Source organism: Pristiophorus japonicus, chromosome 14 (genome assembly GCF_044704955.1).
Source record: "Pristiophorus japonicus isolate sPriJap1 chromosome 14, sPriJap1.hap1, whole genome shotgun sequence".
Classification (NCBI taxonomy): Eukaryota; Metazoa; Chordata; class Chondrichthyes; family Pristiophoridae; genus Pristiophorus; species Pristiophorus japonicus.
The window spans coordinates 84170624-84458981 of record NC_091990.1 but is presented as its reverse complement, the minus strand read 5'-3'; the positions used below and the strand labels follow the sequence as shown (position 1 = coordinate 84458981).

General features: G+C 48.9%; 1 protein-coding gene and 1 long non-coding RNA gene across 5 annotated transcripts; one reads left to right on the top strand and one right to left on the bottom strand.

The window, feature by feature from the left end:
- The first annotated feature begins 101210 nt into the window (after positions 1-101210).
- Positions 101211-270357, top strand: LOC139279961 (tumor protein p53-inducible protein 11-like). Of its 3 annotated transcripts, XM_070899324.1 has the most exons (9): positions 105868-106002; positions 124755-125030; positions 125307-125369; positions 179807-179967; positions 254405-254463; positions 256189-256237; positions 264383-264479; positions 266371-266472; positions 269804-270357. In XM_070899324.1, the coding sequence occupies exons 4-9, from the start codon at positions 179839-179841 to the stop codon at positions 269935-269937; spliced, it is 570 nt and encodes a 189-aa protein (XP_070755425.1). In that variant the 5' UTR covers positions 105868-106002; positions 124755-125030; positions 125307-125369; positions 179807-179838; the 3' UTR covers positions 269938-270357. The 3 variants fall into 3 exon arrangements, with proteins under 3 accessions (XP_070755424.1, XP_070755425.1, XP_070755426.1); XM_070899323.1 differs by lacking the exons at positions 105868-106002; positions 124755-125030 and adding an exon at positions 101211-101379; XM_070899325.1 differs by lacking the exon at positions 124755-125030.
- Positions 127145-157173, bottom strand: LOC139279425 (uncharacterized). 2 transcript variants are annotated; one of them, XR_011596472.1, is made up of 4 exons: positions 157061-157173; positions 155496-155652; positions 154834-155210; positions 127145-127196 (listed from the first exon to the last, which is right to left on the bottom strand). It is a non-coding gene; the product is annotated as an uncharacterized lncRNA (long non-coding RNA). The 2 variants fall into 2 exon arrangements; XR_011596469.1 differs by lacking the exon at positions 127145-127196 and having other exon boundaries at positions 154464-155210.
- Positions 270358-288358: the final 18001 nt, after the last annotated feature.

The window sequence follows — 288358 nt, the reverse complement described above, 5'->3', positions numbered from 1 at the left end:
TAGAACAGGGAGAGAGTTTGTACAACAGGGAGAGAGGTTGTACAACAGGGGCAGAGATTGTACAAGAGGGGAAGAGGTTGTACAACAGGTAGAGAGGTTGTACAACAGGGGGAGAGATTGTACAACAGGGGCAGAGATTGTACAAGAGTGGGAGAGATTGTACAACAGGGGTCGAGATTGTACAACAGGGGGAGAGGTTGTAAAACAGGGGGAGAGATTGTACAACAGGGGGAGATAGTGTACAGCATGGGGAGATTTTGTACAACAGGGGGAGAGATTGTACAACAGGGGGAGAGGTTGTACAACAGGGGGAGATGTTGTAAAACATGGGGAGAGATTGTACAACGGGGGGAGGTTGTACAACAGGGGAGAGACTGTACAACAGGGGAAGAGATTGTACAACATGGTGAGAGATTATACAACAGGGGGAGAGATTGTACAACAGGGGGAGAGATTGTACAACAGGGGGAGCGACTGTTCAAGATGGCGAGCGATTGTCCAACAGGGGGAGAGATTCTACATCAGTGGGAGATGTTGTACAACAGGGGGAGAGATTGTACAACAGGGGGAGAGATTGTACAACATGGGGAGAGATTGTACAACAGGGGGAGAGGTTGTACAACAGGTGGAGAGATTGTACAACAGGGGGAGAGATTGTACAACAGCGGGAGAGGTTGTACAACAGGGGGACAAATTGTACAACAGAGGGGGAGATTGTAAAACATGGGGAGAGAGAGTACAACAGGGGGAGATTTTGTACAACAAAGGGAGAGATTGTACAACAGGGGGAGAGGTTCGACAACAGGGGGAGAGATTGTATAACGGGGAGAGATTTTACAACATAGGGAGTGATTGTACAACATGGGGAGAGGTTGTCGAACATGGGGAGAGGTTGTACAACAGGGGGAGAGTTTGTAGAACATGGGGAGAGGTTGTACAACATGGGGAGAGATTGTACAACAGGGGGAGAGATTGTCCAACAGGGGGAGATGTTATACAACAGGGGGAGAGGTTGTACAAAGTGGGGAGAGATTGTACAAAAGGGGGAGAGGTTGTACAACAGGGGGAGAGTTTGCACAACATGGGGGGAGATTGTACAACACGGGGAGAGTTTGTTCGACGTGGGGAGAGATTGTACAACAGGGATAGAGATTGTACAACAGGGGGGGGCATTGTACAACAGGGGGAGAGATTGTACAACAGGGGGAGAGATTGTTCAACATGGGGAGAGATTGCACAACAGCGGGAGATGTTGTACAATATGGGGAGTGATTGTACAAAATGGGGAGATATTGTACAACAGGGGGAGAGATTGTACAACATGGGCAGAGATTGTACAACAGGGGGAGAGATTGTACTACATGGGGAGAGATTGTACATCAGGGGGAGATGTTGTACAACATGGGAAGAGATTATACAACAGGGGGAGAGATTGTACAAAAGGGGCATGCATTGTCCAACATGGGGAGAGATTGTACAACAGGGAGAGAGATTGTACAACAATGGGAAAGGTTGTACAACATGGGGAGAGATTGTACAACATGGCTAGAGATTTTGGAACAGGAGGAGAGGTCGTAGAACAGGGAGAGAGTTTGTACAACAGGGAGAGAGGTTGTACAACAGGGGCAGAGATTGTACAAGAGGGGCAGAGGTTGTACAACAGGGGGAGAGGTTGTACAACAGGGGGAGAGATAGTACAACATGGGGAGATTTTGTACAACAGGGGGAGAGATTGTACAACGGGGGAGGGATTGTAAAACATGGGGAGAGAGAGTACAACAGGGGGAGAGTTTGTACAACAAAGGGAGAGATTGTACAACAGGGGGAGAGGTTGTACAACAGGGGGAGAGATTGTACAACGGGGGGAGAGATTGTACAACATAGAGAGTGATTGTACAACATGGCGAGAGGTTGTAGAATATGGGGAGAGGTTGTACAACAGGGGGAGAGATTGTACAACAGGGGGAGAGGTTGTACAACAGGGGGAGAGGTTGTAAAACATGGGGAGAGATTGTACAACGGTGGGGAGGTTGTACAACTGGCGAGAGACTGTACCACAGGGCGAGAGATTGTACAACATGGTGAGAGGTTATACAACATGGGGAGAGATTGTACAACAGGGGGGAGGTTGTACATCAGGGGGAGATGTTGTACAACATGGGAAGAGATTATACAACAGGGGGAAAGATTGTACAAAAGGGGCAGGCATTGTACAACATGGGGATAGATTGCACAACAGGGGGATAGATTGTACAACAGGGGAAGAGATTGTACAATAGGAAGAAGATGGTACAACATGGGGAGAGATTGTACAACAGGGGGAGAGATTATACAACATGGGGAGATATTGTACAACAGGGGGAGAAGTTGTTCAACATGGGGAGAGATTGTACAACAGGGGGAGAGATTGTACAACTTGGGGAGAGATTGTGCAACAGGGGGAGAGTTGTACAACATGGGGAGAGATTGTACAACAGGGGGAGAGGTTGTACAACAGGGGGAGAGATAGTACAACATGGGGAGATTTTGTACAACAGGGGGAGAGATTGTACAACGGGGAGAGATTGTAAAACATGGGGAGAGAGAGTACAACAGGGGGAGAGTTTGTACAACAAAGGGAGAGATTGTACAACAGGGGGAGAGGTTGTACAACAGGGGGAGAGATTGTACAATGGGGGGAGAGATTGTACAACATAGAGAGTGATTGTACAACATGGCGAGAGGTTGTAGAACATGGGGAGAGGTTGTACAACAGGGGGAGAGATTGTACAACAGTGGGAGAGATTGTACAACAGGGGGAGAGGTTGTAAAACATGGGGAGAGATTGTACAACGGGGGGGAGGTTGTACAACTGGCGAGAGACTGTACCACAGGGCGAGAGATTGTACAACATGGTGAGAGGTTATACAACAGGGGGAGAGGTTGTACAACAGGGGGAGAAGTTGTACAACAGGGGGAGATGTTGTAAAACATGGGGAGAGATTGTACAACAGGGGGGAGGTTGTACAACAGGGGAGAGGCTGTACAACATGGTGAGAGATTGTACAACATGGTGAGAGATTATACAACAGGGGGAGAGGTTGTACAAAGTGGGGAGAGATTGTACAAAAGGGGGAGAGGTTGTACAACAGGGGGAGAGTTTGTACAACATGGGGGGAGATTGTACAACACGGGGAGAGTTGTTCGACGTGGGGAGAGATTATACAACAGGGATAGAGATTGTACAACAGCGGGGGGCATTGTACAACAGGGGGAGAGATTGTACAACAGGGGGAGAGATTGTTCAACATGGGGAGAAATTGCACAACAGCGGGAGATGTTGTACAATATGGGGAGTGATTGTACAAAATGGGGAGATATTGTACAACAGGGGGAGAGATTGTACAACATAGGCAGAGATTGTACAATAGGGGGAGAGATTGTACTACATGGGGAGAGATTGTACATCAGGGGGAGATGTTGTACAACATGGGAAGAGATTATACAACAGGGGGAGAGATTGTACAAAAGGGGCATGCATTGTCCAACATGGGGAGAGATTGTACAACAGGGGGAGAGATTGTACAACAGGGGGAGAGATTGTACAACAGGGGTAGAGATTGTACAACAGGGGGAGAGATTGTAGAACAGGGGGAGAGATTGTACAACAGGGGGAGAGATTGTACAACAGGGGGAGTGATTGTAGAACATGGGGAGAGATTGTGCAACAGGGGGAGAGATTGTATAACAGGGGGAGAGATTGTACAACAGGGGGAGAGATTGTACAACAGGGGGAGAGATTGTAAAACATGAGGAGAGAGAGTACAACAGGGGGAGAGATTGTACAATGCGGGGAGAGATTGTTCAACATGTGGAGCGATTGTACAACAGGGGGTGAGGTTGTACAACAGCGGGACAGATTGTACAACAGGGGAGAAATTGTACAAAATGGGGAGAGATTGTACAACAGGGGGAGAGTTTGTACAACAGAGGGAGAGCTTACACAACAGGGGCAGAGATTGTACAACAGGGGGAGAGGTTGTACAACAGGGGGAGAGATAGTACAACATGGGGAGATGTTGTACAACAGGGGGAGAGATTGTACAACGGGGGAGAGATTGTAAAACATGGGGAGAGATAGTACAACAGGGGGAGAGGTTGTAAAACATGGGGAGAGATTGTACAACGGTGGGGAGGTTGTACACCTGGCGAGAGACTGTACCACAGGGTGAGAGATTGTACAACATGGTGAGAGGTTATACAACAGGGGGAGAGGTTGTACAACAGGGGGAGATGTTGTACAACAGGAGGAGAGGTTTTCAAACAGGGGGAGAGATTGTACAACAGGGGGCAGGTTGTACAACAGGGGAGAGACTGTACAACATGGTGAGAGATTGTACAACATGGTGAGAGATTATACAACAGGGGGAGAAGTTGTACAAAGTGGGGAGAGATTGTACAACAGGGGGAGAGGTTGTACAACAGGGGGAGAGATTGTACTACATGGGGAGAGATTGTACATCAGGGGGAGATGTTGTACAACATGGGAAGAGATTATGCAACAGGGGGAGAGATTGTACAAAAGGGGCAGGCATTGTCCAACATGGGGAGAGATTGTACAACAGGGGGAGAGATTGTACAACAATGGGAAAGGTTGTACAACATGGGGAGAGATTGTACAACATGGCTAGAGATTTTGGAACAGGAGGAGAGGTCGTAAAACAGGGAGAGAGTTTGTACAACAGGGAGAGAGGTTGTACAACAGGGGCAGAGCTTACACAACAGGGGCAGAGATTGTACAACAGGGGGAGAGATTGTAGAACAGGGGGAGAGATTGTACAACAGGGGGAGAGATTGTAGAAGAGGGGGAGAGATTGTACAACAGGGGTAGAGATTGTACAACAGGGGGAGAGATTGTAGAACAGGGGGAGAGATTGTACATCAGGGGGAGAGATTGTACAACAAGGGGAGAGATTGTAGAACATGTGGAGAGATTGTAGAAGAGGGGGAGAGATTGTACAACAGGGGTAGAGATTGTACAACAGGGGGAGAGATTGTAGAACAGGGGGAGAGATTGTACATCAGGGGGAGAGATTGTACAACAGGGGGAGAGATTGTAGAACATGGGGAGAGATTGTACAACAGGGGGAGAGATTGTACAACAGGGGGAGAGATTGTACAACAGGGGAGAGATTGTGCAACAGGGGGAGAGATTGTAAAACATGAGGAGAGAGAGTACAACAGGGGGAGAGATTGTACAACGCGGGGAGAGATTGTTCAACATGGGGAGCGATTGTACAACAGGGGGTGAGGTTGTACAACAGCGGGACAGATAGTATAACAGGGGAGAAATTGTACAAAATGGGGAGAGATTGTACAACAGGGGGAGAGATTGTACAACATGGGGAGAGGTTGTAAAACAGGGGGAGAGATTGTACAACAGGGGGAGATAGTATACAGCATGGGGAGATGTTGTAAAACATGGGGAGAGATTGTACAACGGCGGAGAGGTTGTACAACAGGGGGAGAGTTTGCACAACATGGGGGGAGATTGTACAACACGGGGAGAGTTTGTTCGACATGGGGAGAGATTGTACAACAGGGATAGAGATTGTACAACAGGGGGGGGCATTGTACAACAGGGGGAGAGATTGTACAACAGGGGGAGAGATTGTTCAACATGGGGAGAGATTGCACAACAGCGGGAGATGTTGTACAATATGGGGAGTGATTGTACAAAATGGGGAGATATTGTACAACAGGGGGAGAGATTGTACAACATGGGCAGAGATTGTACAACAGGGGGAGAGATTGTACTACATGGGGAGAGATTGTACATCAGGGGGAGATGTTGTACAACATGGGAAGAGATTATACAACAGGGGGAGAGATTGTACAAAAGGGGCATGCATTGTCCAACATGGGGAGAGATTGTACAACAGGGAGAGAGATTGTACAACAATGGGAAAGGTTGTACAACATGGGGAGAGATTGTACAACATGGCTAGAGATTTTGGAACAGGAGGAGAGGTCGTAGAACAGGGAGAGAGTTTGTACAACAGGGAGAGAGGTTGTACAACAGGGGCAGAGATTGTACAAGAGGGGCAGAGGTTGTACAACAGGGGGAGAGGTTGTACAACAGGGGGAGAGATAGTACAACATGGGGAGATTTTGTACAACAGGGGGAGAGATTGTACAACGGGGGAGGGATTGTAAAACATGGGGAGAGAGAGTACAACAGGGGGAGAGTTTGTACAACAAAGGGAGAGATTGTACAACAGGGGGAGAGGTTGTACAACAGGGGGAGAGATTGTACAACGGGGGGAGAGATTGTACAACATAGAGAGTGATTGTACAACATGGCGAGAGGTTGTAGAATATGGGGAGAGGTTGTACAACAGGGGGAGAGATTGTACAACAGGGGGAGAGGTTGTACAACAGGGGGAGAGGTTGTAAAACATGGGGAGAGATTGTACAACGGTGGGGAGGTTGTACAACTGGCGAGAGACTGTACCACAGGGCGAGAGATTGTACAACATGGTGAGAGGTTATACAACAGGGGGAGAGGTTGTACAACAGGGGGAGAAGTTGTACAACAGGGGGAGATGTTGTAAAACATGGGGAGAGATTGTACAACAGGGGGGAGGTTGTACATCAGGGGGAGATGTTGTACAACATGGGAAGAGATTATACAACAGGGGGAAAGATTGTACAAAAGGGGCAGGCATTGTACAACATGGGGATAGATTGCACAACAGGGGGATAGATTGTACAACAGGGGAAGAGATTGTACAATAGGAAGAAGATGGTACAACATGGGGAGAGATTGTACAACAGGGGGAGAGATTATACAACATGGGGAGATATTGTACAACAGGGGGAGAAGTTGTTCAACATGGGGAGAGATTGTACAACAGGGGGAGAGATTGTACAACTTGGGGAGAGATTGTGCAACAGGGGGAGAGTTGTACAACATGGGGAGAGATTGTACAACAGGGGGAGAGGTTGTACAACAGGGGGAGAGATAGTACAACATGGGGAGATTTTGTACAACAGGGGGAGAGATTGTACAACGGGGGAGAGATTGTAAAACATGGGGAGAGAGAGTACAACAGGGGGAGAGTTTGTACAACAAAGGGAGAGATTGTACAACAGGGGGAGAGGTTGTACAACAGGGGGAGAGATTGTACAATGGGGGGAGAGATTGTACAACATAGAGAGTGATTGTACAACATGGCGAGAGGTTGTAGAACATGGGGAGAGGTTGTACAACAGGGGGAGAGATTGTACAACAGTGGGAGAGATTGTACAACAGGGGGAGAGGTTGTAAAACATGGGGAGAGATTGTACAACGGGGGGGAGGTTGTACAACTGGCGAGAGACTGTACCACAGGGCGAGAGATTGTACAACATGGTGAGAGGTTATACAACAGGGGGAGAGGTTGTACAACAGGGGGAGAAGTTGTACAACAGGGGGAGATGTTGTAAAACATGGGGAGAGATTGTACAACAGGGGGGAGGTTGTACAACAGGGGAGAGGCTGTACAACATGGTGAGAGATTGTACAACATGGTGAGAGATTATACAACAGGGGGAGAGGTTGTACAAAGTGGGGAGAGATTGTACAAAAGGGGGAGAGGTTGTACAACAGGGGGAGAGTTTGTACAACATGGGGGGAGATTGTACAACACGGGGAGAGTTGTTCGACGTGGGGAGAGATTATACAACAGGGATAGAGATTGTACAACAGCGGGGGGCATTGTACAACAGGGGGAGAGATTGTACAACAGGGGGAGAGATTGTTCAACATGGGGAGAAATTGCACAACAGCGGGAGATGTTGTCCAATATGGGGAGTGATTGTACAAAATGGGGAGATATTGTACAACAGGGGGAGAGATTGTACAACATAGGCAGAGATTGTACAATAGGGGGAGAGATTGTACTACATGGGGAGAGATTGTACATCAGGGGGAGATGTTGTACAACATGGGAAGAGATTATACAACAGGGGGAGAGATTGTACAAAAGGGGCATGCATTGTCCAACATGGGGAGAGATTGTACAACAGGGGGAGAGATTGTACAACAGGGGGAGAGATTGTACAACAGGGGTAGAGATTGTACAACAGGGGGAGAGATTGTAGAACAGGGGGAGAGATTGTACAACAGGGGGAGAGATTGTACAACAGGGGGAGAGATTGTAGAACATGGGGAGAGATTGTGCAACAGGGGGAGAGATTGTATAACAGGGGGAGAGATTGTACAACAGGGGGAGAGATTGTACAACAGGGGGAGAGATTGTAAAACATGAGGAGAGAGAGTACAACAGGGGGAGAGATTGTACAATGCGGGGAGAGATTGTTCAACATGTGGAGCGATTGTACAACAGGGGGTGAGGTTGTACAACAGCGGGACAGATTGTACAACAGGGGAGAAATTGTACAAAATGGGGAGAGATTGTACAACAGGGGGAGAGATTGTGCAACATGGGGAAAGATTGTACAACAGGGGGAGAGATTGTCCAACAGGGGGAGATGTTATACAACAGGGGGAGAGGTTGTACAAAGTGGGGAGAGATTGTACAAAAGGGGGAGAGGTTGTACAACAGGGGGAGAGTTTGCACAACATGGGGGGAGATTGTACAACACGGGGAGAGTTTGTTCGACGTGGGGAGAGATTGTACAACAGGGATAGAGATTGTACAACAGGGGGGGGCATTGTACAACAGGGGGAGAGATTGTACAACAGGGGGAGAGATTGTTCAACATGGGGAGAGATTGCACAACAGCGGGAGATGTTGTACAATATGGGGAGTGATTGTACAAAATGGGGAGATATTGTACAACAGGGGGAGAGATTGTACAACATGGGCAGAGATTGTACAACAGGGGGAGAGATTGTACTACATGGGGAGAGATTGTACATCAGGGGGAGATGTTGTACAACATGGGAAGAGATTATACAACAGGGGGAGAGATTGTACAAAAGGGGCATGCATTGTCCAACATGGGGAGAGATTGTACAACAGGGAGAGAGATTGTACAACAATGGGAAAGGTTGTACAACATGGGGAGAGATTGTACAACATGGCTAGAGATTTTGGAACAGGAGGAGAGGTCGTAGAACAGGGAGAGAGTTTGTACAACAGGGAGAGAGGTTGTACAACAGGGGCAGAGATTGTACAAGAGGGGCAGAGGTTGTACAACAGGGGGAGAGGTTGTACAACAGGGGGAGAGATAGTACAACATGGGGAGATTTTGTACAACAGGGGGAGAGATTGTACAACGGGGGAGGGATTGTAAAACATGGGGAGAGAGAGTACAACAGGGGGAGAGTTTGTACAACAAAGGGAGAGATTGTACAACAGGGGGAGAGGTTGTACAACAGGGGGAGAGATTGTACAACGGGGGGAGAGATTGTACAACATAGAGAGTGATTGTACAACATGGCGAGAGGTTGTAGAATATGGGGAGAGGTTGTACAACAGGGGGAGAGATTGTACAACAGGGGGAGAGGTTGTACAACAGGGGGAGAGGTTGTAAAACATGGGGAGAGATTGTACAACGGTGGGGAGGTTGTACAACTGGCGAGAGACTGTACCACAGGGCGAGAGATTGTACAACATGGTGAGAGGTTATACAACAGGGGGAGAGGTTGTACAACAGGGGGAGAAGTTGTACAACAGGGGGAGATGTTGTAAAACATGGGGAGAGATTGTACAACAGGGGGGAGGTTGTACATCAGGGGGAGATGTTGTACAACATGGGAAGAGATTATACAACAGGGGGAAAGATTGTACAAAAGGGGCAGGCATTGTACAACATGGGGATAGATTGCACAACAGGGGGATAGATTGTACAACAGGGGAAGAGATTGTACAATAGGAAGAAGATGGTACAACATGGGGAGAGATTGTACAACAGGGGGAGAGATTATACAACATGGGGAGATATTGTACAACAGGGGGAGAAGTTGTTCAACATGGGGAGAGATTGTACAACAGGGGGAGAGATTGTACAACTTGGGGAGAGATTGTGCAACAGGGGGAGAGTTGTACAACATGGGGAGAGATTGTACAACAGGGGGAGAGGTTGTACAACAGGGGGAAGATAGTACAACATGGGGAGATTTTGTACAACAGGGGGAGAGATTGTACAACGGGGGAGAGATTGTAAAACATGGGGAGAGAGAGTACAACAGGGGGAGAGTTTGTACAACAAAGGGAGAGATTGTACAACAGGGGGAGAGGTTGTACAACAGGGGGAGAGATTGTACAATGGGGGGAGAGATTGTACAACATAGAGAGTGATTGTACAACATGGCGAGAGGTTGTAGAACATGGGGAGAGGTTGTACAACAGGGGGAGAGATTGTACAACAGTGGGAGAGATTGTACAACAGGGGGAGAGGTTGTAAAACATGGGGAGAGATTGTACAATGGGGGGGAGGTTGTACAACTGGCGAGAGACTGTACCACAGGGCGAGAGATTGTACAACATGGTGAGAGGTTATACAACAGGGGGAGAGGTTGTACAACAGGGGGAGAAGTTGTACAACAGGGGGAGATGTTGTAAAACATGGGGAGAGATTGTACAACAGGGGGGAGGTTGTACAACAGGGGAGAGGCTGTACAACATGGTGAGAGATTGTACAACATGGTGAGAGATTATACAACAGGGGGAGAGGTTGTACAAAGTGGGGAGAGATTGTACAAAAGGGGGAGAGGTTGTACAACAGGGGGAGAGTTTGTACAACATGGGGGGAGATTGTACAACACGGGGAGAGTTGTTCGACGTGGGGAGAGATTATACAACAGGGATAGAGATTGTACAACAGCGGGGGGCATTGTACAACAGGGGGAGAGATTGTACAACAGGGGGAGAGATTGTTCAACATGGGGAGAAATTGCACAACAGCGGGAGATGTTGTACAATATGGGGAGTGATTGTACAAAATGGGGAGATATTGTACAACAGGGGGAGAGATTGTACAACATAGGCAGAGATTGTACAATAGGGGGAGAGATTGTACATCAGGGGGAGATGTTGTACAACATGGGAAGAGATTATACAACAGGGGGAGAGATTGTACAAAAGGGGCATGCATTGTCCAACATGGGGAGAGATTGTACAACAGGGGGAGAGATTGTACAACAGGGGGAGAGATTGTACAACAGGGGTAGAGATTGTACAACAGGGGGAGAGATTGTAGAACAGGGGGAGAGATTGTACAACAGGGGGAGAGATTGTACAACAGGGGGAGAGATTGTAGAACATGGGGAGAGATTGTGCAACAGGGGGAGAGATTGTATAACAGGGGGAGAGATTGTACAACAGGGGGAGAGATTGTACAACAGGGGGAGAGATTGTAAAACATGAGGAGAGAGAGTACAACAGGGGGAGAGATTGTACAATGCGGGGAGAGATTGTTCAACATGTGGAGCGATTGTACAACAGGGGGTGAGGTTGTACAACAGCGGGACAGATTGTACAACAGGGGAGAAATTGTACAAAATGGGGAGAGATTGTACAACAGGGGGAGAGATTGTGCAACATGGGGAAAGATTGTACAACAGGGGGAGAGATTGTCCAACAGGGGGAGATGTTATACAACAGGGGGAGAGGTTGTACAAAGTGGGGAGAGATTGTACAAAAGGGGGAGAGGTTGTACAACAGGGGGAGAGTTTGCACAACATGGGGGGAGATTGTACAACACGGGGAGAGTTTGTTCGACGTGGGGAGAGATTGTACAACAGGGATAGAGATTGTACAACAGGGGGGGGCATTGTACAACAGGGGGAGAGATTGTACAACAGGGGGAGAGATTGTTCAACATGGGGAGAGATTGCACAACAGCGGGAGATGTTGTACAATATGGGGAGTGATTGTACAAAATGGGGAGATATTGTACAACAGGGGGAGAGATTGTACAACATGGGCAGAGATTGTACAACAGGGGGAGAGATTGTACTACATGGGGAGAGATTGTACATCAGGGGGAGATGTTGTACAACATGGGAAGAGATTATACAACAGGGGGAGAGATTGTACAAAAGGGGCATGCATTGTCCAACATGGGGAGAGATTGTACAACAGGGAGAGAGATTGTACAACAATGGGAAAGGTTGTACAACATGGGGAGAGATTGTACAACATGGCTAGAGATTTTGGAACAGGAGGAGAGGTCGTAGAACAGGGAGAGAGTTTGTACAACAGGGAGAGAGGTTGTACAACAGGGGCAGAGATTGTACAAGAGGGGCAGAGGTTGTACAACAGGGGGAGAAGTTGTACAACAGGGGGAGATGTTGTAAAACATGGGGAGAGATTGTACAACAGGGGGGAGGTTGTACATCAGGGGGAGATGTTGTACAACATGGGAAGAGATTATACAACAGGGGGAAAGATTGTACAAAAGGGGCAGGCATTGTACAACATGGGGATAGATTGCACAACAGGGGGATAGATTGTACAACAGGGGAAGAGATTGTACAATAGGAAGAAGATGGTACAACATGGGGAGAGATTGTACAACAGGGGGAGAGATTATACAACATGGGGAGATATTGTACAACAGGGGGAGAAGTTGTTCAACATGGGGAGAGATTGTACAACAGGGGGAGAGATTGTACAACTTGGGGAGAGATTGTGCAACAGGGGGAGAGTTGTACAACATGGGGAGAGATTGTACAACAGGGGGAGAGGTTGTACAACAGGGGGAGAGATAGTACAACATGGGGAGATTTTGTACAACAGGGGGAGAGATTGTACAACGGGGGAGAGATTGTAAAACATGGGGAGAGAGAGTACAACAGGGGGAGAGTTTGTACAACAAAGGGAGAGATTGTACAACAGGGGGAGAGGTTGTACAACAGGGGGAGAGATTGTACAATGGGGGGAGAGATTGTACAACATAGAGAGTGATTGTACAACATGGCGAGAGGTTGTAGAACATGGGGAGAGGTTGTACAACAGGGGGAGAGATTGTACAACAGTGGGAGAGATTGTACAACAGGGGGAGAGGTTGTAAAACATGGGGAGAGATTGTACAACGGGGGGGAGGTTGTACAACTGGCGAGAGACTGTACCACAGGGCGAGAGATTGTACAACATGGTGAGAGGTTATACAACAGGGGGAGAGGTTGTACAACAGGGGGAGAAGTTGTACAACAGGGGGAGATGTTGTAAAACATGGGGAGAGATTGTACAACAGGGGGGAGGTTGTACAACAGGGGAGAGGCTGTACAACATGGTGAGAGATTGTACAACATGGTGAGAGATTATACAACAGGGGGAGAGGTTGTACAAAGTGGGGAGAGATTGTACAAAAGGGGGAGAGGTTGTACAACAGGGGGAGAGTTTGTACAACATGGGGGGAGATTGTACAACACGGGGAGAGTTGTTCGACGTGGGGAGAGATTATACAACAGGGATAGAGATTGTACAACAGCGGGGGGCATTGTACAACAGGGGGAGAGATTGTACAACAGGGGGAGAGATTGTTCAACATGGGGAGAAATTGCACAACAGCGGGAGATGTTGTACAATATGGGGAGTGATTGTACAAAATGGGGAGATATTGTACAACAGGGGGAGAGATTGTACAACATAGGCAGAGATTGTACAATAGGGGGAGAGATTGTACTACATGGGGAGAGATTGTACATCAGGGGGAGATGTTGTACAACATGGGAAGAGATTATACAACAGGGGGAGAGATTGTACAAAAGGGGCATGCATTGTCCAACATGGGGAGAGATTGTACAACAGGGGGAGAGATTGTACAACAGGGGGAGAGATTGTACAACAGGGGTAGAGATTGTACAACAGGGGGAGAGATTGTAGAACAGGGGGAGAGATTGTACAACAGGGGGAGAGATTGTACAACAGGGGGAGAGATTGTAGAACATGGGGAGAGATTGTGCAACAGGGGGAGAGATTGTATAACAGGGGGAGAGATTGTACAACAGGGGGAGAGATTGTACAACAGGGGGAGAGATTGTAAAACATGAGGAGAGAGAGTACAACAGGGGGAGAGATTGTACAATGCGGGGAGAGATTGTTCAACATGTGGAGCGATTGTACAACAGGGGGTGAGGTTGTACAACAGCGGGACAGATTGTACAACAGGGGAGAAATTGTACAAAATGGGGAGAGATTGTACAACAGGGGGAGAGATTGTGCAACATGGGGAAAGATTGTACAACAGGGGGAGAGATTGTCCAACAGGGGGAGATGTTATACAACAGGGGGAGAGGTTGTACAAAGTGGGGAGAGATTGTACAAAAGGGGGAGAGGTTGTACAACAGGGGGAGAGTTTGCACAACATGGGGGGAGATTGTACAACACGGGGAGAGTTTGTTCGACGTGGGGAGAGATTGTACAACAGGGATAGAGATTGTACAACAGGGGGGGGCATTGTACAACAGGGGGAGAGATTGTACAACAGGGGGAGAGATTGTTCAACATGGGGAGAGATTGCACAACAGCGGGAGATGTTGTACAATATGGGGAGTGATTGTACAAAATGGGGAGATATTGTACAACAGGGGGAGAGATTGTACAACATGGGCAGAGATTGTACAACAGGGGGAGAGATTGTACTACATGGGGAGAGATTGTACATCAGGGGGAGATGTTGTACAACATGGGAAGAGATTATACAACAGGGGGAGAGATTGTACAAAAGGGGCATGCATTGTCCAACATGGGGAGAGATTGTACAACAGGGAGAGAGATTGTACAACAATGGGAAAGGTTGTACAACATGGGGAGAGATTGTACAACATGGCTAGAGATTTTGGAACAGGAGGAGAGGTCGTAGAACAGGGAGAGAGTTTGTACAACAGGGAGAGAGGTTGTACAACAGGGGCAGAGATTGTACAAGAGGGGCAGAGGTTGTACAACAGGGGGAGAGGTTGTACAACAGGGGGAGAGATAGTACAACATGGGGAGATTTTGTACAACAGGGGGAGAGATTGTACAACGGGGGAGGGATTGTAAAACATGGGGAGAGAGAGTACAACAGGGGGAGAGTTTGTACAACAAAGGGAGAGATTGTACAACAGGGGGAGAGGTTGTACAACAGGGGGAGAGATTGTACAACGGGGGGAGAGATTGTACAACATAGAGAGTGATTGTACAACATGGCGAGAGGTTGTAGAATATGGGGAGAGGTTGTACAACAGGGGGAGAGATTGTACAACAGGGGGAGAGGTTGTACAACAGGGGGAGAGGTTGTAAAACATGGGGAGAGATTGTACAACGGTGGGGAGGTTGTACAACTGGCGAGAGACTGTACCACAGGGCGAGAGATTGTACAACATGGTGAGAGGTTATACAACAGGGGGAGAGGTTGTACAACAGGGGGAGAAGTTGTACAACAGGGGGAGATGTTGTAAAACATGGGGAGAGATTGTACAACAGGGGGGAGGTTGTACATCAGGGGGAGATGTTGTACAACATGGGAAGAGATTATACAACAGGGGGAAAGATTGTACAAAAGGGGCAGGCATTGTACAACATGGGGATAGATTGCACAACAGGGGGATAGATTGTACAACAGGGGAAGAGATTGTACAATAGGAAGAAGATGGTACAACATGGGGAGAGATTGTACAACAGGGGGAGAGATTATACAACATGGGGAGATATTGTACAACAGGGGGAGAAGTTGTTCAACATGGGGAGAGATTGTACAACAGGGGGAGAGATTGTACAACTTGGGGAGAGATTGTGCAACAGGGGGAGAGTTGTACAACATGGGGAGAGATTGTACAACAGGGGGAGAGGTGTACAACAGGGGGAGAGGTTGTACAACAGGGGGAGAGATAGTACAACATGGGGAGATTTTGTACAACAGGGGGAGAGATTGTACAACGGGGGAGAGATTGTAAAACATGGGGAGAGAGAGTACAACAGGGGGAGAGTTTGTACAACAAAGGGAGAGATTGTACAACAGGGGGAGAGGTTGTACAACAGGGGGAGAGATTGTACATTGGGGGGAGAGATTGTACAACATAGAGAGTGATTGTACAACATGGCGAGAGGTTGTAGAACATGGGGAGAGGTTGTACAACAGGGGGAGAGATTGTACAACAGTGGGAGAGATTGTACAACAGGGGGAGAGGTTGTAAAACATGGGGAGAGATTGTACAACGGGGGGGAGGTTGTACAACTGGCGAGAGACTGTACCACAGGGCGAGAGATTGTACAACATGGTGAGAGGTTATACAACAGGGGGAGAGGTTGTACAACAGGGGGAGAAGTTGTACAACAGGGGGAGATGTTGTAAAACATGGGGAGAGATTGTACAACAGGGGGGAGGTTGTACAACAGGGGAGAGGCTGTACAACATGGTGAGAGATTGTACAACATGGTGAGAGATTATACAACAGGGGGAGAGGTTGTACAAAGTGGGGAGAGATTGTACAAAAGGGGGAGAGGTTGTACAACAGGGGGAGAGTTTGTACAACATGGGGGGAGATTGTACAACACGGGGAGAGTTGTTCGACGTGGGGAGAGATTATACAACAGGGATAGAGATTGTACAACAGCGGGGGGCATTGTACAACAGGGGGAGAGATTGTACAACAGGGGGAGAGATTGTTCAACATGGGGAGAAATTGCACAACAGCGGGAGATGTTGTACAATATGGGGAGTGATTGTACAAAATGGGGAGATATTGTACAACAGGGGGAGAGATTGTACAACATAGGCAGAGATTGTACAATAGGGGGAGAGATTGTACTACATGGGGAGAGATTGTACATCAGGGGGAGATGTTGTACAACATGGGAAGAGATTATACAACAGGGGGAGAGATTGTACAAAAGGGGCATGCATTGTCCAACATGGGGAGAGATTGTACAACAGGGGGAGAGATTGTACAACAGGGGGAGAGATTGTACAACAGGGGTAGAGATTGTACAACAGGGGGAGAGATTGTAGAACAGGGGGAGAGATTGTACAACAGGGGGAGAGATTGTACAACAGGGGGAGAGATTGTAGAACATGGGGAGAGATTGTGCAACAGGGGGAGAGATTGTATAACAGGGGGAGAGATTGTACAACAGGGGGAGAGATTGTACAACAGGGGGAGAGATTGTAAAACATGAGGAGAGAGAGTACAACAGGGGGAGAGATTGTACAATGCGGGGAGAGATTGTTCAACATGTGGAGCGATTGTACAACAGGGGGTGAGGTTGTACAACAGCGGGACAGATTGTACAACAGGGGAGAAATTGTACAAAATGGGGAGAGATTGTACAACAGGGGGAGAGATTGTGCAACATGGGGAAAGATTGTACAACAGGGGGAGAGATTGTCCAACAGGGGGAGATGTTATACAACAGGGGGAGAGGTTGTACAAAGTGGGGAGAGATTGTACAAAAGGGGGAGAGGTTGTACAACAGGGGGAGAGTTTGCACAACATGGGGGGAGATTGTACAACACGGGGAGAGTTTGTTCGACGTGGGGAGAGATTGTACAACAGGGATAGAGATTGTACAACAGGGGGGGGCATTGTACAACAGGGGGAGAGATTGTACAACAGGGGGAGAGATTGTTCAACATGGGGAGAGATTGCACAACAGCGGGAGATGTTGTACAATATGGGGAGTGATTGTACAAAATGGGGAGATATTGTACAACAGGGGGAGAGATTGTACAACATGGGCAGAGATTGTACAACAGGGGGAGAGATTGTACTACATGGGGAGAGATTGTACATCAGGGGGAGATGTTGTACAACATGGGAAGAGATTATACAACAGGGGGAGAGATTGTACAAAAGGGGCATGCATTGTCCAACATGGGGAGAGATTGTACAACAGGGAGAGAGATTGTACAACAATGGGAAAGGTTGTACAACATGGGGAGAGATTGTACAACATGGCTAGAGATTTTGGAACAGGAGGAGAGGTCGTAGAACAGGGAGAGAGTTTGTACAACAGGGAGAGAGGTTGTACAACAGGGGCAGAGATTGTACAAGAGGGGCAGAGGTTGTACAACAGGGGGAGAGGTTGTACAACAGGGGGAGAGATAGTACAACATGGGGAGATTTTGTACAACAGGGGGAGAGATTGTACAACGGGGGAGGGATTGTAAAACATGGGGAGAGAGAGTACAACAGGGGGAGAGTTTGTACAACAAAGGGAGAGATTGTACGACAGGGGGAGAGGTTGTACAACAGGGGGAGAGATTGTACAACGGGGGGAGAGATTGTACAACATAGAGAGTGATTGTACAACATGGCGAGAGGTTGTAGAATATGGGGAGTGGTTGTACAACAGGGGGAGAGATTGTACAACAGGGAGAGAGGTTGTACAACAGGGGGAGAGGTTGTAAAACATGGGGAGAGATTGTACAACGGTGGGGAGGTTGTACAACTGGCGAGAGACTGTACCACAGGGCGAGAGATTGTACAACATGGTGAGAGGTTATACAACAGGGGGAGAGGTTGTACAACAGGGGGAGAAGTTGTACAACAGGGGGAGATGTTGTAAAACATGGGGAGAGATTGTACAACAGGGGGGAGGTTGTACATCAGGGGGAGATGTTGTACAACATGGGAAGAGATTATACAACAGGGGGAAAGATTGTACAAAAGGGGCAGGCATTGTACAACATGGGGATAGATTGCACAACAGGGGGATAGATTGTACAACAGGGGAAGAGATTGTACAATAGGAAGAAGATGGTACAACATGGGGAGAGATTGTACAACAGGGGGAGAGATTATACAACATGGGGAGATATTGTACAACAGGGGGAGAAGTTGTTCAACATGGGGAGAGATTGTACAACAGGGGGAGAGATTGTACAACTTGGGGAGAGATTGTGCAACAGGGGGAGAGTTGTACAACATGGGGAGAGATTGTACAACAGGGGGAGAGGTTGTACAACAGGGGGAGAGATAGTACAACATGGGGAGATTTTGTACAACAGGGGGAGAGATTGTACAACGGGGGAGAGATTGTAAAACATGGGGAGAGAGAGTACAACAGGGGGAGAGTTTGTACAACAAAGGGAGAGATTGTACAACAGGGGGAGAGGTTGTACAACAGGGGGAGAGATTGTACAATGGGGGGAGAGATTGTACAACATAGAGAGTGATTGTACAACATGGCGAGAGGTTGTAGAACATGGGGAGAGGTTGTACAACAGGGGGAGAGATTGTACAACAGGGGGAGAGGTTGTACAACAGGGGGAGAGGTTGTAAAACATGGGGAGAGATTGTACAACGGTGGGGAGGTTGTACAACTGGCGAGAGACTGTACCACAGGGCGAGAGATTGTACAACATGGTGAGAGGTTATACAACAGGGGGAGAGGTTGTACAACAGGGGGAGAAGTTGTACAACAGGGGGAGATGTTGTAAAACATGGGGAGAGATTGTACAACAGGGGGGAGGTTGTACATCAGGGGGAGATGTTGTACAACATGGGAAGAGATTATACAACAGGGGGAAAGATTGTACAAAAGGGGCAGGCATTGTACAACATGGGGATAGATTGCACAACAGGGGGATAGATTGTACAACAGGGGAAGAGATTGTACAATAGGAAGAAGATGGTACAACATGGGGAGAGATTGTACAACAGGGGGAGAGATTATACAACATGGGGAGATATTGTACAACAGGGGGAGAAGTTGTTCAACATGGGGAGAGATTGTACAACAGGGGGAGAGATTGTACAACTTGGGGAGAGATTGTGCAACAGGGGGAGAGTTGTACAACATGGGGAGAGATTGTACAACAGGGGGAGAGGTTGTACAACAGGGGGAGAGATAGTACAACATGGGGAGATTTTGTACAACAGGGGGAGAGATTGTACAACGGGGGAGAGATTGTAAAACATGGGGAGAGAGAGTACAACAGGGGGAGAGTTTGTACAACAAAGGGAGAGATTGTACAACAGGGGGAGAGGTTGTACAACAGGGGGAGAGATTGTACAATGGGGGGAGAGATTGTACAACATAGAGAGTGATTGTACAACATGGCGAGAGGTTGTAGAACATGGGGAGAGGTTGTACAACAGGGGGAGAGATTGTACAACAGTGGGAGAGATTGTACAACAGGGGGAGAGGTTGTAAAACATGGGGAGAGATTGTACAACGGGGGGGAGGTTGTACAACTGGCGAGAGACTGTACCACAGGGCGAGAGATTGTACAACATGGTGAGAGGTTATACAACAGGGGGAGAGGTTGTACAACAGGGGGAGAAGTTGTACAACAGGGGGAGATGTTGTAAAACATGGGGAGAGATTGTACAACAGGGGGGAGGTTGTACAACAGGGGAGAGGCTGTACAACATGGTGAGAGATTGTACAACATGGTGAGAGATTATACAACAGGGGGAGAGGTTGTACAAAGTGGGGAGAGATTGTACAAAAGGGGGAGAGGTTGTACAACAGGGGGAGAGTTTGTACAACATGGGGGGAGATTGTACAACACGGGGAGAGTTGTTCGACGTGGGGAGAGATTATACAACAGGGATAGAGATTGTACAACAGCGGGGGGCATTGTACAACAGGGGGAGAGATTGTACAACAGGGGGAGAGATTGTTCAACATGGGGAGAAATTGCACAACAGCGGGAGATGTTGTACAATATGGGGAGTGATTGTACAAAATGGGGAGATATTGTACAACAGGGGGAGAGATTGTACAACATAGGCAGAGATTGTACAATAGGGGGAGAGATTGTACTACATGGGGAGAGATTGTACATCAGGGGGAGATGTTGTACAACATGGGAAGAGATTATACAACAGGGGGAGAGATTGTACAAAAGGGGCATGCATTGTCCAACATGGGGAGAGATTGTACAACAGGGGGAGAGATTGTACAACAGGGGGAGAGATTGTACAACAGGGGTAGAGATTGTACAACAGGGGGAGAGATTGTAGAACAGGGGGAGAGATTGTACAACAGGGGGAGAGATTGTACAACAGGGGGAGAGATTGTAGAACATGGGGAGAGATTGTGCAACAGGGGGAGAGATTGTATAACAGGGGGAGAGATTGTACAACAGGGGGAGAGATTGTACAACAGGGGGAGAGATTGTAAAACATGAGGAGAGAGAGTACAACAGGGGGAGAGATTGTACAATGCGGGGAGAGATTGTTCAACATGTGGAGCGATTGTACAACAGGGGGTGAGGTTGTACAACAGCGGGACAGATTGTACAACAGGGGAGAAATTGTACAAAATGGGGAGAGATTGTACAACAGGGGGAGAGATTGTGCAACATGGGGAAAGATTGTACAACAGGGGGAGAGATTGTCCAACAGGGGGAGATGTTATACAACAGGGGGAGAGGTTGTACAAAGTGGGGAGAGATTGTACAAAAGGGGGAGAGGTTGTACAACAGGGGGAGAGTTTGCACAACATGGGGGGAGATTGTACAACACGGGGAGAGTTTGTTCGACGTGGGGAGAGATTGTACAACAGGGATAGAGATTGTACAACAGGGGGGGGCATTGTACAACAGGGGGAGAGATTGTACAACAGGGGGAGAGATTGTTCAACATGGGGAGAGATTGCACAACAGCGGGAGATGTTGTACAATATGGGGAGTGATTGTACAAAATGGGGAGATATTGTACAACAGGGGGAGAGATTGTACAACATGGGCAGAGATTGTACAACAGGGGGAGAGATTGTACTACATGGGGAGAGATTGTACATCAGGGGGAGATGTTGTACAACATGGGAAGAGATTATACAACAGGGGGAGAGATTGTACAAAAGGGGCATGCATTGTCCAACATGGGGAGAGATTGTACAACAGGGAGAGAGATTGTACAACAATGGGAAAGGTTGTACAACATGGGGAGAGATTGTACAACATGGCTAGAGATTTTGGAACAGGAGGAGAGGTCGTAGAACAGGGAGAGAGTTTGTACAACAGGGAGAGAGGTTGTACAACAGGGGCAGAGATTGTACAAGAGGGGCAGAGGTTGTACAACAGGGGGAGAGGTTGTACAACAGGGGGAGAGATAGTACAACATGGGGAGATTTTGTACAACAGGGGGAGAGATTGTACAACGGGGGAGGGATTGTAAAACATGGGGAGAGAGAGTACAACAGGGGGAGAGTTTGTACAACAAAGGGAGAGATTGTACAACAGGGGGAGAGGTTGTACAACAGGGGGAGAGATTGTACAACGGGGGGAGAGATTGTACAACATAGAGAGTGATTGTACAACATGGCGAGAGGTTGTAGAATATGGGGAGAGGTTGTACAACAGGGGGAGAGATTGTACAACAGGGGGAGAGGTTGTACAACAGGGGGAGAGGTTGTAAAACATGGGGAGAGATTGTACAACGGTGGGGAGGTTGTACAACTGGCGAGAGACTGTACCACAGGGCGAGAGATTGTACAACATGGTGAGAGGTTATACAACAGGGGGAGAGGTTGTACAACAGGGGGAGAAGTTGTACAACAGGGGGAGATGTTGTAAAACATGGGGAGAGATTGTACAACAGGGGGGAGGTTGTACATCAGGGGGAGATGTTGTACAACATGGGAAGAGATTATACAACAGGGGGAAAGATTGTACAAAAGGGGCAGGCATTGTACAACATGGGGATAGATTGCACAACAGGGGGATAGATTGTACAACAGGGGAAGAGATTGTACAATAGGAAGAAGATGGTACAACATGGGGAGAGATTGTACAACAGGGGGAGAGATTATACAACATGGGGAGATATTGTACAACAGGGGGAGAAGTTGTTCAACATGGGGAGAGATTGTACAACAGGGGGAGAGATTGTACAACTTGGGGAGAGATTGTGCAACAGGGGGAGAGTTGTACAACATGGGGAGAGATTGTACAACAGGGGGAGAGGTGTACAACAGGGGGAGAGGTTGTACAACAGGGGGAGAGATAGTACAACATGGGGAGATTTTGTACAACAGGGGGAGAGATTGTACAACGGGGGAGAGATTGTAAAACATGGGGAGAGAGAGTACAACAGGGGGAGAGTTTGTACAACAAAGGGAGAGATTGTACAACAGGGGGAGAGGTTGTACAACAGGGGGAGAGATTGTACATTGGGGGGAGAGATTGTACAACATAGAGAGTGATTGTACAACATGGCGAGAGGTTGTAGAACATGGGGAGAGGTTGTACAACAGGGGGAGAGATTGTACAACAGTGGGAGAGATTGTACAACAGGGGGAGAGGTTGTAAAACATGGGGAGAGATTGTACAACGGGGGGGAGGTTGTACAACTGGCGAGAGACTGTACCACAGGGCGAGAGATTGTACAACATGGTGAGAGGTTATACAACAGGGGGAGAGGTTGTACAACAGGGGGAGAAGTTGTACAACAGGGGGAGATGTTGTAAAACATGGGGAGAGATTGTACAACAGGGGGGAGGTTGTACAACAGGGGAGAGGCTGTACAACATGGTGAGAGATTGTACAACATGGTGAGAGATTATACAACAGGGGGAGAGGTTGTACAAAGTGGGGAGAGATTGTACAAAAGGGGGAGAGGTTGTACAACAGGGGGAGAGTTTGTACAACATGGGGGGAGATTGTACAACACGGGGAGAGTTGTTCGACGTGGGGAGAGATTATACAACAGGGATAGAGATTGTACAACAGCGGGGGGCATTGTACAACAGGGGGAGAGATTGTACAACAGGGGGAGAGATTGTTCAACATGGGGAGAAATTGCACAACAGCGGGAGATGTTGTACAATATGGGGAGTGATTGTACAAAATGGGGAGATATTGTACAACAGGGGGAGAGATTGTACAACATAGGCAGAGATTGTACAATAGGGGGAGAGATTGTACTACATGGGGAGAGATTGTACATCAGGGGGAGATGTTGTACAACATGGGAAGAGATTATACAACAGGGGGAGAGATTGTACAAAAGGGGCATGCATTGTCCAACATGGGGAGAGATTGTACAACAGGGGGAGAGATTGTACAACAGGGGGAGAGATTGTACAACAGGGGTAGAGATTGTACAACAGGGGGAGAGATTGTAGAACAGGGGGAGAGATTGTACAACAGGGGGAGAGATTGTACAACAGGGGGAGAGATTGTAGAACATGGGGAGAGATTGTGCAACAGGGGGAGAGATTGTATAACAGGGGGAGAGATTGTACAACAGGGGGAGAGATTGTACAACAGGGGGAGAGATTGTAAAACATGAGGAGAGAGAGTACAACAGGGGGAGAGATTGTACAATGCGGGGAGAGATTGTTCAACATGTGGAGCGATTGTACAACAGGGGGTGAGGTTGTACAACAGCGGGACAGATTGTACAACAGGGGAGAAATTGTACAAAATGGGGAGAGATTGTACAACAGGGGGAGAGATTGTGCAACATGGGGAAAGATTGTACAACAGGGGGAGAGATTGTCCAACAGGGGGAGATGTTATACAACAGGGGGAGAGGTTGTACAAAGTGGGGAGAGATTGTACAAAAGGGGGAGAGGTTGTACAACAGGGGGAGAGTTTGCACAACATGGGGGGAGATTGTACAACACGGGGAGAGTTTGTTCGACGTGGGGAGAGATTGTACAACAGGGATAGAGATTGTACAACAGGGGGGGGCATTGTACAACAGGGGGAGAGATTGTACAACAGGGGGAGAGATTGTTCAACATGGGGAGAGATTGCACAACAGCGGGAGATGTTGTACAATATGGGGAGTGATTGTACAAAATGGGGAGATATTGTACAACAGGGGGAGAGATTGTACAACATGGGCAGAGATTGTACAACAGGGGGAGAGATTGTACTACATGGGGAGAGATTGTACATCAGGGGGAGATGTTGTACAACATGGGAAGAGATTATACAACAGGGGGAGAGATTGTACAAAAGGGGCATGCATTGTCCAACATGGGGAGAGATTGTACAACAGGGAGAGAGATTGTACAACAATGGGAAAGGTTGTACAACATGGGGAGAGATTGTACAACATGGCTAGAGATTTTGGAACAGGAGGAGAGGTCGTAGAACAGGGAGAGAGTTTGTACAACAGGGAGAGAGGTTGTACAACAGGGGCAGAGATTGTACAAGAGGGGCAGAGGTTGTACAACAGGGGGAGAGGTTGTACAACAGGGGGAGAGATAGTACAACATGGGGAGATTTTGTACAACAGGGGGAGAGATTGTACAACGGGGGAGGGATTGTAAAACATGGGGAGAGAGAGTACAACAGGGGGAGAGTTTGTACAACAAAGGGAGAGATTGTACAACAGGGGGAGAGGTTGTACAACAGGGGGAGAGATTGTACAACGGGGGGAGAGATTGTACAACATAGAGAGTGATTGTACAACATGGCGAGAGGTTGTAGAATATGGGGAGAGGTTGTACAACAGGGGGAGAGATTGTACAACAGGGGGAGAGGTTGTACAACAGGGGGAGAGGTTGTAAAACATGGGGAGAGATTGTACAACGGTGGGGAGGTTGTACAACTGGCGAGAGACTGTACCACAGGGCGAGAGATTGTACAACATGGTGAGAGGTTATACAACAGGGGGAGAGGTTGTACAACAGGGGGAGAAGTTGTACAACAGGGGGAGATGTTGTAAAACATGGGGAGAGATTGTACAACAGGGGGGAGGTTGTACATCAGGGGGAGATGTTGTACAACATGGGAAGAGATTATACAACAGGGGGAAAGATTGTACAAAAGGGGCAGGCATTGTACAACATGGGGATAGATTGCACAACAGGGGGATAGATTGTACAACAGGGGAAGAGATTGTACAATAGGAAGAAGATGGTACAACATGGGGAGAGATTGTACAACAGGGGGAGAGATTATACAACATGGGGAGATATTGTACAACAGGGGGAGAAGTTGTTCAACATGGGGAGAGATTGTACAACAGGGCGAGAGATTGTACAACTTGGGGAGAGATTGTGCAACAGGGGGAGAGTTGTACAACATGGGGAGAGATTGTACAACAGGGGGAGAGGTTGTACAACAGGGGGAGAGATAGTACAACATGGGGAGATTTTGTACAACAGGGGGAGAGATTGTACAACGGGGGAGAGATTGTAAAACATGGGGAGAGAGAGTACAACAGGGGGAGAGTTTGTACAACAAAGGGAGAGATTGTACAACAGGGGGAGAGGTTGTAAAACATGGGGAGAGATTGTACAACGGGGGGGAGGTTGTACAACTGGCGAGAGACTGTACCACAGGGCGAGAGATTGTACAACATGGTGAGAGGTTATACAACAGGGGGAGAGGTTGTACAACAGGGGGAGAAGTTGTACAACAGGGGGAGATGTTGTAAAACATGGGGAGAGATTGTACAACAGGGGGGAGGTTGTACAACAGGGGAGAGGCTGTACAACATGGTGAGAGATTGTACAACATGGTGAGAGATTATACAACAGGGGGAGAGGTTGTACAAAGTGGGGAGAGATTGTACAAAAGGGGGAGAGGTTGTACAACAGGGGGAGAGTTTGTACAACATGGGGGGAGATTGTACAACACGGGGAGAGTTGTTCGACGTGGGGAGAGATTATACAACAGGGATAGAGATTGTACAACAGCGGGGGGCATTGTACAACAGGGGGAGAGATTGTACAACAGGGGGAGAGATTGTTCAACATGGGGAGAAATTGCACAACAGCGGGAGATGTTGTACAATATGGGGATTGATTGTACAAAATGGGGAGATATTGTACAACAGGGGGAGAGATTGTACAACATAGGCAGAGATTGTACAATAGGGGGAGAGATTGTACTACATGGGGAGAGATTGTACATCAGGGGGAGATGTTGTACAACATGGGAAGAGATTATACAACAGGGGGAGAGATTGTACAAAAGGGGCATGCATTGTCCAACATGGGGAGAAATTGTACAACAGGGGGAGAGATTGTACAACAGGGGGAGAGATTGTACAACAGGGGTAGAGATTGTACAACAGGGGGAGAGATTGTAGAACAGGGGGAGAGATTGTACAACAGGGGGAGAGATTGTACAACAGGGGGAGAGATTGTAGAACATGGGGAGAGATTGTGCAACAGGGGGAGAGATTGTATAACAGGGGGAGAGATTGTACAACAGGGGGAGAGATTGTACAACAGGGGGAGAGATTGTAAAACATGAGGAGAGAGAGTACAACAGGGGGAGAGATTGTACAATGCGGGGAGAGATTGTTCAAAATGTGGAGCGATTGTACAACAGGGGGTGAGGTTGTACAACAGCGGGACAGATTGTACAACAGTGGAGAAATTGTACAAAATGGGGAGAGATTTTACAACAGGGGGAGAGATTGTACAACATGGGGAGAGGTTGTAAAACAGGGGAGAGATTGTACAACAGGGGGAGATAGTGTACAGCATGGGGAGATTTTGTACAACAGGGGGAGAGATTCTACAAAAGGGGGAGAGGTTGTACAACAGGGGGAGATGTTGTAAAACATGGGGAGAGATTGTACAACGGGGGGAGGTTGTACAACAGGGGAGAGACTGTACAACAGGGGAAGAGATTGTACAACATGGTGAGAGATTATACAACAGGGGGAGAGGTTGTACAACAGGGGGAGAGGTTTTAAAAGAGGGGGAGAGATTGTACAACATGGGTAGAGCTTACACAACAGGGGCAGAGATTGTCCAACAGGGGGAGAGGTTGTACAACAGGGGGAGAGGTTTTCAAAAAGCGGAGAGATTGTACAACGGGGGGCGAGATTGTACAACAGGGGGAGAGATTGTGCAAAATGGGGAGAGATTGTACAACAGGGGGAGAGTTTGTACAACAGAGGGAGAGCTTACACAACAGGGGCAGAGATTGTACAACAGGGGGAGAGGTTGTACAACAGGGGGAGAGATAGTACAACATGGGGAGATGTTGTACAACAGGGGGAGAGATTGTACAACGGGGGAGAGATTGTAAAACATGGGGAGAGATAGTACAACAGGGGGAGAGGTTGTAAAACATGGGGAGAGATTGTACAACGGTGGGGAGGTTGTACACCTGGCGAGAGACTGTACCACAGGGTGAGAGATTGTACAACATGGTGAGAGGTTATACAACAGGGGGAGAGGTTGTACAACAGGGGGAGATGTTGTACAACAGGAGGAGAGGTTTTCAAACAGGGGGAGAGATTGTACAACAGGGGGGAGGTTGTACAACAGGGGAGAGACTGTACAACATGGTGAGAGATTGTACAACATGGTGAGAGATTATACAACAGGGGGAGAAGTTGTACAAAGTGGGGAGAGATTGTACAACAGGGGGAGAGGTTGTACAACAGGGGGAGAGATTGTACTACATGGGGAGAGATTGTACATCAGGGGGAGATGTTGTACAACATGGGAAGAGATTATGCAACAGGGGGAGAGATTGTACAAAAGGGGCAGGCATTGTCCAACATGGGGAGAGATTGTACAACAGGGGGAGAGATTGTACAACAATGGGAAAGGTTGTACAACATGGGGAGAGATTGTACAACATGGCTAGAGATTTTGGAACAGGAGGAGAGGTCGTAAAACAGGGAGAGAGTTTGTACAACAGGGAGAGAGGTTGTACAACAGGGGCAGAGCTTACACAACAGGGGCAGAGATTGTACAACAGGGGGAGAGATTGTAGAACAGGGGGAGAGATTGTACAACAGGGGGAGAGATTGTAGAAGAGGGGGAGAGATTGTACAACAGGGGTAGAGATTGTACAACAGGGGGAGAGATTGTAGAACAGGGGGAGAGATTGTAGAAGAGGGGGAGAGATTGTACAACAGGGGTAGAGATTGTACAACAGGGGGAGAGATTGTAGAACAGGGGGAGAGATTGTACATCAGGAGGAGAGATTGTACAACAGGGGGAGAGATTGTAGAACATGGGGAGAGATTGTACAACAGGGGGAGAGATTGTACAACAGGGGGAGAGATTGTACAACAGGGGAGAGATTGTGCAACAGGGGGAGAGATTGTAAAACATGAGGAGAGAGAGTACAACAGGGGGAGAGATTGTACAACGCGGGGAGAGATTGTTCAACATGGGGAGCGATTGTACAACAGGGGGTGAGGTTGTACAACAGCGGGACAGATAGTATAACAGGGGAGAAATTGTACAAAATGGGGAGAGATTGTACAACAGGGGGAGAGATTGTACAACATGGGGAGAGGTTGTAAAACAGGGGGAGAGATTGTACAACAGGGGGAGATAGTATACAGCATGGGGTGATGTTGTAAAACATGGGGAGAGATTGTACAACGGGGGAGAGGTTGTACAACAGGGGGAGAGTTTGCACAACATGGGGGGAGATTGTACAACACGGGGAGAGTTTGTTCGACGTGGGGAGAGATTGTACAACAGGGATAGAGATTGTACAACAGTGGGGGGCATTGTACAACAGGGGGAGAGATTGTACAACAGGGGGAGAGATTGTTCAACATGGGGAGAGATTGCACAACAGCGGGAGATGTTGTACAATATGGGGAGTGATTGTACAAAATGGGGAGATATTGTACAACAGGGGGAGAGATTGTACAACATGGGCAGAGATTGTACAACAGGGGGAGAGATTGTACTACATGGGGAGAGATTGTACATCAGGGGGAGATGTTGTACAACATGGGAAGAGATTATACAACAGGGGGAGAGATTGTACAAAAGGGGCATGCATTGTCCAACATGGGGAGAGATTGTACAACAGGGAGAGAGATTGTACAACAATGGGAAAGGTTGTACAACATGGGGAGAGATTGTACAACATGGCTAGAGATTTTGGAACAGGAGGAGAGGTCGTAGAACAGGGAGAGAGTTTGTACAACAGGGAGAGAGGTTGTACAACAGGGGCAGAGATTGTACAAGAGGGGCAGAGGTTGTACAACAGGGGGAGAGGTTGTACAACAGGGGGAGAGATAGTACAACATGGGGAGATTTTGTACAACAGGGGGAGAGATTGTACAACGGGGGAGGGATTGTAAAACATGGGGAGAGAGAGTACAACAGGGGGAGAGTTTGTACAACAAAGGGAGAGATTGTACAACAGGGGGAGAGGTTGTACAACAGGGGGAGAGATTGTACAACGGGGGGAGAGATTGTACAACATAGAGAGTGATTGTACAACATGGCGAGAGGTTGTAGAATATGGGGAGAGGTTGTACAACAGGGGGAGAGATTGTACAACAGGGGGAGAGGTTGTACAACAGGGGGAGAGGTTGTAAAACATGGGGAGAGATTGTACAACGGTGGGGAGGTTGTACAACTGGCGAGAGACTGTACCACAGGGCGAGAGATTGTACAACATGGTGAGAGGTTATACAACAGGGGGAGAGGTTGTACAACAGGGGGAGAAGTTGTACAACAGGGGGAGATGTTGTAAAACATGGGGAGAGATTGTACAACAGGGGGGAGGTTGTACATCAGGGGGAGATGTTGTACAACATGGGAAGAGATTATACAACAGGGGGAAAGATTGTACAAAAGGGGCAGGCATTGTACAACATGGGGATAGATTGCACAACAGGGGGATAGATTGTACAACAGGGGAAGAGATTGTACAATAGGAAGAAGATGGTACAACATGGGGAGAGATTGTACAACAGGGGGAGAGATTATACAACATGGGGAGATATTGTACAACAGGGGGAGAAGTTGTTCAACATGGGGAGAGATTGTACAACAGGGGGAGAGATTGTACAACTTGGGGAGAGATTGTGCAACAGGGGGAGAGTTGTACAACATGGGGAGAGATTGTACAACAGGGGGAGAGGTTGTACAACAGGGGGAGAGATAGTACAACATGGGGAGATTTTGTACAACAGGGGGAGAGATTGTACAACGGGGGAGAGATTGTAAAACATGGGGAGAGAGAGTACAACAGGGGGAGAGTTTGTACAACAAAGGGAGAGATTGTACAACAGGGGGAGAGGTTGTACAACAGGGGGAGAGATTGTACAATGGGGGGAGAGATTGTACAACATAGAGAGTGATTGTACAACATGGCGAGAGGTTGTAGAACATGGGGAGAGGTTGTACAACAGGGGGAGAGATTGTACAACAGTGGGAGAGATTGTACAACAGGGGGAGAGGTTGTAAAACATGGGGAGAGATTGTACAACGGGGGGGAGGTTGTACAACTGGCGAGAGACTGTACCACAGGGCGAGAGATTGTACAACATGGTGAGAGGTTATACAACAGGGGGAGAGGTTGTACAACAGGGGGAGAAGTTGTACAACAGGGGGAGATGTTGTAAAACATGGGGAGAGATTGTACAACAGGGGGGAGGTTGTACAACAGGGGAGAGGCTGTACAACATGGTGAGAGATTGTACAACATGGTGAGAGATTATACAACAGGGGGAGAGGTTGTACAAAGTGGGGAGAGATTGTACAAAAGGGGGAGAGGTTGTACAACAGGGGGAGAGTTTGTACAACATGGGGGGAGATTGTACAACACGGGGAGAGTTGTTCGACGTGGGGAGAGATTATACAACAGGGATAGAGATTGTACAACAGCGGGGGGCATTGTACAACAGGGGGAGAGATTGTACAACAGGGGGAGAGATTGTTCAACATGGGGAGAAATTGCACAACAGCGGGAGATGTTGTACAATATGGGGAGTGATTGTACAAAATGGGGAGATATTGTACAACAGGGGGAGAGATTGTACAACATAGGCAGAGATTGTACAATAGGGGGAGAGATTGTACTACATGGGGAGAGATTGTACATCAGGGGGAGATGTTGTACAACATGGGAAGATATTATACAACAGGGGGAGAGATTGTACAAAAGGGGCATGCATTGTCCAACATGGGGAGAGATTGTACAACAGGGGGAGAGATTGTACAACAGGGGGAGAGATTGTAGAACAGGGGGAGAGATTGTACAACAGGGGGAGAGATTGTACAACAGGGGGAGAGATTGTAGAACATGGGGAGAGATTGTATAACAGGGGGAGAGATTGTACAACAGGGGGAGAGATTGTACAACAGGGGGAGAGATTGTAAAACATGAGGAGAGAGAGTACAACAGGGGGAGAGATTGTACAATGCGGGGAGAGATTGTTCAACATGTGGAGCGATTGTACAACAGGGGGTGAGGTTGTACAACAGCGGGACAGATTGTACAACAGGGGAGAAATTGTACAAAATGGGGAGAGATTTTACAACAGGGGGAGAGATTGTACAACATGGGGAGAGGTTGTAAAACAGGGGAGAGATTGTACAACAGGGGGAGATAGTGTACAGCATGGGGAGATTTTGTACAACAGGGGGAGAGATTGTACAAAAGGGGGAGAGGTTGTACAACAGGGGGAGATGTTGTAAAACATGGGGAGAGATTGTACAACGGGGGGAGGTTGTACAACAGGGGAGAGACTGTACAACAGGGGAAGAGATTGTACAACATGGTGAGAGATTATACAACAGGGGGAGAGGTTGTACAACAGGGGGAGAGGTTTTAAAACAGGGGGAGAGATTGTACAACATGGGTAGAGCTTACACAACAGGGGCAGAGATTGTCCAACAGGGGGAGAGGTTGTACAACAGGGGGAGAGGTTTTCAAAAAGTGGAGAGATTGTACAACGGGGGGAGAGATTGTACAACAGGGGGAGAGATTGTGCAAAATGGGGAGAGATTGTACAACAGGGGGAGAGTTTGTACAACAGAGGGAGAGCTTACACAACAGGGGCAGAGATTGTACAACAGGGGGAGAGGTTGTACAACAGGGGGAGAGATAGTACAACATGGGGAGATGTTGTACAACAGGGGGAGAGATTGTACAACGGGGGAGAGATTGTAAAACATGGGGAGAGATAGTACAACAGGGGGAGAGGTTGTAAAACATGGGGAGAGATTGTACAACGGTGGGGAGGTTGTACACCTGGCGAGAGACTGTACCACAGGGTGAGAGATTGTACAACATGGTGAGAGGTTATACAACAGGGGGAGAGGTTGTACAACAGGGGGAGATGTTGTACAACAGGAGGAGAGGTTTTCAAACAGGGGGAGAGATTGTACAACAGGGGGGAGGTTGTACAACAGGGGAGAGACTGTACAACATGGTGAGAGATTGTACAACATGGTGAGAGATTATACAACAGGGGGAGAAGTTGTACAAAGTGGGGAGAGATTGTACAACAGGGGGAGAGGTTGTACAACAGGGGGAGAGATTGTACTACATGGGGAGAGATTGTACATCAGGGGGAGATGTTGTACAACATGGGAAGAGATTATGCAACAGGGGGAGAGATTGTACAAAAGGGGCAGGCATTGTCCAACATGGGGAGAGATTGTACAACAGGGGGAGAGATTGTACAACAATGGGAAAGGTTGTACAACATGGGGAGAGATTGTACAACATGGCTAGAGATTTTGGAACAGGAGGAGAGGTCGTAAAACAGGGAGAGAGTTTGTACAACAGGGAGAGAGGTTGTACAACAGGGGCAGAGCTTACACAACAGGGGCAGAGATTGTACAACAGGGGGAGAGATTGTAGAACAGGGGGAGAGATTGTACAACAGGGGGAGAGATTGTAGAAGAGGGGGAGAGATTGTACAACAGGGGTAGAGATTGTACAACAGGGGGAGAGATTGTAGAACAGGGGGAGAGATTGTACATCAGGGGGAGAGATTGTACAACAGGGGGAGAGATTGTAGAACATGGGGAGAGATTGTAGAAGAGGGGGAGAGATTGTACAACAGGGGGAGAGATTGTACAACAGGGGGAGATAGTATACAGCATGGGGAGATGTTGTAAAACATGGGGAGAGATTGTACAACGGGGGAAGAGATTGTACAACATGGTGAGAGATTATACAACAAGGGGAGAGGTTGTACAACAGGGGGAGAGGTTTTAAAACAGGGGGAGAGATTGTACAACAGGGGGAGAGCTTACACAACAGGGGCAGAGATTGTCCAACAGGGGGAGAGGTTGTACAACAGGGGGAGAGGTTTTCAAAAAGCGGAGAGATTGTACAACGGGGGGAGAGATTGTACAACAGGGGGAGAGATTGTACAACAGGTGGAGAGATTGTACAACAGGGAGAGAGATTGTACAACAGCGGGAGAGGTTGCACTACAGTGGGAGAGATGGTACAACATGGGAAGTGGTTTTACAACAGTGGAAGAGATTGTACAACATGGGGATAGATTGCACAACAGGGGGATTGATTGTACAACAGGGGAAGAGATTGTACAATAGGAAGAGAGATGGTACAACATGGGGAGAGATTGTACAACAGGGGGAGAGATTATACAACATGGGGAGATATTGTACAACAGGGGCAGAAGTTGTACAACATGGGGAGAGATTGTACAACAGGGGGAGAGATTGTACAACTTGGGGAGAGATTGTGCAAAAGGGGGAGAGCTTGTACAACATGGGGAGAGATTATACAACAGGGGGAGGGTTGTACAACAGGGGGAGAGATAGTACAACATGGGGAGATGTTGTACAACAGGGGGAGAGATTGTACAACGGGGGAGAGATTGTAAAACATGGGGAGAGAGAGTACAACAGGGGTAGAGTTTGTACAACAAAAGGAGAGATTGTACAACAGGGGGAGAGGTTGTACAACAGGGGGAGAGATTGTACAACGAGGGGAGAGATTGTACAACATAGAGAGTGATTGTACAACATGGCGAGAGGTTGTAGAACATGGGGAGAGGTTGTACAACAGGGGGAGAGATTGTACAACAGGGGGAGAGGTTGTACAACAGGGGAAGAGGTTGTAAAACATGGGGAGAGATTGTACAACGGGGGGGAGGTTGTACAACTGGCGAGAGACTGTACCACAGGGCGAGAGATTGTACAACATGGTGAGAGGTTATACAACAGGGGGAGAGGTTGTACAACAGGGGGAGAAGTTGTACAACAGGGGGAGATGTTGTAAAACATGCGGAGAGATTGTACAACAGGGGGGAGGTTGTACTACAGGGGAGAGACTGTACAACATGGTGAGAGATTGTACAACATGGTGAGAGATTATACAACAGGGGGAGAAGTTGTACAACAGGGGGAGAGATTGTACAACAGGGGGAGAGCTTACACAACAGGGGCAGAGATTGTCCAACCGGGGGAGAGGTTGTACAACAGGGGGAGAGGTTTTAAAACAGGGGGAGAGGTTGTACAACAGGGGGAGTGCTTGTACAACGGGGGGAGAGGTTGTACAACAGGGGCAGAGCTTGGACAACAGCGGCAGAGGTAGTACAACAGGGGGAGAGATTATACAACATGGGGAGAGATTGTACAACAGGGGGAGATATTGTATAACATGGGGCAAGATTGTACAACAGGGGGAGAGATTGTACAACAGGGGGAGAGATTGTACAATAGGGGGAGCGACTGTACAAGATGGCGAGCGATTGTCCAACAGGGGGAGAGATTCAACATCAGTGGGAGATGTTGTACAACATGGGGAGAGATTGTACAACATGGAGAGAGGTTGTACAACAGCGGGTGAGACTGTACAACAGTGGGAGTGATTGTACGAAAGGGGGAGAGATTGTACAACCGGGGTAGAGATTGTACAACAGGGGGAGAGATTGTACAACATGGGGAGAGATTGTACAACAGGGGGAGAGGTTGTACAACAGGTGGAGAGATTGTACAACAGGGGGAGAGATTGTACAACAGCAGGAGAGGTTGTACAACAGGGGGACAGATTGTACAACAGAGGGGGAGATTGTAAAACATGGGGAGAGAGAGTACAACAGGGGGAAATTTTGTACAACAGGGGGAAATTTTGTACAACAAAGGGAGAGATTGTACAAAAGGGGGAGAGGTTCGACAACAGGGGGAGAGATTGTATAACGGGGAGAGATTTTACAACATAGTGAGTGATTGTACAACATGGGGAGAGGTTGTAGAACATGGGGTGAGGTTGTACAACAGGGGGAGAGGTTGAGCAATGGGGTAGAGATTATACAACAGGGGGTGGGATTGTACAACAGGGACAGAGATGGTACAACATGGGGAGAGATTGTACAACAGGCGGAGAGATTGTACAACATAGGGAGTGATTGTACAAAGTGGGGAGAGATTGTACAACAGGGGGAGAGGTTGTACAACAGGGGGAGAATTTGTACAACATGGGGGGAGATTGTACAACACGGGGAGAGTTTGTACGACGTGGGGAGAGATTGTACAACAGGGATAGAGATTCTACAGCAGGGGAGGGCATTGTACAACAGGGGGATAGATTGTACAACAGGGGAAGAGATTGTTCAACATGGGGAGAGATTGCACAACAGCGGGAGATGTTGTACAATATGGGGAGTGATTGTACAAAATGGGGAGATATTGTACAACAGGGGGAGAGATTGTACAACCTGGGCAGAGATTGTACAACAGGGGGAGAGATTGTACAACAGTGGGAAGAGATTATACAACAGGGGGAGAGATTGTACAAAAGGGGCAGACATTGTCCAACAGGGGGAGAGATTGTACAACAGTGGGAGAGGTTGTACAACATGGGGAGAGATTGTACAACATGGCTAGAGATTGTGGAACAGGAGGAGAGGTCGTAGAACAGGGAGAGAGTTTGTACAACAGGGAGAGAGGTTGTAGAACAGGGGGAGAGGTTGTACAACAGGGGCAGAGCTTACACAACAGGGGCAGAGATTGTCCAACAGGGGGAGAGGTTGTACAATAGGTAGAGAGGTTGTAAAACACGGGGAGAGGTTGTACAACAGGGGGAGAGGTTGTACAACAGGGAGAGATTGTGGAACAGGGGAGAGATTGTAGAACATGGGGAGAGATTGTACAACATGGGAAGAGACTGTACAACAGGGGGAGAGATTGTACAACAGGGGGAGAGATTGTAAAACATGAGGAGAGAGAGTACAACAGGGGGAGAGATTGTACAACAGCGTGACAGATTGTACAACAGGGGAGAGATTGTACAACAGGGGGAGATGTTGTACAACATGGGGAGAGGTTGTAGAACATGGGGAGAGGTTGTACAACATGGGGAGAGGTTGAACAATGGGGTAGAGATTATACAACAGGGGGAGGGATTGTACAACAGGGGTAGAGATGGTACAACATGGGGAGAGATTGTACAACAGGCGGAGAGATTGTACAACATAGGGAGTGATTGTACAAAGTGGGGAGAGATTGTACAACAGGGGGAGAGGTTGTACAACAGGGGGAGAGTTTGTACAACATGGGGGGAGATTGTACAACACGGGGAGAGTTTGTACGATGTGGGGAGAGATTGTACAACAGGGATAGAGATTGTACAACAGGGGAGGGCATTGTACAACAGGGGGATAGATTGTACAACAGGGGAAGAGATTGTTCAACATGGGGAGAGATTGCACAACAGCGGGAGATGTTGTACAATATGGGGAGTGATTGTACAAAATGGGGAGATATTGTACAACAGGGGGAGAGATTGTACAACCTGGGCAGAGATTGTACAACAGGGGGAGAGGTCGTAGAACAGGGGGAGATGTTGTACAACAGGGGGAGAGGTTGTACAACAGGGGCAGAGCTTACACAACAGGGGCAGAGACTGTACAACTGGGGGAGAGATTGTACAACAGGGGGAGAGATTGTAAAACATGAGGAGAGAGAGTACAACAGGGGGAGAGATTGTACAACAGCGTGACAGATTGTACAACAGGGGAGAGATTGTACAACAGGGGGAGATGTTGTACAAAATGGGGAGAGGTTGTAGAACATGGGGAGAGGTTGTACAACATGGGGAGAGGTTGAACAATGGGGTAGAGATTATACAACAGGGGGAGGGATTGTACAACAGGGGCAGAGATGGTACAACATGGGGAGAGATTGTACAACAGGCGGAGAGATTGTACAACATAGTGAGTGATTGTACAACATGGGGAGAGTTTGTAGAACATGGGGAGAGGTTGTACAACATGGGGAGAGATTGTACAACATGGGGAGAGATTGTCCAACAGGGGGAGATGTTATACAACAGGAGGAGAGGTTGTACAAAGTGGGGAGAGATTGTACAACAGGGGGAGAGATTGTACAATAGGGGGAGCGACTGTACAAGATGGCGAGCGATTGTCCAACAGGGGGAGAGATTCAACATCAGTGGGAGATGTTGTTCAACATGGGGAGAGATTGCACAACAGCGGGAGATGTTGTACAATATGGGGAGTGATTGTACAAAATGGGGAGATATTGTACAACAGGGGGAGAGATTGTACAACATAGGCAGAGATTGTACAACAGGGGGAGAGATTGTACTACATGGGGAGAGATTGTACATCAGGGGGAGATGTTGTACAGCATGGGAAGAGATTATACAACAGGGGGAGAGATTGTACAAAAGGGGCATGCATTGTCCAACATGGGGAGAGATTGTACAACAGGGGGAGAGATTGTACAACAATGGGAAAGGTTGTGCAACATGGGGAGAGATTGTACAACATGGCTAGAGATTTTGGAACAGGAGGAGAGGTCGTAGAACAGGGAGAGAGTTTGTACAACAGGGAGAGAGGTTGTACAACAGGGGCAGAGATTGTACAAGAGGGGAAGAGGTTGTACAACAGGTAGAGAGGTTGTACAACAGGGGGAGAGATTGTACAACAGGCGCAGAGATTGTACAAGAGTGGGAGAGATTGTACAACATAGGCAGAGATTGTACAACAGGTGGAGAGATTGTACTACATGGGGAGAGATTGTACATCAGGGGGAGATGTTGGACAACATGGGAAGAGATTATACAACAGCGGGAAAGATTGTACAAAAGGGGCAGGCATTGTACAACATGGGGATAGATTGCACAACAGGGGGATAGATTGTACAACAGTGGAAGAGATTGTACAATAGGAAGAAGATGGTACAACATGGGGAGAGATTGTACAACAGGGGGAGAGATTATACAACATGAGGAGAGATTGTACAACGGGGGGAGAAGTTGTTCAACATGGGGAGAGATTGTACAACAGGGGGAGAGATTGTACAACTTGGGGAGAGATTGTGCAACAGGGGGAGAGCTTGTACAACATGGGTAGAGATTGTACAACAGGGGGAGAGGTTGTACAACAGGGGGAGAGATAGTACAACATGGGGAGATTTTGTACAACAGGGGGAGAGATTGTACAACGGGGGAGAGATTGTAAAACATGGGGAGAGAGAGTACAACACGGGGAGAGTTTGTACAACAAAGGGAGAGATTGTACAACAGGGGGAGAGGTTGTACAACAGGGGGAGAGATTGTACAATGGGGGAGAGATTGTACAACGTAGAGAGTGATTGTACAACATGGCGAGAGGTTGTAGAACATGGGGAGAGGTTGTACAACAGGGGGAGAGATTGTACAACAGGGGGAGAGATTGTACAACAGGGGGAGAGGTTGTAAAACATGGGGAGAGATTGTACAACGGGGGGGAGGTTGTACAACTGGCGAGAGACTGTACCACAGGGCGAGAGATTGTACAACATGGTGAGAGGTTATACAACAGGGGGAGAGGTTGTACAACAGGGGGAGAAGTTGTACAACAGGGGGAGATGTTGTAAAACATGGGGAGAGATTGTACAACAGGGGGGAGGTTGTACAACAGGGGAGAGGCTGTACAACATGGTGAGAGATTGTACAACATGGTGAGAGATTATACAACAGGGGGAGAGGTTGTACAAAGTGGGGAGAGATTGTACAAAATGGGGAGATATTGTACAACAGGGGGAGAGATTGTACAACAGGGGGAGAGATTGTTCAACATGGGGAGAGATTGCACAACAGCGGGAGATGTTGTACAATATGGGGAGTGATTGTACAAAATGGGGAGATATTGTCCAACAGGGGGAGAGATTGTACAACATAGGCAGAGATTGTACAACAGGGGGAGAGATTGTACTACATGGGGAGAGATTGTACATCAGGGGGAGATGTTGTACAACATGGGAAGAGATTATACAACAGGGGGAGAGATTGTACAAAAGGGGCATGCATTGTCCAACATGGGGAGAGATTGTACAACAGGGGGAGAGATTGTACAACAATGGGAAAGGTTGTACAACATGGGGAGAGATTGTACAACATGGCTAGAGATTTTGGAACAGGAGGAGAGGTCGTAGAACAGGGAGAGAGTTTGTACAACAGGGAGAGAGGTTGTACAACAGGGGCAGAAATTGTACAAGAGGGGAAGAGGTTGTACAACAGGTAGAGAGGTTGTACAACAGGGGGAGAGATTGTACAACGGGGGAGAGATTGTAAAACATGGGGAGAGAGAGTACAACAGGGGGAGAGTTTGTACAACAAAGGGAGAGATTGTACAACAGGGGGAGAGGTTGTACAACAGGGGGAGAGATTGTACAATGGGGGAAGAGATTGTACAACATAGAGAGTGATTGTACAACATGGCGAGAGGTTGTAGAACATGGGGAGAGGTTGTACAACAGGGGGAGAGGTTGTACAACAGGGGGAGAGGTTGTAAAACATGGGGAGAGATTGTACAACGGTGGGGAGGTTGTACAACTGGCGAGAGACTGTACCACAGGGCGAGAGATTGTACAACATGGTGAGAGGTTATACAACAGGGGGAGAGGTTGTACAACAGGGGGAGAAGTTGTACAACAGGGGGAGATGTTGTAAAACATGGGGAGAGATTGTACAACAGGGGGGAGGTTGTACATCAGGGGGAGATGTTGTACAACATGGGAAGAGATTATACAACAGGGGGAAAGATTGTACAAAAGGGGCAGGCATTGTACAACATGGGGATAGATTGCACAACAGGGGGATAGATTGTACAACAGGGGAAGAGATTGTACAATAGGAAGAAGATGGTACAACATGGGGAGAGATTGTACAACAGGGGGAGAGATTATACAACATGGGGAGATATTGTACAACAGGGGGAGAAGTTGTTCAACATGGGGAGAGATTGTACAACAGGGGGAGAGATTGTACAACTTGGGGAGAGATTGTGCAACAGGGGGAGAGTTGTACAACATGGGGAGAGATTGTACAACAGGGGGAGAGGTTGTACAACAGGGGGAGAGATAGTACAACATGGGGAGATTTTGTACAACAGGGGGAGAGATTGTACAACGGGGGAGAGATTGTAAAACATGGGGAGAGAGAGTACAACAGGGGGAGAGTTTGTACAACAAAGGGAGAGATTGTACAACAGGGGGAGAGGTTGTACAACAGGGGGAGAGATTGTACAATGGGGGGAGAGATTGTACAACATAGAGAGTGATTGTACAACATGGCGAGAGGTTGTAGAACATGGGGAGAGGTTGTACAACAGGGGGAGAGATTGTACAACAGTGGGAGAGATTGTACAACAGGGGGAGAGGTTGTAAAACATGGGGAGAGATTGTACAACGGGGGGGAGGTTGTACAACTGGCGAGAGACTGTACCACAGGGCGAGAGATTGTACAACATGGTGAGAGGTTATACAACAGGGGGAGAGGTTGTACAACAGGGGGAGAAGTTGTACAACAGGGGGAGATGTTGTAAAACATGGGGAGAGATTGTACAACAGGGGGGAGGTTGTACAACAGGGGAGAGGCTGTACAACATGGTGAGAGATTGTACAACATGGTGAGAGATTATACAACAGGGGGAGAGGTTGTACAAAGTGGGGAGAGATTGTACAAAAGGGGGAGAGGTTGTACAACAGGGGGAGAGTTTGTACAACATGGGGGGAGATTGTACAACACGGGGAGAGTTGTTCGACGTGGGGAGAGATTATACAACAGGGATAGAGATTGTACAACAGCGGGGGGCATTGTACAACAGGGGGAGAGATTGTACAACAGGGGGAGAGATTGTTCAACATGGGGAGAAATTGCACAACAGCGGGAGATGTTGTACAATATGGGGAGTGATTGTACAAAATGGGGAGATATTGTACAACAGGGGGAGAGATTGTACAACATAGGCAGAGATTGTACAATAGGGGGAGAGATTGTACTACATGGGGAGAGATTGTACATCAGGGGGAGATGTTGTACAACATGGGAAGAGATTATACAACAGGGGGAGAGATTGTACAAAAGGGGCATGCATTGTCCAACATGGGGAGAGATTGTACAACAGGGGGAGAGATTGTACAACAGGGGGAGAGATTGTACAACAGGGGTAGAGATTGTACAACAGGGGGAGAGATTGTAGAACAGGGGGAGAGATTGTACAACAGGGGGAGAGATTGTACAACAGGGGGAGAGATTGTAGAACATGGGGAGAGATTGTGCAACAGGGGGAGAGATTGTATAACAGGGGGAGAGATTGTACAACAGGGGGAGAGATTGTACAACAGGGGGAGAGATTGTAAAACATGAGGAGAGAGAGTACAACAGGGGGAGAGATTGTACAATGCGGGGAGAGATTGTTCAACATGTGGAGCGATTGTACAACAGGGGGTGAGGTTGTACAACAGCGGGACAGATTGTACAACAGGGGAGAAATTGTACAAAATGGGGAGAGATTGTACAACAGGGGGAGAGATTGTGCAACATGGGGAAAGATTGTACAACAGGGGGAGAGATTGTCCAACAGGGGGAGATGTTATACAACAGGGGGAGAGGTTGTACAAAGTGGGGAGAGATTGTACAAAAGGGGGAGAGGTTGTACAACAGGGGGAGAGTTTGCACAACATGGGGGGAGATTGTACAACACGGGGAGAGTTTGTTCGACGTGGGGAGAGATTGTACAACAGGGATAGAGATTGTACAACAGGGGGGGGCATTGTACAACAGGGGGAGAGATTGTACAACAGGGGGAGAGATTGTTCAACATGGGGAGAGATTGCACAACAGCGGGAGATGTTGTACAATATGGGGAGTGATTGTACAAAATGGGGAGATATTGTACAACAGGGGGAGAGATTGTACAACATGGGCAGAGATTGTACAACAGGGGGAGAGATTGTACTACATGGGGAGAGATTGTACATCAGGGGGAGATGTTGTACAACATGGGAAGAGATTATACAACAGGGGGAGAGATTGTACAAAAGGGGCATGCATTGTCCAACATGGGGAGAGATTGTACAACAGGGAGAGAGATTGTACAACAATGGGAAAGGTTGTACAACATGGGGAGAGATTGTACAACATGGCTAGAGATTTTGGAACAGGAGGAGAGGTCGTAGAACAGGGAGAGAGTTTGTACAACAGGGAGAGAGGTTGTACAACAGGGGCAGAGATTGTACAAGAGGGGCAGAGGTTGTACAACAGGGGGAGAGGTTGTACAACAGGGGGAGAGATAGTACAACATGGGGAGATTTTGTACAACAGGGGGAGAGATTGTACAACGGGGGAGGGATTGTAAAACATGGGGAGAGAGAGTACAACAGGGGGAGAGTTTGTACAACAAAGGGAGAGATTGTACAACAGGGGGAGAGGTTGTACAACAGGGGGAGAGATTGTACAACGGGGGGAGAGATTGTACAACATAGAGAGTGATTGTACAACATGGCGAGAGGTTGTAGAATATGGGGAGAGGTTGTACAACAGGGGGAGAGATTGTACAACAGGGGGAGAGGTTGTACAACAGGGGGAGAGGTTGTAAAACATGGGGAGAGATTGTACAACGGTGGGGAGGTTGTACAACTGGCGAGAGACTGTACCACAGGGCGAGAGATTGTACAACATGGTGAGAGGTTATACAACAGGGGGAGAGGTTGTACAACAGGGGGAGAAGTTGTACAACAGGGGGAGATGTTGTAAAACATGGGGAGAGATTGTACAACAGGGGGGAGGTTGTACATCAGGGGGAGATGTTGTACAACATGGGAAGAGATTATACAACAGGGGGAAAGATTGTACAAAAGGGGCAGGCATTGTACAACATGGGGATAGATTGCACAACAGGGGGATAGATTGTACAACAGGGGAAGAGATTGTACAATAGGAAGAAGATGGTACAACATGGGGAGAGATTGTACAACAGGGGGAGAGATTATACAACATGGGGAGATATTGTACAACAGGGGGAGAAGTTGTTCAACATGGGGAGAGATTGTACAACAGGGGGAGAGATTGTACAACTTGGGGAGAGATTGTGCAACAGGGGGAGAGTTGTACAACATGGGGAGAGATTGTACAACAGGGGGAGAGGTTGTACAACAGGGGGAGAGATAGTACAACATGGGGAGATTTTGTACAACAGGGGGAGAGATTGTACAACGGGGGAGAGATTGTAAAACATGGGGAGAGAGAGTACAACAGGGGGAGAGTTTGTACAACAAAGGGAGAGATTGTACAACAGGGGGAGAGGTTGTACAACAGGGGGAGAGATTGTACAATGGGGGGAGAGATTGTACAACATAGAGAGTGATTGTACAACATGGCGAGAGGTTGTAGAACATGGGGAGAGGTTGTACAACAGGGGGAGAGATTGTACAACAGTGGGAGAGATTGTACAACAGGGGGAGAGGTTGTAAAACATGGGGAGAGATTGTACAACGGGGGGGAGGTTGTACAACTGGCGAGAGACTGTACCACAGGGCGAGAGATTGTACAACATGGTGAGAGATTATACAACAGGGGGAGAGGTTGTACAACAGGGGGAGAAGTTGTACAACAGGGGGAGATGTTGTAAAACATGGGGAGAGATTGTACAACAGGGGGGAGGTTGTACAACAGGGGAGAGGCTGTACAACATGGTGAGAGATTGTACAACATGGTGAGAGATTATACAACAGGGGGAGAGGTTGTACAAAGTGGGGAGAGATTGTACAAAAGGGGGAGAGGTTGTACAACAGGGGGAGAGTTTGTACAACATGGGGGGAGTTTGTACAACACGGGGAGAGTTGTTCGACGTGGGGAGAGATTATACAACAGGGATAGAGATTGTACAACAGCGGGGGGCATTGTACAACAGGGGGAGAGATTGTACAACAGGGGGAGAGATTGTTCAACATGGGGAGAAATTGCACAACAGCGGGAGATGTTGTACAATATGGGGATTGATTGTACAAAATGGGGAGATATTGTACAACAGGGGGAGAGATTGTACAACATAGGCAGAGATTGTACAATAGGGGGAGAGATTGTACTACATGGGGAGAGATTGTACATCAGGGGGAGATGTTGTACAACATGGGAAGAGATTATACAACAGGGGGAGAGATTGTACAAAAGGGGCATGCATTGTCCAACATGGGGAGAGATTGTACAACAGGGGGAGAGATTGTACAACAGGGGGAGAGATTGTACAACAGGGGTAGAGATTGTACAACAGGGGGAGAGATTGTAGAACAGGGGGAGAGATTGTACAACAGGGGGAGAGATTGTACAACAGGGGGAGAGATTGTAGAACATGGGGAGAGATTGTGCAACAGGGGGAGAGATTGTATAACAGGGGGAGAGATTGTACAACAGGGGGAGAGATTGTACAACAGGGGGAGAGATTGTAAAACATGAGGAGAGAGAGTACAACAGGGGGAGAGATTGTACAATGCGGGGAGAGATTGTTCAAAATGTGGAGCGATTGTACAACAGGGGGTGAGGTTGTACAACAGCGGGACAGATTGTACAACAGTGGAGAAATTGTACAAAATGGGGAGAGATTTTACAACAGGGGGAGAGATTGTACAACATGGGGAGAGGTTGTAAAACAGGGGAGAGATTGTACAACAGGGGGAGATAGTGTACAGCATGGGGAGATTTTGTACAACAGGGGGAGAGATTGTACAAAAGGGGGAGAGGTTGTACAACAGGGGGAGATGTTGTAAAACATGGGGAGAGATTGGACAACGGGGGGAGGTTGTACAACAGGGGAGAGACTGTACAACAGGGGAAGAGATTGTACAACATGGTGAGAGATTATACAACAGGGGGAGAGGTTGTACAACAGGGGGAGAGGTTTTAAAACAGGGGGAGAGATTGTACAACATGGGTAGAGCTTACACAACAGGGGCAGAGATTGTCCAACAGGGGGAGAGGTTGTACAACAGGGGGAGAGGTTTTCAAAAAGCGGAGAGATTGTACAACGGGGGGCGAGATTGTACAACAGGGGGAGAGATTGTGCAAAATGGGGAGAGATTGTACAACAGGGGGAGAGTTTGTACAACAGAGGGAGAGCTTACACAACAGGGGCAGAGATTGTACAACAGGGGGAGAGGTTGTACAACAGGGGGAGAGATAGTACAACATGGGGAGATGTTGTACAACAGGGGGAGAGATTGTACAACGGGGGAGAGATTGTAAAACATGGGGAGAGATAGTACAACAGGGGGAGAGGTTGTAAAACATGGGGAGAGATTGTACAACGGTGGGGAGGTTGTACACCTGGCGAGAGACTGTACCACAGGGTGAGAGATTGTACAACATGGTGAGAGGTTATACAACAGGGGGAGAGGTTGTACAACAGGGGGAGATGTTGTACAACAGGAGGAGAGGTTTTCAAACAGGGGGAGAGATTGTACAACAGGGGGGAGGTTGTACAACAGGGGAGAGACTGTACAACATGGTGAGAGATTGTACAACATGGTGAGAGATTATACAACAGGGGGAGAAGTTGTACAAAGTGGGGAGAGATTGTACAACAGGGGGAGAGGTTGTACAACAGGGGGAGAGATTGTACTACATGGGGAGAGATTGTACATCAGGGGGAGATGTTGTACAACATGGGAAGAGATTATGCAACAGGGGGAGAGATTGTACAAAAGGGGCAGGCATTGTCCAACATGGGGAGAGATTGTACAACAGGGGGAGAGATTGTACAACAATGGGAAAGGTTGTACAACATGCGGAGAGATTGTACAACATGGCTAGAGATTTTGGAACAGGAGGAGAGGTCGTAAAACAGGGAGAGAGTTTGTACAACAGGGAGAGAGGTTGTACAACAGGGGCAGAGCTTACACAACAGGGGCAGAGATTGTACAACAGGGGGAGAGATTGTAGAACAGGGGGAGAGATTGTACAACAGGGGGAGAGATTGTAGAAGAGGGGGAGAGATTGTACAACAGGGGTAGAGATTGTACAACAGGGGGAGAGATTGTAGAACAGGGGGAGAGATTGTACATCAGGGGGAGAGATTGTACAACAGGGGGAGAGATTGTAGAACATGGGGAGAGATTGTAGAAGAGGGGGAGAGATTGTACAACAGGGGTAGAGATTGTACAACAGGGGGACAGATTGTAGAACAGGGGGAGAGATTGTACATCAGGAGGAGAGATTGTACAACAGGGGGAGAGATTGTAGAACATGGGGAGAGATTGTACAACAGGGGGAGAGATTGTACAACAGGGGGAGAGATTGTACAACAGGGGAGAGATTGTGCAACAGGGGGAGAGATTGTAAAACATGAGGAGAGTGAGTACAACAGGGGGAGAGATTGTACAACGCGGGGAGAGATTGTTCAACATGGGGAGCGATTGTACAACAGGGGATGAGGTTGTACAACAGCGGGACAGATAGTATAACAGGGGAGAAATTGTACAAAATGGGGAGAGATTGTACAACAGGGGGAGAGATTGTACAACATGGGGAGAGGTTGTAAAACAGGGGGAGAGATTGTACAACAGGGGGAGATAGTATACAGCATGGGGTGATGTTGTAAAACATGGGGAGAGATTGTACAACGGGGGAGAGGTTGTACAACAGGGGGAGAGTTTGCACAACATGGGGGGAGATTGTACAACACGGGGAGAGTTTGTTCGACGTGGGGAGAGATTGTACAACAGGGATAGAGATTGTACAACAGGGGGGGGCATTGTACAACAGGGGGAGAGATTGTACAACAGGGGGAGAGATTGTTCAACATGGGGAGAGATTGCACAACAGCGGGAGATGTTGTACAATATGGGGAGTGATTGTACAAAATGGGGAGATATTGTACAACAGGGGGAGAGATTGTACAACATGGGCAGAGATTGTACAACAGGGGGAGAGATTGTACTACATGGGGAGAGATTGTACATCAGGGGGAGATGTTGTACAACATGGGAAGAGATTATACAACAGGGGGAGAGATTGTACAAAAGGGGCATGCATTGTCCAACATGGGGAGAGATTGTACAACAGGGAGAGAGATTGTACAACAATGGGAAAGGTTGTACAACATGGGGAGAGATTGTACAACATGGCTAGAGATTTTGGAACAGGAGGAGAGGTCGTAGAACAGGGAGAGAGTTTGTACAACAGGGAGAGAGGTTGTACAACAGGGGCAGAGATTGTACAAGAGGGGCAGAGGTTGTACAACAGGGGGAGAGGTTGTACAACAGGGGGAGAGATAGTACAACATGGGGAGATTTTGTACAACAGGGGGAGAGATTGTACAACGGGGGAGGGATTGTAAAACATGGGGAGAGAGAGTACAACAGGGGGAGAGTTTGTACAACAAAGGGAGAGATTGTATAACAGGGGGAGAGGTTGTACAACAGGGGGAGAGATTGTACAACGGGGGGAGAGATTGTACAACATAGAGAGTGATTGTACAACATGGCGAGAGGTTGTAGAATATGGGGAGAGGTTGTACAACAGGGGGAGAGATTGTACAACAGGGGAAGAGGTTGTACAACAGGGGGAGAGGTTGTAAAACATGGGGAGAGATTGTACAACGGTGGGGAGGTTGTACAACTGGCGAGAGACTGTACCACAGGGCGAGAGATTGTACAACATGGTGAGAGGTTATACAACAGGGGGAGAGGTTGTACAACAGGGGGAGAAGTTGTACAACAGGGGGAGATGTTGTAAAACATGGGGAGAGATTGTACAACAGGGGGGAGGTTGTACATCAGGGGGAGATGTTGTACAACATGGGAAGAGATTATACAACAGGGGGAAAGATTGTACAAAAGGGGCAGGCATTGTACAACATGGGGATAGATTGCACAACAGGGGGATAGATTGTACAACAGGGGAAGAGATTGTACAATAGGAAGAAGATGGTACAACATGGGGAGAGATTGTACAACAGGGGGAGAGATTATACAACATGGGGAGATATTGTACAACAGGGGGAGAAGTTGTTCAACATGGGGAGAGATTGTACAACAGGGGGAGAGATTGTACAACTTGGGGAGAGATTGTGCAACAGGGGGAGAGTTGTACAACATGGGGAGAGATTGTACAACAGGGGGAGAGGTTGTACAACAGGGGGAGAGATAGTACAACATGGGGAGATTTTGTACAACAGGGGGAGAGATTGTACAACGGGGGAGAGATTGTAAAACATGGGGAGAGAGAGTACAACAGGGGGAGAGTTTGTACAACAAAGGGAGAGATTGTACAACAGGGGGAGAGGTTGTACAACAGGGGGAGAGATTGTACAATGGGGGAAGAGATTGTACAACATAGAGAGTGATTGTACAACATGGCGAGAGGTTGTAGAACATGGGGAGAGGTTGTACAACAGGGGGAGAGATTGTACAACAGTGGGAGAGATTGTACAACAGGGGGAGAGGTTGTAAAACATGGGGAGAGATTGTACAACGGGGGGGAGGTTGTACAACTGGCGAGAGACTGTACCACAGGGCGAGAGATTGTACAACATGGTGAGAGGTTATACAACAGGGGGAGAGGTTGTACAACAGGGGGAGAAGTTGTACAACAGGGGGAGATGTTGTAAAACATGGGGAAAGATTGTACAACAGGGGGGAGGTTGTACAACAGGGGAGAGGCTGTACAACATGGTGAGAGATTGTACAACATGGTGAGAGATTATACAACAGGGGGAGAGGTTGTACAAAGTGGGGAGAGATTGTACAAAAGGGGGAGAGGTTGTACAACAGGGGGAGAGTTTGTACAACATGGGGGGAGATTGTACAACACGGGGAGAGTTGTTCGACGTGGGGAGAGATTATACAACAGGGATAGAGATTGTACAACAGCGGGGGGCATTGTACAACAGGGGGAGAGATTGTACAACAGGGGGAGAGATTGTTCAACATGGGGAGAAATTGCACAACAGCGGGAGATGTTGTACAATATGGGGAGTGATTGTACAAAATGGGGAGATATTGTACAACAGGGGGAGAGATTGTACAACATAGGCAGAGATTGTACAATAGGGGGAGAGATTGTACTACATGGGGAGAGATTGTACATCAGGGGGAGATGTTGTACAACATGGGAAGATATTATACAACAGGGGGAGAGATTGTACAAAAGGGGCATGCATTGTCCAACATGGGGAGAGATTGTACAACAGGGGGAGAGATTGTACAACAGGGGGAGAGATTGTACAACAGGGGGAGAGATTGTAGAACAGGGGGAGAGATTGTACAACAGGGGGAGAGATTGTACAACAGGGGGAGAGATTGTAGAACATGGGGAGAGATTGTGCAACAGGGGGAGAGATTGTATAACAGGGGGAGAGATTGTACAACAGGGGGAGAGATTGTACAACAGGGGGAGAGATTGTAAAACATGAGGAGAGAGAGTACAACAGGGGGAGAGATTGTACAATGCGGGGAGAGATTGTTCAACATGTGGAGCGATTGTACAACAGGGGGTGAGGTTGTACAACAGCGGGACAGATTGTACAACAGGGGAGAAATTGTACAAAATGGGGAGAGATTTTACAACAGGGGGAGAGATTGTACAACATGGGGAGAGGTTGTAAAACAGGGGAGAGATTGTACAACAGGGGGAGATAGTGTACAGCATGGGGAGATTTTGTACAACAGGGGGAGAGATTGTACAACAGGGGGAGAGATTGTACAAAAGGGGGAGAGGTTGTACAACAGGGGGAGATGTTGTAAAACATGGGGAGAGATTGTACAACGGGGGGAGGTTGTACAACAGGGGAGAGACTGTACAACAGGGGAAGAGATTGTACAACATGGTGAGAGATTATACAACAGGGGGAGAGGTTGTACAACAGGGGGAGAGGTTTTAAAACAGGGGGAGAGATTGTACAACATGGGTAGAGCTTACACAACAGGGGCAGAGATTGTCCAACAGGGGGAGAGGTTGTACAACAGGGGGAGAGGTTTTCAAAAAGTGGAGAGATTGTACAACGGGGGGAGAGATTGTACAACAGGGGGAGAGATTGTGCAAAATGGGGAGAGATTGTACAACAGGGGGAGAGTTTGTACAACAGAGGGAGAGCTTACACAACAGGGGCAGAGATTGTACAACAGGGGGAGAGGTTGTACAACAGGGGGAGAGATAGTACAACATGGGGAGATGTTGTACAACAGGGGGAGAGATTGTACAACGGGGGAGAGATTGTAAAACATGGGGAGAGATAGTACAACAGGGGGAGAGGTTGTAAAACATGGGGAGAGATTGTACAACGGTGGGGAGGTTGTACACCTGGCGAGAGACTGTACCACAGGGTGAGAGATTGTACAACATGGTGAGAGGTTATACAACAGGGGGAGAGGTTGTACAACAGGGGGAGATGTTGTACAACAGGAGGAGAGGTTTTCAAACAGGGGGAGAGATTGTACAACAGGGGGGAGGTTGTACAACAGGGGAGAGACTGTACAACATGGTGAGAGATTGTACAACATGGTGAGAGATTATACAACAGGGGGAGAAGTTGTACAAAGTGGGGAGAGATTGTACAACAGGGGGAGAGGTTGTACAACAGGGGGAGAGATTGTACTACATGGGGAGAGATTGTACATCAGGGGGAGATGTTGTACAACATGGGAAGAGATTATGCAACAGGGGGAGAGATTGTACAAAAGGGGCAGGCATTGTCCAACATGGGGAGAGATTGTACAACAGGGGGAGAGATTGTACAACAATGGGAAAGGTTGTACAACATGGGGAGAGATTGTACAACATGGCTAGAGATTTTGGAACAGGAGGAGAGGTCGTAAAACAGGGAGAGAGTTTGTACAACAGGGAGAGAGGTTGTACAACAGGGGCAGAGCTTACACAACAGGGGCAGAGATTGTACAACAGGGGGAGAGATTGTAGAACAGGGGGAGAGATTGTACAACAGGGGGAGAGATTGTAGAAGAGGGGGAGAGATTGTACAACAGGGGTAGAGATTGTACAACAGGGGGAGAGATTGTAGAACAGGGGGAGAGATTGTACATCAGGGGGAGAGATTGTACAACAGGGGGAGAGATTGTAGAACATGGGGAGAGATTGTAGAAGAGGGGGAGAGATTGTACAACAGGGGGAGAGATTGTACAACAGGGGGAGATAGTATACAGCATGGGGAGATGTTGTAAAACATGGGGAGAGATTGTACAACGGGGGAAGAGATTGTACAACATGGTGAGAGATTATACAACAAGGGGAGAGGTTGTACAACAGGGGGAGAGGTTTAAAACAGGGGGAGAGATTGTACAACAGGGGGAGAGCTTACACAACAGGGGCAGAGATTGTCCAACAGGGGGAGAGGTTGTACAACAGGGGGAGAGGTTTTCAAAAAGCGGAGAGATTGTACAACGGGGGGAGAGATTGTACAACAGGGGGAGAGATTGTACAACAGGTGGAGAGATTGTACAACAGGGAGAGAGATTGTACAACAGCGGGAGAGGTTGCACTACAGTGGGAGAGATGGTACAACATGGGAAGTGGTTTTACAACAGTGGAAGAGATTGTACAACATGGGGATAGATTGCACAACAGGGGGATTGATTGTACAACAGGGGAAGAGATTGTACAATAGGAAGAGAGATGGTACAACATGGGGAGAGATTGTACAACAGGGGGAGAGATTATACAACATGGGGAGATATTGTACAACAGGGGCAGAAGTTGTACAACATGGGGAGAGATTGTACAACAGGGGGAGAGATTGTACAACTTGGGGAGAGATTGTGCAAAAGGGGGAGAGCTTGTACAACATGGGGAGAGATTATACAACAGGGGGAGGGTTGTACAACAGGGGGAGAGATAGTACAACATGGGGAGATGTTGTACAACAGGGGGAGAGATTGTACAACGGGGGAGAGATTGTAAAACATGGGGAGAGAGAGTACAACAGGGGTAGAGTTTGTACAACAAAAGGAGAGATTGTACAACAGGGGGAGAGGTTGTACAACAGGGGGAGAGATTGTACAACGAGGGGAGAGATTGTACAACATAGAGAGTGATTGTACAACATGGCGAGAGGTTGTAGAACATGGGGAGAGGTTGTACAACAGGGGGAGAGATTGTACAACAGGGGGAGAGGTTGTACAACAGGGGAAGAGGTTGTAAAACATGGGGAGAGATTGTACAACGGGGGGGAGGTTGTACAACTGGCGAGAGACTGTACCACAGGGCGAGAGATTGTACAACATGGTGAGAGGTTATACAACAGGGGGAGAGGTTGTACAACAGGGGGAGAAGTTGTACAACAGGGGGAGATGTTGTAAAACATGCGGAGAGATTGTACAACAGGGGGGAGGTTGTACTACAGGGGAGAGACTGTACAACATGGTGAGAGATTGTACAACATGGTGAGAGATTATACAACAGGGGGAGAAGTTGTACAACAGGGGGAGAGATTGTACAACAGGGGGAGAGCTTACACAACAGGGGCAGAGATTGTCCAACCGGGGGAGAGGTTGTACAACAGGGGGAGAGGTTTTAAAACAGGGGGAGAGGTTGTACAACAGGGGGAGTGTTTGTACAACGGGGGGAGAGGTTGTACAACAGGGGCAGAGCTTGGACAACAGCGGCAGAGGTAGTACAACAGGGGGAGAGATTATACAACATGGGGAGAGATTGTACAACAGGGGGAGATATTGTATAACATGGGGCAAGATTGTACAACAGGGGGAGAGATTGTACAACAGGGGGAGAGATTGTACAATAGGGGGAGCGACTGTACAAGATGGCGAGCGATTGTCCAACAGGGGGAGAGATTCAACATCAGTGGGAGATGTTGTACAACATGGGGAGAGATTGTACAACATGGAGAGAGGTTGTACAACAGCGGGTGAGACTGTACAACAGTGGGAGTGATTGTACGAAAGGGGGAGAGATTGTACAACCGGGGTAGAGATTGTACAACAGGGGGAGAGATTGTACAACATGGGGAGAGATTGTACAACAGGGGGAGAGGTTGTACAACAGGTGGAGAGATTGTACAACAGGGGGAGAGATTGTACAACAGCAGGAGAGGTTGTACAACAGGGGGACAGATTGTACAACAGAGGGGGAGATTGTAAAACATGGGGAGAGAGAGTACAACAGGGGGAAATTTTGTACAACAGGGGGAAATTTTGTACAACAAAGGGAGAGATTGTACAAAAGGGGGAGAGGTTCGACAACAGGGGGAGAGATTGTATAACGGGGAGAGATTTTACAACATAGTGAGTGATTGTACAACATGGGGAGAGGTTGTAGAACATGGGGTGAGGTTGTACAACAGGGGGAGAGGTTGAGCAATGGGGTAGAGATTATACAACAGGGGGTGGGATTGTACAACAGGGACAGAGATGGTACAACATGGGGAGAGATTGTACAACAGGCGGAGAGATTGTACAACATAGGGAGTGATTGTACAAAGTGGGGAGAGATTGTACAACAGGGGGAGAGGTTGTACAACAGGGGGAGAATTTGTACAACATGGGGGGAGATTGTACAACACGGGGAGAGTTTGTACGACGTGGGGAGAGATTGTACAACAGGGATAGAGATTCTACAGCAGGGGAGGGCATTGTACAACAGGGGGATAGATTGTACAACAGGGGAAGAGATTGTTCAACATGGGGAGAGATTGCACAACAGCGGGAGATGTTGTACAATATGGGGAGTGATTGTACAAAATGGGGAGATATTGTACAACAGGGGGAGAGATTGTACAACCTGGGCAGAGATTGTACAACAGGGGGAGAGATTGTACAACAGTGGGAAGAGATTATACAACAGGGGGAGAGATTGTACAAAAGGGGCAGACATTGTCCAACAGGGGGAGAGATTGTACAACAGTGGGAGAGGTTGTACAACATGGGGAGAGATTGTACAACATGGCTAGAGATTGTGGAACAGGAGGAGAGGTCGTAGAACAGGGAGAGAGTTTGTACAACAGGGAGAGAGGTTGTAGAACAGGGGGAGAGGTTGTACAACAGGGGCAGAGCTTACACAACAGGGGCAGAGATTGTCCAACAGGGGGAGAGGTTGTACAATAGGTAGAGAGGTTGTAAAACACGGGGAGAGGTTGTACAACAGGGGGAGAGGTTGTACAACAGGGAGAGATTGTGGAACAGGGGAGAGATTGTAGAACATGAGGAGAGATTGTACAACATGGGAAGAGACTGTACAACAGGGGGAGAGATTGTACAACAGGGGGAGAGATTGTAAAACATGAGGAGAGAGAGTACAACAGGGGGAGAGATTGTACAACAGCGTGACAGATTGTACAACAGGGGAGAGATTGTACAACAGGGGGAGATGTTGTACAACATGGGGAGAGGTTGTAGAACATGGGGAGAGGTTGTACAACATGGGGAGAGGTTGAACAATGGGGTAGAGATTATACAACAGGGGGAGGGATTGTACAACAGGGGTAGAGATGGTACAACATGGGGAGAGATTGTACAACAGGCGGAGAGATTGTACAACATAGGGAGTGATTGTACAAAGTGGGGAGAGATTGTACAACAGGGGGAGAGGTTGTACAACAGGGGGAGAGTTTGTACAACATGGGGGGAGATTGTACAACACGGGGAGAGTTTGTACGATGTGGGGAGAGATTGTACAACAGGGATAGAGATTGTACAACAGGGGAGGGCATTGTACAACAGGGGGATAGATTGTACAACAGGGGAAGAGATTGTTCAACATGGGGAGAGATTGCACAACAGCGGGAGATGTTGTACAATATGGGGAGTGATTGTACAAAATGGGGAGATATTGTACAACAGGGGGAGAGATTGTACAACCTGGGCAGAGATTGTACAACAGGGGGAGAGGTCGTAGAACAGGGGGAGATGTTGTACAACAGGGGGAGAGGTTGTACAACAGGGGCAGAGCTTACACAACAGGGGCAGAGACTGTACAACTGGGGGAGAGATTGTACAACAGGGGGAGAGATTGTACAACAGCGTGACAGATTGTACAACAGGGGAGAGATTGTACAACAGGGGGAGATGTTGTACAAAATGGGGAGAGGTTGTAGAACATGGGGAGAGGTTGTACAACATGGGGAGAGGTTGAACAATGGGGTAGAGATTATACAACAGGGGGAGGGATTGTACAACAGGGGCAGAGATGGTACAACATGGGGAGAGATTGTACAACAGGCGGAGAGATTGTACAACATAGTGAGTGATTGTACAACATGGGGAGAGTTTGTAGAACATGGGGAGAGGTTGTACAACATGGGGAGAGATTGTACAACATGGGGAGAGATTGTCCAACAGGGGGAGATGTTATACAACAGGAGGAGAGGTTGTACAAAGTGGGGAGAGATTGTACAACAGGGGGAGAGATTGTACAATAGGGGGAGCGACTGTACAAGATGGCGAGCGATTGTCCAACAGGGGGAGAGATTCAACATCAGTGGGAGATGTTGTTCAACATGGGGAGAGATTGCACAACAGCGGGAGATGTTGTACAATATGGGGAGTGATTGTACAAAATGGGGAGATATTGTACAACAGGGGGAGAGATTGTACAACATAGGCAGAGATTGTACAACAGGGGGAGAGATTGTACTACATGGGGAGAGATTGTACATCAGGGGGAGATGTTGTACAGCATGGGAAGAGATTATACAACAGGGGGAGAGATTGTACAAAAGGGGCATGCATTGTCCAACATGGGGAGAGATTGTACAACAGGTGGAGAGATTGTACAACAATGGGAAAGGTTGTACAACATGGGGAGAGATTGTACAACATGGCTAGAGATTTTGGAACAGGAGGAGAGGTCGTAGAACAGGGAGAGAGTTTGTACAACAGGGAGAGAGGTTGTACAACACGGGCAGAGATTGTACAAGAGGGGAAGAGGTTGTACAACAGGTAGAGAGGTTGTACAACAGGGGGAGAGATTGTACAACAGGCGCAGAGATTGTACAAGAGTGGGAGAGATTGTACAACATAGGCAGAGATTGTACAACAGGTGGAGAGATTGTACTACATGGGGAGAGATTGTACATCAGGGGGAGATGTTGGACAACATGGGAAGAGATTATACAACAGCGGGAAAGATTGTACAAAAGGGGCAGGCATTGTACAACATGGGGATAGATTGCACAACAGGGGGATAGATTGTACAACAGTGGAAGAGATTGTACAATAGGAAGAAGATGGTACAACATGGGGAGAGATTGTACAACAGGGGGAGAGATTATACAACATGGGGAGAGATTGTACAACAGGGGGAGAAGTTGTTCAACATGGGGAGAGATTGTACAACAGGGGGAGAGATTGTACAACTTGGGGAGAGATTGTGCAACAGGGGGAGAGCTTGTACAACATGGGTAGAGATTGTACAACAGGGGGAGAGGTTGTACAACAGGGGGAGAGATAGTACAACATGGGGAGATTTTGTACAACAGGGGGAGAGATTGTACAACGGGGGAGAGATTGTAAAACATGGGGAGAGAGAGTACAACACGGGGAGAGTTTGTACAACAAAGGGAGAGATTGTACAACAGGGGGAGAGGTTGTACAACAGGGGGAGAGATTGTACAATGGGGGAGAGATTGTACAACGTAGAGAGTGATTGTACAACATGGCGAGAGGTTGTAGAACATGGGGAGAGGTTGTACAACAGGGGGAGAGATTGTACAACAGGGGGAGAGATTGTACAACAGGGGGAGAGGTTGTAAAACATGGGGAGAGATTGTACAACGGGGGGGAGGTTGTACAACTGGCGAGAGACTGTACCACAGGGCGAGAGATTGTACAACATGGTGAGAGGTTATACAACAGGGGGAGAGGTTGTACAACAGGGGGAGAAGTTGTACAACAGGGGGAGATGTTGTAAAACATGGGGAGAGATTGTACAACAGGGGGGAGGTTGTACAACAGGGGAGAGGCTGTACAACATGGTGAGAGATTGTACAACATGGTGAGAGATTATACAACAGGGGGAGAGGTTGTACAAAGTGGGGAGAGATTGTACAAAATGGGGAGATATTGTACAACAGGGGGAGAGATTGTACAACAGGGGGAGAGATTGTTCAACATGGGGAGAGATTGCACAACAGCGGGAGATGTTGTACAATATGGGGAGTGATTGTACAAAATGGGGAGATATTGTACAACAGGGGGAGAGATTGTACAACATAGGCAGAGATTGTACAACAGGGGGAGAGATTGTACTACATGGGGAGAGATTGTACATCAGGGGGAGATGTTGTACAACATGGGAAGAGATTATACAACAGGGGGAGAGATTGTACAAAAGGGGCATGCATTGTCCAACATGGGGAGAGATTGTACAACAGGGGGAGAGATTGTACAACAATGGGAAAGGTTGTACAACATGGGGAGAGATTGTACAACATGGCTAGAGATTTTGGAACAGGAGGAGAGGTCGTAGAACAGGGAGAGAGTTTGTACAACAGGGAGAGAGGTTGTACAACAGGGGCAGAGATTGTACAAGAGGGGAAGAGGTTGTACAACAGGTAGAGAGGTTGTACAACAGGGGGAGAGATTGTACAACAGGCGCAGAGATTGTACAAGAGTGGGAGAGATTGTACAACAGGGGTAGAGATTGTACAACAGGGGGAGAGATTGTAGAACAGGGGGAGAGATTGTACAACAGGGGGAGAGATTGTACAACAGGGGGAGAGATTGTAGAACATGGGGAGAGGTTGTGCAACAGGGGTAGAGATTGTATAACAGGGGGAGAGATTGTACAACAGGGGGAGAGATTGTACAACAGGGGGAGAGATTGTAAAACATGAGGAGAGAGAGTACAACAGGGGGAGAGATTGTCCAACTTGGGGAGAGATTGTTCAACATGGGGAGCGATTGTACAACAGGGGTTGAGGTTGTACAACAGCGGGACAGATTGTACAACAGGGGAGAAATTGTACAAAATGGGGAGAGATTTTACAACAGGGGGAGAGATTGTACAACATGGGGAGAGGTTGTAAAACAGGGGGAGAGGTTGTACAACAGGGGGAGATAGTGTACAGCATGGGGAGATTTTGTACAACAGGGGGAGAGATTGTACAACAGGGGGAGAGGTTGTACAACAGGGGGAGATGTTGTAAAACATGGGGAGAGATTGTACAACGGGGGGAGGTTGTACAACAGGGGAGAGACTGTACAACAGAGGAAGAGATTGTACAACATGGTGAGAGATTATACAACAGGGGGAGAGATTGTACAACAGGGGGAGAGATTGTACAACAGGGGGAGCGACTGTTCAAGATGGCGAGCGATTGTCCAACAGGGGGAGAGATTCTACATCAGTGGGAGATGTTGTACAACATGGGGAGAGATTGTACAACATGGAGAGAGGTCGTACAACAGCGGGTGAGACTGTACAACAGTGGGAGTGATTGTACGAAAGGTGGCGAGATTGTACAACAGGGGGAGAGATTGTACAACAGGGGGAGAGATTGTACAACATGGGGAGAGATTGTACAACAGGGGGAGAGGTTGTACAACAGGTGGAGAGATTGTACAACAGGGGGACAAATTGTACAACAGAGGGGGAGATTGTAAAACATGGGGAGAGAGAGTACAACAGGGGGAGATTTTGTACAACAAAGGGAGAGATTGTACAACAGGGGGAGAGGTTCGACAACAGGGGGAGAGATTGTATAACGGGGAGAGATTTTACAACATAGGGAGTGATTGTACAACATGGGGAGAGGTTGTCGAACATGGGGAGAGGTTGTACAACAGGGGGAGAGGTTGAACAATGGGGTTGAGATTGTACAACATGGGGAGGGATTGTACAACAGGGACAAAGATGGTACAACATGGGGAGAGATTGTACAACAGGCGGAGAGATTGTACAACATAGGGAGTGATTGTACAACATGAGGAGAGTTTGTAGAACATGGGGAGAGGTTGTACAACATGGGGAGAGATTGTACAACAGGGGTTGAGATTGTCCAACAGGGGGAGATGTTATACAACAGGGGGAGAGTTTGCACAACATGGGGGGAGATTGTACAACACGGGGAGAGTTTGTTCGACGTGGGGAGAGATTGTACAACAGGGATAGAGATTGTACAACAGGGGGGGGCATTGTACAACAGGGGGAGAGATTGTACAACAGGGGGAGAGATTGTTCAACATGGGGAGAGATTGCACAACAGCGGGAGATGTTGTACAATATGGGGAGTGATTGTACAAAATGGGGAGATATTGTACAACAGGGGGAGAGATTGTACAACATAGGCAGAGATTGTACAACAGGGGGAGAGATTGTACTACATGGGGAGAGATTGTACATCAGGGGGAGATGTTGTACAACATGGGAAGAGATTATACAACAGGGGGAGAGATTGTACAAAAGGGGCATGCATTGTCCAACATGGGGAGAGATTGTACAACAGGGAGAGAGATTGTACAACAATGGGAAAGATTGTACAACATGGGGAGAGTTTGTACAACATGGCTAGAGATTTTGGAACAGGAGGAGAGGTCGTAGAACAGGGAGAGAGTTTGTACAACAGGGAGAGAGGTTGTACAACAGGGGCAGAGATTGTACAAGAGGGGCAGAGGTTGTACAACAGGGGGAGAGGTTCTACAACAGGGGGAGAGATAGTACAACATGGGGAGATTTTGTACAACAGGGGGAGAGATTGTACAACGGGGGAGGGATTGTAAAACATGGGGAGAGAGAGTACAACAGGGGGAGAGTTTGTACAACAAAGGGAGAGATTGTACAACAGGGGGAGAGGTTGTACAACAGGGGGAGAGATTGTACAACGGGGGGAGAGATTGTACAACAGGGGGAGAGGTTGTACAACAGGGGGAGAGGTTGTAAAACATGGGGAGAGATTGTACAACGGTGGGGAGGTTGTACAACTGGCGAGAGACTGTACCACAGGGCGAGAGATTGTACAACATGGTGAGAGGTTATACAACAGGGGGAGAGGTTGTACAACAGGGGGAGAAGTTGTACAACAGGGGGAGATGTTGTAAAACATGGGGAGAGATTGTACAACAGGGGGGAGGTTGTACATCAGGGGGAGATGTTGTACAACATGGGAAGAGATTATACAACAGGGGGAAAGATTGTACAAAAGGGGCAGGCATTGTACAACATGGGGATAGATTGCACAACAGGGGGATAGATTGTCAAACAGGGGAAGAGATTGTACAATAGGAAGAAGATGGTACAACATGGGGAGAGATTGTACAACAGGGGGAGAGATTATACAACATGCAGAGATATTGTACAACAGGGGGAGAAGTTGTTCAACATGGGGAGAGATTGTACAACAGGGGGAGAGATTGTACAACTTGGGGAGAGATTGTGCAACAGGGGGAGAGTTGTACAACATGGGGAGAGATTGTACAACAGGGGGAGAGGTTGTACAACAGGGGGAGAGATAGTACAACATGGGGAGATTTTGTACAACAGGGGGAGAGATTGTACAACGGGGGAGAGATTGTAAAACATGGGGAGAGAGAGTACAACAGGGGGAGAGTTTGTACAACAAAGGGAGAGATTGTACAACAGGGGGAGAGGTTGTACAACAGGGGGAGAGATTGTACAATGGGGGGAGAGATTGTACAACATAGAGAGTGATTGTACAACATGGCGAGAGGTTGTAGAACATGGGGAGAGGTTGTACAACAGGGGGAGAGATTGTACAACAGTGGGAGAGATTGTACAACAGGGGGAGAGGTTGTAAAACATGGGGAGAGATTGTACAACGGGGGGGAGGTTGTACAACTGGCGAGAGACTGTACCACAGGGCGAGAGATTGTACAACATGGTGAGAGGTTATACAACAGGGGGAGAGGTTGTACAACAGGGGGAGAAGTTGTACAACACGGGGAGATGTTGTAAAACATGGGGAGAGATTGTACAACAGGGGGGAGGTTGTACAACAGGGGAGAGGCTGTACAACAGGGGGTGAGATTGTACAATGGGGGGAGAGATTGTACAACATAGAGAGTGATTGTACAACATGGCGAGAGGTTGTAGAACATGGGGAGAGGTTGTACAACAGGGGGAGAGATTGTACAACAGTGGGAGAGATTGTACAACAGGGGGAGAGGTTGTAAAACATGGGGAGAGATTGTACAACGGGGGGGAGGTTGTACAACTGGCGAGAGACTGTACCACAGGGCGAGAGATTGTACAACATGGTGAGAGGTTATACAACAGGGGGAGAGGTTGTACAACAGGGGGAGAAGTTGTACAACAGGGGGAGATGTTGTAAAACATGGGGAGAGATTGTACAACAGGGGGGAGGTTGTACAACAGGGGAGAGGCTGTACAACATGGTGAGAGATTGTACAACATGGTGAGAGATTATACAACAGGGGGAGAGGTTGTACAAAGTGGGGAGAGATTGTACAAAAGGGGGAGAGGTTGTACAACAGGGGGAGAGTTTGTACAACATGGGGGGAGATTGTACAACACGGGGAGAGTTGTTCGACGTGGGGAGAGATTATACAACAGGGATAGAGATTGTACAACAGCGGGGGGCATTGTACAACAGGGGGAGAGATTGTACAACAGGGGGAGAGATTGTTCAACATGGGGAGAAATTGCACAACAGCGGGAGATGTTGTACAATATGGGGAGTGATTGTACAAAATGGGGAGATATTGTACAACAGGGGGAGAGATTGTACAACATAGGCAGAGATTGTACAATAGGGGGAGAGATTTTACTACATGGGGAGAGAGTGTACATCAGGGGGAGATGTTGTACAACATGGGAAGAGATTATACAACAGGGGGAGAGATTGTACAAAAGGGGCATGCATTGTCCAACATGGGGAGAGATTGTACAACAGGGGGAGAGATTGTACAACAGGGGGAGAGATTGTACAACAGGGGTAGAGATTGTACAACAGGGGGAGAGATTGTAGAACAGGGGGAGAGATTGTACAACAGGGGGAGAGATTGTACAACAGCGGGAGAGATTGTAGAACATGGGGAGAGATTGTGCAACAGGGGGAGAGATTGTATAACAGGGGGAGAGATTGTACAACAGGGGGAGAGATTGTACAACAGGGGGAGAGATTGTAAAACATGAGGAGAGAGAGTACAACAGGGGGAGAGATTGTACAATGCGGGGAGAGATTGTTCAACATGTGGAGCGATTGTACAACAGGGGGTGAGGTTGTACAACAGCGGGACAGATTGTACAACAGGGGAGAAATTGTACAAAATGGGGAGAGATTTTACAACAGGGGGAGAGATTGTACAACATGGGGAGAGGTTGTAAAACAGGGGAGAGATTGTACAACAGGGGGAGATAGTGTACAGCATGGGGAGATTTTGTACAACAGGGGGAGAGATTGTACAAAAGGGGGAGAGGTTGTACAACAGGGGAGAGACTGTACAACAGGGGAAGAGATTGTACAACATGGTGAGAGATTATACAACAGGGGGAGAGGTTGTACAACAGGGGGAGAGGTTTTAAAACAGGGGGAGAGATTGTACAACAGGGGTAGAGCTTACACAACAGGGGCAGAGATTGTCCAACAGGGGGAGAGGTTGTACAACAGGGGGAGAGGTTTTCAAAAAGCGGAGAGATTGTACAACGGGGGGAGAGATTGTACAACAGGGGGAGAGATTGTGCAAAATGGGGAGAGATTGTACAACAGGGGGAGAGTTTGTACCACAGAGGGAGAGCTTACACAACAGGGGCAGAGATTGTACAACAGGGGGAGAGGTTGTACAACAGGGGGAGAGATAGTACAACATGGGGAGATGTTGTACAACAGGGGGAGAGATTGTACAACGGGGGAGAGATTGTAAAACATGGGGAGAGATAGTACAACAGGGGGAGAGGTTGTAAAACATGGGGAGAGATTGTACAACGGTGGGGAGGTTGTACACCTGGCGAGAGACTGTACCACAGGGTGAGAGATTGTACAACATGGTGAGAGGTTATACAACAGGGGGAGAGGTTGTACAACAGGGGGAGATGTTGTACAACAGGAGGAGAGGTTTTCAAACAGGGGGAGAGATTGTACAACAGGGGGGAGGTTGTACAACAGGGGAGAGACTGTACAACATGGTGAGAGATTGTACAACATGGTGAGAGATTATACAACAGGGGGAGAAGTTGTACAAAGTGGGGAGAGATTGTACAACAGGGGGAGAGGTTGTACAACAGGGGGAGAGATTGTACTACATGGGGAGAGATTGTACATCAGGGGGAGATGTTGTACAACATGGGAAGAGATTATGCAACAGGGGGAGAGATTGTACAAAAGGGGCAGGCATTGTCCAACATGGGGAGAGATTGTACAACAGGGGGAGAGATTGTACAACAATGGGAAAGGTTGTACAACATGGGGAGAGATTGTACAACATGGCTAGAGATTTTGGAACAGGAGGAGAGGTCGTAAAACAGGGAGAGAGTTTGTACAACAGGGAGAGAGGTTGTACAACAGGGGCAGAGCTTACACAACAGGGGCAGAGATTGTACAACAGGGGGAGAGATTGTAGAACAGGGGGAGAGATTGTACAACAGGGGGAGAGATTGTAGAAGAGGGGGAGAGATTGTACAACAGGGGTAGAGATTGTACAACAGGGGGAGAGATTGTAGAACAGGGGGAGAGATTGTACATCAGGGGGAGAGATTGTACAACAGGGGGAGAGATTGTAGAACATGGGGAGAGATTGTAGAAGAGGGGGAGAGATTGTACAACAGGGGTAGAGATTGTACAACAGGGGGAGAGATTGTAGAACAGGGGGAGAGATTGTACATCAGGGGGAGAGATTGTACAACAGGGGGAGAGATTGTAGAACATGGGGAGAGATTGTACAACAGGGGGAGAGATTGTACAACAGGGGGAGAGATTGTACAACAGGGGAGAGATTGTGCAACAGGGGGAGAGATTGTAAAACATGAGGAGAGAGAGTACAACAGGGGGAGAGATTGTACAACGCGGGGAGAGATTGTTCAACATGGGGAGCGATTGTACAACAGGGGGTGAGGTTGTACAACAGCGGGACAGATAGTATAACAGGGGAGAAATTGTACAAAATGGGGAGAGATTGTACAACAGGGGGAGAGATTGTACAACATGGGGAGAGGTTGTAAAACAGGGGGAGAGATTGTACAACGGGGGAAGAGATTGTACAACATGGTGAGAGATTATACAACAAGGGGAGAGGTTGTACAACAGGGGGAGAGGTTTTAAAACAGGGGGAGAGATTGTACAACAGGGGGAGAGCTTACACAACAGGGGCAGAGATTGTCCAACAGGGGGAGAGGTTGTACAACAGGGGGAGAGGTTTTCAAAAAGCGGAGAGATTGTACAACGGGGGGAGAGATTGTACAACAGGGGGAGAGATTGTACAACAGGTGGAGAGATTGTACAACAGGGAGAGAGATTGTACAACAGCGGGAGAGGTTGCACTACAGTGGGAGAGATGGTACAACATGGGAAGTGGTTTTACAACAGTGGAAGAGATTGTACAACATGGGGATAGATTGCACAACAGGGGGATTGATTGTACAACAGGGGAAGAGATTGTACAATAGGAAGAGAGATGGTACAACATGGGGAGAGATTGTACAACAGGGGGAGAGATTATACAACATGGGGAGATATTGTACAACAGGGGCAGAAGTTGTACAACATGGGGAGAGATTGTACAACAGGGGGAGAGATTGTACAACTTGGGGAGAGATTGTGCAAAAGGGGGAGAGCTTGTACAACATGGGGAGAGATTATACAACAGGGGGAGGGTTGTACAACAGGGGGAGAGATAGTACAACATGGGGAGATGTTGTACAACAGGGGGAGAGATTGTACAACGGGGGAGAGATTGTAAAACATGGGGTGAGAGAGTACAACAGGGGTAGAGTTTGTACAACAAAAGGAGAGATTGTACAACAGGGGGAGAGGTTGTACAACAGGGGGAGAGATTGTACAACGAGGGGAGAGATTGTACAACATAGAGAGTGATTGTACAACATGGCGAGAGGTTGTAGAACATGGGGAGAGGTTGTACAACAGGGGGAGAGATTGTACAACAGGGGGAGAGGTTGTACAACAGGGGAAGAGGTTGTAAAACATGGGGAGAGATTGTACAACGGCGGGGAGGTTGTACAACTGGCGAGAGACTGTACCACAGGGCGAGAGATTGTACAACATGGTGAGAGGTTATACAACAGGGGGAGAGGTTGTACAACAGGGGGAGAAGTTGTACAACAGGGGGAGATGTTGTAAAACATGGGGAGAGATTGTACAACAGGGGGGAGGTTGTACTACAGGGGAGAGACTGTACAACATGGTGAGAGATTGTACAACATGGTGAGAGATTATACAACAGGGGGAGAAGTTGTACAACAGGGGGAGAGATTGTACAACAGGGGGAGAGCTTACACAACAGGGGCAGAGATTGTCCAACCGGGGGAGAGGTTGTACAACAGGGGGAGAGGTTTTAAAACAGGGGGAGAGATTGTACAACAGGGGGAGTGCTTGTACAACGGGGGGAGAGGTTGTACAACAGGGGCAGAGCTTGGACAACAGCGGCAGAGGTAGTACAACAGGGGGAGAGATTATACAACATGGGGAGAGATTGTACAACAGGGGGAGATATTGTATAACATGGGGCAAGATTGTACAACAGGGGGAGAGATTGTACAACAGGGGGAGAGATTGTACAATAGGGGGAGCGACTGTACAAGATGGCGAGCGATTGTCCAACAGGGGAAGAGATTCAACATCAGTGGGAGATGTTGTACAACATGGGGAGAGATTGTACAACATGGAGAGAGGTTGTACAACAGCGGGTGAGACTGTACAACAGTGGGAGTGATTGTACGAAAGGGGGAGAGATTGTACAACCGGGGTAGAGATTGTACAACAGGGGGAGAGATTGTACAACATGGGGAGAGATTGTACAACAGGGGGAGAGGTTGTACAACAGGTGGAGAGATTGTACAACAGGGGGAGAGATTGTACAACAGCAGGAGAGGTTGTACAACAGGGGGACAGATTGTACAACAGTGGGGGAGATTGTAAAACATGGGGAGAGAGAGTACAACAGGGGGAAATTTTGTACAACAAAGGGAGAGATTGTACAAAAGGGGGAGAGGTTCGACAACAGGGGGAGAGATTGTATAACGGGGAGAGATTTTACAACATAGGGAGTGATTGTACAACATGGGGAGAGGTTGTAGAACATGGGGTGAGGTTGTACAACAGGGGGAGAGGTTGAACAATGGGGTAGAGATTATACAACAGGGGGTGGGATTGTACAACAGGGACAGAGATGGTACAACATGGGGAGAGATTGTACAACAGGCGGAGAGATTGTACAACATAGGGAGTGATTGTACAAAGTGGGGAGAGATTGTACAACAGGGGGAGAGGTTGTACAACAGGGGGAGAGTTTGTACAACATGGGGGGAGATTGTACAACACGGGGAGAGTTTGTACGACGTGGGGAGAGATTGTACAACAGGGATAGAGATTGTACAGCAGGGGTGGGCATTGTACAACAGGGGGATAGATTGTACAACAGGGGAAGAGATTGTTCAACATGGGGAGAGATTGCACAACAGCGGGAGATGTTGTACAATATGGGGAGTGATTGTACAAAATGGGGAGATATTGTACAACAGGGGGAGAGATTGTACAACCTGGGCAGAGATTGTACAACAGGGGGAGAGATTGTACAACAGTGGGAAGAGATTATACAACAGGGGGAGAGATTGTACAAAAGGGGCAGACATTGTCCAACAGGGGGAGAGATTGTACAACAGTGGGAGAGGTTGTACAACATGGGGAGAGATTGTACAACATGGCTAGAGATTGTGGAACAGGAGGAGAGGTCGTAGAACAGGGAGAGAGTTTGTACAACAGGGAGAGAGGTTGTAGAACAGGGGGAGAGGTTGTACAACAGGGGCAGAGCTTACACAACAGGGGCAGAGATTGTCCAACAGGGGGAGAGGTTGTACAATAGGTAGAGAGGTTGTAAAACACGGGGAGAGGTTGTACAACAGGGGGAGAGGTTGTACAACAGGGAGAGATTGTGGAACGGGGGAGAGATTGTAGAACATGGGGAGAGATTGTACAACATGGGAAGAGACTGTACAACAGGGGGAGAGATTGTACAACAGGGGGAGAGATTGTAAAACATGAGGAGAGAGAGTACAACAGGGGGAGAGATTGTACAACAGCGTGACAGATTGTACAACAGGGGAGAGATTGTACAACAGGGGGAGATGTTGTACAACATGGGGAGAGGTTGTAGAACATGGGGAGAGGTTGTACAACATGGGGAGAGGTTGAACAATGGGGTAGAGATTATACAACAGGGGGAGGGATTGTACAACAGGGGTAGAGATGGTACAACATGGGGAGAGATTGTACAACAGGCGGAGAGATTGTACAACATAGGGAGTGATTGTACAAAGTGGGGAGAGATTGTACAACAGGGGGAGAGGTTGTACAACAGGGGGAGAGTTTGTACAACATGGGGGGAGATTGTACAACACGGGGAGAGTTTGTACGATGTGGGGAGAGATTGTACAACAGGGATAGAGATTGTACAACAGGGGAGGGCATTGTACAACAGGGGGATAGATTGTACAACAGGGGAAGAGATTGTTCAACATGGGGAGAGATTGCACAACAGCGGGAGATGTTGTACAATATGGGGAGTGATTGTACAAAATGGGGAGATATTGTACAACAGGGGGAGAGATTGTACAACAGGGGGAGAGGTCGTAGAACAGGGGGAGATGTTGTACAACAGGGGGAGAGGTTGTACAACAGGGGCAGAGCTTACACAACAAGGGCAGAGACTGTACAACTGGGGGAGAGATTGTACAACAGGGGGAGAGATTGTAAAACATGAGGAGAGAGAGTACAACAGGGGGAGAGATTGTACAACAGGGGGAGAGATTGTTCAACATGGGGAGAGATTGCACAACAGCGGGAGATGTTGTATAATATGGGGAGTGATTGTACAAAATGGGGAGATATTGTACAACAGGGGGAGAGATTGTACTACATGGGGAGAGATTGTACATCAGGGGGAGATGTTGTACAACATGGGAAGAGATTATACAACAGGGGGAGAGATTGTACAAAAGGGCAGCCATTGTCCAACATGGGGAGAGATTGTACAACAGGGGGAGAGTTTGTACAACAGTGGGAGAGGTTGTACAACATGGGGAGAGATTGTACAACATGGCTAAAGATTGTGGAACAGGAGGAGAGGTCGTAGAACAGGGAGAGAGTTTGTACAACAGGGAGAGAGATTGTAGAACAGGGGGAGAGGTTGTACAACAGGGGCAGAGCTTAAACAACAGGGGCAGAGATTGTACAACAGGGGAAGAGGTTGTACAACAGGTAGAGTAGGTTGTAAAACACGGGGAGAGATTGTACTACAGGGGGAACGGTTGTACAAAAGGGAGAGATTGTGGAACGGGGGAGAGATTGTAGAACATGGGGAGAGATTGTATAACATGGGGAGAGATTGTACAACAGGGGGAGAGATTGTACAACAGGGGGAGAGATTGTAAAACATGAGGAGAGTGAGTACAACAGGGGGAGAGATTGTACAAACCGGGGAGAGATTGTTCAACATGGGGAGCGATTGTACAACAGGGGGTGAGGTTGTACAACAGCGGGACAGATTGTACAACAGGGGAGAGGTTGTAGAACAGGGGGAGACCTTGTACAACAGGGGGAGAGATTGTACAACGCGGGTAGAGATTGTTCAACATGGGGAGCGATTGTACAACAGGGGGTGAGGTTGTACAACAGCGGGACAGATTGTACAACAGGGGAGAGGTTGTAGAACAGGGGGAGAGGTTGTACAACAGGGGGAGAGATTTTACAACATGGCATGAGGTTGTACAACAGGGGGAGAGGTTGTACAACATGGGGAGAGATTGTACAACAGGGGGAGAGATTGTACAACGGTGGAGAGATTGTACAACAGCAGCAGAGGTTGTGCAACAGGTGGAGAGATTGTCCAAAATGGGGAGATTTTATACAACAGGGGGCGAGATTGTACAACAGGGTGAGAGATTGCACAACTGGGGGTGAGATTGTACCACAGCGGGAGAGATTGTACAACATGGGGAGAGGTTGTATAACAGGGGGAGATATTGTACAACATGGGGAGAGGTTTTACAACAGGGGGAGAGAGAGTACAACATGGGGAGATATTATACAATAGGGGGAGAGATTGTACAACAGGATGACAGATTGTACAACAGGGGGGAGATTGTACAACAGGGGCAGAGATTGTGCATCATGGGGAGAGATTGTACAACAGGGGGAGAGATTGTACAATATGGGGAGAGGTTGTACAACAGGGGAAGAGATTGCACAATCGGGGAGAGCTTGTACAACAGGGGGAAAGATTGTGCAACAGGGGGAGAGATTGTATAACAGCGGGAGAGATTGTAAAACAGGGGGAGAGATTGTACAACAGGGTGAGAGTTTGCACAACAGGGGGGAGATTGTACAACATGGCGAGAGTTTGTACAACATGGGGTGAGATTGTACAACAGGGGGAGAGATTATACAACAGGGGGAGAGTTTGCACAACAGAGGGAGAGATTGTACAACAGGGGAAGAGATTGCACAACAGGGGGATAGATTGTACAACAGGGAGAGAGATTGTACAAAATGGGGAGCGATTGTACAACAGGAGGAGAGATTGAACAGCGGGAGAGGTTGTACAACATGGGGTGAGATTGTACAACAGGGGGATAGATTGTACAACATGGGGAGAGATTGTACAACAGGGGATTTGATTGTACAACAGGGGGAGAGATTGTACAACACGGGGAGAGTTTGTACAACATGGGGAGAGATTGTACAACAGGGGATGAGATTGTACAACAGGGGGAGAGATTGTACAACATGGGGAGAGATTGTACAACAGGGGGAGAGATTGTACAACGGGGGAGAGATTGTACTACATGGGAAAAGATTGTACAACTGGGGGAGAGATTGTACCACATGGGAAAAGATTGTACAACTGGGGGAGAGATTGTATAACATGGGGAGAGATTGTACAACATGGGGAGTGGTTGTACAACAGGGGGAGAGATTGTACAACAGGGGGAGAGATTGTACAACAGGAGGAGAGATTTTACAACATGCGGAGAGATTGTACCATCACCCCTGTGCTTGCTGACATCCATTGGCTTCCTGTTAAGCATCGCCTCGATTTCAGAATTTTCAGCCTTAGTTTCAAATCCCTCCATGGCCTGGACCCTCCCCATCTCTGTAATCCCCTCCAGCCCTACAATACCCCCGAGATGTCTGCGCATCTCTAATTATGCCCTCTTGAGTATCGCTGATTATAATCGCTGCAGCATTGGTGGCCGTGCCTTCTGTTGTCTGGGCCCCAAGCTCTGGAACTCCCTGCCTAAACCTCTCCACCACTCTTCCTCTCCTTCCTCCTTCAGGGCGCTCCTTAAAACCTACCTGTTTGACCAAGCTTTTGGTCACCTGCGCTAATTTCTACTTATGCAGCTCGGTGTCATATTTTTAATCTCATAATTCACTTATGAAGCACCTTGGGACGTTTCACTATGTTAAAGGCGCTATATAAATGCAAGTTGTTGTTGTTGGATCCTCCCTCTCTGCTGTACATTGGACGGTACCTCGCTCTCTATTGTATATGGAGGTATCCTCCCTCTCTGTTGTATGTGGAGGTATCCTTTCTCTCTATTGTATGTGGAGGTTTCCTCTCCATCTATTGCATATGGAGGTATCCTCCCTCTCTGTTGTATTTGGAGGTTTTCTCTCTATTTATTGTATATGGTGGTATCCTCTCTCTCTATTGTATATGGAGGTATCCTCCCTCTCAGTTGTATTTGGAGGTATCCTCTCTATCTATTGTCTATGGAGGTATCCTCCCTCTCTGTTGTACATTGAATGGTTCCTCCCTGGTCATAGGTATTTATTACAATTGAATATTGGGAAGGCCGAAGCTATTGTTTTCGGTCCCAGCCACAATCTCCGTATCCAAGATACTGACTCCATCCCTCCCCCCAACTTCTGCCTGAAGCTGAACCAGACTGTTCGCAACCTTGGTGTCATATTTGACCCTGAAATGAGCTTTCGACCACATATCTGCATCATAACTAAAGACCGTTTAATTCCAACTCCGTAACATCACCCGTCTCTGCCCTTGCCTCAGCCCATCTGCTGCTGAAACCCTCATCTATGCCTTTGTTACCTCTAGACTTGACTATTCCAATGCCCTCCTGGCTGGCCTCCCACATTCTACATTATGTAAATTAGAGGTGATCCAAAACTCGGCTGCCCATGTCCTAACTTGCACCAAGTCCCGCTCACCCATCACCCCTGTGCTCACTGACATACATTGGCTCCCGGTTAAGCAAGGCCTCGATTTCAAAATTCTCATCCTTATTTTCAAATCCCTCCATGGCCTGGCCCCTCCCTATCTCTGTAATCTCCTCCAGTCCCACAACCCCTCGAGATGTCTGTCCTCCTCTAATTCTGCCCTCTTGAGCATCCGTGATTGTAATCGCTCAACCATTGGTGGCCGTGCCTTCTGTTGCCTGGACCCCAAGCTCTGGAACACCCTGCCTAAACTGTCCGTCTCTCTACCTCTCTTTCCTCCTTCAAGACGCTCCTTAAAACAAACCTCTTTGACCAAGCTTTTGGTCACCTGCCCTAATTTCTCCTTATGCAGCTCGGTGTCATATTTTTTAGTTGACAATACTCTTGTGAAGCGCCTCCTTGGGACGTTTCACTACGTTAAAGGGACCATATAAATGCAAATTGTAGTTCCTCCCTATCTGTTGTACATTAGTATTCGCCCTATCTCAATATCTAGCTAACCTTTTTCCTTCTTCTTAAAGTTAGCAGTCTCTTTAAAGAAAGATGGAAATGTTCTATGTATGAAGGAAGCACAATTTTGAACCATCAACGGTTAACATTTTATTATGGATCTAATTATGATTTCCTTCTGCGTTAAACAGTAAAATGAAAAATTAATGTCTGAGGTTATAGATTAAGGCTTTGATGTGAGATCAATTAGATGGCAGTTTCAAAGAGTCGGCATAGGCCCGAAGGACTGCATGGCCTACTTCTGTGCTGTATGATTCTATGATTATGTTAAATATAAACATGAAAAGATGGGGCTTTGCCTTGACTGGATCACACCCTTGAAATTTGGAGGAACTGTTAATTTGGGGTTTGGCAGGCGTCCATCTCTAGAATATGGCGGTACAGATCTCATATTGCTGCAATACAGCTGGAGTAAGGCAATCCATCTGCTTACAGAGTAAAGTGACTGCATAAAAACAAAATGATCACTTCAGAGTTTTGTAGGCTCAATCTGATCGAAACAATAACACTAGTCACCTTGACATTCTGGAGTCCTGGGGCGCGATATTCGGTTGGTTTTTGCATCCCGTTAGTGCCCCGGAGTGGCGGTAAAGCGTTGCTCATGGCTTAATGCCGGTCCACGGTGATTTTTGCGGCGCCCTGCAAAATTCGGTTTGCCTTTAACAGTGGTTGCCCTCTAGCGCCATCCAGATCATGACTTCATTCACGTGCAACGTCCCACTAGCGCCCCGGACGTGAAATTTGGTTTGTGCACCTCACTTACTGCCAGCCGCTGAACACGCCAGAGAAAGCAGACAGTCCCAGCTACTTCGGGCGATGCCGGGACAGTATTTACAGGGAAGAGCAACCAAGTTACTCAGAGGTCACAGTGAGTGCTATGTTTTGACATAGCGCAATGAGTGTATCTCTTGCATTGCCGCGACAGATCTTGTCTTGCAATTTACACTTACCTAGTGATTTGAAGACATGCATTTTGATGGGTGCAGTGCTAAAACGCCATCTTCGCATCTTCTAAGCTATTAGTAGGTGGTGTCTACTGAGAAGGGAGATTGGGAATGTGGAGCCGTGAATGATGAGACCCTGTAGACATCAGCACAGGAGGCCTTACCCCGCCCCCCCTCCCCCCACCCCACCCTCCCCATCTCCCCGGGTGTATCGGGACCACTTGTCATACGTGAATATGTCTGAGGAGCAGGGCTGCGGTTCCACAAGGAGGTCGTCACCGAGCTATGCCATCTCCTGCAGCCAGACCCAGAGGCTGACTTTGGGACCAGGACTGGGACAGTCAAGGTAACTGTGGCGCTCAGCTTCTATGTCTCCGGATCGTTCCAGGCTACAGCAGGGTATATCTGTTGCATTTCGCAATTTGCTGCTAATTGCTGCATTCACCAGGTCACAGACCCTCTGTACCACAGGCAAACGGACTACATAACGTTTTCCATGACGAGGGAGAAACAGGAGCAACGGTCATGTGGGTTTGGCAGGATAGTGGGTTTTCCAATGGTTCAGGGTGCCGCTGATTGCACCCACGTGGCAATGCACGCACCACACCGGAATACAGAGGTGTTTTTCAACCAAAAGGGCGACCACTCTCTCAATATACAGTTGGTGTGCGATGATGATGACTTGCAGCGCATCCTCGCTGTGACTGCCTGCTATCCTGGCAGCACGCACGATGCTTTCATCCTGCGAGAGCACTTCGTCATGACTCTTCCAGCCACCACGTGAAGGTTGCGGCTGGCTGCTCAGCGACAAAGGCTATGGTCTAGCCACCTGACTAATGCACCCCATCGCAACCCCAACACCTGTGCTGAGCACCGTTACAATGAAAACCATGCGGCCACCTGGAACATCATAGAGCAGACAATTGGGGTGCTGAAGCCATGTTTCTGATGCCTTGATTGTTCTGGAGGCAGTCTTCAGTATGCCCCCCATCGAGTGTCGCTGTTCATTGTGGTCTGCTGCATGCTGCACAACCTGGCCATAATGAGGGCCCAGGCATTGCCACTGGGGATTGCAGCTCCACCTCAGGAGGAGGAAGAGGAAGATGAGCATGACACTGCACAGCATGACGAGGCAGACCAGGCAATGGATCAGCAGCTACGGAGGAGGCACCATGGCAGCACTGCTGCTGCGAGAGCCGCACGTCAGCACCTCATCCCCCATCGATTCCGATGAATCAACAACCAGATGACGACTGGGCCTCATAATCACATGGCTATGTGCTAGGCTGATGGCGCAGCTCCGTGAAAGTCTCAATTAATACACGAACCAGCAACTGCATCACATTATGAAGGCCTTGTGTAGCTTCGGCCTATGCTATGATAGCTGCTGCCATGTCAGCCATGGCAAGCACCATCAGCTCTGGATCCCCATGGTCGCTCATTGACTCCAGCATCCATTGGTAAGTGCCAAGGATGGGCTCAATGGGCTGCTGAGAAGCACGGGCAAATCTTGAGGCGGCCTCCCCGAACTCATAGCAAGTGAGTCCATGCTGTGAGGGACCCTTGCCAATGCACCCATTAGTTTGCGGTTTTTCCCCTGAGGCTCTGTCGCCAGACCCTCAAAATCCAGGTCCACATCTGAGACACGCTCAGCAGGAGTCAGGTGGCACTCACCCTCCGGGGAGCTGACCCCCGAACTTCCCTTCGCACTGGGCCTTGCTGCAGGCCACTGGGTCCAGGAACCTCAGGCTCCTCAGAGCCCAGGAAGACCGGCTCGTCCACCGAGGTGGTATCCCCACTGTGTCTGCGGAAGCTAGATCCTGCCGGACTGGCGCAGAACTGTCGCCCCCTTCCTCCTCGTCTCCCCTGTTGTTGGCGATGGATGCCTCATGGACAGGCTGTTGTGCTTCTGCTCATTATCTGTAAGCACAAAGTGACAGAAGTGTGGTTAGCAGCAGGGGAGGGGGCAGGAAGAGAAGAAGGAGGTGACATAGCACATTTATATGTAAAGTGTGTAAGGCATGTGGCTTCAGGGCTAAATGGTCTCATAGAAGAGGGAAAGGGGATGAACATACCATCACTGTCCCCAGGGAGATCAGCGTCACCGACCACTACCGCAACCACTTGTGCACCCATGAGTGCGGACACTCGCTCTTCCACCTCCGTGGGGGTGTTGAAGTCAGGCCCCCCTCCTCCGATCCACATTTGTTGTCGCCTGTTGTGAGCGGGTTTCACCTGCAATAACAAACAGAAGAAGGTGTGAGTAAGTGTGCAGCTAATCGTCTGCCACATGTGCCTTGCAGAGTTTAATAGCTGCTACTGTATGGAAGTGTCCAGATTTCCAGTAGCTGCAGAGAGTGACTGTGTGAATGGTGGGATCTGGGGGCTACCAGCTAAGGTTAGGGATAAGGCTAAAGTTTTCCAAACACATATAAAGAATGAAACAGTAGTTAGAGGAGGGGTGGGGCTGAGTAGGGACCAAGAAAGAGAGCTAAGGAGGCCCAGGGTATAGCTGCTGAACTGAGGTGGAACCTTGCAGCTCTCCTCAGCAATGAAGACCATGGCCTGGTACACATAGTGACAGAGCAGGTACTGCACATACTGTACATTGTGTGAGACAGTGAGGTTCACATTATAGCATTGTAATGTTCATAGAAAGGGTACTCACCCTGATGATCCTGGTGAGGTCGTTGAACTTCTTGGGCCATTGTGTCGCAGTTCTGGGCACCATGTTCCTAGCCCGACACGTGCTAAGCCCCCTCCCTCCACAGATGTCTAAAATCTCTTGGCGGTGGCCTCCTGCCATGCTCAGGACATCCCATCACCTCTCCACAGCCCTGATTAAAGCCTCCAGGACCACGTTGGAAAATGGGTGGGCATGCTGCCGAGCTCCACCCTCAGCCATGTTGCCGCTCTGACCAGACTGCGAGGGTGAATCAGCGCCTGCGCACAGTCATCTTACCGCCCATTTAAGAAGTGTCTGGCGCCGGAATGTCTTACGACAATCGCCTCATCTAGATTGGCGCTGGGAAGTTAGCTCAACGATTTTTGGCTTCACTGCCCTAAGAGAATTGTGCAACGTCTGATTTACTGCTCCATTTCCCTCTTGGGGCGCTGAAACCGAATTTTGCGGTAGCCGACGCTAACTTTCACAAGGCGCTAAATTTACCGACCAGGCAGGCTTACTGCCTCAAAATGGGTGACACTGAATTTCTAGCCCCGGGTGTTTTGCAAAGACATAAAAAACATTTTGAGAAAGGAAGAAAATCATTTGCTATTTATGTTGAGAAAAGTTCAATTTCTTCATTGAAGTATGGAATGAATTATCTTGATGAAGTATCTTAGTGAGAAAGTGCCTACATTTGACTGAAGCCTCGGTGTCATCTTCATGCATTGTGCTGCTATGAAATCTGTGTTGAAATGTTGCCAGTGCATTAAGTGGGAGCTCAGGCATCACACAGCTGAGTGGTTTGAATTGTTCGGCCTTAGCGGGTGTGACAGTTTACACTTCCAGCCATAGCCAGTGATTGTAACTGCAACACTAGATGACAGAACTCAAATTCCAAACCGCCAAGTGGGCGCCTCCCAAGCAAAATATAAAAGACACCTACATAATGGAGGAGGATTTAATTTAACCTTCAAACACTCAACAAAGATCTTATTGACGAAAGCAAGCAGCAATAGTTTGGCTGATGGTTTGAATAATTCTGGTGCACAGGTCCTTATTTTACTCGTTTCTGGAATGCAGACATTGCTGACTAAGCCAGCATTTATTGCCCATCCCCAATTGCCCTTGAGAAGGTGGTGGTGAGCTGCCTTCTTGAGTCAGGGATCAGTGCTGGGACCCCAATTATTTACAATCTATATTAACGACTTGGAAGAAGGGACTGAGTATAATGCAGCCAAGTTTGCTGATGATACAAAGATCGGAGGAAAAGCAATGTGTGAGGAGGACACAAAAAATCTGCAAAAGGACATCTGCAAAGACAGCCTCATTGAGTGGGCAAAGATTTATTTGGCAGATGGAGTATAATGTTGGAAAGTGTCAGGTCATGCACTTTGGCAGAAAAAAATCAAAGAGCAAGTTATTATTTAAATGGAGAAAGATTGCAAAGTGCTGCAGTACAGCGGGACCTGGGGGTACTTGTACATGAAACACAAAAGGATAGTATGCAGGTACAGCAAGTGATCAGGAAGGCCAATGGAACCTTGGCCTTTATTGCAAAGGGGATGGAGTATAAAAGCAGAAGTCTTGCTACAGTGTATTGGTGAGGCCACATCTGGAATAATGCGTGCTGTTTTGGTTTCCATATTTACAAAAGGATATATTTGGTTGGAGGCAGTTCACTAGGTTGATTCCGGAGATGATGGGGTTGACCTATGAGGAAAGGTTGAGTAGGTTGGGCCTCTACTCATTGGAATTCAGAAGAATGAGAGGTGATCTTATTGAAATGTATAAGATTATGAGGGGGCTTGACAAGGTGGATACAGAGAAGATGTTTCCACTGATAGGGGAGACTAGAACTAGAGGGCATGATCTTAAAATAAGGGGCCGCCCATTTAAAACTGAGATGAGGAGAAATTTCTTCTCTCAGAGGGTATAAATCTGTGGAATTCGCTGCCTCAGAGAGCTGTGGAAGCTGGGACATTGAATAAATTTAAGACAGAAATAGACAGTTTCTTAAATGATAAGGGAATAAGGGGTTATGGGGAGCAGGCAGGGAAGTGGACCTGAGTCCATGATCAGATCAGCCATGATCGTATTAAATGGCGGAACAGGCTCGAGGAGCCGTATGGCCTACTCCTGCCCCTATTTCTCATATTCTTATGTTCTTATGTCCTTCTAGGTGGCGGAGGTCGCAGGTTTGGCAGGTGATGTTGAAGAAGCCTTGGCAAGTTGCTGCAGTGCATCTTGTAGATGGTACACACTGCAGCCACGGTACATCGGTGGTGGAGGGAGTGAATGTTTAAGGTGGTGGATGGGGTGCCAATCAAGCGGGCTGCTTTGTCCTGGATGGTGTCGAGCTTCTTGAGTGTTGTTGGAGCTGCACTCATCCAGGCAAGTGGAGAGTATTCCATCACACTCCTGACTTGTGCCTTGTAGATGGTGGAAAGGCTTTGGGGAGTCAGGAGGTGAGACACTCGCTGCAGAACATCCGGCCTCTGACCTGCTCTTGTTGCCATGGCATTTATGTGCCTCGTCCAGTTAAGTTTCTGATCAATGGTGACCCCCAGGATGTTGATGGTGGGGGATTCAGTGATGGTAATGCCATTGAATGTCGAGATGCGGTGGTTAGAATCTCGCTTGTTGGAGATACTCATTGCCTGGCACTTGTGTGGCGCGAATGTTACTTACAACTTATCAGCCCAAGCCTGAATGCTATCCAGGTCTTGCTGCATGTGGGCATGGACTGCTTCATTATCTGAGGAGTATCGAATGGAACTGAACACAGTGCAATCATCAGCAAACATCCCCACTTCTGACCTTATGATGGAGGGAAGGTCATTAATGAAGCAGTTGAAGATGGGTGGGCCTAGGACACTGCCCTGAGGAACTCCTGCAGCGATGTCCTGGGGCTGTGATGATTGACCTCCAACAACCACAACCATCTTCCTTTGTGCTAAGTATGACTTCAGCCAGTGGAGAGTTTTCTCCCTGATTCCCATTGACTTCAATTTTACTCGGGCTGCTTGATGCCACATTTGGGCAGTCACTCTCACCTCACCTCTGGAATTCAGCTCCTTTGACCATCCTTGGATCAAGGCTGTAATGAGGTCTGGAGGCTAGTGATCCTGACGGAACCCAAACTGGGCATCGATAAGCAGGTTATTGGTGAGTAAGTGCCGCTTGATACAAATGTCAATGACATTTTCCATCACTTTGCTGATGATTGAGAGTAGACTGATGGGAATGGTAATTGACCAGATTTGTCATGCTTTTTTGTAGACAGGACATACCTGGGCAATTTTCCACTTTGTCGGGTAGATGCCAGTGTTGTAGCTGTACTGGAACAGCTTGGCTAGAGTTGTGGCCAGTTCGGAAGCACAAGTCTTCAGCACGACAGCCGGGATGTTGTCCGGTCCCATAGGCTTTGCTGTATCCAGTGCACTCAGCCACTTCTCGATATCACATGGAATGAATCAAATTGGCTGAAGACTGGCTTCTGTGATGGTGGGGACCTCAGGAACAGGCCAATATGGATCATCCACTCGACACTGCTGGGCAAAGATGGTTGCAAACACTTCAGCCTTGTCTTTTGCACTCACATGCTGGGCTCCACCATCATTGAGGATAAGGATATTCATGGAGTCTCCTCTTCTGTTAGTTATTTATTTGCTCACCCGCATTCACAACTGGATCTGATAGGACTACAGAGCTTTGATCTGATCCGTTGGTTGTGGGATTGCTTAGCTCTGTATATAGCATACTGCTTCTGCTGTTTAGCATGCATATAGTCCTGTGTTGCAGCTTCCCCAGGTTGGCACCTCATTTTTAGGTTCACCTGGTGCTGGTCCTGGCATGCTCTTCTACACTCCTCATTGAACCAGGGTTGCTCCCTTGTCTTGATGGTAATGGTAGATTGAGGGATATGCTGGGCCATGAAATTACAGGTGGAATACAATTCTGTTGCTGCTGATGGCCCACAGTGCCTCATGGATGCCCAGTTTTGAGCTGCTAGATCTGTTCTGAATCTATCCCATTTAGCACAGTGGTAGTGCCACACAACACAATGGAGGGTGTGTTCGGTGTGAACACAGGATTTTGTCTCCACAATGACTGTGCAGTCATCACTTCTAACAATGCTGTCATGGACAGATGCATCTGCGACAGGTCGATTGGTGAGGACGAGGTCAAGTAGGTTTTTCCCTCGTGTTGGTTCTCTTACTTCCTGTCTGGCAGCTGAGTCCTTCAGGACTTGACCAGGTCGGTCAGTAGTGGTGCTACCGAGCCACTCTTGGTGATGGACATTGAAGTCCCCCACCCAGAGTACATTCTGTAGCCTTGCTACCCTCAGTGCTTCTTCCAAGTGGTGTTCAACATGGAGGAGTACTGATTCATCAGCTGAGGGAGGGCAGTAGGTGGTAATCAGCAGGAGGTGTCCTTGCCCAGGCTTGACCTGAAGCCATGAGACTTCATGGGGTCCGGAGTCAGAAGTCGGAATTTTCTGTGGTCCATGAGGGCACGATTTGAAGCACGTTTGGAGGTGGGTCGAGACAGCGATTAGAAACAGGCAGCCATCCCCCACGCGCCTTTTCCTTGTCTGCGTTTCCAGCGCATCAGCAACCAGATTGGCTAAGGTGGCCGAGGTAATTGAGATCATTATGAGGTACTTGTCAGAACCTTAAGCGTCTTTTTAACCCTACCTTTCAAATTCCCCTTGATGACCATGGGAAGCCCTCCAGTACTCGACAAGCGGGTGTCTCATTTCATGGTGGTCTGCTGCATGCTCCATAACTTGGCCATCATGAAGGCCCAGCCCTTGCCACCAGGGTTTGTGGGACCACCTCAGGAGGAGGGAGAGGAGCAGGAAGAGGAGGATGAAGACAAGGAGGAAGAGGAAGAAAGGAACATGAGGAGATGAGGAACAGAAGCGAGGGAGGAGGCAACCACTCAATCGACCTTTCAGAAGGGCGGGCGATGATCGCCTCATCAGACTGCGGTTCGAATGAATTAACCCCCATATCCCCGTTGCTCACCACATCCCCATCGTTCCATCCCTGTCACAGGTCACCTCACAGCGCAAAGCTGAAATGAGACACACCACAAAAGAATCCAAACTGAATTAATAAATTTATCAATGATTAGTGAATACATATTTACAACAAAAATGTTAACTATTCACTCTTGTGAAATCCCTTAGTGTTGGTCCTTACTGTGCGTTTGCCGACTCTAGTGCCCCTTTAAAGTGTTGGCTGTAGCAAGGCTGAGTGTCCGTGCAGGAGATTACAGATGGTCTTGCAGGATGCCCTCGACCAGCTGGAAGGCCCAGCTCTAGACTGCACCACCTCAGGCTGGGCGGCAGAAATCTGGCCGAGCTGGATAACAGGCAGCAACAAGGACAATGGCGAAGTGGTAGTGGTGGGAGCAGGAATGCTGTCATCCTGAGAGAGGACAACAGATTCCTGCTCCACTGACCCACTGCCACTCTCCCGGAGCAGCACCTCAGCATCCCTAGCAATCTGTTGGAGTTCAGATTGCTGGCCTGCTGTGACACTGTGAAAGCCCTAGTCCCAGCCATGATGGCAGCAGTCAGAGCTTGCATGGCATCAAGCTGAGACTGCAGGAGAGCATACTGAGATTGGATGCCACCAAGCATAGACTGCATTACAACACTACGACGTTACATCGCTTCCACCTGTGGTGCAATTGAAGCTGTCAGATCACCCATCACATGCGGCATCATGTCTGGGTCACCACGCTCTCTTTGGGAGTCTATCATCCTTTCCAGACTGGAAATAATTGGCTCCATGGTGTGTGCAGAACCTTGTGCAATGTTGGAGGTAGACTCCCCCATGCTCCTTATCATTGCCAAGAGGCTCTTGGGCACCCTTGCCATTGCACCTATCATCTCAGTGAGCATGCCCATCACACTTTTTCCAAACACCTCCCCATTGAGGTCCTCATCTGAGTTCTGTGCAGCAGAACTTGTGCACAAACTCGCCCTCCAGGGAGCTGGCCCCCAAGCTACCCTTTCCTCTTCTCCCACCTCGCTCTATACGGTGACTTCAGGGATAGGCTGCTCAGGTGCTTGCTCATGATCTGAAACATAAAGGCACAATAGTCAGATTAAGGAGAGGGGAGGGGGGCAGGAAGGGAGAAATGCACGCATACAGCATGATTAGCTGGAAAGTGCAAAACGCTTGTGGGATGAGGGGGGAGTGGGATGTGAGAAGGAGTAGGGATGAACATACCATTGTTGTTCCCAAGGGAATCAATGTCGCCCATGGCAGCACTCGATTCTCCAGTGTGGAATACAGAGCATTCTGAAGAGGGAAGGTGAACAGCCAGTTGTCGTGGTGCATGTAGGTACCAACAATATAGGTAAGAAACGGGAAGAGGTCCTACAAGCTGAATTTAGGAAGCTAGGGTTTAAATTAAAAAGTAGGACCTCAAAGGTAGTAATCTCTGGATTGCTACCAGTGCCATGTGATAATCAGAGCAGAGAGAGCAGGATAGTTAGAATAAATACATGGCTTGAGCAATGGTGCAAGAGGGAGGGATTCAAATTCCTGGGACATTGGAACCAGTTCTGGGGGAAGTGGGACAGTTTGCACTTGGGCAGGACTGGAACTGATGTCCAGGGGGTAACATTTGCTAATACAGTTCTGGAGTGTTTAAACTAATATGGCAGGGGGATGGGAACCTATGCAGCGAGACAGGATGAAGTAATATGGAGTCAGAAACAGATGGTAGAAAAGTAAAAAGCAATAGTGGAAGGCCGAGGAAACAAAAAGGGCCACACTACATCATAATGCTAAAAGGACAAAGGGTGTTAAAACAACAAGCCTGAAGGCTTTGTGTCTTAATGCAAGGAGTATCCGTAATAAGGTGGATGATTTAACTGTGCAAATAGATGTTAACAGATATGATGTGATTGGGATTACAGAGACGTGGCTCCAGGATGATCAGGGCTGGGAACTCAACATCCAAGGGTATTCAACATTCAGGAAGGATAAAATAAAAGGAAAAGGAGGTGGGGTAGCATTGCTGGTTAAAGCGGAGATTAATGCAATAGTTAGGAAGGACATTATCTTGGATGATGTGGAATCTATACGGGTAGAGCTGCAGAACACCAAAGGACAAAAAACGTTGGTGGGAGTTGTGTACAGACCTCCAAACAGTAGTAGTGATGTTGGGGAGGGCATCAAACAGGAAATTAGGGGTGCATGCAATAAAGGTGCAGCAATTATCATGGGTGACTTTAATATGCATATAGATTGGGCTAAGCAAACTGGAAGCAATACGGTGGAGGAGGATTTCCTAAAGTGCATAAGGGATGGTTTTCTAGACCAATATGTCGAGGAACCAACTAGGGGGGAGGCCATCTGAGACTGGGTGTTGTGTAATGAGAGAGGATTAATTAGCAGTCTCGTTGTGTAAGGCCCCTTGGGGAAGAGTGACCATAATATGGTGGAATTCTACATTAGGATGGAGAAAGAAACAATTAATTCAGAGACCATGGTCCAGAACTTAAAGAAGGATAACTTTGAAGGTATGAGGCATGAATTGGCTAGGATAGATTGGCGAATGATACTGAAGGGGTTGACAGTGGATGGGCAATGGCAGACATTTAGAGACCGCATGGATGAACTACAACAATTGTACATTCCTGTCTGTCGTAAAAATAAAAAAGGGAAGGTGGCTCAACCGTGGCTATCAAGGGAAATCAGGGATAGTATTAAAGCCAAGGAAGTGGCACACAAATTGGCCAGAAATAGCAGCGAACCCGGGGACTGGGAGAAATTTAGAAATCAGCAGAAGATGACAAAGGGTTTGATTAGGGCAGAGAAAATAGAGTCTGAGAGGAAGCTTGCAGGGAACATTAAGACGGACAGCAAAAGCTTCTATAGATATGTAAAGGGAAAAAGGTTAGTAAAGTCAAACGTAGGTCCCCTGCAGTCAGAATCAGGGGAAGCCATAACTGGGAACAAAGAAATGGCAGACCAATTGAACAAACAGTGGTTTGGTATTGACTAAGGAGGGCACAAAGAACCTTCCAGATATAAAAGGAGTCAGAGGGTCGAGTAAGAAGGAGGAACTGAGGGAAATCCTTATTAGTCAGGAAATTGTGTTGGGGAAATTGATGGGATTGAAGGCCGATAAATCCCCAGGGCCTGATGGACTGCATCCCAGAGTACTTAAGGAGGTGGCCTTGGAAATAGCGGATGCATTGACAGTCATTTTCCAACATTCCATAGACTCTGAATCAGTTCCTATGGAGTGGAGGGTAGCCAATGTAACCCCACTTTTTAAAAAAGGAGGGAGAGAGAAAACAGGAAATTATAGACCGGTTAGCCTGACATCGGTAGTGGGTAAAATAATGGAATCAATTATAGAAACATAGAAACACAGAAAATAGGTGCAGGAGCAGGCCATTCAGCCCTTCTAGCCTGCACCGCCATTCAATGAGTTCATGGCTGAACATGAAACTTCAGTACCCACTTCCTGCTTTCACGCCATACCCCTTGATTCCCCGAGTAGTAAGGACTTCATCTAACTCCCTTTTGAATATATTTAGTGAATTGGCCTCAACTACTTCCTGTGGTAGAGAATTCCACAGGTTCACCACTCTCTGGGTGAAGAAGTTTCTCCTCATCTCGGTCCTAAATGGCTTACCCCTTATCCTTAGACTGTGACCCCTGGTTCTGGACTTCCCCAACATTGGGAACATTCTTCCTGCATCCAACCTGTCCAAACTCGTCAGAATTTTAAACGTTTCTATGAGGTCCCCTCTCACTCTTCTGAACTCCAGTGAATACAAGCCCAGTTGATCCAGTCTTTCTTGATAGGTCAGTCCCACCATCCTGGGAATCAGTCTGGTGAATCTTCGCTGCACTCCCTCAATAGCAAGAATATCCTTCCTCAAGTTAGGAGACCAAAACTGTACACAATACTCCAGGTGTGGCCTCACCAAGGCCCTGTACAACTGTAGCAACACCTCCCTGCCCCTGTACTCAAATCCCCTCGCTATGAAGGCCAACATGCCATTTGCTTTCTTAACCGCCTGCTGTACCTGCATGCCAACCTTCAATGACTGATGTACCATGACACCCAGGTCTCGTTGCACCTTCCCTTTTCCTAATCTGTCACCATTCAGATAATAGTCTGTCTCTCTGTTTTTACCACCAAAGTGGATAACCTCACATTTATCCACATTATACTTCATCTGCCACGCATTTGCCCACTCACCTAACCTATCCAAGTCACTCTGTAGCCTCATAGCATCCTCCTCGCAGCTCACACTGCCACCCAACTTAGTGTCATCCGCAAATTTGGAGATACTACATTTAATCCCCTCGTCTAAATCATTAATGTACAATGTAAACAGCTGGGGCCCCAGCACAGAACCCTGCGGTACCCCACTAGTCACTGCCTGCCATTCCGAAAAGTACCCATTTACTCCTACTCTTTGCTTCCTGTCTGACAACCAGTTCTCAATCCACGTCAGCACACTACCCCCAATCCCATGTGCTTTAACTTTGCACATTAATCTCCTGTGTGGGACCTTGTCGAAAGCCTTCTGAAAGTCCAAATATACCACATCAACTGGTACTCCTTTGTCCACTTTATTGGAAACATCCTCAAAAAATTCCAGAAGATTTGTCAAGCATGATCTCCCTTTCACAAATCCATGCTGACTTGGACTATCATGTCACCATTTTCCAAATGCGCTGCTATGACATCCTTAATAATTGATTCCATCATTTTACCCACGACTGAGGTCAGGCTGACCAGTCTATAATTCCCTGCTTTCTCTCTCCCTCCTTTTTTAAAAAGTGGGGTTACATTGGCTACCCTCCACTCGATAGGAACTGATCCAGAGTCAATGGAATGTTGGAAAATGACTGTCAATGCATCCGCTATTTCCAAGGCCACCTCCTTAAGTACTCTGGGATGCAGTCCATCAGGCCCTGGGGATTTATCGGCCTTCAATCCCATCAATTTCCCCAACACAATTTCCCGACTAATAAAGATTTCCCTCAGTTCCTCCTCCTTAATAGACCCTCTGACCACTTTTATATCCGGAAGGTTGTTTGTGTCCTCCTTAGTGAATACTGAACCAAAGTACTTGTTCAATTGGTCTGCCATTTCTTTGTTCCCAGTTATGACTTCCCCTGATTCTGACTGCAGGGGACCTACGTTTGTCTTTACTAACCTTTTTCTCTTTACATACCTATAGAAACTTTTGCAATCCGCCTTAATGTTCCCTGCAAGCTTCTTCTCGTACTCCATTTTCCCTGCCCTAATCAAACCCTTTGTCCTCCTCTGCTGAGTTCTAAATTTCTCCCAGTCCCAGGTTCGCTGCTATTTCTGGCCAATTTGTATGCCATTTCCTTGGCTTTAATACTATCCCTGATTTCCCTAGATAGCCACGGTTGAGCCACCTTCCCTTTTTTATTTTTACGCCAGACAGGAAGGTACAATTGTTGTAATTCATCCATGCGGTCTCTAAATGTCTGCCATTGCCCATCCACAGTCAACCCCTTAAGTATCATTAGCCAATCTATCTTAGCCAATTCATGCCTCATACCTTCAAAGTTACCCTTCTTTAAGTTCTGGACCATGGTCTCTGAATTAACTGTTTCATTCTCCATCCTAATGCAGAATTCCACCATATTATGGTCACTCTTCCCCAAGGGGCCTCGCACAATGAGATTGCTAATTAATCCTCTCTCATTACACAACACCCAGTCTAAGATGGCCTCCCCCCTAGTTGGTTCCTCGACATATTGGTCTAGAAAACCATCCCTTATGCATTCCAGGAAATCCTCCTCCACTGTATTGCTTCCAGTTTGGCTAGCCCAATCTATGTGCATATTAAAGTCACCCATTATAACTGCTGCACCTTTATTGCATGCACTCCTAATTTCCTGTTTGATGCCCTCCCCAACATCACTACTACTGTTTGGAGGTCTGTACACAACTCCCACTAACGATTTTTGCCCTTTAGTGTTGTGCAGCTCTACCCATATAGATTCCACATCATCCAAGATAATGTCTTTCCTAACTATTGCATTAATCTCCTCTTTAACCAGCAATGCTACCCCACCTCCTTTTCCTTTTATTCTATCCTTTCTGAATGTTGAATACCCCTGGATGTTGAGTTCCCAGCCCTGATCATCCTGGAGCCACGTCTCCGTAATCCCAATCACATCATATTTGTTAACATCTATTTGCACAGTTAATTCATCCACCTTATTGCGGATACTCCTTGCATTAAGACACAAAGTCTTCAGGCTTGCTTTTTTAACACCCTTTGTCCTTCTAGAATTTTGCTGTACAGTGGCCCTTTTTGTTCTTTGCCTTGGGTTTCTCTGCCCTTCACTTTTCCTCATCTCCTTTCTGTCTTTTGCTTTTGCCTCATTTTTGTCTCCCTCTGTCTCCCTGTATAGGTTCCCATCCCCCTGCAATATTAGTTTAACTCCTCCCCAACAGCACTAACAAACACTCCCCCTAGGACATTGGTTCCGGACCTGCCCAGGTGCAGACCGTCCGGTTTGTACTGGTCCCACCTCCCCCAGAACCGGTTCCAATGCCCCAAGAATTTGAATCCCTCCCTGCTGCACCACTGCTCAAGCCATGTATTCATCTGCGCTATCCTGCGATTCCTACTCTGACTAGCACGTGGCACTGGTAGCAATCCCGAGATTACTACTTTTGAGGTCCTACTTTTTAATTTAGCTCCTAGCTCCTTAAATTCTTTTCGTAGGACCTCATCTCTTTTTTTACCTATGTCGTTGGTACCAATGTGCACCACGACAACTGGCTGTTCTCCCTCCCATTTCAGAATGTCCTGCACCCGCTCCGAGACATCCTTGACCCTTGCACCAGGGAGGCAACATACCATCCTGGAGTCTCGGTTGCGTCCGCAGAAACGCCTATCTATTCCCCTCACCATCGAATCCCCTATCACTATCGCGCTCCCACTCTTTTTCCTGCCCTCCTTTGCAGCAGAGCCACCTACGGTGCCATGAACTTGGCTGCTGCTGCCCTCCCCTGATGAGTCATCCTCCCCAACAGTACTCAAAGCAGTGTATCTGTTTTGCAGGGGGATGACCACAGGGGGCCCCTGCACTATCTTTCTTGCACTGCTCTTCCTGCTGGTCTTCCATTCCCTATCTGGCTGTGGACCCTTCTCCTGCGGTAAGACCAACTCACTACACGTGATACTCACGTCATTCTCAGCATCGTGGATGCTCCAGAGTGAATCCACCCTCAGCTCCAATTCCGCAACGCGGACCGTCAAGAGCTCGAGGCAGATACACTTCCCACACACGTAGCGCCCAGGGACACCGGAAGTGTCCCCGAGTTCCCACATGGTACAGGAGGAGCATATCACATGGCCGAGCTCTCCTGCCATGTCTTAACCTTAGATACCCTTAAATTGGTAATAACAATGTTGCAGTTCACTTACTGATATAAAAAAGAAAAGAAAAGCTACTCACCAATCACCAGCCAATCACTTATCACATTGGCTGTGACGTCACTTTTTGATTACTTTCTACTTCTATTTTGCTTTCTCTCCCGCTGTAGCTGCACCGGTCGCCTTTATAGGTCGCTCCCCTCTCACCAACTGCCGCTGGCTCTCGATCTCCCGCTGGGCTTTTGACAGGTCGCTCCCCTCTCACCAACTGCCGCTGGCTCTCGATCTCCCGCTGGGCTTTTGACAGGTCGCTCCCCTCTCACCAACTGCCGCTGGCTCTCGATCTCCTGCTGGGCTTTTGACAGGTCGCTCCCCTCTCACCAACTGCCGCTGGCTCTCGATCTCCCGCTGGGCTTTTGACAGGTCGCTCCCCTCTCACCAACTGCCACTGGCTCTCGATCTCCCGCTGGGCTTTTGACAGGTCGCTCCCCTCTCACCAACTGCCGCTGGCTCTCGATCTCCCGCTGGGCCTTTTATAGGTCGCTCCCCTCTCACCAACTGCCGCTGGCTCTCGATCTCCCGCTGGGCCTTTTATAGGTCGCTCCCCTCTCACCAACTGCCGCTGGCTCTCGATCTCCCGCTGGGCTTTTGACAGGTCGCTCCCCTCTCACCAACTGCCGCTGGCTCTCGATCTCCCGCTGGGCCTTTTATAGGTCGCTCCCCTCTCACCAACTGCCGCTGGCTCTCGATCTCCCGCTGGGCTTTTGACAGGTCACTCCCCTCTCACCAACTGCCGCTGGCTCTCGATCTCCCGCTGGGCTTTTGATAGGTCGCTCCCCTCTCACCAATTATTAAGGATGTCATTGCAGTGCATTTGGAAAGAGGTGACATGATAGGTCCAAGTCAGCATGGATTTGTGAAAGGGAAATCATGCTTGACAAATCTTCTGGAATTTTTTGAGGATGTTTCCAGTAGAGTGGACAAGGGAGAACCAGTTGATGTGGTGTATTTGGACTTTCAGAAGGCCTTCGACAAGATGCCACACAAGAGATTAACGTGCAAAGTTAAAGCACATGGGATTGGGGGTAGTGTGCTGACGTGGATTGAGAACTGGTTGGCAGACAGGAAACAAAGAGTAGGAGTAAATGGGTGCTTTTCAGAATGGCAGGCAATGACTCGTGGGGTACCACAAGGTTCTGTGCTGGGGCCCCAGCTGTTTACATTGTACATTAATGATTTAGACGAGGGGATTAAATCCAAAGTTGCGGATGACACTAAGTTGGGTGGCAGTGTGAGCTGTGAGGAGGATGCTATGAGGCTGCAGAATGAATTGGTTCGGTTAGGTGAGTGGACAAATGCATGGCAGATGAAGTATAATGTGGATAAATGTGAGGTTATCCACTTTGGTGGTAAAAACAGAGAGACAGACTATTATCTGAATGGTGACAGATTAGGAAAAGGGGAGGTGCCACGAGATGGAGTATAAAGGTAGAGAAGTCCTGCTACAACTATACAGGGTATTGGTGAGGCTACACCTAGAGTACTGCGTACAGTTTTGGTCTCCATATTTAAGGAAGGATATACTTGCATTGGAGGCTGTTCAGAGAAAGTTCACCTGGTTGATTCTGGAGATGGGGGGGTTGACTTATGAAGATAGGTTGGGCCTATACACATTGGAGTTCAGAAGAATGAGAGGTGATCTTATCGAAACATACAAGATAATGAGTAGGTGGATGCAGAGAGGATATTTCTACTCCTTAGGGAAAACTAAAACTAGGGGGCATAGTCTCAGAGTAAGGGGCCACCCATTTAAAACTGAGATGAGGAGGAATTTCTTCTGAGGGTTGTAAATCTGTGGAATTCTCTGCCCCAGAGAGCTGTGGAGGCTGAGACATTGAATATATTTAAGGCGGAGATAGACAGATTTTTGAGCAATAAGGGAATAAAGGGTTACGGGGAGCGGACAGGGAAGTGGAGCTGAGTCCATGACCAGATCAGCCATGATCTTATTAAATGGCGGAGCAGGCTCGAGGGGCCAAATGGCCTACTTCTGCTCCTATTTCTTATGTTCTTATGTTCTTATGAGACCTGGGTATCATGGTACATCAGTCATTGAAGGTTGGCATGCAGGTACAGCAGGCGGTTCAGAAAGCAAATGGCATGTTGGCCTTCATAGCGAGGGGATTTGAGTACAGGGGCAGCGAGGTGTTACTACAGTTGTACAGGGCATTGGTGAGGCCACACCTGGAGTATTGTGTACAGTTTTGGTCTCCTAACTTGAGGAAGGACATTCTTGCTATTGAGGGAGTGCAGCGAAGGTTCACCAGACTGATTCCCGGGATGGCGGGACTGACATATCAAGAAAGATTGGATCAACTGGGCTTGTATTCACTGGAGTTCAGAAGAATGAGAGGGGATCTCATAGAAACGTTTAAAATTCTGACGGGTTTAGACAGGTTAGATGCAGGAAGAATGTTCCCAATGTTGGGGAAGTCCAGAACCAGAGGTCACAGTCTAAGGATAAGGGGTAAGCCATTTAGGACCGAGATGAGGAGAAACTTCTTCACCCAGAGAGTGGTGAACCTGTGGAATTCTCTATCACAGAAAGTTGTTGAGGCCAATTCATTAATATTCAAAAAGGAGTTAGATGTAGTCCTTACTACTCGGGGGATCAAGTGGTATGGCGAGAAAGCAGGAATGGGGTACTGAAGTTGTATGTTCAGCCATGAACTCATTGAATGGCGGTGCAGGCTCAAAGGGCCGAATGGCCTACTCCTGCACCTATTTTCTATGTTTCTATGACACTGGTTGGATGTCGGCTTGTCCCCCCGCTGTGCGCTCCTGCTCCCTCTTGTTCTGAGCCACTTTGGCCCGCAAGGGAAAGGAAAATGTGTGAGTGAGTGTGGAGCAATGGGTTTGGGTGATGTGTCTGCCATAGTTGTCATTGAATAGTTGTCATTGTGTGCAAGGTGTAAGATGTGGGTGTGAGTGTTAATAGGAAGAGATTGTTGCATGCTAGGGATGTGGTGCTTTGGGCAGTGCGTCAAGATTGTGGCTCAAATGGTGAAATGTAGCATTTGTTGAAGCATTCAATCACATTGACCACCCGAGTAAGGTTGTTTCTTTCTGCATTGTGTGTGGGTCCTGGGTCTACAGCGCTGCCCGAGACGTGCTGCACTACCTCCCACCACAAGGTGCAGAAAAGGTGGCGAGGACCTCCTGCCACTTATCAGATAGAGCACCGCCCTTCCTCTCTCAACAATAAAAGTCGATGCCTTCAATGGTTCATCGAAGAATCTGTGGGCTCTCTCCCTGGGGCGTGGATCTGCCGTGAGCACACCTGGTTCAGTCCTCCAGTTCCTTCTCCTTTCCTGCTTTTGCTTACTGAGACAGCCAACAATGCCGAGAATGAGGTGCTGCAGCATCAATGAACCTCCCCTTTAAGTAGTGAAAAAAGCCTGTGTCGATCCTGATTACGATTAGACTGGACCTGATATTGGTCCACCCTTTGAGTGTAACGCCAATGAGCTTGGGCTTTAAGACTTGATTTAAAACTCCAATCATTTTTTTGAGCAGTGAGCACAAATTTTGCGTGCAGTCTAAAGCATTAGAGCCTGGCACTAATTCTCCAACTTTTCTACTGACACCGCCCATTCATTGGCTATAGAAACATAGAAATTAGTTGCAGGAGTAGGCCATTCGGCCCTTCGAGCCTGCACCGCCATTCAATGAGTTCATGGTTGAACATGCAACTTCAGTACCCCATTCCTGCTTTCTCGCCAAACCCCTTGATCCCCCTAGTAGTAAGGACTACATCTAACTCCTTTTTGAATATATTTAGTGAATTGACCTCAACAACTTTCTGTGGTAGAGAATTCCACAGGTTCACCACTCTCTGGGTGAAGAAGTTTCTCCTCATCTCGGTCCTAAATGGCTTACCCCATATCCTTCGACTGTGACCCCTGGTTCTGGACTTCCCCAACATTGGGAACATTCTTCTTGCATCTAACCTGTCTAAACCTGTCAGAATATTAAACGTTTCTCTGAGATCCCCTCTCATTCTTCTGACAGTGAATACAAGCCCAGTTGATCCAGTCTTTCTTGATATGTCAGTCCCGCCATCCCGGGAGTCAGTCTGGTGAACCTTCGCTGCACTCCCTCAATAGCAAGAATGTCCTTCCTCAAGTTAGGAGACCAAAACTGTACATAATGCTCCAGGTGTGGCCTCAGCCCAAGGCCCTGTACAACTGTAGTAACACCTCCCTGCCCCTGTACTCAAATCCCCTCGCTATGAAGGCCAACATGCCATTTGCTTTCTTAACCGCCTGCTGTACCTGCATGCCAACCTTCAATGACTGATGTACCATGACACCCAGGTCTCGTTGCACCTCCTCTTTTCCTAATCTGTCACCATTCAGATAATAGTCTGTCTCTCTGTTTTTACCACCAAAGTGGATAACCTCACATTTATCCACATTATACTTCATCTGCCATGCATTTGCCCACTCACCTAGCCTATCCAAGTCACTCTGCAGCCTCATAGCATCCTCCTCGCAGCTCACACTGCCACCCAACTTGGTATCATCCACAAATTTGGAAATACTACATTTAATCCCCTCATCTAAATCATTAATCTACAATGTAAACAGCTGGGGCCCCAGCACAGAACCTTGCGGAACCCCACTAGTCACTGCCTGCCATTCTGAAAAGTACCCATTTACTCCTACTCTTTGCTTCCTGTCTGCCAACCAGTTCTCAATCCACGTCAGCACACTACCCCCAATCCCATGTGCTTTAACTTTGCACATTAATCTCTTGTGTGGAACCTTGTCGAAAGCCTTCTGAAAGTCCAAATACACCACATCAACTGGTTCTCCCTTGTCCACTCTACTGGAAACATCCTCAAAAAATTCCAGAAGATTTGTCAAGCATGATTTCCCTTTCAATCAATCAATCTTCATATATTACCCAATCCCATTTACCTTCATATTGTTGTTTTTAAAACTATCCACCCACTTTTAAGGATTTGTGGATCTCTTTGCTTATTCACTGCATTAAGGAGGCAAGAACTTGCATTTGTAATGAATTTCTAGCTCTAGTTGCTCAGCCTTGATATTATTGAATGGTGGAGCAGGCTCAAGGGGCCAAATGGCCTCCTCCTGTTCCTATTTCTTATGTTCTTATGCTCTGGTTTCTCTTCAAAACTCATACCATCCTGGTAAATTAGCATCGGACCATCTCCATGACTATTATATACATCCTATAGTATGAAGCCCCAAACTGTAAGCAGTATTCCAGACATTGACTAATGATCATTTTGTCCAGTTATAGGGACCATTTGCTTATGTAGCCAATCAATCTTCATATATTCCCCAATCCCATTTACCTTCATATTGTTGTTTTTAAAACTGTCCACCCACTTTTAAGGATTTGTGGATCCCTTTGCTTATTCACTGCATTAAGGAGACAAGAACTTGCATTTATATAACACCACAGGACGTCCCAAAGCACCTTACAGTCGATGAAGTACTGTTGAAGTATAATCACTGTTGTAATGTAGGAATGTACTGGAGCCAATTTGTACACAATAAGGTGCCACAAACTGCAATGAGATAAATGACTGGATAATATGTTTTAGTGATGCTGGGTAAGGGATAAATGTTGTCCAGAACACCGGGCAAGATCCCCTGCTCTTCTTTGGGATCTTTTATGTCCATTTGGGATGGACTTTGGTTTAAGGTTTCACCCCAAAGATGGCTTCTCTGAAAGTACAGTGCATTTTCAGCACTGCACTTAAGTGTTAGCCAAGCTTATATGCTCAAGTGTCTGGAGTGGTGCTACCACTCAGCCACAGCTTGCACCTTTTAACCTCTAAAGTATAGTTCCTTTTTTAAATTCTTCCTTCCTCCCCATCTTTCTGCATGTTAAAGCTTCTGTCACTGATCTGCCCATTCTCTCTGCTGATGAAAATCTCCCTTTAACCAGCTGGCTTCTTGCTGTTAGTGTGTCACTCCTCCCGATGTGGTATCATCAAACGCTGACACCCATCCTTTATGCCAAAGTCCAGATGGTGTCTATGGATAACCCGCTGCTGTGACCTGCGCTGTTAAACTTACGCCGTTGCAGGTGACAGCAAGCAACAGGGAGCTTTTAGACCATGTGGCGGCAAGTCATTTCCTTAATAAGGTTTCAGTGCAAGGGGAAGTTGACAGGATTAGAGCACACTCTGCTCTCCAAACTAGGCATTAAGCTCGGGTACATAATTACAACTTCTGTCAGGCAGTGTACAAAAAGCGTCAAATCACGGAGGTGGTGGTGACAAGTCCATCACTCCAGGAAAGATTATTAAAATAAAGAGAGTGCTGAAGCCAGATCATAAAAGAAGGAATCGAGTTAACAGGCCCCAGATATAGAGGCAGGCCAGAACCAGGCACAGCTATAATGCAGAGTAACCTCAGACAGTGGTGGAAGAAGAATTCAAGGGACAGGGAGGCACATTCTGGTTAACACACACAATACGCACAAAGATCAGGACAAAGGAAAGGATAGACAGTGAGACCACTTTCCCACAAATGTCATAGCCCCCTCTCCCTTGGGGGGGTTGGCTGGGGAATGCAATGCAGAAGCCAAAGATGAATGTGACATGAGGAAAATTACAGAGCCCAGAGTCAAGTATCCATAGCAACCTCCCCCTCCCAACTGCTTAAGATAGATCTACATAGGCAAGTGAACTCTAAAATAACAATGCTTCTCTGAAGACCTCTTTTTAAAGTGGCGTTGTACCATGTTGAGTTGAGCACAATGTGTTATTTAGAGGAGACAACACCCTCAGATCTGATTTGGGGGAAAGTGACACCACATGCCTTATGATAACATCCTGGATAAATGTTCAGCTCTCTCTGCAGCAGCTAGATAACACGCTGAATCCCCAGAGGGGCAATAAACCTATTTATGCAGGAAGGTTCAAACACAGTTTTAATATTAAATGAACTAAAATTGTGATAACCAATGTCCAGTAGTTTAACCTTCAGTTTTTTATCTCCATCTGTGCCAATTATTTTTTCTTTATTGCAGTAATATACCTCTGTCTTTAATTCGTGGGTCTGACCATTTTAATAACTTTGTACAATTTATAAAATATTTGGATATTATAGCTGTATATTACATATTCTATCTGCCTTACTACTAATATATTTAAAATGCTGTATTGTATCATATGTATAAAGCACACAGTACTACATATTCTTGGTACTGAGGCTTCAAATTTCTATAAGTAGAAGGTCCTGGATGCCTTATATATAGAATCATAGAATCATAAAATCTTACAGCACAGAAGGAAGCCATTTAGCCCACCGTGTCTGTGCTGATAAGAACTATTAGTCCCACTGCAATGCACATAGAGCTTCAATGTTTTTTGTTTCAAGTATACAGCCAATTCCCTTTTGAAAGTCACTATTGAGTCGGCTTCCTCCACCCTTTCAGGCAGTGCATTCCAGATCACAATAACACGCTGCTTAAAAAAAAATTGCCCCATTTCCCCCCCCGTTCTTTTAAATATATATGATACACATCAAGTGTTGTACATATTTCAGTTAATATATACCCCTCCTCTCCTTTCCCAAATGTTTTGTCTCCTTGCTGTTGTATGGGGTTCTGCTGGCAACTGTCACCTCCCAGGACTTTGCCCAAGTGGCATTCTTCATGTGTGAGCCTTGACAGTGGGAAGGCCATTTAGTCAGCCAGGCAGTGACACCAAGCCAATGTACATAAATGAGGACTTATAGCTGGGATCACTGGCTGGGAAATAGGATCAGAAACCTTGTCTGTGGCCAAGTGAAGCCCTCCTACTGCTCCCCACCCTAACTCAGTACAGTTTGAGGACTACATTTGGGACCTTTCCTGGTCTATGTGGTTCAACTATTCACCGCAAAACTTGCTTGAGTTACCTGGGGAACTTTGTGGTGTATGAAATGATACAGTGAACTCTGTACTGTGAGCCAGTGACCAGTGATCTTTAATGGCTTCCAGAAGTGAAGCTACAAAGGTGAAGTTCAGTTTATAAGTTTATATACCGGGCTCAGCACGAGTGTACCTATGACTCTCGGCCCTCCGACGGTAGTGTCCCCTGTTGTTGGGCAGACCTTAAGTATATACATTACAAACTTCATACTTTTTATATTTAAAATCATAAGAGCATTAAATGATCCTACTTTTATAATGAAACAAATATTGTATAATTTTCAAGCCTAGACTCAATATTGCTGGATTTGTTTCCTTTGTATTAAAGAGAGTCCAATGATGAATATGAATAACAACATCAACTTGCATTTATATTGCGCCTTTAACAAAGTAAAACATCCCAAGGTGCCTCACTGCAGCATTATCAAAGAAAAATTCACACCGAGCCACATAAGGAGAAATTAGGGCAGGAAAGAGATAGGTTTTAAGAAGTGTCTTAAAGGAGGAAAGAGGTAGAGAGGCGGAGAGGTTTAGGGAGGGAATTCCAGAATTTAGTGCCTTGGTAGCTGAAGGCACGGACACTGATGGTGATGTGATTAAAATTGGGGATGCGCCAGAGGCCAGAATTGGAGGAGTGCAGAGATCTCGGAGGGTTGTGGGGCTGGAGGACATTACAGAGATAGGGAGGGGCAAGGCCATGAAGGGATTTGAAAACAAGGATGAGAATTTTGAAATTGTGGCGTTGCTTAACCGGAAGCCAATGTAGGTCAGTGAGCACAGGGGTGATGGGTGCGCAGGCAACATTAAGCTTACTTGTGGATATATGCTGACAACTCTTACCACCTACAAGCACTTACTTAGTTCAGTTACACTTCTATTCGGTGTAATATGGGGTAACTGGTTTATTCAACCTGGCCATCCCAGTCCAATTCGAAAACAAATTACTGTGCATGCTGGAAATCTGAAACAAAAACAAAAAAATCCTGGAAATACTCAGCGAGTCAGGCAGCTTCATTGAAGAGAAAGATCAACGACCTGAAACATGAACTCTGTTTCTCTCTCCATAGAGGCTGCCTGACATGCTGTGTATTTCCAGAAATATACACAGGATTACATGGGATATACAGCACAGAAACAGGCCATTTGGCCCAACCAGTCCTTGCTCCACTCAAACCTCCTCCAGTCTTTTCTCATCTAAATCTATCGACATAACCCTCTACTCCCTTCTCCCTCATATCCTTATCTAGCCTCCCCTTAAATGCATCTATAATATTTGCTTCAACCACTCCCTTTGGCAGCGAGTTCCACATTCTCCCCACTCCCTGGGTAAAGAAGTTCCTTCTGAATTCCCTATTTGATTGCTTGGTGACTATCTTATATTGATCGCCTCTAGTTATACTCTTCCCCACAAGTGGAAACATTCTCTCTGTATCTACTCTATCAAAACCTTTCATAATTTTGAAGACCTCTATTAGTTCACCCCTCAGTCTTCTCTTTTGAAAAGAAAAGAGACCCAGCCTGTTCATCCTTACCTGATATGTATACCCTCGCATTTCTTGTATCATTGTAGTAAATCTTCTCTGCACCCTCTGCAGTGACTCTATATTCTTTTTATAAGATGGTGACAAGAACTGTATGCAGTACTCTGTGTGGTCTAACCAAGGTTCGACGCAAGTTTAACATAACTTCCCTACTTTTCAATTCTATCCCTCTAGAAATAAACCCTAGCGTTTGGTTTATTTTTTTATGGCCTTGTTAACCTGTGGCGCAACTTTTAGTGATTTGTGTATTTGTGCTCCGAGATCCCTTTGTTCCTCTACTCCACCCAGACTCGCACCTTCCAAGTAATAAGTGACCTCCCTATACTTCCTATCAAAATGTACTGTCTCACATTTATCTGTGTTGAAAAACATTTGTCAATTAAATGCCCATTCTGTAAGTTTATGAATGTCCTTCTGTAATTTGTTGCAGACCTCCCCAATTTAGTGTCATCAGCAAATTTAGAAATTGTGTTTTTGTTTCTAAATCATTAATATAAATTGTGAACAACAGTGGTCCAAGCACTGATCCTTGATGAATACCAATCTCTGTTTTTATTCCATTATGTGTAATGCAGCAAGAGAATAGAAGTTAACTGAGTATATCACAACCCACAGCCCCAAACCCCATCCTTTTGTTAGTCAATTCACAGCTTATTTCATTCGGTGTAATGCGGGCCTATTAGATACATTACATACCAGCTAACTGTGCTGTTACTGACTGTAATACGGGAGTGCGGCTCCATTACATACATTAGCCCCCTGTACCCACCCCTGTTACTGACTGTAATACGGGAGTGCGGCTCTATTACACACATTACTGCCCTGTACCCACTCCTGTTACTGACTGTAATACGGGAGTGCGGCTCTATTACATACATTACCCCCCTGTACCCACTCCTGTTACTGACTGTAATACGGGAGTGCGGCTCTATTACATACATTACCCCCCTGTACCCACTCCTGTTACTGAGTATAGTGGTATTTTCAGAGCAGCGGGAAGGTCGAGGCAGATGAGCGGCGAGAGATCGTGGAGGAGGTGTGACGAGAGATCATGGTGGAGGTGTGGTGAGAAATCGTGGCAGAGGTGCGGCAAGAGATCGTGGCGGAGGTGCGGCAAGAGATCGTGGCAGAGGTGCGGTGAGAGATCGTGGCAGAGGTGCGGCGCGAGATCGTGGCGGAGGTGCGGTGAGAGATCGTGGCGGAGGTGCGGTGAGAAATCGTGGCGGAGGTGCGGTGAGAGATCGTGGTGGAGGTGCGGCGAGAGATCGTGGCGGAGGTGCGGTGAGAAATCGTGGCGGAGGTGCGGTGAGAGATCGTGGTGGAGGTGCGGCGAGAGATCGTGGCGGAGGTGCGGTGAGAAATCGTGGCGGAGGTGCGGCGAGAGATCGTGGCGGAGGTGCGGCGAGAGATCGTGGCGGAGGTGCGGTGAGAAATCGTGGCAGAGGTGCGGTGAGAGATCGTGGTGGAGGTGCGGCGAGAGATCGTGGTGGAGGTGCAGTGAGAAATCGTGGCAGAGGTGCGGCGAGAGATCGTGGCGGAGGAGTGGTGAGAGTTCGGGGCAGAGGTGCGGCGAGAGATCGTGGCAGAGGTGTGGCGAGAGATCGTGGCGGAGGTGCGGTGAGAAATCGTGGAGGAGGTGTGGTGAGAGATCATGGTGGAGGTGCGGTGAGAGATCGTGGCAGAGGTGCGGTGAGAAATCGTGGCGGAGGTGCGGTGAGAGATCGTGGTGGAGGTGCGGCGAGAGATCATGGGGGAGGTGCACTGAGAGATCGTAGCGGAGGTGCGGCGAGAGATCGTGGGGGAGGTGCAACGAATGAGGGTACGGGGCCCTGAAGAGCCGAGGGCCCAGGGGCAGCACGGGCCAGCTCACACTGCGATATGTGTGCACACGAGGTCCATGCAGCAGAGCAGGTCTCCAGTCGTCTTGGTTAAAACTTGCCACTGTAGAAAGGCCGAGCTCTGTCAAGCCCATGTGTGACTGATGTGCAACAGTCACTAGACATTAAAAAAATCCATGCATAGGCATCATCCACCCCTTCAATTGGAGTTCAGGACGAGAATATCAGGTCCTTCATTGAAACATCTGTGAACCCATGTGGAAGCAAGTCATCCTCGTTCGAGGGATTGCCTATGATGACGATGACTGAGTGTAATACAGGAGTGCAGCTCTATTACACACATTACCCCCTGTACCCAGTGCTGTGATTGGGTATAATATTGCAGTGCGGATCCATTACACACATTACCCCGTGTACCCGGTGCTGTGACAGGGTGTAATACGGGAGTGTGGCTCTATTGCACACATTACCCCCTGTACCCAGTGCTGTGACTAGGTGTAATATTGCGGCTCTATTACACACATTAACCCCTGTACCCAGTGCTGTGACTGGGTGTAATATTGTGGATCTATTACACACATTACCCCCTGTACCCAGTGCTGTGACTGGCTGTAATATTGCGGATCTATTACACACATTACCCCCTGTACCCAGTGCTGTGACTGGGTGTAATATTGCAGATCTATTACACACATTACCCCCGTACCCAGTGCTGTAACTGGGTGTAATATTGCAGTGCAGATCTATTACACACATTACCCCCTGTACCCAGTGTTGTGAATGGGTGTAATATTGCAGCTCTATTACATGCATTACCCCCTGTACCCAGTGCTGTGACTGGGTGTAATATTGCAACTCTATTACATGCATTACCCGCTGTACCCAGTGCTGTGACTGGGTTTAATATTGTGGTGCGGATCTATTACTCACATTACCCCCTGTACTCAGTGCTGTGACTGGGTTTAATATTGTGGTGCGGATCTATTACACACATTACCCCCTGTACTTGGTGCTGTGACTGGGTTTAATATTGTGGTGCGGATCTATTACACACATTACCCCCTGTACTCAGTGATGTGACTGGGTGTAATATTGTGGTGCGGATCTATTACACACATTACCCCCTGTACTTGGTGCTGTGACTGGGTTTAATATTGTGGTGCTGATCTATTACACACATTACCCTGCCCTGCCGAGCTCAGTGCGCTTCGCCCCGCGATGTGCCGGGCTCCGGGACCGCTCTGAGCAGCGGCTCAGCACGCTGACAGCAACAGGAGCAGCGAGGACCTACCGCGCCCGCTGGTGCATGTCCGAGCCCCGAGCCCCGAGGTGAGTGAGGTGCAAACTTTGGGAACTGGGGGCGTCCCGGGATCGGGGCTGGGATCCGGATCGCAACTCCTCGGGTTCATCAAACAAACTGCTAGGAACTTTCCTGGTGTGGACACAGAGTGACTGAGTCCCGGAATGAGAGTGAGACTGAGACTGACTCCCGGAGTGAGACTGAGTCCCGGAGTGAGTGAGACTGAGTCCCGGAGTGAGAGTGAGAGTGAGACTGAGTCCCGGAATGAGAGTGAGACTGAGACTGACTCCCGGAGTGAGACTGAGTCCCGGAGTGAGTGAGACTGAGTCCCGGAGTGAGAGTGAGAGTGACACTGAGTCCCGGAGTGAGACTGACTCCCGGACACAGAGTAAGACTGAGTCCCGGATTGAGACTGACTCCCGGACAGAGAGTGAGACTGAGTCCCGGAGTGAGACTGACTCCCGGAGTGAGTGAGACTGAGTCCCGGGCACAGAGTGAGACTGAGTCCCGGAGTGAGACTGACTCCCGGACACAGAGTGAGACTGAGTCCCGGACACAGAGAGACTGACTCCCGGACAGGGGGATACTGACTACCTGAGCCACGAGCAATTTGGCATTGGGTAAATAAGATTAGAGAGATGAACGCGTGGCTCAAGGATTGGTGTGGGAGAAGTGGGTTTTTATTCACGGTGCACAGGCATCAGCAGTGGGGAAAGAGGGAGCTGCTTCGTTGGGATGGGCTTTACCTGAACTTTGAGGGACTCTGGCTAATCAAATAACTTGGGCTGTAGATAGGGCCTTAAAGTAAGTAGTAGTGGCGGGGGGGGGGGGGGGGCGGTGAAGGAGGGTGGGTTCAGGTGAGGGGAAATGTATAAAATCAGTGAGAAAGGAGAAGGCAATGGAGCATGGTAGCGATGGGGATAAAGATAACCAGAGTGTGACAGGAAGGGACAGACCGTGGAGTCAGAGTCGGGAAAAGTGGCAAAAAGACAAAATTAAAATCTCTTTATCTGAATGCGCACAGCATTCGTAACAAGATAGATAAGTTGACGGCACAAATAGAAATAAACGGGTAATATTTGATAACCATTACAGAGACGTGGTTGCAAGGTGACCAAGGGTGGGAACTGAATATTCAGGGGTATTTGACATTTCAGAAGGATAGACAGAAAGGAAAAGGAGTTGGGGTGGCTTTGTTAATAAAGGATGAGATCAGTGCAGTAGTGAGAAATGATATTGGCGCAGAAGATGAAGATGTAGAATTAGTTTGGTTCGAGGTAAGAAATAATAAAGGAACCATGTCACTGGTGAGTGTAGTCTATAAGCCCCCTAACAGTAGCTACACTGTAGGACAGAATATAAATCCAGAAATAATGGAGGCTTGTAAGAAAGGTACGGCAATAATCATGGGCGATTATAATCTTCATATAGATTGGAGAAATCAAATTGGCAAAACCAGTCTTGAGGACGAGTTCATAGAGTGTACTCGGGATGGTTTCTTAGAACAATACATTGTGGAACCAACCAGGGAGCAGACTGTTTTAGATGTGGTAATGTATAATGAGATAGGATTAGTTAATGATCTCATAGTAAAGGATCCTCCAGGGAAGAGAGATCATAGCATGTTAGAATTTCAAATTCAGTTTGAGGGTGAGAAACTTGGGTCTCAAACTAGTGTCCTGAACTTAAACAAAGATATGAAGGCAGGGTTGGCTAAAGTGGACTGGAAAAATAGATTAAAGGGTAAGACAGTAGAAAAGCAGTGGCCGACTTTTAAGTAGATATTTCATAGCTCTCAGCAAAGATATATTCCAGTGAGAAAGAAAGACTCTAAGAGAAGGATGAACCATCCGTGGCTAACAAAGAAAATAAGGGATGGTATCAAATTGAAAACAAAAGCATACAATGTGGCCAAGACTAGTGAGAGGCCAGAGGATTGTGAAATTTTTAGAAACCAGCAAAGAACAACTAAAAAAATAATAAAGGGAGAGGAGACAGTTTATGAGAGTAAACTAGCAATAAATATAAACACAGGCAGAGCTTCGACAGGTAGATAAAAAGGAATAGAGTAGCTAAAGTAAATGTTGGTCCCTTAGAGGATGAGACTGCGCAATTATTAATGGGGAATAGGGAAATGGCACAGACTTTAAACTAATATTTTGTATCGGTCTTCATGGTAGAAGACACCAAAAGCATCCCAATAATAATAGATAATCAAGAGGCTATAGGGAGGTGGGGGGGGGAACTTAAAACAATCACTATCACGGCAAACTAATGGGACTAAAGGTGGACAAGTCCCCTGGACCTGATGGCCTACATCCCAGGGTCTGAAAAGAAGTGGCTGCAGAGATAGTGGATGCATTGGTTGTAATCTACCAAAAGTCCCTGGATTCTAGGGAGGTCCCAGCAGATTGGAAAACCGCAAATGCAACTCCTCTATTTAAGAAAGGAGGGAGACAGAAAGCAAGAAATTATAGACCAGTTATCCTAACATCTGTCATTGGGAAAATGCTGGAGTCCATTATTAACAAAGTAGTAGCAGGACATTTAGAAAATCATACTACAGTCAAGCAGAGTCAGCATGGTTTTATGAAAGGGAAATCATGTTTGACACATTTGCTAGAGTTCTTTGAGGATGTAACGAGCAGGGTGGATAAAGGGGGAACCAGTGGATGTGGTGCATTTGGATTTCCAGAAGGCATTCGATAAGGTGCCACATAAAAGGTTACTGTACAAAATAAGAGCTCACAAGGTTGGGAGTAATATATTAGCATGGATAGAGGATTGGCTAACTAACAGAAAACAGAGAGTCGGGATAAATGGGTCATTTTCAGGTTGGCAAACTATAAGTAGCAGGGTGCCACAGGGACCAGTGCTGCGGCCTCAACTATTTACAATCTATATTAATGACTTGGATGAAGGGACCGAGTGTAATGTAGCCACGTTTGCTGATACAAAGATAGGTGGGAAAACAAGTTGTGAAGAGAACACAAAGAATCTGCAAAGGAATATAGACAGACTAAGTGAGTGTGCAAATATTTGGCAGATGGAGTATAATGTGGGAAAATGTGAGGTTAACCACTTTGGCAGGAAGAATAAAAAAGCAAATTATTATTTAAATGGAGAGAGATTACAAAATGCTGCAGTACAGAGGGATCTGCGGGTCCTAGTACATGAAACACAAAAGGTTAGCATGCAGGTACAGCAAGTAATTAGGAAGGCAAATGGAATGTTGGTCTTTATTGTCAGGGAGATGGAGTATAAAAGTTAGAAGTCTTGCTACAACTGCACAGGGCGTTGGTGAGACCACACCTGGAGTGCTGCGTACAGTTTTGGTTTCCTTATTTAAGGAGGGATATACTTGCTTTGGAGGCAGTTCGGATGAAGGGATTGTCTTATGAAGAAAGATTGAGCAAATTGGCCCTATACGCATTTGAGTTTAGAAGAATGAGAGGTGATCTTACTGAAATGTATAAGATTCTGAGGGGGCTTGACAGGGTAGATGCAGAGAGGATGTTTCCCCTTGTGGGAGAATAAGGGATCGCCCATTTAAAACAGACATGACGAGAAATTTCTTCTCTCAGAGGGTCATGAATCTTTGGAATTCTGTACCCCAGAGAGCTGTGGAGACTGGGTCAGTGAATATATTTAAGGTGGAGATAGACATATTTTTGAACGATAGGAGAGTGAAGAGTTATGGGGAGCGGGCAGGGAAGTGGAGCTGAGCCCAAGATCAGATCAGCCATGATCTTACTGAATGGTGGAGCAGGCTCGAGGGGAAAAATGGACTACTCCTCCTCCTATTTCTTATGTTCGTATGGCACCTGGACGGGGCCAGACCAAATCCTGGACAGAGGGAGACTGACTGCGTGTGTGTCATACACACACAGACAGGGATACGTATTGATTTGTCATGCAAACTGTTGCACAGAAACAAATTGAATGTGAAGAAATCGGAGCCTATCTCCTGCAGTCTCGAGCCCCGAGCTCTGAGCCCCACCAGCCTGGCCTGGGTTGTGTGCTGTTGTAGTTTGAGAAACCTGTCTACATGCGGGCTGCATGCTGCCGAGTTCTGCAGTGCAAGAAACCGATGTTGGAACCTGTGTGTTTGGTGGATTGTGTTTCAATGATGGAAATTCTTTGGTCCAGTCAATGCTTCATGGCTTGTCGCTGTTTCCATCTGGGCTCTGGGACCCGTATCTCCCAGTGATGTGAAGCAGTGTTTCTCAAACTGGGGTCCGTACCGACCTTCCAGAGGGTCTGCGACCGGAGGTCTTTATAAAACCGACACTGTGAATTATTCTCAGCGGCTGGGTCCGCCTCTTCACAGAGGCCCACAGCTCTCACTCACTGGGCAACGACCGCTCCCTGTGGGTCGAGCCGATTCCTGTCCCTGGCACCATGACCACGTACCATCCTGTCGACACGTGATCAGGCTGCCTGCGGGGCCCTTCAAACAAGTGCCTGAGTGTGTTCACGCAAACGCATACAATCCCAGCAGCATCCCACATGTGGCCTATCGCACCTTGGCCAGCCTGCTGACGGCTTTAAAAATTGTCCAGCACCACGTGGCTAAAAGTGGCCACCTATTGCTGCGGAGAGCCCAGAATTGGTGTAAGAAGCAGCCACATACATCGCACTGATATCTGCAAGTACATACATGTTTTCTTTAAAAGCGTTATTGAAACACTGTTTACATGATCTATGTATTAGCGAGTATAATTTAGATTGCGGGGGGCGGGGCTGGGCGTCCGTGATTGCCAATCAATTTCAAAATCGGTCCTTCAAACAAAAACGTTTGAGAATCACTTGTGTGGAGGATGTTACAGTTTAAGCAGCTGCTCATTTCTGCAGCGTTGGCTTCAAAGCAACAAATGCAGATACTGGGAATCTGCACCAGGAAACGCTGGACACACTCAGCAGGTCCACGAGCGTCTGTTGTGAGGAGAACAAGAGGAATTTAGCGTTTCGAATCCGGACACTGGCTTCCCGAAACATTAACCTCCCATCTCTGTTTTTGTTATAGCTTTCAATAATAACGTGTCCGATCCCACGCAAATTGATGTAACACGTATCGAGTTAGCCAACACTTTGAGAACTCTCTCTGGCTTTTCGGTACCCGAAAACCATTAGGGCTCACATTGAGATCTTTTAAATTTATTGTTGGGAATGTGCGAGACAGCGGGTTTGAAGAAAGCAGGGGCTGTTTGCAATTGCCAGATTCACATCTGGGGTTGTCTGGCAGGGACACAGTGACGGTGCTGAGACAACAGTGTACCGTGTGCACATTAAAGGGAGGATCCTCACTGTTTTCTGCATAGGACTCAGCCCCTGGGACAGATCGATCTAGAAACCCACTTAACGTTGGCTGCAGGGGACAGTTAGTGCTGCAGTGGGCAATGTGCATTTTGTAATATTTTGCTTGCAGTCAAATTGTCATTTTAAAAGAAGGTTTAGTAAGGCACAGGGTGTCACTGTGGGATTATCCACTGCACAGCTGAGTCACACAGGACAAAAAGACCCCAGGGTTTGATCCTGTAATCGGAGTTTGCTGATTTAATCTGGGTAGCAGTTTTTTAAAATTTCAAAATATACTTTATTCATATTAAAAATTTGTACAGTACATTCAAAAGCAGTTCAGTACGTTTAGCTGCAGTCAGCAATCCCATACACTACATTTGGGTGCTGACGGCAGTTCCGTTCTAGACATTTCCTTGCTTTTCAGTTCAAGTACAATTTGGTACAATACGGGATACCTTGTAGTACATTCAACAAAAAAACATTACATGTGTCACGATACAGTACACGGAATGGGTGACGGTACATTTACATTTTTTTTTCTTTTCAACGTGCATTACGAAACAGACCTTACATTGTACATGGCACTACATAGGTGTTTACAGATCATGGTGCTCCATGTACACGAAAAAGAAGTTGCAAGTACGGCCCGAGGGGAGTTTTGTACTGATTCCTGCCCCTGGGTTTACCGTGGCAGAAGGGCTTTAAACTGTGGCCATTCCCCACCGTGCCTTTGCGGCGACTGCACCAATTTTAAGTGCGTCCCTCAGCACGTAATCCTGGATCTTGGATTGCGCCAGTCTGCAACATGCAGACGTGGACATCTCCTTGCTCTGGAAGACCAGCAAGTTTCAGCAAGACCAAAGAGCGTCTTTGACTGAGTTGATGGCCCTCCAGCAGCAGGTTATGTCTGGGGTGGCAGTTATGGGTGTCACACCTGAGTTAGAGAGGGGGAAAGCTGCCCAGGGTTCCCACTCTGATCCCTATCCTGTCACCCCGCCCCCCACTCCACCCTGATCGCGGTGGACACCGGGATCGGGCTCCGCAGTGACGCACCCTGTGGTTCAATGGCTCGGCTTGCCTCAGTTTCAAGGTGTGTACCTGGGCGACAAAGGTACCCACACAGTTCTACCCTTGGGCTCAATGATTGAGCAGCAGGGGAGAAAACTCGTGAAGGGGAGGGGAAGAAGAAAAGTTTGCATTGGAAGATATGATCAGAACAGTGACCCCACCGCACCCCCGTGACCCCGCCACAACCCCTGACATCGGCATAATCCTGCCACGCCCCCTGACATCGGAGTAGCCACGCCCCTATGACCCTGCCACACCTCCTGACATCGGCGTAACCCCGCCATGCCCCCGTGACCCTGCCACAACCCCTGACATCGGCATAATCCTGCCACACCCCCTGACATCGGCGTAACCCCGACATACCCCCGTGACCCCGCCGCAACCCCTGACATCGGCGTAGCCACGCCCCTGTGACCCCGCCATGCCCCCTGACATCGGCGTGACCATGGCGCGTTCCCGTGCCAATGGCTGTCGCTGCGCCCCCGTGATTTCACCACCAACTGTGTTGCTTTATATCATCAGATTTAAAGTCAACAAAATTATCTTCTGACATCCATTGGCATCCTGACGTTATCTCTTTATTCCTGGTAGTCCTTCATCCGATGGTCTGTAGTTTTTGAGAGCAAGGAGCCCCAGGAGATTACCAGAGAAGCATGGCCGGCACCAGCAGTCTGTGTGACAGTGGCCACAATGGGCTGGCAAAGCCTCTGCTCCTTGCACAGATATTTCTGTTCTCCCTGTAACCCCACAAACCCTGTTTCAAGCACTCTGACGTGTAACAAAGGGGAGACAGTTTGTTGTGCAGGTGAGGACCTGTCTGATCCTGGGCCAGAAAGTCCTAGAATATACAGGTTTTAGTCAGTGGGTTGAGTACACCAGCCGTGGCTCAGTGGGTAACACTCTTGCCTCTGAGTCAGAGGTTGTTGGTTCAAGTCCCACTCCAGAGACTTGAGCAAAAAATCTATGCTGACATTTCAGTGTAGAACTGAGCGATTGACAGATTGTCTGTTAATTATCACATTGTTGTCTGGGAGGTTACTGTGCACAAATTAGCTGCTGCATTTCCTTCATCATCATCATCCATCATAGGCGGTCCCTTGTATCGAGGATGACTTGCTTCCACGCTGAAAAGGGATGAGTTCACAGGTGTTTCAATGAAGGACCTAATATTCCAGGTCCTGAACTACATCCTGAAGGGTGGAAGATGCCTGTGCATGGACTTTTTTAACATGTGGTGACCGTTGCACACCAGCCACCACACGGGCTTGACAGAGCTCGGTCTTGGTCCAGTGGCAAGGATTATCCAAGACGACTGGAGACCTGCTCTGCTGCACGGACCGAGTGCGCACACATATCACAGTGTGGGCTGGTCCATGCTGCCCCTGGGCCCTCGCCTCTTCTGGCCCCGAACTCTCGCCTCTCCTGGGCCCCGCTCACATCCCTTTATGAACCCTTGCCGCTCCTTCGCCCCGATTTCACCACTCCTGCTGTATCTGCCCGCACTGCAGTCAGGTTTCTTTATTAGAACACTGCAGACAACAGGACGATATGATAAAGGTATTTAAAATGATATCAGGATGGGATTGCGTAGATAGAAGCAGACTGTTTCCATGAGTTTCCACTAGAATGGGTGCCCAATCGATACAAGATTAAATGTAAGAGAGCTGTGTGTATGTACAGAGCTGTGAGTATCTGCTCAAAGAGTGGCAATATATATAGTCCACACTGCGATATGTGTGTGCACTTGGTCCGTGCAGCAGAGCAGGTCTCCACTCGTCCTGATTAATCCTTGCCACTGGATCAAGACCTAGCTCTGTCAAGCCCGTGTGGTGGCTGGTGTGCAACGGTCACCACACGTTAAAAAAATCCATGCACAGGCATCTTCCACCCTTCAAGATGCAGTTCAGGACTGGAACATCGGGTCCTTCATCGAAACATCTGTGAGCTCCTGTGGAAGCAAGTCATCCTTGATTGAGGGACTGCCTATGATATATAGATATCTCTATATTAGCTATGTGTTTTTAGCTTGATATCCCCTAACTCCTATTTATTATTTGATTATTTATGTATACCAGATTTTTATTTAATGCAATTTGGAGTCCTTTAATGTTGGTATCCTCTACCTAGTTAATTTTAATTTCATCTCTTTAGATCTAATTAATTACCCTGATTATTTATATATTCACTGTTGCCCCTCGGATTAAAGCACCTAGCACCTCCTTCACCCTCTGCACCGACTACGCACTCTAACCAATTTCCTGCATTTCCTACATTAGAACAGTGAATACACTTCAAAAGTACTTCACTGGCTCTAAGTTGTGACTTCCTGATGTCATTAAAGGTGTTATATGAATGCCAAATTATTTCTTGTCATCGTCCCAGGAATAGGTCTGGACACTGATGTACCTTGTTACACCTTACATGTACGGGAATCAGTCAGCTAAATGGATAGATGAGCAGATTTAACCAAATAGTGACAAACAACATATTTCACTAAATTTGTATGTCTGTTGATTTGATTTGTTGTTCTGCTTTGAGCTGTTCAATCGTCTTTCCATTCTGGCTGATTTCAATGTTAGGTTAAGATGTTCCAAGTTATAGCAAACTGCATAAATACTCTAGTGTCTTCTTGTGACAGGAATCTGGTACTACACCACTGCTTTACAGTGAAAGTGTGAGAGAGATGGTTTGTGTAGATATGTGAGTTCGTGTCCTATTTATTGTCAGGCATATACTGTTGTGTGGGGTATTGTATTTTGTTCAGAATGTCTAAATGAAGATGGCTGTTGATAACTGGCCTTTAATCTCTGTTGCTGGTCACTGATTGAAAAATGTGTGATTTAAGGGGGCCCGCCATCCTGTTTCTCATGTTGGTTGGGGAAGTAGATCAGGGAAAGTGCAGGATGATCAGAGCAAGGTCTCCAGTATCTCTCTGAAACCAGGCGGACCCATGGGGACCATTCAAGAAATAAGGACTGGCAGTGAAATGTAACTGGCAGAGTGAGAGATGCTCCCCTGGCGTTGAGCAACACAGGCTGACCTGCAGAGTCAAGATCCTGTTTGTTTCACAGGTGCAGCGACTCTGGGCTTGGTCCCAGTCTCCTTGGTCGCTCCTCTCTCATTTGCTGGAAACAATGAGTTGAACCTTTTGCGGATCAGTGGTGACAAACAGCACAGAAACATCAACACCCAGCCAAAAACCAGCCGCATCACTCCAGGAGAGTCGGGAGATTGAAAGAGACCGGCCTCCTTGTCAACACACTGGTGGTTTGGGCCGGGTATCTCGCCCCTAATAACTTGGTCAGCATTGTTTCTTGGAGCAATGTGCTCTGTCATCATTGAGCAGGGAGCCCTTGTGGACTGCACAGGCAGTCCACCGCACAATTCACGGGTTAGACACACTTGAGAGCTACTGGTTTTGTTTTATAAGGCACTCGTTGTGCTGCACTGGAACCTGCTGACTGTAAAGGTCGCCCTGTAGGTCTCGAGCATTCAGTCCTTGAATCAGGATTGTTCAGACCACTGAACTAGTCCTTTTTGCTCTATAACAGACTCCCTCTGATTGAGTCCTGTACATAGGAATATATCCAGAGATAGGTTCCTTTATATTTGGAATATATCCAGTGATTGATTCCTAAACATAGGAATATATCCAGAGCTAGGTTACTTTATATTTGGAATATATCCAGTGATGGGTTCCTTTATATTTGGAATATATCCATATATTGCTGTAACCACTGACGTGAGTCTCACAAGGCATGTTGCCTCCGTTGTGCCAGGGTAAAGGACATCAATGAGTGGGTTGCACTGCCTAAACGGGTGGTGAAAGCAGATTCAATAATAACTTTCAAAAGGGAAGGGAAAACAAATGACCAGGCTTTGCGGAGGAGAGGGAGTTGCTCAGGGTAGCGGAGAAAACAAGATACGACCTCCCACACTAATACTTTATAAACTGGCTGTTACACAGTAAACATTGACGGTGGGATTAACATCTTTACAGGCTGCAATGTGGGAGGCATCCTATTTAATGCCAACAGTACAAGGTCTGACATTGAATATTTCCTCATCGAGAGCTTGGCCTGAGGAGCAGGGGATTCAGCCACACAATCCACAGGCCCGGCCTCCTTTTTATTGTTCATCTCTTCACACAACACAATTACACTTTCATCAATGTTTCCGTCAGTCTCTCTCCTGTCTTCCTGGTCGCTGTCGCCCTCTCTCTCTCTCTCTCTGCCAACCTCTCTTTCTCTTTCGCGCGCCCCCCCTCTCTCGTGCGCCCCCCCTCTCTCTCCCCCCTCTCTCTCGCCCCCCTCTCTCTCTCTCGCGCCCCCCCCCTCTTCCCCCTCTCTCTTCCCCCCCCTCTCTCTTCCCTCCTCTCTCTCTCTCTTCCCCCTCTCTCTCTCTTCCCCCCCTCTCTCTCTCTTTCCCCCCTCTCTCTCTCTTTCCACCCTCTCTCTTCCCCCCTCTCTCTTCCCCCCTCTCTCTCTCTTCCCCGCCTCTTTCTCTCTTCCCCCTCTGTCTCTCTTCCCCACTCTCTCTCTCTTCCCCCCTCTCTCTCTCTTCCCCCCTTCTCTCTCTTCCCCCCTCTCTCTCTCTTCCCCCCCTCTTTCTCTCTTCCCCCTCTCTCTCTCTACCCCTTCTCTCTTCCCCCCTCTCTCTCTCTTCCCCCTCTCTCTCTCTTCCCCCTTTCTCTTCCCCCTCTCTCTCTCTCTTCCCCCTCTCTCTCTTCCCCCCTCTCTCTCTCTTCCCCATCTCTCTCTCTTCCCCCTCTCTCTCTCTTTCCCCCTCTCTCTCTTCCCCCCTCTCTCTCTCTTCCCCACTCTCTCTCTCTTCCCCCCTCTCTCTCTCTTCCCCCTCTGTCTCTCTTCCCCACTCTCTCTCTCTTCCCCCCTCTCTCTCTCCCCCCTCTCTCTCTTCCCCCTCTCTCTCTCTTCCCCCCTCTCTCTCTCTTCCCCCCCTCTCTCTCTCTTCCCCCCTCTCTCTCTCTACCCCCTCTCTCTTCCCCCTTTCTCTCTCTTCCCCCTCTCTCTCTCTCTTCCCCCCTCTCTCTCTTTCCACTCTCTCTCTCTTCCCCCCTCTCTCTCTCTTCCCCATCTCTCTCTCTTCCCCTCTCTCTCTCTTCCCCCCTCTCTCTCTTCCCCCCTCTCTCTCTCTTCCCCACTCTCTCTCTCTTCCCCCTCTCTCTCTTCCCCCCTCTCTCTCTCTTCCTCCCTCTCTCTCTCTTCCCCCCTCTCTCTCTTTTCTCCCCACTTCTCTCTGTCTTCCCCCCCTCTCTCTCGCGCCCCCCCTCGCGTGCCCCCCCTCTCGCGCGCCCCCCTCTCTCACGCCCCCCCTCCCCGCTCTCGTGCCCCCCTCCTCTCTCTCTCTCTCACTCTATGCCCCCGCTCTCTCCCTCTCTGCACCTCGTGCTCTCTTCGCCTCTCTTGACAGACTAATGGCTTTGCGGGAATCAATTTTCCTCATGATCGATCCGAGATGTTCGGTAGGAACTGACTGTACATAACTGGAAGGATTGTTGGCCATTCCCTGATGTGATCAGTTCACATGTTGCCTCAGCAAGTGGTGCAAGTAGCATGATTTTGTTCTGACTGAATAACAAGTGTTTCAAAATCCTTTTCGTCTTTTTCAGTCAGAGTCTTTGACCATTCCCTCCAGGAATTCTGTCTTGCCTCCTCGACGTGGAAATAAACGGGTAAATCGAGTGGCTATGAAGTGAAGATGAGCTGGGGGCAGCTGTTACAAAGAATGCCTTCATCCATTTCCTCAGTCACATCCATTTAACATTTCAAAGTCAGGAAAGAATCATTTAACTTGGATTTCTCTCCGGGAGCCCGCTGGGTCTGGAATCTCTGACAGCAATGTGTCTAACTCTGGACAGTGTGTGTGTCTCTGTGTGTGTGTGTGTGTGTCTGTGTGTGTGTGTGTCTCTGTGTGTGTGTGTTTGTGTCTGTGTGTCTCTGTGTGTGTGTGTGTGTGTGTCTCTGTGTGTGTGTGTTTGTGTCTTTGTGTGTGCCTCTCTGTGTGTGTGTTTGTGTCTGTGTGTGTGTGTGTGTGTCTCTGTGTGTGTGTGTTTGTGTCTCTGTGTGTGTGTGTCTGTGTGTATGTGTTTGTGTCTCTGTGTTTGTGTCTGTGTGTGTGTGTGTCTGTCTGTCTCTGTCTGTCTATGGTGCTAACTCAGGCCTTGAGACAAAGCCAGAAGAGTTGCTTTCAGAGCTTCGATTTCAACCCGCAAAACGTGATTAGCTATAAATTCTTCATAGGTGACATAATGCGGGGATTTCATCGCCCATAGGAAGTCCGAACCCGGCTTCCATCACCCACACTGTCCTGCTGCTTGTGACTAAGGGCACAAGTTTTGATTCATAATTGACTCAGACTGCTTCTGAAAACTGTACTCTAAGCCCAAACACCAAAGCAATGGGTGCCAGGTGGGGTGATCGGGGAGTACTTGGACCCAAATGGCCATTGGAGTTGATGTTTCTTTCTGGCACAGCTGTGGCTCAGTGGGTAGCACCCTCGCTTCCGAGTCAGAAGGTCATGGGTTCAGGGAGTGAGCGCCGAATCTAGGCTGACACTCCAGAGGAGTGCTGAACTGTCGGAGGTGCCATCTTTCGGATGAGGTGTTAAACCGAGGCCCCGTCTGCTCTCAGGTGGGGGTAAAATATCCCATGATATTTGAAGAAGAGCAGGGGAGTTATGCCTGGTGTCCTGGTCAATATTTATCCCTCAACCAACACCTAAACTGATGATCTGGCCATTAACACCTTGCTGTTTGTGGGAGTTTGCTGTGCGTAATTTAGCTGCTGCGTTTCCCACATTACAACAGTGACTACACTTCAAAAGTATTTAATTGGCTGTAAAGCGCAGTGGGATGTTCTGAGATCATGAAAGGTGCGATATAAATGGACATTATTTTCTTTTTTATAAAAGACTTATTTGCTTCCTGGAGGGAAGAACCAATCCCAGCGGGCTGAAAGGTCTGTGCTCGTTGTATAAGCTGGGCCAAGGCTCACACCGCTGCAGGCAGCACTATTAGCACCTGTGGACATGGGGCACTTCCTACATGTGCTTGGTGCTTGAGGGTTTTTGCCTCAACCCATGGCTGGGTCAAATCGTACAGATACAATGGATCATAGCCTGAACCATGACTGCAAGGCCCTGTTGGTGTGCGGTTGGTATGGTAATGGCCAGTGTCATCATTGGGCAATACTTTCCAACAACTTGCGTTTATATAGTGCCTTTGTCATAGTAAAATATCCTAAGGTATTTGACAGGTGCGTAATCAGACAATCAGAAAAATTAACACTGAGCCAAAGAAGTAGACATTAGGATAGGTGACCAAACACTTCTCCTGGCCAGCCTCCTATCTTCCATAAAAGTGAGCACATCCAAAACTCGGCTGCCCGTGTCCTAACTCGCACTAAATCCCCTTTATCCATCATCCCTGTGCTCACTGACCTACACTGGCTCCCGGTCCGGCAACGCCTCAATTTCAAAATTCTCATCCTTATTTTCAAATCCCTTCATGGCCTCGCCTCTCTCTATCTGTAATTTCCTCCAGCCCCACAACCCTCCGAGATCTCTGCTGGCCTCTAGTTCTTGCCTCTTCCCACCCCCATTGTCTTTGCTCCACCGTCGGTGGCCGTACCTTCAGCTGCCGAGGCCCTAATCTCTGGAATTCACTTCCTAAAACTCGCCACCCATCTACCGCTCTCTCCTTTAAGTCACTCCTTAAAAACTAGCTCTTTGACCAAGCATTTAGTCACCTATCCAAATATCTCCTTATATGGCTCGGTGTCAAATTCGGATTGATAATGTTCCTGTGAAGCACCTTGCGATATTTTACTATGTTAAAGGCACTATATCAATGCAAGCTGTTGCTGTTGTCTTGAAGGAGAAGAGAAAGCTACCGAAGCGGAGAGGTTTATCAGCCGTTCAGTGTCCAGATGTTGAATAAGCCCACTGACGGCACTGAGACCACCACTGCAGCTGGCGAAGGGTTGGGGGTCGGAGTACAGTACAGATGTGCTGGCAGCTTTCTGGTAGTTATTCTCTGTGTCGATCAATCCCACGCACCTTTAACTGACGGGCCTGCTGTGACTATTTCAGCCATTGTCATGTCGTTTGCAAGCTTCGCTGTGTGCCGCATCTTGTGTGAGGCTCTTTTGCTTTCTCTCGGCACTCTGCGAGCTGATGGTGTCGACGGTTTGCCGATATTGAGCTAATGGTGTAGACGGTTTGCCGATATTGAGCTGATGGTGTAGACGGTTTGCCGATATTGAGCTGATGGTGTAGACGGTTTGCCGATATTGAGCTGATGGTGTAGACGGTTTGCCGATATTCAGCTGATGGTGTCGGCGGTTTGCCGATATTGAGCTGATGGTGTAGACGGTTTGCCGATATTGAGCTGATGGTGTAGACGGTTTGCCGATATTGAGCTGATGGTGTAGACGGTTTGCCGATATTGAGCTGATGGTGTAGACGGTTTGTCGATATTGAGCTGATGGTGTAGACGGTTTGCCGATATTCAGCTGATGGTGTCATGGTTTGTCGATATTAAGTATTAGAGGCTTAAAATACCAAAGGGTTCCTACTGGTTCTGCTACCTGCTCCCAATCACGGCTGTGGGCGGGTGAGCAGCTTGTCCACCACCTGGTTGAGCATGTACCTGTGGGTGACTCGTCCATCTTTCAGTTTCCTCAGAGTTTTGCACCTTAGCCACCCAATTCATACAGGAGATCTTCCTGTCAATCCCTGCTTCTGCCTTGTCCATGGGTGGGAGGGGTGACTCTAATATCTGTGGGAGGAGGTGCCGACTTTAATCTTAGACAAAAGGGATGCTGACCTGAGTTAGTCATTCGATATTCTGTTCAGAGATTGGAGTTCATTCTTATCATCCTCGGCAGTATCTCATGACTTCTCCAAATGAAACATTTTATTACCAATCCCCAGGGCACTGAATGCAGTTTTTGGCCCCTCCTTACATATTTGGTGTCTAACTGTGTCTCAGCAGCCACCCGTGGAAGGGAACCCTTCCTCGGGTAATGGTGGCTGAAGATGCACAAAGCAGTCTTGGAGTCTGGGAAGGGAATTGAAGGCAGTAACCTCACTGTTGCCTGTACTGTGTGCTGTCTTGTGCTATCGTTACTTTACATCGCTGATTTAGGTCGGAGGTTCCCATCAGGTCGAGGTCCTTGCCCACATTGAGCTGGTCCGGGAGCTGATCGATTATTTGGCCCTGAGGCTTCCATTAGATTCACGCTTAGAAAGGGGTGAAAGGAGTACCTCAAGCCTACAAATGCCGACTGTTAAACTGGGAACAAGGCCAGACCTCCTCACCGAACACCTGGATCCACATCTTGCTGGAAATGGTCCAGGTACAGAAAATAACAACCCTCTGCTTGACTTGATCTGGACCTGTCAGCAATGGAGAGCAATCCTTCATTGGGAAGCCCGGGTGTAATTAATACCAAGGGGGAGCATGGGAGAAGGAAGCGGAGCTTTGGAGAATGGGAGGGGGGGAGAATGGGGGAAGGGAGGGGAGAGGATGGGGGAGGGTGGGAGAAGGGAGAGGGAAGATGAGAGCAACCCCACTGACAAATCAGGAAATGAATGAAGGGAAATATTGTCTCCGACCACAGTGCACTGGGCAGCCCTTTCCGGCAGTGCTTGAATTGATGTAATACTGGACCATGTGTCGATGCACCTGTACACCGAGTGCTTAACTTCCCTCTCTGCAGGGTGTATTCAATTCGTAGTGAGAAACCTGACTTGAGTATTCATTTCTTTAAAAAAATTGTTTGAAAATTTGGGGAATATTTTCAGGACCAGAAACTGCACTAACACCAAGTAGTAGCAGTGCGAACATGTGAGAACATGTGAGGCAACTATCGGGAATCTTATTAACTAGGTGGGGGTAGGGGAGGGCACAGAATCCCAAATGAGTCTCATCTGAGAGTGGAACTGGGCCAATGGGCAGGTGTGAACATAGTTAGACAGAGAGACATCCAGGAGGCACATACCAGGGCTAAACAGTTACAAGAGACACACCCACAATAAGGCATGTGTATGCAGGTAGAGCCCATCTCCTGTGGCATTGCTCATGGTTGAGTAGGATATATCTCTCTGACCTGTTTGTCTTCGTATCACCTGGAGCAAGGAATACGAGTGTGTATCTCTATATGTGTGTGTGTCTATGTGTCTCTGTGTGTGTTTCCGTGTATTTGTTTGTGTCACTATCTGTGTGTGGGTTGCATAGGTCTAGACCCATGCAGCGGAGCCTGGTCTCCAGTCATCTTGGACCCCCTTGCCACTGGACCAAGACTTTGCTCTGGCAAGCTGGTGTGCAACGGCCACCCCACGTTAAAAGAATTCACGCACAGGCATCTTCCGCCTTTCAAAATGAAGTTCGGGACCTGCAACGTCAGGACCCTCATGGTCAACTCCAACAGCGACAGACCGGAACGCCGCACTGCTATCGTTACCTGGGAGCTCAGATGTTTCGACTTTGACAGCGCGGGCAGGGGAAGGCCAGCTCAAGGAACAAGGTGGTGCTTACACCTCCTTCTGGAGAGGTAAACTAGAAGAATGCTACCTCCATGGAGCAGGCATTGCCATAAAAAATGAGCTAGTTGGGCATCTCAGAGACTACTCTTGCAGGACAAACAAACACCTCATGACTCTTCGGCTCACCCTAACCCGGAACCAGTACGCTACTGTCATCAGCACATACGCCCCAACACTGGAAGCTACACACGAGACCAAAGAGGAATTCTACTCCAGCCTCGAACAATCCCGAGTACCAAAGAGCGACAAGCTGATCCTCCTGGGCGACTTTAACGCCGAGTTGGAAAGGACACAGACCTCTGAGGGGGTGTGATCGGTAGAGAGGGGTTAGGGAAAGCCAACTCCAATGGTACCCTCCTCCTGACGAAATGCTTAGAACACGACCTTGTCATAACCAACACCCTGTTCCGTCAGAAAGACAAGTATAAGGCTACATGGAACACCCTCGCTCCAAGCACTGACATCTGCTCGACTACGTCATCATCCGAGCAAGGGACCGCAAGGATGTCCGCATCACCCGCGCCATGACAGGAGCTGACGACTGCTGGGCGGAGCACTGCCCAATCCGCTCTATCACCATCAACATAGCCCCAAAACAGCGACGACGACAGAAACAATGCCGCAGGAAAATCAACGCTGGAGCACTCCACGACCCGGCTAAGAAAACTCTCTTCAGCCAGCGCCTCACTGCCAACTGGCGACTCTCAGTGACCCAGAGATGCAGAGTGTCCACAGTGCCTGGTCTGCCCTCAAGGCCTCTATAATCAGCACCTGCCTGGTCACTCGACCAGGAAACACCAAGACTGGTTCAACGAAAATGACCAAGAGATCCAGGAGCTAATAAGCCGCCAACGCAAGGCATTCTTGAACTGGAAGCAGCAACACAACTTGAGAGCCAGAAAGCAGCTCGACAGACGTCTGAAGGCCGAGGTCCAACAAAAACCTCGTGACCTAAAGAACAGATGATGGGTGAAGAAAGCGCAAGAGATCTAGCAATTAGCCGACAACCACGACGTGTATGAATTCTTCAGCGCAGTCAAGATCACCTACGGCCCAAGCACCCAAGGCCCTACCCCACTGCTGGCCAAGAACGGAGAGGTACTCATCAATGACAGAGAGGCAGTCAGTGCCTGCTGGAAAAAGCATTTTGAAGATCTCCTTAACTGAGATTCTGTCTTCGACGTGAGTGTCCTCGACTCCATCCTGCAGCATGCTACCCGCCACCACCTCAGCACAACCCCAGCCCGGCATGAGGTAGAAAAGACCATCCGACAACTGAAGAACAGCAAGCACTCGGGAGCGGATGGAATCTCCGCCGAAGCACTAAAACATAGCGGAGAAGCATGATTGGCACAAATACACAATCTCATTTCTCTTATTTGGAAGGAGGAGAACATGCCAGGGGATTTCAGAGATACGGGAATCGTGACTATTTTCAAGAAAGGTGACAAGTCCGATTGCAGTAAATACAGAGGCGTTTCCCTGCTCAGAGGGAAAGTCATTGCAAGAATCCTCCTCGATCGCCTTCTCCCTGTGGCTGAAGAGCTCCTCCCAGAGTTGCAATGCAGATTCCGCCCACTAAGTGGCACAATGGACATGATCTTCACCGCGTGGCAAATCCAAGAGAAATATAGGGAGCTGCACTATCCTCTGTACATGGCCTTCTTTGATCTCACAAAGGCCTTCGACACTGTCAATCGTGAGGGATTATGGAGCGTCCTCCTTAAATTTGGCTACCCTCAAAAGTTTGTCACAATTCTCCGCTTGCTTCACGATTTCATACAAGTCGTGATCCTGACCAACGGATCCATCACAAACCCATTTCACATTCGGACTGGGGTTAAGCAAGGCTGTGTCATAGCACCAATGCTCTTCTTGATCTTTCTTGCTGCAATGCTCCATCTCACCCTCAGTAAGCTCCCCGCTGGAGTGTAGCTAATCGACAGAACAAACGGGAAATTGTTCAACCTCCACCACCTACAGGCCAGATCCAATGTTGTCCCATCCTCTGACATCGAACTACAGTACGCAGATGATGCCTGGGTCTGCGCACATTCGGAGGCTGAACTCCAAGCCATCATCAACACCTCACCGAGGCATATGAGAGCATGGGCCTTACACTAAACATCCGTAAGACAAAGGTCCGCTACCAACCTGCCCCCGCCACGCAGCACTGCTCCCCGATCATCAAAATCCACGACGAGGCCTTGGACAACATGGATCTTTTTCCAAACCTCGGGAGCCTACTGTCAACAAGTGCAGACATCGATGACGAGGTCCAACACCGCCTTCAGTGTGCCAGTGCAGCCTTCGGTCCCCTGAGGAAGAGAGTGTTTGAAGACCAGGACCTCAAACCTGGCACCAAGCTCATGGTCCACAAAGCAGTGGTGATACCTGCCCTCCTATATATGAAGTATATAGAGACATGGACTATGTACAGCAGGCTCTCAAAGCACTGGAGAAGTACCACCAACGCTGCCTCCACAAGATCCTGCAAATCCATTGGCAGGATAGGCGCACCAACGTCAGTGTCCTCGCTCAGGCCAACATTCCCAGCATTGAAGCACTGACCATGCCCGATCAGCTCTGTTGGGTGGGCCACACCCTCCGCATGCCCAATACGAGACTCCCAAAGCAAGCGCTCTATCCGGAACTCCTACATGGCAAGTGGGCCCTAGGCGGGCAGAGGAAATGCTTCAAGGACACCCTCAAAGCCTCCTTGAAAAAGTGTAACATTCCCACCGACACCTGGGAATCCCTGGCCCAAGGCCGCCCAGAGTGGAGGAAAAGCATCCGGGAAGGCGCCGAATACCTCGAGTCCCATTGCTGAGAGCAAGCTGAAGCCAAGCATCGACAGCGGAAGGAACGCGTGACAACCCAGGCACCCCACCCACCCGTCCCTTCAACCACCATTTGCCCCACCTGTGACAGAGACTGTAGGTCCCGCATTGGACTCATCAGTCACCTGAGAACTTATTGTTAATGTGGAAGCAAGTCATCCTCGACTCCGAGAGACTGGCTAAGAGCAGAGAGATCTGTGTGAGTGTCTCTATATGCGTATATGTCTGTGTGTGTCTCTGTTTGTATATGTGTCTCTGTGTCTGTGCGTCTCTCTATATACGTATGTGTCTGTGTGTGTGTGTCTCTGTCTATATAATAAATATATTTACGTACGTGTGTGTCTCTGTGCATTTTCCCTTCTATGTCTTTTTTTTTACATTTCTCTCCCTTTTCTAGTTTTCTGTCTGTATTGTTGCACTTATTTCTCTGCCGCTTGTCTCCTCTATCTTAGCCGATGGCTCTCTCTGTCTGTATACCAGCTGGTAGTTTGGCCTCATACCCCAACTCGGGCTGCAGGTCAGTGATGAAGTCAGGTGGCGGCACAGGGAATGATCCAGCCAAGGCTGCAGACCACACCGGCTTTAGGGTCATACATGGAGCTATTCATTACTATCTCTGAATCTGTTCATTAATAGGACATCACTTAACTAATATTAACCCAGCTCTCCATCAAGGTATTGGAGCAGGGATTCTAAGAACAGAGGTGGCAGAAACCTAGAAGAATTTTTCTTTTACCTTTTACATCTGTATAAGTAATATTTATCAATTGCAGAATGTTTGAAAGGTACATGTGTTTCACTAATCAATACACAGAAAGTCTCCTGATAACGCAGGTTTAATCAGAAGTGAAGTCGTCTTCTTTGTCTGGTGGTCTCTTCCCCAACTATTTTAACCTGGTGTAAATCAGAAACCAGTAAAGATTTGGAAAAGGGATCGATTGCAGTGGATTAAGGCAAAGTGAAGTCTTTGGGTCCGTGCCCTCATGCCCTCTTTAGATGATCCTTCTTTCAGAAGGGCCGGAGCTTGGCAGCTCCCCAGTTGGATGGTTAGCTCTATTTCTGTCCCAATTCTTTATTACAAAGTACAGCCGACGTGGACAGTCTTATCTGCTCCTCCTCAGAGCAGATCTGTCGGTTCTAATTACCGTAGCTCTGACCACCGGACCCTGCTCAACTCAGACATTCACTGGAGGTCCACTCCCTCTTCCTCACAGGAGTTAATTTGTTTGTCTTTCAAGGTGGTCTCTAGAAGCTTTTGTTACTTTAGGTTTACTGGTTTCATACCTTCCTGTTACTGGAATTACCAGTTCCATGGACTCTTCTCACTGGGATTTGGTCAGGCAGAGTCAGCATGGATTTATGAAAGGGAAATCATGTTTGACAAATTTACTGGAATTCTTTGAGGATGTAACGAACAGGATGGATAAAGGGGAATCAGTGGATGTGGTGTACTTGGACTTCCAGAAGGCATTTGACAAGGTGCCACATAAAAGGTTACTGCACAAGATAAAAGTTCACGGGGTTGGGGCTAATAGATGGGAGGAAAAGCAATGTATGCAAAACGACATAGTCAGGCTAAGTGAGTGGGCAAAAATTTGGCATATGGGGTATAATGTCAGAAAGTGTGAGGTCGTGCACTTTGGCAGAAAAAATCAAAAGGCAAGTTATTATTTAAATAGAGAAAGATAGCAAAGTGTCGTAGTACAGCGGGACCTGGGGGTACTTGTGCATGAAACACAAAAGGTTAGTATGCAGGTACAGCAAGTGATCAGAAAGGCCAATGGAATCTTAGCCTTTATTGCAAAGGGGATGGAGTATAAAAGCAGGGAAGTCTTGCTACAGTTATACAGGGTATTGGTGAGGCCACACCTAGAATACTGCGTACAGTTTTGGTTTCCATATTTACGAAAGGATATACTTGCTTTGGAGGCAGTTCAGAGAAGGTTCACTAGGTTGATTCTGGGGATGAGGGGGGTTGATTTATGAGGAAAGGCTGAGTAGGTTGGGCCTCTACTCATTGGAATTCAGAAGAATGAGAGGTGATCTTATCGAAGCGTATAAGATTATGAGGGGGTTTGACAAGGTGGATGCAGAGAGGATGTTTCCACTGATAGGGGAGACTAGAACTAGAGGGCATAATCTTAGAATAAGGGGCCACCCATTTAAAACTGAGATGAGGAGGAATTTATTTTCTGAGGGTTGTAAATCTGTGGAATTCGCTGCATCAGAGAGCTGTGGATGCTGGGACATTGAATAAATTTAAGACAGAGATAGACAGTTTCTTAACCGATAAGGGAATAAGGGGTTATGGGGAGCAGGCAGGGAAGTGGACCTGAATTCTTGATCAGATCAGCCATGATCTTATTAAATGGCGGAGCAGGCTCGAGAAGTCGTATGGCCTACTCCTGCTCCTATTTCTTATGTTCTTATACCAGTTTCCAATAATGCCAACTCTTGCGATTTAATCGCGAGACAAGCGATTTTTAATGAAGACTCTCCCCAAGCTGCAATCTTGCGATTCACCTCAGACAAACTCATGATTTTTTAGAAAAGCAAAATACGGCTGATGCTGGAATCTGAAATAATAACAGAAAATGTTGGAAATCTCAGCGGGTCAGGCAGCATCTGTGCAGAGAAAAACAGTGTCGGGTCGACGACCCTTCGTCAGAACTGGAGTGTGTTCGAAAAGAACAGATTCTTAACAAGCACTGAAAGGGGGAGGGGAAAAAAGGAACAAAAGGGAAGGTCTGCGATAGGGTGGAAGGCAGGCGAGATTAGAGAGACAAAAGGGATGATGGGCCGAGTTGAAATGGTAATGACAGAAGTTAGAAAAAGGTTAGTCTAGATAGGGTGTGAATGGCGGAATAATGACCAGCTGCCATTAGAGACAAAGAGAAAAAAGCATAAGCTCGGGGATGGTGGGCAAGGGAGCCAAAGATAGGCAGAGGCTATGTTCTGAAATTGTTGAAATCGATGTTGAGTCCAGAAGGCTGTAAAGTGCCTAAACTAAAGATGAGGTGCTGTTCCTCGAGCTTGCGTTGAGCTTCAGTGGAACAGTGTAGGAGGCTGAGGACAGAGATATTGGAGTGGGAGTAGAGCGGGGAATTAAAGTGACAGGCGACTTGAAACTCGAGATTACACTTGCGGACTGAACGGAGATGTTCCACTTTTATCTCTGTATTGGCTGCTGGAGACACGCATGGTTTCTCAACCGGGGGTCTGCGAGTTGGTTTGTCCCATCCTACTGTCTCCCACAATTGCCATTGGTTTGTCTCCCCGGTGCTCCCATTGGAATAGTCCAGATACTGTACGTGCGCACTGTTGGACCCATCACCACCATTCAGCATGGTTGAGCTTCTTCTGGCATAAAGCTCTAATAAATAGTCTACTATGATGAAGTACTTTACCAACTTTCCCCCCCCACCCCTGACCCCAGACTGGATGCCATGCATTTTAAGACCATACAGAGAGAGATATCAAACCCTAGTAAAGTTGACTTGGTGCAAATTAAAGGTAGTTTTACTGCAAATTAAAATGTATTGATACATTCATTGAAATCATTACTCACGTGCACATTATTATCCACAGCTAAGTAACCAGCCTTTTTCTTTGCTTCATCCTCCATGTAGGAAGTCAACTTCCACTTCAGTATCATTAGCTGCTGCCCAGGGTTGTAGCGTTGTGGACCTGCCATAACCCAAACCCCAGCCCCCGGAGCACGAGTCCAGATAGCCTCAGCCACAGTGCCACTCCCCCGCCCCACCTTGGAGCGAGTGGGACAGCTCAGGATGGGGGCTATAGCTCCCAACCACCCTTCATCTGGGAAATGTAGTCCTCCCTGCTGGCGTGGAGAGCAACTAGGGTGAAGACGGTGACGCGGGGGTGTGAGGAGGAACGGTGACCAGGTAGGGATGGGTGGGAGTGACGCCGGGGGGTGGGGACGGTAACCCAGGCGGTGAGGGTTGGTGAGGGCAGTGACCCAGGGGGGTGACCCGGGGGGCGGACCACGACTCCCCGCTTGTATTGCCTTAATGCCAATTGGTTATCATTAAAGTTTAGTTCATTTCTCACAGTAACTGTTAGGAACTGTTACTGCTATTGCATTTACTTTGCAACTCGTTAAACCTGCTAAATTGAAAGATGTTTGACTTCTTTCCCTAACACGTATCTTTGGTTATCAGCTGCAGGGACTGCATTCCATGGTGGCTGAGAGTTGGGCACTTGGTGAAAGGTGGTGATAACAGGTAGGATTTTTAAACATATTTAAAAGCATTTTCAGATGCAGTAATATAGTTTGTGAAGAGCTGTAACCTGCTCGAGATTGAATAAAACCAATCATGAGATTTATAAACCAACTATCAATCTATATTGGTTTATGTTTGAAAAAAATAACAACTCAGGATTTCTATCCCAAATCTCAGGATTTGTAAGCATTTGTCTCCTGATTTATGAGACGGTGGGGTTGGCATTACTGAGTTCCATGGGTTCCGGTCTCTGGGATTACTGGTTCCATGGATTCCGGTGTCTGGGATTACCGGTTCCATGGATTGTGGTCACTGGGATTACCGGTTCCATGGATTCCGGTGTCTGGGATTACCGGTTCCATGGATTCCGGTCACTGGGATTACCGGTTCCATGGATTGTGGTCACTGGGATTACCGGTTCCATGAATTCCATTCTCTGGGATTACTGGTTCCATGGATTCCGGTCACAGGGATTACCGGTTCCATGGATTCCGGTCACTGGAATTACCGGTTCCATGGATTCTGGTCACTGGGATTACTGGTTCCATGGATTGTGGTCACTGGGATTACCAGTTCCATGGATTCCAGTCTCTGGGATTACCGGTTCCATGGATTCCGGTCACTGGGATTACCAGTTCCATGGATTCCAGTCACTGGGATTACCGGCTCCATGGATTGCAGTCTCTGGGATTACCGGTTCCATGGATTCCGGTCACTGGGATTACCAGTTCCATGGATTCCGGTCTCTGGGATTACTGGTTCCATGTGTTGTGGTCTCTGGGATTACCGGTTCCATGGATTCTTGTTACTTTGATTGTAGTTACACGTGAAGATTATACTCTGGAACACACTCTCCCCCTGATGTATTGCACTGTCTGAAGCTCGGACTGAGCCGAAGTTCCTTGAACAGCCAATACTTATTGCAGATGTGGTCACCATGGATCACACTGGTGTCCACAAGCTCCCACAGGATTGGTCCAATTTCTGTCATGAAAATGAACACCACTATGATAAGATTTTTCTGAATGGAAAACAGGTGAGATGCCACTGCATTCATTTAAAGGGTTAATAATGTTCAAACAAGGCTTCAAAACTTGTGGCCACCATGAGAGTTGCTGGTGTCACCGAGGCCTTGGGTTAACGAACGCTGAAAATGGACGATGCGCTACAGGAAAAGAATTTCCTCTAGGTGTTACATTTTTTAAATCCCAGCCCCCCCGATCACTTGCCTACAAACAATCAGTCTCAAACACAAGGCACAACACCAATTCGAGCCTCACCTCACCCCGTTGGAGGAGACAGTGTAGACCATTCTTGGCAGGGGCATGGCTGAGTCCTTGGCCAGCAGCAGGGCAAAAAGATGCTGGTATCTTCATATGTTATCCTTCTTCTGGCATGCACAACATGCTACCCTGCCCTCCGCTCACCACAAATTCAACCTTGTGCCTTCCTCATTTCACACACCCAGGAAATGCAGCCTGTCCAGCCAGTGGTTGGCCAAGAGGAGGAGAGTGATGAACAAGAACAATCACCATCACTTGATTTGACACGCCCAGCCTCCAGCTCCTCAAGATCGATCAGCAAGGTCATTTTCATTGTCCCCCATTGATATCAGCAGCCTTCCACCTGCCGTGCTGCAGTCACTGGGGCAGCACTCCGTGTCATCAGTAGGCTAGGCAAAGACACACACACAAGACAGTCCCTAAGAGAATGCATAAAGGTGATGAGTTGATTTCTTGATGTCATATTGGAAGGATAGATGAATAAAGTTGGATTGGAAAGTTTGCTTTGTGGTGGCTTTTATTCTGCATCGTGGCGAAGAGGATGCTGTGATGGTCAGTAACAAAGGGAACATAATAATTAAGAGGAGTAGTAGGCTGTATGGCTCTTGAAGCCTGACTGCTAATCAAGATCATGGCTGATCTTCGACCGCAAATCCACTTTCACACGCGATCCTCATGTCTCTTTACTCCCCTCGAGTCCAAAAATCTATCTATCTCAGCCTTCAATATACTCAAAGCCTTAGCATCCTCCCAAAGTTATTAACCTCACATTTCATCACATTACACTCTATCTGGCATCTTATTGCCTATTCACTTTTCCCTTTGCGTGCTCTTTTTGTTTTTTCATAGCTTACTTTCCCAAAACCGAGAATCAAAAATTAGGGGGCATTGTTGGCACATGGAGAAGGAAGAGACAGAGGTTGATGGGAAATTAAGATTAGCTTAGTATTAGCTTATGAGGCAAATAGCTTGTTTAAAGTAATATTTCCTTACCACTAGAATAGTCATTACTTTCATGGTCTCCATTAACTGTTGAACAAAAAATGCTTGTAGGACACTAAAAACAAAGATGAGTGAAGTCTCTGCCTAATTGATAGAGCTGTGTACAATACTGTACCACTATAATCATATATATGATTGTAAGCTTGTTATTAGCACAGTTAATTGAACAAAAGATATTGGGGCCGAAATTCAGTTGCACAAGAAAGCTGGCGCACCTCCTGACTTTTGGGGCCATTACCAGCAACATTTTTTCGGCGGTGATCCGATCAATTTTCACCTCAAAAAAAGGAAAAATGGGTTCCAGCACTAAGGAGCCCTTTCAAAATGAAGTTTCCAGTGGTATGGCTATGTTAATTGCAGCGTAATTCCCACATTCAACATGCCACTAATGTGTTGCAGGCTGGGGCTATTAGAAGGAGCAACGTGCGGCGGTCCGGCCCAGAAATCGGCGTGTTCCCGGCCTGCAAGACCATCAGCAGGCCGGGACCATTGGAGGGAGCAGTGTGTGGTGGCGTAACAATGCTGGGAGCAGCGCGTGTCGCTGATTGCAATGCGGCAGGCACGGCAGGAGGGGTGAAGGAAAACATAGGAACATAGAAATTTACAGCGCAGAAGGAGGCTATTTCGGCCCACGCCGGCTGACAAAGAACCGCACGGCCCTTGGTCAGCAGCCCTAAGGTTACATATAAACCTATGAACAATGGTGGAAAGGCAAAGAGCACCCAGCCCAACCAGTCACCTCACACAACTGTGGCTAGAGGTTGTAGATGGAAGTGACGGGCCCAGGAGAGGCGTGAGTTTGGGGCTCAGAAGAGGCATGGGCCCAAGGGCAGCACAGGCCAGCCCATACTCCGATATGTGTGCATGCTAGGTCCGTGCAGCAGAGCTGGTCTCCAGTCGTCTTGGGTAAACCTTGCCACTGGAGTAAGACCTAGCTCTGTCAAGCCCGTGTGGTGGCTGGTGTGCAACGGCCACCACACGTTAAAAAAATCCACGCACAGGCATCTTCCACCCTTTAATTGGAGTTCAGGATCCCACAATCCCTTGGGAGCATCTGTACTTAAGGAGGCCTCACAGGCTGGAGAGGCACTCTGGAGACCTGCAATAAAAGACTAAGGTCACACTTTACTTTGAGCTCACAGTATCTGGTCAGACTCTTTATTCATACACTACAACTATGTCAGATTATCTGATCATTATCACATTGCAGTTTGTAGTACCTTGCTGTGCTCAAATTGGCTGCCACGTTTCCTACATTAGAATAGTGACTACACTTCAAAAAGTACTTCATTGGCTGTAAAGAACTTTAGGACATCCTGAGATCAAATTAGGCGCTATATACAGGCAAGTTTTTCTTTCTATTAATGGGACTTTGAGACCCACAATAGACTGATGAACAAGGTCAGAGAATGCAGAGTCAGGGGACAAGTAGAAGAATGAATAGCTAGCTGGCTTCAAGACAGAAAGCAGAGAGTAGGGGTTAGCTAGTCACAGTGGCAGAAGGTGGGTAGTGGTGTTCCACAACAATCAGTGCTCGGACCACTGTTCACAATTTATATTAACGATTTAGACTTTGGAATAAAAAACACAATTTCTAAATTTGCGGATGATGCCAAATTGCGGGGATAGTCAATACTGAGGAAGACTGCAACAAATTACAGGAGGACATTAATAAACTCGCAGAATGGGCAAATAATTGGCAAATTAAGTTCAACACAGATAAATGTGAGGGATTACATTTTGGTAGGAAGAATAGGGAGGTCACTTATGACTTGGAGGATGCGAGTCTATGTGGGGTAGAGGAACAAAGGGATCTCGGAATACAAATATACAAATCGCTAAAAGTTGCGCCACAGATTAGCAAGGCCATAAAAAAGCAAACCAAGAACTAGGGTTTATTTCTCGTGGGATAGAATTGAAAAGTAGGGAAGTTATGCTAAACCTGTATCGAACCTTGGTTAGAACACACTATACTGCGTACAGTTCTGGTCGCCATATTATAAAAAGGATATAGAGGCACTGGAGAGGGTGCAGAGAAGATTTACAAGAATGATACCAGAAATGTGAGGGTATACCTATCAGGAATGGATGAATAGGTTGGGTCTCTTTTCTCGGCAAAAAGAAGACTGAGAGGTGACCTAATAGAAGTCTTTAAAATTATGAAAGGTTTTGATAGAGTGGATACAGAGAGAGTGTTTCCACTTGTGGGGAAGTGTATAACTAGAGGCCATCAATATAAGATAGTCACCAAGAAATCCAATAGGGAATTCAGAAGAAACTTCTTTATCCCGACAGTGGTGACAGTGTGGAACTCGCTACCACAGGGAGTGGTTGAAGCGAATAGTTTAGATGCATTTAAGAGGAGGCCAGACAATATATGAGGGAGAAGGGAATAGAGGGTTATGCTGATAGATTTAGATGAGGAAAGATAGGAGGAGGCTCGAGTGGACTGGTTGGGCCGAACGGCCTGTTTCTGTGCCGTATATCCTGTGTAATCCTATGTAATCTCTGTTTGAATGGGGCACTGTATAGATTAATGGATGAGTGTATGATATCTCTCTGCATTAAAGGTGCTGGTTAGGCCTGAGTTGGTTGAAATCATCCAACCTATCTTTCTGCAACTAGATGAACATTTGGCAGCACATAGCTAGCCTGCTGCTGACCTGTGTGTGCCTAGATTTATTTGGCCGTAGACTGTTCAGTTTGGAGAGATGAACACTGCAAACTACATAGACCTCCCCATTCCAATCTGGCAGAACCCCATTGCACTCTATTCTCCCTGGACTTCCAGGTCAGCACGCACATCTGGTACACCAGGGGTCTGCTTTCTTGCCAATAAGTGATGTTATTTTCTTGGTGTTGATAGGCCGATGGCTCGAAGGAGTGCAATCTGAAATGCTGTAAATCCGACCTTAACGTTGAGCTCACTCTGCAGTTCAGGGTGAAGCATATGAGTTAAGGATAGGAGTCTGTTTATTTCTTCATTCTTAGGATATGGGAATCCCTGGCAAAGCCTGGCATTTATTGCCCATCGCGAGTTGCCCTCGAGAAGGTAGTGGTGGTGGTGCCGCTTTGAACTTCTGCAGTGTGTGGTGAATGGGCATGCAGAGGCCAAATGGAAAGCATAGCTATCAGTACTCAGTCTGTCTCTTCACTTCGGATAACCTGTAGAGGCTCCTTTACTTCTATGAACTACACTTGTGTTAGATGGCAGACATTATTTTTTTTTTTTTATTCGTAGCCAATCTTTCCAATTCTTTGTCAAATCACAAACGCCAGAGGTCACCTTGCACACATCAAGGATCACTCTGCGCCAATGCTCTTAGCCAAAAGGCCGAGAGCCACTGCACCGTTCCTGGAAGTACTGCAATACCAGGTTCATGCCATGGAGGTGGATGGGTCAAGCCCCCCACACACCTCCGTGGAGGTGGATGGGTCAATCCACCCCACCCACCTCCTATTTCCAAAAAGCATAGGAGAACCACCTTCCTGATCCAGGGAGAACCACTTTGGGGTCATGGTTACTCCCCTGTCAGGTCAGTTACGCATGATCTTAGCCAAAAGGCCGACATTATGCTGGGACATGTTGACTGCATGTGTGTACAGGGAGCTACTGATTGAAGGACTGTTTTTCCACCTATTGCATCTTTTATGTCTACCGTGCCAACTCTTGGGTTACCATTAACAACCCCTTGTGGCGCTCGCTATAATCTCCCCTACCCCACCCTCATAAACGAAAACTAATCATAAAATGAATTAAAGAGGAGTTAGGGGAAGGTGGAATTCTCTGCCACAGTTTTTTTGTGGAAGCTGTCTCCATAATAAATTCTTTTAAAAGGGAATTGGATAATTGTTTGGAAAAGAGGAATATTGAAGGGTGCGAGGAGGGAGCAAGGGAGAGGGATTAGACTAGGTGGCTCATGTGGGGAGCAACATCAGTGCAGGCCTGATGGGCCAAATGGTGCTTTTCTGTGCTGTTACATTCTGATTCTGCGTACACATAGCTATTTGTTTACTTTATATTGACTGCTCTCCATATCCCCCCACCCCCACCCCACTATGCCCAAAGGCAGCGGCTGAGCTTGGGTGAGGATTATAAATAGGATTGCCTTTCTGCTATTTTGCTCAGCTGGTTGTTCCACCATGAGCCTGGAAAGCGAGTACCAATGGGACTGTTCCACCAGTGGATGCGGAGGGATGGGTAGCGTGCCTTCATACAGTTCCTTGTCACCCGGTGTTTGGGTATGCATACATAGCGACGTATTGCAGAGGGAGGTCCAGAGGTCCCATCCAGCTGCCTCCGTCTTTCCTGTCAGATATCCATCATTCAATAACCATGAATCCCTTAACTTCCTCCTTGGGATCCTGTGAAGTTTCCTGTTCAGCCAGCTGCACTGGCAGTTCTGTCCCATGTGTTCTTTGACTAAGGAAATGCTGCCTGAATTGCCTGTTACGTTTTCATGTCTTGAATCTATACCTCTGGTTCTAAATTTCTACCTATGTCTGAATGGCATGTTTCTTCCCAACTTAATGAACCCTGCCCCTGATCTTAACTCCTCTTTTCGAGAGCGACGTCCCAGGGTGTTGACTTCATGCTCAATCCCCTGAGATCTGTCATGGCCATTGTTCTCCACTGAACCCTCTCCAACAACAATCCATCCCTTTGTGAAGTCTAGGATCCAGAACTGGACACAATCCTCCAGCTGTGGCATCTAAAATAAATATATTAAAAAAAAATCTTTATCTCAAGGGGTCTGGAACACAAAGGGGAGGAAGTTATGCTCCAACTGTACAGAGCCTTGTTCAAACACCATCTGGCGTGCTGTGTTCAGTTTTTGGGCACTGCTGCTCAGGAAGGGTATTTTGGCCTAGGAGGGGGTGCTAATTCACCAGCCTTAACAGATTAAAGGACAGGTTGCATAAATTTGGGCTTACGTTCCCTTGTGTATAGAAGTTTGAGGGGTAATCTGATCGAGGTGCTTAAAATGTTAAAATAGATTCGATAGAAACTATTTCCTCTGGTGGGGGAAGTCCAGAACAAGAGGACATAATCTTAAAATAAGAGCAAGGCCATTGAGGAGGGAAATCAGAGAGCCCATAAAGGGAAATGGGAATCTGGAACTCTTCCAAAAGGCCATGGATGCTGGGTCAGTTTGAGCTTACATGACTGAGATCGCTAGATTTTAGTTAGGTAATGGTATCAAGGGATGTGGCTCAACGGCGAGAGAATAGATCAGCAGTACAGATCAGCCATGATCTAATTGAATGGCAGAGCAGGTTGGAGGGGCTGAATGGCCTTCTCCTGTTCCAATATTCCAATCTCAAACACCATGTACAACTTTAATATCCACCTGTTGTGATTTTTTGTTGCCCTTCCCGGCCCCAGCCCCCTTTGGTGACCCACCCGACACCGTGTCGACTTTCTCAGAATGCTGGGCTGATGGTCTTTGTGACCTGCCCAACAATATTCTATGAGCACCCTCCTGTGCTGATACCTGCAGTATGATCACATAGTCCATGATACCGAATCCATCATTTCACATTTACTGCACCTGCCACTTTTTCTGCTCACAAACTCAGCGGCCTAGACATTCTGCCTCGTCAACTGCGAACCCCGTCAGTGTGGTATTCCAGTGGGAGTGTGGGAAGGTGAAAGAAACCCCCTGAGGAGTGAGTGTCTTTTACAGTGACACCATAAGTCTCGGCCAGGATGGAGCTGTTTGGGTAATTCCCCTGTCAGTCAGGCTGTGAGTGATTCGGCTTGATTTTATTCTGTAATGCTCCTTCCCTCACTGCATTTGGCTGGAGAAATAATTCTGCTTTCCTCAGGAGACATTTGTTGTAGCTTCGGTAATGCATTCTGTTGGCGGTAGTTCGTTGAGACTCGATTTAAATATACTCTGTTTGTTGAGTTAATGGAGTCTGTTTGCTGTAAAATAGACTGCTGATCGTACCATATGTTCTGACTCACCTCCAACTCATTGGCTGACACATTGGTATCAATACTCAGTCCATTCTCTTTCCCCACCTTTCGTTCATTAATTCCAGCCCGTGGGGTTTACCTGTGGACATTGTCATGGACACAGAAGATTGAATGAATGAGGCTTGCAGGATAAAGTGGCACCACGAGAGGTGACTGCCACAAGGTCCTTTTGGATTGTTTTGCTTTCTGCACCCTCACACCGTTTGCAGCCCGCTGCCTCGCTCATCAAGTTACTAATGCTCGTTTCAGCAGTGCCGCCCAATTTATAAACTTGGGATTGTCAGTGGGCTTAAAGCTTTCACCATGTGGTGGGTTTCCCCAAGGTGCAAGGGGATATAGACGGTGCTCACGGTGCAATACGGGGCCCCACCTCAAAGCCCCATGAAGATTTTAAATCGCAGGGGATTCCTCTCCCTTAAGCTTGGGTGGCTTGCAGCGAACAGCCCAAGATATTAAATATAAGTAATACGTTTGCAGCAAGCTGCCACTTTATCCCCAGGAAGTCCAGCGTCCCTGCTCTTTTCCAAAGGCAGGGGCTTGGCTGGCTCCCAGGGGACAAGGGCCATTGTGCTACCACCCATTATGACCCCTGTCATTATTCTGCTCCACCGCTGCAGAGGCAAGGTGTAATGAAGCCTATGGCAGATCTCGTCTCATTGTGAAGCATCAGCATCGGTATCTAAAAGGGCATTTCCAGTGCCATTATAGATCAACAGGCACCTTGCAATACAATGCAGCCTGGCTCTCCAGAATAGTTTTGGCTTTTGGAGAGTGTGTGCGTGCGTGAGAGTGTGTGTGCGTGTGAGCATGCGTGAGAGCATGAGTGTGAGAGCTCATGTGTGTGTTTGTGCGTGTGTGTGTGTGTGTGTGAGCGTCTGCGTTCTGATCCCCAGTTTAGAACTCTGCAAATGCTAGTGACACATTGCATTATTTTGTGCAGAAAGTTGACATGATAACTCTGGAAGTACAGATGGAATGCCTGCCATGTGCTTGGGGATTGGCTGGGAAGCAGTGCAGGAACTCCTGATTCTTGTTTTTAACCATTGGGCAGTGAGGATGGTGCCGGGTACACAGGACGGGGTGATGTTTTCTACTTGGTTGCTGTTCATCTCTGCTGATGGCCGTATCGTCCCAATGTCTTTATTTCTTTTAGTTATTTACTGTTGAGTTGTTGGGTTTGCTGCTTCACGCTGCAGATATTAATCGCTTCATTTGCACAGATTTCTGTCACGCTTTTCTCTTTTGAAGGACCTCACTGGAGGGTTGTTTGGGGGAGGGGAGACACGATCTGCAGCACAGAACAAATCACTGAGGAGTGGGTGAGAGCGCGGTGTGTCTGGGCAGCCAAGCAGACAGGTGTCGCTCTGCTCCCAGGCCTCAGCCATGGCTGCTCTGTAACTGGGCAGAGGGCCAGAAAGAGCTGGCAATTTGTCTCCTCACCTCACTGGTGAAACCCCTGGCTTGAGTTAAGCATGCCTTTACATCGGCATGTCTGGTACCCTCCGAAGTGTGTGTGTGTGTACAGTGTGTGTGTGTGTGTGTGTGTGTGTGTATGAGTGTGTGTGTGATACAGTGTGATACAGTGTGTACAGTAGGAAGAGATTCAATTCCCCGTCTGATCTGAAAATTCATCGACGCAGTCACACTGGGGAGAGGCCGTTCATCTGCACCATGTGTGGAAAGGGATTCACTAAGTCATACAACCTGCTGACACACCAGCGAGTTCACCATGGTGAGAGGCTGTTCACCTGCTCCACGTGTGGGAAGGGATTTGCTCACTCATCCGACTTGCTAAAACACCAGCGAGTTCACACTGGGGAGAGGCCGTTCACCTGCTCCGTGTGTGGGAAAGGATTCATTCAGTCATCCAGCCTGCTGGCACACCAGCGAGTTCACACTGGGGAGAGGCTGTTCTCCTGCTCAGTGTGTGGGAAGGGATTCACCCAGTCACTCATCCTGCAGAGACACCAGCGAGTTCACAAGTGATTGCAGGGTTTGGATTTTGCTGTTATTGCTGCTGTTATTCACATCCTACTGAACTGTGTTCATTTTGTTAGTTGGCATTTGTTTTTGCTGATAACCCTTCAACTAGGCTGGAGTTTAATATTTTGATATTTCAAATGACAGTGTCGATATTTGATGTCTTCAAGATAAGAGGACTGCTCCATTTTTGATCAGGCCGGAGGAGTGATGAGAGATCAGGGCCCAGGAGAGGCGAGGGTTTGGGGCCCAGAAAAGGCGAGGGCCCAGGGGCAGCACAGACCAGCCCACACTGCAATCTATAGATAGTAGGAGCATGTGTGTGCACTAGGTTCGTGCAGCAGAGCTGGTCTCCAGTCGTCTTGGTTAACCCTTGCCACTGGACCAAGACCTAGCTCTGTCAAGCCCGTGTAGTGGCTGATGTGCAACGGCCACCACACGTTAAAAGAATCCATGCACAGATATCTTCCACCCTTCAGTATATAGTTCAGGACCTAGATTGTCAGGTCCCTCATTGAAACACCTGTGAAGTCGTCCCTTTTTGGTGTGGAAGCAAGTCTTCCTCGATATGAGGGACTGCCTAATACTGTACAATATGTGTGTGTGGTGTGTGTACAGTCAACAAGCTCCCCGCTGGAGTGGAACTAAACTACAGAACCAGTGGGAAGCTGTTAAAACTTTGCCGACTCCAGGCCAGGTCCAAGATCATCCCAATCTCTGTTGATGAGCTACAACACGCAGACGGTGCCTGTGTCTGCGCACATTAGGAGGCTGAACTCCAGGACATAGTCGACGTATTTATTGAGGCGTACGAAAGCATGGGCCTTACGCTAAACATTCGTAAAACAAAGGTCCTCCACCAGCCTGTCCTCGCCGCACAGCACTGCTCCCCAGTCATCAAGATGCACGGCGCAGCCCTGAACAAAGTGGATCATTTCCCATACCTCAGGAGCCTCTTATCAACAAAAGCAGACATTGATGAGGAGATTCAACAGCGCCTCCAGTAAACCAGTGCAGCCTTCGGCTGCCTGAGGAAAAAAGTGTTCGAAGACCAGGCCCTCAAATCTACCACCAAGCTCATGGTTGACAGGTCTGCAGTAATACCCATCCTCCTGTATGGCTCAGAGACATGGACCATGTACAGTAGACACCTCAAGTCGCTGGAGAAATACCACCAACGATGTCTCTGCAAGATCCTACAAATCCCCTGGGAGGACAGACCCATCAACATCAGTGTCCTCATCCAGGCCAACATCCCCAGCATTGAAGCACTGGCCACACTTGATCAGCTCCGCTGGGCAGTCCATATTGTCCGCATACCAGACACGAGATTCCCAAAGCAAGAGCTCTACTTGGAACTCCTTCATCGCAAACAACCCAAAGGTGGACAGAAGAAACGTTAGAAGGACACCCTCAAAGCCTCCCTGATAAAGGGCAACATCCCCACTGACACTTGGGAGTCATAATCATAGGGTCCCTGGCCAAAGACGCCCTAAGTGGAGGAAGAGCATCCGGGAGGGCGCTGAACACCTCGAGTCTCGTCGCCGAGTGCATGCAGAAATCAAGCGCAGGCAGCGGAAAGAGCGTGCGGCAAAACAGTACCACCCACCCCTTCCCTCAACGACTGTCTGTCCCCCCTGTGACAGGGACTGTGGTTCTCATATTGGACTGCTCAGTCACCTAAGGACTCATTCTAAGAGTGGAAGCAAGACGATTCCGAGGGACTGCCTATGATGATGATGACAGTGTGTGTGTGTGGTACTGTGTGTGTGGTATTGTGTATGTGTGGTACTGTGTGTGTGTGTGTGTGTGTGTGTGGTACTGTGTGTGGTACTGTGTGTGTGTGTGTGTGGTACAGTGTGTGTGTGTGTGTGTGGTACTGTGTGTGTGTGGTACTGTGTGTGTGTGTGGTACTGTGTGTGTGTGTGTGTGTGTGGTACTGTGTGTGTGTGTGGTACAGTGTGTGCGGGTTTGTGTATGTACAGTGTGTGTGGTGCAGTGTATTGTCTGTGTACTACCCACTCTAGCCAATAACATTAAGCAATACGCTCCAGACATGTTGTATTGAGTGTCTGTGTCGTGTAATGATAGTCGGTTAAATTTCTGCACCCTGGAACATCTCGCCAGTTGGTATCTCCGATCTTTCTCTCTCAGCTAAAGTGGACCAGATTAGCTGTTGGCATGGTAACGGTATTGGTCCGATTGATACCTCCAGTGAAGCTTTTTATATAAAAAGTGAACTTCAATTTGACTCGGCTTCGCTTCAGGAGAGGGAACTGTGATCCTGGACTGCTGTTCAGCTGAGTTTGTCCATGGCAATGCTCCCTCATGGAAGCAAACTGGAAGCAATACGGTGGAGGAGGATTTTCTGGAGTGCATAAGGGATGGTTTTTTAGACCAATATGTCGAGGAACCAACTAGGGGGGAGGCCATCTTAGACTGGGTGTTATGTAATGAGAAAGGATTAATTAGCAATCTCGTTGTGCGAGGCCCCTTGGGGAAGAGTGACCATAATATGGTGGAATTCTGTATTAGGATGGAGAATGAAACAGTTAATTCAGAGACCATGGTCCAGAACTTAAAGAAGGCTAACTTTGAAGGTATGAGGCGTGAATTGGCTGAGATGGATTGGCGAATGATACTTAAGGGGTTGACTGTGGATGGGCAATGGCAGACATTTAGAGACCGCATGGATGAACTACAACAATTGTACATTCCTGTCTGGCATAGAAATAAAAAAGGGAAGGTGGCTCAACCGTGGCTATCAAGGGAAATCAGGGATAGTATTAAAGCCAAGGAAGTGGCATACAAATTGGCCAGAAATAGCAGCGAACCTGGGGACTGGGAGAAATTTAGAACTCAGCAGAGGAGGACAAAGGGTTTGATTAGGGCAGGGAAAATGGAGTATGAGAAGAAGCTTGCAGGGAACATTAAGACGGATTGCAAAAGTTTCTATAGATATGTAAAGAGAAAAAGGTTAGTAAAGACAAATGTAGGTCCCCTGCAGTCAGAATCAGGGGAAGTCATAACGGGGAACAAAGAAATGGCGGACCAATTGAACAAGTTCTTTGGTTCGGTATTCACGAAGGAGGACACGAACAACCTTCCGGTTATAAAAGGGGTCGGGGGGTCTAGTAAGGAGGAGGAACTGAGGGAAATCCTTATTAGCCGGGAAATTGTGTTGGGGAAATTGATGGGATTGAAGGCCGATAAATCCCCAGGGCCTGATGGACTGCATCCCAGAGTACTTAAGGAGGTGGCCTTGGAAATAGTGGATGCGTTGACAGTCATTTTCCAACATTCCATTGACTCTGGATCAGTTCCTATGGAGTGGAGGGTAGCCAATGTAACCCCACTTTTTAAAAAAGGAGGGAGAGAGAAAACAGGGAATTATAGACCGGTCAGCCTGACATCGGTAGTGGGTAAAATGATGGAATCAATTATTAAGGATGTCATAGCAGTGCATTTGGAAAGAGGTGACATGATAGGTCCAAGTCAGCATGGATTTGTGAAAGGGAAATCATGCTTGACAAATCTTCTGGAATTTTTTGAGGATGTTTCCAGTAGAGTGGATAAGGGAGAACCAGTTGATGTGGTATATTTGGACTTTCAGAAGGCGTTCGACAAGGTCCCACACAAGAGATTGATGTGCAAAGTTAGAGCACATGGGATTGGGGGTAGTGTACTGACATGGATTGAGAACTGGTTGTCAGACAGGAAGCAAAGAGTAGGAGTAAATGGGTACTTTTCAGAATGGCAGGCAGTGACTAGTGGGGTACCGCAAGGTTCTGTGCTGGGGCCCCAGCTGTTTACACTGTACATTAATGATTTAGATGAGGGGATTAAATGTAGTATCTCCAAATTTGCGGATGACACTAAGTTGGGTGGCAGTGTGAGCTGCGAGGAGGATGCTGTGAGGCTGCAGAGCGACTTGGATAGGTTAGGTGAGTGGGCAAATGCATGGCAGATGAAGTATAATGTGGATAAATGTGAGGTTATCCACTTTGGTGGTAAAAACAGAGAGACAGACTATTATCTGAATGGTGACAGATTAGGAAAAGGGGAGGTGCAAAGAGACCTGGGTGTCATGGTACATCAGTCATTGAAGGTTGGCATGCAGGTGCAGCAGGCGGTTAAGAAAGCAAATGGCATGTTGGCCTTCATAGCAAGGGGATTTGAGTACAGGGGCAGGGAGGTGTTGCTACAGTTGTACAGGGCATTGGTGAGGCCACACCTGGAGTATTGTGTACAGTTTTGGTCTCCTAACCTGAGGAAGGACATTCTTGCTATTGAGGGAGTGCAGCGAAGGTTCACCAGACTGATTCCCGGGATGGCGGGACTGACCTATCAAGAAAGACTGGATCAACTGGGCTTGTATTCACTGGAGTTCAGAAGAATGAGAGGGGACCTCATAGAAACATATAAAATTCTGACGGGGTTAGACAGGTTAGATGCAGGAAGAATGTTCCCAATGTTGGGGAAGTCCAGAACCAGGGGTCACAGTCTAAGGATAAGGGGTAAGCCATTTAGGACCGAGATGCGGAGGAACTTCTTCACCCAGAGAGTGGTGAACCTGTGGAATTCTCTACCACAGAAAGTTGTTGAGGCCAATTCACTAAATATATTCAAAAAGGAGTTAGATGAGGTCCTTACTGCTAGGGGGATCAAGGGGTATGGCGAGAAAGCAGGAATGGGGTACTGAAGTTGAATGTTCAGCCATGAACTCATTGAATGGCGGTGCAGGCTAGAAGGGCCGAATGGCCTACTCCTGCACCTATTTTCTATGTTTCTATGTTTCTATGTGTCTAAGGGGGGTGCCTGGCTTTGGCCTACTTTTCTCCACACCAGTGATGCTGCGATCGGAGACTCGGCAGTGTCGGAGGGACGGGGAACGGTTCCTGTGCCCATCGCCACATTGCAGCGGACGGTCCAGTTACAGCTTTCATCTGATGGTGCTTATTAAGGGGCCAAGGTGCAAGCACTGGATTCCAAAACTTAGAGCCTGCAGCAGGCTACATGTAAGGTGTTCATGAGGCTCGCTGTTAAACTCGATCTCTGTTTGTTGTTCAATCTTAAAAACTTGGGCAGCAAAAGAGTTTGAAGTCACGTAGCTCCCCTCGGGCAGAAGGACTATATCTGAGTACGTCACCACCATGACATCGAGCAGGAGATAGGAAGGGATACACTAACCTTGGCCGACAAAGAGGGCAAGAGAGAGGTAGCACGGCAAAGTGATTCAAGGTGAGAGCTCCAAAGAATGTGTGCTAGTGGCTGAAAGGCATGCAAGAGGTAATTTGGAATCTGGTACGTCAGGAAATGGAGCTGGAGAAAATCACCGAGGTCAAGTGGAGTGAGACCAAAGTGGGATTTTAAAATTCTGGGATGGCTGGGGAACTGTGAGCCAATGAATATTGGCAAGGCCGAAGGGGGTGGGTGGGGGTCCTTTTAGCAGGAGGGGGCATGGGCAGCAGAGTTCTAAATGGAATGCCGTTTATGACTGGTGGTGGAGGCCACCAGTATTTGTTAACTACCCTATCCTGTTCATGTGTTCACCCACTGTTGCCTTTAAAGAGATATTGTTAATGATTTAAATCCCAACTCGTAATGGGCTCATGGTCATAATGTACAAGGCACTGCCATTTTACTGCAAGGGCAACAGGCTTTGGTGAACTGCTGCTGTGAGCCTGGGCAGGATGGGCAGTGTCTACTCTGTCCTCCGGCAGGAAAGGGGGGTGAATCTGCTGTGGCCTTAGGGAGGGGTGGAGCTGCCGTGGGCTTGGGTTTCAGGAGGAAGGGGCACTTGGGTTGTGTGCGTGCGAGTGTACACGTGCGTACGAGCGTTGTTGCGAGCGTGTGTGCACGAGCGTATGTGCATTATTAGATCAGGTTAGGGTGTGATGTACCCAGTGGTTGAGTATCTGCTGTCTAGTCCCATGTGTAAACATAGAAACATAGAAAATAGGTGCAGGAGCAGGCCATTCGGCCCTTCGAGCCTGCACCGCCATTAAATATGATCATTGCTGATAGTGCAACCTCAGTACCCCATCCCTGCCTTCTCTCCATACCCCTTGATCCCTTTAGACATAAGGGCCATATCTAACTCCCTTTTGAATACGTCCAATGAACTGGACTCAACAACTTTCTGTGGCAGAGAATTCCACCGGTTGACAATTCTCTGGGTGAAAAAGTTTCTCCTCATCTCGGTCCTATATGGGTTACCCCTTATCTTTAGACTGTGACCCCTGATTCTGGACTTCCCCAACATCGGGAACATTCTACGTGCATCTAACCTGTCCAGCCCCATCGCAATTTAATAAGTTTCTATGAGATCCCCTCTCATTCTTCTAAATTCTAGTGAGTATAAGCCTAGCTGATCCAGTCTTACATACATAAGAACATAAAAACATAAGAATTAGGAACAGGAGTAGGCCATCTAGCCCCTCGAGCATGCTCCGCCATTCAACAAGATCATGGCTGATCTGGCCATGGACTCAGCTCCACTTACCCGCCCGCTCCCTGTAACCCTTAATTCCCTTATGAGTTAAAAATCTATCTATCTGTGATTTGAATACATTCAATGAGCTAGCCTCAACTGCTTCCTTGGGCAGAGAATTCCACAGATTCACAACCCTCTGGGAGAAGAAATTCCTTCTCAACTCGGTCTTAAATTGGCTCCCCCGTATTTTGAGGCTGTGCCCCCGAGTTGTAGTCTCCCCGACCAGTGGAAACAACCTCTCTGCCTCTATCTTGTCTATCCCTTTCATTATTTTAAATGTTTCTATAAGATCACCCCTCATCCTTCTGAACTCCAACGAGTAAAGACCCAGTCTACTCAATCTATCATCATAAGGTAACCCTCTCATCTCCGGAATCAGCCTAGTGAATCGTCTCTGTACCTCCTCCAAAGCTAGTATATCCTTCCTTAAGTAAGGTGACCAAAACTGCACGCAGTACTCCAGGTGCGGCCTCACTAATACCCTGTACAGTTGCAACAGGACCTCCCTGCTTTTCTACTCCATCCCTCTCGCAATGAAGGCCAACATTCCATTCGCTTTCCTGATTACCTGCTGCACCTGCAAACTAACTTTTTGGGATTCATGCACAAGGACCCCCAGGTCCCTCTGCACCGCAGCATGTTGTAATTTCTCCCCATTCAAATAATATCCCCTTTTACTGTTTTTTTTTCCAAGGTGGATGACCTCATTGTATTCCATATGCCAAACCTTAGCCCATTCGCTTAACCTATCTAAATCTCTTTGCAGCCTCTCTGTGTCCTCTACACAACCCGCTTTCCCACTAATCTTTGTGTCATCTGCAAATTTTGTTACACTACACTCTGTCCCCTCTTCCAGGTCATCTATGTATATTGTAAACAGTTGTGGTCCCAGCACCGATCCCTGTGGCACACCACTAACCACCGATTTCCAACCCGAAAAGGACCCATTTATCCCGACTCTCTGCTTTCTGTTAGCCAGCCAATTCTCTATCCATGCTAATACATTTCCTCTGACTCCGCGCACCTTTATCTTCTGCAGTAACATTTTGTGTGGCATCTTTTCGAATGCCTTTTGGAAATCTAAATGCACCACATCCATCGGTACACCTCTATCCACCATGCTCATTATATCCTCAAAGAATTCCAGTAAATTAGTTAAACATGATTTTCCCTTCATGAATCCATGTTGCGTCTGCTTGATTGCACTATTCCTATCTAGATGTCCCGCTATTTCTTCCTTAATGATAGCTTCAAGCATTTTCCCCACTACAGATGTTAAACTAACCGGCCTATAGTTACCTGCCTTTTGTCTGCCCCCTTTTTTAAACAGAGGCGTTACATTAGCTGCTTTCCAATCCGCTGGTACCTCCCCAGAGTCCAGAGAATGTTGGTAGATTATAACGAATGCATCTGCTATAACTTCTGCCATCTCTTTTAATACCTGGGATGCATTTCATCTGGACCAGGGGACTTGTCTACCTTGAGTCCCATTAGCCTGTCCAGCACTACCCCCCTAGTGATAGTCATTATCTCAAGGTCCTCCCTTCCCACGTTCCCGTGACCAGCAATTTTTGGCATGTTTTTTGTGTCTTCCACTGTGAAGACCGAAGCAAAATAATTGTTTAAGGTCTCAGCCATTTCCACATTTCCTATTATTAAATCCCCCTTCTCATCTTCTAAGGGACCAACATTTACTTTAGTCACTCTTTTCCGTTTTATATATCGGTAAAAGCTTTTACTATCTGTTTTAATGTTCTGCGCAAGTTTACTTTCGTAATCTATCTTTCCTTTCTTTCTTGCTTTCTTAGTCATTCTTTGCTGTCGTTGAAAATTTTCCCAATCTTCTAGTTTCCCACTAACCTTGGCCACCTAATACGCATTGGTTTTTAATTTGATACTCTCCCTTATTTCCTTGGTTATCCACGGCTGGTTATCACTTCTCTTACCGCCCTTCTTTTTCACTGGAATATATTTTTGTTGAGCACTATGAAAGAGCTCCTTAAAAGTCCTCCACTGTTCCTCCATTGTGCCACCGTTTAGTCTGTGTTTCCAGTCTACTTTAGCCAACTCTGCCCTCATCCCACTGTAGTCCCCTTTGTTTAAACATAGTATGCTCGTTTGAGACATTACTTCCTCACCCTCAATCTGTATTACAAATTCAACCATACTGTGATCACTCATTCCGAGAGGATCTTTTACTCGGAGATCGTTTATTATTCCTGTCTCATTACACAGGACCAGATCTCAGATAGCTTGCTCCCTTGTAGGCTCTGTAACATACTGTTCTAAGAAACAATCCCGTATGCATTCTATGAATTCCTCCTCAAGGCTACCCCGTGCGATTTGATTTGACCAATCGATATGTTGGTTAAAATCCCCCATGGTTACTGCCGTTCCTTTTTCACATGCCTCCATTATTCCCTTGATTATTGCCCGCCCCACCATGAAGTAATTATTTGGGGGCCTATAAACTACGCCCACCAGTGACTTTTTCCCCTTACTATCTCTAATCTCCACCCACAATGATTCAACATTTTGTTCATTAGAGCCAATATTGTCTCTCACAACAGCCCTGATATCATCGTTTATTAACAGAGCTACCCCACCTCCTTTCCCTTCTTGTCTATCTTTCCGAATTGTCAGATACCCCTGTATGTTTAATTTCCAGTCTTGGCCACCCTGCAACCACGTTTCTGTAATGGCCACCAAATCATACCCATTTGTAATGATTTGTGCCATCAACTCATTTACTTTATTTCGAATGCTGCGTGCATTTAGGTAGAGTGTTTTAATCCTAGTTTTTAAACCATGATTTTTAGTTTTGACCCCTCCTGCAGCCCCTTTATATTCATACATATTGTCCCTTCCTGTCACCTTGTGGTTTACACTTCCCCCAGCGCTACTCTGCTCTGTTGCCCCCTGCCTTTTGCATTCTTTCTTGGGGTCCTGTTCATCTGAGCTCTCACCCACTCTAACTAGCTCAGAGCCCTCTCCTGGGTTCTGAATACTCCTTGCATTGAGGCACCGAGCTTTCAGGCTTGCCTTTTTATTACACTTTGACCCTTTAGAATTTTGCTGTACAGTGGCCCTTTTGTTTTTTTGCCTTGGGTTTCTCTGCTTTCTCCTTTCTGTCTTTTGCTTTTGTCTCCATTTTGTTTCCCTCTGTCTCCCTGCATTGGTTCCCATCCCCCTGCCATATTAGTTTAACTCCTCCCTAACAGCACTAGCAAACACTCCCCCTCGGACATTGGTTCTGGTCTTGCCCAGGTGCAGACCGTCCGGTTTGTACTGGTCCCACCTTTCCTCATATGTCAGTCCTGCCATCCCGGGAATCAGTCTGGTGAACCTTCGCTGCACTCCCTCAATAGCAAGCACGTCCTTCCTCAGATTAGGAGACCAAAACTGCACACAATACTCAAGGTGTGATCTCACCAAGGCCCTGTACAACTGCAGTGAGACCTCCCTGTTCTTATACTCAAATCCCCTCGCGATGAAGGCCAGAATGCCATTTGCTTTCTTTACTGCCTGCTGTACCTGCATGCCTCCCTTCAATGAGTGATGTACCATGACACCCAGGTCTCTTTGCACCTCCCCTTTTACTAATTTGTCACCATTCAGGTAATAATCGGCCTTCCTGTTTTTGCCACCAAAGTGGATAACCCCACATGTATCTACATTATACTGCATCTGCCATGCATTTGCCCACTCACCTAACCTATCCAAGTCACTCTTCAGCCTCTTTGCATCCTCCTCGCAGCTGCCACCCAGCTTCGTGTCATCTGTAAACTTGGAGATATTACCTTCAATTCCTTCGTCTCAATCATTAATGTATATTGTAAATAGCTGGGGTCCCAGCACTGAACCCTGCGGCACCCTACTTGTCACTGCCTGCAATTCTGAAAAGGACCCGTTTATTCCCACTCTTTGCTTCCTGTCTGCCAACCAGTTCTCTATGCACGTCAATACATTACCTCCAACACCATGTGCCTTAATTTTCCACACTAATCTCTTGTGTGGGACCTTGTCAAAAGCCTTTTGAAAGTCCAAATACACCACATCCACTGGTTCTCCCTTATCCACTCTACTAGTCACATCCTCAAAAAACTTAAGAAGATTTGTCAAGCATGATTTCCCTTTCATAAATCCATGCTGACTTGGACCGATCCTGTTACTGCTTTCCAGATGCGCTGCTATTGCATCTTTAATAATTGATTCCAGCATTTTTCCCACCACCAATGTCAGGCTAACCGGTCTATAATTCCCTGCTTTCTCTCTCCCTCCTTTTTTGAAAGTGGGGTTACATTTGCTATCCTCCATTCCATAGGAACTGATCCAGAGTCCATGGAATGTTGGAAAATGACCACCAATGCATCTACTATTTCTAGGACCACTTCCTTAATTACTCTGGGATGCAGACTATCAGGCTCTGGGGATTTATCGGCCTTCAGTCCCTTCAACTTCCCTAACACTATTTCCTGGCTGATAAGGATTTCCCTCAGTTCCCCCTTCTCGCTGGACCCTTGATCCCCTAGTTTTTTCGGGAGGTTATTCGTGTCTTCCTTAAGACAGAACCACAGTATTTGTTAAATTTGTTTGCCATTTCCTTGTTCCCCATTATGAATTCACCTGATTCTGACTGCAAGGGACCTACATTAGTCTTCACTAATCTTTTTCTCTTCACATATCTATAGAAGCTTTTGCAGTCAGTTTTTATGTTCCCTGCAAGCTTACTCTCATACTCTCTTTTCCCCCTCCTAATTAAACTCTTTGTCCTCCTCTGCTGAATTCTAAATTTCTCCCAGTCCTCAGGTTTGCTGCTTTTTCTGGCCAATTTATATGCCTCTTCCTTGGATTTAACACTTTCCCTAATTTCCCTTGTTAGCCACGGTTGAGCCACGGTGATGTACAGTTGTTGTAGTTCATCCATTTGATCTTTAAATGTCTGCCATTGCCCATCCACCATCAACCCTTTAAGTATCATTCTCCAGTCTATCTTAGCCAATTCACGTCTCAAAGCATCGAAATTTCCTTTCTTTAAGTTCAGGACCCTAGTCCCTGAATTAATTGTGTCACTCTCCACCTTAATGAAGAATTCTACCATATTTTGGTCAATCTTCCCCAAGGAGCCCCACACGACCAGATTGCTAATTAATCCTCTCTCATTACACATGACCCAGACTAGTTGGTTCCTCGACATAGTGGTCTTGAAAACCATTCCTTATATACTCCAGGAAATCCTCCTCCACAGTATTGCTACCAGTTTGGTTAGTCCAATCAATATGTAGATTAAAGTCACCCATGATAACTGCTGTACCTTTATTGCACACATCCCTAATTTCCTGTTTGATGTCATCCCCAACCTCGCTACTACTGTTGGATGGTACACAACTCCCACTAAAGTTTTCTACCCTTTGGTGTTTCGCAGCTCTACCCATATAGATTCCACATCATCCACGCTAATGTCCTTCCTTGCTATTGCGTTAATCTTCTCTTTAACCAGTAACACTACCCCACCTCCTTTTCCTTCCTGTCTGTCCTTCCTGAATATTGAATGCTTAATGAGGTGACAGGATCTGCCTGCTGGTGAACATCAGATGCTTCCTTCAGCAGGGAAGTGCTTTGGGAAGGTGATTCAGCCTCCCTTGTTGGGTGGCCTTGACTGCCTTTGTTCACGGCAGGTTCCTCTGCACGCTGACCAGTTCAAGCTAGTTCCGGTTACCGACTGCCGAACACAGGCAGCAAGTGGCTAGCTTTGGTCCTGACTAGATAGGGTGTTCATCGAGGAGCAGTGTCATTCCTGAATCAGGAGTGAGTGTGATATGGTACAGCTCATGTTATACAGCAGTGAGTGTGATATGGCAGTGCCCATGTTATATAGCAGTGAGTGTGATATGGCAGTGCCCATGTTATACAGCAGTGAGTATGATATGCCAGTGCCCATGTTATACAACAGTGAGTGTGATATGGTACAGCCCATGTTATGTAGCAGTGAGTGTGATATGGCAGTGCCCATGTTATACAGCAGCAAGTGTGATATGGCAGTGCCCATGTTATACAGCAGTGAGTGTGATATGGTACAGCCCATGTTATATAGCAGTGAGTGTGATATGGCAGTGCCCATGTTATACAGCAGCGAGTGTGATATGGCAGTGCCCATGTTATACAGCAGTGAGTGTGATATGGCAGTGCCCATGTTATACAGCAGTGAGTGTGATATGTCAGTGCCCATGTTATACAGCAGTGAGTGTGATATGTCAGTGCCCATGTTATACAGCAGTGAGTGTGATATGGCAGTGCCCTTGTTATCCAAGACTTGCAGCATTCGAAGGAGCCGCAGCTCATCAGGGATCCTCCGCTTCCCCAATTCGTCATCTGTTGGAAGAATTTGAAGTGGCAGGAACTCTGAGCTATCGTCAGTGAGTCACTGAATTATAAAGTACCCTCGAGTGCTGCAGGATGCGAGAGAGTGTCTTGAATTATTGACACGTTACTGCTGCGCATGGTCGTTCCTGAAGGAAGCATCTGATGTTTACCAGCTGATGGGTCCTGTCAGCTTACCGAGGGGAAATTCTTCACAGGTAGGGCCTGGACAACAGGTACTCACTCAAATATTCATTGCCAGCAGTAATTGTGAGGCGTTGAGCCCTGGGCTAGGTGTTTGCTCTCTGGGTTTGTGAGGGTTTTCACCCTGTGGAAATGCAGAGGTCCCAGGGCGCTGTCCCAGGGCACTGTGTGGCAGCCGAGAATTGTAACGTAAGCGTAGGCTTGGATACTTCTGCTTTTTTCTTTCCTTTACTGTCACAGTCTGTGCCTGTGTTAATGTTCTGTTGGTGAGGTGAAGATTGTCGGTTGGGGAGTGGGATTGAATATCTCTCCCACATGAGCCTCTCGGTGCCAGGCCATGTGGAGGTGGGTTGGGTACAAGTCAAGCTGCTCTCTGTCCACACGCTTTCAACGCCACAGTTCTTGCTGCTTGGGAATAATTCCCCTATTTCTCACCCCATCCAGTCGTGCGGCCTTTGAGCCGTACTGTCGGCTGACTGAAATTCCAGCTGATGGGCAGAGTTCCATTCAGTGACCACCCAGCCATCACTTCTATCCTTTCCATTCTTTTAAGGGTTGGCGCCGTGCCTTCAGCTGCTGAGGCCCTAAGCTCTGGGATTCCCTCCATAAACCCCTCCACCTCTCTTTCCTCCCTTTAAAATCTGTCACTTTGACTGATCTTGTAGTCACCTGTCCTAATATCTCCTAGTGTGACTCGGTGTCAAATTGTGTCTGATTACACTCCTGTAAAGCACCTTGGGTCAGTTTACTAGGTTAAAGGTGTTATGGAAATGCAAGTTGTTGTTGTTGTTGTGGACCTGTTGGGCCAAATGGCCTGTCTCTGCTGTAAATATTACCACTGCTGCTATGTAATTTCGAGAAACAGTCAACCACCAGCAGGGTGAGTTGTAGTTAGTCATTTAGAGCTTATATTACAAATATTCTGATTGGATGGCTCAGGACTGGGTGAGGGTGCGCATGAGGGGAGGCCGGGGTGTTGAGCAGAGAAGAATTTTTGAGCGAAGTGATTTTTGTGCAGAAGTGAAGCATTACTGGGTAACTGCAGTGCTTCCACCATTGAATGTCTCAGCTAAGATTTCTCCAGTCATGAGCTTCATCTCCTGCAATGTCAACACGGGCCTAAAGCCGAAATGTGGTTAAAGCAGCAAACTGCGCCAATCACCCGGGAGGCAGCCAAGTGGAGCGGATGCTTGGAAGAATTCTTCTCTTTCTGACACTCTTCTCGTTTTGTCCCTTTTCCCTTTCTCTTTATAACCCACCTGGGACGTGCCTATGTTTTTTTTTGTTTCTCAATGGAGCCTGGGAAATTCCGGCATCCATGGCAGCAGTGAATATTGGGATAGCTACACCACCAGAATATTTGCTAATTTTCCTTTGCTCTCCAGCAACTACCGGCCCAGTGCCTACCTGTATCTGATAGCAAGGCCCCAGCAGGGAGGCAGGAAAGTGTGAAACTGAGGTGGACGATTGCTCAACTGCTAACACGGCCTACATGTTAGATTGTAAACCAGGCCTGTTCCTCTTGAGTTCACTGACTTGTCCCTCACTGCAGACAGCTCGCTTCCTCTTTGTTGCATGCTCTTTGATAGCCGCAAAGAGCTAGTTGTTGAATGATCATTATTTTGCATGCTGTTTTTGGAATGAACGAGGGGAGCTGAAGGTAAGGTGTGACTATGTAAAATCCAGCGGGAAGATTGTGGCCCAGGGATTGGTGCTATAATTGGTACCCGCTGGTGATTAGGATTTTTGGATTCATGCTGCACTCTGAAAGATGTTTATTCTGAAAATGGATGGTACAGGATATTTGAAAATAATGAGAAACACTGATTATAAATCCCGTGTCGATTTCTCAGTCGTTTGGTTGAGAGATTCTCAAACAGGAGGCTGGATTTCTGAAAGTGTCAGGCTTTTAATCACCTTTAATTAATCATAGTGTCAGCTGTGGCTCAGTGGGTAGCTCTTCTTGCCTCAAAGTCAGAAGGTTGTGGGTTCAACTTGAGCATAAAACTTGAGCATAAAACATCTTCTGATACTCCAGTGCATTGCTAAGGGAATGCTGCACTGTCAGAGGTGCTGTCTTTTGGATGAGGCATGCTCTCTCAAGTGGACGTAGACAGAAAAGATCCCACGGTGCTATTTTGAAGAAGAGCAGGGGAGTTATCCCTGGCCAATCTTTATCCTTTAATCAACATAACCTAAAACAACAGATTATCTGGTCATTATCCCATTGTTGTTTGTGGGAGCTTGGTGTGCACAAATTGGTTGTGGTGTTTCCCACACTACAACAGTGACTAAACTCCAAAAGTACTTAATTGGCTGTAAAGCACTTTGAGATGTCCGGTGGTCATGATAGGCGCTATATAAATCCAAGTCTTTCTTTCAGTTGTGAAGCCTGGCACAAGCATCGGCCAAAACAGGTTTCAACTCCTTGCCGACAAGCTCCACCTAAGGGTGCGTATAGAGCAGACAGTATTTAATAATGGTCAGCAATTGCAATGGCGCCTCTCCTTCTCCCGAATTGTTTGCGTTTTGTCTTATACGACAACCTTGCCCTCCTTGGGTGTATGAAACTGCAATTGCACCTTACCACAGCTCCTCTCAACACTGCCCCTCTCCCCTCTCCCACCTGCCTGCCTCTGTATCTGACGTCCCATTAGTATGTAACACATCCGGCACCAAGTGTAGCGATCCTGTCAAGACAGATGAGCAGCTTTAATATCGAACTGCTGAAGAAACATTCATGCATGGAATATTGCAGTTTTAAGTCAAAAGCAAAATACTGCAGGTGCTGGAACTCTGGTGTCAACCGTGACTCAGTGGGTAGCACTCTCGCCTTTGAGTCGGAAAGTTGTGAGTTCAAGTTGCACTCCAGCACAAAATCCAGGCTGACACTCCAGTGCTGTGCTGAGGGAGAGCTGCACTGTCGGAGGTGCCGTCTGTCAGATGAGACGTTAAACCAAGGCCACGTCTCCCCCCTCGGGTGGATATATAAGATCTAATTTCGAAGAAGAGCAGGGGCATTCTCCACGGTATCCTGGCCAATATTTATTCCTCAACTGACAAAACTAAAAAAACAGATTATCCGGTCATTAGCACATTTCTGTGGCAGCTTGCTGTGCGCAAATTAGCTGCCGCGTTTCCTACATTACAGCAGTGATTACATTTCAAAAGTACTTCATTGGCGGCAAAGCGCTTTGAGATGTTCTGAGGTTGTGAAAGGCGCTATAGAAATGCGAGTTTTTCTTTTCAAGTCTTTCTCAGTAATGCCTGCCTACACCGTCTTCACACTTTGGTCTGCCGACACAGTGAGCTGTGATGAAGGGGTTAAGGCAGTGTCTGCAGCCTCCACCGTGTCAATCTGTGTCATTGTCTGTCTGTCCCCAATTGTCAGAAAGCAGTGGAGAATTCACATAGGGGTTTTGACAAATTATTTCTCTCTGACACACTCTGCCAGAGGCCTGTTTGACAATGAATTCAAACTGTTCTTCTACTTCCCAGATTAAAGTTCTGTCCCCAGATAATTAACTACGCATGTTATAACCTTTCCCCATCTGTCAGCCGGCACGGACACGATGGGCCGAAATGGCCTCCTTCTGTGCTGTAAATTTCTATGATCTGTTGGGGAGAAAGCCTAGCTAAGGAGTTCTGTGCAGTTATCTGTGGTTCAGTGGGTCTATCTACTGATTGCTGCCTGACTGAAAGCTTTCACTGTGGAACACTCAGTATCTACGCAGTGCCTTCAGCATCTGTTACTAAACTGCACTCCCCATTTTTGACCCTATCCTGAGGCTGCCAACTCTGGACGTCTTCCTGGAGGTTTCATCACATGACCTTTCGCCCCCAACCGCTCAGCCCAATCAAACAGCTTCTTTTCTCATCTCCAATAGTTAGGTAAGTAATAAACAAAAATGTTCAAAGAAAATGGAAAAAAACGCAGAATTCATTTGATTGGTTGATAATTTTTCCCGGGTTGCTCGCAGTGGCGTCCAGCAGGAGATCGATCTTTGATTCCTGGACACTCCAGGTCAGTCCTGGAGGGTTGACAATCCTTACTCCATGCTGAGGATTGAAATCGCGGCCTAGTGGGAAAGGCACTGATTCGTTCCCAATGAATTGCCGGTTCTGACTGAAGATAGTTTCCTCCCCCACCGCCCTGCCACCACTGCTGTCAGTAAAATGTTGTGTTTAACATCGCGGAGAGTCTGAGGGTTGTCCGTGTTGCTGTTACAAGGGTGGAGCCTTCACAGGAACTGCTGACTAATACTGGAATATTATTGAGGAGTCCTGCCCTCATCACAGGATGTGGTTCACGTGAGCAGCAGGGCTGTGAATGGCCTGTTAATGGACAGGTAGTCAATGTAGACACAGTCACAACATAAGCTGCTGCTCCCTTGCTGGAGGGAGTGATGTCCCTCAGAACAAGGCCATGCCCAGTGTCCCAAATCCATTCTACACTTTCAATGTTGATTTTAATTTCCTCTTCTAAGAACATGAGAATTAAGAACAGGAGTGAGCCATACGGCCCCCTCGAGCCTCCTCCGCCATTGAATAACATCATGCCCGATCTCCACATCTCTTGATTCCCCTGGAGTCCAAACATCTATCTATCTCAGTCTTGAATACACTCAACGACTCAGCATCCACAGTCCTCTGGGGCAGAGAATTTCAAAGATTCACAACCCTCTGAGTGCAGAAATTCCTCCTCATCCTCCTTAACCTGAGATGATGCACCCCCTCCCCCGCCCCCCGCCAGTTCAAGATACTCCAGACAGGGGAAACAACCTCTCAGCATCTACCCTGTCAATCCTCCTCAGAATCTTGTATATTTCAATGAGATCACCTCTTATTCTTCTAAACTCCAGAGAGTGTAGGCCCAATCTACTCAATCTCTCCTCATCGGACAACCCTCACATCCCAGGGATTCAGTCTAGTGAACCTCCATTGCACTGCCTCTAAGGCAAGTATATCCTTAGATAAGGAGACCAAAACTGTGCACAGTGCTCCAGGTGTGTTCTCACCAAAGTGTGTACAATTATAGGAAGACTTCCTTACTCTCGTACTCCAACCCCCTTGCAATAAAGACCAACATGCCATTTGCTTTCCTAATTACTTACATTACCTGCATGCGAATTTTCTGCGTTTCCTGTATAAGGACACCTAATTCTCTCTAAATACCAACATTTAATAGTTTCTCTACATTTAAAATATATTCTGTTTTTCTATTCTTCCTACCAAAGTGAATAACCTCACATTTCCCCACATTATACTCTATCTGCAAACTTACTGCCCACTCACTTAACCAGTCTATATCCCTTTGCAGGCTTTGTGTCCTCCTCACAGGAACTCCTCCTTCTCGGAACATATGAGCTCGATTTTCGCCCATTTACCGCCCACTTACCGCCCATATTTATGTATAAATGGAAACTATTGCCCATTTATCGCCGGCACAGAGTGAGAGGGCTTTGGGGTTCTCGAGAATAGCAAACTTCCCCAAGGTCCAGGGAGCAATAGATTGCATGCACATCGCCCTGCAAGCACCTTTAGAGGAGTCAGAGGTTTATCGTAACCAAAAGGGATTCCACTCCCTGAATGTGCAGCTCGTTATCGATCACAAGCAAATAATCATGGCAGTAAATGCCAATTTTCCAGGCAGCATCCATGATGCGCACATCTTGTATGGGAGCACTGTCTCCGACCTCTTTAAGAGTCAGTCACAAGGTCAATGCTGGATGCTTGGTGACAAAGGATCTGGCCTTGCCACCTGGCTCCTGACTCCCACCCCCGTAGCCCCAGACAGAAGACGAGCATCGCTACAATCAGAGTCATATAACCACATGCAATATCGTCGAAAAGACAATTGGAGTGCTGAGGTAGCACTCTGGAGGCAGCCTACAATACCACCCTGAGCAGGTCACTGAGTTCATTGTGGTGTGCTGCATGTTGCATAACTTAGCTATCAGACGGGGACAGGAATTGCCAGATGGGGCTGCCGGTCCATCTCAGGAGAGAGGGGAGGCGGAGGAACAGGATCTCGGGGAAGACAATCAGCCTGGCAGTGAACCCATGCCCCCACCACCCTCCGCATCATCGCAATCAGCTGCACCTTGCCCTCTGAATGACGAGCTGAGAGTGCGGCAAAGTGCTCGGTCAACCCACCTATCGCCTAGAGGAGTGCTCGACCGAGGTCGACACTCGCCCTCGACAGTGAAACCATGTCCCGGTTTATATCCGCCTATCGCTGTGCATGCCTATCTCGCCGAGCCAACCTCCGTGGATTTGGCGTAGGTGCTGGACCACTCGGTGTGTCCTGCTGCAAGCCGCTTGGCCCCGCTACTTCCACGGTTGAGGAAGAGGTGGCCGCAGATAGATTTAACCTTTGAGTCCCTGAGTCCACCTGTGTTGAACAGCATGGTTGAGGGTCATCCATACGACCCTCATTCTCCTGGGTGGTCTTGTCTCCGGTGGTGAGCACCACTTGAACTAAAAGGGGCGACGCTCCGGGGGGCTCCAAATTCTGCGAGACATCTGGGGACCTAGAAAACATAATATGAGAGGTCAGTAGAAGAGAAGGGGAGGGCCAGGGTGACCTGAGAACGCTTACACTGCGCAGGCATATGTAGGAGGAGCAACACTACGGCATTAGATATCACCGACAGACGTTACATATAAGTAACATGAACATAAAGTACAGAAACTGCATTGCATTAAAATAAGATTTCATGATCCCAGCATTAATTACATCACATTACATTATTCATATATTATACTCAAATAGCATTAAATTACTTTAAATTACCCAGGGGTTATACATTACTCACGAGGTGCCACAACCGGATCTGCACCACCACGGGTGTCCGAGCGATTATAGACCCCAGCGAGGGCTGCAGCTCGCTCCTCCAGGTCGGTGAGTTCCAGTATCTCTGCTGGCCCTCCTCCCGTGCGCCTACGCTCGGCGCGATTTGTCGATATCTTCTTCTGCAAAAGTGACAAGAGCATTGTATAAGCTAATTGCTTCGGTACAATTACAGAACACACATATTATAATTCACAATTAGTCATCGCACATGCTTTTCATCATTAACGTTATATGCTAATACAGTTTGGATGCAATTGCTGCATGGTTAACACATCTACGTTCAGAGAAGCAATGCCATAAGATCGTGGACAGGAAGTAATGCGTGACACCAAGATTACCCAGCCTAATTACAATCTGGCAGATTTACATTTTAATTAATGAATCAGTGCATGATTACAGTTATTCAAGTTAATAAAGTTAGTACTTACTCATTTCAGCGCTTGTGGCACTGGCTCAGCTCACGGTAATCATGTGCCGATGACACCACCTCGGCGATCTCTGCCCAAATACGTTGGTACACACTGGGGGGGAGGGGGAGTTTCCCACACCCACTCCCACACCCACCCCCACCCCGGGTTAATTGGCTCCACCGCATCTCCATCTCATGGACCAAGGCTGTGTTGGCCTCATCCGAGAACCTCTTTGCCCTTTTTCTCCCTCCAACCTCAGCCACCTCACTTAGGGCAACAACTTCCTCAACGTCCATTTGTTTAAACTCAGGTTGTCTCATGCTTCGATTTAAACTTGAAGGCCTCAATGAATCAAACTACACTTGTTCAAGCTGCAAAGCCCTTCTCGCGCTCTCTCTTCCTCCTGTTGTCTTCTGCGCATGCACAGGTGACCCCTGACCTCCTGAATTGCGGGAAAAGTTAAGTGACTGAAAAAAAAAACGCGCATGCGCAGAACGGCCATTGCTATGGACGGCAGCCTTGCACGATTGCATACATCACTATCACCCACTTCAGATCACTACCGCTATCGCCCAAATTAAAAAGGTGAAACTAGCGGCTTTTAAAATGGGCGATATTTTGGCGGTTCTTAAAGGTGGGACAACCACGTCGGAAATATCACCCATATATGGGCGATAGCAATAAACGTCGAAAGTCCAGCCCTATATTGGAACAGGAGTAGGTCATTCAACCCTTTGAGCCTGTTCCGTCATTCAACTGGTTGATCTAGTCAGCACCATATCAGTCACCAGGTTTACAGCAGGATGACTGAGATTATCTGTAACCAACCTGAACTTTACATAAAGGTTAAACCAAGAAACAAGAAATCTTTGGTTTCATCGCTGACTGACTGGGTTTGCCCTGAGGCCACATCCACAATAACCATTAAATCCAGCTTAGAGTGGTGGGCATTTAGGGATGCTTCTGGAGATCTATTGAAATTCTGTACACCCTCGATGTTACCATATCAAATCTAGTAACTGTCCCTGTTTAGCTTGCGTCAAACAATAATCCCTTTTCTTAATATAAATTCAACAGAGATTTGTCCATTTTCTATATTAATGTGCAAGACACTCACTTTGAAGAGGCATGATCATTTAAACGTAGTGATAAGTGAAAGGAATCTTTTCCAGAGATGATCACATTCTCAGTGGAAAGCTGTGAGATTCTGGTTGGGATTTTCCACGTCTGCACTCCCTGGTCCTCGGGTTTCTGCTGTTTTAATGGTCGGAGACTCCCAGGCCGGGGAACGTGAAAGTGGAAAGAATCCTGCCAATTACTGGTATTTTTGTTCAGATACCAATTGTGAAACCCCATGTATGTTTCAGATAACTGTATCTTCTTCCAGACAGAACTGCAGACTTACGTATGTAGAAACGATTGTGTGTAATAATGATCAGTAACAACACACCCCTTGGCCCACGTCCTCCCACTCCCCACCCCCCCCTCCACTCACCCCCCCCACCCCACATCGCCCCCTCTCCCCCACCCTCTCACCCCAGGTTGCCTCTCTCATTTCCCGCCTCTCTTCCCCCACCCCCGCCACTCTTCCCCCCCCACCCCCGCCTCTCTCTCCCCCACCCCCCGCCTCTCTTCCCCCCCCACCTCCCGCCTCTCTCTCTCTCCTGCCCCGCCTCTCTCTCCCCGCCCCGTCTTTCTTCCCCCCCACCTCCCGCCTCTCTCTCTCCCCCGCCCCGCCTCTCTCTCCTCCATCTTTCCCAGATTCTGCATTGTACACCCAACTTCTCCAGGGGAGGGAGGCTGGTCTGTTCCAACATGCAGCATGGCACAGTGACAATGGGCCCAGTTTCGGCCTCAGTTGCTCCTGATTTTTTGGAGCAACTGGTGTAGAACGGAGTATCTTAGAAATTCAAATTCTCGGCATTTAGTTTGCTCCAGTTCTAGTCAGTTAGAACAGTTTCACTTTGGAACAGAATTTTTTTTTCAAAAGGAGGCGTGTCCGGCCACTTACGCCTGTTTTCAAAGTTTCGTCAGTAAAAACTTACTCCAAACTAACTTAGAATGGAGTAAGTGAAGATTTTTGTACGCTCGAAAAAATCTTGTCTACACTTTAGAAAATCAGGCGTAGGTTACAAATCAGGCGTAGGGAATGGTGGGGAGGGGGGTTTAAAGGGAAGTTTACAAACATTAAACACTTCAGTTTTACAAATAAAGAGCCATCATCAATAATAAATGATAAAAATATCAATAAATCAACCAATAAATCAATAAAAAATAATTAATAAGAAATAATTTTTTAAAAAGTCAACAAATAAAACATTTTCTACTTACCGACTGCAGCACCGGGAGCCCTCCAACAGCGTGCTGGGATGCCCACCCCCCAGTGTGTCTCTGTCAGTGTCTCTATCTCTCTGTCTGTCTGTCTGTGTGTGTCTCTCAAACTCTGTCTGTCAGTGTCTGTGTTTCTGACAGCAGGGGGAGGATGGGGAGGGGGAGGAGGGGTGGTGGAGTGGGGGAGAGGGGGTGGGGGGGAGGGGGGTGACAAGGGAGGGAGGGGAGGGGGGGTGAGAAGGGAGGGAGGGGAGGGGGTGAGAAGGGAGGGAGGGAGGGGAGGGGGGTGAGAAGGAAGTGGGGTGAGAAGGGAGGCGGGGTGAGAAGGGAGGGAGGGGAGGGGGGGTGAGAAAGGAGGGAGGGGAGGAGGGGAGGAGAGCTAGGAGGAGGGAGGGGGAGGAGGGGGGGTGAGAGAAGGGAGGGAGGGAGGGGAGGGGGAAGAGAAGGGAGGGAGGGGAAGGGGGGAGAGAAGGAGGGAAGAGAGAGAGAGAGAAGGGAGAGAGAGAGAGAGAAAGGAGAGGAAGGCTGAACGGGCCGGGCCTGGCCGGGCCCAAGACTTCGAGCTTAGACTTACCGGATTGACAGGTAGGTTGCGTCGGGTCCGGGGTCCGGGGGGGTCTGGAGCGCGGCTCGGGGGGGGGGGAGATCGGTCGGGGGGTTGGGGGGGGGGGAGATCGGTCGGGGGGGGGAGGAGATCGGTCGGGAGCGGAGGTCGGTCGGGGACGGGGGGGAGGTCGGGAGCGGGGGAAGCGGAGGTCGGGGAGGGGGTGGGGGGGGGGGGCGGTCCGGTGGGGGGGGTGGGAGCAGGAGTCAAGTCGGGTCGGGTCCGGTCCAGGGGCCGGGGAGCGGGAGTCGAGTCGGGTCCGGAGGAAGCAGGAGCTGGGCGTGGGAGGAGCCTTATTCACGCAGCCCCAGTGAGGCCATTGGGCCAGGGATAGGGGCTGCGTGCTTCGGGCCCCTCCCACACAGTTTTGGGTGCCTGGAGCTACTGCACATGCGCGCCCACTGTAGCATGCATGTGCAGAGGTCCCGGCACTGTTTTCAGCGCAGGGACCTAGCTCCGCCCCCTGCAGCGCGTGCTGCGCCGCGCCGAGGGCCAGAGGACCAGCAGGGAGCCGGAGAATCTGTAAGTTCTTTTTAGGCACACTTTGTGGCGCGAAAAACAGGCATCCAGGTCGGGGCTGCGCCGTTCTAGGCGCGGCCCGAAACTTGGGCCCAATATTTCCAGCTTTGCTGACGAGTTGATCTTGGTTTCCTGAAGTGTGTTACAGGGCCAGGCTGAGAGGTGGTAGTTGTGACGAGGATTGAAGCATTATTGTCAGTGAGATTTTTTATTGGATTCCTACCTTGCTGACATAGACGCTCTGTGAATTCACATTGCAGTCTGGCTAATGCTCACACCACGGGACAAGGCAGAGCCGTGTGTTGTTTGGGAAGGCCAAGGACAGCAGGTTTCGATTGCTGCGGCTGTCTTTGGACAGGAAGCCACCCGATGGCTCATTCAATGGTCTTGATGCCGATCGACAAATCAAACTGTTTTATTCCGTTCATGCGTCTGAAGGAGTTGAGAGAAGCATAGTTATTGTTTCAATATATCTTCCAGAATATTTTTAATGATCCATGTGTGACTAAAGTCCTCAGTAAACAGGCCATCAAAGGTTGGAAGTTGAGGCTCAGTGGGTAGTGTTTTGTGATGTGAAGGTGAGCGAGGTATTTCAGGGATCAAAGTTGTGCTGAGGGTCACCACAGGAGACGTGACTTGTTGTTTGTGACATTTTGAGGAGAAACCTGTGGTTATTGGACATAGTGTCTCCGCAAGATCCTGCAAATCCACTGGAAGGACAGAAGCACCAATGTCACTGTTCTCCATCAGGCCAACATCTCCAGCATTGAAGCACTGACCACACTCAACCAGCTCCATTGGGCGGGCCACATCATCCGCATGCCTGACACAAGACTCCCAAAGCAAGCGCTCTACTTGAAACTCCTACATGGCAAGCGAGCCCCAGGTGGGCAGAGGAAACGCTTCAAGGACACCCTCAAAGCCTCCTTGATAAAATGCAACATCCCCACCGACACCTGGGAACCCCTGGCCAAAGACCGCCCAAAATGGAGGAAGAGCATCCAGGAGGGCGCTGAGCACTTTGAGTCTCGTCGCCGAGAGCATGCAGAAAACAAGTGTAGACAGCGGAAGGAGCATGCGACAAACCTGTCCCACCCACCCTTTCCTTCAACCACTGTGTGTCCCACCTGTGACAGAGACTGTAATTCCCGCATTGGACTGTTCAGTCACCTGAGAACTCACTTTTAGAGTGGAAGCATTCCTCGATTTCGAGGGACTGTCTATGATGACGATGATGATTGGGGTAGATTGCCAACATGTCAGCTGGGTCGAAAACTGATCGTTGCGGATCGTCAGCCTGTTCTAGAGACATAAGAACATAAGAAATAGGAGCAGGAGTAGGCCACCTATCCCCTCGAGCCAACTCCACCATTTAATAAGATCATGGCTGATCTGATCATGGACTCAGCTCCACTTCTCTGCCCGCTCCCCATAACCCTTTATTCCCTTATCACACAAAAATCTGTCTATCTCCGCTTTAAATATATTCAATGACCCAGTCTCCACAGCTCTCTGGGGCAGAGAATTCCACAGATTTACAACCATCTGAGAGAAGAAATTCCTCCTCATCTCAATTTTAAAGGGCGGCCCCTTACTCTGAAACTATGTCCCTTAGTTTTAGTTTCCCCTATGAGTGGAATTATCCTCTCTATCCATCTTGTCGAGCCCCTCATTATCTTATATGTTTCAATAAGATCACCTCTCATTCATCTGAATCCAGTGAGTATAGTCCCAATCTACTCAACCTATCTTCATAAGTCAACCCCCTCATCTCCGGAATCAACCTCGTGAACCTTCTCTGAACAGCCTCCAATGCAAGTATATCCTTCTTTAAATACGGAGACCAAAACTATACGCAGTACTCCAGGTGTGGTCTCACCAATACCCTGTACAGTTGTAGTAAGACTTCTCTGCTTTTATACTCTCTTCCCCCTTGCAATACAAGCCAACATTCCATTTGCCTTCCTGATTACTCGCTGTATCTGCATACGAACTTTTTGTGTTTCATGCACAAGGACCCCCAGGTCCCTCTGTACTGCAGCACTTCGCAATTTCTCTCCATTTAAATTATAATTCGCTTTTCTATTTTTACTGCCAAAGTGGATAACCTCACATTTTCCCAAATTATGGGCCCAAGTTTCGAGCCGCGCCTAGAACGGCGCAGACCAGACCTGGACACCCGTTTTTCCCGCCACAAAGTGCGCCGAAAAAAAACCTCCAGATTCTCCACCTCCCTGCAGGTTCTCTGGCCCTCGGCGCAGCACAGCAGGAGCTGTAGGGGGCGGAGCCAGGTCTCTGCGCCGAAAACAGTGCCGGGACCTCTGCACATGCGCGCTACAGTGGGCGTGCATGTTCAGTAGCTCCAGGCGCCCAAAACTGTGTGGGAGAGGCCCGAAGCACGCAGCCCCTAGCCCTGGCCGAATGGCCTCACTGGGGCTGTGTGAATAAGGCTCCTCCCACGGCCAGCTCCTGCTTCCTCCCGACCCGACTCGACTCCCACTTCCCGTCCCTGGACCGGATCCGACACCCGCTTCCCCTCCCCCCCCGCCCCCCGGACCAGACCCGACACCCGCTCTCCCCCCCCACCCCCGGACTGGACCCGACCCGACACCCGCTCCCCCCCCCCCACCCGCCTCCGGACCGGACCCGACACCCGCTCCCCCACCCCCCTCCCGGACTGGATCTGACCTGACCTCCCTCTCCCTCCCTCCCCCCGACCCGAACCGAACCGACCTCCCTCCCACCACCCCCCCGACCCGACCCAACGCCACCTACCTGTAAATCTGGTGCTGGGGACGGGCCCTGCCCAAAGTCTCAGGCCCGGCCCGTTCAGCCTCCCTCCCCCTTCTCCTTCCCCCCCACCCCCCCCCAATCTCCTTCACCCCCCCCCCAATCTCCTTCCCCCCCAATCTCCTTCCCCCCCAATCTCCTTCTCCCCCCCAATCTCCTTCTCCCCCCCAATCTCCTTCTACCCCCCATCTCTTTTCCCCCCCATCACCTTTCCCCCCCATCTCCTTCCCCCTCATCTCCTTTCCCCCCCATCTCCTTCCCCCATCTCCTTCCCCCCCCAATCTCCTTCTCCCCCCCATCTCCTTTCCCCCCATCTCCTTCCCCCCATCTCCTTTCCCCCCCATCTTCTTTCCCCCATCTCCTTCCCCCCATCTCCTTTCCCCCATCTCCTTTCCCCCCCATCTCCTTTCCCCCCCATCTCCTTTCCCCCCCATCTCCTTTCCCCTCCATCTCCTTTCTCCCCCTTCTCCCCTTTATCCCCTTCTCCCCCCTCCCCCTTCTCCCCATCCCTCCCCCTTCTCCCCCATCCCTCCCCCTTCTCCCCCTCCCCCTTCTCCCCCATCCCTCCCCCTTCTCCCCTTCCATCTCCCTTCTATCCATGCTAATATATTACCCCCAACCCTGTGAACTTTTATCTTGTACAGTAACCTTTTATGTGGCACCTTATCGAATGCCTTCTAGAAATCCAAATACATCACATCCACTGGTTCCCCCTTATCCACCCTGCAGGTTACATCCTCCAAATTCTCCAGAAAATTAGTCAAACCTGATTTCCCTTTCATAAAACCATGCTGACTCTGCTTGATTGAATTATGCTTTTCCAAATGTCCCACCATTGCTTACTTAATAATGGACTCCAGCATTTTCCCAATGACAGATGTTAGGCTAACTGGTCTATAGTTTCCTGCTTTTTGTCTGCCTCCTTTTTAAAATAGGGGCATTGTATTTGCGGTTTTCCAATCTGCTGGGACCGCCCCAGAACACAGGGAATGTTGGTAGATTACATCCAATGCATCCACTATCTCTGCAGCCACTTCTTTTAAGACCCGAGGATGTAAGCCATCAGATCCAGGGGACTTGGCCACCTTTAGTCCCATTATTTTACCAAACTCTACTTCATTAGTGACAGTGATTGTATTAAGTTCCTCCCTTCCTATAGCCTCTTGATTATCCACTATTAGGATGTTTTTAGTGTCTTCTGCCGTGAAGACCGATACAAAATATTTGTTCAACATCTCTGCCATTTCCCTGTTCCCCATTATTAATTTCCCAGTCTCATCCTCTAGGGGACCAACATTTACTTTAGCCACTCTTTTCCTTTTTATGTACCTGTAGAAACTCTTACTATCTGTTTTTATATTTCACGCGAGTTTACTTTCATAATCTATCTTCCCTCTCTATTATTTTTTTAGTCGTTCTTTGCTGGCTTTTAAAGTTCCCAATACTCTGGCCTCCCACTAGCCTTGACCACATTGTATGCCCTTGTTTTCAATTTGATACGATCCCTTATTTCTTTAGTTAGCCATGGATAGTTACCCTTCTCTTAACCGCCTGATTATCATTCCTACTGGTTCAATAGAAATGGAAAATGGGCAGTTTCAAGAACAGGCTGATCCGCAGAAGTTATTTTACACAGCAAGTTGGAAATTGCCCTCATTGTCGACTGTTTATTCATCTCTCGCCCTCCCTGCCTCCCGCCCTCCCTGCCTCTCGCCCTCGATCCCACTCTCTATCTTTCTCTCTGTCTCTCTCTGTGTGTGTGTTTCTCTCTCGATCTGCCTCACTGTCTCTCTCGATCTGCTTCAGTCTCTCTCCGCATCCGTGTCTCTCTCTCTGCGTCTCTCTCAACTGCGTTGCCAATTTAAGTTAATCTAAGAGTTAAGACATGGCAGGAGAGCTCGGACGCGTGTTATGCTCCTCCTGTACTATGTGGGAAGTCAGGGACGCTTCCAGTTGACGACTACGTGTGCGGGAAGTGTATCCGCCTCCAGCTCCTGACGGACCGCACTGCGGCACTGGAGCTGCGGGTGGATTCACTCTGGAGCATGCACGATGCTGAGAATGACGTGAATAGCACATTTAGTGAGTTGGTCCCACCGCAGGTAAAGGGTACACAGCCAGATAGTAAATGGGTGACCAACAGGAAGAGCAGTGGAAGGAAGGTAGTGCAGGGGTCCCCTGCGGTCATCCCCCTGCAAAACAGATACACGGCTTTGGGTACTATTGAGGGGGATGACTCATCAGGGGAGGGCAGCAGCAGCCAGGTTCATGGAACCGTGGGTGGCTCTGCTGCACAGAAGGGCAGGAAAAAGAGTGGGAGAGCTATAGTGATAGGGGATTCGATTGTAAGGGGAATAGATAGGCATTTGTGCGGCCGCAACCGAGACTCCAGGATGGTGCAAGGGTCAAGGATGTCTCGGAGGACATTCTGAAAAGGGAGGGTGAACAGCCAGTTGTCGTGGTGCACATAGGTCCAATGATATAGGTAAAAAACGGGATGAGGTCCTACGAGATGAATTTAGGGAGCTAGGAGCTAAATTAAAAAGTATGACATCAAAAGTAGTAATCTCAGGATTGCTATCAGTGCCACGAGCTAGTCAGAGTAGGAATCGCAGGATAGCTCAGATGAATACGTGGCTTGAGGAGTGGTGCAAAAGGGAGGGATTCAAATTCCTGGGACATTGGAACCGGTTCTGGGGGAGGTGGGACCAGTACAAACAGGACGGTCTGCACCTGGGCAGGACCGGAACCAATGTCCTAGGGGGAGTATTGGCTCGCGCTGTTGGGGAGGCATTAAACTAACATGGCAGGGGGATGGGAACCGATGCAGGGAGACAGAGGGAAATAAAATGGAGTCAGAACAAAAGATAGAAAGGAGAATAGTAAAAGTGGAGGGCAGAGAAAACCAAGGCAAAAATTAAAAAGGGCCACATTACAGCAAAATTCTAAAGGGTCAAAGTGTGTTAAAAAGACAAGCCTGAAAGCTCTGTGCCTCAATGCGAGGAGTATTCGGAATAAGGTGGACGAATTAACTGTGCAGACAGCAGTTAACGGATATGATGTAATTGGCATCACGGAGACATGGCTCCAGGGTGACCAAGGCTGGGAATTCAACATCCAGGGGTATTCAACATTTAGGAAGGATAGGCAGAGAGGAAAAGGAGGCGGGGTGGCATTGCTGGTTAAAGAGGAAATTAATGCAATAGTAAGAAGGGACATTAGCCTGGATGATGTGGAATCGGTATGGGTGGAGCTGCGGAATACCAAAGGGCAGAAAACGCTAATGGGAGTTGTGTACAGACCACCAAACAGTAGTAGTGAGGTCGGGGACAGCATCATTCAAGAAATAAGGGATGTGTGCAATAAAGGTACAGCAGTTATCATGGGCGACTTTAATCTACATATTGATTGGGCTAACCAAACTGGTAGTAATACGGTGGAGGAGGATTTCCTGGAGTGTATTAGGGATGGTTTTCTCGACCAATATGTTGAGGAAGCAACTAGAGAGCTGGCCATCCTAGACTGGGTGTTGTGTAATGAGAAGGGACTAATTAGCAATCTTGTTGTGCGAGGCCCCTTGGGGAAGAGTGACCATAATATGGTAGAATTCTTTATTAAGATGGAGAGTGACACAGTTAATTCGGAAACTAGGGTCCTGAACTTAAGGAAAGGTAACTTCGACGGCATGAGGCGTGAATTGGCTAGAATAGACTGGCAAAGGATACTTAAAGGGTTGACGGTGGATAAGCAATGGCAAACATTTAAAGATCACATGGATGAACTTCAGCAATTGTACATCCCTGTCTGGAGTAAAAATAAAACGGTGAAGGTGGCTCAACTGTGGCTAACAAGGGAACTTAAGGATAGTGTTAAAACCAAGGAAGAGGCATATAAATTGGCTCGAAAAAGTAACAAACCTGAGGACTGGGAGAAATTTAGAATTCAACAGAAGAGGACTAAGGGTTTTATTAAGAGGGGGAAAATAGAGTCTGAGAGGAAGCTTGCAGGGAACATAAAAACTGACTGCAAAAGCTTGTATAAATATGTGAAGAGAAAAAGATTAGTGAAGTCAAATGTAGGTCCCTTGTAGTCGGATTCAGGTGAATTTATAATGGGGAACAAAGAAATGGCAGACCAATTAAACAAATACTTTGGTTTTGTCTTCACGAAGGAAGACACGAATAACCTTCCGAATGTACTAGGGGACAATGGGGTCTAGTGAAAAGGAGGAATTGATTGGATTGAAGGCTGATAAATCCCCGGAGCTTGATAGTCTGCATCCCAGAGTACTTAAGGAGGTGGCCATAGAAATAGTGGATGCATTGGTGATCATTTTCCAACAGTCTATTGACTCTGGATCAGTTCCTATGGACTGGAGGGTAGCTAATGTAATACCACTTTTTAAAAAAGGAGGGAGAGAGAAAACGGTAATTATAGACCGGTTAGCCTGACATCAGTAGTGAGGAAAATGTTGGAATCAATCATTAAGGATGAAATAGCAGCGCATTTGGAAAGCAGTGACAGGATCGGTCCAAGTCAGCATGGATTTATGAAAGGGAAATCGTGCTTGACGAATCTTCTGGAATTTTTTGAGGATGTAACTAGCAGAGTGGACAAGGGAGAACCAGTGGATGTGGCGTATTTGGACTTTCAAAAGGCTTTTGACAAGGTCCTGCACAAGAGATTGGTGTACAAAGTCAAAGCGCATGGTATTGGGGGTAATGTACTGACATGGATAGAGAACTGGTTGGCAGACAGGAAACAGAGAGTCAGGATAAACGGGTCATTTTCAGAATGGCAGGCAGTTACTGGTAGAGTGCCGCAGGGCTCAGTGCTGGGACCCCAGCTCTTTACAATATACATTAACGATTTGGATGAATGAATAGAGTGTAATATCTCCAAGTTTGCAGATGACACTAAACTGGGTGGCGGTGTGAGTTGTGAGGGGGTGCTAAGAGGCTGCAGGGTGACTGGGACAGGTTAGGTGAGTGGGCAAATGCATGGCAGATGCAATATAATGTGGATAAATGTGAGGTTATCCATTTTGGGGGCAAAAACACATAGGCAGAATATTATCTGAATGGCGGCAGATTAGGAAAAAGGGAGGTGCAACGAGACCTGGGTGTCATGGTACATCAGTCATTGAAAGTTGGCATGCAGGTATAACAGGCGGTGAAGAAGGCAAATGGTATGTTGGCCTTCTTAGCTACGGGATTTGAGTACAGGAGCAGGGAGGTCTTACTGCAGTTGTGCAGAGCCTTACTGAGGCCCCACCTGGAATATTGTATGCAATTTTGGTCTCCTAATCTGAGGAAGGACGTTCTTGCTATTGAGGGATTGCAGCGAAGGTTCACCAGACTAATTCCAGGGATGGCTGGAGTGTCATATGAGGAGAGACTGGGTCAACTTTATTCACTGGAGTTTAGAAGGATGAGAGGGGATCTCGTAGAAACATATAAGATTCTGACGGGACGGGACAGGTTAGATGCGGGAAGAATGTTCCCGATGTTGGGGAGGTCCAGAACCAGGGGACATAGTCTTAGGATGAGGGCTCGGCCATTTAGGACCGAAATGAGGAGAAACTTCTTCACTCAGAGAGTTGTTGACCTGTGGAATTCCCTGCCGCAGAGAGTTGTTGATGCCAGTTCATTGGATATATTCAAGAGGGAGTTAGATATGGCCGTAACGGCTCAGGGGATCAAGGGGTATGGAGAGAAAGCAGGAAAGGGGTACTGAGGTGAATGTTCAGCCATGATCTTATTGAATGGTGGTGCAGGCTCGAAGGGCCGAATGGCCTACTCCTGCACCTGTTTTCTATGTTTCTATGTCTCCCTCTCTGCGTCGGCTCTCTCTGCGTCGTCTCTCTCTTTCTGCGTCTCTCTCTCTTTGCGTCTCTTTCTCTCTCTGTGTCTCTCTCTCTGTCTCTCTCTCTCTCTGTCTCTCTGTCTCTCTCTCTGTCTCTCTCTCTCTCTCTGTCTCTCTCTCTCTGCATTTCTCTCTCTTCGTCTGTCTCTCTCTCTCTCTGCATCTCTCTCTCTGCGTCTCTGTGTCTCTCTCTGCGTGTCTTTCTCTCTTTCTTTCTCTCTCTCTTTCTCTCTCTGTCTCTCATTCTGTCTGTCTCTCTCTCTCTCTCTCTTTCTCTCTCTGTGTCTCTCTCTCTCCATGTCTCTCTCTCTCGCTCTCTCTGTCTCTGTCTCTCTCTCTCTCTCTTTCTCTCTCTGTGTCTCTCTCTCTCGCTCTCTGTCTCTCTCTCTCTCTCTGTTTCTCTCTCTCTCTGCGTTTCTCTCTCTTCGTCTCTCTCTCTCTCTCTCTCTCTGCGTCTCTCTCTCTGCGTCTCTCTCTCTGCATGTCTCTGTCTCTGCGTGTCTCTCTCTCTCTCTCTCTCTCTCTCTCTCTGTCTCTTTCTCTCTCTGTGTCTCTCTCTCTGTCTCTCTCTCTCTCTCTCTGTCTCCCTCTCTGCCTCTCTCTCTGTGTCTCTCTCTCTGTCTCTCTCTCTCTGTCTCCCTCTCTGCCTGTCTCTCTCTCTCTCTCTCTCTTTATCTCTCTCTCTCTGTCTCCCTCTCTGCCTGTCTCTCTCTCTCTGCTACACATGCCTCCAATCTCCCTACTGCCAGCTACTTCAATTTATGTTTAGCTTATTAAAAATCTTATATCTGCATACACATCCTGTCAGTTTTCCATTATAAATTCTTATGTCCACATTTACAATAAATGAATCATTCTGCCTCTGGTACCAGTAAACTTACAGAATCTGTTTTGAGAAATCTGATGTCTTCATGATTTTCCACATGCTGTGTATAAAATCGATGCTGTGTATAATATAAAATGAAATTATCTCCCAACCACAACCTGTCACCTTCAAAATAAATTTGGTAAACCTTCTGGGTTTCCTCACACTGTGTTTGAAATATGAAATGAAATAAAGTTCCTACTGCTTCAACCAAAATTAAAATAATTAATTGAGTAAGGTTACCCGACCCACTGTGCAAAAATGTAATAATTCCCCATGAGCTGCACGTTAATTAAATTTTCACAGCACATGTTATGCACTTGCTTAATATTTTCCTGCAAGTTCTGTGTGAAAACAGCTTTGTTTGCATTCTGCAGACAATATTATACACACACAAATAATGAGCACCACCGTCTGAGGCCACTGTGTGGAAAGATGCAGTGATAAAATTGAAGCATCCAAAACAAGCCATAAAGGTTCTGACTTCCTAGCCCGTCGCCATGGGAGATTGGCTACTGTAGTAAATTGCTGTGTCTAGCACACATTTAATGTCTGTCACACTTGAAATGTCACTCTGTGTCTTTACATTTTTTATCTTAAGTGTGACAGAAATTTGCAAAGGTCAGTTATTTGGAATGTACTCAATTCACCCAAAATTTAATACCCAGTTGAGCGAACCGAATCCAGCAACCTCGGGACCGAGGCCAAGCTGGTTTTCATGTTTTTCCGGACTTTGGAACGTGTTTCTGATGCCTGAAATCCAGAAACACCCAAGCCCAGGTTCGGGTATTTCCAGATTTCGGAACGTCAGAAAGGTGGGGTGTGGGGGTCGCGGGGAAGGTAGTTGCTCCCCGAGGAGGTGTTCGGGCCCCGCCGTGGAGTTCGTCATTGGGAGGGGCCCCGCCGTGGAGGTCGTCGTCGCTGTTGGGCGGGGCCCCGTCATGGAGGTCGTCGGCGGGCAGGGCCCTGCCATGGAGGTCGTCGGCGGGCAGGGCCCCGCCATGGAGGTCGTCGGTGGGCAGGGCCCCGCCATGGAGGTCGTCGGCGGGCAGGGCCCCGCCATGGAGGTCGTCGGCGGGCAGGGCCCCGCCATGGAGGTCGTCGGCTGGCAGGGCCCCGCCATGGAGGTCGTCGGCGGGCAGGGCCCCGCCATGGAGGTCGTCGGCGGGCAGGGCCCCGCCATGGAGGTCGTCGGCTGGCAGGGCCCCGCCATGGAGGTCGTCGGCGGGCAGGGCCCCGCCATGGAGGTCGTCGGCGGGCAGGGCCCCGCCATGGAGGTCGTCGGCGGGCAGGGCCCCGCCATGGAGGTCGTCGGCGGGCAGGGCCCCGCCGAGGAGTTGTTCCCGAGGTCATCCAGTCCGGATTCCGGAACATTTTACGTATTCCGGACGACCCAGCCGCGGATCGTCCCGGAGTCCGGATTCTGGAACTCTGGATTTTAGAAGCTCAACTCTGTATACCTTCGTTGGCCGGAGCCACAATGCCTGCTGTAACCCCTGACTAACCTTCACAGTCACGTATTTTTATGAAGAAAAAGAGGAGGCAGGAGTTCGAACTGGCCTGAAAATGCAAGGCGTCCATTAAACTTCACCTGTGGGATGTTTTACTATGTGGAAGGCGTTATATGAATGCAAGTTGTTGTGTTGGGTTCTGAGCGTACAGTCCTGTGATTTCCTGGTTACTCACAATGTTGGAAAATAGAGAAGAAAGCACAAAGCACGGAGTGTTGTTTTTAAAAAGGTGTTTATTTTTAAAAAGGGGGCTGATGTCTTGTGATACCAGGGTCAAACTGAGATTCACAGCCTATGAATTCTTCATTTTATGTCTATTTAATATTTTCATTCGGAATTTATAATATTTCAGCAGTGAGTACTGATCATATGAAGGGGAACTGGCTTACTGAGCTCAGGGAGGAGAATACACATCGACAAATAGATGCTCACAGGTGCACACACACACACACACACTCACAGACACACACTCAGATGTGCAGACACTCGCTCATGCACACTCGCTCACACACACTCGCTCATGCACACAGACTCAAACAGCGGTCACACTCAGAAGCACATGCATGCTCACTCGGTCACGCTCACGAACGAGCAGATGTGGTTACGCTCACATGCGGTTTCACACACACACACACACAGACACCTCCTGTGATGTTGTTCATGGTGAGTCAGTATTGAATGTTTTATAACCTCGAGCCTGCTTCGCCATTTAATAAGATCTGATCTGATCATGGACTCAGCTCCACTTCCCTGCCCGCTCCCCATAGCCCTTTATTCCCTTATCGCTCAAAAATCTGTCTATTTCCACCTTAAATATATTCAATGACCCAGTCTCCACAGCTCTCTGGGGCAGAGAATTCCACAGATTTATAGCCCACTGAGAGAAGAAATTCCTCCTCATCTCAGTTTTAAATAGGCAAGCCCTTATTCTGAGACTATGCCCCCTAGTTTTAGTTTCCCCTATCAGTGGATATATCCTCTCTGCATCCATCTTGTCATGCCCCCTCATTATCTTTTCTCTTTTCATAAGATCACCTCTCATTCTTCTGAACTCCAATGAGTATAGTCCCAGCCTACTCAACCTATCTTCATAAGTCAAACCCTTCATCTCCAGAATCAACCTAGTGAACCTTCTTTGAACAGCCTCCAATGCAAGTATATCCTTCCTTAAATATGATGACCAAAACTGTACGCAGTACTCCAAGTGTGGCCTTACCAACACCCTGTACAGTTGTAGCAGGACTTCTCTGCTTTTATACTCTATCTCCCTTGCAATACAGGCCAACATTCCATTTGTCTTCCTGATTACTTGCTGTACCTGCATACTAACTTTCTGTGTTTTTCCAGTGCTCTCAATTGAATTCCACATCTGTGTCTTTATTTGTGTCAAAACTGTAATGGAGTGGCCTTTTATTTTGATGAATTCTTTTCTCTGTCTATTTAATTTTTATCTCTTACCATTTTGTAAGTTGAGAACACACAGAATGGTGTGGCAGTTGGGGCAGATAGCGGGAGCTGTAATTGCTATGGTTTTGTCGGGCGATAAGCCAGCCAGCTATTCACCCTGTATGGGGGTGGGGTTGGGGAGAGAGAGGATCTGCTGGTTTCACACTGCTGGTTTCAGTTTGGCCCTAAATGCTTGTGGTAGTGAGGTTACGTTCTGGCTGGGTCTCTCTCTCTCTCTCTCTGCACCCTCTTTTTTGCTTCCAGCTTTTGTGGCGATCAGAATGAAGGATGCAGTTTGCTGCTGCCCTATCTTTTCATTGCTGAGGGTCTCGTCCGAGAACTGGGCCTCGAAAACAGGAAAAACAAGACATATCTGGTCTTTGACCATTGGTCAGCACAATCCATGTGTGGGTGCAGGAAATCCCACAGCATTGGCAGAGTGCGGTCCCAGGATCTGCACTGCTCCCTCCTGCAGCCTGGCCTCGGGATGTGTGTGTGATGCAGGACTCATTTTATTGCAGCCTTCCGCATGCTGGTGTCACTACAGTTCATTTGGTGAACAAAGCAATACCTTTTTAGATATGTGAATATAATTTTGAGGGCTAAAAAAAAATGTCCCAACTATGTAGAATTGGCAGCTTGCATATATATTATAACATAAGAACATAAGAATTAGGAACAGGAGTAGGCCATCTAGCCCCTCGAGCCTGCTCCGCCATTCAATAAGATCATGGCTGATCTGGCCGTGGACTCAGCTCCACTTACCAGCCCGCTCCTCGTAACCCTTAATTCCCTTATTGGTTAAAAATCTATCTATCTGTGACTTGAATATATTCAATGAGCTAGCCTCAACTGCTTCCTTGGGCAGAGAATTCCACAGATTCACAATCCTCTGGGAGAAGAAATTCCCTCTCAACTCGGTTTTAAATTGGCTCCCCCGTATTTTGAGGCTGTGCCCCCTAGTTCTAGTCTCCCCGACCAGTGGAAACAACCTCTCCGCCTCTATCTTGTCTATCCCTTTCATTATTTTAAATGTTTCTATAAGATCACCCCTCATCCTTCTGAACTCCAACGAGTAAAGACCCAGTCTACTCAATCTATCATCATAAGGTAACCCCCTCATCTCCGGAATCAGCCGAGTGAATCGTCTCTGTACCCCCTCCAAAGCTAGTATATCCTTCCTGAAGTAAGGTGACCAAAACTGCACGCAGTACTCCAGGTGCGGCCTCAGCAATACCCTGTACAGTTGCAGCAGGACCTCCCTGCTTTTGTACTCCATCCCGCTTACATTTTATTACTGTAGCAAAGCATGGATAATATCTGATAATGGAGGCTTTTGAAATTCAACTCATTATTTTAAAAATAACTCTGAGTCTGTCTCTCAGCTTAACATGCTTTCTAAAAGCTCACGCAGTTTATATTGGAGTGGGGGGGAATTGCGGTCGGAGGCTTCCTTTGTACAAATGTCTCTGACCCGAAATAAATCACCGAAAGTACCGGAAAACATAGGATCCCAGTCAGAGGCCCAGATTCGCTGCGCAGCTTACAGGGAGATGTCTTTCAGGTACGTACGTACATGCTGGGGTCACATGGGCCAGGACCACCAATCACTATGCAGTATTCTCATTAATAAAAATAGGAGCTCCATTTGTACGAGTTCCCATTACAATCAATGAGAAAACTCCCTAAAACATCGAGAAACAGCACAATAAATAAATAAAACACCTCGCATATTCTAAATTAATTGAAATTAAATGTTTTAGAAAAAATATGTTTTTTGGATTTTTTTTTAAATGTGTTTTAATAGGGTTAAAAATAAACTTACCTTAATGGACAATATAAAATGGAGTGTTTAAATTAAATTTATACATGTTTTAAAACTCTTTACTCTGGTAAAAGTAAGCTATGCACCTGCTTTTATCAAGCATAAAAGTTTGAAGGACATTCACTGGGCATGAGTTAGGCAAATAGCCCAATCTCTCCTGCGCGGATGTCCTTCTTCTGGGGATGCAGAGGATCTGTCGAGAGAAATCTTGACAGATCGGAAAAGTTGGTTCTCGGTGCATGCACATCGTGCCCTGAGAACCAGCTTTTGCGAGGCCGCGCTGGGTCTGTGCGCACTTATAATGGACCCGGCGAGAGCGGAATTCTCGGCCCAATTTGTACACAGTCTCAAGCTAGAGCAGGTGGGCAGTTTTCATTTTATTCTCTTTTTTTCTCTCAAACTTTTTTTTAGAAACAATCCAACTAAATTTTATTTGAATATGAAAAGTTTTCCCTATCTATTCTTTCAATTACTGAAAAATAGTCGAGAAAATATTTGGCTGAAATGTTACTGATGCAGCCTGGGAAATTGTGCATAGAGCACGTGTTCAAGCTGCACAACTGCCTTCAGCTAACAGTCACTGTTCTGGCAAAAATCTCAAGAGAAAGCCCAGGCTTTTAAAGAGACTGAGGTTTTCAAGTAAAATCTTTAATGAGATTTAAAAGACACACAAAAAAATTCAGTTGATAAATTTGATCATGTGACAGAAAGAACTTGCATTTGTATAGTGCCTTTCACGTCCTCAGGGACATACTAGAGCACTTCACATCGAATGAAGTACTTATAAAATGTAGTCACTGTTGTAATGTGGGGAAACACAACAGCCAATTTATGCACAGCAAGGTCCCACAAACAGCGTTGAAATAAAGACCCAGGTAATCTGTTTTAGTGATGTTAGTGGAGGGACACCACTTGTTTCAGTTCCCTCACACTGATACCTTTCTGTCCTTCAGTGACCATCACAATCAGAATTGAGACAAGAGCGGTGAGGGGGGGAGGGGAGATATCTCGACCTGTTCTGACATAATTATAACCAGAATCCTATGTCACCAGTGAGAGAGCACATTTTTAAATATCATGGTCATCGGTATGGCCAGACTCCTGGAATTTACACTGATTAGTTCCGGCCTCAAAAAGATGCAATACAGGACCATTTTTTTGTTTGGTATGGCAGAAATAATTTTTATAAAACCTCACTGTAATACTGAAGAAAGTTTTAAGAGTGAGAGTTCGTTGGTGTTGAAACACATGGACTCAACTTGGGCCATGATTGAATTATGGCCTTGTCACTTTTCACAATGTCATGACTTTCATGTTTTGTGTGGTTTTCAGGCGGTTTCAGTTAAGCTTGATCCTTGGTCTGTGCTGAGTAAACTGATGTGGGGAGCCCCAGATGATATATTGCAATTAGGCACAGGAATCTGGGCCAAGGAAGGGAAAAGTATTCAACCAGAGTTTCTGTTCTTGCTTGCTAGCGAACAACCTCTGCTGAAGCTGTGTTTACGCGACTGGATTCCAGGCCGGGACAGGATCAGGCACAGCTGTGATGCCCCACACAATCGATCAATAGGTTGCAGATGCTCCTGCTCAATTATCAGATATGAAGAATGGTCTCTGCGGTATCAGAGGTGGAGGCCATTCATTCCCTTGAGCCTGTTCCACCATTCAATTAGATCATGGCTGATCTGTATCTCAACTCCATTTACCCACCTTTGATCCATATCCCTTGATACCCTTCCTTACCCAACGGAAATCTATTGACCCTGGTCTTGAAAGCTCCAATTGCCCTAACTCCACAGCCTTTTTGGGGGAGAGAGTTCCAGATTTCCACGACTAACCTAGCTGTAATTTTCAGATTGTGCTCCCGTGTGCTAGATTCCCTCACCAGAGGAAATAGTTCCTCCGTGTCTACCTCATCAGATCCCTTTATCGTTTTGAACACTTGGATGAGGTGCTGGGTGCCTGTGGAGCTGTGCCCAGTGACACACCTTCAGGAGAGGAAGTGGCGAAAACAAAAAAGTTGCGAAAACTGGAGGAGTCACCAAGATTTGGATTTCTGTGACTTTTTCCCGGGAGTGGGAGGGGAGGGTTAACCTCTTCCTTCCACTGCCCTGTGTCTGACAGTGAAATGATTGAAAATACTGACATATCTCCTACATGAAGGTTGGCCAGACTTCAGTGCTCTGAATAAATTATTCAATTTCCAAGAGTCTTTGCTCTCTGAATGTAACACAAGAAACACCCTGTTGCTTGCACTGAAGGAGTTCACTGTCATATCACTAAATCACAAGTTAATTACTGATGAACAGAGGAACAGGAGTAGGCCATTGAGCCCCTCGACTCTGTTCCATCATTCAGTGAGATCATGGCTAACTCCATATACCTGCCTTTGGGCCATATCCATTAATACCGTTATTGACAAAAAGCTATCAATCTCCGATTTAAAATTAACAAGTAATCTAGCATCAATTGCTGTTTGCGGAAGAGAATTCCAAATTTCTACCACCCTTTGTATGTAGAAGTGTTTCCTAATTTTACTCCTGAAAGATCTGGTTCTAATTATTAGAAAATGCCCCCTAATCCTAAAATCCCCAACCAGCCAAAATTGTTTCTATCTACAATATCTGTTCCCCTTAATATCTTGAAAGCTTCGATCAGATTACCCCATAGCCTTCTAAATTCTAGAGAATACAACCCAAATTTGTGTAATGGCTCCTCGTAACTTAACCCTTGAAGTTTGGGGATCATTCTGGTAAATCTAGACTGCATTCCCTCCAAGGCCAATATATCCTTCCTGAGGTGTGGTGCCCAGAACTGCTCACAGTGCTCCAGGTCTGGTCTAACCAGGGCTTTGTATAGCTGCAGCATAACTTCTACCCCCTTGTATTTTAGTCCTCTAGATATAAAGGCCAGCATTCCATTAGCCTTTTTAATTATTTTCTACAGCTGTTCATGACATTTTAATGATCTATGTACCTGGACCCCAAGTCTCTTTGGACCACCACTGTTTTTAGATTTTCACCATTTAAGTCCAAAGTAGATGACCTCGCATTTGCCTACATTGAAAACCAGTTTTGCCCATTCACTTAATCTATCAATATCACTTTGTAATTTTATGCTTTACTCAACACTGCCTACAATTCCACCTATCTTTGTGTCATTGGAAAATTTGGAATATATGACTTTCTATTCCATTATCTAAGTCATTAATAAATACAGTGAATAGTTCAGACCCCGACACCACAATCACCTCCTGCCAATTTGAGTGCCTACCCATTATCCCGATTCTCTGTCTCCTGTCACTCAGCCAATTTCCTAACCATATAGTAATTTTCCCTCAATTCCCTCATTAACCTTAGTTAAATTATCTTATGTGAGACTTTATCAAATGCCTTTTGGAAGTTCATATAAATAACATCTATAATCATTCCCCTGTTCACCACTTTAATCACTTACTCAAAAAATTCTATCAGGTTTGCCAGGCATGACCTACCTTTCACAAATCCATGCTGGCTCTCTCTGATCAACTGAAAATGTTCAAGGTGTTCAGTCACCCTATCCTTAATTATAGACTCTAGCAATTTCCCGACAACAGATGTTACGCTAATTGATCTATAATTCCCTGGTTTCCCTCTCTCGCATTCTTAAATAGTGGAGTGGCATGCGCAGTTTTCCAATCTAAAGGAACAGTTCCTGAATCGAGAGAACTTTGGAAGATTATAGTTAGGGCATCGGTAATGTGCTCATCTACTTCCTTTAAACCCCTGGGATGGAAACCATCTGGTCCTGGGGACTTGTCACTCTTTAGTGCCATTATTTTCTTCATTACTGTTACTTTATTTGTGTTAATTTTATTGATTTCCTGTCCCTGATTTAATAGTTTCTTGTGACTTCTGGCATGCTATCCTCTTCCTCTACTGTAAATACTGACGCAAAGTCATTATTCAATATGTCCGCCATATTCTTATTATCATTAACAATATCACCGCTTTCAGTTTTTAAGGGGCCAACATCGCTCCTGACCACCTTCTTTTTCCTAATATAATCGTAAAGATTCTTTGAGTTGATTTTGATATCTCTTGCAAGTTTCTTTTCATGCTCCCTTTTTGTAGCTCTTACTATCTGTTTTGTGCCACTTTTGCTGTTCTTTCTATCTCCCAGTCTCCAGGATCTGTGCTATTTTTGCATTTTTGTGCTTTTTCCTTTATTTTTATGCTGTCCCTCATCTCTTTCGTCGTCCATGGCTGGTTTTTTTGGCAAGTAGAGCTCTTGGCTCTCCGGGGTATAAACTGGTTCTGTATCACCTTAAATTCTTTTTTGAACATCTTCCACTGAGCTTCTGTTGATATACCCATCAGCAGATTTTCCCATTTACTGTGGACAGTCTCCGTCTCATTCCGTTGAAATCAGCCTGACCCACATCTGGAATCTTAGTCGCTGTTTCGTGTTTCTCCTTTTCAAACGCTACATTGAACTCGATCATGTTATTGAATAAATGTTCACGCACAGTTAAGCTGTTAACTAAATCTGGCTCATTACCCATTACAAAATCTAATATGGCTTTCCCCCCTGTTGCCTCTCAGACATATTGTTGTAGAAAATTATCCCGCACACACTCAAGAAATTCACTACCTTTCTGACAGGTGCTACAAGATGAAATTTAAAATCCCCCATTAAAACCACTCTGCCTTTACTACACGCTTGTCTAATCTCTGCATTTATACAATCTAGCACTTCACAGCTGCTACCAGGGGGCCTATACACAACTCCCACTATAGTCTTAAATCCGTTCCCATTTCTTAATCCTACCCATAAAATCTCACTGCCTGCTTACCTCTCATTATATCCTCTTATCATTGAAGTGATTGCATCCTTAATCATTAAAGCTACTCGCCCCCCTGCTGCCATTTCCCCTATCTTTCTGGTAAACCTTATAACCTGGTATATTTAGTTCCCAGTCCTGACCATCTTGCAGCCATGTCTCAGTAATGGCTGCCATGTCATACCCTTCATTTTGAATTCGTGCCTGAAGTTCATTCAATTTATTCAATCTATTCCTTACATCCCGCCCATCTTCGTTCAGCCAGTCAAAAAGCTCCCCCATCCCAGGTTTTTCGCTTCAATTTCTATCCGGGAGTCTGTTCCATGTATTGATTATGAAGAAAAGATTATCAATATCAGACCTAAACACGCCTTTCGTTAGTAGACTCGTATTCTTATTCAATTTCATTAAAGTCATATTCCGGATTTACCTTATCCATATCATTTAATATCTCAAACTTCTAATATCACCACTCGGATGCCTCCTCTCAAGGCCCAATAGCCTGCTCAATGCCAAATCCCCTGCTCCGTGCAATATAAGCTGCTCCATGCCATTAATTTGAATAAACTGTCCGGTGCTACATAAATCATTTTATTGCTATTTACTTTTTCAAATCCTTCTGTTGAATACTGTGTGTGTTTTTTTTAAAGCCTATAATGAGAATGAGTTCAGGGCACAATAATGGGAGACAATTTTCTTAACAGTACTGTATTCAAATGCTAATTATGATCTGTTTTCTCTCTGTAATGGTAATTCGAGGGATTGTCACCGGGAAGTGATTTGGGTGCTCAGCATTGTGGGTAATACATGCTGCTCAAAATAGTCATTAAAGAAACCAAGTGCTTTACAACCAGTGAAGTACTTTTGGAGTGCAGTCACTGTTGTAATGTAAGAAACTTGGCAGCCAATTTGCGCACAGCAAGGTCCCACAAAAAGCAATGTGATAATGACCAGAGAATCTTTTTTTAGTTATGTTGGCTGAGGATAAATATTGGCCAGGACACTGGGGAGAACTCCCCTATTCGTCTTTAAAATAGTGCCATGGGATCTTTTACATCCACCTGAGAGGGCAAATGGGGCATCGGTTTAATGTCTCATCTGAAAGACAGCATGTCTGACAGTGCAGCACTCCGTCAGTACTGCATTGGAGTGAGCCACGGCTAACATCTTAGTTTGTATTCCATGGGTTGGCATGGGTAGTGCACGGGTTCTTGCGGGGTCCACAAAATGTCTGTGACCTGGCTGTGTCCCTCCGTCTCCTGACATTTCCTTCTCTCTGTTTCAGTGTATGACCAGGTCCGGCTGGAGCTGGGAATCATGGCTGCCAAACAGCAACCTCCACTGATGAAAAAGCACAGCCAAACTGACCTGGTGAGCCGGCTGAAGAGCAGGAAAATCCTTGGCGTTGGTGGAGAGGATGATGAAGGAGAGATTCACAGGTCAAAGGTAATGATTTTTGTGCCCTTTTATAAGGGCTATTGCTGGGACCTCTCAGAATGACGAGTTGACCTTGGGCACCACTTGGGGAAAAAAATCATAAGAATTTCTCGTGCAAGAACAAGCTGGTTCTATTTCAGAGGATTGTGTACACTTTGAGTGGTTTGGTGTTTGCAGCAGTGACACAGCACTTTGCACTCAACCATCTTGGACGTTGCATTGTAAAACTACTTTTATGACTGAAGCAAGTCTGCGGGTTTAATTCCTGAGGTTGTGGTTTATGTCTTTGACTATCTTATTTGCATTTAAGCTACTGAAGAATCAGCCAGATAATGGGAGGACCTAACCTTTGACAAGGAGTGCAACTTATGTCCCTGTGCCCAAACTGTGGGAGGGAAGGAAGGTAGGGATCTATTCTAGGGACACTGAAGATGGGGGGATTTCCATTCTGCGAAGAAGAAGAATGGATAATCACTCCAAGGGGAGTAGTGATCGGGGAATGCAGATGGGGGGCAGTAATCGGGGAATGGTGATTGGGGGCAGTGATCAGGGAATGGTGATTGGGGAGTAGTGATCGGGGAATGGTGATGGGGGGCAGTAATCGGGGAATGGTGATTGGGGGCAGTGATCGGGAAATGGTGATTGGGGGCAGTGATCGGGGAATGGTGATTGGGGGCAGTGATCGGGGAATGGTGATTGGGGGCAGTGATCAGGAAATGGTGATTGGGGGGCAGTGATCGGGGAATGGTGATTGGGGGCAGTGATCGGGGAATGGTGATTGGGGGCAGTGATCAGGAAATGGTGATTGGGGGGCAGTGATCGGGGAATGGTGATTGGGGGGCAGTGATCGGGGAATGGTGATTGGGGGCAGTGATCAGGAAATGGTGATTGGGGGGCAGTGATCGGGGAATGGTGATTGGGGGCAGTGATCGGGGAATGGTGATTGGGGGGCAGTGATCGGGGAATGGTGATTGGGGGCAGTGATCGGGGAATGGTGATTGGGGGCAGTGATCGGGAAATGGTGATTGGGGGCAGTGATCGGGAAATGGTGATTGGGGGGCAGTGATCGGGGAATGGTGATTGGGGGCAGTGATCGGGGAATGGCGATTGGGGGCAGTGATCGGGGAATGGTGATTGGGGGGCAGTGATCGGGGAATGGTGATTGGGGGCAGTGATCGGGGAATGGTGATTGGGGGCAGTGATCGGGGAATGGTGATTGGGGGCAGTGATCGGGGAATGGTGATTGGGGGCAGTGATCGGGAAATGGTGATTGGGGGGCAGTGATCAGGGAATGGAGATTGGGGGCAGTGATCGGGGAATGGCGATTGGGGGCAGTGATCGGGGAATGGTGATTGGGGGGCAGTGATCAGGGAATGGTGATTGGAGCCAGTGATCGGGGAATGGTGATTGGGGTCAGTGATCGGGGAATGGTGATTGGGGGGGCAGTGATCGGGGAATGGTGATTGGCGGCAGTTATCGGGGAATGGTGATTGGGGGCAGTGATCGGGGAATGGTGATTGGGGGCAGTGATCGGGGAATGGTGATTGGGGGCAGTGATCGGGGAATGGTGATTGGGGGGCAGTGATCGGGGAATGGTGATTGGGGGCAGTTATCGGGGAATGGTGATTGGGGGCAGTGATCGGGGAATGGTGATTGGGGGCAGTGATTGGGGAATGGTGATTGGGGGGCAGTGATCGGGGAATGGTGATTGGGGGCAGTGATTGGGGAATGGTGATTGGGGGCAGTGATCAGGGAATGGTGATTGGGGAGTAGTGATCGGGGAATGGTGATGGGGGGCAGTAATCGGGGAATGGTGATTGGGGGCAGTGATCGGGAAATGGTGATTGGGGGCAGTGATCGGGGAATGGTGATTGGGGGCAGTGATCGGGGAATGGTGATTGGGGGCAGTGATCAGGAAATGGTGATTGGGGGGCAGTGATCGGGGAATGGTGATTGGGGGCAGTGATCGGGGAATGGTGATTGGGGGCAGTGATCAGGAAATGGTGATTGGGGGGCAGTGATCGGGGAATGGTGATTGGGGGGCAGTGATCGGGGAATGGTGATTGGGGGCAGTGATCAGGAAATGGTGATTGGGGGGCAGTGATCGGGGAATGGTGATTGGGGGCAGTGATCGGGGAATGGTGATTGGGGGGCAGTGATCGGGGAATGGTGATTGGGGGCAGTGATCGGGGAATGGTGATTGGGGGCAGTGATCGGGAAATGGTGATTGGGGGCAGTGATCGGGAAATGGTGATTGGGGGGCAGTGATCGGGGAATGGCGATTGGGGGCAGTGATCGGGGAATGGCGATTGGGGGCAGTGATCGGGGAATGGTGATTGGGGGCAGTGATCGGGGAATGGTGATTGGGGGCAGTGATCGGGAAATGGTGATTGGGGGGCAGTGATCAGGGAATGGAGATTGGGGGCAGTGATCGGGGAATGGCGATTGGGGGCAGTGATCGGGGAATGGTGATTGGGGGGCAGTGATCAGGGAATGGTGATTGGAGCCAGTGATCGGGGAATGGTGATTGGGGTCAGTGATCGGGGAATGGTGATTGGGGGGGCAGTGATCGGGGAATGGTGATTGGCGGCAGTGATCGGGGAATGGTGATTGGGGGCACTGATCAGGGAATGGTGATTGGCGGCAGTGATCGGGGAATGGTGATTGGGGGCAGTGATCGGGGAATGGTGATTGGGGGGCAGTGATCGGGGAATGGTGATTGGGGTCAGTGATCGGGGAATGGTGATTGGGGGCAGTGATCGGGGAATGGTGATTGGGGGCAGTGATCGGGGAATGGTGATTGGGGGGCAGTGATCGGGGAATGGTGATTGGGGGCAGTTATCGGGGAATGGTGATTGGGGGCAGTGATCGGGGAATGGTGATTGGGGGCAGTGATTGGGGAATGGTGATTGGGGGGCAGTGATCGGGGAATGGTGATTGGGGGCAGTGATTGGGGAATGGTGATTGGGGGCAGTGATCGGGGAATGGTGATTGGGGGGCAGTGATCGGGGAATGGTGATTGGGGGCAGTGATCGGGGAATGGTGATTGGGGGCAGTGATCGGGAAATGGTGATTGGGGGGCAGTGATCGGGGAATGGTGATTGGGGGCAGTGATCGGGAAATGGTGATTGGGGGCAGTGATCGGGGAATGGTGATTGGGGGGCAGTGATCGGGGAATGGTGATTGGGGGCAGTGATCGGGAAATGGTGATTGGGGGCAGTGATCGGGGAATGGTGATTGGGGGGGCAGTGATCGGGGAATGGTGATTGGCGGCAGTGATCGGGGAATGGTGATTGGGGGCAGTGATCGGGGAATGGTGATTGGGGGGGCAGTGATCGGGGAATGGTGATTGGGGGCAGTGATCGGGGAATGGTGATTGGGGGCAGTGATTGGGGAATGGTGATTGGGGGGGCAGTGATCGGGGAATGGTGATTGGGGGCAGTGATCGGGGAATGGTGATTGAGGGGGCAGTGATCGGGGAATGGTGATTGGCGGCAGTGATCGGGGAATGGTGATTGGGGGCACTGATCAGGGAATGGTGATTGGCGGCAGTGATCGGGGAATGGTGATTGGGGGGGCAGTGATCGGGGAATGGTGATTGGGGATAGTGATCGGGGAATGGTGATTGGGGGCAGTGATCGGGAATGGTGATTGGGGACAGTGATCGGGGAATGGTGATTGGGGGCAGTGATCGGGGAATGGTGATTGGGGGGCAGTGATCGGGGAATGGTGATTGGGGGGGCAGTGATCGGTGTATGGTGATTGGGGATAGTGATCGGGGAATGGTTATTGGGGGCAGTGATCGGGAAATGGTGATTGGGGGCAGTGATCGGGAAATGGTGATTGGGGGGCAGTGATCGGGGAATGGTGATTGGGGGCAGTGATCGGGGAATGGCGATTGGGGGCAGTGATCGGGGAATGGTGATTGGGGGGCAGTGATCGGGGAATGGTGATTGGGGGCAGTGATCGGGGAATGGTGATTGGGGGCAGTGATCGGGGAATGGTGATTGGGGGCAGTGATCGGGGAATGGTGATTGGGGGCAGTGATCGGGAAATGGTGATTGGGGGGCAGTGATCAGGGAATGGAGATTGGGGGCAGTGATCGGGGAATGGCGATTGGGGGCAGTGATCGGGGAATGGTGATTGGGGGGCAGTGATCAGGGAATGGTGATTGGAGCCAGTGATCGGGGAATGGTGATTGGGGTCAGTGATCGGGGAATGGTGATTGGGGGGGCAGTGATCGGGGAATGGTGATTGGCGGCAGTTATCGGGGAATGGTGATTGGGGGCAGTGATCGGGGAATGGTGATTGGGGGCAGTGATCGGGGAATGGTGATTGGGGGCAGTGATCGGGGAATGGTGATTGGGGGGCAGTGATCGGGGAATGGTGATTGGGGGCAGTTATCGGGGAATGGTGATTGGGGGCAGTGATCGGGGAATGGTGATTGGGGGCAGTGATTGGGGAATGGTGATTGGGGGGCAGTGATCGGGGAATGGTGATTGGGGGCAGTGATTGGGGAATGGTGATTGGGGGCAGTGATCAGGGAATGGTGATTGGGGAGTAGTGATCGGGGAATGGTGATGGGGGGCAGTAATCGGGGAATGGTGATTGGGGGCAGTGATCGGGAAATGGTGATTGGGGGCAGTGATCGGGGAATGGTGATTGGGGGCAGTGATCGGGGAATGGTGATTGGGGGCAGTGATCAGGAAATGGTGATTGGGGGGCAGTGATCGGGGAATGGTGATTGGGGGCAGTGATCGGGGAATGGTGATTGGGGGCAGTGATCAGGAAATGGTGATTGGGGGGCAGTGATCGGGGAATGGTGATTGGGGGGCAGTGATCGGGGAATGGTGATTGGGGGCAGTGATCAGGAAATGGTGATTGGGGGGCAGTGATCGGGGAATGGTGATTGGGGGCAGTGATCGGGGAATGGTGATTGGGGGGCAGTGATCGGGGAATGGTGATTGGGGGCAGTGATCGGGGAATGGTGATTGGGGGCAGTGATCGGGAAATGGTGATTGGGGGCAGTGATCGGGAAATGGTGATTGGGGGGCAGTGATCGGGGAATGGTGATTGGGGGCAGTGATCGGGGAATGGCGATTGGGGGCAGTGATCGGGGAATGGTGATTGGGGGGCAGTGATCGGGGAATGGTGATTGGGGGCAGTGATCGGGGAATGGTGATTGGGGGCAGTGATCGGGGAATGGTGATTGGGGGCAGTGATCGGGGAATGGTGATTGGGGGCAGTGATCGGGAAATGGTGATTGGGGGGCAGTGATCAGGGAATGGAGATTGGGGGCAGTGATCGGGGAATGGCGATTGGGGGCAGTGATCGGGGAATGGTGATTGGGGGGCAGTGATCAGGGAATGGTGATTGGAGCCAGTGATCGGGGAATGGTGATTGGGGTCAGTGATCGGGGAATGGTGATTGGGGGGGCAGTGATCGGGGAATGGTGATTGGCGGCAGTGATCGGGGAATGGTGATTGGGGGCACTGATCAGGGAATGGTGATTGGCGGCAGTGATCGGGGAATGGTGATTGGGGGCAGTGATCGGGGAATGGTGATTGGGGGGCAGTGATCGGGGAATGGTGATTGGGGTCAGTGATCGGGGAATGGTGATTGGGGGCAGTGATCGGGGAATGGTGATTGGGGGCAGTGATCGGGGAATGGTGATTGGGGGGCAGTGATCGGGGAATGGTGATTGGGGGCAGTTATCGGGGAATGGTGATTGGGGGCAGTGATCGGGGAATGGTGATTGGGGGCAGTGATTGGGGAATGGTGATTGGGGGGCAGTGATCGGGGAATGGTGATTGGGGGCAGTGATTGGGGAATGGTGATTGGGGGCAGTGATCGGGGAATGGTGATTGGGGGGCAGTGATCGGGGAATGGTGATTGGGGGCAGTGATCGGGGAATGGTGATTGGGGGCAGTGATCGGGAAATGGTGATTGGGGGGCAGTGATCGGGGAATGGTGATTGGGGGCAGTGATCGGGAAATGGTGATTGGGGGCAGTGATCGGGGAATGGTGATTGGGGGGCAGTGATCGGGGAATGGTGATTGGGGGCAGTGATCGGGAAATGGTGATTGGGGGCAGTGATCGGGGAATGGTGATTGGAGGCAGTGATCGGGGAATGGTGATTGGGGGGGCAGTGATCGGGGAATGGTGATTGGCGGCAGTGATCGGGGAATGGTGATTGGGGGCAGTGATCGGGGAATGGTGATTGGGGGGGCAGTGATCGGGGAATGGTGATTGGGGGCAGTGATCGGGGAATGGTGATTGGGGGCAGTGATTGGGGAATGGTGATTGGGGGGGCAGTGATCGGGGAATGGTGATTGGGGGCAGTGATCGGGGAATGGTGATTGAGGGGGCAGTGATCGGGGAATGGTGATTGGCGGCAGTGATCGGGGAATGGTGATTGGGGGCACTGATCAGGGAATGGTGATTGGCGGCAGTGATCGGGGAATGGTGATTGGGGGGGCAGTGATCGGGGAATGGTGATTGGGGATAGTGATCGGGGAATGGTGATTGGGGGCAGTGATCGGGAATGGTGATTGGGGACAGTGATCGGGGAATGGTGATTGGGGGCAGTGATCGGGGAATGGTGATTGGGGGGCAGTGATCGGGGAATGGTGATTGGGGGGGCAGTGATCGGTGTATGGTGATTGGGGATAGTGATCGGGGAATGGTGATTGGGGATAGTGATCGGGGAATGGTGATTGGGGGCAGTGATCGGGAATGGTGATTGGGGGCAGTGATCGGGGAATGGTGATTGGGGGCAGTGATCGGGGAATGGTGATTGGGGAATGGTGATAGGACAATGGTGATTGGGGGCACTGATCAGGGAATGGTGATTGGGGAATGGTGATCGGGGAATGGTGATTGGGGAATGGTGATTGGGGGCAGTGATCGGGGAATGGTGATTTTGGGCAGTGATCGGGGAATGGTGATTGGGGAATGGTGATCGGGGAATGGTGATTGGGGGCAGTGATCGGGGAATGGTGATTGGGGTCAGTGATCGGGGAATGGTGATTGGGGGCAGTGATCGGGGAATGGTGATTGGGGGGGCAATAATTGGGGAATGGTGATCGGGGAATGGTGATTGGGGGGCAGTGATCGGGGAATGGTGATTGGGGGCAGTGATCGGGGAATGGTGATTGGGGGGCAGTGATCGGAGAATGGTGATTGGGGGCAATGATCGGGGTATGGTGATTGGGCGGCAGTGATCGGGGAATGGTGATTGGGGGCAGTGATCGGGGAATGGTGATTGGGGGCAGTGATCGGGGAATGGTGATTGGGGGGACAGTGATCGGGGAATGGTGATTGGGGGGCACTGATCGGGGAATGGTGATTGGGGAATGGTGACTGGGGGGCAGTGATCGGGGAATGGTGATTGGGGGCAGTGATCGGGGAATGGTGATTGGGGAATGGTGATCGGGGAATGGTGATTGGGGGCAGTGATCGGGAAATGGTGATTGGGGGGCAGTGATCGGGGAATGGTGATTGGGGGCAGTGATCGGGGAATGGCGATTGGGGGCAGTGATCGGGGAATGGTGATTGGGGGGCAGTGATCAGGGAATGGTGTTTGGAGGCAGTGATCGGGGAATGGTGATTGGGGTCAGTGATCGGGGAATGGTGATTGGGGGGGCAGTGATCGGGGAATGGTGATTGGCGGCAGTGATCGGGGAATGGTGATTGGGGAATGGTGATCGGGGAATGGTGATTGGGGGCACTGATCAGGGAATGGTGATTGGAGGCAGTGATCGGGGAATGGTGATTGGGGTCAGTGATCGGGGAATGGTGATTGGGGGGGCAGTAATCGGGGAATGGTGATTGGCGGCAGTGATCGGGGAATGGTGATTGGGGGCAGTGATCGGGGAATGGTGATTGGCGGCACTGATCAGGGAATGGTGATTGGCGGCAGTGATCGGGGAATGGTGATTGGGGGGGCAGTGATCGGGGAATGGTGATTGGGGATAGTGATCGGGGAATGGTGATTGGGGGCAGTGATCGGGAATGGTGATTGGGGACAGAGATCGGGGAATGGTGATTGGGGGCACTGATCAGGGAATGGTGATTGGCGGCAGTGATCGGGGAATGGTGATTGGGGGGGCAGTGATCGGGGAATGGTGATTGGGGATAGTGATCGGGGAATGGTGATTGGGGGCAGTGATCGGGAATGGTGATTGGGGACAGTGATCGGGGAATGGTGATTGGGGGCAGTGATCGGGGAATGGTGATTGGGGGGCAGTGATCGGGGAATGGTGATTGGGGGCAGTTATCGGGGAATGGTGATTGGGGGCAGTGATCGGGGAATGGTGATTGGGGGCAGTGATTGGGGAATGGTGATTGGGGGGCAGTGATCGGGGAATGGTGATTGGGGGCAGTGATTGGGGAATGGTGATTGGGGGCAGTGATCGGGGAATGGTGATTGGGGGGCAGTGATCGGGGAATGGTGATTGGGGGCAGTGATCGGGGAATGGTGATTGGGGGCAGTGATCGGGAAATGGTGATTGGGGGGCAGTGATCGGGGAATGGTGATTGGGGGCAGTGATCGGGAAATGGTGATTGGGGGCAGTGATCGGGGAATGGTGATTGGGGGGCAGTGATCGGGGAATGGTGATTGGGGGCAGTGATCGGGAAATGGTGATTGGGGGCAGTGATCGGGGAATGGTGATTGGAGGCAGTGATCGGGGAATGGTGATTGGGGGGGCAGTGATCGGGGAATGGTGATTGGCGGCAGTGATCGGGGAATGGTGATTGGGGGCAGTGATCGGGGAATGGTGATTGGGGGGCAGTGATCGGGGAATGGTGATTGGGGTCAGTGATCGGGGAATGGTGATTGGGGGCAGTGATCGGGGAATGGTGATTGGGGGCAGTGATCGGGGAATGGTGATTGGGGGGCAGTGATCGGGGAATGGTGATTGGGGGCAGTTATCGGGGAATGGTGATTGGGGGCAGTGATCGGGGAATGGTGATTGGGGGCAGTGATTGGGGAATGGTGATTGGGGGGCAGTGATCGGGGAATGGTGATTGGGGGCAGTGATTGGGGAATGGTGATTGGGGGCAGTGATCGGGGAATGGTGATTGGGGGGCAGTGATCGGGGAATGGTGATTGGGGGCAGTGATCGGGGAATGGTGATTGGGGGCAGTGATCGGGAAATGGTGATTGGGGGGCAGTGATCGGGGAATGGTGATTGGGGGCAGTGATCGGGAAATGGTGATTGGGGGCAGTGATCGGGGAATGGTGATTGGGGGGCAGTGATCGGGGAATGGTGATTGGGGGCAGTGATCGGGAAATGGTGATTGGGGGCAGTGATCGGGGAATGGTGATTGGAGGCAGTGATCGGGGAATGGTGATTGGGGGGGCAGTGATCGGGGAATGGTGATTGGCGGCAGTGATCGGGGAATGGTGATTGGGGGCAGTGATCGGGGAATGGTGATTGGGGGGGCAGTGATCGGGGAATGGTGATTGGGGGCAGTGATCGGGGAATGGTGATTGGGGGCAGTGATTGGGGAATGGTGATTGGGGGGGCAGTGATCGGGGAATGGTGATTGGGGGCAGTGATCGGGGAATGGTGATTGAGGGGGCAGTGATCGGGGAATGGTGATTGGCGGCAGTGATCGGGGAATGGTGATTGGGGGCACTGATCAGGGAATGGTGATTGGCGGCAGTGATCGGGGAATGGTGATTGGGGGGGCAGTGATCGGGGAATGGTGATTGGGGATAGTGATCGGGGAATGGTGATTGGGGGCAGTGATCGGGAATGGTGATTGGGGACAGTGATCGGGGAATGGTGATTGGGGGCAGTGATCGGGGAATGGTGATTGGGGGGCAGTGATCGGGGAATGGTGATTGGGGGGGCAGTGATCGGTGTATGGTGATTGGGGATAGTGATCGGGGAATGGTGATTGGGGATAGTGATCGGGGAATGGTGATTGGGGGCAGTGATCGGGAATGGTGATTGGGGGCAGTGATCGGGGAATGGTGATTGGGGGCAGTGATCGGGGAATGGTGATTGGGGAATGGTGATAGGGCAATGGTGATTGGGGGCACTGATCAGGGAATGGTGATTGGGGAATGGTGATCGGGGAATGGTGATTGGGGAATGGTGATTGGGGGCAGTGATCGGGGAATGGTGATTTTGGGCAGTGATCGGGGAATGGTGATTGGGGAATGGTGATCGGGGAATGGTGATTGGGGGCAGTGATCGGGGAATGGTGATTGGGGTCAGTGATCGGGGAATGGTGATTGGGGGCAGTGATCGGGGAATGGTGATTGGGGGGGCAATAATTGGGGAATGGTGATCGGGGAATGGTGATTGGGGGGCAGTGATCGGGGAATGGTGATTGGGGGCAGTGATCGGGGAATGGTGATTGGGGGGCAGTGATCGGAGAATGGTGATTGGGGGCAATGATCGGGGTATGGTGATTGGGCGGCAGTGATCGGGGAATGGTGATTGGGGGCAGTGATCGGGGAATGGTGATTGGGGGCAGTGATCGGGGAATGGTGATTGGGGGGACAGTGATCGGGGAATGGTGATTGGGGGGCACTGATCGGGGAATGGTGATTGGGGAATGGTGATCGGGGAATGGTGACTGGGGGGCAGTGATCGGGGAATGGTGATTGGGGGCAGTGATCGGGGAATGGTGATTGGGGAATGGTGATCGGGGAATGGTGATTGGGGGCAGTGATCGGGAAATGGTGATTGGGGGGCAGTGATCGGGGAATGGTGATTGGGGGCAGTGATCGGGGAATGGCGATTGGGGGCAGTGATCGGGGAATGGTGATTGGGGGGCAGTGATCAGGGAATGGTGTTTGGAGGCAGTGATCGGGGAATGGTGATTGGGGTCAGTGATCGGGGAATGGTGATTGGGGGGGCAGTGATCGGGGAATGGTGATTGGCGGCAGTGATCGGGGAATGGTGATTGGGGAATGGTGATCGGGGAATGGTGATTGGGGGCACTGATCAGGGAATGGTGATTGGAGGCAGTGATCGGGGAATGGTGATTGGGGTCAGTGATCGGGGAATGGTGATTGGGGGGGCAGTAATCGGGGAATGGTGATTGGCGGCAGTGATCGGGGAATGGTGATTGGGGGCAGTGATCGGGGAATGGTGATTGGCGGCACTGATCAGGGAATGGTGATTGGCGGCAGTGATCGGGGAATGGTGATTGGGGGGGCAGTGATCGGGGAATGGTGATTGGGGATAGTGATCGGGGAATGGTGATTGGGGGCAGTGATCGGGAATGGTGATTGGGGACAGAGATCGGGGAATGGTGATTGGGGGCACTGATCAGGGAATGGTGATTGGCGGCAGTGATCGGGGAATGGTGATTGGGGGGGCAGTGATCGGGGAATGGTGATTGGGGATAGTGATCGGGGAATGGTGATTGGGGGCAGTGATCGGGAATGGTGATTGGGGACAGTGATCGGGGAATGGTGATTGGGGGCAGTGATCGGGGAATGGTGATTGGGGGGCAGTGATCGGGGAATGGTGATTGGGGGCAGTTATCGGGGAATGGTGATTGGGGGCAGTGATCGGGGAATGGTGATTGGGGGCAGTGATTGGGGAATGGTGATTGGGGGGCAGTGATCGGGGAATGGTGATTGGGGGCAGTGATTGGGGAATGGTGATTGGGGGCAGTGATCGGGGAATGGTGATTGGGGGGCAGTGATCGGGGAATGGTGATTGGGGGCAGTGATCGGGGAATGGTGATTGGGGGCAGTGATCGGGAAATGGTGATTGGGGGGCAGTGATCGGGGAATGGTGATTGGGGGCAGTGATCGGGAAATGGTGATTGGGGGCAGTGATCGGGGAATGGTGATTGGGGGGCAGTGATCGGGGAATGGTGATTGGGGGCAGTGATCGGGAAATGGTGATTGGGGGCAGTGATCGGGGAATGGTGATTGGAGGCAGTGATCGGGGAATGGTGATTGGGGGGGCAGTGATCGGGGAATGGTGATTGGCGGCAGTGATCGGGGAATGGTGATTGGGGGCAGTGATCGGGGAATGGTGATTGGGGGGGCAGTGATCGGGGAATGGTGATTGGGGGCAGTGATCGGGGAATGGTGATTGGGGGGGCAGTGATCGGGGAATGGTGATTGGGGGCAGTGATCGGGGAATGGTGATTGAGGGGGCAGTGATCGGGGAATGGTGATTGGCGGCAGTGATCGGGGAATGGTGATTGGGGGCACTGATCAGGGAATGGTGATTGGCGGCAGTGATCGGGGAATGGTGATTGGGGGGGCAGTGATCGGGGAATGGTGATTGGGGATAGTGATCGGGGAATGGTGATTGGGGGCAGTGATCGGGAATGGTGATTGGGGACAGTGATCGGGGAATGGTGATTGGGGGCAGTGATCGGGGAATGGTGATTGGGGGGCAGTGATCGGGGAATGGTGATTGGGGGGGCAGTGATCGGTGTATGGTGATTGGGGATAGTGATCGGGGAATGGTGATTGGGGATAGTGATCGGGGAATGGTGATTGGGGGCAGTGATCGGGAATGGTGATTGGGGGCAGTGATCGGGGAATGGTGATTGGGGGCAGTGATCGGGGAATGGTGATTGGGGAATGGTGATAGGGCAATGGTGATTGGGGGCACTGATCAGGGAATGGTGATTGGGGAATGGTGATCGGGGAATGGTGATTGGGGAATGGTGATTGGGGGCAGTGATCGGGGAATGGTGATTTTGGGCAGTGATCGGGGAATGGTGATTGGGGAATGGTGATCGGGGAATGGTGATTGGGGGCAGTGATCGGGGAATGGTGATTGGGGTCAGTGATCGGGGAATGGTGATTGGGGGCAGTGATCGGGGAATGGTGATTGGGGGGGCAATAATTGGGGAATGGTGATCGGGGAATGGTGATTGGGGGGCAGTGATCGGGGAATGGTGATTGGGGGCAGTGATCGGGGAATGGTGATTGGGGGGCAGTGATCGGAGAATGGTGATTGGGGGCAATGATCGGGGTATGGTGATTGGGCGGCAGTGATCGGGGAATGGTGATTGGGGGCAGTGATCGGGGAATGGTGATTGGGGGCAGTGATCGGGGAATGGTGATTGGGGGGACAGTGATCGGGGAATGGTGATTGGGGGGCACTGATCGGGGAATGGTGATTGGGGAATGGTGATCGGGGAATGGTGACTGGGGGGCAGTGATCGGGGAATGGTGATTGGGGGCAGTGATCGGGGAATGGTGATTGGGGAATGGTGATCGGGGAATGGTGATTGGGGGCAGTGATCGGGAAATGGTGATTGGGGGGCAGTGATCGGGGAATGGTGATTGGGGGCAGTGATCGGGGAATGGCGATTGGGGGCAGTGATCGGGGAATGGTGATTGGGGGGCAGTGATCAGGGAATGGTGTTTGGAGGCAGTGATCGGGGAATGGTGATTGGGGTCAGTGATCGGGGAATGGTGATTGGGGGGGCAGTGATCGGGGAATGGTGATTGGCGGCAGTGATCGGGGAATGGTGATTGGGGAATGGTGATCGGGGAATGGTGATTGGGGGCACTGATCAGGGAATGGTGATTGGAGGCAGTGATCGGGGAATGGTGATTGGGGTCAGTGATCGGGGAATGGTGATTGGGGGGGCAGTAATCGGGGAATGGTGATTGGCGGCAGTGATCGGGGAATGGTGATTGGGGGCAGTGATCGGGGAATGGTGATTGGCGGCACTGATCAGGGAATGGTGATTGGCGGCAGTGATCGGGGAATGGTGATTGGGGGGGCAGTGATCGGGGAATGGTGATTGGGGATAGTGATCGGGGAATGGTGATTGGGGGCAGTGATCGGGAATGGTGATTGGGGACAGAGATCGGGGAATGGTGATTGGGGGCACTGATCAGGGTATGGTGATTGGCGGCAGTGATCGGGGAATGGTGATTGGGGGGGCAGTGATCGGGGAATGGTGATTGGGGATAGTGATCGGGGAATGGTGATTGGGGGCAGTGATCGGGAATGGTGATTGGGGACAGTGATCGGGGAATGGTGATTGGGGGCAGTGATCGGGGAATGGTGATTGGGGGGCAGTGATCGGGGAATGGTGATTGGGGGCAGTTATCGGGGAATGGTGATTGGGGGCAGTGATCGGGGAATGGTGATTGGGGGCAGTGATTGGGGAATGGTGATTGGGGGGCAGTGATCGGGGAATGGTGATTGGGGGCAGTGATTGGGGAATGGTGATTGGGGGCAGTGATCGGGGAATGGTGATTGGGGGGCAGTGATCGGGGAATGGTGATTGGGGGCAGTGATCGGGGAATGGTGATTGGGGGCAGTGATCGGGAAATGGTGATTGGGGGGCAGTGATCGGGGAATGGTGATTGGGGGCAGTGATCGGGAAATGGTGATTGGGGGCAGTGATCGGGGAATGGTGATTGGGGGGCAGTGATCGGGGAATGGTGATTGGGGGCAGTGATCGGGAAATGGTGATTGGGGGCAGTGATCGGGGAATGGTGATTGGAGGCAGTGATCGGGGAATGGTGATTGGGGGGGCAGTGATCGGGGAATGGTGATTGGCGGCAGTGATCGGGGAATGGTGATTGGGGGCAGTGATCGGGGAATGGTGATTGGGGGGGCAGTGATCGGGGAATGGTGATTGGGGGCAGTGATCGGGGAATGGTGATTGGGGGCAGTGATTGGGGAATGGTGATTGGGGGGGCAGTGATCGGGGAATGGTGATTGGGGGCAGTGATCGGGGAATGGTGATTGAGGGGGCAGTGATCGGGGAATGGTGATTGGCGGCAGTGATCGGGGAATGGTGATTGGGGGCACTGATCAGGGAATGGTGATTGGCGGCAGTGATCGGGGAATGGTGATTGGGGGGGCAGTGATCGGGGAATGGTGATTGGGGATAGTGATCGGGGAATGGTGATTGGGGGCAGTGATCGGGAATGGTGATTGGGGACAGTGATCGGGGAATGGTGATTGGGGGCAGTGATCGGGGAATGGTGATTGGGGGGCAGTGATCGGGGAATGGTGATTGGGTGGGCAGTGATCGGTGTATGGTGATTGGGGATAGTGATCGGGGAATGGTGATTGGGGATAGTGATCGGGGAATGGTGATTGGGGGCAGTGATCGGGAATGGTGATTGGGGGCAGTGATCGGGGAATGGTGATTGGGGGCAGTGATCGGGGAATGGTGATTGGGGAATGGTGATAGGGCAATGGTGATTGGGGGCACTGATCGGGGAATGGTGATTTTGGGCAGTGATCGGGGAATGGTGATTGGGGAATGGTGATCGGGGAATGGTGATTGGGGGCAGTGATCGGGGAATGGTGATTGGGGTCAGTGATCGGGGAATGGTGATTGGGGGCAGTGATCGGGGAATGGTGATTGGGGGGGCAATAATTGGGGAATGGTGATCGGGGAATGGTGATTGGGGGGCAGTGATCGGGGAATGGTGATTGGGGGCAGTGATCGGGGAATGGTGATTGGGGGGCAGTGATCGGAGAATGGTAATTGGGGGCAATGATCGGGGTATGGTGATTGGGCGGCAGTGATCGGGGAATGGTGATTGGGGGCAGTGATCGGGGAATGGTGATTGGGGGCAGTGATCGGGGAATGGTGATTGGGGGGACAGTGATCGGGGAATGGTGATTGGGGGGCACTGATCGGGGAATGGTGATTGGGGAATGGTGATCGGGGAATGGTGACTGGGGGGCAGTGATCGGGGAATGGTGATTGGGGGCAGTGATCGGGGAATGGTGATTGGGGAATGGTGATCGGGGAATGGTGATTGGGGGCAGTGATCGGGAAATGGTGATTGGGGGGCAGTGATCGGGGAATGGTGATTGGGGGCAGTGATCGGGGAATGGCGATTGGGGGCAGTGATCGGGGAATGGTGATTGGGGGGCAGTGATCAGGGAATGGTGTTTGGAGGCAGTGATCGGGGAATGGTGATTGGGGTCAGTGATCGGGGAATGGTGATTGGGGGGGCAGTGATCGGGGAATGGTGATTGGCGGCAGTGATCGGGGAATGGTGATTGGGGAATGGTGATCGGGGAATGGTGATTGGGGGCACTGATCAGGGAATGGTGATTGGAGGCAGTGATCGGGGAATGGTGATTGGGGTCAGTGATCGGGGAATGGTGATTGGGGGGGCAGTAATCGGGGAATGGTGATTGGCGGCAGTGATCGGGGAATGGTGATTGGGGGCAGTGATCGGGGAATGGTGATTGGCGGCACTGATCAGGGAATGGTGATTGGCGGCAGTGATCGGGGAATGGTGATTGGGGGGGCAGTGATCGGGGAATGGTGATTGGGGATAGTGATCGGGGAATGGTGATTGGGGGCAGTGATCGGGAATGGTGATTGGGGACAGAGATCGGGGAATGGTGATTGGGGGCACTGATCAGGGAATGGTGATTGGCGGCAGTGATCGGGGAATGGTGATTGGGGGGGCAGTGATCGGGGAATGGTGATTGGGGATAGTGATCGGGGAATGGTGATTGGGGGCAGTGATCGGGAATGGTGATTGGGGACAGTGATCGGGGAATGGTGATTGGGGGCAGTGATCGGGGAATGGTGATTGGGGGGCAGTGATCGGGGAATGGTGATTGGGGGGGCAGTGATCGGTGTATGGTGATTGGGGATAGTGATCGGGGAATGGTGATTGGGGATAGTGATCGGGGAATGGTGATTGGGTGCAGTGATCGGGAATGGTGATTGGGGGCAGTGATCGGGGAATGGTGATTGGGGGCAGTGATCGGGGAATGGTGATTGGGGAATGGTGATAGGGGAATGGTGATTGGGGGCACTGATCGGGGAATGGTGATTGGGGAATGGTGATCGGGGAATGGTGATTGGGGAATGGTGATTGGGGGCAGTGATCGGGGAATGGTGATTTTGGGCAGTGATCGGGGAATGGTGATTGGGGAATGGTGATCGGGGAATGGTGATTGGGGAATGGTGATTGGGGGCAGTGATCGGGGAATGGTGATTGGGGGCAGTGATCGGGGAATGGTGATTAGGGGGGCAATAATTGGGGAATGGTGATCGGGGAATGGTGATTGGGGGGCAGTAATCGGGGAATGGTGATTGGGGGCAGTGATCGGGGAATGGTGATTGGGGGGTAGTGATCGGAGAATGGTGATTGGGGGCAATGATCGGGGTATGGTGATTGGGCGGCAGTGATCGGGGAATGGTGATTGGGGGCAGTGATCGGGGAATGGTGATTGGGGGCAGTGATCGGGGAATGGTGATTGGGGGGCACTGATCGGGGAATGGTGATTGGGGAATGGTGATCGGGGAATGGTGACTGGGGGGCAGTGATCGGGGAATGGTGATTGGGGGCAGTGATCGGGGAATGGTGATTGGGGAATGGTGATCGGGGAATGGTGATTGGGGGGCAGTGATCAGGGAATGGTGTTTGGAGGTAGTGATCGGGGAATGGTGATTGGGGTCAGTGATCGGGGAATGGTGATTGGGGGGGCAGTGATCGGGGAATGGTGATTGGCGGCAGTGATCGGGGAATGGTGATTGGGGAATGGTGATCGGGGAATGGTGATTGGGGGCACTGATCAGGGAATGGTGATTGGAGGCAGTGATCGGGGAATGGTGATTGGGGTCAGTGATCGGGGAATGGTGATTGGGGGGGCAGTGATCGGGGAATGGTGTTTGGCGGCAGTGATCGGGGAATGGTGATTGGGGGCAGTGATCGGGGAATGGTGATTGGCGGCACTGATCAGGGAATGGTGATTGGCGGCAGTGATCGGGGAATGGTGATTGGGGGGGCAGTGATCGGGGAATGGTGATTGGGGATAGTGATCGGGGAATGGTGATTGGGGGCAGTGATCGGGAATGGTGATTGGGGACAGAGATCGGGGAATGGTGATTGGGTGCAGTGATCGGGGAATGGTGATTGGGGGCAGTGATCAGGAAATGGTGATTGGGGGGCAGTGATTGGAGGGCAGTGATCGGGGAATGGTGATTGGGGGCAGTGATCGGGGAATGGTGATTGGGGGCAGTGATCGGGGAATGGTGATTGGGGGCAGTGATCGGGGAATGGTGATTGGGGGGCAGTGATCGGGGAATGGTGATTGGGGGCAGTGATCGGGGAATGGTGATTGGGGGCAGTGATCGGGGAATGGTGATTGGGGGGCAGTGATCGGGGAATGGTGATTGGGGGCAGTGATCGGGGAATGGTGATTGGGGGCAGTGATCGGGGAATGGTGATTGGGGGGGCAGTGATCGGGGAATGGTGATTGGGGATAGTGATCGGGGAATGGTGATTGGGGGCAGTGATCGGGAATGGTGATTGGGGACAGAGATCGGGGAATGGTGATTGGGGGCAGTGATCGGGGAATGGTGATTGGGGGCAGTGATCAGGAAATGGTGATTGGGGGTCAGTGATCGGGGAATGGTGATTGGGGAATGGTGATTGGGGGGCAGTGATCGGGGAATGGTGATTGGGGGCAGTGATCGGGGAATGGTGATTGGGGATAGTGATCGGGGAATGGTGATTGGGGGCAGTGATCGGGAATGGTGATTGGGGGCAGTGATCGGGGAATGGTGATTGGGGGCAGTGATCGGGGAATGGTGATTGGGGAATGGTGATAGGGGAATGGTGATTGGGGGCACTGATCGGGGAATGGTGATTGGGGAATGGTGATCGGGGAATGGTGATTGGGGAATGGTGATTGGGGGCAGTGATCGGGGAATGGTGATTTTGGGCAGTGATCGGGGAATGGTGATTGGGGAATGGTGATTGGGGGCAGTGATCGGGGAATGGTGATTGGGGTCAGTGATCGGGGAATGGTGATTGGGGGCAGTGATCGGGGAATGGTGATTGGGGGGGCAATAATTGGGGAATGGTGATCGGGGAATGGTGATTGGGGGGCAGTGATCGGGGAATGGTGATTGGGGGCAGTGATCGGGGAATGGTGATTGGGGGGCAGTGATCGGAGAATGGTGATTGGGGGCAATGATCGGGGTATGGTGATTGGGCGGCAGTGATCGGGGAATGGTGATTGGGGGGCAGTGATCAGGGAATGGTGATTGGAGCCAGTGATCGGGGAATGGTGATTGGGGTCAGTGATCGGGGAATGGTGATTGGGGGCACTGATCAGGGAATGGTGATTGGCGGCAGTGATCGGGGAATGGTGATTGGGGGCAGTGATCGGGGAATGGTGATTGGGGGGCAGTGATCGGGGAATGGTGATTGGGGTCAGTGATCGGGGAATGGTGATTGGGGGCAGTGATCGGGGAATGGTGATTGGGGGCAGTGATCGGGGAATGGTGATTGGGGGGCAGTGATCGGCGAATGGTGATTGGGGGCAGTTATCGGGGAATGGTGATTGGGGGCAGTGATCGGGGAATGGTGATTGGGGGCAGTGATTGGGGAATGGTGATTGGGGGGCAGTGATCGGGGAATGGTGATTGGGGAATGGTGATTGGGGGCAGTGATCGGGGAATGGTGATTGGGGGGCAGTGATCGGGGAATGGTGATTGGGGGCAGTGATCGGGGAATGGTGATTGGGGGCAGTGATCGGGAAATGGTGATTGGGGGGCAGTGATCGGGGAATGGTGATTGGGGGCAGTGATCGGGAAATGGTGATTGGGGGCAGTGATCGGGGAATGGTGATTGGGGGGCAGTGATCGGGGAATGGTGATTGGGGGCAGTGATCGGGAAATGGTGATTGGGGGCAGTGATCGGGGAATGGTGATTGGAGGCAGTGATCGGGGAATGGTGATTGGGGGGGCAGTGATCGGGGAATGGTGATTGGCGGCAGTGATCGGGGAATGGTGATTGGGGGCAGTGATCGGGGAATGGTGATTGGGGGGGCAGTGATCGGGGAATGGTGATTGGGGCAGTGATCGGGGAATGGTGATTGGGGGCAGTGATCGGGGAATGGTGATTGGGGGGGCAGTGATCGGGGAATGGTGATTGGGGGCAGTGATCGGGGAATGGTGATTGGGGGGGCAGTGATCGGGGAATGGTGATTGGCGGCAGTGATCGGGGAATGGTGATTGGGGGCACTGATCAGGGAATGGTGATTGGCGGCAGTGATCGGGGAATGGTGATTGGGGGGGCAGTGATCGGGGAATGGTGATTGGGGATAGTGATCGGGGAATGGTGATTGGGGGCAGTGATCGGGAATGGTGATTGGGGACAGTGATCGGGGAATGGTGATTGGGGGCAGTGATCGGGGAATGGTGATTGGGGGGCAGTGATCGGGGAATGGTGATTGGGGGGGCAGTGATCGGTGTATGGTGATTGGGGATAGTGATCGGGGAATGGTGATTGGGGATAGTGATCGGGGAATGGTGATTGGGGGCAGTGATCGGGGAATGGTGATTGGGGGCAGTGATCGGGGAATGGTGATTGGGGAATGGTGATAGGGCAATGGTGATTGGGGGCACTGATCAGGGAATGGTGATCGGGGAATGGTGATTGGGGGCAGTGATCGGGGAATGGTGATTTTGGGCAGTGATCGGGGAATGGTGATTGGGGAATGGTGATCGGGGAATGGTGATTGGGGGCAGTGATCGGGGAATGGTGATTGGGGTCAGTGATCGGGGAATGGTGATTGGGGGCAGTGATCGGGGAATGGTGATTGGGGGGGCAATAATTGGGGAATGGTGATCGGGGAATGGTGATTGGGGGGCAGTGATCGGGGAATGGTGATTGGGGGCAGTGATCGGGGAATGGTGATTGGGGGGCAGTGATCGGAGAATGGTGATTGGGGGCAATGATCGGGGTATGGTGATTGGGCGGCAGTGATCGGGGAATGGTGATTGGGGGCAGTGATCGGGGAATGGTGATTGGGGGCAGTGATCGGGGAATGGTGATTGGGGGGACAGTGATCGGGGAATGGTGATTGGGGGGCACTGATCGGGGAATGGTGATTGGGGAATGATGATCGGGGAATGGTGACTGGGGGGCAGTGATCGGGGAATGGTGATTGGGGGCAGTGATCGGGGAATGGTGATTGGGGAATGGTGATCGGGGAATGGTGATTGGGGGCAGTGATCGGGAAATGGTGATTGGGGGGCAGTGATCGGGGAATGGTGATTGGGGGCAGTGATCGGGGAATGGCGATTGGGGGCAGTGATCGGGGAATGGTGATTGGGGGGCAGTGATCAGGGAATGGTGTTTGGAGGCAGTGATCGGGGAATGGTGATTGGGGTCAGTGATCGGGGAATGGTGATTGGGGGGGCAGTGATCGGGGAATGGTGATTGGCGGCAGTGATCGGGGAATGGTGATTGGGGAATGGTGATCGGGGAATGGTGATTGGGGGCACTGATCAGGGAATGGTGATTGGAGGCAGTGATCGGGGAATGGTGATTGGGGTCAGTGATCGGGGAATGGTGATTGGGGGGGCAGTAATCGGGGAATGGTGATTGGCGGCAGTGATCGGGGAATGGTGATTGGGGGCAGTGATCGGGGAATGGTGATTGGCGGCACTGATCAGGGAATGGTGATTGGCGGCAGTGATCGGGGAATGGTGATTGGGGGGGCAGTGATCGGGGAATGGTGATTGGGGATAGTGATCGGGGAATGGTGATTGGGGGCAGTGATCGGGAATGGTGATTGGGGACAGAGATCGGGGAATGGTGATTGGGGGCACTGATCAGGGAATGGTGATTGGCGGCAGTGATCGGGGAATGGTGATTGGGGGGGCAGTGATCGGGGAATGGTGATTGGGGATAGTGATCGGGGAATGGTGATTGGGGGCAGTGATCGGGAATGGTGATTGGGGACAGTGATCGGGGAATGGTGATTGGGGGCAGTGATCGGGGAATGGTGATTGGGGGGCAGTGATCGGGGAATGGTGATTGGGGGGGCAGTGATCGGTGTATGGTGATTGGGGATAGTGATCGGGGAATGGTGATTGGGGATAGTGATCGGGGAATGGTGATTGGGGGCAGTGATCGGGAATGGTGATTGGGGGCAGTGATCGGGGAATGGTGATTGGGGGCAGTGATCGGGGAATGGTGATTGGGGAATGGTGATAGGGGAATGGTGATTGGGGGCACTGATCGGGGAATGGTGATTGGGGAATGGTGATCGGGGAATGGTGATTGGGGAATGGTGATTGGGGGCAGTGATCGGGGAATGGTGATTTTGGGCAGTGATCGGGGAATGGTGATTGGGGATAGTGATCGGGGAATGGTGATTGGGGATAGTGATCGGGGAATGGTGATTGGGGGCAGTGATCGGGAATGGTGATTGGGGGCAGTGATCGGGGAATGGTGATTGGGGGCAGTGATCGGGGAATGGTGATTGGGGAATGGTGATAGGGGAATGGTGATTGGGGGCACTGATCGGGGAATGGTGATTGGGGAATGGTGATCGGGGAATGGTGATTGGGGAATGGTGATTGGGGGCAGTGATCGGGGAATGGTGATTTTGGGCAGTGATCGGGGAATGGTGATTGGGGAATGGTGATCGGGGAATGGTGATTGGGGAATGGTGATTGGGGGCAGTGATCGGGGAATGGTGATTGGGGTCAGTGATCGGGGAATGGTGATTGGGGGCAGTGATCGGGGAATGGTGATTAGGGGGGCAATAATTGGGGAATGGTGATCGGGGAATGGTGATTGGGGGGCAGTGATCGGGGAATGGTGATTGGGGGCAGTGATCGGGGAATGGTGATTGGGGGGCAGTGATCGGAGAATGGTGATTGGGGGCAATGATCGGGGTATGGTGATTGGGCGGCAGTGATCGGGGAATGGTGATTGGGGGCAGTGATCGGGGAATGGTGATTGGGGGCAGTGATCGGGGAATGGTGATTGGGGGGCACTGATCGGGGAATGGTGATTGGGGAATGGTGATCGGGGAATGGTGACTGGGGGGCAGTGATCGGGGAATGGTGATTGGGGGCAGTGATCGGGGAATGGTGATTGGGGAATGGTGATCGGGGAATGGTGATTGGGGGGCAGTGATCGGGGAATGGTGATTGGCGGCAGTGATCGGGGAATGGTGATTGGGGAATGGTGATCGGGGAATGGTGATTGGGGGCACTGATCAGGGAATGGTGATTGGAGGCAGTGATCGGGGAATGGTGATTGGGGTCAGTGATCGGGGAATGGTGATTGGGGGGGCAGTGATCGGGGAATGGTGTTTGGCGGCAGTGATCGGGGAATGGTGATTGGGGGCAGTGATCGGGGAATGGTGATTGGCGGCACTGATCAGGGAATGGTGATTGGCGGCAGTGATCGGGGAATGGTGATTGGGGGGGCAGTGATCGGGGAATGGTGATTGGGGATAGTGATCGGGGAATGGTGATTGGGGGCAGTGATCGGGAATGGTGATTGGGGACAGAGATCGGGGAATGGTGATTGGGTGCAGTGATCGGGGAATGGTGATTGGGGGCAGTGATCAGGAAATGGTGATTGGGGGGCAGTGATTGGGGGGCAGTGATCGGGGAATGGTGATTGGGGGCAGTGATCGGGGAATGGTGATTGGGGGCAGTGATCGGGGAATGGTGATTGGGGGCAGTGATCGGGGAATGGTGATTGGGGGCAGTGATCGGGGAATGGTGATTGGGGGCAGTGATCGGGGAATGGTGATTGGGGGGCAGTGATCGGGGAATGGTGATTGGGGGCAGTGATCGGGGAATGGTGATTAGGGGGGCAATAATTGGGGAATGGTGATCGGGGAATGGTGATTGGGGGGCAGTGATCGGGGAATGGTGATTGGGGGCAGTGATCGGGGAATGGTAATTGGGGGGCAGTGATCGGAGAATGGTGATTGGGGGCAATGATCGGGGTATGGTGATTGGGCGGCAGTGATCGGGGAATGGTGATTGGGGGCAGTGATCGGGGAATGGTGATTGGGGGCAGTGATCGGGGAATGGTGATTGGGGGGCACTGATCGGGGAATGGTGATTGGGGAATGGTGATCGGGGAATGGTGACTGGGAGGCAGTGATCGGGGAATGGTGATTGGGGGCAGTGATCGGGGAATGGTGATTGGGGAATGGTGATCGGGGAATGGTGATTGGGGGGCAGTGATCAGGGAATGGTGTTTGGAGGCAGTGATCGGGGAATGGTGATTGGGGTCAGTGATCGGGGAATGGTGATTGGGGGGGCAGTGATCGGGGAATGGTGATTGGCGGCAGTGATCGGGGAATGGTGATTGGGGAATGGTGATCGGGGAATGGTGATTGGGGGCACTGATCAGGGAATGGTGATTGGAGGCAGTGATCGGGGAATGGTGATTGGGGTCAGTGATCGGGGAATGGTGATTGGGGGGGCAGTGATCGGGGAATCGTGTTTGGGGGCAGTGATCGGGGAATGGTGATTGGGGGCAGTGATCGGGGAATGGTGATTGGCGGCACTGATCAGGGAATGGTGATTGGCGGCAGTGATCGGGGAATGGTGATTGGGGGGGCAGTGATCGGGGAATGGTGATTGGGGATAGTGATCGGGGAATGGTGATTGGGGGCAGTGATCGGGAATGGTGATTGGGGACAGAGATCGGGGAATGGTGATTGGGTGCAGTGATCGGGGAATGGTGATTGGGGGCAGTGATCAGGAAATGGTGATTGGGGGGCAGTGATTGGGGGGCAGTGATCGGGGAATGGTGATTGGGGGCAGTGATCGGGGAATGGTGATTGGGGGGCAGTGATCGGGGAATGGTGATTGGGGGCAGTGATCGGGGAATGGTGATTGGGGGCAGTGATCGGGGAATGGTGATTGGGGGGCAGTGATCGGGGAATGGTGATTGGGGGCAGTGATTGGGGAATGGTGATTGGGGGCAGTGATCGGGGAATGGTGATTGGGGATAGTGATCGGGGAATGGTGATTGGGGGCAGTGATCGGGAATGGTGATTGGGGACAGAGATCGGGGAATGGTGATTGGGTGCAGTGATCGGGGAATGGTGATTGGGGGCAGTGATCAGGAAATGGTGATTGGGGGGCAGTGATTGGGGGGCAGTGATCGGGGAATGGTGATTGGGGGCAGTGATCGGGGAATGGTGATTGGGGGCAGTGATCGGGGAATGGTGATTGGGGGCAGTGATCGGGGAATGGTGATTGGGGTGCAGTGATCGGGGAATGGTGATTGGGGGCAGTGATCGGGGAATGGTGATTGGGGGCAGTGATCGGGGAATGGTGATTGGGGGGCAGTGATCGGGGAATGGTGATTGGGGGCAGTGATCGGGGAATGGTGATTAGGGGGGCAATAATTGGGGAATGGTGATCGGGGAATGGTGATTGGGGGGCAGTGATCGGGGAATGGTGATTGGGGGCAGTGATCGGGGAATGGTAATTGGGGGGCAGTGATCGGAGAATGGTGATTGGGGGCAATGATCGGGGTATGGTGATTGGGCGGCAGTGATCGGGGAATGGTGATTGGGGGCAGTGATCGGGGAATGGTGATTGGGGGCAGTGATCGGGGAATGGTGATTGGGGGGCACTGATCGGGGAATGGTGATTGGGGAATGGTGATCGGGGAATGGTGACTGGGAGGCAGTGATCGGGGAATGGTGATTGGGGGCAGTGATCGGGGAATGGTGATTGGGGAATGGTGATCGGGGAATGGTGATTGGGGGGCAGTGATCAGGGAATGGTGTTTGGAGGCAGTGATCGGGGAATGGTGATTGGGGTCAGTGATCGGGGAATGGTGATTGGGGGGGCAGTGATCGGGGAATGGTGATTGGCGGCAGTGATCGGGGAATGGTGATTGGGGAATGGTGATCGGGGAATGGTGATTGGGGGCACTGATCAGGGAATGGTGATTGGAGGCAGTGATCGGGGAATGGTGATTGGGGTCAGTGATCGGGGAATGGTGATTGGGGGGGCAGTGATCGGGGAATCGTGTTTGGGGGCAGTGATCGGGGAATGGTGATTGGGGGCAGTGATCGGGGAATGGTGATTGGCGGCACTGATCAGGGAATGGTGATTGGCGGCAGTGATCGGGGAATGGTGATTGGGGGGGCAGTGATCGGGGAATGGTGATTGGGGATAGTGATCGGGGAATGGTGATTGGGGGCAGTGATCGGGAATGGTGATTGGGGACAGAGATCGGGGAATGGTGATTGGGTGCAGTGATCGGGGAATGGTGATTGGGGGCAGTGATCAGGAAATGGTGATTGGGGGGCAGTGATTGGGGGGCAGTGATCGGGGAATGGTGATTGGGGGCAGTGATCGGGGAATGGTGATTGGGGGCAGTGATCGGGGAATGGTGATTGGGGGGCAGTGATCGGGGAATGGTGATTGGGGGCAGTGATCGGGGAATGGTGATTGGGGGCAGTGATCGGGGAATGGTGATTGGGGGGCAGTGATCGGGGAATGGTGATTGGGGGCAGTGATTGGGGAATGGTGATTGGGGGCAGTGATCGGGGAATGGTGATTGGGGGGGCAGTGATCGGGGAATGGTGATTGGGGATAGTGATCGGGGAATGGTGATTGGGGGCAGTGATCGGGAATGGTGATTGGGGACAGAGATCGGGGAATGGTGATTGGGGGCAGTGTTCGGGGAATGGTGATTGGGGGCAGTGATCAGGAAATGGTGATTGGGGGTCAGTGATCGGGGAATGGTGATTGGGGAATGGTGATTGGGGGGCAGTGATCGGGGAATGGTGATTGGGGGCAGTGATCGGGGAATGGTGATTGGGGATAGTGATCGGGGAATGGTGATTGGGGCAGTGATCGGGAATGATGATTGGGGGCAGTGATCGGGGAATGGTGATTGGGGGCAGTGATCGGGGAATGGTGATTGGGGAATGGTGATAGGGGAATGGTGATTGGGGGCACTGATCGGGGAATGGTGATTGGGGAATGGTGATCGGGGAATGGTGATTGGGGAATGGTGATTGGGGGCAGTGATCGGGGAATGGTGATTTTGGGCAGTGATTGGGGAATGGTAATTGGGGAATGGTGATTGGGGAATGGTGATTGGGGGCAGTGATCGGAGAATGGTGATTGGGGTCAGTGATCGGGGAATGGTGATTGGGGGCAGTGATCGGGGAATGGTGATTGGGGGGGCAATAATTGGGGAATGGTGATCGGGGAATGGTGATTGGGGGGCAGTGATCGGGGAATGGTGATTGGGGGCAGTGATCGGGGAATGGTGATTGGGGGGCAGTGATCGGAGAATGGTGATTGGGGGCAATGATCGGGGTATGGTGATTGGGCGGCAGTGATCGGGGAATGGTGATTGGGGGCAGTGATCGGGGAATGGCGATTGGGGGCAGTGATCGGGGAATGGTGATTGGGGGGCAGTGATCAGGGAATGGTGATTGGAGCCAGTGATCGGGGAATGGTGATTGGGGTCAGTGATCGGGGAATGGTGATTGGGGGGGCAGTGATCGGGGAATGGTGATTGGCGGCAGTGATCGGGGAATGGTGATTGGGGGCACTGATCAGGGAATGGTGATTGGCGGCAGTGATCGGGGAATGGTGATTGGGGGCAGTGATCGGGGAATGGTGATTGGGGGGGCAGTGATCGGGGAATGGTGATTGGGGTCAGTGATCGGGGAATGGTGATTGGGGGCAGTGATCGGGGAATGGTGATTGGGGGCAGTGATCGGGGAATGGTGATTGGGGTGCAGTGATCGGGGAATGGTGATTGGGGGCAGTGATTGGGGAATGGTGATTGGGGGCAGTGATCGGGGAATGGTGATTGGGGGGCAGTGATCGGGGAATGGTGATTGGGGGCAGTGATCGGGGAATGGTGATTGGGGGCAGTGATCGGGAAATGGTGATTGGGGGGCAGTGATCGGGGAATGGTGATTGGGGGCAGTGATCGGGAAATGGTGATTGGGGGCAGTGATCGGGGAATGGTGATTGGGGGGCAGTGATCGGGGAATGGTGATTGGGGGCAGTGATCGGGAAATGGTGATTGGGGGCAGTGATCGGGGAATGGTGATTTTGGGCAGTGATCGGGGAATGGTGATTGGGGAATGGTGATCGGGGAATGGTGATTGGGGGCAGTGATCGGGGAATGGTGTTTGGGGTCAGTGATCGGGGAATGGTGATTGGGGGCAGTGATCGGGGAATGGTGATTGGGGGGGCAATAATTGGGGAATGGTGATCGGGGAATGGTGATTGGGGGGCAGTGATCGGGAAATGGTGATTGGGGGCAGTGATCGGGGAATGGTGATTGGGGGGCAGTGATCGGAGAATGGTGATTGGGGGCAATGATCGGGGTATGGTGATTGGGCGGCAGTGATCGGGGAATGGTGATTGGGGTCAGTGATCGGGGAATGGTGATTGGGGGCAGTGATCGGGGAATGGTGATTGGGGGCAGTGATCGGGGAATGGTGATTGGGGGGCAGTGATCGGGGAATGGTGATTGGGGGCAGTGATTGGGGAATGGTGATTGGGGGCAGTGATCGGGGAATGGTGATTGGGGGGCAGTGATCGGGGAATGGTGATTGGGGGCAGTGATCGGGGAATGGTGATTGGGGGCAGTGATCGGGAAATGGTGATTGGGGGGCAGTGATCGGGGAATGGTGATTGGGGGCAGTGATCGGGAAATGGTGATTGGGGGCAGTGATCGGGGAATGGTGATTGGGGGGCAGTGATCGGGGAATGGTGATTGGGGGCAGTGATCGGGAAATGGTGATTGGGGGCAGTGATCGGGGAATGGTGATTTTGGGCAGTGATCGGGGAATGGTGATTGGGGAATGGTGATCGGGGAATGGTGATTGGGGGCAGTGATCGGGGAATGGTGTTTGGGGTCAGTGATCGGGGAATGGTGATTGGGGGCAGTGATCGGGGAATGGTGATTGGGGGGGCAATAATTGGGGAATGGTGATCGGGGAATGGTGATTGGGGGGCAGTGATCGGGAAATGGTGATTGGGGGCAGTGATCGGGGAATGGTGATTGGGGGGCAGTGATCGGAGAATGGTGATTGGGGGCAATGATCGGGGTATGGTGATTGGGCGGCAGTGATCGGGGAATGGTGATTGGGGGCAGTGATCGGGGAATGGTGATTGGGGGCAGTGATCGGGGAATGGTGATTGGGGGGACAGTGATCGGGGAATGGTGATTGGGGGGCACTGATCGGGGAATGGTGATTGGGGAATGGTGATCGGGGAATGGTGACTGGGGGGCAGTGATCGGGGAATGGTGATTGGGGGCAGTGATCGGGGAATGGTGATTGGGGAATGGTGATCGGGGAATGGTGATTGGGGGCAGTGATCGGGAAATGGTGATTGGGGGGCAGTGATCGGGGAATGGTGATTGGGGGCAGTGATCGGGGAATGGCGATTGGGGGCAGTGATCGGGGAATGGTGATTGGGGGGCAGTGATCAGGGAATGGTGTTTGGAGGCAGTGATCGGGGAATGGTGATTGGGGTCAGTGATCGGGGAATGGTGATTGGGGGGGCAGTGATCGGGGAATGGTGATTGGCGGCAGTGATCGGGGAATGGTGATTGGGGAATGGTGATCGGGGAATGGTGATTGGGGGCACTGATCAGGGAATGGTGATTGGAGGCAGTGATCGGGGAATGGTGATTGGGGTCAGTGATCGGGGAATGGTGATTGGGGGGGCAGTAATCGGGGAATGGTGATTGGCGGCAGTGATCGGGGAATGGTGATTGGGGGCAGTGATCGGGGAATGGTGATTGGCGGCACTGATCAGGGAATGGTGATTGGCGGCAGTGATCGGGGAATGGTGATTGGGGGGGCAGTGATCGGGGAATGGTGATTGGGGATAGTGATCGGGGAATGGTGATTGGGGGCAGTGATCGGGAATGGTGATTGGGGACAGAGATCGGGGAATGGTGATTGGGGGCACTGATCAGGGAATGGTGATTGGCGGCAGTGATCGGGGAATGGTGATTGGGGGGGCAGTGATCGGGAAATGGTGATTGGGGATAGTGATCGGGGAATGGTGATTGGGGGCAGTGATCGGGAATGGTGATTGGGGACAGTGATCGGGGAATGGTGATTGGGGGCAGTGATCGGGGAATGGTGATTGGGGGGCAGTGATCGGGGAATGGTGATTGGGCGGGCAGTGATCGGTGTATGGTGATTGGGGATAGTGATCGGGGAATGGTGATTGGGGATAGTGATCGGGGAATGGTGATTGGGGGCAGTGATCGGGAATGGTGATTGGGGGCAGTGATCGGGGAATGGTGATTGGGGGCAGTGATCGGGGAATGGTGATTGGGGAATGGTGATAGGGGAATGGTGATTGGGGGCACTGATCGGGGAATGGTGATTGGGGAATGGTGATCGGGGAATGGTGATTGGGGAATGGTGATTGGGGGCAGTGATCGGGGAATGGTGATTTTGGGCAGTGATCGGGGAATGGTGATTGGGGAATGGTGATCGGGGAATGGTGATTGGGGAATGGTGATTGGGGGCAGTGATCGGGGAATGGTGATTGGGGTCAGTGATCGGGGAATGGTGATTGGGGGCAGTGATCGGGGAATGGTGATTAGGGGGGCAATAATTGGGGAATGGTGATCGGGGAATGGTGATTGGGGGGCAGTGATCGGGGAATGGTGATTGGGGGCAGTGATCGGGGAATGGTGATTGGGGGGCAGTGATCGGAGAATGGTGTTTGGGGGCAATGATCGGGGTATGGTGATTGGGCGGCAGTGATCGGGGAATGGTGATTGGGGGCAGTGATCGGGGAATGGTGATTGGGGGCAGTGATCGGGGAATGGTGATTGGGGGGCACTGATCGGGGAATGGTGATTGGGGAATGGTGATCGGGGAATGGTGACTGGGGGGCAGTGATCGGGGAATGGTGATTGGGGGCAGTGATCGGGGAATGGTGATTGGGGAATGGTGATCGGGGAATGGTGATTGGGGGGCAGTGATCAGGGAATGGTGTTTGGAGGCAGTGATCGGGGAATGGTGATTGGGGTCAGTGATCGGGGAATGGTGATTGGGGGGGCAGTGATCGGGGAATGGTGATTGGCGGCAGTGATCGGGGAATGGTGATTGGGGAATGGTGATCGGGGAATGGTGATTGGGGGCACTGATCAGGGAATGGTGATTGGAGGCAGTGATCGGGGAATGGTGATTGGGGTCAGTGATCGGGGAATGGTGATTGGGGGGGCAGTGATCGGGGAATGGTGTTTGGCGGCAGTGATCGGGGAATGGTGATTGGGGGCAGTGATCGGGGAATGGTGATTGGCGGCACTGATCAGGGAATGGTGATTGGGTGCAGTGATCGGGGAATGGTGATTGGGGGCAGTGATCAGGAAATGGTGATTGGGGGGCAGTGATTGGGGGGCAGTGATCGGGGAATGGTGATTGGGGGCAGTGATCGGGGAATGGTGATTGGGGGCAGTGATCGGGGAATGGTGATTGGGGGCAGTGATCGGGGAATGGTGATTGGGGGGCAGTGATCGGGGAATGGTGATTGGGGGCAGTGATCGGGGAATGGTGATTGGGGGCAGTGATCGGGGAATGGTGATTGGGGGGCAGTGATCGGGGAATGGTGATTGGGGGCAGTGATTGGGGAATGGTGATTGGGGGCAGTGATCGGGGAATGGTGATTGGGGGGGCAGTGATCGGGGAATGGTGATTGGGGATAGTGATCGGGGAATGGTGATTGGGGGCAGTGATCGGGAATGGTGATTGGGGACAGAGATCGGGGAATGGTGATTGGGGGCAGTGATCGGGGAATGGTGATTGGGGGCAGTGATCAGGAAATGGTGATTGGGGGTCAGTGATCGGGGAATGGTGATTGGGGAATGGTGATTGGGGGGCAGTGATCGGGGAATGGTGATTGGGGGCAGTGATCGGGGAATGGTGATTGGGGATAGTGATCGGGGAATGGTGATTGGGGGCAGTGATCGGGAATGGTGATTGGGGGCAGTGATCGGGGAATGGTGATTGGGGGCAGTGATCGGGGAATGGTGATTGGGGAATGGTGATAGGGGAATGGTGATTGGGGGCACTGATCGGGGAATGGTGATTGGGGAATGGTGATCGGGGAATGGTGATTGGGGAATGGTGATTGGGGGCAGTGATCGGGGAATGGTGATTTTGGGCAGTGATCGGGGAATGGTGATTGGGGAATGGTGATTGGGGAATGGTGATTGGGGGCAGTGATCGGGGAATGGTGATTGGGGTCAGTGATCGGGGAATGGTGATTGGGGGCAGTGATCGGGGAATGGTGATTGGGGGGGCAATAATTGGGGAATGGTGATCGGGGAATGGTGATTGGGGGGCAGTGATCGGGGAATGGTGATTGGGGGCAGTGATCGGGGAATGGTGATTGGGGGGCAGTGATCGGAGAATGGTGATTGGGGGCAATGATCGGGGTATGGTGATTGGGCGGCAGTGATCGGGGAATGGTGATTGGGGGCAGTGATCGGGGAATGGTGATTGGGGGCAGTGATCGGGGAATGGTGATTGGGGGGACAGTGATCGGGGAATGGTGATTGGGGGGCACTGATCGGGGAATGGTGATTGGGGAATGGTGATCGGGGAATGGTGACTGGGGGGCAGTGATCGGGGAATGGTGATTGGGGGCAGTGATCGGGGAATGGTGATTGGGGAATGGTGATCGGGGAATGGTGATTGGGGGCAGTGATCGGGAAATGGTGATTGGGGGGCAGTGATCGGGGAATGGTGATTGGGGGCAGTGATCGGGGAATGGCGATTGGGGGCAGTGATCGGGGAATGGTGATTGGGGGGCAGTGATCAGGGAATGGTGTTTGGAGGCAGTGATCGGGGAATGGTGATTGGGGTCAGTGATCGGGGAATGGTGATTGGGGGGGCAGTGATCGGGGAATGGTGATTGGCGGCAGTGATCGGGGAATGGTGATTGGGGAATGGTGATCGGGGAATGGTGATTGGGGGCACTGATCAGGGAATGGTGATTGGAGGCAGTGATCGGGGAATGGTGATTGGGGTCAGTGATCGGGGAATGGTGATTCGGGGGGCAGTGATCGGGGAATGGTGATTGGCGGCAGTGATCGGGGAATGGTGATTGGGGGCAGTGATCGGGGAATGGTGATTGGCGGCACTGATCAGGGAATGGTGATTGGCGGCAGTGATCGGGGAATGGTGATTGGGGGGGCAGTGATCGGGGAATGGTGATTGGGGATAGTGATCGGGGAATGGTGATTGGGGGCAGTGATCGGGAATGGTGATTGGGGACAGAGATCGGGGAATGGTGATTGGGGGCACTGATCAGGGAATGGTGATTGGCGGCAGTGATCGGGGAATGGTGATTGGGGGGGCAGTGATCGGTGAATGGTGATTGGGGATAGTGATCGGGGAATGGTGATTGGGGGCAGTGATCGGGAATGGTGATTGGGGACAGTGATCGGGGAATGGTGATTGGGGGCAGTGATCGGGGAATGGTGATTGGGGGGCAGTGATCGGGGAATGGTGATTGGGGGGGCAGTGATCGGTGTATGGTGATTGGGGATAGTGATCGGGCAATGGTGATTGGGGATAGTGATCGGGGAATGGTGATTGGGGGCAGTGATCGGGAATGGTGATTGGGGGCAGTGATCGGGGAATGGTGATTGGGGGCAGTGATCGGGGAATGGTGATTGGGGAATGGTGATAGGGGAATGGTGATTGGGGGCACTGATCGGGGAATGGTGATTGGGGAATGGTGATCGGGGAATGGTGATTGGGGAATGGTGATTGGGGGCAGTGATCGGGGAATGGTGATTTTGGGCAGTGATCGGGGAATGGTGATTGGGGAATGGTGATCGGGGAATGGTGATTGGGGAATGGTGATTGGGGGCAGTGATCGGGGAATGGTGATTGGGGTCAGTGATCGGGGAATGGTGATTGGGGGCAGTGATCGGGGAATGGTGATTGGGGGGGCAATAATTGGGGAATGGTGATCGGGGAATGGTGATTGGCGGGCAGTGATCGGGGAATGGAGATTGGGGGCAGTGATCGGGGAATGGTGATTGGGGGGCAGTGATCGGAGAATGGTGATTGGGGGCAATGATCGGGGTATGGTGATTGGGCGGCAGTGATCGGGGAATGGTGATTGGGGGCAGTGATCGGGGAATGGTGATTGGGGGCAGTGATCGGGGAATGGTGATTGGGGGGCACTGATCGGGGAATGGTGATTGGGGAATGGTGATCAGGGAATGGTGATTGGGGGCACTGATCAGGGAATGGTGTTTGGAGGCAGTGATCGGGGAATGGTGATTGGGGGCAGTGATCGGGGAATGGTGATTGGCGGCACTGATCAGGGAATGGTGATTGGCGGCAGTGATCGGGGAATGGTGATTGGGGGGGCAGTGATCGGGGAATGGTGACTGGGGGGCAGTGATCGGGGAATGGTGATTGGGGGCAGTGATCGGGGAATGGTGATTGGGGAATGGTGATCGGGGAATGGTGATTGGGGGGCAGTGATCAGGGAATGGTGTTTGGAGGCAGTGATCGGGGAATGGTGATTGGGGTCAGTGATCGGGGAATGGTGATTGGGGGGGCAGTGATTGGGGAATGGTGATTGGCGGCAGTGATCGGGGAATGGTGATTGGGGAATGGTGATCAGGGAATGGTGATTGGGGGCACTGATCAGGGAATGGTGTTTGGAGGCAGTGATCGGGGAATGGTGATTGGCGGCAGTGATCGGGGAATGGTGATTGGGGGCAGTGATCGGGGAATGGTGATTGGCGGCACTGATCAGGGAATGGTGATTGGCGGCAGTGATCGGGGAATGGTGATTGGGGGGGCAGTGATCGGGGAATGGTGATTGGGGATAGTGATCGGGGAATGGTGATTGGGGGCAGTGATCGGGAATGGTGATTGGGGACAGAGATCGGGGAATGGTGATTGGGTGCAGTGATCGGGGAATGGTGATTGGGGGGCAGTGATCAGGAAATGGTGATTGGGGGGCAGTGATCGGGGAATGGTGATTGGGGAATGGTGATTGGGGGGCAGTGATCGGGGAATGGTGATTGGGGGCAGTGATCGGGGAATGGTGATTGGGGGCAGTGATCGGGGAATGGTGATTGGGGGCAGTGATCGGGGAATGGTGATTGGGGGGCAGTGATCGGGGAATGGTGATTGGGGGCAGTGATCGGGGAATGGTGATTGGGGGCAGTGATCGGGGAATGGTGATTGGGGGGCAGTGATCGGGGAATGGTGATTGGGGGCAGTGATTGGGGAATGGTGATTGGGGGCAGTGATCGGGGAATGGTGATTGGGGGGGCAGTGATCGGGGAATGGTGATTGGGGATAGTGATCGGGGAATGGTGATTGGGGGCAGTGATCGGGAATGGTGATTGGGGACAGAGATCGGGGAATGGTGATTGGGGGCAGTGATCGGGGAATGGTGATTGGGGGCAGTGATCAGGAAATGGTGATTGGGGGGCAGTGATCGGGGAATGGTGATTGGGGAATGGTGATTGGGGGGCAGTGATCGGGGAATGGTGATTGGGGGCAGTGATCGGGGAATGGTGATTGGGGGCAGTGATCGGGGAATGGTGATGGTGATTGGGGGGCAGTGATCGGGGAATGGTGATTGGGGGCAGTGATCGGGGAATGGTGATTGGGGGCAGTGATCGGGGAATGGTGATTGGGGGGCAGTGATCGGGGAATGGTGATTGGGGGCAGTGATTGGGGAATGGTGATTGGGGGCAGTGATCGGGGAATGGTGATTGGGGGGGCAGTGATCGGGGAATGGTGATTGGGGGCAGTGATCGGGGAATGGTGATTGGAGGCAGTGATCGGGGAATGGTGATTGGGGGGCAGTGATCGAGGAATGGTGATTGGGGGGGCAGTGATCGGGGAATGGTGATTGGCGGCAGTGATCGGGGAATGGTGATTGGGGGCCCTGATCAGGGAATGGTGATTGGCGGCAGTGATCGGGGAATGGTGATTGGGGGGGCAGTGATCGGGGAATGGTGATTGGGGATAGTGATCGGGGAATGGTGATTGGGGGCAGTGATCGGGAATGGTGATTGGGGACAGTGATCGGGGAATGGTGATTGGGGGCCGTGATCGGGGAATGGTGATTGGGGGGCAGTGATCGGGGAATGGTGATTGGGGATAGTGATCGGGGAATGGTGATTGGGGATAGTGATCGGGGAATGGTGATTGGGGGCAGTGATCGGGAATGGTGATTGGGGGCAGTGATCGGGGAATGGTGATTGGGGGCAGTGATCGGGGAATGGTGATTGGGGAATGGTGATAGGGGAATGGTGATTGGGGGCACTGATCGGGGAATGGTGATTGGGGAATGGTGATCGGGGAATGGTGATTGGGGAATGGTGATTGGGGGCAGTGATCGGGGAATGGTGATTTTGGGCAGTGATCGGGGAATGGTGATTGGGGAATGGTGATTGGGGTCAGTGATCGGGGAATGGTGATTGGGGGCAGTGATCGGGGAATGGTGATTGGGGGGGCAATGATTGGGGAATGGTGATCGGGGAATGGTGATTGGGGGGCAGTGATCGGGGAATGGTGATTGGGGGCAGTGATCGGGGAATGGTGATTGGGGGGCAGTGATCGGAGAATGGTGATTGGGGGCAATGATCGGGGTATGGTGATTGGGCGGCAGTGATCGGGGAATGGTGATTGGGGGCAGTGATCGGGGAATGGTGATTGGGGGCAGTGATCGGGGAATGGTGATTGGGGGGACAGTGATCGGGGAATGGTGATTGGGGTCACTGATTGGGGAATGGTGATCGGGGAATGGTGACTGGGGGGCAGTGATCGGGGAATGGTGATTGGGGGCAGTGATCGGGGAATGGTGATTGGGGAATGGTGATCGGGGAATGGTGACTGAGGGGCAGTGATCGGGGAATGGTGATTGGGGGCAGTGATCGGGGAATGGTGATTGGGGGCAGTGATCGGGGAATGGTGACTGGGGCAGTGATTGGGGAATGGTGATTGGGGGCAGTGATCGGGGAATGGTGATTGGGGGCAGTGATCGGGGAATGGTGATTGGCGGCAGTGATCGGGGAATGGTGATTGGGGGGGCAGTGATCGGGGAATGGTGATTGGGGACAGAGATCGGGGAATGGTGATTGGAGGCAGTGATCGGGGAATGGTGATTGGGGGCAGTGATCAGGAAATGGTGATTGGGGGGCAGTGATCGGGAATGGTGATTGGGGACAGAGATCGGGGAATGGTGATTGGAGGCAGTGATCGGGGAATGGTGATTGGGGGGCAGTGATCAGGAAATGGTGATTGGGGGGCAGTGATCGGGGAATGGTGATTGGGGGCAGTGATCGGGGAATGGTGATTGGGGAATGGTGATTGGGGGCAGTGATCGGGGAATGGTGATTGGGGGCAGTGATCGGGGAATGGTGATTGGGGGCAGTGATCGGGGAATGGTGATTGGGGGGCAGTGATCGGGGAATGGTGATTGGAGGCCCTGATCAGGGAATGGTGATTGGCGGCAGTGATCGGGGAATGGTGATTGGGGGGGCAGTGATCGGGGAATGGTGATTGGGGATAGTGATCGGGGAATGGTGATTGGGGGCAGTGATCGGGAATGGTGATTGGGGACAGTGATCGGGGAATGGTGATTGGGGGCCGTGATCGGGGAATGGTGATTGGGGGGCAGTGATCGGGGAATGGTGATTGGGGGGGCAGTGATCGGGAATGGTGATTGGGGGCAGTGATCGGGGAATGGTGATTGGGGGCAGTGATCGGGGAATGGTGATTGGGGAATGGTGATAGGGGAATGGTGATTGGGGGCACTGATCGGGGAATGGTGATTGGGGAATGGTGATCGGGGAATGGTGATTGGGGAATGGTGATTGGGGGCAGTGATCGGGGAATGGTGATTTTGGGCAGTGATCGGGGAATGGTGATTGGGGAATGGTGATTGGGGTCAGTGATCGGGGAATGGTGATTGGGGGCAGTGATCGGGGAATGGTGATTGGGGGCAGTGATCGGGGAATGGTGATTGGGGGGGCAATGATTGGGGAATGGTGATCGGGGAATGGTGATTGGGGGGCAGTGATCGGGGAATGGTGATTGGGGGCAGTGATCGGGGAATGGTGATTGGGGGCAGTGATCGGAGAATGGTGATTGGGGGCAATGATCGGGGTATGGTGATTGGGCGGCAGTGATCGGGGAATGGTGATTGGGGGCAGTGATCGGGGAATGGTGATTGGGGGGACAGTGATCGGGGAATGGTGATTGGGGGGCACTGATCGGGGAATGGTGATTGGGGAATGGTGATCGGGGAATGGTGACTGGGGGGCAGTGATCGGGGAATGGTGATTGGGGGCAGTGATCGGGGAATGGTGATTGGGGAATGGTGATCGGGGAATGGTGACTGAGGGGCAGTGATCGGGGAATGGTGATTGGGGGCAGTGATCGGGGAATGGTGATTGGGGGCAGTGATCGGGGAATGGTGACAGGGGCAGTGATCGGGGAATGGCGATTGGGGGCAGTGATCGGGGAATGGTGATTGGGGGCAGTGATCGGGGAATGGTGATTGGAGGCAGTGATCGGGGAATGGTGATTGGGGAATGGTGATTGGGGTCAGTGATCGGGGAATGGTGATTGGGGGCAGTGATCGGGGAATGGTGATTGGGGGCAGTGATCAGGGAATGGTGATTGGGGGGCAGTGATTGGGGAATGGTGATTGGGGGCAGTGATCGGGAAATGGTGATTGGGGGCAGTGATCGGGGAATGGTGATTGGGGGCAGTGATCGGGGAATGGTGACTGGGGCAGTGATCGGGGAATGGTGATTTGGGGCAGTGATCGGGGAATGGTGATTGGGGGCAGTGATCGGGGAATGGTGATTGGGGGGCAGTGATTGGGGAATGGTGATTGGGGGCAGTGATCGGGGAATGGTGATTGGGGGCAGTGATCGGGGAATGGTGATTGGGGGCAGTGATCGGGGAATGGTGATTGGAGGGCAGTGATCGGGGAATGGTGATTGGGGGCAGTGATCGGGGAATAGTGATTGGGTTCACTGATCGGGGAATGGTGATTGGAGGGCAGTGATCGGGGAATGGTGATTGGGGGGCAGTGATCGGGGAATGGTGATTGGGGGCAGTGATCGGGGAATGGTGATTGGGGGGCTGTGATCGGGGAATGGTGATTGGGGAATGGTGTCTGGGGGCAGTGATCGTGGAATGGTGTCTGGGGGCAGTGATCGGGGAATGGTGATTGGGGGCAGTGATCGGGGAATGGTGACTATATTTTGTTGTTTCGGGCAGTGGGGCAATGTACCCCTGTGGAGTTTTATCCTCCTGTTCGCTGTCACTTTTGATCGGCTCAATCTTTCCATAGCCTGCTATTCAGCTTTTCTTACCTCTATTTGTTTTTTCTCTTTTGTACTCCTGTCTGGGAGTATCCTTGTTCTCCAAGGTGTGCCCCAAAGGGTTGTGGTACTTCGGGTATTGAGGTGGTGTATACTCTAGGGGTTTAAAAAAAAATGTTTTGGTATCTGACATTTTTGGTTAATTCCCGCTTTCCATGGTTTGCTATCTAGTCTTTTTTTGACTTTGAGCTCTTTGCTTGGCTTAGAAAAGCCTTTCTTGACTTTCAATGCTTTAATTCGCCTTACCCCCGTCTATCTTCACTACAAATTCTTTCCTTTGTCTCCATGTAGGCTTATTTTGAATGTAACATTTTTTTTCCTTTGCCCCTGTTAAAGTTAGGGTTAGATTGTGTCATTTCGGGTCGTGAGGTCAGTGGGGTAGACGCCTGTTAGGGCTCCCCTTGAAGTTGGGGATCGGGTTCAGGTTAGGAAGCCATGTGATCTCCTGGGAGATGCAAAAACCAGATAAAAACCCAGCCAATTCGGGAAAAAATGTCTGGGAAAGTTCCTTTCCGACCCATCCAGGCGATCGAAACTAGTCCAGGAGATCACCCTGGCCGGATTTGATTCCCTGCAGTACCAGTTCGGTTTAGGGTTTAGGCTAACCCTAACCCCAACCCTATTGTGTTTGGTTTCAGCCCTTTGGTATTTGTGTCTCCAGGTTTGTGATTCCTCCTATTCCTCCCTGAGAGTGTCCAATTGATACTGTTTTCTAGTTCTGTGATCTCCAGAAATTGGGTTCCATGTTCTATGAAGTATCTGTTAACCGCTTCAGAATTGTTATTATTCTGGATGGCCTTTAGCTGGTTGTTCAGCCTGGTCCTTAATGTGTTTGCTGTTTCCCCAATGTATAACATGTGGCATTGTTTGCAATGTACTGCGTCGACTAAATTGTATTGTTCGCATGTGATTTTCTTTCTTATTCAGAGATTTCCCTGACTTTCTGTGATTTTTAGGTGTCTACATGTGTCACAATTCTGGTGCCCCTGGTCGTATGTTGTGTGCGTTCTGCTTCTGATGAGAATGTCTTTTAGGTTTTTTCCCCTTTTGAAGGCTGATGTGATTTGGTACTTGCTCAGTGAGGTGACATGGTTTTTGAATTTTTCAGAGGATTTTTGTTAGTCTCTGAATTTGTTGGGTGCTTGTGTTGTAGCTTGTTATTGGTGACAATTTGTGTGTTTGGTTCTTCGTTTTTTGTGTTTGTGCTATTTGTTTGAGGAAGTTGCACGATGTGTCTGAGGAATCTCCTTGTGTATCCCCTGTGTCTTAGGGCCGTGAAGAGGATTGCGGCTGTTTGGTTGAAATCCTCTAGTCTTGTGCTGTTTTGGGTGGTGGCTTTGTGTGTGTGGGTCTTAAAAAAATACCTTGGTGGCTAGTTTAAAATTGCCATCCTGCTGTTGTATTTTGAAGACTGTAGTGTCCAAGAAGTCAACGTTCTCCCTCTGTGTTACAGCTTTCAGTTTGATTGCGGGGTGGTGACTGTTAAGGGTGTCTATCAATCCTTTCAGTTCTGTTTGTGTGTGTGCCCACACGCCCCATATGTCATCCAGATATCTGTGGTAACATAGGGGGAGTTTGGGGCATCTTTGGAAGGCTGTGGTTTCCCAATTTGCCATGTAGATGTTCACATAGGCCAGGGCAAATTTCTTACCCATGGCTGTACTTTTGATTTGAAGATAGCGTTTATCGTCAAACTCAAAGTCATTCTTTATTAAGCCCAGGCGTAGTAACCGTATTATGGCCTCGTCTGGTCTGTTTGCTTGGGGATATTTCGCAAAGCTGTTCTGAATCGCCTGGAGTTCCCTATGTTTGTGTATAGGCTTTCAATGTCCATTGTGAATAGTATACCATTTGGGGGTATTGTCAATGCATTTATTATTTCTGTAAAATGGTATGTGTCTTTGATATAGCTGGGTGTTTTTGTGCCAGACGGTTTAGGAATGAGTCAATAAGGTATTTTGCTACCCTACAGAATTCGCTCCCACAGGCTGACACAATGGGTCTTCCTGCTGGTACTTCTCCGGTACTGTTCATGTATCTGGGTGTTTGTGTATTTTGGGGAGTAAATAACATTTTCTGGGTTGGGGTTCCCCACTTAGGTAATCGAGTTATTTGTCCCCGATATGTTTTGAATCCCTTAAGTTCAGTAATATGTGTAAAATTTATTTTTGTGTTTCTAGGAAGATGGGTTTCGTTAGTTTAATGTGGTGTTCTGTGTTGTTCAGTTGTCTGTGTGCCTCCAACCGGTATTGTTGTCTATCCAGGATTACTGTATTGCTCCCCTTATCTGCTGGTTTTATGACTACATCTGTGTTGTTTCTTCATTCTATTAACGCCAATCTTTCTTTTCTGGTGAGGTTATGTTTGTCCGTCAGTGAGGGGATTTTCCCTATCTGTGTTTGGGTTTCCTCTATGAAACTTAGGATCTATGGGTCTGTTTTGTTTTCTGGTGGTCGGGAGGTATCCAGCCTGATGTTGGTGTGAAAGGACATTTGGGTTGTAGTGAGTCTCTGAAGTAGTTGATTAGTTTGATTCTCCGACAACATTTTTCTATGGGCTAGACTTTCCCCTGATGATCGCTGGGCTATCGCCCATCTATCACCTAAATAAGCAGGCTATTGCCCATTTCACCTTAAAATTGGAAAGTTGGGCCGGAACATTGCCCAAAGATCGCCGGCCCAACGTTCAGCACACAAGAATTTCACATCGCCGAGGTGATTGCCCACCGCAACTTTTGCTACATCGCCGGGCTGATCGCTCGCCAAGAAGATTGCTGGAGATAAGCTGCTCCTGACTGGCACTGTTCGGCAGGACTTGGCACTACGGACGCCATTTTGAACGTTGGAGGAAGTGAGAGGCTGCTTGAAGAAGGGGCTTATCAGGAGAATTAATTTGTGAGTTATTTTAAGGGCCTTACTGACACTTTGGCAATCTGCTCACATTTCTATTTATTGAGGACAAAACTTAGGGCATTTATAACAATAGTGATGGGGTCTGTAACTTCTCTACCAGTATTTGGGCGAGAGAACATCTCCGCAGGTCGGGGCTATAAAAAGAGCTGGAGCAGGCCACTGGAAATTCCACCGCAAGTTTACACAAGTGTGCGACGGTTTCAAGATGGGCGACTGGGTGGCGTCATCAGGACCCAGGTCGCTGTTTAGAGCGTGGGCAGGAACATCGGCGAGGCCCTGGTACAGCAGAGGAGAGGGAAGGTTGGGGCGGAGGTACGGCGAGTGATCGGGACGGAGGAGCGATGAGGGATCGTGGCTGAGATTTGGTGGGTGATCGTGACGGAGATTCGGCGAATGTTTGGTGTGCAGGTGCGGCAAATGAGGGTATAGGGGCCAGAAGATCTGTGGGCCCGGGGCAGCATGGACCAGCCCACACTGCGATATGTGCGCGCACTAGGTTGACCCTTGACACTGGATAAAGGCCTAGCTCTGTCAAGCCCGTGTGATGGCTGGTGTGCAACAGTCACCACATTTTTAAAAAAATCCACGCACAGGCATCTTCCACGCCCTTAACTGGAGTTCAGGACTGGAACATCGGGTCCTTCATTGAAACATCTGTGAACTCGTGGAAGCAAGTCATCCTCGTTCGAGGGACCGCCTATGATGATGATTTCAAAGCCCACTTCTCCTCATATCCCTGATCCCTTTTTCCAGTTATATGTCCCGTTGTTTCTTGAACCCATTAACATGGTCTGCTTCATTGGCTTTCCCATTAACTTGTTCTGCAATTCTTGCTGCTCAGTGTTGAAAATTCCTCCCCACTCCTCCTTTGTTTATTTTAACTTGTGCCGACTGATATTCGAACCATTTACCACAAGGAACAAGTCACCTGGATCAGTTTTTCCAATTCCTTTCATAATCTGGAAATGTCAATTGGATCCCCTGGGACTTTGTTGCATGTGGGCACTCTTCACACATTCTTGTCTGAGGAGTACAACACTGCAGTTTCACTTCATTTCTGGGCAGAAATCCGGCATTATTCTCGGTTGTGCTGTCTTTTAACAACATTTATTTAAAGCTGGAGTAGTTTAGGCCTTGCCCAATGGCCCAGTGAGTAGCTGAGGGTTCCCACTTTTGATATCCATCCAACAATCACTGTTGTGAAAACAGGATAGGACTCAGCTGTGATGCCTCTGTAGTCAAAGAGCACGCCAATGCTTATTGTTAAATCCTACAGATCAATAAAGGATACTTGGGTTAGGTTCTGGAGGTTGATCAGCAAGGGTGGAATAGCAGCTCAGCAAGAAGTCTATCCTGGGGCGGGGAAGGGGGAAACGAATGCCTTCACGAAATTGTGCCCTGTACACCAAAGTCCAGGTAATTGAGAGCAGTGGTCCCAATACCAGTCCCTGGGGAAGACCACTTCCCTCAGTCTGATAAACAGTCCTTCACCACTACTCTCTGCTTTCTGTCCCTCAGCCAATGTTGTATCCATGCTGTCACTGTCCCTTTAATCCCACATATAAATAGAGGCATAGAGTACAAAAGCAAGGACGTTGTGCTAAACCTGTATACAACATTGGCGTCAGCTGGAGTATTGTCTTCAATTCTGGTCACCACACTTTAGGAAGGACGTCAAGGCCTTAGAGAGGGTGCAGAGGAGATTTACTAAAATGGTACTAGGGATGAAAGACTTCAGTTGCGTGGAGAGACGGGAGAAATGGGGGTTGGTCTCCAGAGACCACAGAAGGTTAAGGGAAGATTTGATAGAGGCAGTCAAGCTCATGAAGGGTTTTGATAGGGTAAAGAAGGAGAAACTGTTCCAACGTGGCAGATGGGTCAGCAGCCAGAGGACGCAGATTTAAGGTAATTGGCAAAAAAAACAGAGGCGACAAGAGCAAAACAAAAATTAGGCAGCGAGTTATTATGATCTGAAATGCACTGCCTGAAATGGTGGAAGCAGATTGAGTATTAACTTTCAAAAGGAAATTGATGAAATACTTAAAGTGGAAAAAATGAACAGGGCTATGAGGAAAGAGCAGAGGACTGGGATTAGTTGGATAGCTCTTTCAAAGAGCCAGCATAGCCTCAACAAACAGGGACGCGGACGAGAAGTGCTCTTAGATATTGCCAGTTTCGCGTCTGCCTTTAATATTCTCTTGCACTGCATGCGTTCTCTGTTCAGGAATTCTGCCCACCATCTGTCAAACGTAGCCCAGGGCTGTAACCGTAGAACCCACTTGTGACTTGAACTGGATATCATGTCTGTCACATGTGCCCTTGTGGGCTTCTCATTGTTTCAACACTGAGTATTGTCAGGCTTTCTGTCTTTCCAAAGACTCGCTGAAATGCTCCAAGAGACAAGCTTGGCTTAGTATCATTACGCTTCTTTAGTTTATGGGTAGCAAGTAAGTTCAGCCCCTCGAGCTGGATCCACTGTTCAATTAGATCAGCAGGCCGGGGCCATTGGAGGGAGCAGCGTGCGGGGCAGACCACTGCAGGGAGCAGCGCGTGCTGCTGCAGGAGGGCGCCGGCTGCAAAGCCAGGTCGCTGATTGCCAAGTGGGCAGGCACAGCAGGAGCGGTGAGGTTGGGGCGAAGGAGCGGCGAGAGATTGTAGAAGGAAATGACCGGGGCCCAGGAGAGGCATGGAGTTCGGGGCCCAGAAGAGGCAAGGGCCCAGGGGCAGCACAGGTCAGCCCACAATGCGAAATGTGTGCGCACTAGGTCTGTGCAGCAGAGCTGGTCTCCAGTTGTCTGGGGGTAATCCTTGCCACTGGACCAAAACCTAGCTCTGTCAAGCCCATGTGGTGGCTGGTGTGCAACGGTCACCACACATTAAAAAAAGCCACACACAGGCATCATCCACCCTTCAAGATGAAGTTCGGGATCTGGAATATTAGGTCCTTCATTGAAACACCTGTGAACTCATCCCTTTTTGATGTGGAAGCAAGTCATCCTCGCTTCGAGGGACTGCCTATGATGATAAGATTATGGCCAATTGTTTTTGTACAGAGCGGACCACAAACTCCTTTCAGTGCCACCTTTTTCTGTCTGTGGGCAAATTTTACAACATCGACAGCAACAACAACTACTTGAAAGCACACATAAAGTATTGCCATATTGCACCTCACCGTCTCAAATCACAAAGCAATCAGACAAACTCTTAAAAAGCAGTTGCATTTTTTGGTTTATAAACATCATTAGTGCCTTTTATTTAATCTCTGACAGGTCACAGCTCTGACTCGTGGTAGAGTTTGCTCTGTCAGGTGCCCCATCAAAGTTAGTCATAACATCTTGGATCATTGTCCGATTATGATATGCCAATATTGGAGTTTAGTTGGGACAATGGTGCAGTAGGACAAAACAGGCGGGTCAGGACTCATCCCATGTGAAGTGTGAATGGCAGATTGACCAGAACAATAGAGGCACTGAAGCTAACACATTAGCAACTATTAGCAAGGTCGCATTAACTATCTCAGATTGTTCAGGTCATCTCCTGTTCATAGAAACATAGAAAATAGGTGCAGGAGTAGGCCATTCAGCCCTTCTAGCCTGCACCGCCATTCAATGAGTTCATGGCTGAACATGCAACTTCAGTACCCCCTTCCTGCTTTCTCGCCATACCCCTTGATCCCCCGAGTAGTAAGGACTTCATCTAACTCCCTTTTGAATATATTTAGTGAATTGGCCTCAATTACTTTCTGTGGCAGAGAATTCCACAGGTTCACCACTCTCTGGGTGAAGAAGTTTCTGCTCATCTCGGTCCTAAATGGCTTACCCCTTATCCTTAGACTGTGACCCCTGGTTCTGGACTTCCCCAACATTGGGAACATTCTTCCTGCATCTAACCTGTCTAAACCCGTCAGAATTTTAAATGTTTCTATGAGGTCCCCTCTCATTCTTCTGAACTCCAGTGAATACAAGCCCAGTTGATCCAGTCTTTCTTGATAGGTCAGTCCCACCATCCCGGGAATCAGTCTGGTGAATCTTCGCTGCACTCTCTCAATAGCAAGAATGTCCTTCCTCAAGTTAGGAGACCAAAACTGTACACAATACTCCAGGTGTGGCCTCACCAAGGCCCTGTACAACTGTAGCAACACCTCCCTGCCCCTGTACTCAAATCCCCTCGCTATGAAGGCCAACATGCCATTTGCTTTCTTAACCGCCTGCTGTACCTGCATGCCAACCTTCAATGACTGATGTACCATGACACCCAGGTCTCGTTGCACCTCCCCTTTTCCTAATCTGTCACCATTCAGATAATAGTCTGTCTCTCTGTTTTTACCACCAAAGTGGATAACCTCACATTTATCCACATTATACTTCATCTGCCACGCATTTGCCCACTCACCTAACCTATCCAAGTCACTCTGCAGCCTCATAGCATCCTCCTCGCAGCTCACACTGCCACCCAACTTAGTGTCATCCGCAAATCTGGAGATACTACATTTAATCCCCTCGTCTAAATCATTAATGTACAATGTAAACAGCTGGGGCCCCAGCACAGAACCTTGCGGTACCCCACTAGTCACTGCCTGCCATTCTGAAAAGTCCCCATTTACTCCTACTCTTTGCTTCCTGTCTGACAACCAGTTCTCAATCCAAGTCAGCACACTACCCCCAATCCCATGTGCTTTAACTTTGCACATTAATCTCTTGTGTGGGACCTTGTCGAAAGCCTTCTGAAAGTCCAAATATACCACATCAACTGGTGCTCCTTTGTCCACTTTCCTGGAAACATCCTCAAAAAATTCCAGAACATTTGTCAAGCATGATTTCCCTTTCACAAATCCATACTGACTTGGACCTATCATGTCACCATTTTCCAAATGCGCTGCTATGACATCCTTAATAATTGATTCCATCATTTTACCCACTACTGAGGTCAGGCTGACCGGTCTATAATTCCCTGTTTTCTCTCTCCCTCCTTTTTTAAAAAGTGGGGTTACATTGGTTACCCTCCACTCGATAGGAACTGATCCAGAGTCAATGTTCCTTTGTAACAGGAAACATCAGGTTAAATTGATTAGCAGTTAAACCAAAGATACCCATTATGCCAAGGTCTGGAAGTTTGGAGAAAAGGAATCTCATATCAATATACAGTCTTGGCAAAATCTCACACTTCCCATCCTACCTCAATCAGATTAGTCAGACACGATTTGCTTTATTAAACCATCTGATCCACAGGAGCAGATTTAATGTCACATCCCAAAAAAACAAATAAACTGGATATTATTGGTAGAAGGAGAACACTTAAACCAAAAGACTTGTTCTGTTAAGTTTTCTTAGTATTACAACCAGACATTAGCAATAACTTTGTTTACAACATCTGTTGGGAGATGGTGAGAAACTAAAGCTGGAGTTATCGTGCACTCAGTGCTAACACAAACCCATATGCCTGTAGTAGCCTCAGTTATCTCTCATGATATACCACCACTTTTTCATTGAAGTGCAGCCAAAACCACTTTGCATTGGAGAAAAAGCGCTTGTGTGACTGTGGCCTAATTTAAGATTAAAAAGTGCTTCCCTTTCCCTCCCTCCTCCCATCTCGGCATTATTCAGCTTTAATCAGACACCCATCATTCACATCAACATTTCCAGTGCAGGATGGTCTTCCTGGGTTCCACATCCACAGCCCACCTCTGCGGCGCATGAATGGAAACATGAAAATTAAACAATGAAGAGGGTCACTAAGACACTCACTGTCTAGAGATTGGGATCATTTATTTTTTTTTTAAAGTTAACGTAAAGATAAATGTATTACAAATATAAGATAATAAAAATATAACTCTTCACTTTCCTGCCTGCCGTGCACATTGAGGTCCCAACTTCCTGCTATGGGTGTGATGCCCCACGGTGCGGCCAGAGACTGCCTGTCTGTGCGGTGCGGCTCTGGAAAATGGCGGGGGTGAGCACAGCGAGGGCCTCAGTCACACTGAGTGTGTCTCAGGCCCCGAATCACAGCCGCCAGGCCCAGCGATGGTGCTCCCAGGGCCCTGGTAACAGTAAACCACTGCAGCAGCCCCTTCCCCCATCCTGCCCACCGCTTCCTGGTTTCTTCCACTGACTGCACCGTGACCCTAGGGGAGCACGCGTGGTCTCACTGGAGAAATCAGCGGGGTGAATGGGGAAGCTGCGGGGGGGGCAGAGAATTGCGGCTCCTGTAGTTGTCGATGGTCAACGGCTGTCGGAGACAATGCACGGCGGGTGTATGGGGCTGTCGGCAAATGCCGTTCCAATTCGGACCGACTCTGTGAGCTTCCCGGGCCACTCTCTCAATGCCGTGACTGTTTCCCGCACATTGAGCATTGGGCTGTTCCCGCTGTCCAGCTCACGGCACGGGAGGTTAAGTGTGCGGGTGTATACAGATCAGTGTTGCAGTGCACCTTCGAGGGAACAGAGATCGTGGCTGATCAGCACCTCAACCCATTTACCCGCCTTAGCACCAGATCGTCTGATACCCTTACCCAACAAAACTCCATCGATCTCGATTTTGAAAGCTCTAATTGACCCAGAATCCGCTGCTGTTTGATTGTGGGTTCCAGATTTCCTTTGTGTGAAAAAATGCTTCCCGATTTTACTGCTGAATCTAATTTTTAGATTGTGTCCCATCATTCCTGATGCCCCCACCAGAGAAAATAGTTTCTCTCTAACTACCCTGTGGAAGCCTTTTATCATTTTAAATACCTCCAATCTTCTAAACTCATGTAAATACAAGCCTGGTCCATGCAAACTCTCTTCGCTATTTAACCCTTTAAGTCCCGGTATCATTCTGGTGAATCTGCAGTGCACCTCTCCAAGGCCAAGTCATATGGTTTCGGGTGGGGTGGAGTGTATATGTTGTGATACACAAGGCATTGCAATTGTGTGGGACAGGCTCGATGGACCAGCTGGTCTTTACTTGTCCGTCATTGTTCGTATGTTGTTCAAATAGCATTCCTGAGCTGTGGTGCCTAGAAATGAGCATGTACTCCAGACAGGATCTGACCAAGACTCGACGCAACTGCAGCATCACTTCCTCCCTCCTGAGGTAAAGGCCAACATCCTATTAGGCATTTTGTCCGGTTTTTGCACCTGTGCACTAGCCTTTAGTGATCCGTGCATATCTCGCTGTGTGGGAAACGGGAAGGCCAGTCGGCTGCCATCTTTTATACTCCCAATTAGCTGCTGCTTGTTGCTTGCCATTGTTCCATTTAATCTATTTCCTGTCTTTCTTCAACTTTCTCTAATTTGACCCAAAAGCATTCCTGTGGGACAGAGAGGACGAAACCATACAGCTTCTGAGCTGCAAGGCTCGCCGAGTTAAGCTTCTTGCAGGAACTCGGGTCCTTTCTAATTTAGTAATGATAACCCAATGCCACAAGCTGTTGTTGTTGTGGAGTTGCTGGTGCTGATGATGTCATTTCCTGTGATTGACAGCAGACTTCCTGCAGAAGGAATCAGCTGTGAGGCTTCGTGCAGAGAGACCATTGAGCAGACTCTGTGAACGGAAGGCGGCTCATGCTTTAACTAACCATTCACTGCCACCTTTCATTTACTCATTATGATACACAAGGCATTGCAATTGTGTGGGACAGGCTCGATGGACCAGCTGGTCTTTACTTGTCCGTCATTGTTCGTATGTTGTTCAAATATCATTCCTGAGCTGCGGTGCCCAGAAATGAGCATGTACTCCAGATAGGATCTGACCAAGACTCATTTACTCAACAATAAATAGCACCATAGCCCGATTACAATAACAGGAACTGCCTTTTCTCAGTCTTCTGAGTTGTATTCGGTTCACTTCCAACACCATACGTTCCCGTTGGGCTTCAGTTAGAAGGTATTTGTCAACATCATAGGCAGTCCCTCGAAATCGAGGAAGACTTGCTTCCACTCTAAAAGTGAGTTCTCAGGTGACTGTACAGTCCAACATGGGTATTACAGTCTCTGTCACAGGTGGGACAGACAGTGGTTGAAGGAAAGGGTGGGTGGGGAGTCTGGTTTGCCGCATGCTCCTTCCGCTGCCTGCGCTTGGTTTCTGCATGCTCTCGGCGATGAGACTCGAGGTGCTTAGCGCCCTCCCGGATGTTCTTCCTCCATTTCGGGTGGTCTTGGGCCAAGGACTCCCAGGTGTCGGTGGGGATGTTGCACTTTATCAAGGAGGCTTTGGGGCTCGCTTGCCGTGTAGGAGTTCCAAGTAGAGCGCTTGCTTTGGGAGTCTCGTGTCTGGCATGCGGATGATGTGGCCCATCCAACAGAGCTGGTCAAGTGTGGTCAGTGCTTCAATGCTGGGGATGTTGGCCTGAGCGAGAACACTGACGGTTCGTCTATCCTCTCGGGATTTGCAGGATCTTGCAGAGGCAGCGCTGGTGGTACTTCTCCAGCGATTTGAGGTGTCTGCTGTATATGTTCCACGTCTCTGAGCCATATAGGAGGACGGGTATCACTACTGCCCTGTAGACCATAAGCTTGGTGCCAGATTTGAGGTCCTGGTCTTCAAACACACTCTTCCTCAGGTGACTGAAGGCCGCGCCGGCACACTGGAGGCGGTGTTGGACCTCGTCATCGATGTCTGCCCTTGCTGATGGTAGGCTCCCGAGGTTTGGAAAATGATCCACGTTGTCCAAGGTCGCGCTGTGGATTTTGAAGACTGGGTCTGGTGGGGGGCGGGTGTTTTATAGTTTAGTTCCACTCCAGCTGGGACCTTGTTGAGAGTGAGATGGAGCATTGCAGCGAGAAAGATCGAGAAGAGCGTTGGTGCGATGATGCAGCCCTACTTGACCCCGGTCCAGATGTGGATTGGGTCTGTGATGGATCCGTTGGTCAGGATCACAGCCCGCATGTCGCCATGGAACAGGCGGAGAATGCTGACAAACTTTTGAGGGCAACCGAAACGGAGGAGGATACTCCATAGTCCCTCATGGTTGACAGTGTCAAAGGTCTTTTTGAGGTCAAAGAAGGCCATGTACAAGGGTTGCTGCTGTTCCCTGCATTTCTCTTGTAGTTGTCGCGTGTTGAAGATCATGTCCGTTGTACCCCTTAGTGGACGGAATCCACATTTTGACTCTGGGAGGAGCTCTTCAGCCACAGGGAGAAGACGGTTGAGGAGGGTTCTTGCGATGACTTTCCCTGTGGCCAACAGCAGGGAGATTCCTCTGTCCATGTGATGTGCACAATTCGTAATCTATTCGCTGACTGGCAAATCTCCTGTGGCATTGCTCACGGTGAGTGGGACGTTTTAACAAGAACAGGAGCATTACGTGATGTAGTATTATCAGGGAAAGAAAGACTTGCATTTATATAGTGACTTTCACGACCTTAGGATGCCCCAAAGCCTTTTGCAGGCAATGAAGTACTTTTGAATTGCAGTCACTGTTGTAATGTAGGAAACCAGGGAGACTGAGGTATCAGTGCCTGGACGGACTCTCAGGGTAGGGGGATCTGACAGTATAGTCGACGGGCACTGAAGGGGGGGAAATCCCAGAGTTCTGGGAATATTGGAGAGTGTGAGATTCTAGGCAATCTCATCGTCATCATAGGCAGTCTCTCAATCAAGGAAGACTTGCTTCCAGTCTAAAAATGAGTTCTCAGGTGACTGTACAATACGGGAATTACAGTCTCTGTCACAGGTGGGATAGACAGTGGTTGAAGGAAAGGGTGTATGGGGAGTCTTGTTTTCCGCACGCTCCTTCCGCTGTCTGCGCTTGGTTTATGCACCCTCCTGGATGCTCTTCCTCCACTTAGGGCGATCTAAGGCCAGGGATTCCCAGCTGCTGGTGGGGATGTTACACTTTGTCAAGGAGGCTTTGAAGGTGTCGTTGAAATGTTTCCTCTGCCCACCGGGGGCTCGCTTGCCGTATAGGAGTTCAGAGTAGAGCGATTGCTTAGGGAGTCTCGTGTCGGACATGCAGATGATGTGGCCCGCCCAACAGAGCTGGTCGAGTGTGGTTAGTGCTTCAATGCTGGGGATGTTGGCCTGAGTGAGAACACTGATGTTGGTGCGTCTATCCTCCCAGTGGACTTGCAGGATCTTGCGGAGGTACTTCTCCACGTTTTGAGGTGTCTGCTGTACATAGTCCACGTCTTTGAGTCATATAGGAGGGTGGGTATAACTACTGCCCTGTAGACCATAAGCTTGGTGCCAGTCCTGGTCTTCAAACACTCTTCCTCAGGTGACTGAAGGCTGTACTGGCACACTGGAGGCGGTGTTGGAACTTGTCATCGATGTCTGCCCTTGCTGATAGTAAGCTCCCAAGGTATGGAAAATGGTCCACGTTTGTCCAAGGTTGCGCCGTGGATTTTGATGACCGGGGTCAGGTTGGTGGAGGACCTTTGTCTTATGGATGTTTAGTGTATAGGCAACTAGGCCCATACAGTAGAGCCTGGTCATCCACTTTGGGGGCATAAACACGAAGGCAGAATATTATCTGAATACAAACATAGAAAATAGGTGCAGGAGTAGGCCATTCGGCCCTTCGAGTCTGCACCGACATTCAGTAAGATCATGGCTGAACATTCACCTCAGCACCCCTTTCCTGCTTTCTCTCCATACCCCTTGATCCCTTGAGCCATAAGGGCCACATCTAACTCCCTCTTGAATATATCCAATGACCTGGCAACAACAACTCTCTGCGGTAGGGAATTCCACAGGTTAAGAACTCTCTGAGTGAAGAAGTTTCTCCTCATCTCAGTCCTAAATGGCCTATCCCTTTTCCTAAGACTGTGTCCTCTGGTTCTGGACTTCCCCAACATCGGGAACATTCTACCCGCATCTAACCTGTCCCGTCCCGTCAGAATCTTATACGTTTCTATGAGATCCCCTCTCATCCTTCTAAACTCCAGTGTCTAAAGGCCCAGTTGATCCAGTCTCTTCTCATATGTCAGTCCAGCCATCCCGGGAATCAGTCTGGTGAACCTTCGCTGCACTCCCTCAATAGCAAGAACGTTCTTCCTCAGATTAGGAGACCAAAACTGAACACAATATTCCAGGTGATGCCTCACCAAGGCCCTGTACAATTGCAGTAAGACCTCCCTGCTCCTATACTCAAATCCCCTAGCTATGAAGGTCAACATGCCATTTGCCTTCTTCACCGCCTGCTGTACCTGCATGCCAACTTTCAATGACTGATGAACCATGACACCCAGGTCTCGTTGCACCTCCCCTTTTCCTAATCTGCCGTCATTCAGATAATATTCTGCCTTCATGTTTTTGCCAGCAAAGTGGATAACCTCACATTTATCCACATTATACTTCATCTGCCATGCATTTGCCCACTCACCTACCTGTCCAAATCACCCTGCAGCCTCTTAGCATCCTCCTTGCAGCTCACACCGCCACCCAGTTTAGTGTCATCTGCAAACTTGGAGAAATTGCACTCAATTCCTTCATCCAAATCATTAATATATATTGTAAAGAGCTGGGGTCCCAGCACTGAGCCCTGCGGCACTCCACTAGTCACTGTCTCCCAATCAGAAAAGGACCCGTTTATCCCGACTCTCTGCTTCCTGTCTGCCAACCAGTTCTCTATCCACGCCAGTACATTACCCCCAATACCATGTGCTTTGATTTTGCACACCAATCTCTTATGTGGGACCATATGTTTCTATGTTTCTATGGTCTCCAGTCGTCTCGGACCCTATTGCCACTGGACCAAGACATTGCTCTGCCAAGCAGGATAGCGCAGATGAATACGTGGCTTGAGCAGTGGTGCAGCAGGGAGGGATTCAAATTCCTGGGGCATTGGAACCGGTTCTCGGGGAGGTGGGACCAGTACAAACCGGACGGTCTGCATCTGGGCAGGACGGGAACCAATGTCCTAGGGGGAGTGTTTGCTAGTGCTGTTGGGGAGGAGTTTAACTAATATTGCAGGGGGATGGGAACCTATGCAGGGAGACAGAGGGAGACAAAAATGAGGCAAAAGCAAAAGACAGAAAGGAGATGAGGAAAAGTGGAGGGCAGAGAAACCCAAGGCAAAGAACAAAAAGGGCCACTGTACAGCAAAATTCTAAAAGGACAAAGGGTGTTAAAAAAGCAAGCCTGAAGGCTTTGTGTCTTAATGCAAGGAGTATCCGCAATAAGGTGGATGAATTAACTGTGCAAATAGATGTTAACAAATATGATGTGATTGGGATTACGGAGACGTGGCTCCAGGATGATCAGGGCTGGGAACTCAACATCCAGGGGTATTCAACATTCAGGAAGGATAGAATAAAAGGAAAAGGAGGTGGGGTAGCATTGCTGGTTAAAGAGGAGATTAATGCAATAGTTAGGAAAGACATTAGCTTGGATGATGTGGAATCTATATGGGTAGAGCTGCAGAACACGAAAGGGCAAAAAACGTTAGTGGGAGTTGTGTACAGACCTCCAAACAGTAGTAGTGATGTTGGGGAGGGCATCAAACAGGAAATTAGGGGTGCATGCAATAAAGGTGCAGCAGTTATAAATGGGTGACTTTAATATGCACATAGATTGGGCTAGCCAAACTGGAAGCAATACGGTGGAGGAGGATTTCCTGGAGTGCATAAGGGATGGTTTTCTAGACCAATATGTCGAGGAACCAACTAAGGGGGAGGCCATCTTAGACTGGGTGTTGTGTAATGAGAGAGGATTAATTAACAATCTCATTGTGCGAGGCCCCTTGGGGAAGAGTGACCATAATATGGTGGAATTCTGCATTAGGATGGAGAATGAAACAGTTAATTCAGAGACCATGGTCCAGAACTTAAAGAAGGGTAACTTTGAAGGTATGAGGCGTGAATTGGCTAAGATAGATTGGCGAATGATACTTAAGGGGTTGACTGTGGATGGGCAATGGCAGACATTTAGAGACCGCATGGATGAATTACAACAATTGTACATTCCTGTCTGGCGTAAAAATAAAAAAGGGAAGGTGGCTCAACCGTGGCTATCAAGGGAAATCAGGGATAATATTAAAGCCAAGGAAGTGGCATACAAATTGGCCAGAAATAGCAGCGAACCTGGGGACTGGGAGAAATTTAGAACTCAGCAGAGGAGGACAAAGGGTTTGATTAGGGCAGGGAAAATGGAGTACGAGAAGAAGCTTGCAGGGAACATTAAGGCGGATTGCAAAAGTTTCTATAGGTATGTAAAGAGAAAAAGGTTAGTAAAGACAAACGTAGGTCCCCTGCAGTCAGAATCAGGGGAAGTCATAACGGGGAACAAAGAAATGGCAGACCAATTGAACAAGTACTTTGGTTCGGTATTCTCTAAGGAGGACACAAACAACCTTCCGGATATAAAAGGGGTCAGAGGGTCTAGTAAGGAGGAGGAACTGAGGGAAATCTTTATTAGTCGGGAAATTGTGTTGGGGAAATTGATGGGATTGAAGGCCGATAAATCCCCAGGGCCTGATGGACTGCATCCCAGAGTACTTAAGGAGGTGGCCTTGGAAATAGCGGATGCATTGACAGTCATTTTCCAACATTCCGTTGACTCTGGATCAGTTCCTATCGAGTGGAGGGTAGCCAATGTAACCCCACTTTTTAAAAAAGGAGGGAGAGAGAAAGCAGGGAATTATAGACCGGTCAGCCTGACCTCAGTAGTGGGTAAAATGATGGAATCAATTATTAAGGATGTCATAGCAGCGCATTTGGAAAATGGTGACATGATAGGTCCAAGTCAGCATGGATTTGTGAAAGGGAGATCATGCTTGACAAATCTTTTGAAATTTTTTGAGGATGTTTCCAGTAAAGTGGACAAAGGAGAACCAGTTGATGTGGTATATTTGGACTTTCAGAAGGCTTTCGACAAGGTCCCACACAAGAGATTAATGTGCAAAGTTAAAGCACATGGGATTGGGGGTAGTGTGCTGACGTGGATTGAGAACTGGTTGTCAGACAGGAAGCAAAGAGTAGGAGTAAATGGGTACTTTTCAGAATGGCAGGCAGTGACTAGTGGGGTACCGCAAGGTTCTGTGCTGGGGCCCCAGCTGTTTACATTGTACATTAATGATTTAGACAAGGGGATTAAATGTAGTATTTCCAAATTTGCGGATGACACTAAGTTGGGTGGCAGTGTGAGCTGCGAGGAGGATGTTATGAGGCTGCAGAGTGACTTGGATAGGTTCGGTGAGTGGGCAAATGCATGGCAGATGAAGTATAATGTGGATAAATGTGAGGTTATCCACTTTGGTGGTAAAAACAGAGAGACAGACTATTATCTGAATGGTGACAGATTAGGAAAAGGGAAGGTGCAACGAGACCTGGGTGTCATGGTACATCAGTCATTGAAGGTTGGCATGCAGGTACAGCAGGCGGTTAAGAAAGCAAATGGCATGTTGGCCTTCATAGCGAGGGGATTTGAGTACAGGGGCAGGGAGGTGTTGCTACAGTTGTACAGGGCCTTGGTGAGGCCACACCTGGAGTATTGTGTACAGTTTTGGTCTCCTAACTTGAGGAAGGACATTCTTGCTATTGAGGGAGTGCAGCGAAGATTCACCAGACTGATTCCCGGGATGGTGGGACTGACCTATCAAGAAAGACTGGATCAACTGGGCTTGTATTCACTGGAGTTCAGAAGAGTGAGAGGGGACCTCATAGAAACGTTTAAAATTCTGACGGGTTTGGACAGGTTGGATGCAGGAAGAATGTTCCCAATGTTGGGGAAGTCCAGAACCAGGGGTCACAGTCTAAGGATAAGGGGCAAGCCATTTAGGACCGAGATAAGGAGAAACTTCTTCACCCAGAGAGTGGTGAACCTGTGGAATTCTCTACCACAGAAAGTAGTTGAGGCCAATTCACTAAATATATTCAAAAGGGAGTTAGATGAAGTCCTTACTGCTCGGGGGATCAAGGGGTATGGCGTGAAAGCAGGAAGGGCGTACTGAAGTTGCATGTTCAGCCATGAACTCATTGAATGGCGGTGCAGGCTGGAAAGGCTGAATGGCCTACTCCTGCACCTATTTTCTATGTTTCTATGTAAGCCTGTGTGGTTGCCAGTGTGCAACGGCCACCCCACGTTAAAAGAACTCACGCACAGGCATCTTCCACGCTTCGAAATTAAGTTTGGGACCTGGAACGTCAGGACCATCTTGGACAACCCCAACAGCGACAGACCGAAACGTCGCACTGCTGTCTAGGCAATCTATGCATCAACTATTAGTATGTTGACTGTCTTGTACAATCTTTGGTAGACAAGTTTCTACGAACAAACAAAAAATACCTTTTAAAATGATCAAAATTAATTGTTTAATTAGTTCGCTTTAAGAACTCACTCTCCAGTTTCTTTCAAAGTCCTGTGGACCAAGCATATAAACTCTCATTCTCACAAAATAAAGGACACTGCATACTACACTCATATGTTGATGTATATAGACTGCACATTGGGAAATTGCACAGATGCAATTGAACACTCTATCTCGACTCTTGTTAGCTAAAAATATCCAGTACAAAAAACAATTCATTGGATTGATTTAATCATGTTATTTTGAATTATGCAATTCTTCCAATTTTCTATTTCATTTAAACTCTCTTATTTGGGACATTCGAAATTTCAGTTACCGAGGAGAAAAATGGTAGTTCAAAACTTTCCAGGTGAAGATTAACAAATCTGCTCCATAATGTTACCCAATGGATAGACCTGCAACTGGAAAGAGATGTTAATGGGACAATTGCAGAGTGGCACTGCAGTCATGTGGTCGAAAATATGACAGGATTATGGCAGGATTAAGTGCTATCAATGAGAAAACCCTATTTTAGTGCAACTTGCTTGAAATACCAATGTAGCAGTGCCGTAGACACTAACATTGAAAAGTAATTTACTGATAATATATATATTGCTCTGTGCCAATGCCCCTGAGTAGCGTAAAGTCTGTGACATGGTGTGGTATTTTGCTGTTAGCCGGGCCTGAACCTTTACAGCCCTCACGTGCTCCCTGAGCATTTCAGAACGCCAGAAAAAACAGAAGGAAATGACTGGCTTTCTCTCATTGTCTTGCCGCTTTGCTTGTCTCTCTGTCCCTCCCTCTGTCTGTCTCTCCCTTCCCCTCTGTCTCCCCCTCTGTCTCTCTGTCTTTTTTTCTGATTTCCTTTTAGCTGTGAGATGTTGGGTGGTATTTTATCAATTTGCAGGGTTGTGGGGAAAAAGCAGGGAGTGGCCTATCGTGTGCTTGATGATGTCCTGGTGGCCGTCAGACTCGCATTGTACGCGAGCTGTCCATCAGTTCTCGGGTTGAACAGAGGAGTTATGAGCCAAGTGCTCAGTGCGTAGCCCTTGTCACCCAGGAGCCAGCTGCAATGTCCCTTGGGACCAGTGAAGAGGTGTGACACATCGCTCTGGCACAGTATGAATGAGTCATGGATGCTGCCAGGGTACCGGGCATCCACTTGCAGAATCTTGTGGTTGTGGTCACAAACGAGTTGTACATTGCCCTGGCAGTTTCTAAATTGCTCTGCAGCCTGGTGGGGGGCCCTGAGACCTACATGGGTGCAGTCAATCACCCCCTGGACCCTGGGGAAGCGCGCAATGCGCATGAATGCAGTCTGGAGCTCCAATTGCTTCTGCCTGGTCACAGGGAAGGAGATGTAGTCGGCCCTCCTCCTATACAGAGCATCTGTGCCCTCACGTATCGCTGTGTGGGCTGAAAACTGGGAAATGTTGCAGATATCCGCAGTGGCAGCTCAGAACGAGCCTGTGACATAAAAGCTGAGGGCTGTAGTAACCTTCGATGCCACGTTCAGGGCTGTCCTCACCCGTGTCCGTGGCTCCAATTCCGGCTGCAGGAGATTACAGATCTTAGTGACAACGTCCTTCTGTAATCTCAGACTGCGCAGGCACTGATCATCACTCGTAACAGTGTATGCGAGTTGATGGCGGAAGACCCTTCTGCAATATGCCCTCTCGCCCCCACTTTTGTCTGGCTGTCTTGCTCTGTGAGGTGACTCATTGGATGCTCCCTGCTGCTGTTCTGCCTCCTCCAACTCTACAGGCTGCTGCTGCCCATCATCTGGCTCTGCTGCAGACTGTTTCCTGGTCTGATCGCCCATTATCTGGTGGGTGGGGGGGGAGGGGGGGCGGGGTCGGCTCCTTGGGGGAGGCCCTTCATGTGGCACGTCTCTTGCTTCCCTTCTGACTCCTTCTTGGCAGAGGCCCTTGCTGAGGCCTTCATGTGCCACCTCACTTGCTTGCCCTCTGTGGCCATCTCCCTGGCCCGCTCCATGCTGGTCTGCTATGAAGCCTGTGGCCTTTGCCCGCTGCCTCTGCAGTCATTGCCCCCACTGTGTTTGTGAATGAGACTATTTGAGTCTCATCGCCGAGAGCACGCAGAAATCAAACGCAGGCAGCAGAAAGAGCGTGTGGCAAACCTGCCCCACCCACCCTTTCCTTCAACCACTCTCTGTCCCACCTGTTACAGGGACTGTGGTTCCCCTATTGGACTGTTCAGCCACCTAAGGACTCATTTTTAGAGTGGAAGCAAGTCTTTCTCGATTCCGAAGGACTGCCTATGATGATATTGGAGTGAAGATGTTCCATTCTGTGTGTTCCTTGTAACTTGCTCTCAGATTCCCACCTCTGCCTTTGTATATTGTGAGAATGACAGACGCACATTTCTGGTAACTGATCGAAGTGGAAGGGGCTGTGCACCAGTGCAAGACCAGCACTTTATTTATTGAACCTGTTTTTTGGTTGTTGGTTTATTCTCCAGTTCTGCTGACATGTTGCGGTTTCCTTTGCCCTGAACAGCAGACAGATGTGTGAGGGTCTTGTGTACGGGTGTGAGTAGGTACAGACGTGTGAGGGCCTTGTGTACAGGTGTGAGTAGGTACAGATGTGTACGGGCCTTGTGTATGGGCGTGAGTAAGCACAGATGTGTGAGGGCCTTGTGTATGGGTGTGAGTAGGGGGCAGATGTGTGAGGGCCTTGTGTATGGGTGTGAGTAAGAACAGATGTATAAGGGCCTTGTGTACAGGTGTGAGTAGGTACAGATGTGTACGGGACTTGTGTACGGGCGTGAGTAGGTACAGATGTGTACGGGCCTTGTGTATGGGTGTGAGTAAGTACAGATGTGTACGGGCCTTGTGTACGGGCGTGAGTCGGTACAGATGTGTACGGGCCTTGTGTACGGGTGTGAGTAGGTACAGATGTGTACGGGCCTTGTGTACGGGCGTGAGTAGGTACAGATGTGTACAGGCCTTGTGTACGGGCGTTAGTAGGGGGCAGACGTGTGAGGGCCTTGTGTACAGGTGTGAGTAGGGGGCAGACATGTGAGGGCCTTGTGTACGGGCGTGAGTAGGGGGCACACGTGTGAGGGCCTTGTGTACAGGTGTGAGTAGGGGGCAGACACGTGAGGGCCTTGTGTACGGGCGTGAGTAGGGGGCAGACGTGTGAGGGCCTTGTGTACAGGTGTGAGTAGGTACAGATGTGTACGGGCCTTGTGTACGGGTGTGAGTAGGTACAGATGTGTACATGCCTTGTGTACGGGTGTGAGTAGGTACAGATGTGTGAGGGCCTTGTGTACGGGCGTGAGTCGGGGACAGACGTGTGAGGGCCTTGTGTACAGGTGTGAGTAGGTACAGATGTGTACGGGCCTTGTGTACAGGTGTGAGTAGGTACAGATGTGTGAGGGCCTTGTGTACGGGTGTGAGTAGGTACAGATGTGTACATGCCTTGTGTACGGGTGTGAGTAAGTACAGATGTGTACGTGCCTTGTGTACGGGTGTGAGTAGGTACAGATGTGTAGGGCCTTGTGTACGGGTGTGAGTAGGTATAGATGTGTACGTGCCTTGTGTACGGGTGTGAGTAGGTACAGATGTGTACGTGCCTTGTGTACGGGTGTGAGTAAGTACAGATGTGTGAGGGCCTTGTGTACGGGTGTGAGTAGGGGGCAGACATGTGAGGGCCTTGTGTACAGGTGTGAGTAGGGGGCAGACACGTGAGGGCCTTGTGTACGGGCGTGAGTAGGGGGCAGACGTGTGAGGGCCTTGTGTACAGGTGTGAGTAGGTACAGATGTGTACGGGCCTTGTGTACGGGTGTGAGTAGGTACAGATGTGTACATGCCTTGTGTACGGGTGTGAGTAGGTACAGATGTGTGAGGGCCTTGTGTACGGGCGTGAGTCGGGGACAGACGTGTGAGGGCCTTGTGTACAGGTGTGAGTAGGTACAGATGTGTACGGGCCTTGTGTACAGGTGTGAGTAGGTACAGATGTGTGAGGGCCTTGTGTACGGGTGTGAGTAGGTATAGATGTGTACGTGCCTTGTGTACGGGTGTGAGTAGGTACAGATGTGTACGTGCCTTGTGTACGGGTGTGAGTAAGTACAGATGTGTGAGGGCCTTGTGTACGGGTGTGAGTAGGTACAGATGTGTAGGGCCTTGTGTACGGGTGTGAGTAGGTATAGATGTGTACGTGCCTTGTGTACGGGTGTGAGTAGGTACAGATGTGTACGTGCCTTGTGTACGGGTGTGAGTAGGTACAGATGTGTGAGGGCCTTGTGTACGGGCATGAGTAGGGGGCAGACGTGTGAGGGCCTTGTGTACAGGTGTGAGTAGGTACAGATGTGTACGGGCCTTGTGTACGGGTGTGAGTAGGTACAGATGTGTGAGGGCCTTGTGTACAGGTGTGAGTAGGTACAGATGTGTACATGCCTTGTGTACGGGTGTGAGTAAGTACAGATGTGTACGTGCCTTGTGTACGGGTGTGAGTAGGTACAGATGTGTGAGGGCCTTGTGTACGGGCGTGAGTAAGTACAGATGTGTGAGGGCCTTGTGTACAGGCGTGAGAAGGTACAGATGTGTACATGCCTTGTGTACGGGTGTGAGTAAGTACAGATGTGTACGTGCCTTGTGTACGGGTGTGAGTAGGTACAGATGTGTGAGGGCCTTGTGTACGGGTGTGAGTAAGTACAGATGTGTGAGGGCCTTGTGTACAGGCGTGAGAAGGTACAGATGTGTACATGCCTTGTGTACGGGTGTGAGTAAGTACAGATGTGTACGTGCCTTGTGTACGGGTGTGAGTAGGTACAGATGTGTGAGGGCCTTGTGTACGGGTGTGAGTAGGGGTCAGACTGCCGGGCTGCCAGGTCTGTTGTCTCACTCTCTGCTCTTTGTTTTCTGACTACAATCGTTCCCCCAAGTCACCACAAAGAGCTTAGGGAATCGTGAGCTAGATCCAGTGTAACGACTCATCGATCCAATTATTGACTCTCACCGCAAATAAAAATTTCATCAGGGCGAAGGGATATTTTCATTGTCTGATTGGTCACGATGCTTCTCCAGCATCCAGTACTGGATTAGCAGAAATTTGCTCCAATTAAATATTGGGAAGATTGAAGGCATTGTGTTCATCCCCTCCACAAACTCTGTTCCCAACCCACCAACTTCATTCCCCTTCCTGGCCAATGTCTGAGGCTGAACCTGACCACTCGCAACCATGGCGTCCAATTGACCCCAAGCTGAGTTTCCGACCCCCAGAACCGCTCCATCACCAAGATCGGCCACTGCTACCTGAGCAACATCGCCCGTCTCCGCCCCTGCCTCAGTTCATCTGCTGAAGCCTTCATCCATGCCTTTGTTACCTCTAGACTCGACTTTTCCAATGCTCTGCTGGCCCACCTTTACCTTGCACCCTCCGTAAACCTGAGCTCATCCCAAACTCTGCTGCCTGTATACTGGCTTGCACCAAGTCCTGCTCATCCATCACCCCTGTGCTCGCTGACTGACACTGGCTCCTGGTCCGGCAATGCATCGATTTGAAAACTCTTATCGTTGTTTTCAAATCTTTCTATGGCCTCATCCCTCCCTATCTCAGCTCTTCTCCTGCCCTGAAACACTCCGAGATCTCTCTGCTCCTCACCTGGAATATTGTGTTCAGTTTTGTTCTCCTAATCGGAGGAAGGAGTTCTTGTTATTGAGGGAGTGTAGCGAAGGTTCACCAGACTGATTCCCGGGATGGCTGGACTGTCATATGAGGAGAGACTGGATCAACTGGACCTTTATTCACTGGAGTTTAGAAGGATGAGAGGGGATCTCATAGAAACATATAAGATTCTGACGGGACTGGACAGGTTAGATGCGGGAAGAATGTTCTCGATGTTGGGGAAGTCCAGATCCAGGGGACATAGTCTTAAGATAAGGTGTAAGCCATTTAGGACTGAGATAAGGAGAAACTTGTTCACTCAGAGAGTTGGTAACCTGTGGAATTCCCTGCCGCAGAGAGTTGAGAATGCCAGTTCATTGGATATATTCAAGAGGGAGTTAGATGTGGCACCTACAGCTAAAGGGATCAAGGGGTATGGAGAGAAAGCAGGTAAGGGGTACTGAGGGAATGATCAGCCATGATCTTATTGAATGGCGGTGCAGGCTCGAAGGGCCGAATGGCCTACTCCTGCACCTATTTTCTATGTTTCTATGTTTATAGCCTCTCGATTTTAATTGCTTCACTATTAGTGGCCGTGCCATCAGCTGCCTAGCCTCTAAACTCTGGAATTTCCTCCCCAAACCTCTCCGCCTCTCTACCTCTCTCTCCTCCTTAAAACCTACTTCTTTGACCAAGCTTTTGGTCATCTACCCTAATGACTACTTATGTGGCTCGATGTCAAATTTTGTTTGATAACGCTCCTGTGAAGCACCTTGGGACGTTTGACATAAAAGGTGCTATATAAATGTAAACTGCTGTTGAAATCGGGTTTCCTTTTGACTTGTTGCTTATGGAGGAGTGTAGCGAGTATTGGTTTTACTGTGTGCTACAATGCATTGGTTTGGGTTTTAAGTACAGCCCTCATAGTTGCGTGCCATGGGACACTAACTGATAATTAACTCTTCGTATCTCCCAAAGTAAGCACTCTACGTGCAGCTTCAACACGGCAAGTGGGCCAAAGGTGGGCAGAGGAAACACTTCAAGGACACCCTCAAAGTCTCCTTGATAAAGTACAACATCCCCGCTGACACCTGGGAATCCCTGGCCCAAGACTGCCCTAAGTGAAGAAAGAGCATCCGGGAGGGCGCTGAGCACCTCAAGTCCCATCGCCGAGAACAAGCAAAAACTATGCGTAGACAGCGGAAGGAGCATGCCTCAACCCAGGCTCCCCACCCACCCTTTCCTTCAACCACTCTGTGCCCCACCTGTGACAGAGACTGTAATTCTCACATTGGATTCTTCAGTCACCTGAGAACTCACTTTTAGAGTGGAAGCAAGTCATCCTCGGGACTGCCTATAATGAACTCCTCGTACCGTTAACTCCACATACCATTGGTTAACTCCACATATTGTTGGGTAACTCCATGTACAGTTAACGCCACGTCCCATTAGTTAACTTCACATACCGATAACACCACGTACATTAGTTAACTGCACATACGATTATGCAAGGACAACATTTTTCCTTGGCCTACATGACAAAAAAAATAAAATCGCAAGTTGTTCTGTGGATTTCCTGGGTTGTTCCAGAATAAAAGCCGACAATGTGAAATTGGGAACCTCCTTCAAAAGGTATTATAAAGGTGCTTTGTTGGCCTGGTATTTATCTCTGAATCAACATAACAAAAACATATGATCTGGGTCATTATCACATAGCTGTTTGTGGGAGCTTACTGTGCATGCATTGGCTGCCGCACTTCCGACATTACAACAGTGTCTACACTCCAAAAGTACTCGATTGGCTGTAAAGCGTTTTGCTGGTGGCCATGAAAGGCGCTATATCAATCCCAGTCTGTCTTTCTGTCTTTCAACAGAACTAGCCTGCCTTTCAACCAGGCCAGGAACCAGAGGAGTGGGAGAATGCAGTTAGTAATGACCAAGTCATTACTGGCATTAGTTCAGATTACAATCAGCCATCCGTTTATCAGCTGGTGTGCAATTGGCCAGTGCTGACATGGAGATTTGGCCACGGGCTTTCCCAGCGTCTGCAGTATGACAATCTCCCTTATCATACTCACTGAGGTCTATGCAGTGTGCCTTTAATACACACCAGGGGCTGTAACATGTCCCTGGGCCCGCACACTGCTATTTTAATACACACATGGATCCGTACAATGCCTGTTTAATATATGGCGAGATCCACACAAAACCTCTTTTATACAGGCAGAGGTCTGTACAATGCCCTTTTATACAGGCAGAGGTCTGTACAATGCCCTTTTATACCAGGCAGAGGTCTGTACAATGCCCTTTTGGCACACACCAAGATGCACACATCATCATAGGCGGTCCCTCGAACGAGGATGACTTGCTTCCACAGGAGTTCACAGATGTTTTAATGAGGGACCCGATGTTCCAGTCCTGAACTCCAGTTGAGGGGGTGGAAGATGCCCGTGTGTGGATTTTTTTAACGTGTGGTGACCGTTGCACATCAGCCACCACATGGACTCGACAGAGCTCGGCCTTTATCCAGTGGCAAGGGTTAACCAAGACAACTGGAGAACTGCTCTGCTGCACGGACCTAGTGCGCCGACATGTCGCAGTGTGAGCTGGCCTGTGCTGCCCCTGGGCCCTCGGCTCTTCTGGGCCCCGTAACCTCATTCGCCGCACCTCCGCCCACGATGTTCCAGGGCCCGGCGCTCCAGCTCTATTTATAGCCCCGGCCTGCGGTAGTGTTCTCACACAGGTCGGGGCGTCCCACGACGGAAAAGATGCACACGCTGCTCCTTTAAAGAACACAACTCTGTACAATGCATCTGTTACTTGCTGTACTCCAGAATGCTGCTTTACACACAGATCCAGCAAAGTACCTCTTTATTACAGCAGAGATCCTGCTAATGGCCTAGTAATATACATTATTCCTTTAATGCCCAGAGATTAGACAAAGCTCCATTAATCTGTACAGTGCCTCATTCAGACAGAGATCTCATAAGAGGAAAAAAGAAATCTTGCACTTATAAAGTGCCTCTCATGACTTCAGGACGTCCCAAAGCACTTTCGGAGTGTAGTCACAGTTGCAATGTAGGAAAGGCAGCAGACACTTTGTGCACAGCAAGGTCCCACAAACAGCAATGTGGTAATGAGCAGATAATCTGTTACTGCACATTGAGGTGCATAGAATACCACCCTTACAACACTTTTAACTTGCACTCAGCAAAAAGGCAGAAGACCGAGACCCATATGACATGAAACGTAAACCTCTGTGCATGCTATGAATGGGATAGGGAGCCAAGGGTGAATAGTTACCCCTTGAGCACAATCCCATGCACCAATGACCATGTGGAATATCCACCTCACACTCTCACCCACTGCCAAAAGCTGGTCACTATCATGCTGTGAAACTGTTCCTTCAAGCTAAAACCACCAGCATATTTATTTACAGATAAAATAATTAAATAGAAGCAGAAACAAACTGAAAGATGTGCAGAAACACAAAAGATTGAATCAGACCACAAGAGTTTAAGCGGCCGAAATTGCCCCTTCCCTTCAGGCCTGTTACCGCCGGAAATTGGCAACCATGCTGCGGAGTGCAATGACCACCGATTTTTTGTGGAATGGCTGCCATTTTGAAAATTCCACTGCTGCGGTATCCCAGCGGTGACCCGCTCCCCCCACTACGCCCCACTGCTGCCGATCCATCCTAAGTGTGCCATCAGAGCGCGCACCGCTGATGATTCCCCCCCCCGATGATCGCAAAATTCCGCCGAGAAAATCTTGCTGCCGCTTGGTGCCACCCGCAGCTTTTTCTGCCGGTGCACTGTGCTTGGAGTGTGCTCAAAATGGCGGTGTGGCTGCCATTAAAGGGAGGAGCAACTGCCATGGCCGCCATCTTATAATTTTTGTCGGCTGACCGCCATGTCGGGCTGACAATTATGCCCCCGTTTTCGGCCAGGCCGCTGGGTGGCAGGCCGCTGGCCCAGCTGAAACCCTCCCTGGTGGCACAGTGGACCTAACTTAAAGAATGGCAGCGGCTCTCCCCTTTAAGTGAAGGGGAGAGCTGTGGTGACGCACCAGCGTGATGATGACATCAGCACTACGCTGCTGAGTGACAGCGGCGGACACTCCGCCTGGCCCCCACTTCCGCCCCTCTGGTGCGCAAACTTCCAATCACCACCGCACTTCCACTCCCATTATGACCGACTTCTGGGCCGCTGTAAAAAATAAGGCTAAGAATGGAATTTCGCTCAAGGGCCACCGCATCCACCACGCCGGTAAAAACCGCTGAAACAGGATAGGTCTCTGGCGGTGGGCAAGTTCAGCCCCTAAATATTTAAAAATGCATTTCCTAGTGTCCAATAATTAGCAAGAGATGGAGCAACCAAACTTTAATAGACTTTCCAACCATTGTTGTTTCTATGTGAGGTGGAGTGCCAACCTCTTTATTTAACCCTGTAAGCATTGGTATCATTCTGGTGAATCTACGGATCAAGGCTGCCGAAGAAGCCTTGGTGAGTTGCTGCAGTGCATCTTGTAGATGGTGCACACTGCAGCCACGGTGCGCCTGTGGTGGAGGGAGTGAATGTTTAAGGTGGTGGATGGGGTGCCAATCAAGTGGACTGCTTTGTCCTGGATGGCGTTGAGCTTCTTGAGTGTTGTTGTAGCTACACTCATCCAGGCACTTGGAGAGTATTCCATCACACTCTTGACTTGTGCCTCGTCGATGGTGAAAAGACTTTGGGCAGTCAGGAGGTGAGACACTCGCTGCAGAATACCCAGCCTCTGACCTGCTCTTGTAGACACAGTATCTCTGTGGCTGGTCCAGTTAAGTTTCTGGTCAATGATGACCCCCAGGATGTTGATGGTGGGGGATTCGGTGAAGTTAATGCCGTTGAATGTTAAGGGACGGTGGTTAGACTCTCGCATGTTGGAGATAGTCATTGCTTGGCACAAATGTTACTTGCCACTTATCAGCCCAAGCCAGAATGTAATCCAGATTGTGCTGCATGCGGGCATGGATTGCTCCATTATCTAAGGAGTTGCGAATGGAACTGAACACTGTGCAATCATCAGTGAACATCCTCACCTCTGACCTTATGATGGAGGGAAGGTCATTTTTGAAGCAGCTGAAGATGGTTGGGCCTAGGACACTGCCCTGAGGAACTCCTGCAGCGATGTCCTGGGGCTGAGCTAATTAACCTCCGACAACCACAACCATCTTCCTTTGTGCTCAGTATGACTCCAGCCAGTGGAAAGTTTTCCCCCTGATTCTCATTGACTTCAATTTTACTAGGGCTCCTTAATGCTACACTAAGTCAAATGCTGCCTTGATGTCAAGGGCAGTCACTCTCACCTCACTTCTGGAAGTCAGCTCTTTTGTCCATGTTTGGACCAAGGTCTGGAGCCGAGTGGTCCTGGTGGAACCCAAACTGGACATCGCTGAGCAGGTTATTGGTGAGTAAGTGCCACTTGATAGCACTGTCGACGACACCTTCCATCACTTTGCTGATGATTGAGAGTCGGCTGATGGGGCGGTAATTGACCGGATTGAATTTGTCCTGTTTTTTGTGGACAGGACATACCTGGACAGTTTTCCACTTTGTCGGGTAGATGCCAGTGTTGTAGCTGTACTGGAACAGCTTGGCTAGAGGTGCGGCTAGTTCTGGAGCACAAGTGTTCAGCATAACAACCGGGATGTTGTCGGGGCTCATAACCTTTGCTGTATGAAGTGAGCTCCGTCTTTTCTTGATATCACGTGGAGTGAATTGAATTGGCAGAAAACTGGCTTCTGTGATGGTGGGGATCTCCATATGGATCATCCACTCGGCACTTCTGGCTGAAGATGGTTGCAAATGCATCAGCCTTGTCTTTTACACTTACGTGGTGGGCTTTGCCATCATTGAGGGTGGGGATATTCATGGAACCTCCTCCTCACGTTAGTTGTTTAATTGTCTACACCATTCATGATTGGATGTAGCAGGACTGCAGAGCTTTGATCTGATCCGTTGATTGTGGGATCACTTAGCTCTGTCTATTGCATGCCGCTTCTGCTGTTTAGCATGTAGGTAGTCCTGTGTTGTAGAGCATGAACCCTTTATTCCTACCCACTGTTTCCTATCTCCCACCCAATTTTCAACTCATGTACCAAGATTACCTTCAGTTCCATGAGTTCTCATTTTTGCTAATAATCTCTTGTGTGGAACCTCATCAAATGCCTCCTGGAAGTCCATATGGACAACGTCCATTTACACACCTGTATCCACCATGTTAGTGACCTCCTCAAAAATGTCAACTTGATTAGTCAGACATGACTTACTCCACAAATTCATGCTGTCTCTCTGTGATCAGCTCATACTTGTCGAAATGCTCAGCCACTCTGTCTCTGATAGGTTCCAATAACTTTCTACAACTGACAGGTCTGCAGGTTCCTGGTTTCGCCTTCCCTCCCTTCTGAAATAATAAAGGGACATGGTGGCATACTGGTTATGTTACTGGACTAGTAATCCCGAGACCTGGACTAATGAGACGTGAGACGTGAGGTCAAATCCCAGCACGGCTCATGGGGAATTTAAATTCAGTTAATTAAATAAATCTGGAATATGAAAGCTAGTATCAGTAATAGTGACCATGAAAATAATGTATAGTTGTAAAGATCCATCCGGTTCATGAAAAATGCAGGGAGACAGAAAGCAGGAAACTATAGACTAGTTAGCCCAACATTTGTTGTTGGAAAAATGCTGGAGTCCATTATTAAGGAAGCAGTAGCAGGACATTTGGAAAAACATAATTCAATCAAGCAGAGTCAGCATGGTTTTGTGAAATCATGTTTGACACATTTGCTGGAGTTCTTTGAGGATGTAACAAGCAGGGTGGATAAGGGGGAGCCAGTGGATGTGGTGTATTTGGATTTCCAGAAGGCATTCGGTAAGGTGCCACATAAAAGGTTACAAGATAAGAGCTCATGGGATTGGGGGTAATATATTAGAATAGATAGAGGATTGGCTAACTAACAGAAACCAGAGGAGAAATGGTCATTTTCCAGTTGCAAACAGTAACTAGTGGGGTGCCACAGGAATTGGTGCTGGGGCCTCAACTATTTACAATCTATATGAATGACTTGCATGAAGGGACCGAGTGCAATGTAGCCAAGTTTGCTGATGATACAAAGATGGGTGGGAAAACAAATTGTGAGGAGGACACAAAAAATCTGCAAAGGGATATAGAAAGGCTAAGTGAGTGAGCAAAAATTTAGCAGATGGAGTATAATGTGAGAAAATGTGAGGTAGGAAAATAAATGGTAGGAAAATAAAAAGCAAATTATTATTTAAATGAAGCGAGATTACAAAGTGCTGCAGAACAGAGAGACCTGGGGGTCCTTGTGCATGAAACACAAAAAGTTAGTATGCAGGTACAGCAAGTAACCAGGAAGGCAAATGGAATGTTGGCCTTTATTGCAAGGGGGATGGAGTATAAAACCAGACAAATCCTGCTACAACTGTACAGGGTATTGGTGAGACCACACCTAGAGTACTGTGTACAGTTTTGGTCTCCGAATTTAAGGAGGGATATACTTGCATTGGTGGCAGTTCAGAGAAGGTTCACTAGGTCGATTCCTGAGATGAAATGGTTGACTAATGAAAAATGGTTGAGCAGGTTAGGCCTATGCTCATTGGAGTTTAGGAGAATGAGAGGTGATCTTATTGAAACATATAAGATACTGAGGGGGCTCGACAATGTGGATGCAGAGAGGATGTTTCCACTCGTGGGGGAATCTAGAACTAGGGGCATAGTTTCAGAACAAGTGGTCGCCCATTTAAAACTGAGATGAGGAGGAATTTCTTCTCTGAGAGTCATGAATCTGTGGAATTCTCTGCCCCAGCGAGCTGTGGAGGCTGGGTCATTGAATATGTTAAATGAATATATGGAGATAGACAGATTTTTGAACGATAAGGGAATAAAGGGTTATGGGGAGCAAGTAGGGAAGTGGAGCGGAGCCCATGATCAGATCAACCATGATCATATTAAATGGGGGAGCAGGCTCAAGGGGCCAAATGGCCTACTCCTGCTCCTATTTCTTATGATCTTAATGTCCGTTATGGAAGGAAATCTGCCATCATTACCCGGTCTGGCCTATATGTGACTCCAGACCCATAGCAATGTGTTTGACTCATAACGGCCCTCTGAAATGGCCAAACAAGCCATTCAGTTGTCAAGAAGGTGGCTCACCACCACCTTCTTAAGCGCAATTAGGGATGGGCAATAAATACCAGCTTTGCCAGCCACGCCCAAATCCCATGAACGAATATTTTTTTTTTAATTGCAATTTTCCAATCTAAAGGGCGCAATTCTTGAATCGAAAGAGAGCTGGAAAGATTATGACTAATGCATCCGCAATGTCCTCACCTGTTTATTTTAAAGTCCTCTTAATACTGTTTGGACCATTCTTAATCTGATTAGACCTTTGGCATCCCGATCAGGTTCATCTTCAAATGAAATGGATTAGCCACAACAGCCAGGTTAAGGACACCGGCCCTTATCCTGTCACGCAGTAAAGAAGACAGCTTCTTCTGAATCGTGGTTATAGTCCCATATCTACATTCATACATCGAGAAGAAAGGGAGCAGAAATATCCGTGCTGCGACTCACAACAAAGCCTTGGTGCTGTTGCAGCCTCCTTAAAGTCTATATTTGTCAATCCAGTAATACAATAACCTGATTTCAGCACCAGGAAAATATCTCTTCACCGCCCTGGAACTTTGTGGCGAAAGGAGGCGAGTGTATCAGTGGACTGCAGGTGCTCAGCTCTCCAATCTTGGCCATTCATTGCCCCGATGGCTCCTCTCCTGCATTGTGCGTGGAACACATCTTGTATTGAACAGGCATTTAGCACAAAGGCTTTCTTTACTCGATTGCTGGGAATTAAATGTCAAGCTTGACAGTTTAATTGACCCGTACGTTTTCAGCGCTTGTAATCCTTTTGGGCACGGGTTATTTGAGTGGCAGCAAGCATGGCCTTTGCTTATTGACTGCTGAATCATGCTGAAGTGTGACAGAGTGAAGCCAACAGCTGCACTTTATACCCCAGCAGGAGCACTGATCTGGCAGCATCGGACCATCCCTTTCAAAATGCCAAACCGTGCTGAGCAGATAAATAAATCGCACCTGCTGAACATAAACAAGGCATTACAAAACTTACCAAATACAAGTAAATAAACTGTAACAGTGCATTACATCGACCAGTTTACACTCATTGAATGGAGCGTTAGTGACATCAACTGAAAAAAACCTATCAAACCCAATATACACTGACACCCCATTACACAATCCTAATACACACTAACGCCCCATTACACACCCAATATACACTGACGCCCCATTATACAATCCCATATACACTAACGCCCCATTACACACCCAATATACACTGACGCCCCATTATACAATCTCAATATACACTAACGCCCCATTACACAATCCCAATATACACTAACGCCCCATTACACAATCCCAATATACACTAACTCCCCATTACACACCCAATATACACTAACTCCCCATTACACAATCCCAATCTACACCAACGCCCCATTACACACCCAATATACACCAACTCCCCATTACACACCCAATATACACTGACGCCCCATTACACAATCCTAATATACACTAATGCCCCATTACACACCCAATATACACTGACGCCCCATTACACAATCCCAATATACACTAACGCCCCATTACACAATCCCAATATACACTAACGCCCCATTACACAATCCCAATATACACTAACTCCCCATTACACACCCAATATACACCAACTCCCCATTACACACCCAATATACACTGACGCCCCATTACACAATCCCAATCTACACTAATGCCCCATTACACACCCAATATATACTAACACCCCATTACACAATCCCAATATACACAGACGCCCCATTTCACAATCCCAATATACACTGACGCCCCATTACACAATCCCAATCTACACTAACCCCCCATTACACACCCAATATACACTAACACCCCATTACACAATCCCAATATACACTGACGCCCCATTACACAATCCCAATATACACTAACTCCCCATTACACAATCCCAATATACACTAACGCCCCATTACACACCCAATATACACTAACTCCCCATTACACAATCCCAATATACACTAACACCCCATTACACAATCCCAATATGCACTAACGCCCCATTACACAATCCCAATATACACTAACTCCCCATTACACACCCAATATACACTAACTCCCCATTACACAATCCCAATATACACTAACGCCCCATTACACACCCAATATACACTAACTCCCCATTACATAATCCCAATATACACTAATGCCCCATTACTCACCCAATATACACTAACTCCCCATTACACAATCCCAATATACACTAACGCCCCATTACACTATCCCAATCTACACTAACGCCCAATTACACAATCCCAATACACACTAACTCCCCATTACACACCCAATATACACTAACTCCCCATTACACAATCTCAATATATACTAATGCCCCATTACACACCCAATATACACTAAATCACCATTACACAATCCCAATATACACTGATGCCCTATTACACACCCAATATACACTGACGCCCCATTACACAAAGTATCTCAAACATTGTAGAGACACAGGGGAGGAGTTAACCAGCGTAATACAGATAGGGACAGGGAATTAAGTTAACAGTTCAATGGTGCTGCAATAATAATCAGGGTTTGTGTCATTGTCTGCAAGGTTCACATAGCTGGAAATCCCACGTGGGTTTCAATAAGAGGGCCTGGATGCTGAGCAACTTTGTGGACTGGTCGACATGGCTTTAAACCCTCAATCAGTAAGCAGCCAATCACAGGTTGTGCAGTACGTGAATGTCAGTGCAGCAAGTCAGTGAAAGACACTCAGTGACTAAGCTGCAAAATTTGCCTTCAGACACCATCAGCAGAGGCCTGGGAGTGGGTTAGGACCAACATCAGACAGGCAGATTCCTGGGAATGGGTTAGGATCAATATCAGACAGGCAGAGTCCTGGGAATGGGTTAGGATCAACATCAGACAGGCAGAGGCCTGGGATTGGGTTAGGACCAACATCAGACAGGCAGAGTCTGGGAATGGGTTAGGATCAATATCAGACAGGCAGAGGCCTGGGATTGGGTTAGGACCAACATCAGACAGGCAGAGTCTGGGAATGGGTTAGGATCAATATCAGACAGGCAGAGTCCTGGGAATGGGTTAGGATCAACATCAGACAGGCAGAGGCCTGGGATTGGGTTAGGACCAACATCAGACAGGCAGAGGCCTGGGAGTGGGTTAGGACCAACATCAGACAGGCAGAGGCCTGGGATTGGGTTAGGACCAACATCAGACAGGCAGAGGCCGGGTGCTGCCCATCCTTTTGGATGAGGAAATCCCTCGAAAGGAAGAGCGAAAATATATTCACAAACCAAACCGGGTGAAGGCTGGGCTTGCAATGGATGGATGTTGCTCGTATAGAGGGCCCCGAATTGTCTAATGCTCATCTCTTCTTTTCCAGATCAGTCAAGTACTGGGAAATGAAATGAAATTCACCATGCGAAAACCTTTGGGTCTCAGGTACTACTTTTAATGTTAAATAAAATGTGCCGATTGAGTAAGTGCTGGCTCCTGCGATGAGCTGATATCGAAGGCTGTATCCCCACCCCTACTCTGCCCTCCCTGGCACGACGCTCTGAGCTGTTTGCGGTGATTGACGAGTGTGAAGTATTTCCCCTCTCGCCCTGAGCCCCGATTTTTATTCACATCTAGTCCGGCTGTGGGTATTTGCCGTGTCCGTCACTGTCATGGGGTACCCAATGGGACTGATTGCTTACATTCCAGAGTCCGTCTCAGCCCAAGTCTCACTGTCTGCTGGCGTTCACCCACGGGGGTATCGGGATGTAATCCTGAAGTGGGGAGTGAGGAGCAGAATGTCCCACCCTGGGAGATTGGGTGTCCCATCCTTGCTACTCTTGCGGTGGGTACAGAGTGAGTCCGGTACACTGATACTGTCATTTCCATCAGCTCGCTGGTATATACCCATGGCTCCATTGTTCATGTACACGTTTGGACAGTGACTGTAGGAGCGATATTTAACTGTAAGAAGCCTCATAGCTTAGACTGGCCCGGCATTTGGGAGTAAAAAAAAAACCTTAAAAAAAGCATCAATTTAAAAATAAAATCCGATTCATGACACAAGACAGTAAAGTGAGGATGAGTGATGTGTGCAGTCTGAGTGTGAATGGGAAGCATGCTACCCTCGACAGGGACAGGCTCCTGCCTGCTGCTCTGGGTGCTGCACTGTACCCGATGGCCCCAGTGTTCCCCCTGCCCCCACCCCTACCCTTCCCCCTACCCTGCCCCTACCCTGCCCCCGCCCCAACCCCACCCCTACCCCTACCCCGTCCCCTGCCCCTACCCCTCCCTTCCTCATGCCCCTACCCCTCCCTCTCTTTCCCATGCCCCTAACCCTCCCCCTCCCCTGTTCCTCCTGCTACCCCTCCCCTAGCCCTCCCCCCCGCCCCTACCCTACCCCTCCCCCCACCCCTCCCTTACCCCTTCCCTGCCCCTATCCCTACCACCGCCCCTGCACCTCCCCCGCCCCTGCACCTCCCCCTCCACCGCCCTCCTCCCCTACACCTCCCCCTCCCCCGCCCCTGCACCTCCCCGCCCCTCCCCCTCCACCGCCCCCCTCCCCTACACCTCCCCCTCCCCCGCCCCTGCACCTCCCCGCCCCTGCACCTCCCCCCACCCCTGCCCCTACCCCGCCCCTACCCCCTATCCCGCCCCTACTCCCGCCACTACCCCTCCCCCCGCCCCTGCCTCTCCCCCCTCCCCCTGCCTCTCCCCCCTACCCCTACCCCCTGCCCTTACCCCACCCCTACCCCTCACCCACACCCTGCCCCTACCCCAACCGCTCCCCTCCCCCTACCCCTACCCCAACTCCCGCCCCACTTACATTCCAACTCAACATTCAAAATCATCAGCTCCAGCCAGGATTGAACGGGGTCCCATGGTGTCGCTTTTTATTTCTGTCTGTCCATCTATCGACCCTAATTATCAAAGGGCCAGAATCATCGTAGAATAACATTCACAAAATAACAACGTGGTAACAATAAGAATCTTAATCTTTGTTGTAATGACGGTTTGTGACTTGTGCCAGACTGTGAGCCCTCCCTGTGTGTGTGTGTCACTACGTGTGTGTGTGTGTGTGTGTGTGTGTGTGTCACTGTATGTGTATCTGCCACAATGTGTGTGTGTGTGTGACTGAGTGCACTAATCACTCTGTTTAACTCTCTTTAGGTTGTGGCAATTGGTGTCAGCTGTCATGTTCAGCGCTGTTGCCGTACTGGTGAGTTTACACTTGTTTAACGTTAGCTGCTACACTAATCATAGATACAGGAATGGATGCTGTTTTAACTTTTCAACATCATTAACACAGCACACTGCAAGATGGCGCTTAACAGAAACTGTCATCATGTGACTTTGTCACATGACCACTTATTAATACATCAACATTGCAGTTCATCAGTGGTCCACCAGGTAGAGCTCTCTATTACACTTCTCCCTCCCTTCTTTGATAGATAGATTTTTAACCAATAAGGCAATTAAGGGTTACGGGGAGCGGGCGGGTAAGTGGAGCTGAGTCCACGGCCAGATCAGCCATGATCTTGTTGAATGGCGGAGCAGGCTCGAGGGGCTAGATGGCCTACTCCTGTTCCTAATTCTTATGTTCTTATTTTCTCCTTATTAAAGAAGTAATTATAACAAAATGATCATTATACATAACTTGCATGGTATACACAACAAAATATATGGACTTTTATTTCCATATTTCCAAATCAAACTTAACCACTGGTTTTCTATTTTGAAGAGGATATCTTCGTTCTTAAACAGAACTTTTCAATCTTATCTTTGGCTGAGCCTGAGGCGAGTCTTTCTCCAAGCGCAACCCTTGATCTACATTTGAGCTCTCTACAACTTCAGACTGTTTGTCTGCCTGACTCGGACTCGGACTTAAATTCTGACTTTCTCTTGTATTTGTTTCTAATACATCCGATGTAGGATTTGCTACTGGTACTCTACTTGTAACAAAACTATCTGACTCATTAGAAAAAATCGAATCATTTCAACTTTCAACTCCTTCCACATCTGTCGGTAAAATATGATCAGTGTGAACAAACCTAACCTGTCCATGGCAATCATCTTGACCAAATAGTTGTGAGGGCCACATATCTTCACCATTCTTCCTGGTAACCACTTTAACCATTTATGGTGATGGTTCTTCACTCTAACCTTCTGATTTAATTTCACACTTCTCTCTCTTACTCTACCTCTATCATGATTCTCTTTCTATCTTAATTGTTTCTCTTCTACTGACTGTGTCAAGTTTGGCTTTAACAACGAGAAACTGGTTCATGGTCGTCGTTTGATAAACAACTCTGCTGGTGTTCTACCAGTAGTTTTATGAGGAGTATTACAATAAGTAATTAGAAAATTTGCCAGATTGTGGTCCAACGACAACTGCTGTTTCTTTGGATTTGAATCCAACATTTGCTTGATGAGGGTACATTTTATAATTTGTACTGTACACTCTGCTGCACAATTTGAAGCAGAGTGGTGTGGTGGAACTTTGGTATGACTTTCACCATTTCTGCTCATGAACTATGCAAATTCTTCTGATCAAAATGGCGGCCCATTATCAGACACAATTTCTTCTCGGAGACCAAATGAAGAAAACAATCTTTGCAAATTGTTTACAGTTTTACTGGTTGTTATTTTCCACCTCGGAAACACCTCTACCCACTTTGAATGACTATCAATTACAATGACCAATTGTTGTCCTTCTAGTTCAGCAAAATCTACATGTAACCTTTGCCACACCCTGGGAGGTCATTTTCATGACTGTAATGGTACTGGTGGTGGTTTCTTGATTACCGATTGACATGTTGTACACTGACTAACGATGTACGCTATATCTTTATCTAAACCTGGCCACCATAAATAACTGCATGCAAAACTCTTGGTCAAGCACATTCCCAGGTGCTGGTCATGGAGATCTCTTAATAATTTGGATCTGAACTTATTTGGAATAACTACTCTTGCACCCCACATGATACAATCTTTATCCACTGATAATTCATTCCTATGAACAAAGTATGGATGAATACCGTTCTCTGTTACCTGGTTTGGCCAGCCATTTGCTATGTAATCTTACACCTTTGACATAACTGGGTCACGTATGTTGCTCTACCAATCTCTTTAGCTGTGATTGTCAGTTCACCAATGTATGAAAAATAAAACACTTCTTCACTATCGGGTGTAACTTGTGATGGGGTTGGCAACCTGGACATAGCATCAGCATTACTTAGATCTATCTTAGAGATAATGTTCTCAGTTTCTATTCCTTTGAATTCTTGCTCAACATTCTCCTTGAGTGCGTATGTTATGGGATGGGGCTTGCAGTAGACTGGTCTAGCATCCTTCTGCACTCTGACACTCACCTTGAAGCCTTGAATCGGACTGCCTGTTTCGCAGAACACCTTCAGATTTTGCTTGATGATGTCATCTTTCGATGCAAATTTTGTTTCCACACGAAAAATCTTATTCCAATCCAGCTTCAGTGATCCTAACCAATTTCTACCTATCAAGGCAGGCTTGTCTCCTGCCGCTACTATGAGAGGTAACTGATCCTTGTATTTCACCGGTACGGTGAAACGTCCAACCACAGGGATTTGCTCTCCATGAGTCGCCTCGCAGCTCTATCTTCGACTTCTCCACTGGAAATCACTCAACTTGTCGAGATATAGCAATCCCGGTACTACGCTCATGGATGCACCAGTGTCGATTTCCATGGGTGTCCTGGTTCCTGCAACGTCTACTTGGATGATGATACTTTGCGAATTGCTGTTAGATGCCCTCGTGCTCCTAATGATGTGTATCTCCAGAACCTCCTCGTCCAATTGCTTCTCTTCAATGCTATGTAGTATCTGGCGATTTCTACTTCCAGCATTGAAAGTTGGTTTACTCTTCCATCGGCATACCTTCACAAGATGCCCAGTTTTCGTGCAGCAGAAACACTCTGCCTTAACATCTAGACAGCTTTTAACAATGTGTTGTCCCAGGCACCGATAGCACGACTTCAATGCTCTGTTACCGTGGCCGGTTGTCTTGGGGCCCAACTGCCTTTTACTTTTAGCCTGTAGCCGATTCACCTCAGTTGTCTGACGACTGGAAATGGCACGAAATCCTCAGGAGTGTTGGTCGGCCATATCCATCGACATAGCAGTCTGACAAGCTAAATCAAAAGTCAAGTTAGGAGTTGTCAACAACTTCCATCTGATTCCATCATTTTTCATCCCACAATACTTGGTCCTGATAGTTTCCTAAATGACAATGAATGGATAGCTTTTTTAAAGCTACAATTAATTGATCTCGTATTCCAAAACAATAACTTTCAGCAATTTCCAAGGGCTCAGGACTGTCGTGCTGTTCTCAGTCAGTGGCGTATCCATTGGCTTGACAGGAACAAGCACATTTTTCAGGGTTTCATACACCCCGGGGCAGGGCCTGCTTCAGTCAGGAAAATAGCCCGTTTCCTTTCTAAAACCACCCGGTTACGGTTTTCATCGGGGACTTCAATTATACTATGTGCGGTGAAAAACATGTCTAGCTGCTCCACATATAGAAACATAGAAACATAGAAAATAGGTGCAGGAGTAGGCCATTCGGCCCTTCGAGCCTGCACCACCATTCAATAAGATCATGGCTGATCATTCACCTCAGTACCCCTTTCCTGCTTTCTCACCATACCCCTTGATCCCTTTAGCCGTAAGGGCCACATCTAACTCCCTCTTGAATATCTCCAATGAACTGGCATCAACAACTTTCTGCGGTAGGGAATTCCACAGGTTAACAACTCTCTGAGTGAAGAAGTTTCTCCTCATCTCATACTCTGAAAGTCTCTTGGTCGTGATGGAACTCACACAGTACCCTATTATTCTCATAGGCGCGGCCATCTAGACTCTGGCAACATCGACAGTTCAGCCAAGTGTGTACCTTGCAAAACAAAGAACCTCGCAAACTCTCTCTGTCAGTTGGCTGGATCATTCACCAACAAACATTTTAACTAGGGAATCCTAAGATCCTATCCCCGTTCTCCAATATGTGATATCTTTATGACATCACTCAACAGCACACTAGACAAGATGGCTCTGAACCCAAACTGTCATCATGTGCCCTTACCACATGACCCTTTATTTATATATCAGTGTTTGCAGTACATCAGTTGTCCACTAGGTGGAGCTCTCTATTACAGCTGCATGAAGGGCCTACAAGAGTTAAACAGGCCGTTTATCAGTGCCTGCTTCCTGATGGTCACTCACTGCCAGTCTCGCCTCTCTTTGTACTGGTGTAGATGGGGAAATGTGGCAGAGAGGCAGCTTCAATTCAGTTGAGATTACTGTGATTTTTATAGTGCAGGACGGAAGGAGAGAGAAGCCCTTGTTTGATTTAGCTCAGTGAGTTAATCGCTAAATAAATCACAATCTAATTATTTGCAATATAGGTGCTCCCAGCACGGAATGGGAAATGTTCGTGACAAACACGAATCTCTGCTTAAAACATTTGGATCACACTTGGGAAAGCAGAGAATTATAGGTGCTCTTTACTGGCAACAAATGGGTCGTTTATCTGAATTGTCCCTTTAAACAATTGCTGACAATACAACTGGCACAAAGCAGTAGGGATGGATCTTCCCACTGAGAGACACTGCAATCTCAGAGGAACAGACACTAATGCTGTGGGCAGACAGAAGAGAAAAGAGGCAATGTCAGACTTCTGTCTACTTGTATATAGAGCCAACTGATACCGACTGAGGTTAGGGAATAAATATACTGCAGGATTCCCCACACTGGTTCTAATCTAACAAAATTTGATTGTAATCTACCAACATTCCCTGGATTCTGGAGAGATCCCAGCGGACTGGAAAACTGCAAATTTAACACTGCTATTTAAGAAAACAGGAAACTATAGACCAGTTAGCCTAACATCTGTAGCTGGGGAAATGCTGGAGTCCATTATTAAGGAAGTAGTAGAGACATTTAGAAAATCATAATGCAGTCAAGCAGAGTCAGCATGGTTTTATGAAAGGGAAATCATGTTTGACAAATTTGCTGGAGTTCTTTGAGGATGTAAAAAGCAGGGTGGATAAAGGGGAACCAGTAGATGTCGTATATTTGGATTTCCAAAAGGCATTCGATAAGATGTCACACAAATGGTTACTGCACAAGATAAAAGCTTACGGGGTTGCGGGTAATATATTAGCATGGATAAAGGATTGGCTAACTAACAGAAAACAGAGGATAAATGGGTAATTTTCCAGTTGGCAAACGGTAACTAATGGGGTGCCACATGGATCGGTGCTGAGGCCTCAACTATTTACAATCTATATTCATGACTTGGATGAAGGGACCGAATGTAATGTCGCCAAAATTGCTGATGATAAAAAGATAGGTGGTAAACCAAGTTGTGAGGAGGACACAAAGAATCTGCAAAGGGATATAGATAGGCTAAGTGAGTGGGCAAACATTTGGCAGATGGAGTATAATGTGGGAAAGTGTGAGGTTATCCACTTTGGTAGGAAAAGTAAAAAAGAAAATTATTATTTAAATGGGGAGAGATTACAAAATGCTGCGGTATAGAGGGACCTGGGGATCCTTGTACATGAAACACAAAAAGTTAGTATGCAGGTACAGCAAGTAATTGGGAAAGCAAATGGAATGTTGGCCTTTATTGCAAGGGGGATAGAGTATAAAAGCAGAGAAGTCCTGCTACAACTGTACAGGTATTGGTGAGACCACACCTGGAGTACTGCGTGCAGTTTTGGTCTCCTTATTTAAGGAAGGATATACTTACATTGGAGGCTGTTCAGAGAAGGTTCACTAGGTTGATTCCTGAGATGAAAGGGTTGTCATATGTAGAAAGGTTGAGCAGGTTGGATCTATACTCATTGGAGCTTAGAAGAACGAGAGATGATCTTATTGAAACGTATAAGATTCTGAGAGGGCTTGTCAGGATAGATGCAGAGAGGATGTTTCCCCTCGTGGGGGAATCTAGAACTAGAGGGCATAGTTTCAGAATAAGGGGTCGCCCATTTAAAACTGAAATGAAGAGGAATTTCTTCTCTCAGAGGGTCGTGAATCTTTGGAATTCTCTTCCCCAGAGAGCTGTGGAGGCTGGGTCATTGAATATATTTAAGGTGGAGATAGACAGATTTTTGAGCGATAAGGGAGTCAAGGGTTATGGGGAGAGGGCAGGGAAGTGGAGCTGAGGCCAAGATCAGATCAGCCATGATCTTATTGAATGGCGGAGCAGGCTCGAGGAGCCAGATGGCCTACTCCAGCTCCTATTTCTTATGTTCTTATGTAAATATACTCCAGGATTTCCCACACTGGGAAATCTCTCCGAGATAGGGAGAGGCGAGGCCATGGAGGGATTTGAAAACAAGACTGAGAATTTTAAAATCGAGGTATTGCTTAACCAGAAGCCAGTGTAGGTCAGCAAGCACAGAGGTAATGGGTGAGTGGGACTTTATGTGAGTTAGGACACGGGCAGCTGAGTTTTGGAGGACCACAAGTTTACGTAGGGTAGAACGTGGGAGGCCAGCCAGAATTGGAATAGACAAGTCTAGATGTGTGGATGAGGGTTTCAACAGTGGATGAGCTGAGGCAAGGGTGGAGACGGGTAATGCTACAGAGGTGGAAATAGACGGTCTTAGTTATGGCATGGATATGTGATCTGAAGCTCATTTCAGGATCAAATATGAGTCCAAGGTTGGTTCAGCCTCAGACAGAAGTTGGTGAGAGGGATGAAGTTGGTGGCTAGGGAACGCAGTTCGTTGCGGGGACTGAAAACAATGGCTTTGGTCTTCCCAATATTTAATTGGGAATAAATGCACTGTGGGATTCTCCTGGTGCTGGGAGGTGCATTCTCCCATGCACCTTTTACATTGTGGCTGTAGTAATTGTCGATTCTTAGCACGGTTAGTAATGAGGACCTGCTGATCGGAGCTTGGAGGGACTGTCTTGTGAATGTCACAGGGCTATTGAAGCTTGCAGTTCCCAATGATAAGCAAAGTAATTACTGTTGTTTCAGTGATGTAACCAATTTGTATTTGAGCAGAGGTGACTGGGGATTAAAATATCCCAGACCGATTCAACAGCATTATCTGTGTGCACAGCTCGACATCTTCTGCCGGAAACCCTGCATGTATTTCAGTACCTGGTAGAGTTCAAGGAACTTGTTGTGCAGTTATCTCAATCACTACTTCACTCACTTTCCCCCTCCCTCACTCCCTCCCTCGCTCCCTTTTTCCCTCCCGCACTCCCTCCCTTGCTCTCTGTCTCCCTCCCTTGTTCTCTGTCTCCCTCCCTTGCTCTCTGTCTCCCTCCCTTGCTCTCTGTCTCCCTCCCTCGCTCGCTGTCTCCCTCCCTTGCTCTCTGTCTCCCTCCCTCGCTCGCTGTCTCCCTCCCTTGCTCTCTGTCTCCCTCCCTCGCTCGCTGTCTCCCTCCCTTGCTCTCTGTCTCCCTCCCTCGCTCGCTGTCTCCCTCCCTTGCTCTCTGTCTCCCTCCCTCGCTCGCTGTCTCCCTCCCTCGCTCGCTGTCTCCCTCGCGCCACACACTCTCCCTCCCTCGCTCCACACACTCTCCCTCCCTCGCTCCACACACTCTCCATCCCTCGCTCCACACACTCTCCATCCCTCACTCCATACACACTCCCTCCCTCACTCCACACACACTCCCTCCCTCATTCCACACACTCCCCCTCCCTCACTCCACACACTCCCCCTCCCTCACTCCACACACTCCCTCCCTCCCACACTCCACTCGCTCCCTCCCTCCCTCACTCCACACTCTCCCTCCCTCCCTCACTCCACACTCTCCCTCCCTCACTCCACACACTCCCTCCCTCCCTCACTCCACACTCTCCCTCCCTCCCTCATTCCACACTCTCCCTCCCTCCCTCACTCCACACTCTCCCTCCCTCACTCCACACACTCTCTACCTCCCTCACTCCACACTCTCCCTCCCTCCCTCATTCTGCCATCTCCTACTTCCAAACCAAGCCAGAGGTTTTAAACACATACATTCAATGCTTCCATTTGTAGTTTTATTTGAGAATTGAGGCTCCTGTTTAAAGTCAGTCTCCTGGGAATCTCCGTGCTATTTGTAGACAGGCTCTTTCTATAGAAGCAGGGATTTCACATTTCTGACCATATAACCCGTGTGTACCTGAGTCTCCACCACCAGTGCACCCTGTCCTGACACACTGTGAGCTGCTCCAGTGTTGTGACCTTCCCATTTTACAATGTGTGTTGTACAGGAGACGTACTCCACACAGCAGATTATACCGGTATACTGCACAGGGGCCGGAACACACACCAGGTGCAAAGTGTTGAATGTTATCAGTAAATGTGTCCGTGTCTCTCTGTTTCCAGGCTCTTATCTTTCCTGAGCACCTGTACGATGCAGTCTTTGATGAGGACAGATCCAGCAGTAAAATGTCTGTGAGACTGTATGGAGGGGCACTTCTCAGTAAGTACTGACTTCTGGGAGATAGACCCATGACAAGCACTGTACTGTACAGAAAGCACTCCACCTGAAGTAGGCCCATTACACCCACAGTGGGTAGTACTCTCGCCTCTGAGTCAGAAGGTTGTGGGTTCAAGTCCCACTCCAGGAACTTGAGCAAATAAATCTAGGCTGACTCTCCAATGCAGTGCTGAGGGAGTGCTGCACTGTCGGAGGTGCCGTCTTTCAGATGAGACGTTAAACCGAGGTCCCGTCTGCCCTCAGCTGGACATAAAAGATCCCATGGCATTATTTCGAAGAAGAGCAGGGAAGTTATCCCCGGTGCCCTGGCCAATATTTATCCCTCAATTAACAAAAACAGATGATCTGGTCATTATCACATTACTGTTTGTGGGAGCTTGCTGTGCACAAATTGGCTGCCGCATTTCCCACATTACAACAGTGACTACACTCCAAAAGTACTTCATTGGCTGTAAATCTCTTTGAGACGTCCGATGGTCGTGAAAGGCGCTCTATAAATGCAAGTCTTTAATGTACAGGAAGCACTGCACTCTAAATAGACCCGTTACACACTGGCTGTAAGAGACAACTCCTTCAATAGGTGCCACGTGTACAGTGACACCACCTAGCCCTGCTTCTCTACCTCTCTCGACCCCTCACACTGCTTGTCCAATATCCAGTTCTGGATGGTCGACAATGTCCCTCAGTTAAACCCTGGGAGGACCAAAGCCATTGTCTTTGCCCCATTCCCCTCTGACCACTGCGCCAAGCTGCACCAAACGGACACTCTGACCCCGAGCTGAGTCTCCATATCCACCGAGTTCCACCTGGGGAACATCGCCCGCTACACCCCAGCTCACCTGCTGCTGAAACCCCACTGTGTACCCCCACTCCCTTCACCCCACTATCGGCGGCCATGCCTCCAGCTGCCGAGGCCCTACACTCTGGAATTCCCTCCCTAAACGCCTGCCTCTACACTGCTCTCTTATACGATCCTCCTTAAAACCTGTCCGAATGTTTCCATTCTTTGGCCCGGGGGCAATGTTTGTCTGATTATGTCTTGCTCCATTATATAAATGTCAGTTGTTTTTGAACCAATGCCGCACCCCCCACCGGATTGGCCAGGTCTCCCGTCACTGGCAGCGGCTGGTATGTGCAGCAGAGGAGCTACCAGCCTGCCCTGTGGTGTGTGGGTGCCCTGTGGTGTGTGGGTGCCCTGTGGCGTGTGGGTGTGGGTGCCCTATGGTGTGTGGGTGGGTGCCTGTGATGTGTGGGTGTCTTGTGATGGATGGGTGCCCTGTGGTGTGTGGGTGTGGGTGCCCTGTGGTGTGAATGGGTGCCCTGTGATGTGTGGGTGTGGGTGCCCTGTGATGTGTGGGTGCCCTGTGATGTGTGGGTGTGGGTGCCCTGTGATGTGTGGGTGCCCTGTGATGTGTGGGTGTGGGTGCCCTGTGATGTGTGGGTGCCCTGTGATGTGTGGGTGTGGGTGCCCTGTGATGTGTGGGTGCCCTGTGATGTGTGGGTGTGGGTGCCCTGTGATGTGTGGGTGCCCTGTGGTGTGTGGGTGTGGGTGCCCTGTGGTGTGAATGGGTGCCCTGTGATGTGTGGGTGTGGGTGCCCTGTGATGTGTGGGTGCCCTGTGATGTGTGGGTGTGGGTGCCCTGTGATGTGTGGGTGCCCTGTGATGTATGGGTGTGGGTGCCCTGTGATGTGTGGGTGTGGGTGCCCTGTGATGTGTGGGTGCCCTGTGGTGTGTGGGTGGGTGCCCTGTGGTGTGGATGGGTGCCCTGTGATGTATGGGTGGGTGCCCTGTGGTGTGTGGGTGCCCTGTGGTGTTGGCTAAGTCTGGGAGAAATACCCTGATGTGTTGCTCTTGTCTTCCTTTCTCCTGCAGGTATTTCCCTGATACTGTGGAATGCGTTATATTCCATGGAGAGGATTATAATCCGATGGATGCTCCTCACAGAAACCTGTTACTGTGCGGTGCAGCTTTTAGGTGGGTTATGAATGAAGAAGGAATCACATCAGCCTGTGAGCTACTCTACAGACAACTGCCTGGTCCCCCACTGCCTCTCCCCCCTACCCCTCCCCCTCTGCCCACTGTGCCCCCTGCCCCTCCCCTCTGCCCCTGCCCCTCCTCCTCTGCCCACTGTGCCCCCTGTCCCTCCCCTCTGCACCCCTCTGCCCCCTGCCCCTCCCCCTCTGCCCCTGCCCCTTCCCCCTCCCCTCTGCTCCCCCTCTGCCCCTGCCCCTCCCCTCTGCCCCCTGCCCCTCCCCCTCTGCCCATCCCCCTCCTAGATTCATAGAATCATAGAATGGTTGCAGCACAGAAGGAGGCCATTTGGCCGTTAAACCCATGCCGACTCTCTGCAAGGGCACCTCAGCTAGTCCCACTCCCCCACCCTTTCCCCGTAGCCCCGCAAATGTTTGTCCTTCAGGTAGTTATCCAATTCCCTTTTGAAAGCCGTGATTGAATCTGTCTCGGGCAGTGCATTCCAGATACTAATCACTAGCTGTGTAAAAAGTGTTTTTTCTTGTGTCATCTTTCGTTCTTCTGACAATCACCTTAAATCTGTGTCCTCTGGTTCCCGACCCTTCCACCAATGGGAACAGTTTCTCTCTATCTGCACTATCTACACCCCTCATGATTTTGAACACCTCTATCAAATCTCCTCTCAAACTTCTCTGCTCGAAGGAGAACAACCCCAGCTTCTCCAGTCTATCCATGTCACTGAAGTCCCTCATCCCTGGAACCGTTCTCATAAATCTTTTCTGCTCCTTCTCTAAGGCCTTCACATCCTTCCTAAAGTGCCGTGGCACGAATCGGACACAATACTCCAGTTGAGGACGAACCAGTGTTTTATAAAGATTCATCATAACTTCCTTGCTTTTATACTCTATACCTCTATTTATGAAGCCCAGGATCCTGTAAACTGTTTTAACTGCTTTCTCAACCTGCCCTGCCACCGTCAATGATTTGTGCACATTTGTGCACAGGTCTCTCTGTTCATACACCACTTTAGTGCCCTGCTGCAAAGTGACGGCCTTGCTGTCAGCTCCCAGGGTCCTGTGCAACAATTTGATGCACCATCACTAAATCAGCTCTGCAGGAGACGACATTCAGGGCAGCCGTTACCCACTGGGGACAACATAAGGCAGGTACGTCAATGAGGTAGGGGCAAGGCTGGGCACGAGCTGAGAGTGATGGGAGACTTTGCTCGGTCATTGCAGAGTAATGCAAGCTGAGTGCTGAGCTGTGGCACCAACTCAGTGAGGTATGTCAGGCCATGTTTGCAGACGCTGCTGCTCCAGTCACACTGCACCTGCAGCACTCCGTCCGATCACCACATCGCAAGGTGGTGCAGAGAAGGGTCAAGTGGGTTATCCCAGGGAGTGAGCACAGGGCAGAGAAGCATCAACCGAGAAGGGAGGCGAGTAAAGCAATCCTTTCGAGGGACATGAGATACCAAGTGGAATAGAATCGGCTAATCCTGAGTTTGATTTGGAGTTAAACTGTAACCAGGGAGAAAGTGGACGCGGATACACTTCGGGAAATGCAAGTTCAGGATGTCAGATTAATCACTGCAACGGGCTTCTTAGTTACATACTGCAGACAAAAATGCTGAAGTCTTTCAAAGGACAGATGCTGTGATGGGGGAACCATAGGTTTGAATGGAACGATGAGCCGGGTGGGCTGAATGGCCTCCCTTATCGGTGCCATGTTGTAGTGGTGAAGTATGGCCACAGGGTGGCAGTGCTGCCCACATTTCCTATTGATTGGTCAGACAGTCTGTGATATTAAACCATTGTCAGCAATGCAGGTTCGTGTTTGATGTGTGAGCCTCGACGGATAAAATCGCAAGGCTATTTGGCTGCAGGGGGCATCACCGTGAGCCCAATACTGTCCACATGTGATAACATAAAAATCAGTAGCAGCACTGCAAATGAAATTCATTCTGTGACCCGCTTTACGTCTTTCAGTTTGATCAGATTCTTTTATAAGTGTCAATCGGATTTATCGTACTGAGAGTTATTTAGTATAATGCTCCTGGATCAGGAGCTCAAAGGCTCGATAGGGGCTTGAACCCTCACCTCATCACGAGCATGTGGAAGAAAGGACCGAGTGTAACGTAGCCAAGTTTGCTGACGATACAAAGATGGGAGGAAAAGCAGTGTGTGAGGAGGACACAAAAAACCTGCAAAAGTATATAGACAGGCTAAGTGAGTGGGAAAAATTTTGGCAGACGGAGTATAATGTTGGAAAGTGTGAGGTCATGCACTTTGGCAGAAAAAAATCAAAGAACAAGTTATTATTTAAATGGAGAAAGATTGCAAAGTGCTGCAGTACAATGGGACTTGGGGGCACTTGTGCATGAAACACAAAAGGTTAGTTTGCAGGTACAACAAGTGATCAGGAAGGCCAATGGTATCTTGGACTTTATTGCAAAGGGGATGGAGTATAAAAGCAGGGAAGTCTTGCTACAGTTATACAGGGTATTGGTGAGGCCACACCTGGAGTAGTGCGTGCAGTTTTGGTTTCCATATTTACGAAAGGATATACTTGCTTTGGAGGCAGTTCCGAGAAGGTTCACTAGATTGATTCCGGAGATGAGGGGGTTGACTTATGAGGAAAGGTTAAGTAGGTTGGGCCTATACACATTGGAATTAAGAAGAATGAGAGGTGATCTTATCGAAACGTATAAGATTATGAGGGGGTTTGACAAGGTGGATGCAGAGAGGATGTTTCCACTGATGGGGGAGAGTAGAACTAGGGGGCATAATCTTAGAATAAGGGGCCGCCCATTTAAAACTGAGATGAGGAGGAATTTCTTCTCTCAGAGTGTTGTAAATCTGTGGAATTCGCTGCCTCAGAGAGCTGTGGAAGCTGGGACATTGAATACATTTAAGACAGAGATAGACAGTTTCTTATACGATAAGAGGATAAGGGGTTATGGAGAGCAGGCAGGGAAGTGGAGCTGAGTCCATGATCAGATCAGCCATGATCTTATTAAATGGCGGAGCAGGCTCGAGGGGCCGTACGGCCTACTCCTGTTCCTATTTCTTATGTTCTTAGGTTTTTATGTTCTTATACAGTATATTATATCATGTGCATCATACCTCAGCTCCACAGCCGCCCCCGACCCTAGAAGACTCTCTTCTATTATTCTAACACCTTAGCACTCCCTATCCCCTCCATTCCTTCAAATCTTGGTACAGTATCCCGAAGGACATTCTGAGCCCAGTGTCCCGTCCTGAGCCACTCTGGTGTACTGAATGTGTGACTGTTAGTTAGAACATTTATCATGAAATGTTTCATTCTGTTGCAGTTATGAGCATTCCTCTGTTTGAAAGGCAAGCACTGTCGCACGGAGCAACACTACTGCTATCCGGCCACTTGCTCTTCACCCTCATCAGCGCCTATTACTATTACCAAGTTGGCCGCAAGCCCAAGAAGGTGTGAGAGGCTGGCGGGCAGGAGCCATGTGCCGGGCGGAGGCTCCAATGTGACTGACTGTCTTCTGGAATTTATCTTTTTCGTAATCTGCGTATCGTGTTCGCGTTCTCTCTCGCTTGGACTCGTGCCTTTCCAGATGTGTTGTGTTAAGAGGATATTGTGTGTCCCTGTGTGGCAGCAGTTTGACAATATTGGATTCATTACCTCAAGAATAATCATTAAACTTGTGCCACGACCTGTGGTGTGGACTGTTTCACCATCGGAGCTGCAGTCACCAACGCACCTAGTGCGGGCATATCCGGGAGGATCCAACATGCTCCGCGATTGTCCGGGAGTCTCCGGGAATTAAAGGTCAATCTCCTGGTCACTGCTGTGAGCAGCCCAGGGAGAGAAATCACAGGGGCAATAAAGGAAAATTGTGCTTTATTTTCATTTTCTTTGTTGGGCTTTGTTTATGTGTTACGAGAATGTTGGGGATGGGCAAAAGGCTGTTTGATTGAGTGAGGCGGTTGGTCATGTGATGGAACCTCCAGATGGCGTCCCCATTGAGACATGCCGATGCTGCTGGGAGATGCACTGCTGTGAACTGGCTGTTGCACCATGAACCCTTTTGGGGCGAGTTTCCCCACTCCCCAAAACCCACGGCCAAAATCCCGAGTCGTGAGTGCAGCAAGCGGCCCCGGCACATGAGATTTATCTGCCGGTACCCGTCTGTCTCGGGCTGTGCCATTCGATGAGAGTGACCAGTCCAATCCAGGAGCTGAACCATCGAGACACAGTGTGTGTCCTTCCCCCCCTCCTCCGCCCCCAGTGCGCACTACACCGTGAACTCCCCAATGCTGAGCCAGCTGGCAGGGCCGGGATGTTGGGGAGCGAGGTAACCACTCCACACAGCCCTTTCATCGAACTCTCACCCCTTCAGTCTCAGGCCACAGGAAAGGCACGGGTCCTGTCAGACCCTGCTGGGCAAGGTCCCCACAGTTCCCACAGGAAGGGAGGAGGTGTGCTGGGTGCAGCAATCACTGTCCTCACCCACAGCGGGCGATGAGCGAGCAGAGCAGCTACAGAATATAGGGCATGGGGAAGTGCAGGACAGAAAACAAGTTTGGAGAAAGGAGACGGTTGCCTGAAATGTTTATATCACATAGAAGGCGACAGACATCACTTAAAAATAATTGCTAACTTTCATCCGCTTTTATCCGTTCAAAATCGCAAAATAATGTTACTTTTCCCACTTGAGTCAGGAACAGTTTTGCTCCCGGTCTTTCCCAATCCCGGGCCCTGCCTGAGGCCAGGTATCTGTGTGTCCAATAACCTTTCTTGTGTAGTTCACAAACTGAGCACCTGTGGGTGAAATTTCTTGTACACGGATCGACCTTCAGGCTGATGATTCCCCAGTTGGGGTGAAATCCGCTTCAAATGAAGATGCTCAAAGATAGATTACCAAAACCCTCGGGCGCATCTGCACCACCCCTGTCGGTTATCGAGCACAGTTGGTGCCTCACAACGCTCCCAGACACTGCTCCAGTAGCTGCTCACCCCCAAGTGAGATCGGAACAACTCTGCCCACTCCCAGGGCGGAGCACAGAGATTCAGCAGCACGAATGTGGGTACACGGGGTGGCGGGGGAGGTCAGTAAAGCGGGTATACTGAGGGGGAGATCAATACTGCGAGTATACTGAGGGGGAGATCAATACTGCGGGTATACTGAGGGGGAGATCAATACTGCGGGGGGGATCATTACTGCGGGTATACTGAGGGGGAGATCAGTACTGCGGGTATACTGAGGGGGAGATCAGTACTGCGGGTATACTGAGGGGGAGATCAATACAGCGGGTATACTGAGGGGGAGATCAATACAGAGGGTATACTGAGGGGGAGATCAGTACTGTGAGTATACTGAGGGGGAGATCAGTACCTCGGGTATACTGAGGGGGAGATCAGTACTGTGTGTATACTGAGGGGGGGATCAATACAGCAGGTATACTGAGGGGGGGATCAATACTGCGGGTATACTGAGGGGGCGATCAATACAGCAGGTATACTGAGGGAGCAATCATTACTGTGGGTATACTGAGGGGAATCAATACTGCGGGTATACTGAGGGAGGGGGAATCAATACTGTGGGTATACTGAGGGGAATCAATACTGCGGGTATACTAAGGGGGGGAGATCAATAATGCAGGTATACTGAGAGGGGGAGGTCATTACTGTGGGTATACTGAGGGGGAGATTAGTACTGCGGGTATACTGAGGGGGGGATCAGTACAGCGGGTATACTGAGGGGGGATCAGTACAGCGGGTATACTGAGGGGGGGATCAATACAGCAGGTTTACTGAGGGGGGGGATCAATACTGCGGGTATACTGAGGGAGCGATCAATACAGCAGGTATACTGAGGGAGCAATCATTACTGTGGGTATATTGAGGGGAATCAATACTGCTGGTATACTGAGGGGGGAGATCAATAATGCAGGTATACTGAGAGGGGGAGGTCATTACTGTGGGTATACTGAGGGGAATCAATACTGCGGGTATACTGAGGATATACTGAGGGAGGGGGAATCAATCCTGCGGGTATACTGAGGGGAATCAATACTGCGGGTATACTAAGGGGGGGAGATCAATAATGCGGGTATACTGAGAGGGGGAGGTCATTACTGTGGGTATACTGAGGGGGAGATTAGTACTGCGGGTATACTGAGGGGGGGATCAGTACAGCGGGTATACTGAGGGGGGATCAGTACAGCGGGTATACTGAGGGGGGATCAGTACAGCGGGTATACTGAGGGGGGATCAGTACAGCGAGTATACTGAGGGGGGATCAGTACAGCGGGTATACTGAGGGGGGATCAGTACAGCGGGTATACTGAGGGGGGATCAGTACAGCGGGTATACTGAGGGAGGATCAGTACAGCGGGTATACTGAGGGGGGATCAGTACAGCGGGTATACTGAGGGGGGATCAGTACAGCGGGTATACTGAGGGGGGATCAGTACAGCGGGTATACTGAGGGGGGATCAGTACAGCGGGTATACTGAGGGGGATCAGTACAGCGGGTATACTGAGGGGGGATCAGTACAGCGGGTATACTGAGGGGTGAGTCCGACAATACCAAGAAAGGATGACCAAGAAATTGATAAAGCAGGAAAATGAGAATATGATAGTAAACTAGAGAGAGTCATAAAAACTGACTCTAAAAGATGTAAAAAGGAAAAGATTAGCAAAAATATATATGGGTCCCTTACAGGCTGAGATGGCAGCAATTATAATGGGGAATAAGGAAATGGCAGACAAACTAAACAAAAAATTTGTGTCTGTCTTCATGGAAGAAGATGCAAAAACCTCCCGGAAATAGTGGAGAACCAAGGGTCTAGTGAGAAGGAGGAACTGAAAGAAATTAGTATTAGTAAAACAATAGTACTGGAGAAATTAATGGGACTGAAAGCCGATAAATCCATGGACCTGATGGCCTACATCCTAGGGTTTTGAAAGAGGTGGCTATAGAGATAGTGGATGCATTAGTTGTCATCTTCCAAAATTCAATAGGCTCGAGAACAGTTCCCACGAATTAGAAGGTAATTAATGTAACCCCACTATTTAAGAAAGGAGAGGGAAAACGGGGAATTAGGACCAGTTAGCCTGACATCAGTAGTAGGGAAAATACTAGAATCTATTATTGAGGACGTGGTAACAGGGCACTTAGGAAATAATAATAGGATTGGGCAAAATCAACATAGCATTATGAAACAGAAATCATGTTTGACAAAACTGTTAGCATTTTCTGAGCTTGTATCTAACAGAATAGATAAGGGGGAACCAGTGGATGTAGTGTATTTGGATTTTCAGAAGGCATTCGATAAAGTGCCACACGAGGTTATAAACAAAATTAGAGCTCATGGGATTGTGGGTAATATACTAGCATGGATTGAAGATTGGTTAACAGACAGATAATAGAGTAGGAATAAATGGGTCATTTTCGGGTTGGCAGGCTGTAACTAGTGGGGTACCGCAAGGGTCAGTGCTGGGGCTTCAGCTATTTACAATTTATATCAATGATTTGGATGAGTGGACCAAATGTAATTTATCCAAGTTTGCTGATAATACAAAGCTTGGTGGGAATACAACTTATGAGGAGATGGCAAAGAGACTTCGAGAGGATATAAACAGGTTAAGTGCAGGTTCAAGAACATGGGAAGTGGAATATAAGGTGGAGAAATGTGAAGTTATCTACTTTGGTAGGAAAAATAGAAAGGAGAGTATTTTTTAAATGGTGAGAGATTGGGAAATGTTGGTGTTCAGAGGGACCTGGGCGTCCTTGTACACGAATCACTGAATGTTAACATGCAGGTACAGCAAGCAATTAGGAAAGCATATGGTGTGTTGCCCTTTATTACAAGAAAATTTGAGTGTAAGAGTAAAGACGTCTTACTGCAATTATACAGGGCCCTGGTGAGACAATACCTGAAATTTTGTTACAGTTTTCGTCTCCTTACCTAAGGAAGGATTACTTGCTATAGAGGGAGTGCAACAAATCCTATGAAGAGAGATTGAGTAGACTAGACATAGATTCTCCAGAGTTTAGAAGAAGAATGAGAAGTGACCTCATTGAAACATACAAAATTCTCACAGGGCTTGACAGGGTAGATGCAGGGAGGATGTTTCCTCTGGCTGGGGAGTCTAGAACCAGGGTCACAGTCTCAGAATAAGGGGGTGGCCATTTAGGACTGAGATGAGGAGAAACTTCTTCACTCAGATGGTAGTGAATCTCTGGAATTCTCTACCCAGAGGGCTGTGGGGGCTCAGTCTGTGAATATATTCAAAACAGAGATTGATAGATTTTTGAATATTAAAGGAATCAAGGGATATGGGGATAGTGCAGGAAAGTCGATGATCAGTCATTGAAGTACGGAGCAGGCTCGAGGGGCCGAATGGCCGACTCCTGCTCCTAATTCTTATGTTCTAATACTGCGGGTATACTGAGGGGCGAATTCCACAATAATGCGGGCATTTTGAGGGTGTTGGGGACTAAATGTAAATCAGTGCCAGTATACTGAGGTGGGGTGGGGGGGAATTCCACAGTACTTCAGGTATGCTAAGTGGGAGAGTTCAATACTGCGGGGCTTGGAGGGGTAGTTCTAAATCACCGCCAGTATACCGGGTTCGGGGGGGGGGGGTCGACAGGGTGGTGGGATAGAATTCCACTGCAGGTGTACTGAAGGAGAGCTGAGGCTGAGCAGGGCTTTGGTATATTTTCTAAACACTATTGATCACCTGGTCAGGTACACCCCTACTTCTGAAAATATTTTCAGATTTGAGACAAGTCAGACATGTGGGAGTATTTCCAGCTTGGTTACACAAGGAGTCACAACCTCAATGTTTGGCAGTGGTTTACCCAGGAAGTGGGAGCACACAGGATGGGGCAGGTAGTAAACTGGGTGTACACTGGGTGTACGGGTGATAGTACACTGGGTGTACAGGTGATAGTACACTGGGCGATAGTAGACTGGGTGTACAGGTGATAGTACACTGGGTGATAGTACACTGGGTGTACAGGTGATAGTACACTGGGTGTACGGGTGATAGTAAACTGGGTGATACTACACTGGGCGATAGTACACTGGGTGTACGGGTGATAGTACACTGGTAGATAGTACACTGGGTGTATGGGTGATAGAACACTGGGTATATGGGTAATAGTACACTGGGTGTATGGGTAATAGTACACTGGGTGTATGGGTGATAGTACACTGGGTGTACAGGTGATAGTACACTGGGTGATAGTACACTGGGTGTATGGGTGATAGTACACTGGGTGCGTGGGTGATAGTACACCGCGTATATGGGTAATAGTACACTGGGTATATGGGTGATAGTACACTGGGTGTAGAGGTAATAGTACACTGGGTGTAAGGCTGATAGTACACTGGGTGATAGTACACTGGGTGCATGGGCGATAGTACACTGGGCGATAGTACACTGGGTGTACGGGTGATAGTACACTGGGTGATATTACACTGGGTGTATGGGTGATCGTACACTGGGTGTATGGGTGATAGTACACGGGGCGATAGTACACTGGGTGTATGGGTGATAGTACACTGGGTGTATGGGTGATAGTACACTGGGTATATGGGTGATAGTACACTGGGTATATGGGTAATAGTACACTGGGTATATGGGTGATAGTACACTGGGTATATGGGTAATAGTACACTGGGTGTATGGGTGATAGTACACTGGGTATACGGGTGATAGTACACTGGGTGTACAGGTGATAGTACACTGGGTACAGAAGGACATAAGAATTAGTAATAGGAGTAGGCCATCTAGCCCCTCGAGCCTGCTCCGCCATTCAACAAGATCATAGCTGATCTGGCCGTGGACTCAGCTCCACTTACCCGCCCGCTCCCCATAACCCTTAATTCCCTTATTGGTTAAAAATCTATCTATCTGTGATTTGAATACATTCAATGAGCTAGCCTCAACTGCTTCCTTGGGCAGAGAATTCCACAGATTCACAACCCTCTGGGAGAAGAAATTCCTTCTCAACTCGGATTTAAATTTACTCCCCCGTATTTTGAGGCTGTGTCCCCTAGTTCTAGTCTCCCCGACCAGTGGAAACAATCTCTCTGCCTCTATCTTGTCTATCCCTTTCATTATTTTAAATGTTTCTATAAGATCACCCCTCATCCTTCTGAACTCCAACGAGTAAAGACCCAGTCTACTCAATCTATCATCATAAGGTAACCCCCTCATCTCCGGAATCAGCCTAGTGAATCATCTCTGTACCCCCTCCAAAGCTATTATATCCTTCCTGAAGTAAGGTGACCAAAACTGCACGCAGTACTCCAGGTGCGGCCTCACCAATACCCTGTACAGTTGCAGCAGGACCTCCCTGCTTTTGTACTCCATCCCTCTCGCAATGAAGGTCAACATTCCATTCGCCTTCCTGATTACCTGCTGCACCTGCAAACTAACTTTTTGGGATTCATGCACAAGGACCCCCAGGTCCCTCTGCATGCAGCATGTTGTAATTTCTCCCCATTCAAATAATATTCCCTTTTACTGTTTTTTTTCCAAGGTGGATGACCTCACATTGTATTCCATCTGCCAAACCTTAGCCCATTCACTTAACCTATCTAAATCTCTTTGCAGCCTCTCTGTGTCCTCTACACAACCCGCTTTCCCACTAATCTTTGTGCCATCTGCAAATTTTGTTTCACTACACTCTGTCCCCTCTTCCAGGTCATCTATGTATATTGTAAACAGTTGTGGTCCCAGCACCGATCCCTGTGGCACACCACTAACCACCGATTTCCAACCCGAAAAGGACCCATTTATCCCGACTCTCTGCTTTCTGTTAGCCAGCCAATTCTCGATCCTTGCTAATACATTTCCTCTGACTCTGCGTACCTTTATCTTCTGCAGTAACTATTTGTGTGGCATCTTATCGAATGCCTTTCGGAAATCTAAATACACCACATCCATCGGTATACCTCTATCCACCATGCTCGTTATATCCTCAAAGAATTCCAGTAAATTAGTTAAACATGATTTCCCCTTCATGAGTCCATGTTGCGTCTGCTTGATTGCACTATTCTTATCTAGATGTCCCGTTATTTCTTCCTTAATGATAGCTTCAAGCATTTTCCCCACTACAGATGTTAAACTAACCAGCCTATAATTACCTGCCTTTTGTCTGCCCCCTTTTTTAAACAGAGGCTTTACATTAGCTGCTTTCCAATCCGCTGGTACCTCCCTAGAGTCCAGAGAATTTTGGTAGATTATAACAAATGCATCTGCTATAACTTCCGCCATCTCTTTTAATACCCTGGGATGCATTTCATCTGGACCAGGGGACTTGTCTACCTTGAGTCCCATTAGCCTGTCCAACACTACCTCTCTAGTGATAGTGATTATCTCAAGGTCCTCCCTTCCCACATTCCCATGACCAGCAATTTTTGGCATGGTTTTTGTGTTTTCCACTGTGAAGACCGAAGCAAAATAATTGTTTAAGGTCTCAGCCATTTCCACATTTCCCATTATTAAATCCTCCTTCTCATCTTCTAAGGGACCAACATTTACTTTAGTCACTCTTTTCCGTTTTATATATCGGTAAAAGCTTTTACTATCTGTTTTTATGTTCTGCGCAAGTTTACTTTCATAATCTATCTTTCCTTTCTTTATTGCTTTCTTAGTCATTCATTGCTTAAATTTTTCCCAATCTTCTCGTTTCCCACTAACCTTGGCCACCTTATACGCATTGGTTTTTAATTTGATACTCTCCTTTATTTCCTTGGTTATCCACGGCTGGTTATCCCTTCTCTTACCGCCCTTCTTTTTCACTGTAATATATTTTTGTTGAGCACTATGAAAGAGCACCTTAAAAGTCCTCCACTGTTCCTCAATTGTGCCAACGTTTAGTCTATGTTTCCAGTCTACTTCAGCCAACTCTGCCCTCATCCCACTGTAGTCCCCTTTGTTTAAGCATAGTACGCTCGTTTGAGACACTATTTCCTCACCCTCAATCTGTATTCCAAATTCAACCATACTGTGATCACTCATTCCAAGAGGATCTTTTACTAGAAGATCGTTTATTATTCCTGTCTCATTACACAGGACCAGATCGAAGATAGCTTGCTCCCTTGTAGGTTCTGTAACATACTGTTCTAAGAAACAATCCCATATGCATTCTATGAATTCCTCCTCAAGGCTACCCCGTGCGATTTGATTTGTCCAATCGATATGTAGGTTAAAATCCCCCATGATCACTGCCGTTCCTTTTTCACATGCCTCCATTATTCCCTTAGTTATTGTCCGCCCCACCGTGAAGTTATTATTTAGGGGCCTATAAACTACGCCCACCAGTGACTTTTTCCCCTTACTATCTCTAATCTACACCCACAATGATTCAACATTTTGTTCATTGGAGCCAATATCATCTCTCACAACTGCCCTGATATCATCCTTTATTAACAGAGCTACCCCACCTCCTTTCCCTTCTTGTCTATCTTTCCGAATTGTCAGATACCCCTGTATGTTTAATTCCCAGTCTTGGCCACCCTGCAACCACATTTCTGTAATGGCCACCAAATCATACCCATTTGTAATGATTTGTGCCGTCAACTCATTTACTTTATTTCAAATGCTGCGTGCATTTAGGTAGAGTGTTTTAATACTAATTTTTAAACCATGATTTTTAGTTTTGACTCCTCCTGCAGCCCTTTTATATTCATACATATTGTCCCTTCCTATCACCTTGTGGTTTACACTTACCCCAGTGCTACTCTGCTCTGTTGCCTCCTGCCTTTCGCATTTTTTCTTGGGATCCTGTTCATTTGAGCCCTCAACCACTCTAACTAGCTCAGAGCCCACTCCTCGGTTCCGAATACTCCTCGCATTTGGCACCGAGCTTTCATGCTTGCCTTTCTATTACACTTTGACCCTTTAGAATTTTGCTGTACAGTGGCCCTTTTTGTTTTTTGCCTTGGGTTTCTCTGCCCTCCACTTTTACTCATCTCCTTTCTGTCTTTTGCTTCTGTCTCCATTTTGTTTCCCTCTATCTCCCTGCATTGGTTCCCATCCCCCTGCCATATTAGTTTAACTCCTCCCCAACAGCATTAGCAAACAATCCGGTCCTGCCCAGGTGCAGACCATCCGGTTTGTACTGGTCCCACCTTCCCCAGAACCGGTTCCAATGCCCCAGGAATTTGAATCCTTCCCTGCTGCACCACTGCTCAAGCCACGTATTCATCTGAGCTATCCTGCGAATCCTACTCTGACTAGCACATGGCACTGGTAGCAATCCCGAGATTACTACTTTTGAGGTCCTACGTTTTAATTTAGCTCCTAGCTCCTTAAATTCGTCTCGGAGGACATCATCCCTTTTTTTACCTATATTGTTGGTAGCAATGTGCCACATGGGTATATGGGTAATAGTACACTGGGCGATAGTACACTGGGTGATAGTACACTGAATATATGGGTGATAGTACACTGGGCGATATTACACTGGGTTATAGTACACTGGGTATATGGGTGATAGTACACTGGGTGATAGTACACTTGGTATATGGATGATAGTACACTGGGCGATAGTACACTGGGTATATGGGTGATAGTACACTGGGTGATAGTACACTGGGTGATAGTACACTGGATGATCGTACACTGGGTATATGGGTGATAGTACACTGGGTGTATGGGTGATAGTACACTGGGTGATAGTACACTGGGTGTATGGGTGATAGTACACTGGGTGATAGTACACTGGGTGATAGTACACTGGGTGTATGGGTGATAGTACACTGGGTGATAGTACACTGGGTGTATGGGTAATAGTGCACTGGGTGATTGTACACTGGGTGATAGTACACTGGGTGTATGGGTGATTGGCCATTGATTGATTGGCCTGTGTAATGTGGTGAGTGGGAAACTTAGCCCTGGTGCTGAGGACTTTGCATGTCTGTCCTAAACACCTCAGTCAAAACCACACTGTGCTTCTGAGCATCACTTTATTGTAAATATTTCACAAGGCAATCAGACAACGACAATATTAGGAACAGCTCCACCTTTTCACTGTGAGATCTATAGTTTCATTAAAGGACTGAGTCCAGTCACTGGGACCTCAACATTGGTGATATTACAAAACCCAGCGGTGCAGATCGAGCTGCAGTTCATATGCAATAACGCAACCAGCTCGAGAATAAGAGATCATTTAGGTGTGTACATGATTGAAGAACACAGCTGGACATTGCTCACAGATCGGACCGAGCTTTGCACAGAGCCTCGATCTCATGCAGAGTCCCAACCACCCACAATCAAACTCTTTGGGTCAGTATAAAGTTCCCTCCCACCCTCTCATTTCCCCCGGCCCCTCCCCATCCTACACAAGCTGCAACCTTCACTCACACTCTTGCTGTACCTTAAACTCCTCTCCCATTTCTCATCGCAGTAAAGTTGTGGCAGTTTTTATCACAAGCAGGAGAGGAGGGGAGAGCAATACAGAGCACTGGAGTCTGATTGGAGCCTCCGCCCTCCAATGGCTGAGCCGATGGTAGGGTCCAATAACCAGTCACTCCCTCCCCTGGGGAGTGCAGGAGAAGTTGAGGAAAATTTGAGGGTTAACAGAACAGTATGTGCATAGTCCATGGATTCACCTCACACAACACTCATACCCACCTGAGTGTGACAAGTATATCAGCAGCATGACAATCACCCATCCTCATCCTGCCCCCTCCAACAACACCCATCCCTCACACCGCCCCACAGCACCCATCGCTCACCGCCCCCCACAGCACCCATCAGTCACCCCGCCCCCCACAGCACCCATCCTCACCCCACCCCACTGCACCCATCGCTCAGCATTGAGGGAGGTTTGCATTCATTACAATGAGAGGTGATGTGATGGCAAGTTGGATAACATTGAAGTGGTCAGCACATTAACGTTGGAACAACGTGTGAGTTTATCCATGGAATATTGACCCTGTGCCCAGAGCCCCCCAGCCCCCAGGCCCCCGGCTCCAGCTCCAGCTCGCTGCTCTCCATTCACAGGCCTTGCTGCACTTTTCCCGCTCTCTTTCCAGCTGCTCACGCTTTGGCCTTTGGGTCTTTAATCATTTTTTGGTCGGGTCACTGGGCCCTGGCTCCAGGCCTCAAGCAGAATCCACGCAGCAGCTTTTGCCCTGGCCAAGTGTAATTACCTCCGACCTTATTCCCCCTGCAGTTGGGTTTGGGGTCAGCATTGGGGGAGGTCGGGGCTGGGGTCAGCATTGGGGGAGGTTGCGGCTGGGTCAGCATTGGGGGGCAGGGCTAGAGGTCAGCATTAGGGGAGGTCAGGGCTAGGGGTCAGCATTAGGGGTCAGCAATGGGGGGTCACGGCTCGGGGTCAGCATAGGGGGAGGCCGGGGCTCGGGGTCAGCATTGGGGGTCGGGGCTTGGGGTCAGCACTGGGGGAGGTCGGGACGAGGGGTCAGCATTGGGGGTCGTGGCTCGGGGTCAGCATTGGGGGTCGGAGCTCAGGGTCAGCATTGGGGAAGTCGGGGCTAGGGGTCAGCATTGGGGGGGTCGGGGCTAGGGGTCAGCATTGGGGGGGCGGGGCTCGGGGTTAGCATTGGGGGGGTCAGAGCTGGGGGTCAGCATTGGGGTGGGGCTAGGGGTCAGCATTGGGGGGGCGGGGCTAGGGGTCAGCATTGGTGGGCTGGGGCTCAGTGTCAGCATGGGCGGGGGGGGGCACCTGGAGGCCAGGTCCAGGAACTGGGGGAAGAACTGCGATCTCTGAAAACCAGGGAGAGAGAACTTGAGGGGGGGAGGGAGGTGGTTAGTGGGAGTATGTGTGTGTGCGTGTGTGCTAGGCCCATGCAACAGAGCCTGTTCACCAATCATCTCGGGTCCCCTTGCTCTGTCAAGTTCATGTGATGGCTGGTGTGCAACGCCCACCTCACATTAAAAGAATACACGCACAGGCATGATTTTTGGGACCTGGAACATCAGGACCTGTACACCGCTATCATTGCCCACCCTGAGCAAGACTCGGTGGGCAGATAAGGCCCGCTCAAAGAACAAGGTGATGGATACACCTTCTCCAGGAGAGGTAAACCAGAAGACGAATGCTATCACCAGGGGGTGGGCTTCGCCATCAAAAATTAGCTAGTTGGGCATCTCAGAAACTCCCCTTGTGGGATAAGCGAATGCCTCATGATTCTTCGGCTCACTCTAACTCGGAACCAGTGCGTACGCCCCAACACTGGAAGCTACAGACGAGACCAAAGAGGAATTCTACTCCAGCCTCGAACAATCCATGTCTCGAGTCCCAACGGGCGACAAGCTGATCCTCCTTGGCGACTTTAATACCAGAGTTGGAAAGGACACTGTGGTGTCCCTGCACCTTGTTACAAACTCACACGAGGCATGTATATATCAGACATGGTCACTCTGTGACCTTCACTTTATTCCCAGGACCAAGGAGTGCTGACCCTGGGTGGGACCTCCCCTTTTATACCTGGAAACCCAGGTGAGGAGTGTCTCCCGCAAGCTCACCCCCTGTGGTCAGGATACAGGTACAGTGTGCATGAGTTACAGTTACATAACTATTGTCATTGCAAGATGGTGAAATACATGACAGACACAAGCCTCTGGAGAGGGATGATTGGCAAGGAATGTGGAGGAAGAACAACCGGTACCCTCCTCCTGACGGAATGCTTAGAACACAGTCTTGTCATAACCAACACCTTGTTCCGTCAGAGAGACAAGTACAAGGCCTCATGGCAACACCTTCGCTCCAAGCACTGGCATCTACTGGACTACGTCATCGTCCAAGTGAAGGATCGCAAGGACGTTTGCATCCGTGACAGGAGCTGATCACTGCTGGACTGACCACTGCCTAATCCGCTTTGTCATTTCCATCAATGTAACCTCAAAATGGCGGGAGCAACAGAAATGCTGCTGCAGAAAAATCAATGCTGAAGCACTCAAGGAAAGCCCTATTCAGCCAACGCTTTGCGGCCAACCTGACAACTCCCAGTGACCCGGAGATGCAGAATGTCCACAGTGCCTGGTCTGCCCTCAAGTCCTCCATAATTAACACCTGTGAAGAGATGTTCGGTCGCTCTACCAGAAAACATTAAGATTGCTTCGATCAGTACGACCAGGAGATCCAGGAGCTAATAAATCGTAAACGCAAGGCATTCTTCAATTGGAAACATCATCGTAACTTGAGGGAAAGAAAACAGATCTACAGGTAACTGAAGACCGAGGTCCAACAAAAAACTTGTGACCTAATGATCATGGTGGATGGAGAAAGCGCAGGAGATCCAGCAACTAGCCGACAACCACGATGTGCATGGATTCTTTAATGCAGTATGGCCCAAGCACCCAAGGTCCTACCCCACTGAGGGCCATGAACGAAGAGGTACCCATCAAGGACAGAGAGGCAGTCAATGCCTGCTGGAAGGAGCACTTTGAAGATCTTCTTAACCGAGACTCTGTCTTTGATGTCAGTGTCCTCGACTCCATCCTGCAGCATGCTACCCGCCACCACCTCAGCACAACCCCAGCCCAGCATGAGGTTGAAAAGGCCATCCGACAACTGAAGAACAACAAGGCCTCAGGAGCAGATAGAATCTCGGCCAAAGTACTAAAGCATAGAGGAGAAGTACTCGGTGCAAATTCATGAACTCATTTCTCTTATTTGGAAGGAGGAGAGCATGACAGGGGATCTCAGAGACACGGTAATCATGACCATCTTCAAGAAAGGAGACAAGTCCGATTGCAGTAATTACAGAGGAGTTTTCCTGTTGTCTGCCACAGGGAACATTATCACAAGAATTCTTCTCAATCGCCTCCTCCTAGTGGCTGAAGAGCTCCCCCCAGAGTCGCAATGCGGATTCTGTCCACTGGGAGGCACAACGGGCATGATCTTCACCGCGTGACAAATTCAAGAAAAATATAGGGAGCAGCATGGCCTTCTTTGACCTCACAAAGGCCTTCGACACTGTCAACCAAGAAGGATTATGGAGTGTCCTTCTGAAATTGGCTGTCCTCAAAAATGTATCACCATCCTCCGTCTGTGTCACGATGGCATGCAAGCCGTGATCCTTACCAACAGATCCACCATAGACCCAATACAAGTGCAGACCGGGGTCAAGCAAAGCTGTGTCATTGCACCAATGCTATTCTCAATCTTTCTCGCTTCATCTAACCTCCAACCAGCTTCCCGCTGGAATGGAGCTAATCTACAGGACGAATGGGAAATTGTTCAATCTCCATTGCCTCCAGTCCAAGACCAAGGTTTTTCGAACCTCTGTCATTATTATAGTATGCAGACGACACTTGCATTTGTGCACATTCAGAGGCCGAACTCCAAACGATCGTTGATTTCTTCACTGAAGTTTATGAGAGACTGGGCCTTACATTAAACATCAGTAAGACAAAGGTTCTTGACCAACCTGTCCCTACTGCACAGCACTGCCCCCCAAATATCAAGATCCATGATGAGACCTTTGACAATGTCAACCACTTCCCATCTCTTTTGCCACCAAGGGCAGACATCGACGACGAAATCCAACACTGCCTTCAGTGCGCCAGTGCAGCCTTCGACCACCTGAGGAAAAGAGTGCTTGAAGACCAAGATCTCATGGTCTACAGAGCAGTAGTGATACCCGCCCACCTATATGCTTCAGAGACATGGACTATGTACAGTAGGCATCTCAAAGCACTGGAGAAGTACCACCAATGCTGCCTCTGCAAAACCCTGCACATTCATTGGCAGGATAGGCACACCAGCCTGTGTTCTCGCTCAGGCCAACATCCCTAGCATCGAAGCATTGACCATGCTTGATCAGCTCCGATGGATGGGACACGTTGTCCGCATGCCCGATATAAAACTGCTGAAACAAGCACTCTACTCCCAGCTGCGTCATGGCAGGCGAGCCCCAGGAGGGCAGAGAAAACGCTTCAAGTCCTCAAAGCCGCCTTGAAAAAAATAACATCGCCAGCGACTCTTGAGAATCCCTGGCGCAAGACTGCTCAAATTGGAGGAGAAGCATTTCAGAAGGCACAGAACACCTCGGGTTTCTTCGCCGGGAGCACGCGGAAGCCAAGTACAAACAGCGGAAGGAGCGCATGACAAACCAAGCACCCTACCCACCCATCCCTCCAACCACCGTCTGCCCCACCTGTGGCAGAGTCTGTAGATCCTGCATAGGATCCCTTAGAACTCATAATATTAGCATGGAAGCAAATCATCCTTGACTCCGGGGGGCTGCCTAAGAAGAAAAAATGATAAAATAAGGAAACTGAGGGCAGAAAGCGATTGGAAAGCATGAGAAAGCAGTTGTCTCACTCCATGGTGATCAGCCGTGGTGATTTTCACCTCTAGCTTATTCTAGCAGATCAGAGTTAGGATCTTTACTTCAGCGCTGGAAGTGCCTGCTGGGGATGGTGCCAGCACCTGCAGACTCAAGGGTTTGGAATTCCATGGGCCGGGCATATGGAATTCCTCAATACCTGTTCCTGGAGTGTGCCACACGGTCTGAGGCTGGGAATTCCAGGCCCAGTGTATGAGGAATGGATTGAGCTCTTGTATGGCGAGTTCAGACACGAACACCACGCACGTGATGAGGCAGCACGGTGTGTGCCGAGCTTGCTGTAACCATTGCCTACACACCCTATCCCACCGCATGTTATAAACATAGTCGACAATGTAACTGAACCTGTAGATAGACCAGCACTGGCATCATCACGGCTGGTTCGGGAGAATTAACTTGGTCTTGCCAGGAGGGCAATCCATTCCAGTCTGCAGATTCAGAGCATGGCTTGTTCTCTTTATATTAGAGCATGTAATTGGCTCAAAATTATTTGAGCAATACCTTAGACAATCTGTGCATTTTTGTAATTGGATAAAGAAATCTAACAGTTTCCTGCAATGGGAGGCTCAGCAGGTGGAGTCTTGCTTTACTCATTGTCGCTGTCAGGCCAGCATTTATAGCCCACCCCTCAATGTCCTGGTTTGATCCAATTGAATGGCTGCTTCAGAAGGCAGTTAAGGGCCAGATTGGGGAAGGATGGTCTTTTCCCTTCCCTAACTTATATTAGTGAGAGAGTTGGGTTTTTACAACAATCTGACAGCTTTGTGGCCACTTCTAGATATACCAGGTTTTTAAAAACTGAATTTAAATTCTCAAACTGCCATGCTGACCTTTGAAATCCCATTCTCTGAGACTGCGATACCAGTCACCTCATCCATACACCAGCAGAGCACTCATCTGATGAGGGCATTCTTCTTTCATATTAATACCAACCACACAAAAGGTCAGCATTGACTGGAGGTGGGATTGAGGAAATGAGGGGTATATCTGGGCAACATCTGGAATTCGCTGAGTTCAGCCATTTTGTTGGGTCACAGCAGAGAGAAAGAAACTTAAGGCACAGGTTTTAGTTTGGAGAGGCTAAAAAGAGGGGTTCCTAGAATGCCTCACCATAGCTGTTATATTGAGCTGCTTTCCGACGAGAAGCTTGAGGAAATGCAGGAAAATACCAAGGATACAGTGTTTGCTCCTACAGTGACCGAGGATACAGTGTCTATTCCCCCAGACCCAGGATACAGTGTCTGTTCCCCCAGACCCAGGATACAGTGTCCATTCCCCCAGACCCAGGATACAGTGTCTGTTCCCCCAGACCCAGGATACAGTGTTTGTTCGCCCAGACCCAGGATACGCTGTCTGTTCCCCCAGTGACCCAGGATACAGTGTCCGTTCCCCCAGACCCAGGATACAGTGTCCATTCCCCCAGACCCAGGATACAATGTCCGTTCCCCCAGACCCAGGTTACAGTGTCTGTTCCCCCAGACCCAGGATACACTGTCTGTTCCCCCAATGACCCAGGATACAGTGTCCGTTCCCTTAGACCCAGGATACAGTGTCTGCTCCCCCAGACCCAGGGTACAGTGTCTGTTCCCTCAGACCCAGGATACAGTGTCTGTTACCCCAGACCCAGGATACAGTGTCTACTCCCCAGACCCAGGATACAGTGTCTGTTCCCCCAGACCCAGGATACAGTATCTGTTCCCCCAGACCCAGGATACAGTGTCTGTTCCCCCAGACCCAGGATACAGTGTCTGTTCCCCCAGACCCAGGATACAGTGTCTGTTCCCCCAGACCCAGGATACAGTGTCTGCTCCCACAGACCGAGGATACACTGTCTGTGCCTACAGTATCTGAGGATACAGTGTCTGAAGACTTGTGCTCAAGACTGCTGAGAAAAGGTGGGGGTGGGGTGCGGGGGTGGTGAATAAAACGATGCACAAACATCAGGAAGATGTGCAGAGAACATTGTTTCGAACGACAGCAAAAACCTTGGTAATGAGTGCAAAAACTTTGTTAACAACTTCTGGACTGGCAAACAGCTGCCTGTGACATCAGAATCAGCCAACCAGCAAAAGGTGTATGTTATCTCTGGACAAACAGAAACTGGACACCAGGATTTCATGAGGAAAAAGCATGCAATGTGGTATATAAGAAGCAGGATGAAGGATTACTCTCTCTCTCTGGAGCGGAAGATGGAAACGAAGGGAGGTTTTGTGAGCCGGCCTGCCAAATGTTCAGGACCTATGATCAACTTGAACTGATCACTCAAGGAAGATTGTATGTATGCCAATTAACTCAGGTGCACATTTATTGCGAGGATAGAATTTTTTTAGCTTTATGTATACTAGCTGAATCTGGAGCATATTTATTATGAGTAAAGGATTTTTAACTGTATACCAGTTAGTTCGGAGCATATTTATTGCAGAGGAAGGAATTTTAAATACTTTTAATAAAGTCCATTGTATTGCAGAAAATTAAATTCTTTGTTGCTTCTCAATGTTTTTATAAGTCTTGGCGTTTGAAACCTGTAGAAAAAAGTCTTAAAGAAATGGCAACCACGA

Bases quoted from the DNA above. Each gene is read 5' to 3' on its own strand.
- LOC139279961 (XM_070899323.1), top strand. From the start codon at position 179,839: ATGGCTGCCAAACAGCAACCTCCACTGATGAAAAAGCACAGCCAAACT. The intron at 179,968-254,404 runs GTAATGATTTTT...CTTCTTTTCCAG, and splicing joins GAGAGATTCACAGGTCAAAG to ATCAGTCAAGTACTGGGAAA. The intron at 266,473-269,803 runs GTGGGTTATGAA...ATTCTGTTGCAG, and splicing joins CTGTGCGGTGCAGCTTTTAG to TTATGAGCATTCCTCTGTTT.